Source organism: Malaya genurostris, chromosome 3, assembly GCF_030247185.1.
Source record: "Malaya genurostris strain Urasoe2022 chromosome 3, Malgen_1.1, whole genome shotgun sequence".
Classification (NCBI taxonomy): domain Eukaryota; kingdom Metazoa; phylum Arthropoda; class Insecta; order Diptera; family Culicidae; genus Malaya; species Malaya genurostris.
Genome location: NC_080572.1, coordinates 137886431 through 138119507, shown reverse-complemented (window position 1 = coordinate 138119507; position 233077 = coordinate 137886431). Strand labels below are relative to the sequence as shown.

The window sequence follows — 233077 nt, the reverse complement described above, 5'->3', positions numbered from 1 at the left end:
TTTTCATGCCCATGGGCAGAAAACTATTAAAAAAACCGTTATTATTCGTTATCCTTTTTTCAGTAGCACTAAAGCGGATCTACGCCTCTAGGACTGTATGTTTTGTTCACTTTAAATATCTAAACTATGCAACCGCGACTTGCGACCTTTCTGGAAAACTGATTGCACTTGAACTCACGTGAACTGACTGTCCGACTAACGGCTATTTCCGGTCCACTCTTTGGAACCGACTAACTAACTTGTATACGGGCCAACGCCCGAGACTAACGGATAATTTCCGCGAACACTCTGAGACTGACAACCTCCTAACTCTTACATAGTTACATAGTGGGTTTTAAGCTCCTAACATTTACTTTCGGGTAAAGCCCGAAGATTTTAGTACAAGCCTAGCTTGTGATTTTAAGTAGAAAGTTGATCCTACTTTCTCCTGACGTTCTATCGAAAGCCGAAACCACTGTCACTATGCCAGAGGCAATGACCAGTGTCCGTGAAAAAAATAACTTTGTTTCTACAACATTGCTGCGCTGACTAATGCCCGGAACTGTCTATGGGTTTATAACAAAGTTTCTTAAACATCGTTGCGATTACTAATGCTCGAAAATGTGCATGCTTCTATAACAAAGTTTATACATGAAGGTTGCGGCTACGCTGATATGAGGGTTTGCTTGATGCGTTTCCTTCACAATTTCCTACTTTTTTATAATACTAGTAAATTCAAAGGAAAATTTGCTATGGGCGCTGCATGCCCCCTTACTTACTGAACTTGATGTTACCTGAAGGGTGAACATCAAGTCGAATGCGTTGGTTTATAACATTGATTTTTGTAACTGGATCACAAATTTCTGTGTTTCTAATTACTGTTGCCCAACTTATTTACACATGGGATTTTTTGTTGTTTTCGTTTTTGCTATACGTGAACTAAATTCCCTAGCCTTACAGTGGTTTTCGTGTATGTGTTCTCTGACGCCATCCTGTTCCATGGTATGCTTCTATTGTTGCTTTATCTGTGGGGTGATCGAATGGTTGCTAGTCCATGTCGTTTTCATTCCTAATGACTCTTCCTACCGTGTTGGTGATTCATACTAGAGCTTCTCGTTGATTAATCATACGCTTAATTGGGTATAGTTAAGAATTGATCGTTGTCTCATTTGCGTTTCGGGCATCATTGGAATTGGAATTACATTGAAATTACTGCCAGTAGTAATAATCGTTGTTGTGTTGTGTTGAGGCTTCTAGCGGGTTTTTCATGTTTTTCATTTGATTTCGTGATTGTTTTCTCCGTACCACAATTGAATTGTAAATCCATATACTTTTTTCGTATGAAAATGATGACTTGGAATTCAAACATGGAATTCAAACGCCCAATACGCAACGTCAAGTCAGGTCATACAACTTTTCAGTCTGACAATAAAGTTTCATGGCGCCATGACTTCCTTGAATATCATTCAAATTGGTTTCAAATTATGATATAAATGTATTTCAGCGTTCATCACTAAACAGCTGCACGAAAAAAATTTCATTTTAATATGGGCAATCAAACACGCTCAGATGGAAAAGTTTCAGTATTTCTTTCTTACTTTTTGTGGTATCTGTATAAATCTGTATTTAATTTGAAAAATCTGTATAAAATCTGTACTCTGTATTAAATCTGTATGCGCATGTAAAAATCTGTATAAATGGCATCTCTGCGTGGGAGTTCGAATGACAGATACACTTCAAACAAGATTAGGTAAAAATAGGTTGGATTAGTTTTAAATTACCCAAACTTATCTAGACTAGATGGGATTAAATGAGATTAGAGAAAATTATTTTGGAATGACATGAGTTTATTAGTATGAAATTGTCTAGAGTTTAGAGTGATTTGCCCCTTGCCAGACATTGTAATTTCGGATAGAGGAGCAGCTTTTACTTTAGATTTGTTTAAAGCTTTCACTAAAGATAATGATTTTCGACATCAGCTCGTGGCGACTGCGTGTCCGCAGGCTAACGATCAAATAGAACGTTACAATCGAACTCTCATTCCTTTACTTAGTAAGATAGTAGAAATTCGTAACCGACAATGGGATACAGTTCTCATTGATGTTGAATTTTTTCAAAATAATACAGTTAACCGTGCTATTGGTTGTGTACCTTCACGTTTGCTTTTTGGTGTACTGCAGAAGCGCTACGTTGAAGATGATTGAACAAAATACGTGATTGAGTTGAATTCGAATGACGATCGGAACTTAACTGAAATTCGTGAGAAAGCATCGCAATCGATTAGTAAGCTGCAAGATTATAATAAACAGCAGTATGATAAACGATGCAAAGTTCGTACTCGTTACAACGAAGGAGATCTTGTCTCGATCCTTAACGTGAAGCAAGTAGGAATTAAAGGAAAATTAATGCCAAAGTTTAAAGGCCCGTACGTTGTCAAGAAGGTTATTGATCACAATGTGGTATCCTGAATTATGTTATATCCACATTGAGTAGGATTGGGTTGGCGTGTAGCAGTGGGTGACAGTGCGGAATAACGGTGGCATGCGTTGAGTCAGAGGCTGTGAACGAGTGTCTGGAATATAAGTGGATATCCGCGGATAGTATCACATTGGCGATCCTGCCACGATAAACTGAACTGGAGAATCTTAAATTCATTTTCATCGTAAGTATGATTAAGACGATTTGCAAACGACGAGAAAGCCGGAAAAAAGAAAGAACGATGGTAAGCTTTTTTTTTCAAGTGTTGCCAGAAGTGCGCAATGAGTAAGCCAAGTTCAGCTCATGGCAAATAAAATTAAAAATAATCAGTGAAAAAAAAACAAAAGAAAAACCTGTTTTAATACACCTAGTGGTGCAATGATGCCATTATCATGTACATACAATATTGTAGTATTCTATTCAAAAATTTTCTCTTCGATTTTTGAAAGAAACCAAGAGATTGTTTGTGCATAACATACAGAATAAAACAGTGCTTTGATTGCGTAGGTCATCCTTAAGAAAACGAAGTGGGTTCACTATTATATGCGCTTCCGGCACCGGAACCCGAGAACCGGTATAATCAAAGTCGGTTCGTACGAACATCAACTAACCAACCAAAAATCACTGCATATTTTCGGATGCAACAAACATTTAAATCGTAATTTTGAGTGCGTACTAGTAGAGTTTGTACGCCATACTCTACTAGTACGCACTCTAAATTACGATTTAAATGTTTGTCGCATCCGAAAATATGCAGTAATTTTTGGTAGGACCATAAGACCTTTCAATTGACCCTAAGATTGGGAATAACGGTTTAGAGTGCAGTTTATAACATTTTTTACGGTTTTTGTTCCGCCAGTTTAAGTGACGGTGTACAATATTGAACACACTTCACCCTATAACTCCGGAACCGGAAGTCTGATTCGGACGAAATTCAGGAATTCCGTATGGGACCGGGAGACCTTTCATTTGAATCCAAGTTTGTGGAAATCGGTCGAACCATCGCTGAAAAAAGTGAGTGAGATCCATTTTGGTATATATGACCACTATTTCCGGTACTTCCGGAATCGGATACCGGGAACCAGGATAGCCGAAATCGGTTTGTTTAGTTGCCTACTGACAATGACTATCGACTGGTGTAGTTTTGAGACCAGTTTAGAATTTTTTTTTCGTATTTTGTTTCGCCGGTTTAAGTGACGGTTTAAGTGAACACACTTTACCCTATAATTCCGGAACCGGAAGTCGGATCCGGATGAAATTCAGGAATTCCGTATGGGACCGGGAGACCTTTCATTTGATTCTAAGTTTGTCAAAATCTGTTCAGCCATCTCCGAGAAAACCTAGTGAGATTATTTGACACATACACACACACTCATACACACACAGACATTGCTAAGCTCGATGAACTGAGTCGAATGGTATATGACACTTAGCCCTCCGGGCCAATTTTCACTAGTCGGGTTTTCAAGTGATTGCATAACCTTTCTATATGAGTTCAATTGAGTTCAACTCAGAGTTCAGAAACGTGCGAAACAGGACAAAAGCAAAAAACTGTCAGCACTGCTTTTTAAAACATATGGTTGATTGAAATGTGAACGAGATAGAGTAGCAGCTGATGTCCTTTGGATAACTTTCGGTACCGAAAAACACATGTTTATTCCGTATACAAAGAAAGTAGTATAAACTGCTTCCGTATACGTTACATACACGTAAAATTTATAAATTGATTAGAATATGGCAACAGAGGCATTTTGTGCGAGAGTGATTTGGTTTTCGAATCATGCCCGTGCTGGTGTTCAGTTATGTGAGTGTCTAGCGTTATGGAGTGCTTGAGGATTCAAGTAACGTGTGCGAACGAAAGAGTTTCACCCGCTGCTATTCGCACTCGATCTTATGTTTGGTGCAATTCATCGAGAGGAGCGCAGGACGGTTGCTGTTTCCAGTCGGTGCTTCTAGAGCATGTACATAAGCTGTTTGTGCGCGGTGGTGTCATTTTCATATATATTATGGACAACCACAGATTCTGTAATCCAATATTCTACACATATTTTGTGCTACAGATCGCATTTTTTTTTCATGTGAAGAGTTTGCAACTTATTACAGAGAGCGTACGCAAGAATAAATCTAATTTGGGTTCTGAAGTGTCGAGTTTTTCTGCAGAAATTTTTGAATTTTTTTCTGGTTAAGCGGAAAAGGGTTGAAGGATTGAAGTATAAATGGAGGCAGATGTTGAAGACTGGCATGGACAGCTTATAGGATAGAAAACCGCGGTTAGCCTCAATCAAAACCACGGTTAGGGCTCTTTTGGTAGACTACAAATATATCTCGGTAATTACAATTGTTAATAACTGATATTTATTAATACTGTTGTTGATGGGGAGGATGTGGTATCCTGAAATATGTGATATCCACATTGAGTAGGATTGGGTTAGCGTATAGCAGTGGCTGTCAGTGCGGAATAACGGTGGCTTGCGTTGAATCAGAGGCCGCAAACGAGTGTCTGCAATATAAATGGATATCCGCGGAAAGGAGAATATCACACAATAGATATGTAATTTCCGATTTAGATGGATACCAAGTATCTAACCGTCGTTTTGAAGGTGTATTCGATCCTATGAACATGAGACCGACGACACGACCTGCCACTCGTCTATCAAAACTGTATCGTAAATTTAACTACCCCTCAGTAACTGGAAATGTCAAATCGGAAACGTTAGTGAATTTTTTTAAACTGGCAGCACAAGTTGATTTATTTATTGATTTTGAATAACAGTCACCATAACCTTGGTTACTGCATATCGAAGGCAAGATGAATGTAAACAAAATAAATTTCATATCGGTTATTATATTACGGAACATTTTAATGGATTTACCTGACTCGAGCGGAATGTAAAAATTTAGGAGTATGAGTTATGTCTTTTATAAAGCCAAGTTCAAAATTCAGGTCTTGACTTGAAACCGTTGTGTGAGAAAGAAGACATGGAAATGACCGACAACGAGCTGAGCGAGGCTTGTGCTCTGCGGTACCTGCATAACGTACGGTAAAATGATTTCTTTGTGGAATTCCACTAGTAATCCTCGAATAGTGGCCAACAAGGAGAAATACTGTTTCCACTGCTGCGCAATCAACCGACACAAAACAATTTTGACACCGGCATATTACACCGAATCCTACTGCCCAGAAAAGCTAGCAGTGGAAGTGTACGGATGAATCGCTGGAAGTAGATCATTGTCCTCGTTCGTTGATTTTATCCATAGTTTCGATTAAATTCAGAAAATGCATTTCTGCTTAATTTAGACAACGTTTAACACTAATATTCCACCGCTTTCAAAACATGTTTATTTGTTTTGGGGTTCCTTGGTAACCAGTACATAGCAACTTAAAAAGTGTTGCTCGAGAAGATTATTTTTATCATTTACAAGGGGTCGCTAGATTTGTGGTAACTGGCGGTGAATCGTTAGCGAACAGTTTTAATGCTGATTTTTCTTCTGAGTGCCTGGTCGTGTCGTCGATGAGACTGTACCAAAAGGTCAACAATGATTATTCGGACTCTGATATTGAATATGAGGAAATCGAGTATCTAGATGATGAGTTTCAATGATCGAATTATTATAATAAAAAACTGCGAGTAAAATTTAAATTTGAATCGATTACGATTAAAGCACAGACTAACAGACATGACAGTATGAGTAAATTCTTATAAAAAATAATTTTTCGTGATGCGCTAGCTCCACCTATATTGTACTGCGCGAACTATTTACTATCTGTACACCCCTTGTGTTATGTAGAAGTTTTTTTACTAGATGGTTTCCTCTCGTTTGTCAACACCGATCAGCTGCTTGCAGGGATGCCTGATTTCATCAAAATATTTGAAAATGAATCGTCACAATAAATTATTGGATTACGTTGATAATATATTTAACCTTTTCGCGATGTTGGAAGGTAACCATTTATTTGACTCAACGTTGTTCATCTAGACTATTTTTTATTGTGTTGGTAGTTTTCACCAGAAATTAAGTGGCTGCAGACCAGAAGCAAGTAAATATTGTAACAAAACGGGTTCGATTTTGTCTTGCGTTGGAGGATGAGAAATAGGCACAATTATGTATATAGTTTTGGGAATATGTATTGAATCTGTATCCTGCATGAAATTCGCATGGACGTATACAAATCAATACATTAAAGGTAATTCTGTATGAATGGCAACTCTGTTGGTAAATGAAAAAAATAAACACAGTCTAGATGACAGACAGGATGTTTTTGATAGGGTAACGTGGCGCCATCATGACACATGTGAGAACTGTCCCAAATAAAGGAATATTCGAAATGACCGTTAAAATGATTAAAGAATCTAATTTGAGTGTCCTGTCTGTTAGTCTGTGATTAAAGGGTTTAGTACACTCAAATAAAAATTCACGTTCGATTCACTTGAAAAATCACGTAAAATGGTTTCAACTGTCAAATTGAATATTTTACGTGACGAAAATGAATGTTATACGAACATCCCCTAAAATGTATAGAGTCATCACATAAGGTTTACGTGAATTGACCAAACGTCAAACAATCTACGTGAATTTCCAGTGTGAAAAAATCGATTTGAAAATTGAAAGCAGTGGCCCTCGAAGTGTAAGTAGTGTAAATATTTGCGAGAAAAGTTATTTAATTATAATTTTTTACTCCATCGACCGGACTATTTAAGTTTGAAAGTTTCCATGTGTTCAACTGGACCGAGTGCCTGCGTGAGTCCGGAAGTTCACCCGCTCCTGCCGAATGCTTCAAACAGGCCGTCTTTATGAAGCTAGAGACACTGGAACCATGTAATGCGACTTCAACCTGCATCGATATAGTGTTGTGTCAGTTCTTGGATCTCGACTTCGGCTTCGGTTAGATGGCAGTGACAACAAAAACGATTTCTGGAGGCTTGTCGATTTGAGATACCACGACGTTATTAGTTGCTTTATAGCCATTGGAATTATATGATAATTTTCTGAAATAAATGTTTTATATTTCATGGCATTTTTCATTTCATAGATTTGTAAAAAAATCTGAAATCTCCCTTATGACTTCAACCAATATATAAAATAGTAATTCTCTGGTATCCAAATTTGATATGAACTGATAGGTAAATGTGATATGAACAGTACATTACATTTTACCTATGAAACACGTAACTTTTACTGGGTTATGCATTAAACAGCTTTTAAATGCCAGTCCATTAAAACCTACGTGAAAAGTAGGGTGGAAAATATTCACATAACTTTTCACGTAACTATAATATGATTATTATTTTGAGTGTAGGATTACGGTTATTATATCTATGTAAATATCTAAATGTAAACATGCAATGGTTAACTAAGAGAACAGATGAATCAGTAAGCTGTAGAGGCCGACAGAAGCATCAGGATGGACGAGCTGTAGCAACGTTAAAAATCCTATCCCTCAGTAGAGTTTTACCCCTCCAATAAAATTTTGCGTTAACTGTCACTTTATTAATGTAGCGTAAGAGTGTATCCGAGAAACTTCTCGAATAAGAGACTTCCCTTCGAAACGTATGAAACATTCTCGACCAGACCGCCAAAGAATAAAGTTCGTTCTGTATTTTATCTATACATTAAAGTAAAAAACGTGTTTAATGTGAAACCGCGTCCGAACGTCCCGTGAAATGCGACAATAGAATGAATAGGTTGTTAAGTATCGTAACAATTCAAATCATAAAATTTGCTCATACATGTTTTCTTGGAAAACAATCAAATGTACAGTTTGAATATTGTTCGAAACACCATGTGTACAATAAATTCAATTGTGAATCGTAGAAACAATATATTGAATCGTTGGAAATGAAAAAAAACTTGTCAAGATACAATAAAATGAGTTGTAACCCATAGATCTAATTGTGAATCAATAGTTTTTTTTAAATAACTATTTATAGGAATATGAGTTAAAATTAAATTATTAAGATTTAAATTGGGTGTTCAGCCACAAGTGGTGACTATATATGATTTGGTTGTTACCATGAGGACATCATTTGCTTCCGCAATTCTGAGATTTTTGTGTAGGGAAAATTCTAAACCTAGTTGTATTGTGTAATGGGGAAAAGGAACTTATATACTAACTTACTAACTAATACAGAGAGCGAATCGATTCAATTGAAGATTGCATCCATTTTTGTCGGAATTTGCTTATAATATTATGTGACATTACATCTAATGGTTCTATATTTGTGAGTCTGTGTAACTCATTTGTACTAAACCAGGGAGGACGCTTCAAAATCATTTTCAGAATTTTATTCTGAATCCTTTGAAGCGTTTTCTTCCTGATGGAATAACAACCCGACCAAATTGGTACTGCATAAAGCATGTCTGGTCTGAAAATTTGTTTATAAATTAACAACTTGTTTTTTAGACAGAGTTTAGAATTTCCGTTTATAAGAGGATATAAACATTTAATATATTTATTACACTTTGCCTGGATTGCTTCAATGTGATCCTTGAAAGTGAGTTTTTTGTCATACGTTAAACCTAAGTATTTAGCTTGATCAGACCATGTCAATTCCAAGCCATTCAATTATGAGGAAAGATAATTAATTTCGTTTTTGCTGCATTTGGTTTAATTTTCCATTTTGACAGATAATCACTGAAAATATTTAAACTTCTTTGTAGGCGAATGCAGATCACTTAGATTTCTACATGTGGCTAACAGACTTGGGTCGTCTCAGAATAGCGATTTCTGACAACCAACGGGTAGATTTGAAAGATCAGAAGTGAAAATATTATACAAGATTGGAGCTACGCTCGAACCCTGCGGAACACCGGCTCGTACGGGTAGCAATTCAGATTTACAATTCTGATAGCTAACCTGGAGAGTACGATCAGTTAAAAAATTTTGAATCATTTTGATCAAATAAAAAGGAAACTGGAAATCAGACATTTTTGCTATTAAACCTTTGTGCCAAACACTATCGAATGCTTTTTCTATGTCTAGAAGAGCAACTCCAGTGGATAACCAAAAAGATTTATTTGCTTTTATCATGTTCGTGACTCTTACAAGTTGATGAGTAGATAAATGTTCATGACGAAATCGAAACTGCTCTGGTAAAAAAATTGATTTCTCATTTATATGAGACATCATTCTCAACAAGATATTTTTTTCAAAAAGTTTATTGATAGAAGAAAGTAAGCTAAATGGTCGATAACTTGATGTTTCTGCTGGGTTTTTATCAGGTTTGAGGATAGGAATTACATTAGCGTTTTTCCATCTTTTTGGGAAGTAAGCTAATGAAAAACACTTGTTGAAAATTTTAACCAGGAGTCTCAAGGCAACATCAGGAAGATTTTTAATAAGAATATTAAAAATTCCATCATTACCAGGAGCCTTCATGTTTTTAAGTTTCCTAATAATTGATTCAATTTCATCAAAATTCGTCTCAATAATGTCATCTTGTTATAACACTTGGGTTGAAATATGCTCATATTTCAGTGAGACTTCATTTTCAATAGGACTCACAACGTTCAAATTAAAATTGTGGACACTCTCGAACTGCTGAGCAAGTTTTTGAGCTTTTTCGCCATTCGTAAGAAGTATTTGATTTCCTTCCTTGAGAGCAGGAATTGGTTTCTGAGGTTTCTTAAGAACCTTAGAAAGTTTCCAGAAAGGTTTAGAATATGGTTTAATTTGTTCAACTTCTTTAGCGAAATTTTCATTTCGCAAAAGAGTAAATCTATGTTTAATTTCTTTTTGTAAATCCTTAACTATGTTTTTTATAGCAGGATCACGAGAACGTTGATATTGACGTCGACAAACATTCTTCAACCGAATGAGCAGTTGAAGATTGTCATCGATGATAGGAGAATTTAATTTAGTTTGAGCTTTGGGAACTGAAAGATTTCTAGCTTCGGTAATGTGATGATTCAAATTATCAATTGCTGTGTCGATGTCCGCAGAATTTTCTAAAATATTTTCATGATCCACATGATTTTCAATGTGAGATCTGTAATCCAACCAATTAGCTCTATGATAGTTGAATATAGAACTAATTGGATTAATTAAAGCTTCGTTGGAAAGTCTGAATGTTACTGGAAGATGATCTGAGTTAAAGTCAGCATGTGTGATCGGTTCACTACAAATGTGACTTTGATCTGTTAGAACCAGATCAATTGTAGACGGGTTTTTCACGGAAGAGAAACAAGTAAATTGTTTTCGTTAGAAGACGAATTGCCAGGCGTATCTGTTTTTTGTTTTAAATTCGAAGAAATAAGCGCCTTAGAAGAATTAGGCGTGGTATTTGTAACGGTTTTTTGATTTTCAGGTATGTTCTGTAAATTGAGAGTCGTTGATTTGACTTGTCTAATCGACGTTGTCTAATCGAACGAGCGTTTAAATTTTTTCCCTGACAGGACATTTAAAATAATTAGAATAAATAATGATTTCCATCGCAATTTGAACATGAAAATTTATCAGTGGTTTCATTCATTGGACAAACGTCTTTCAAATGCGATTTACCACAATTCAAACACCGTATATCCATATGACGCACCTTCTTTCCCCACAAAGATATCCACAAAGCCACCTGGAGATCACCTGATCAACATACGGAAAATCAAATCGACCACGTTCTCATCAACGGGCGATTCTTCTCCGACGTCATCAATGTCCGCACTTACCGCAGTGCCAATGTTGATTCTGACCACTACCTTGTCGCGGTTTGTATGCGCTCAAAACTATCAACGGTGCACAATACTCGTCGCACAGGAACGCCGGGACTCAATTTCGAGCAGCTACGTAGCATTCGTACTGCAGAGGAATACGCGCAACAACTGGAGTTATTGCTACCAACGGAAGAGCAGCTTGGCGCGGCGACTCTTGAAGACGTCTGGAGGAACATAAGGTCCGCCGTGAGTAGCACTGCTGCAACCGTTCTAGGTACGAGGATATCGAATCGAGGAAATGACTGGTTTGACGGCGAATGTCAGCAGCTGGTCGAAGAGAAGAATACAGCAAGGGCGAGGATGCTGCAACACCGCACTAGAGAGAACGAGGAACGATACAGACAGGCACGGAACAGACAGAACACGGTTTTCCGGAGGAAAAAGCGCCACCAGGAAGACCAAGATCGCGAAGCGATGGAACAGCTGTACCGCGCAAATGATACACGGAAATTCTATGAGAAGGTGAACCGCTCACGTAGAGGCTACACGCCGAAATGTGCAGAGATACCAGTGGTAACCTTCTCACGAACGAACGTGAGGTGATCGACAGGTGGAAACAGTACTATGACGAGCATCTGAATGGCGAAGCACAAGATACAGAGAACGGTACAGGAATCAATCAGGTTGCACGCCCAGCCGACGACAAAATTGATTGCCAGCCCCTGATCTGTCGGAGATAAGTGAGGAGATCGGCAAGCTGAGGAACAACAAAACCGCGGGCAAGGACCAGTTGCCAGGCGAGCTGCTCAAACATGGAGGAGAGGCACTAACTAGAGCGCTGAACTGGATGATTTCTAAGATTTGAGAGGAGGAGATTCAACCGCAGAAATGGATGGATGGAGTGGTATGTCCCGTCTACAAAAAAGGTTATAAGCTAGATTATTGCAATTACCGCGCAATCACATTGCTCAACGCCGCCTACAAGGTACTCTCCCAAATCCTTTGCCGTCGGCTATCACCAATAGCTAAGGAATTCGTAGGGCCGTACCAAGCGGGATTTACTGGAGCCCGCGCCACTACGGATCACATATTCGCGATAAGACAAGTACTCCAGAAGTGTCGTTAATACAACGTACCCACGCATCACCTATTCATTGACTTCAAAGCGGCATACGACACAATCGATCAAGAACAGCTATGGCAGATTTACATTTACATTTTTTCGGTTTTACATCTCCTCCAAGTCAGTCGATAAAAAAAAAACCGCTTACGTTGGAAACAGAAGAAACCAAGTACAGTATTGTGTAGTGAACAATAGACCTCGAAAATGAGTGAACCAAACGAACAAAAGCTACCGCCGGCACGAAAGAATACAATTGTTGTTGACTTTAGGCAGTGCAAAATTCGACCTTTGATACGAGAACTTGAAGGTTTGCTTAAGGAGCAAATGCAGCTGGACATTAAACGTGTGCATTTACTTCAATGCAATAAAACGAATAATGTTGTTTACATCCAGTTTTATAAAGAGTTGGATGCAATTCAATTCGCAAAAGACAATAACAATGTGCACTATGTGGAACACGAGAACATTAGGTACAACATTCCAGTATATATGGATGATAGTGCTATAGAAGTGCGTGTGCATGATCTTCACTCGAGCGTCACCGATTATTATATTCGCAAAACTATGTCCCAATACGGAGAGATTCTCTCTATCGAAAAAGAAAAGTGGAAGAATTTTTTCCCCGGTATTCTAAATGGCGTACATGTATTACGCATACACTTGAAGAAGCCTATACCTTCTTATGTGATTTTCGGTCAAGATACAAGAATTCCGTGCAAATCACTTGTTACCTATGACAATCAGATGGCCACATGTCAGTATTGTCAAAAAGCTGTTCACTACGGTAAGCCATGTGATAAACTGGACAAGGAGACAACTACACCAAAGGACAACAGTGCTTCCGTCACACCAACCCAAAGCAATCCCAGTACACCTGTGACAGTCACCAACAACAGTGAAGCATCCATTTCAACGAAACCATCCAACATATCCCCTATAGAACAAAGTGCATTAACTGCAGTGAACAACTTACCATCCAACCAACCAGCAACAGCAAACAATGTACAACAAGGCTCATCTCCAGCAACTAGCAATGAAACCAACAACAATACCATCGATGTGGCAATGGATGACGAGACGAACCACGAACGAAGTGCCCCTTAATCCTCGCAGGATGGAAATGGAAGCTCCTCTCCCCCTAGAAAAAGGGTGACAACGAGATCCAACTAAAAAAAAACAATTATTTAGAAAATCGGCTCAATCGGCCACGTAAAGCTTGTACACATATAGGCCTGAATAAAACTATCTTTTAAATAAAAAAAAAAGCTATGGCAGATAATGCACGAATACGGTTTCCTGGATAAAGTGACGCGATTGGTCAAAGCAACGATGGATAGAGTGATGTGCTACGTCCGAGTATCTGGGACGCTCTCGAGTCCCTTCGAATCTCGGAGAGGGCTACGTCAAGGTGATGGACTTTCTTGTATCTTGTTCAATATTGTCCTGGAAGGTGTGATTCGAAGAGCGAGGATCGACACGAGTGGCACGATCTTCCGAAAGTTCGTACAACTTTTTAGCTTCGCTGACGATATTGATATTGTGACACGTAACCTTAAGAAGATGATGGAAACCTACATCGGACTGAAAGCTGAAGCTAGGCGTATCGGACTGGCCATAAATGCGTCGAAAACAAAATACATGAGAGGAAGAGGCTCTAGAGAAGAAACACTACGCCTCCCACCACGAATATTGATAGACGGTTACGATATCGAGGTGGTTGATCGAGAAAAGTACGCAACCGCACGAAATTGACCATCTACAAAACGCTTATTAGACCGGTTGTTCTCTATGGCCACGAGACCTGGACTATGCTGGCAGAGGACCAACGCGCCCTAAGTGTTTTCGAAAGAAAGGTACTGAGGACCATCTATGACGGAGTGCAGATGGAAGACGGAACGTGGAGACGGCGTATGAATCATGAATTGCAACAGCTGCTAGGAGAACCACCCATCGTACGGACAGCTAAATTCGGACGTCTACGATAGGCTGGGCATGTCATAAGGATGTCAGACGACAGCCCAGTTAAAATGGTTCTTGAATCTAATCCGACTGGTACAAGAAGAAGAGGAGCGCAGCGAGCCAGGTGGATCGATCAAGATCTCAGAAGCATCCGTGCCTTGAGTGGCTGGCGACGAGCAGCCATGGACCGAATTTTGTGGAGACGTATGCTTGATACAGCAAAGGACACCCCAGGCCTATAGCTGTTAGGTAAGTATATCCATATTACAATTTTTGGTTCCATGGCCGAAGCCTTGGCAACGACGACATTGCGTTAAGTTTGCAATACGATTATGCCGTTTATAATGTTCCTAATGAATTTTAATGTGGGAAATGTAACGTACTTTTTTTAAAGTTTTCAAATTGTTTACATCACTTCGATTGAAGTGTATTAGGTAAAGTTCATGAGAAATTCCAGAGCGTGGTTGAGAAGTACCGCTCTTTTTTTCATAAGTATTACTTGGGAAGGGGCAAAACCAAGCAATTCTTTTAGTTCATTTTTAATTTCATCGGTACTTTGATCATTTGATAAGCCTTTCAAGACAGCCTTGAAGGGTCTGTCTGATTTTATATCATATGAATAAAAATTATGAAGTTTCTCGGACAAATATCGAATAAGACGTTCGTAATCTTCCAACCCATCAACCAAAACTCGACATTCTCATCTTCGTCCGATTTGAAAAGAGACTTTTCCCAAGCAACCAGAAGTTCCACAATTACTTAAAAAGTCCACTTTCTTGCTGCTTAAAAGTACACGCGGAACTTTTGAGAACTTGAAAGTACAGATTAAAATCCGCGTGAACTTTCCAGCTGCTTAAGAAAACACGTGGCAATTTTTGACAGTTCGAAGTACAGAACAAGTTCCGCGTGAACTTTCTCGCTGCTTAAGAGTGCACGTGGTACTTTTAGCAACTTGAAAGTACAGAACAAGTTCCGCGTGAACTTTTTCGCTGCAAAGAAGCTGAACAATGTATTCTAGAAGGGGCTTAGAAGTTCGTTCCACTGCGTCGCGCGAACTTTCAAGTGTGGATAATTACTTAGAAAATGGGCTGCTTAGAATGCTATTGATTAACTTTGAGAGCTGCTTAAGCCAAATCAGTCCCTTTTATCCGAACTTTTGGTTAGTTGGGTTACTTCCGGGAGAAAAGTAGAAAGCTCAGTACGGAATGCTTTGAAGTCGGAAATCATCACCGTCACTGGTGGCATAGATTGATGTTTCTTCCCAGAACGACAAGCGTCCATTTTGGGAATTTTTGAAGAATTTTTTTCTATGTCGCTACAATCGGATTCAGGAAGAATCTCGTAAATATTGTTAGACGGCATAGGATCAGCGGAAGAGAAATCCGTCCGTTGTCTTTTATTTTTACATTCAGATTCTATAAGATCGTGAATGTTATTAGAAAAATGTTGAATAACGGATTGTGATTTATTCCGTATTGAATTATTTTTAGCCTTAGGCTTGTTGCCTTTCCGGTTGGACGCAGGCATTTTTGAAATGAATGGAGTTTTGAATTTTGAATAATAGTTCATTGAATAGCTAGCCTTAAAAAAGGCTGAATAATTTCTTAGTCACTCTAATATCACTCTTTGTATCACTTAGTTACTCTAATATCACTCTTTGTATAGCCTTGAGAAAGGCTGACTAATTTTTAGTCTTTAAAAAGACTGTTAGTGATTCAGGTAGCCTTGAAAAAGACTGAAGCCTTGAATTAATGAAACTATAGGTAGCCAGAAAAAATTTGCAGGAACCAAGAGCTATACGCGTGCTGTGCGAACGACTGTTACACATAGACTGAGATTCAATTGTGTATGCTGTACAATCAATGGTTTATTTTTTAAGGGCCGTGTTGACCTTCCGTTGAACGATTGATTGGACTTTCATTGAACCAATGATCCAACGTATTGGACCAATGAAGGACCACCTTTGAACTTTTTTTTGTAAGAGGGGAGCGACCTGTTTTTTTTGTTCGCAAAACCAGTATTCTCACAAAATCGATTTTTGATTTTTCGAGATAGATATGTAAACTTATTCCCGGTTTACTTACGGAAGAACGCTCAACTAGCCAAGCCCCGGCCTTTTTCAACCACGTCTCGACAGGACAACGGTCCATCACCAATGAACCCGCGTCTTACTCTTAGTAGTAGTCTGCGCGATGACTTGACACACATACTACAGAACTTTGGCTAGCTAGCACAGGGATGTGCAAGTTACATTAATTACTAGTCTCCTCCGGCCTTTAAGAGACTTGCCATATGCTACATTCGGCCATCCTGCTTATCTCCGTCCCGGAGATAGCATTCGCCTACACTTGACGATTCGGCACGTTCTATCGTCATTAACAGACAGTAACTCTGTATGTTCAATTACTGTGAAATAGAATCTCTCATTATCATTGTCAACAGTAACTCTTAAAGAACCGTTACTGAGTAGTAGGATTTCTCATTTTCAACGTTAACAGTAACTCTCAAAGAACCGTTACTGAGTAGTAGGATTTCTCCTTTTCAACGTCAACAGTAACTCTCAAAGAACCGTTACTGAGTAGTAGGATTTCTCATTTTCAACATCAACAGTAACTCTCAAAGAACCGTTACTGTGAGATCAACCCATACCATATCTTTCATCGAATTTCAATTCTGTATCACTTGAGCTTTGCTGATCTTTCTATTCTTCTCACTATTTATACACTCTGCATCAACAAACACAGTGACCTTGATTCATATTATTCGAATCCAGCTATTCGATGCATAACAAAACGTCAACAGAAATTTCAGTCAAGACGACAAGCCGACAGTCGACTATTAACTGTTGCAGCTGACCACCCAAGTAACAATCCGCAACTAGTTCTGATACGACAAAGTCCAAACTATGTTGCAACAAGAGCACGAATATGTTTTTTATGTTATACTGGTTAAAACATAGTCACAGCAATGTTTCATCATAACATAACTTGTTACGAAATAGTTATTTAGGTTTCCAATAATAACATCTTTGTGTCATATTGAATTATATATAATTTATAAGCTATCGTTACTTAATCCAAACATATCTTTAATCACAACAATGCTTCTAGCTACTAGTTGAAAATAAGTTTATTTTACTTCAATAGTAGCAACCCGTAACTAGTTCTGATACCACTTAGCCCAACTGTGTTGCAACAGGAGCACGAACATTTTATGTTATACATGTTTTTTATGTTATACTGGTTAAAACAAGGTGACAGCAGTGTTTCTTTATAACGTAAACATTGAACTAACTATCATTTGTAAGTTATCGTTACTTGATTCTAACATATCTTTAATCACGGTTATGTGTTTAGCTACTAGTTGAAAAAAGGTTTAGTTTCAGTTGCGAAACCATTATAAATACGTTAACGTTTATGTGAATTGTTACTGTGAATTGATATAACAATAACTTAGATATTATAAGATTATAACATATAATTTCTTCATTGATTCAGATAGTTATCGGTAGATTTTCCCAACGTTATGATAACGAAAATGCAAACATAACAACCTTTGTTGGCTTGAATATGGCGAACACAATATGGAATCTCAAGAAGTGTATGAAACATAAATAAAACCAGGATATTACTTGTTTCAAAACTACTTTTTGCCGAAAATACTGAATGGCAGAATAGTCATTTTTGTTCTATGCACTGTCAAAAACACGAAGAAAATAATATAGGGAATGAACATCGATTGTGATAATATTATAATTCTCATGATATATGAATTTAAAATGATGAGAAATCACTCTACTTGGAATAATTTTGAGCATTCTGAACATAGTGTTATTTTGCTGTTTATTTTCATATCTTTATAAACAGATATTGATTGAAGGCGCATAAAAAACAGTTAAGTAAAATTTAATTCCGCTCGACAGTTTCAAAATCGTTGTGAAATTTGTACCTTGTATCAAGTTTGTGATTTAAAGTACTCCTCTGCTTTTTTATTGATGATAGAAAAGTGTTCTGGATTCATTCAATGTTTATAATGTCGATGGTGACTAAGTTTCAACTAGTTTACTTGAAAACAAGTTATTTTCAAGTTATAAAAGATAAGTTCTTTCAGTATGACATTACAACGTAACGACAACTTATTTTTAGCCGACCTAACAACTAGTAGAAACTGCGCTTTTTGAGTCATGCAAGTGGTTAGATGTTAGTAACAATCACTCAAATATCTGGTTGCAAACTAGTCACAAACAAGCTAGCGTAACAAAAACTTGGGCAGTTACCAAAACTCCCTTTTTTGTATACTAATCCTTCAGCGTGCATATAGTCTTTTTAGCCTTTAGCTGTCATCATGGCAAATACTCAAAACAAACTAAACTTGCAAGCAATATCAACAAAGTAAACAACAGTATTTATTTCGATCGGATTTAGTTTCGTTTTTCAATAATGTTATAGTTACAACAGAACGTTACGATTAATATAAAACTTCGTGATGTATTTATCACTACTTCGTACTCGAGTGTTCTTCATCGCAATCACTTTCGTCAACTTCCGGAAAGTTATCCTCTGGTGGTTGACCCCACGGTTTGATTTTTTCCGCTACATAGACGGATTCAAATGGCCTCTGAGTAATTTGTGTAGCAAGTGTATCCTTTATAACGTAACGGTCCGCCTCAAGTACTTTATCAACCACATATGGTCCGCGGGATCGCGGCATCAATTTTCGGGAACTGCCGTCTGCCGGAGGCTCAAATCGTAGAAGAACCAAATCACCTTTACTGTATGCCCTGGGAGCTTTGTGCAAGGAATTGAATCGTAGTGCTTGCTTCGCAGAATTTCTGCTCATCTGTTGAAGAGCCCTTTGTCTGATATCAGGAAGAAGGCTTCTTTCTTCGTCGATATCCATCTCATCCCGCAGGGCATTAAGCAATTTATTGCTCAGGATATTTTTTGGACGGTATCCTAGTAAAACAACTTGTGGACTCTCTCCGGTAGTGCGATTTTTCATGGAATTCATAGCCCATTGAACAGCGGGCAGATGAAGATCCCAGTCACGCTCGTCTTTACCTGAAGTGAAACATTTTAGAGCACTAGAGGCAAACTGGAAACATCTCTCGATTTGTCCATTTCCCCTGGGCGTTTTAGCCGCTACCAGTGAATGTTTCATGTCGCTCATTTCGCAAAAGTCAGTAAAAGCTTTCGACGTGAACGCTGCTCCTCGGTCGGTTACAATTGTTTTAGGCATTCCGAAATACTGAGAGATCTCTTTCAGGACTGAAATAGCTCCTACGGCGCTGCAACTTTTAGTCGGACGTAGAACAATGAATCGAGTGAAGGCATCGATAATAGCAAAGACTTGTGTATTCTGCCTTTTGCTTTTTGGAAACGGCCCGCAGTAATCTGCGTGTACTACCCAGAACGGAATGGGTTGCTTTGGAAAGGTGTGGATTTGAATTCGAGTTTCATCGGGACCGCGCTTGTTAGATGCACATTCAATGCAACATTTTACGTACTGCTTAATAAAAGCGTTCATGTTTTCAAACCAAAAGTCTTGATTTATAAGTTCAATAGTTTTCTCTATACCAGGATGAACCATATCGTCATGCAATGATTTCACAACGTGAAAACGTACTTTTGTAGGCACGACAAACTTTAGTCCTAGTGGAGAAATACGAAATAGGCGCTCATTCACAACCTTATAGTTTTTGAGTATATCCTTTTCCGCTTTTAATGACCCTTCTAGCATTTTCCTAATTTTACAAATTTTGCCATCTTGCAATTGGAGTGCTGCAACCCAATCGAAACAGTCAACACTTATAGATAAAACACTGTTTGATTCAACGTTCTGTGCGTTCCTGCTCAAGCTGTCGACGTGATTCATTTGTCGTCCTGATCTAAACTTCAGGTCGAACGAATATTCTTGAATTGTCAGCCACCAACGAGCTATTCGCGGATTGAGTTCCTTTTTAGCTCGAGTCAATGCTAACGATTGGCAATCGGTGTACACAGTGAAGTGTTTGTTCAGTAAGTAGTATCGAAATTTCTTCAAACTTTCAACCACTGCCAAAGCTTCTAGTTCATAGCTGTGGTAGCGAGATTCTGTATCGGATGTTGCTCTACTAAAATACATTACGGGGTGCGACTCATGTTTGTCATTAATTTGAACGAAAATCCCTGCTAATCCAAAACTACTAGCATCGCAATGAACCTCATGTTCGAAAGTAGGGTTATATAGTGCTAATACGGGTCGACGAGTTAGAGCGTATTTGAGGCTTTCAAATGCTCTCTGCTGTATTTCACCCCAAACGAAATTTACCTTTCCTGTGAGTCGTGTGAGCGGAGCTGCGATATGCCCGTAGTTTTGTACAAACCTCCGGAAATAACCAGTTAGACCAAGAAACTGACGTACGGTTCGTGCATCTGTGGGCACTGGGAAATTTTCAACGGCTTCAGTTTTGGATTCTCCAGGTTTTACGCATCCTTCGGTAATATCATGTCCTAAATATACGATAGATGTTTTGAAAAACTCGCACTTACTCACCTTAAGGGTCATTCCTTATTTCGACACCTCGATTAAAAAACGTTCTAGCAATTCTAAGTTTTCCTCTTCGGTCGCGGTGGCAATCAATACATCGTCCATGTAGAAGGAGATGCCTTGATCTCTCAATGGCTGAATAATTTTTCTCATTACCCGACCGAAAACGCTAACGGAGTTAGATAGCCCAAAAGGTACACGCTTGTACTGGAACTGTCCGTCAGGCGTAACAAAGGAAGTGTATTTTCGCGAATCTTTATCCACACCGATTTGTAGGTATCCATTCATCATGTCGAGCAATGTGAATATTCGTTTTCCACTTAGCTTTTGAATTTCTTCCTCAACATGGTTTGTTGGAAAGTATTCTTTTGGAACTACACTGATCGCAATGCGCTGATGACATTTATTTGCCAACTGCACTTAACCGAGATTGAATTCTGTAACACAAAATACACATAAAATATCAATGTTCAATTATAACTATTTTATTTGCGATACACATTTGTTTAATATGTGACTCAAAAAAATCAATCATTATGTTGTATCTAATGTTTCGAATCTGTTGCACACATAAAGTTCATATTATAACGTTATACCTTTTTACCAATACTAACAAAACATGAAAAACATGTGCAGGTCTATTACTCTTACCACTCTTGCCTACGAACCGAACTGATGCCAGGTAATTTTTTCAAAAATATGTTCGCCGAAAAAATCATTATATGCAAAATAGGTGATAAAGTCCCATAAGAATTTATTTTTGTGAACAATTTAACTTAAATCCCGCCAAGTACGAACGAGAAGTCAGAAAATATCATATCAGCATTGTCGGAGGAATCGGTGTATTTTTAAAAATAGATGCACCACATTGAATCTGTGCACCTGGCATATCTGCAAAAAAAAATGATGGCGTCCACTAACGAAATTTGTGCCGAGCTCAATTTACCGGTTGAATTTGCTGAAATATTTACAAGTAAGTAATAAAATGTTTGATAAAGTACAAGCTAACTGTTATATACTGTACAATTTGATTTATTTACTAAACGTTACACTAAATTTTATTGTCGCTGAATGAAATTCTTTGATGCATTCTGATTCTAGTTTGTGAGTACAGGAAGCATTAAAAACTGTTAGAAAGCTCCAAAACAAGCTTCCAAATCCAGTGTCTACAGTAAATATTTAGTCGCAACAAGAAGAGGAGTCAACATTGAACAGTGTACAACAGATCGGTATCGTGACCAGCATTCACCATCAAGACACAGACGGTTCAAGTGTAGTCAAGACAGTGCAGAAGATACCGAACGACTTCAATTCTACAGAGTACTGTAATCTACTTCACTCAGGCAGTTCTCCACAAGTGGTCGATGACACACAAAGTCATACCGTGTTTCTGCAGAACATTCATACACAAGCCAAAACAAATATTTTTGACTCTGCAGCCATTAATTCTGTTGCTAAATCGAATCCGGAAAATTTGAACGAGCAAATTTCGAAACATCTCCAAACAGCACTCATCTACCATCAAAAAGAAAGCGGCAGGGCATAAAGATTTGTGGAACACACCCATAATACTCAAAAATTTTATCAGGAAAATTGTCGAGGACTTGATCATGTTTCGGAATAAGAGGTAGCAAGTGACACTGTTATTACATCTTCTTGGTAGTGTATAGAAAGATCCGATTTGATTGAAATATTTGGACTTAACAAGTTATGTGAATTGTTGAAGGCAGCAGTTACCGGTCAACAACTAATAAGTCGTGCTCAACAAGGACTGTTATCCGATAAGAGTCAAGCGGAATTAGTCTCCATAATCTCGGAATATCATATGAATTCAAATGGAAAAGTCACGGAAGAAATTCTTAAAACCAACACTAAGGCTATTACAATGCTATTCAAAAACGAAAAACCGGTTTTATAATATTCTTAATTTTGTGATTTTTTGCGTGGCAAGATATGTTACTTTAAACAATTTTGTTTCATTTAGGAAATGTGTTTCACGAAATAACGGTGGAATATTATACAACAGTATCGTTAACGCAAGGCAAAATCGATGTGGTTCATTCACGACCCTCAGGAGAGGAAGCATTGAATTGGCTCAAACTTAACACTAAACCGTGGGCAACAACTCTTGAGAAGTGGTCTGTAATTTTCAATTGTCGTCAGTCCAACCCAAAACCGTTTGATACTGAGTTCGCCTTGAAACAATTTCGTCACTACGCAGAAACGTTCGGGTACCAGCTGGAATTTTTTTTTTAATCCAGTTTTCATAACAATATTTTTCTGATTTACGGAACGTAGGTGGTTATAACCGTCATTACCTTTCATATGAAGCAGTAGCGAAGCTAGAAGAAATACATATAATAGGAATACAAGGCATAGATGGTTTCCCAACAGAATTACACAAAATTGATCACAAATGTTATTTGTAGAAAACGAGCATTTTTTTCGTTAGTTTAAATATAGCATGATTCTAATTGAATATGAATAATAAAGATTTTTTTCTGTATTCTGTTTTTAAACATTTTAGAAATTATTATACAAAGTATTTGAATTCCTAAAATTTCAAAGTACATGAGCCTTGCATGCATAGTATAATGAGTATCAATATTCATTCAATTAAAATTTATGTTATCTACACATAAGGAGTAGTAACATAACATAACGCATCCTAATATTTTTTATAGTGTGTATTATTATTTGCATATATAATGAATGTGTGTTAAACATAAATACAATATCAAACCCAAAATAGTCTGGTATGTGCAGAACTCATATGTAGCAAGTATAAACACTCATTGCAAAATTGTATATGATTAGCACATATAAACTATGATGAATTTACCCTCAGTGTATAGCATTCATCATGCGATAGTCCACGCACATTCGATAGTCTCCAGTGCGTTTTGGAACAATTACCACAGGGCTCGCAAACTCAGATGACGATTCCTCAATGATATCGTTTTCCAAGAGACTATTTATTTCATCTTGCAGGAACTTCCGCTGACCGTGAGCTACTCGATAAGGTACATGTCTCACAACTTTATTTTCCTTCAACGTGATCTTCATAGTTTCTATATCAGTGTAGCCAATTTCATTGCGGTCTACCGCGAAGCAATGCCGATAACGATTAATCAGGTTGATCAGCTTCGATTTACCGCTCTCTGTAGCTGATGGATCTACGATCAAGTCGTCTATTGTAAGAAGTACATTTGCCTGCATTCTCTTTTTTTCTCTCACATACATCATTACGGGGTTCTCACATTGTATGCTTATTGTATCCAAAGTCTTTACAACGGATACACCTCTTTTACAGAAAAAGTCGTCCCCGATTAGCATGTCATATTCCATCGTGTTGTCAGGAACCACCAGAATATCAATTAAGTTGGTAAAGTTATCTATTTCGACACATTCCGTCACAGCTCCAACAGATCTACATTCGCCTCCGGCAAATCCTTTTAAGACCGATGTATCTGTTTTGATGTTCATCTGAAGTTTTTTCGCCACCCGTTCCGCGATTAGTGTTCGTTCACTTCCTAGGTCAATAAACGCGTTCACCTGTATTCCGTTCACGATGGCAAGTTTCATGTAAACCACGTTATTTACATGGTGGTGCGGTTCGACGCCACCCTTCAACGAAAAACCTTTCTTTGTGGACATTTCCGCGCTAGATGCTCTTCCGACCGACAAATAAACAAAAAAGGCAATTTTTGATTTACTGGCGTAGAAGTGTACGATTTGGAAGGACCAGCTTCGGGTGTGGGTATGGAAGGAGTTTTAATATTAGGTGAATTTTCTACGCGTTTTCAATTATCCATTAACTTTCTACCTGGCGTTTTGTTAAATTCTGCACGACCAGTGGTACTAGCATCTCGTTTTTCGCCATCTTTTGTTGCACGTTCGACACGAATAAGAGCATTCAAAAACTGTGGCAATGTAGCTGCCGGATCCTGTGCCATCACAGCACGAGTGGATGCATATGGAAGACCCTTAATCAGATAGTGCCTGATAAGTTCATCAGATAATCTTATTTTCCGTCCCAGCGCAACTGTTTCATGGAAGTATGATTCCACTGACTGATCGGGTTTTCGTTTCAAGTTAATCAACTTCTTGTGGATCCCAGCCGTATCAATGACCGTGGGAAAATTTTCTAAGAACCTTTCCCTGAAAAGCTCCCAAGTACGAAGCTCCTGTTTAAAACCGTCGTACCAAAATTTGGCAGGTCCTTTCAATCTCATACAGGCATACAGTAACGTTCTTCGGGGTTCCCATCCAAAAATTTCGGCCATAGAATCTATTTCATTAAGCCAATCTTCAGATGACTGACTCCGATTGTTATCAGGATCGAATTCCGAAATAATAACTTCGACTTCATTTGAGCGCATCGCTAAACCCGCATCCGCAACATTGGCCTGTCTCTGCCGATGTCGGCCCACGTCTGACCGGTTTCGATGGTTCATATTTTCTAATGAGAATGTGTCATAATTAAGCAATTAAGGTGAAATGTAGCGTCATAAAATGCGCGCAAAATTTTATCCGCTTCAGTTGAACGAACCATCGCACAAAGCATACCAAGAAAAACGGACACATAGAAACAAGAACTTTTTTCAATGATTGAGCGCAGTGGGTTTACCTCTCGTTATATTGGCTTGTAAAAAAGACGGGACGTAATGGATTTTAGAATTCTTCACACTTTGAACATATGCTGATTCAATCATCATTGTTAGTGATTACTCTTACACTAGAGTTATAAATCATGAGTAATTATGAATGATTAACATGAGGTTATATGTATATGTATTGACTAACTTGCTAACCATGTATATGCCTGATTTTAGTAGCAAGCATCGATTCTCCTTCAAAAGAACGGTTGAAGACAAGAGAACATTCAAGTATGTTCGATATCTTTGCCAGTCGTTCACCAGGCCCTTCCCGCCGATGAGATAGAATTTACGTAAAAGTTTTTTTCGGAAGCGACTTTCGGAATTGTATAGCATGATGAGTCTAGAAATGCCTGTTTCAACGATAACGAACCGAAGACCAAACAGCCTCTGGCCTCCGGTGCCAGAAATCATCAATAGTTTAATAATTTCTTAGATTACATTATTGGAATACATTCCAATTATAACTAATAGTTCATCATACCATGCAGTTAAAATTATTTAGTGAATCTTTTCTCAAGCACATATTTGGGGCACGAAATTGAATATAAAGTTATTTCGTAGTTCCTTATTATTCATTCGATTTTGAAAGCAAAATCAAGCGTTGATTCATTGTATTCATAATAATTGAAAAACCAATGAATTCCAATAAGTTTTCCATGCTGACTGGCTCGAAGCTGGCCCTCAATGTTTATCACATTGTTTGTATAAATGACAGCTACTTAGAAAATAAACGATTTCTTACAATACTCATTTTATTGTATTCAAGTCGTTTTTATTTCAACACAAAACCCAATGCTGCATAAATTTGCGTCATTATTTTATATCTATTTTTGGCTCACGATATAATGCCACCGTGCCCACCGTGCATTTCTCACACCACCTCAATACGAAACAGCAGCGCGCAAGCAATAAAAAAAATGCAGAAAAGTTTATGTAAACTTTTTCTATTTTCGGTTGTTTTCGCTAAAATTTTATAATTTTGAGTTGCATTTTCAGATTCTTTGTGAAATTCTGCTACAAATACTACTTTTCAGTTCTAAAACCATCCCCGTGGAACGGAACAGTGACCGTTTATACATTTCAAAAACCAATTACGGCTCGGCAAAGCAAAATTTCAAAATTCTAAGAATACTTAGTTATGATAAATTTGATTTCGAAAACTTAAGTGTTTTTGGTTTTTCGAAAATCGGTCTAGTTTTTGAATAATTGATCAAAAACGCGATTTTCGCATTCCGCTACATTTCACCTTAATAGAAACGGTTGCTGATTGAAACAGCTTGGCTACTTACCACAACTGATTCAATAATTGTTTACAGAATGATTCACAATCTTCCAAAATGTATTATGTAACAAGAGGAACTGAAAGTCCAGTATACGTTTATCGATAGAGCAAAAATTATGGAGTGACATCCGTTTGGGTTGAGAAATAAATTTAAGATGGCGTTTATAAATGTTTGCGTTAATACTCTTGTGCACGACGACTCACCGGGATGCCAAACTTACATATGTATGCTAAATGTTGTAGGCATTCTCCTTTTCAGAGTACTACAATTCTGAATTCACCCTGGCATCCATGATTGCGAGTTGTAGTTTTACACACGTTTACATTCGCATTCTCTTTCGCTCTTCACATTCATGGGCGCCATTAACATGCTTCTAACTCACACAGTCTTTCATATAAGTTGGGATGTGTATAGTAATATTAGCTGTATAATTGCGTTTACACACACTCCTATACTTCGTTGCAAAGTTATATAATTTAACGTGTTCTGTACTTACAAGGACCTCTGGGTAGCGTTGCGAAGAATATCAACCAGATCGATAGGATGTCAACCAGAGGCGATAGTATAATCCCACTTCTGAAATGTAAACTTATTCCCGGTTTACTTACGGAAGAACGCTCAACTAGCCAAGCCCCGGCCTTTTTCAACCACGTCTCGGCAGGACAACGGTCCATCACCAATGAACCCGCGTCTTACTCAAGAGGTAGTAGTAGTCTGCGCGATGACTTGACACACATACTACAGAACTTGGCTAGCTAGCACAGGGATGTGCAAGTTACATTAATTATTAGTCTCCTCCGGCCTTTAAGAGACTTGCCATATGCTACAGATATACCTAGTACAGATAGATTTTTCCGCCAAATACAATATTTTGAAGAAAAAAAACAGCTGGCAGCTCTGATCTGTTATGAAGACCAGAGATGCCGTTTATACAGATTTATCTGTATTATACAGATTTTTGCATGCTCATACAGATTTAATACAGAGTACAGATTTCCTTAATTTAATACAGATACAGATCTCACAAACGGACAAATCACAAATTAATATGTAAATCTGTTGTGAGATCCATTTATTTTATAATTTGAAACCAATTTGAACTGACATTCAAGGAAGTGATGGCATCATGAAACTTTACCGTCAAACTGAGAGTTGTATGACCCGACTTGACGTTGCATATTGGGTGTTAAAATTTCATGTCAAATTATGAAGTCAACAATTTCAAACTAGATGAATGTATGGAATTACAATTCAATTGTTGTGGATAAAAAATTAAAAAAAAAACTATGAAAATCTACCATCCTACAACCACAATCTATTGAACAATCCAATCAGCGTGGTCACCATGAGATAGCGTTATGGTGATTGTTTTGACATATCCCATGTATTTAGAAAAATTTTGGACGATTTTTTCAATTTACTTGAGTTTGAAAGAATGCAGATTGCAAAACCTTACAAATATGGGTAAGGAAAACGATTATTCACGTGTTGTCATCAAACATATGATTTCAAATTGTCCTATACTCTTGACAATCTAGGATGAAATTTGAAATTTTCAGTTCACATACAGATTTGATTTAGATGATAAAACATGAGTAAATAGACTAGTCATAAAACATTTGATCATAATTTATCAATTAATCTCAAAATCCAACCCAAAATAACAGAGAATATCCCAGATATGAAAATAGTACCCAACTTCACTTCTTCGAATTTGGTATTTCATGTTACGATTTCTCCATAAATATCAATCAAACATACCACGGAAAGTTACTGAATCATTAATGATCGATTTTTTTACCAAATTTTCACACGTTTTTGCATGTTAGTATTCGATTCATAAGAAAAAATAATAAAAACCCTGCATTTTATTCGAATCTCAAGCAAAATTTGATCACCATCGCTTAGTTGTCCCGGGTTGGCGGTTCAATGCATAGGACGCTGGTCTTACAAGCCAGTTGTCGTATGTTCGAGCCCCGACCTGGAAGGATTCTTAGTGTCAGTAGGATCCATAGTACTAGCCATGCAATGATTCTGTACACTAAGAATCGGCTGCGAAGTCTGTTGAAAAAGAAAGGCCAAATTCCACCGAAGGAATGTAATGCCAAGACTTTTTTTTAGTTCAAAGCTCGCCACTCGGGCAGCGCTGCGATCGCAAAAGTGTTGGTTGGATTCTTCAATTGAAGAATCCAACCAACTCTTTTGCGATCGCTGCGCTGCCCGAGTGGCGAGCTTTGAACTAAGCGATGGTGATAATTTTCAGATTTTGCTTGAAGATTCGAACGAAATACAAGGTTTTAATTTTTTTTTCTTATGAATCAAATACTAACATACAAAAACGTGTGAAAATTTGGTAAAAAAATCGATCATTAATGATTCAGTAACTTTCGGTGGTATGTTTGATTGATATTTATGGAGAAATCGTAACACGAAATACCAAATTCGAAGAAGTGAGGTTGGGTACTGTTTTCATATCTGGGATATTCGTTGTTTTTTTGGGTTGGATTTTGAGATTAATTGATCAATTATGATCAAAAGTTTTAAGACTAGATTATTTACTCATGTTTTATCATCTAAATCAAATCTGTATGTGAACTGAAAATTTCAAATTTCATCCGAGATTGTCAAGAGTATATGACAATTTGAAATCATATGTTTGATGACAACACGTGAATAATCGTTTTTCTTATCCATATTTGTAGGGCTTTGCTATCTGCATTCTTTCAAACTCAAGTAAATTGAAAAATTCGTCGAAATTTTTTTCTAAATACATGGAATATGTCAAAACAATCACCATAACGCTATCTCGTGGTGACCACGCTGATTGGACTGTTCAATTGAAGAATCCAACCAACTCTTTTGCGATCGCAGCGCTGCCCGAGTGGCGAGCTTTGAACTAAGCGATGGTGATAATTTTCAGATTTTGCTTGAAGATTCGAACAAAATGCAGGGTTTTTATTATTTTTTCTTATGAATCGAATACTAACATACAAAAACGTGTGAAAATTTGGTAAAAAAATCGATCATTAATGATTCAGTAACTTTCCGTGGTATGTTTGATTGATATTTATGGAGAAATCGTAACATGAAATACCAAATTCGAAGAAGTGAGGTTGGGTACTGTTTTTATATCTGGGATATTCTTTGTTTTTTGGGTTGGATTTTGAGATTAATTGATTAATTATGATCAAAAGTTTTATGGCTAGTCTATTTACTCATGTTTTATCATCGAAATCAAATCTGTATGTGAACTGAAAATTTCAAATTTCATCCTAGATTGTCAAGATTATAGGACAATTTTAAATCATATGTTTGATGACAACACGTGAATAATCGTTTTTCTTACCCATATTTGTAAGGTTTTGCCATCTGCATTCTTTCAAACTCAAGTAAATCGAAAAAATCGTCAAAAATTTTTCTAAATCCATGGGATATGTCAAAACAATCACCATAACGCTATCTCATGGTGACCACCCTGATTGGATTGTTCAATTGGAATAACATCTTTCAGCATCATTTTGTTGTAAGAATTTCATATTATTAGTGAATACAGAATAATACAGATTTTTTGTACTAAGCAATATAGATCTTCTATGAAAATATCTGGCATCTCTGATGAAGACCTACACGCAGAGAAATTGAGCATGTTTAAAATAACAAAACAGTTAGTAGTTTTTTAAATTTAATTTATATTCATTTCAAGCTAGAATATGATTGTTTCAAACCAATTTCTCCCTTCAACAAAAACAATGATCTCTGTTTGATTTGAATCAAAATTATGGTCCAACCAAACCAAAAATATAATTGTTCCGAATGAGTTTATTGTTGAAATAAACTAACAATTTTTTACATGTCAACCAAAGTTGAATTATTGTTACCGGCAGTGTTCTCGTTGACTCAATCCTGCTATACCTTCACATCTAGAAAAAACTTGGTTCAATTTATCTATGGTATTATTTGTGTAATGATACAACTAAGTTTACTGTTTAAATGAACCGTGTTAGTTTTATTTCATGTAAACCAGAACAATTTTTTCTCGCGCGTATACACCATTATTGACATTATTGTCTCCCACGGAAGAAGTTTGTACGCGTTTCATAAGTAAAAATTGATCTGCTTCTTTCATGTCCTAAGGGTACAAGTGTATGTATTGATGATAAAGTATATTTTAAAAATATGTATAACGTTACATAACACATTTTCTTTACCAAAAATATTTGATGCAGGTTCTCTATATTGGTCGGACTGATGGAGCACCGAATCGTTTGGATGCTATAAAAATTAAGAAACAGGGCTTTACAATTACATACAATGGTATGTGAATAATTCGATCGTGTAGCAACGGGAATGACGAAGCGTCTTAAAAAATTTCAAAATTAAAAATAATTGTTTTCTAGAAATTTTTAAACCAATATAAATCGAAATAAGAGTAGTTTTAAATATAACCTTGTAAATTAGTTTGAAAGAAATCATTTTATTTTTAAAAACAAACAAAAATGTATGATTTCAACAAACAAAAGCGTTAGTTGAAATAGCTAAATTTAAGGTAATTTATTTCAACTAAAAAGTTTGTAAATTTAAAGCGCAACAATTCTTAACTTTATCTAAGGTTCGTTCATTCGTAACAAATTTTTCAAATTGAATTCACCGTGAAATTGTTTGTCAAGAAATTGACAGGAACGCACAAGTGAAATATTTGTTGGTTTTATCAAATTGTCGTTTGAAACAAACTAACACACTGAGTAAAATTGATTATCATGTTTTGTAGTTTCAAGCAGCAATATTATTTATATCAAACCAGTTTTTCTTTTGTCACTATTTTAACAAAAAAAATCGTTGCGTGAAACCCAAATTTGGTTATATTTACAATTTTTTTCTCTGCGTGTATCTCGCTCAGGGTTGCCAGGTTCACAGATCTGTGTTTCACAGATTTTAAATTTTCTGCACAGATTTTAAAAATGACACAGATTTCCACAGATTTCTGAAATGATCACAGATTTTCACAGATTCAGGAATTAATCGCAGATTTTCAAACATTTTTGAAATCGAGCACAGTTTAGCACCAAAAAGTACATAGCGGTTGAGGAAAAAGGTACAGAGCGTGTTGATAGTGAGACCTCTTTTTTCTATCTGCTATTATGGTACGAGAAACGGATGCAGATTTTCACAGACAGGTTTTATATTAATAACGTTGAATCGCGAGGCTTTGAAGAAGCGTGTTATAAAATTAAAAATAAATTCTTCCACGAAGAGGCTGTTGGATTACAAGACTTGTCAGAAGAAATGATGGAGCGCACAACACGGATGCGTGCTGATGTGTCGTTACCGGAAAGCAAAATTCAATCATTTATCGATGGGTGTTTGGCTGGGTTAGAATGGAGTCAAAAGTATACGTTAACTGTCATCAAACACTTTTGTATAAGTAAAAATTTGAGTTCCAATGATCCGTTGGTCGTAAATTTAATTAATGAGCTGGAAATTCCTGATGTGTTCAACGACATACGGTCGCATGACGACAGTATTACATATCTAGCAAAACGAGCCGGATGCCCAGTACCAGTGCCCGAAGAGATCCTTCTGGCAAAACGGAAAATCGTTAAGCACAAAGTGTTGGGCTTAAAATTTGGTGCAACATACAACACTCGTGTCTGTCGAAACACAAATTTTAGTAAGGTGATATATAGAAATGATATTGCACATTATATTTCACTAGTTGACACATTACGTTTGATTATGTCGAATGCTGATGCCCGAATAATGGTCAATAATGAGCAATCGCGAAATGATGGTCTTAGTTGTTCGTACAAAGACGGATTGCAGTTCAAAAAACATCCATATCTCAAACGGTACCCCGACGCTTTACGTTTATCATTACATATCGATGACGTGGAATATTTAAATCCACTAGGGTCACGCAGGGGTAAGAAAAAGTTAACAAATATTAGTTTCAAAATACAAAACTTTCATCCCGCTGTTAACTCCTCGACAACTAGTGTGTACAATCTTATAATGGTTCGCGCAAACTTACTAAAAACATATGGTTATAAGAAAATATTAAAACCATTACTTAAAGATCTTAAAATGTTAGAATCTGAAGAAGGAATTCCTTTAAATTATAAAGACGGCAAATTTACTTTACGAGCTGTATTAATTTCCGTGATCGGTGATACGTTGGCAGTTCATGATATTTTCGGGCTATTAGGACCTCAAGCAAGTTGTTTTTATCGGCAATGCTATATAACTCGAGATAAACTTGAAGAAGGGCGATTTGGCGATGAATTCCAAAAACGGACAGAAACAAGTATCAAAGATGATCTATTAGATATTTCAATAAAAAGAAAAACCTCATCGGAGTGTGGAGTTGCAAAACGATGTATTTTACATGATTTAAAATATTTCAACCTGGCGAATAATTATTGTTTTGATCCTATGCACGATATACTAGAAGGTGTAGCACCTATGATTCTTAAACACATATTGAACTATATTATCAATACATCCAAACTTATGTCGGATAATCAAGTTAACAAACTAATTGAAGACTTTGAGTATGGTGGCACGGAATCAGCAGATAAACCATCCAGCAACATATCTGCCAATACATTAAAGGCTAAAGGAAACACTTTTAGTCAAACGGCATCACAAACTTGGCTGTTATTAAGAGCGTTTCCATTCATATTCAAAAACGTTCTGGATAAAAACCACAAATATTCTCTTATCATAGAGTGCTTGCTTCGGATTACTTACATTTCTTTTTCCTATAAGATTACTCCAGATATGCTTGATAATCTCAAACATGCGATATCTGAGTTCCATGTTTTATTCAAAAATTGTTTTGGATATCTTCGTCCTATCAACAAAATTCATCATATGAGCCATTATCCGAATATCATACTTGAGAACCAACCAATCGTTAACGGAAGCTGCATGGTTTTCGAAGCAAAGTTCAAAGCATCTAAGAACCAAGCGAAAACCTGTATGAATTTTAAAAACATTACTTTCAGTCTTACGACAAGGATGAACTTGAAACAGATCTTGGAAATCCTTAAACACGACTACTCTCTTACAAGATTCCATATTATCTCGTCTAAAGAAGTCGCAACAAAAAATGTAGAATTCAAAGCAATTTTGAACGGCTTTCCTGATACAATAACATTAATAAAATGGATGAACATATGCAACATTGACATTCGAACAGGATATGTTATGAAATATGCTAGCTGCAGGTCAACATTTTATGGTATACTATTAGCAATCATACACCACAACAATGAACTGATCGCAATTATTCAAGAATTGGTGACTGATTTTATTCCACGATACTATTCATATAAGGTTTCTTTGACGCAAAACATTATAAGAACATCATTTACTAATATTTTTACTCGCAAAGCGTACAGTTTATGGAAATCTTCCGATAGTGCAGATGAATCTGTGTATATAAGTTTAAAATACATAGACGAATAATTATTTTGTTATTGCCAAGTTTATATAATCGAAGATTCATATGCCTAGTTCCCACATAAACGTTTTCTCCTGTTCGTATTGATAGACCACATCATTTTATGACAAATTACATTTCATTTCACACTTTTCACAAGTTTGATTGCAAATTAAAATCTTAAACCTACAATGATGAAAACCGGGCACAATATGACAATATGTTTTTTGAAAACTGTATAGCATCGTGAAAATTGTCGGATTGGAATGTAAAATTGACGAACCTAAAACTGAATAACAATATCGGAAGTAGCTTATTTGAAGTGACCCACACTGAAAGGTGAGTTTCTGATCACGATGTAGAATTAACACTGGTGACGAGATAGGAAGTTTTGGCTGTGTTTGTAACTTTTTAATATGTGGTGTTTTCGGTTATGTAGTTGTATTTTTCCAAGTTTTCAAATGATTCCGTCTTGATAAATATTCAATAAAACTTTGTTCTCGATTATAGCAACTGGACATGATTCGACAGATGATTCTGAAACGCTCAATATTATTCTTTTCTTCATGGGGAATATTATTCTTTTCTTCATGGAGCTTCTTGTATTTCCAAAAATATGTCAATTGCGCTCACACATAGAAAAAACTCGCCACCTGTCTGTTTACCATCGTGGTTTCTGATTAAACAAAAAAAATCAGCAACACAACCCTTTTTAGAAAAAGGCGAAACTTTCAACATTTTGCGAACAGTTTTTTCTCCTAATAAATGCTACAAAACAATATTGAATGAAATTGAATTATTCAAGAATCTGAATCTTTGTAATACTTGAAAACAGTCGAGCGAAACAATTATTCCATTTGTTTTCGTAAATTATACCTTCAATGTTCCATGCCAACAAGCAGGGAAATACTTAAATTGCTTAAAGAAATAGGGTAATTTGTTTCGTTATTTCCCTCGTTTCACTGCTGGAAACAATGAAGGCGACAATTGAACTACACGGAGATTATTTATGACTGAGGAAAGACTATTTTCATTACAAATTCATAAGGACATAAGCTCGGACGTAAGTTAATAGATCAGGCATGTAGTATAGAAGTGAACAAGTTTAAAAAAGACGAAATTTTTTTGTTTGGTTTAGTGAAAATCGAAAGAAATTCATCGATTTATAAAACAGTGATTAGAAAATATACTATAAATTCTAAACAGGAAAGTAAAATAATTTTAAATTAGTCATCCATGTTTTCCTCTTCTTGATGTCAACGTGAGTTTCGCCCTACTTTGAAAAAAGTCTGGTTCTATGAATGGTCGATGAATGTTGTGTTTATTGAATATTAGTTTGAATAATTTAATATTTTGAACGATTTCAATATTTGAAGAAATAAGTGAATCATTAATATTAATTTATTTATAGATGCAAAGATCACAAATGTTTCTTTGGTGCAGTTGAGAAAAGAAGACCTAATTGATATCGGAATCGAGCTTGGACCTCGTAAGCTTATTATGGAGATTATCGAAATGTTGTCACAGCGCCCAATGTATTATACAGAAAAAAACAAGATTGTGTTTTTCCAAATGCTTCGTACACACCGGTCTACGATCAGTATCAGATTTCTGTTATTTCTCCCACAGACAACCAAACAAATAATGCTAGAGTACCAAATATCGAAGTTCAGATAATTATGGAAAATTTGAATGCAAGATCATCTTATATAAGAAATATATAAATTCGTTTCAGAAAATAAAAGAAGTTTTGGGAAATCATAAGTCTTTCAAAATAATACTGTATAACGAATTAAATGCCAACAGGGTACCAAATCTCAACAAGATACGATTAATGACCCGTATTTTATGCGATTATAAGTTTCACGATGACATCTTCATTCATCACAAGTAAGAAACTCATAAGTTGACACAGAAATTTTTTTTTGTGAATATTACAATACTGTCAATATAATTCAAAATGATTCCATTTATTTCACGTTACTTGCCGTTTCAGGTACCCATCATTGATCGAAAAATTACAACTTGCTAAAAATATTATTATTGCTTTTCCACAACTGAAAAATTTAAGATATGTTACGGAGAGCCCTGAAGAGGTACATGTATTTTAGTATAAAATCGATGGAATGTATATTAACTATTATCCTTTATTTGTTAGATTTAAAACAATGCATAAAACTCAATGATAAGCTTTTTTTCTTCTCTATTATTCATTACAGTCTTTATTTTTCTGGAAAAATGGTGGCAAGGGATCCGGAGATGCACACACCGGTCTAATAGAGAACAGAGCAAATAATATGAGGAAAGATGTACCGAAAGACGAACGAAAATATCGAAAGCATATTAAAGAACCTGATGTTCCTGTAGATGAGGATATAATCGAGACAGCGCAAATTTGTGCAGCTCTCACAGCAAATGCCGAAAATATTAAACGTATTAGCGATATGATGAAACATTCGTTTGTGTATCATCAACGGTTGCTGAATTCTAAATCGACTGCAAATATTATAGAAGTGTTTCCACATATCCATAACTTCAATGGGACAATGGTATGTAATAATGATATTTTAACTTTTCCTCTTGTGTTCCTTAGAATGTTTTATTCAGTCATATACCTTGTCCTCACAACGAACGATGGGTAATACTACTTCAAAAAAAATGTTACTATATCGTTTGTGTAGTACCTTTTTAATAAGATTACAAAATAAAGATCAATGTAACTTTTGAAAATAATGTTTACAAGTGGCCTCTATAATCGAAACCAAAATAAATCTTGCAGCTTTAACAAGCGTTCGAGCGTTGCACCAAGCAGCTTAATCCCAGTGCTGACATCTCCGGAACTTTTCGAAAATGTCTGTTACTAGAAGAAGGAATCTTCAGTGAAGTGGAAGATCGTAAGTACTGGCATAACTGATATACATCAAATAAATAAGGACTCAAATTTATCTGTAGGAGACATAAGAGGAGCTTTGAAGGCTTTGACTTATTTGACCGCAAGAGGAGTGAAACGTGATTTATTCGGACTAGATATGAGTCCTGCCGCTACTGTTGCTTTGCCTCTAATCAAATGGATACCGGTAAGACGAATAACGAATATTCATAAATACAATTGTAATATATTGATATGAATATTAATAATAATAATAATAAGAAACTGCAATTCTAATATAAGTAATTAATAATAATGCAAATAAAAAAATTATATGTAAAGAAAAAAACATAAAATTAAGCGATTATTTCATATTGTATTTATTATCGAATTTCTGTAATGAGAATTTAGTATAAATGTTGCTATAGCTCACTACCAATTTTTATTTTTTAAATTTCATAATTGCAGGAAGCAGAATGGCTACCAAATGTACAACTTCCGTCACCACATCCGTCAATAATTTATTTATCAGAACAGTGGAAAAAGGGAAATATGTTGTTGAAGTATCTCCAAAGAAATTCATCAAGGTGGATAGATCGTCAACTGCTCTAGATATGCTTTTAAAAAGCTTCGTAGTTCTTGGACTTCGTGTCCCAGCAAGTTTGGCTAAATTATATGACTTCGCATGCATTGTAACGTACAAAACATTACTACATAGCTCGCGCAATAAGGTAAATAGATTGTGCACAATGCTGAGTGAAATGGATAACGAAAACGATAACTCAGAATAAGAAGTACTTCCGATATCACACTTAAAATTTCAATAATATTATTCTTAAACGAAATCAATGCAATATTTCGAAACAATAAATGATTTTTTCAACAGCGAAAACTCCTATTTGTTCTACCCGAAAAATGCCTTAGAAAAACAATACGAGTTGTAACAAAACCAATAAACAAAATAAGCCAATATGCTTAAAACAATTAATATGCTTATTACCCACATCAAAGTTAAAACTATTCAATGGTGGATAATATCTATATTATTGCAAACTAGGTATAACAAGATTACCTGAAAGTAGTTAATACATAATTATTAAAAATTTGAGTTTGTGCAGTTTTTTTCGATTCTAAGTTGTTTGTATGTAGAAATAAATAGATAGAGTTAACCGTGTACGGATCCGTGGGTCCGCAGAAAAATCTTCGAATCCGTAAATCTAATGAGATTTCCGTAGATCTGACATCGCTGGCTGACACGTTGAGAACTTCAACGGAAGAGCACCATGTCTCTACACGATGTAAAATACCCTGGTGATCACGTTTTTCTATGTGTTAGTGCATTTATTTTATTTTCTAATAACAGAGAGACGTAAAGAAGAAAAAACATGACGTTCCGGGAGTTGTTTTTATGAAAATATTTAGAGTTGGTTCTGTTTGCGAAAATATTGGCAGTGAAATGCGGTGTTTTGTTCCGGGATGTTTCAATCGTTTTCATCACCTGCATTTGAAATGCCACCCACAGCACAATCACTCCATTATTCATAATAACTGTAATATAGTGGTTTTCAGCTGGACATAGAATGCGACGGAATCGTCGCAGGATAGCGAAATAATGAGCGTCAGAACCACTGATGCCAGGTTTGCAGATTGGTATGTAAATTTGCAATTTCGTTTGTTAGCAGACTTTGCATTTAAGCCGACTTTTTTGCAGATTTTCGAAATTTTTATAAACAATCGTCAATTTTAATGACTTATGCTATTACTGTAGGGTTTTCGTTTGGTTTTTTCGTCATACTTCTAAATATTGAGGTCGCATAGGACCATTTCTAATACCCAGACACCTAAAATTTCACCTGGCATCGCTGCCAGAAAATTGGACAGTTGTTTTAACCCTTTCGCTGTCTGTTGTATTGAAATTAACTAGCATTAGAGTCAAAAGAAAAATTATTCGGCTGTTGGATTGAGGCCAATTGCATTTTCAACTTGTAAAATTCGTTAGCGACAATTGTTATTTCATTGTTCATCGAAATCATCAACAAATGTATATCGGTCAAGACGACCAACTTTTTAGAGTAAACAAATAGCACAATCGAATAAAGCACGAGGTTTTGAAAACCAAGGCGTCGATTAATACAAAATATAAATGAAAAGGGAACATACTAAGCACAAAATAACCGTTATGTACGATTCAGACGATCCGTCATCTTTTGTCACAGTCAATCTCCGTCACCGGCACCGTCAACATTAATTACATGCATTCTTATGGAGCCATTCACACGGAACGTCACCGTCACGGAACGTCTTGACGGACGGAGCGTGTGAACGTTCCGGTAGAGAAAGTATTAAACTAATTTTGACGGAAGTTGACGTTCCGGTGACGGTGACGGAAGGAGGCGGTCTGAATCGTACATTATGTCAAATAAATAGCACACGCTTAAAAAATCTTTGAAAGTTGTAGCCGTAATCTGCTACATACGCATTATCAATATGAATTCATTATGACTGAAGTTTTCTTAATAATAAATAGAAAATTAGTCATTGTAACGGTCAATTTAATAAATATTTTTTCTGGCTTTTAGTTTCGAAGGGGTTGAATCGATGCGAATGACAGTTTCGCTATCTTTGCGGCATTTTGTCGCTATCTTATCGCATCGCAATCTTTTCTAGCCGACAGTGAAAATCACTATAGATACCACAGTGCGATCCGCCAAATCCTTCCTCCAACGAAATGAACAGAATCGGATGTGTGTACAATTTTCTATATTTCGACGTTACCTTGCAAACCCTTGAAGAAAAAATGTCCAGATTTTCAATTAGTGCCAAAGATTCGCTAGGCTGCGCGACAACTGGAGTAACTTAGAAGTGAAATCCCGATGAAAATTTCGTGAGAAAATTACCAACACAACCAAACCTGTCTTATCACGCCACCAGTGTATTTTACGCCGTGGATTGGACTATTAGGCTCTCTGACAGCTCACTTACAACCACAAATGCAAATGAGATTGGTTTGTTTTCATCAGGAAACGCATGCATTAAACACGATTCAGACGATCAATCAACTTCCGTCGACGTCCAGATTATTTTTATTATTTTTTAGCCGAATATTGCTCACGTATCCGACGTTAAAACTTTCCGTGAACTTTACGTAGTGTCCTTTCATTTGAATTGCTTACAAATAATGTTGTTGTTCCGTAATCGTTCCATGCAGGCGATAGTCGCTTGATGCTGCGTGTGAATCGCTTTTACATATTGTTTTGTTTTCATCAGGAAACGTGTAGGCCACCCATTTTTCAGTAGGGCCGCTGTTCATTTTTCACTGGGCATAGAAACCTCAATCACGCAGAGAAATTGAGCATGTTTAAAATAACAAAACAGTTAGTAGTTTTTTAAATTTGATTTATATTCATTTCAAGCTAGAATATGATTGTTTCAAACCAATTTCTCCCTTCAACAAAAACAATGATCTCTGTTTGATTTGAATCAAAATCATGGTCCAACCAAACCGAAAATATAATTGTTCCGAATGAGTTTATTGTTGAAATAAACTAACAATTTTTTACATGTCAACCAAAGTTGAATTAATGTTACCGGCAGTGTTCTCGTTGACTCAATCCTGCTATACCTTCACATCTAGAAAAAACTTGGTTCAATTTATCTATGGTATTATTTGTGTAATGATACAACTAAGTTTACTGTTTAAATGAACCGTGTTAGTTTTATTTCATGTAAACCAGAACAATTTTTTCTCGCGCGTATACACCATTATTGACATTATTGTCTCCCACGGAAGAAGTTTGTACGCGTTTCATAAGTAAAAATTGATCTGCTTCTTTCATGTCCTAAGGGTACAAGTGTATGTATTGATGATAAAGTATATTTTAAAAATATGTATAACGTTACATAACACATTTTCTTTACCAAAAATATTTGATGCAGGTTCTCTATATTGGTCGGACTGATGGAGCACCGAATCGTTTGGATGCTATAAAAATGAAGAAACAGGGCTTTACAATTACATACAATGGTATGTGAATAATTCGATCGTGTAGCAACGGGAATGACGAAGCGTCTTAAAAAATTTCAAAATTAAAAATAATTGTTTTCTAGAAATTTTTAAACCAATATAAGTCGAAATAAAAGTAGTTTTAAATATAACCTTGTAAATTAGTTTGAAAGAAATCATTTTATTTTTAAAAACAAACAAAAATGTATGATTTCAACAAACAAAAGCGTTAGTTGAAATAGCTAAATTTAAGGTAATTTATTTCAACTAAAAAGTTTGTAAATTTAAAGCGCAACAATTCTTAACTTTATCTAAGGTTCGTTCATTCGTAACAAATTTTTCAAATTGAATTCACTGTGAAATTGTTTGTCAAGAAATTGACAGGAACGCACAAGTGAAATATTTGTTGTTTTTATCAAATTGTCGTTTGAAACAAACTAACACACTGAGTAAAATTGATTATCATGTTTTGTAGTTTCAAGCAGCAATATTATTTATATCAAACCAGATTTTCTTTTGTCACTATTTTAACAAAAAAAATCGTTGCGTGAAACCCAAATTTGGTTATATTTACAATTTTTTTCTCTGCGTGATGGAAAACATATCAGCTGTTTTTCGAAGAAAGGCGAATCTAACATTGACAGCAAATGGAGGAAAACATCGATGAATGTTTCGACTTGTTTTCTAATCGTATTTAGAAATTATCGTATATTCTCAATCAATTTACGATTAGTCGATGAATTGTTAGTTTATCTTCAAAAGACATGCAAATTTTACCACTTTACTTCTATATCCACTGAAAAAAGAGTTTCGCTTTTAATTGTTTACTTTTATGCAACCCGTGGACAACTTGACAGTTCCCATACATCGAGAATATAAGTAAAAGTTTTGGTTCTCTGGTTCCACAATGGTGTCGTAAATAGAATAACATTTGGAAATAGCGTATCTGGTTTTCGACAATCTGCGGTTTAAATTTTTATATTTAAATAAGTAAAATAAATTTAGCTAGCATTTCTTGATATTTATAAAATAATTATGATGATAAGTTACTATGGTTTAGTATAAGTATCATTTTTCTATTTTCATCAATAGAAAGTTGAATAGTAGTACATCACATTTCAATAAACAATGAACGTGAAGTAAGGTTGCGTTTTTATTGATACGACTAAATACGCTAGGTGCTCATTAGTCACAAACAACATTTCAAATAAACATTTCATTTGTAACTCTATCAATTGGGTAGAGTGATTTAAAAGATAGAAAGATTACAAAATACGCATGTTTGGAGATTTATGACGTGTGATACTGATGAGTTTGTTGCTATGCAGCGCTGTTAGAAACATTCACAATTCATTCAGGAATTCTTGCGTCAGTCACAATATGAAAATTACGCTCCTTTTAAATATATTGCTGGATGCATACACAGTGACCGTAAATAACGTAATGAAGTATTGGTTTCCCTTTGAAATATTTTTGTTTCGTGATTCATTGCACCCGTATTGTTTAGGTACACTAGAGCCGTCCTGAATTCAGTGGAACATATATGAAACAGGCTCATTTCTTCATTTTTGATTAAAAATGACAAAAATAATGCTCGTGTAAGGGCTGCTATTGATAGGAGAGAGAAACTCGATTTGTTTATTTTTGTAAGATTCGGCCTTCTTTGAAAAAAAAGCTGAAATATAAACGTCATGATGTGCATTTTTTTTGTTTGTGTTGTCTTATCGACAGGCTAAGACCATAGTATGATGTGCATCTCCAACTGTAAACACTGTTAGAAGTTTTTATAATGTCCTTAATAAATAATCAATTTTTAAATCGTTTCATTGTTTTACTTTACTGGTTACGTATACGTAAATCTGCTTTATAGAAAGGACGTAGTAGTGCAGTAATTCAATGCCTTCTTTAAGACAAAAGGTAAGAAAATTAAAATTTTTATGTCTCGATGGAACCTACATTGCTTATTTTTTATGTAATTATATTGGCATTGAAATACTACCTACACCCATAGTTTGTTAGGAATGCAAATCTTCAATATAAAATGAAATATGCATTTTCGACGCGTCAAACTTTGAAGCAAATCGAAAAAAGAGTTTGTATCAAAGACATCATATTAACAAGATATCCAGCTTTGTATCAAGTTTGATGCAACCCGTGGACAACTTGACAACTCCCATACATCGAGAATATAAGTAAAAGTTTTGGTTCTCTGGTTCCACAATGGCGTTCCAAATAGAATAACACTTGGAAATAACGTATCTGTTTTCCGACAATCTACGGTTTAAATTTTTTATATTTAAATAAGTGAAATAAATTTTGCTAGCATTTCTTGACACTAATAAAATAATTATGATGATAAGCTACTATGGTTTAGTATAAGTATAATTTTTCTCTTTTCATCAATAGAAGGTTTAAAAGTAGTTCATCAAATTTCAATGAACGTGAAGTAATGTATTCTACTGAATCTTGAAGAACAATACTACTAATTTGCAAACCAAGCTTAAATCTATGGTTCCCATTTATTCATCCGAGTCGTTAGAAGATCATCCAATGATAACAAATACTCCTACAAATAGCTACTAATTCCTTGCGTTTTCATTAATACGACTAAATACGTTAGATACTCTTTAGTCACACATCACATTTCAAAAAACAGATCATTTCTAATTCTATCAATTACTAGTTATCTTTTTAGATCAAAGAGAAGACGTTGGGCAGAGTGAATTAAAAGATAGAAAGATTACAAAATACGCATGTTTGGAGATTTATGACGTGTGTTATTGATGAGTTTGTTGCTATGCAGCGCTGTTAGAAAAACTCGCAATATTTTCATTTCATTCAGAAGTTCTTGCGTGAGTCACAATATGAAAATTACGCTCCTTTTGAATTATAATTCTGAACGCATACATAGTGGCCGTAAATAACGTAATGAAGTACTTTTTTCTCTTGTAATTTTTTTGTTTCGTAATTCATTGCACCCGTATTGTTTAGGAACACAAGCGCCGTCTTGAATTCAGTGGAACACATGAAACAGGCCAAAGACATCATATTAACAAGATATCCAGCTCTCACATTTCCCGAACAAATCATTGGCAACATCCTTTTTTGCGAGCATGTCGCCCTCAGGTGAGCCCGCATCGAATCTCATACATAGAAGTAGGGGAGAGAAATGTCAAATTCGTGCGCGCCAAAATAGCAGGGCTGTGCACCCATACAATTGACATGACATGTTGAATGAGACGCCGTGCGATGGCGTTGCTGAACTGAAGATTGAGATCGCTCCAAGCTGACAGGGTCTGAACAGGCTAATTTCTGTCAGGTTGTGTATGGGTTGGTTTGTTGCCTGGAACTAAATGATTGCTGCGTCATCTTCGTGTCACATTTTGAAACCGCAGAGTTAGACCAGACCCTGTCAGCTTGGAGCGAAATCAATCTTCAGCTCAGCAACGCCATCGCAAGGTGTCACATTCAACATATCATGTCAATTGTATGGGTGCGCAGTGCTGCTATTTTGGCGCGCACGAATTTGACATTTCTCTTCCCTACTTCTGTGTACGAGATTCGATGCGAACTCACCTGAGGGTGCCATGCTCGCAAAAATGTTGTTGCCAATGATTTGTTCGGGAAATGTGAGAGCTGGATATCTTGTTAATATGGTGTCTGTGGTTAGACACAAAAATTAAATAATTCAACTAACTGCTGCTCCAGTGGCAAACTTTGAACAAAGCGATGATTAGGGTAACTGAGGTATTTTGGCCACTTCATATATTTTGGCCCACCTAACAAACTTTATCGGATTTAATCGATGTTAAGTAACCCATGTTACATACATTTGAAAGTAAACACATTACATTACCTATTGCGGAAGGGTTTTTCAAAGATATTACAACATTTGGTGGATATTTATTTAAAGTGGGCCAAAATAAAATCAATCCTAAAGTGGGCCAAAATACCTCTGTTACCCTATAATTTTTAGATTCGGCTTGAAGATTCCAAAAAAATGCCGTGTTTTTATTTATTTCATTACGAATCGAATACTAACATGCAAAAATGTGTGAAAATTTGGTTAAAAAATCGATCATTCGATCATTAATGATTCAGTAACTTTTCGTGGTATGTTTGATTGATATTCATGGAGAAATCGTAAGATGAAATATCAAATCCGAAGAAGTGAGGTTGGGTACTGTTTTCATATCTGGGAAATTTTTTGTTTTCATGGTTGGATTTTGAAATTAATTGATAAATTATGATCAAATGTTGTTTTACTCGTTTATTTACTTGTCTTATCATCTAAATCAAATCTGTATGTGAACTGAAAATTTCAAATCCGAGATTTTCAAGTGTATAGGACAATTTTAAATCATGCTTTATGACAACACGAGAGTAATCATTTTTTACCCATATTTGTAAGGTTCTGCCATCTGCATTCGTTCAAACTCAAGTAAATTGGAAAATTCGTCCAAAATTTTTCTAAATACATGGGAGATGTCAAAAGAATCATCATAACGCTACCTCGTGGTGATCACTCTGATTGGATTTTTCAACTCTGGTACTGTTATATTTTAGCAGACTCTGTCAGTTTGGAGCTAACTCAATCTTCAGTTCAGCAACGCCATCACACGGCATCACATTCAACGTATCATGCCAATTGTATGGGTTCACAGTGATGCTATTTTGGCGCGCATGAATTTGATATTTCTCTCTCCATACTTTTATGTTCGAGATTCGATGCGGACTCCCCTGAGGGTGCCATGATCGCAAAAAAGGATGTTGCCAATGATTTGTTCGAGAAATGTGAGAGCTGGGTATCTTGCAGACCCTGTCAGCTTGGAGCGATCTCAATCTTCAGTTCACGCCTTTTTTTTGAGAACGGCCAATAAGCCACCTGTCAACTTCCACTTTCGAAAGAAATTGCAAACGAGCTATGAAAGATGGAGTATTAAATTTAACACCAGACGAAAGAGAAAACTTTTCTCTGCCGTTTACTATTATGACTTACTCTCAGCGAGTGCCGAGTCATTCGAAATTACTCTTCAAAGTGAATGTTGACGGATGGCTTATTGGCCGTTCAAAAAAAAGGCGTGAATTCAGCAACGCCATTGCACGGCATCACATTCAACATGGGGCGCGCAGTGCTGCTGTTTGGCGCACACGAATTTGACATTTCTCTCCCCTACTTCTATGTATGAGATTCGATGCGGACTCGTCTGAGGGCACCATGCTTGCAAAAAAGGATTTTGCCAATGATTTGTTCGGGATATATGAGAGCTGCATATCTTGTTAATATGATGTCTTTGGTATCTTGTTAATATGATGTCTTTGATTTTAGCGACTGCCTATACATTATTTCATCTTGGTCTTTATTTGCAATTATTTTCAAGATATTTCGTGAAACAAATAATTTTCGGATATTTTGCGAAACAAATAAACGATTTTTTTCAAGAAATTATTACATGGTAAAACATGACAAACAAGATGTTTCACCAGTAAGAAAAGTAACTATAAAATTTGTGTACATCGATTTCATCTTAACGATAGAAAGATAGCATTTGGTTTTTGTCAGCTTTTCTTCATATATTTTCGGAAATTCCTACAGAGATCTCTGTTTGTATAAGGAATTGTATAAACGTATTGACAGCATTACCTTTTTCTATGACTTCATATGAAATTTTTCAAAACGTACATATGCTTCACTAGTACAGTACAGTAGATCTTCAATAACTTTCGATCGACTCCGTCCATTTCGATGAAAATCGTTACAGAAATCTCTCTTATGTAGGGATGTCGCAAATTTCGAATTACTCGATTATTTAATAATCGAGTATTATTTTGAAACTAATCGATTGAAATTTATTCGATTATCTGGGTTATTAATCGATTACTCGATTAGTCATTCGATTATTACTATGGGAGTTTTTTAATTACTCGATTAGCTCAATAATCGAATATTAGTTTTAAGCTAATCGATTAAATATTACTCGATTATCTGGGTTATTAATCGATTACTCGATTAATCGATCGATATTACGACATCCCCACTCTTATGTCGTTTTCATTTTTAAACTGCACTACACCGCAGGGCTACACCATGGCATGAATAAACGAACAAAAATTATGAAAACATAAACAGTAAATCTTGACTACAATAAACGATTCCACTGCGCAGAGCTATACCAAACCAAATACAAATAATAATACCCCTAATGTATCGTGTACACTTCCAGGGTTGTTACGGTCGCGCGGATTTCGCGGTTTTCGCGGATTTCGCGCGGTTTTTGGTCAGATTTTGATGCGATGGCGCGGATTTCGCGCGAATTGCAAGTAACATTATTTCAGACTTGTGAGGTATTTGTTCGAGAATAAACGGTTTCTTACATATTTTTGAAGCTTGTGAGTTTTTCGAAACCCCAAAAAATTAAAGATGGGGAACGTTTCAGCAATCGAGCCAGCAGGTCAAACTGACCGAAATTGTGAATTTGATAAAACCAAATTTTACGAGGATGCGGCTCTAGAAAATATTTCCTTTAGTGGACAAAACTTCGATTTTATACTCTCCAATCTCGAGTGGTACATATCGCTATTTAAGCTAGGCTGTTACCAGGAATTACAAAAACATTTCGATATATGTACTTGCGTTGTCCCATTCTAAAGCGGAAATCGAAAGAAGCTTTTCGCACTCAAAGATATTGATGTCTGATGGAAGATATCGTCTCAGTGAAAACACATTCAATAATGCAAATAACTTTATTAATGGAATGCTATTTTTCGATAATATTATCACAAATTTTGTTTGTTATGAAAATCTCATTCTTAAAGCAAAATTTGCACGACAGGCGTACGAAGCGAAGTTGGACAAGATAAGAAGCGGAGAAGAAAAAGTTAAAACGTTCATCTAGTGCTGGACCCGACAGGATTCCATCCGTGGTGATAAGAAATTGTTCTAAAAGTTTGTTGGTTCCACCATCCAACATTTTCAATTGCTCTTTGCGTTCTGGATTTTTTTTTCTTCTGAAATATGGAAGAAATTCCATGTGTTCCGGTTTACAAAAGTTGACATGGTGTCTCTTCACACTTTTTGATATCTGAAATGGAAGGTTCTTAATTTCCAGAGCAAGAATTTCTATGGAAAAAGTATCAAAAAGTTCTTTACTAATTAAATATATAATTTACTGAGAGGTACCACGAGAACTGCATCAAAACCGTCGTCCGAACACGAGAAAAACAAACAAGCCTCAAGAGTTTTTCACTTTGATACTCGTTGATACCAAACATTTTAGAAAACTATGATTTCGAGTTATTTGTGGTTATTTAATGCTACTGAAAATTTTATCACAATTTGCTAATCATATGATATTTTCTATAGCATGAAGAAAAAAATGTTGTTGGGATTAGTACAACAAGAGATATTCATGATTAAGTTCTATCTATTCTTGTTCAGTGTAAATTTAGAAAAGGCCCCCCGTAGTAAAGTAAGTCGTATTCACGACAAAATAAGTAACAAGGGTATAGTATCTAACCATCGTGGAATTGCTGCTTTCTGCGCTGTATCGAAGTTGTTTGAAATTAATATAATTCTGAATTTAATTACACATAGTTGCTCTGGTTGCATATCTGAGACTCAGCATGGATTCATGCCAAAGCGTTCAACTTCCACAAATTTAGTAACCTAAATTTCCTTAATCATATGTTCTTTACAAGCACGTCTACAAGTAATTTTATAAACACCGATTTCTCTGCTGTGTTCGACAAAATCAATCATAACATAACGAACTACAAGTTGAATAGACTTGGATTAAATGGATCATATTTAAATTGGCTTCGATCATATCTAACTGGTCGTGAAATGATAGTGAAAATAAGAGACTGTACAACATCACCAGTTACTGTAACCTCTGGAGTTCCTCAAGGAAATCGCATTGGACCGTTTATATTTTTACTATATCTCAACGACCTAAATTTTTCGATCAAGTGTATGAAACTATCGTTCGTCGATGACCTTCAAATATTTCATATGATCAAATCTGTAGCTGACTCAGAGTACGTACAAGAACTTTTAGATAATTTAACTAATTGGTGTAAAATCAGCAAAATGGTTTCAAATACCTCAAAATGCTGCGTCATCTCTTTTAGTCGCAAAAAGTTTGTATTCAAGTTCGGCTATAATATTTCATAAACTGTCCTCGAACGCGCATCGTCTGTTAAGGACCTGGGTGTTCTTCTGAATTCCAAGTTAAATTTCAAAGAGCACATAGATTTTACTATTTTCAAAGCCATACTTCCATTTATCACGTAATGTTATCAGGAAATCGTTCCTCATGTTATTGTCTCATTAGATTTAGTTGCTGTAGAAGCACTAGATTTTAAGAAATGTATCATTTGGATGATTGTAATCTATTGATGTAAGAGATGACGAGGTTTTACGCCTGCCGGAGAGCAAGTTTGACAGAAACTAACTCCGGTGGGCGTTTCCATGCTCCAAATAAAAGAATAAAATATGAGGAGGAAAAGAAAGACATTCAGAGTAAAATCCGACAACAGGAAAAGGCGCTGCCTTAGAAAACGAAAGCTAAACAGGAAGCGATAAATTGTATTGAAACTGTCATTAGAAAGATTAAATCAGATCATCATGATGTGGTCGAACTTAAAATTATTCTTTCCGAGAAGGACAAGCTTACCGAGCAAGAAGATGTCGAAGCAAATAATTGTCTTTGCTGAAATCTGTTTAACTTCTTTCAAAATCACAAAACTGTAAGCAATTTAATTTTCACTGTTAGTTCTGCGGTAAGCATTACCTGCACAAAAATAGTGGTGTAAACGCTTCGCTGAAATATCGCGCGTTTTAGTTTTCAACTTCGCGCGGATTTCGCGCGTTTTAATTTTGAAATTTTTCGTAACAACCCTGCACTTCTGCTGGCTGCCAGCATGCTGCACTGAAATGAAAATCTTATTTATATTCATTAGATTTGTCATGTAAATCATATGCAGAATATAATTCATAGAAATTATATGGAAACTTATAATCTTTATTTAATGTGTACGTCAAATCTAAATGGACGTTATCATAATGAAAGTTATAAAAATATCCCATATAATTTATATGAAAATCCGATGAAAGTCGTGAATAGTTGTGTCCTCGATATTCATCAACTGCTCCAGACCATTTTTTCTGGAAGTTCCGCATCTCAATGTAATTTTAAATCGCTGACAAGACAGCTCATCCAACTTCGTTCAAGGATATGCGTTAACGGACCATGAAATATATATCCGGTACATTTCATTACTCTATCTGTCTAGTAAGATTCATTTTTTTATTTTCAGTCTCGGGATCTCACTTGTCTTTCGCAAATATCATGAGGTGCTCCCTTACCGAATGGAATACTAGTAAAGCTTGAATCCTCAAAGAAAAGTAGTAGTTGGCAATTATCTGCTATTCGTATGACCTCCATTGAAAGTTATATATATATATATATATATATATATATATATATATATATATATATATATATATATATATATATATATATATATATATATATATAAATAAATAAATAAATAAATTTCATAAAACTAGTCATATGGTATATATGAACCTATCTAAATAAATTCGAAGTGAATATAATATGCGCTTCATAAATTGTTCCAATGTATGTTGTGCGGATATCTAGTAATGGTTATAAGACGCGCTAATAAATTTGACTCAGACTGGAAATTTCATTCGTTATATGGAAATCCTATAAAAATAACGTTAAGAAGAGTTTTATGTTTCATGAGATTATCTCATATATTTGACATGATGTTGAACACATTTTGTAACTATTATTGGAAATGCTAATAGTGCAAAATCATTAGAATATCATATAATGTGAAAAAGAAAATTTAGCTCAGTGTGGGGCCAGTGTACTGCCCCTCTTAGGAAAAAATCATTCAACGGTGGTCCTTCGTTGGTTTAATACGTTGGTCTTGCTGGCAGCCAGCAGAAGTGTAAACGGGGCATAAGTCCCATACAAACGAATCGCCAATGTTTGGTTCACAGCATGAACAAATAAGCCTACCCAAAGCAAAGCCTTGGTATTACATTCCTGTGGTGGAATTTGACCTTCTGTTTCAACAGACTTCGCAGCCGATTCAGAGTGTACAGAACCATCGCATGGCTAGTGCTACGATTCTACTGACACTACTAATCCTTCCAGGTCGGGGCTCGAACATACGACAACGTTTCCGACGTAGCGAAACTGAGACATCCTTGGTTATTCTCGAAAATGACAGTAGCTTTGTCTTCTGCTTCACTCAATTCAGACAACAATCGAGTAAGCCAAACGGTTTCTTGACAAGCTAGCGACAGTGCGTTGTACTCAGCTTCGAGGGACGAAAGTGCAACAGAACATTGTCCTTTGCTCACCCTGCTAATTGGACCGCTTCCATAGAAAAAGATAAACCCGGTTGTTGATCTTCTTGTGCGAACATCTCCTGCCCAATCAGAATCAGAAAATCCTTTCAAACACCATCCTTCTCCTGGTCCGAATTGCAATTTCAAATCACTCGTCACGCTCAAATATTGCAGAATTCGTTTCACTGCATACCAATGCATGTTGTTGGGTTCACTCACTTTCCTTCCAAGCAAGCCAACACTCAAAGATAGATCTGGTCTTGCGTTAACGGCTAAATATAATAAAGCTCCAAAAAGACTTCGGTACATTGTTGGATTTTCAAATCGTTTACTATCATCGTTACTCGGTTTGTATCCTGGATCCATAGGAATCTTGGATGGACGACAATTCTTTTGAATCCCAAAAAATGACGTACATATCCAAGCGAAGTAATGTCAAATTTTTTCCTAAGCCCTTCGTAAACCACATTTATATCAGTCTCATCAGCACTACCAATCAATAGATCGTCCACGTACACTAAAATAACAACAAACGGTTTTCCATATAGGATGTACAGACATGGATCTGCGCTGCTTGGTTCAAACTTCAACTCAAGAAGTACAGAGTGCAACGCTTTATTCCAACATCTCGCAGATTGGCGCAAACCGTATATACTTTTTCGTAGTTTGCATACCATTTGTTTGTTTCCTGGAGTTTAAAAACCTGGTTTCTGCATATATAGCTCTTCTTCAACAGTGCCGTTGGGTTAGGCTGTCCGCACATCATACTGCTTCAGTATCAACTGTTTCTTTCCCGCAACTGCTAATGGTGTACGCAATGTTGCCTGCCGCGTTGCCAGACGGGCAAACTTAACGCATCGCGAAAGTTAATAGGTTCTTCGTCATGTTTAACATTTTCAAAGATAAAATCGTCATATCTGTGTGGCATTCATCATATCTGTGTACCATTCTGCTCAATTCGATTGCTTTGAGTAAGGAGTAGAGAACTGCTGCTGTATGCCTCGGATTTGCAAAAACTTTGTAATCTATCACCTGTATATTCTTCTCTTCCATCAGATCGCAAAACACAGGGCTTCCTATCGAAGATATGTTGAGCCCACCGAACGAATTCAATAATCTTGCCGACTGCTTCATCTTTCGTCTTTAATAAAAACACCACGCAAAAACGGCTAAAATCATCAATTAGTGTGAGTATTTGTTACCACTCGGCGTCGATTGTTCCATTGGCCCACAGAGATCCGTGTGTATTATATCTAAAGGTCGTTTTGATTTTCGCTCTGAAATCAATGGAAAAGGTTATCGTACCAATTTACCTTTCAAACAACACTCACACACGATCCTATCTCCGCAATCCGTTAACTTGATTCCACTTGCCAAACCTTGTGTGGCGATTATATTTAGCACACCAATGTCGCGATGGCCCATTCGGCGATGCCATGTGTGTTGACAACTCTCATTATGATTTCCCGTAACGGATAAACACTGCTCTACCAACTTTAACTTGTAATGACAACCAACTAACTCACCCATTGCCACGATGACACCGTTGATTGTTTTGATTAAACATCCCGTTGCTTCAAATACAACTGTTAAGCCCTTCGTTGCGAGTTTCCGAACAGAAATCAATCCGTCTTCTAGAGAAGCAACCAATAAAACGTTATCAAGAGTAATTGCAATGCGTTCCTCTTTCGCATTCAACCCCATGATCACACAGCTTCCAACTCCGGTAGATTTAGTTTTTGTTCCGTCTGCAAGAGTCACATCTACGGTAACTCCCTTTTTTGAATTCCGAGAATTAGTTGCTGGTGCTGGTGTCTACTGTCGTGAAATGAGGCTGGAGCAGTCTCATTCACTTGGTAGATACTGTACTGTGTTCCAAGCAGAAATCTACGCAATTCTGTGTGGAGTACAATCGGCACTTCAGCAGAGGATCTGTGGTAAACGTATTTATTTTTGTTCCGACAGTCAGGCAGCCTTAAAAGCACTCAGTTCGAATGACTCACGGTCGAATCTAGTGATCGCATGTCGAACTCAAATTGAAGACCTCAGCATTTCAAATGCTGTTGACTTCTTATGGGTACCCGGCCATTCTGGTATTACTGGAAATGAATGGGCTGATGAGTTGGCTAGAGCTGGTGCAACGAATGATTTCGTTGGTCCTGAACCAGCTTTACCACTTTCAACTAGTTGGATAAAGCACAAGATACGTTCTTGGGCTGCATCCAAACATGCCAGCTACTGGCGCAGCTTGCAAACTTGCGCTCAGACAAAAGCATTTCTACCAGATTTAAATCTGAAAATGTCAAAGTGTCTACTGCATTTCTCCAAGTATTATTGAAGTATTCTGGTCAGAGCTCTGACTGGACATTGCAAACTCAATTATCACATGGCTACTATTCAACGTGCTGAGTATTATTCGTGTGATTTGTGTAAATGCGATTATGGTACTTCATATCATCTGATATGTAACTGTCCCGCATTGACGCAGCTACGTATCCGGGTTTTTGGTTCTCCATACATGGTTGAGTCTGTGTATGCGGAGCTAAAATTGAAGGATATTCTCTCGTTTCTCACCCAATGTGGTAAGGAGCTATAGTCAGAAGGGTTCATCGTTCTTCCTGGAGTGAATGAATCCCGTCTGTATTCACCTTAAATAGGGTTTAGCAGATTGTTTGGCATCCTTTGGGGGGTACCGAATTTACTTCTGCTCGTACATACTGCGAGTCGTTCTGCATTCTTCCGAGAGTGCAGAATGGTGTCGCTTTTGTAAGATCTCTAAATCCTCTCGGGGGTTGGAGGTTTTATTAATAGCAGACTGTTCGGGACCTCGTAGAGGTTCAGAATTTCCTTCTGCTTCCACTAAATGTGATCCTCAGCAGATTGTTCAGCATCCCTTAGGAAAGCAGAATTTACTTCTGCTTTTATGTGTTTTTGTGTCGTCAATTTTTCCCATCCTCCTAGTCCAACCCTTACCATTTCCTTTCAATCCTTCCCTCTTATATATCGGGAAAATGATGCTAAAAATAAATTGCTGGCAAGGCACAAATCTCCAAATATCAAGGGGAACGTGCCATTTGAGCCAATTTGTTCTGATTCCTGATTCCTGAAACTCACCCATTGGCACGATGACACCGTTGATTGTTTTGATTAAACATCCCGTTGCTTCAAATACAACTGTTAAGCCCTTCGTTGCGAGTTTCCAAACAGAAATCAATCCGTCTTCTAGAGAAGCAACCAATAAAACGTTCTCAAGAGTAATTGCAATGCGTTCCTCTTTCGCATTCAACCCCATGATCACACAGCTTCCAACTCCGGTAGATTTAGTTTTTGTTCCGTCTGCAAGAGTCACATCTACGGTAACTCCCTTTTTTGAATTCCGAGAAAAAACTGCGGTCGTTCGTCATATGGCACGTACACCCACTATCAATCGTCCACGATCCTGGAATGACGCTACCGGCCATGAAGCACACAGCACCACAGATAACCTCATCCGCAACCCTTTGTTTTGATCGATCATTACGTTCACTTTCCGCTTGTGCTTGCTTTGCTTTCTGCTTAGCAGCCTGGTTCGATCCTGTGGATTTTTCCGATTCACTTACATATTCACAGCGCTTATCTGCAAGATATTTGCGACCATTTTTCTTAAAATGTCCGGGTTTCGCACAATAAAAACATTTTCTGTCACTTTTTGTCGTGAATACGACTTACTTTACTATGGGGCGCCTTTTCAAAATTAGCCATATGGAAGAATGGGCAGAACTTAATCGTGAATATCTCGACTTGTATTAATAGAAGCTACATAATTCTTTCACCATTTCATCAAAAATATGATCAGGAATTCAGGATAATATTTTGAACAGTGTGCGATAACCACAAACAACTCAAAAATTAAGTTTTCTTAAAATTTGAAAACAACGCGGAAAACTCTTTACTTTCGCTTGGATTTTTCGCGCAAGGACGACGATTTTGAGGTAGTCAGGCACATATCTTCAACTGAATGCGTATAAAAGGGGAACCGTGGTCGAAAATCGATCATTTCTTTTCGTGCGTTCGATGGAAGTAGATGTCGTGGGAGTGGAATCATCAAGCAGCAGCGACGGAGAATGCACCTTCTGCGTGGTTAAAACCTGAAACGCTCAGGTCGCATCTCTCATTCGCTTGCTGGCCATCAAGGAGAGAACCAGCAGCGACTGAAACTGGATTCTGAGTCTGTTATTGGATCTAAATTTAGGTCTTGAACTCAGGGTCCAGTTCTCTATTCCAGACTTCTATTCGGTTCTTCTTAAAACCATAATAATACTCCTAAAGAATTATGCGGAATTTACTTTACTGTACCTCTATACAACCCATTTTTGTCGTGAATACGACTTACTTTACTATGGGGTGCCTTTTCAAAATTAGAGTGATAAGTTTTTGATCGTGAATATCTATTGTTGTATCTAATGAATCAACATAATTCTTGCGACATGCCATCGGAAATATGATCACAATTTTATGATAAAATTTTCAGTTTTGTGACATAGTCTCAAATAATTCAAAATTAAACTTTTCTGAAATGTTTGGTATAAACGAGTATCAAAGAGGATAAATCATAAGGCGCGTTTGCCTTTCTCGTATTTTTAAAGCTCATAGCTCAGTGATCTGTGAAAGAATTTATATAATCTAACTACCAATAGAATCGAAATTTTTCAATTTAAACGTGTATAGCAAAAGCATTGAAGTATTTCAATAGTACACTATTGAAAAACCTGTCTCATTTGCTCCATGTCAACACCAGTCAATCAGAACGCGTTCTAAGGAAGAGAACAAAATATCTGCTGCTGTACAACAAATCGTCCGGGAAAAATGTTCCGAAATTTGGTCCTTGTGAATGCTAGAAACGAATCCCTACAGCATATTGATAGTTTCTTTCAATAAATTATGCAAATCCGAAATGAAATAATCGACAATAAAATTCTGTATGCGGCTATTTTTATAGCCGTTAGGACCGCCCATTAGTGAAAAAGCTACAAACGAAATCACATAAAAGGAAATCTCTTAACAAAAATTCAATCAGTTTGGATTCGATCGCCACTGCGAGCAGATGTGTTTTGTGTCGTCTGCACGCTTTCGACAAGAGCGATTACGTCACAGCTGCCAGTCATTAGCATTGGGAAAAAAAACAACGGTGGAGAGCATTGCACAATATCAGCCGTTCTAATGGCTCTAAAAGTTTTCTGAAGAACTATTAGGATTTGTTGTTCGCAAATCGTAGGGAAATATCCTCAGTTTACGGCAAATCAAGAACAGTTTGCTTAGATTTGTGCACTTTTCGCTGTGTGAAATTCACAGTAATCGAGATCAAGTGAAGCCTTTTTTGCAAAACATGTTTTAGAGTTTAATGTCGTAGAGAATTATTTAATTTGACTCTTCTGAATGCTGGAAACGAATCCCTACAGCATATTGATAGTTTCTTTCAATAAAATATGCAAATCCGAAATGAAATAATCGACATTAAAATTCTGTATGCGGCTATTTTTATAGCCGTTCAGATCGCCCATTAGTGAAAAAGCTACAAACGAAATCACATAAAAGGAAATCTCTTAACAAAAATTCAATCAGTTTGGATTCTATCGCCCCTGCGAGCAGATGTGTTTTGTGTCGTCTGCACAGCTAATTTCGCTTTCGACAAGAGCGATTACGTCACAGCTGCCAGTCATTAGCCTTGGGAAAAAAACAACGGTGGAGAGCATTGCACAATATCAGCCGTTCTAATGGCTCTAAAAGTATTCTAAAGAACTATTAGGATTTGTTGTTCGCAAATCGTTGGGAAATATCCTCAGTTTACGGCAAATCAATAACAGTTTGCTTAGATTTGTGCACTTTTCGCTGTGTGAAATTCACAGTAATCGAGATCAAGTGAAGCCTTTTTTTGCGAAAAATGTTCCAGAGTTTAATGTCGTAGAGAATTACGCAATTTGACTCTTCTGAATGCTGGGAACGAATCCCTACAGCATATTGATAGTTTCTTTCAATAAAATATGCAAATCCGGAAAATGCGTGCATAATTCATACAATTGATATTCGGAAGTGTTAAGGAACATGTCAGTTGTTTTCGTATTCACGACATCCAGTTATGTCTCTGACATTACCCACCCGCCTTTTTTACTTTATCGGAAACTTTCAACGCTTTTTCACTGTTATCGCCATGCTTATTACGATCCGATCACTTTTGATATTCATCACGCAGCCGAGATACCACCAAGTCCATTGTTAGATCCTCCTGTGGTCTAATTTCCAATGACGTCACAAAACTATTGTACGACGATGGAAGACTACGCAACATCATTATTATTCGCAAAAGCTCACTGAGTTCCACGCCTGCGTTGTCCAGGCGCTCATACAAGCATTCAATCTCTTCGAGATGCTTCTCGACGTCACCACCCTCAGGCAAATTTTTCGAACACAGCTTCTGCAACAGCATTGCTTGGTTCCCAATGATGGCCTTTTCATGATAGATTCGCAGATTTTCCCACATCTGGTGTGCCGTATCACACTTTTTAACAAAACGCAGTTGATTATCCTCAACAAATAGAGCGATTGTTGATTGGGCCTTTGTGTCGTTTTTCTTCCAATCCGAAAAATCATCATCAGTTTCTTCTGGCTTTGGTTGCTCAATTATATCCCACAAATCTTCACGTTCCAGCAAAGATCGCATGCGAAATTTCCATGATGCATAGTTTGCATTTGCTAATTTAGCAAACGATGCTTTCTATCCGTCAGCCATCTTGTTCATTCACAGCCGCGTTGCAAGAAAAAATTCCTTCAGGAAGCATAACCTGATGGACGGAACTACCAGCAGACACGCGGAACACGACTGGTTGGAAGTAAAACGCATTTATTTGTGATGATTGTGTACAGTTCCACAGTAGTAGGAAGTAGAATAAAAACCTGTTTTAATCCACCTAGTGGTGTAATGATGCTGTTGTGAACTTTCCCAATTGTGTTCCACCGTAAATTTTACCAATACCAACTTTTTTGGTGTACAGCTTTCATCCAATTCCGAACTTCGGTTTCTCCCTTTGAGCAGTTACGATACATACGAAACAGACGGAATTCGGCAATAAGTATTACAAACTATACCGCACATATGACACTTCTAATGACACTTTATTAGGCCTTGATACTAAAACTACTATATTTCAAGACTGATCGATACAAACTATATTTAATTAAAGGTAACTACGTACTACAGAAAAGAACAATTTAGGTGGTAATCGATCCGTTCACTACGAAGGTTTTCTCAGACTGATTTGATACTAAACAGACGTAGCACACAGTGATAAATGTAATTTGCATATTGCTGAGCTTTCTCTCTAATTTTTATATTGAATTTAGATGTATTTACTCCTCTCACCTCGCATTATAAGTTTCTCACTTTCGTTAAGTGCGTTTTTGGCTGCGTGCTTACGTGCTCTACTGTCACTTCGGTATATATGCTAGAATCATAAGTGCTAGTGCAAAAGAACAACATTCACCGGCCACCTATATTCGCTATGCTAATTTAAATTTCAGGTAAGTATATTCATTCGACAAATGTTTTTTTTATGTGCTAACGGCTGCGATGATAATTGCTGATCGAAAGGTAACGGAAACAATATGCAAATCGGTCGTATGTTTGATTCACTTCTTGTTTTGACGGTCGCAACACGAACAATACCATCATCACCGGGTTGGATGGCTTCGATCCTTGCTAATGGCCAACGATGACTTTCCATCTTCTTTCAACAACACCATTTGGCCAACACGAATATCCGTAGGTAAATTGCCTTTTTGCCACTGTTGATTCAGCTCGGTGAGGTATTCTTTCCGCCATCGTAGCCAATGTTGTTGAACCACCTGTTGCAATTGTTGGTATTGTCATAATCGGTTAGTCGGTGTTTCGGCGTGAACAGAATCTGGCAGATGCAATATTGGGCCGCCAGTCAAAAAATGCCCTGGTGTTAGAACATCTAGTTCTGTCGGATCGTCTGATAGAGGTGTTAGTGGACGAGAATTCATGGTTGCTTCAATTTGATACAATATTGTGTCCTCGTATGACAGCTGTCTACAGCCAATTGTTTTAACTAAAGACGACTTAACTTTCATGACAGCCACTTCCCACATACCACCAAAGTTGGGAGCTCTTGGTGGGATAAATCGCCAGGTAATTGCTTTACTAGAGCATTCGTTAATGATTGTAAACTTGTTGTGGTTGTTTTTAAAATTTCGATGCATTTCAGTAAGTGTGGTATTTGCACCTTTGAAATTTGTGCCATTATCAGAATGCATCTCGGTTGGTAATCCACGTCGGGCAATAAATCTTCGCAGTGCAGCGATAAATGCGTCCGTCGATAAATTGCATAGTAATTCCAAGTGAATGGCTTTAGTGGCAAAACAAATGAACACAGCGATGAATTCCTTTTGCAGTGCTGCACGTCGATGGACTGGCCTTAAGTATACTGGCCCACAGAAGTCGACACCAGTAGTGGAGAATGGTCTACTAGGGGTAATGCGTGCTTTGGGGAGCTGACCTTGAGGTTGGGCTATACGGACAGGGTTGTGGCGAAAACATTTTGTGCAATTACGGCACACATAGTTGGCAAGAGTATTTCCGCGAATTGGCCAGAATTCTTGACGTATGGTTGCGAGTGTCATGCGAGGTCCTGAGTGTAGACATAACGAGTGGAAATGTGCTGCTATAAGGCGTGATAGTGGATGTTTGTTGGGGATAATCATTGGGTGCTTGGTTTGGTTTCATGGGATGAATTAATTCGTCCGCCGATACGTATAATTCCGTTATTATCCAATGTAGGCTGCCGATTTTTCAATGGAGATTTTTCAGAAATCGGAAGTTGTTGTTTGAGTTGTTTAAACTCATCTGCGAACATGTCTTGTTGAACCATTTTCACTAATGTTACTTTGGCATCTTGCAGCTCTGCAGTTGAGAGAAATTCTTCGTTTTGGTAGCCCTTTGAGCGACAGCGGTTGATAAATCGTCGAAGGTAAGCGGTGATTCGTACTAAGCGCCAAAACGAAGAATATCGAACAAACAATGGATTTGGATGGAAGTCGTTTTGGATTGATAGCACTGTTTTCCTTCTTTCCAGTATATCTTCACTTGGAAGGGATAGATTCGAATGTTCGGGCCATCTGCATTCTTCATCCGCTAACCAGGTTGGACCCTGTTTCCACAAGATATTGTTCATGAAATCGCTTGGTAGCAGGCCACGCGAAATGTGATCTGCTGGATTATCTATTCCCTTTACATGATGCCATGCATGGCCGTGTGTCAGTCGTTGAATCTCCGACGTTCGATTGCCCACGAACGTTTGCCAAGTGTTGGGAGGAGCGGCTATCCAGTAAAGGGTAACGGTAGAGTCGGACCAGAACCAGCAAGGGACTCCCTCCATTGCGAGTTCTGCAGAGACTCTTGCATAGAGCCTAGCACCCAGTACCGCTGCACACAATTCTAATCGTGGTAAACTAAGACGCTTGGTTGGCGCAACTCGTGATTTTGCTGCTATAAGTTGGATTTGCACGCACCGAAGTTTCTTTGTTGGTTGAACGAGCGTACACGCAGGTTCCGTAGGCAGCCTCTGAAGCGTCACAGGCTTCCGCAGGTAAGTCGGCTAGAGCTTCTGGTTCGTTAGAGCTCCATTTCCGTAATTGAAATCCGCCATCATTCATAATGCACTACCAATCAATAGATCGTCCACGTACACTAAAATAACAACAAACGGTTTTCCATATCGGATGTACAGATATGGATCTGCGCTGCTTGGTTCAAACTTCAACTCAAGAAGTACAGAGTGCAACCCTTTATTTGAACATCTCGCAGATTGGCGCAAACCGTATATACTTTTTCGTAGTTTGCATACCATTTGTTTGATTCCTGGAGTTTAAAAACCTGGTTTCTGCATATATAGCTCTTCTTCAACAGTACCGTTGGGTTAGGCTGTCCGCACATCCTATTGCTTCAATATCAACTGTTTCTTTCCCGCAACTGCTAATAGTGTACGCAATGTTGCCTGCCGTGTGAAGGGCCCATACACCTCCGAAAAATCAACACCGAAACACTGTGAGTATTCTTGCGCAACGATACGAGCTTTGTGCTTGATAATAGCACCCGATTCATCTCGTTTAATCTTAAATACCCACTTTGCACCGATGACTCTCTTACCTGATGGAAGATCTGATAGCTCCCATGTGCTATTTATTTTGGGAGCATCAATCTCTTCTCGCTTTGCGCGTTGCCAGACGGGCAAACTTAACGCATCGCGAAAGTTAATAGGTTCTTCCTCATGTTTAACATTTTCAAAGATAAAATCGTCATATCTGTGTGGCATTCATCATATCTGTGTACCATTCTACTCAATTCGATATGCCTCGGATTTGCAAAAACTTTGAATCTATCACCTGTATATTCTTCTCTTCCATCAAATCGCAAAACACAGGGCTTCCTATCGAAGATATGTTGAGCCCACCGAACAAATTCAATAATCTTGCCGACTGCTTCATCTTTCGTCTTTAATAAAAACACCACGCAAAAACGGCTAAAATCATCAATTAGTGTGAGTATTTGTTACCACTCGGCGTCGATTGTTCCATTGGCCCACAGAGATCCGTGTGTATTATATCTAAAGGTCGTTTTGATTTTCGCTCTGAAATCAATGGAAAAGGTTTTCGTACCAATTTACCTTTCAAACAGCACTCACACACGATCCTATCTCCGCAATCCGTTAACTTGATTCCACTTGCCAAACCTTGTGTGGCGATTATATTTAGCACACCAATGTCGCGATGGCCCATTCGGCGATGCCATGTCTGTTGACAACTTTCATTATGATTTCCCGTAACGGATGAACACTGCTCTACCAACTTTAACTTGTAATGACAACCAACTAACTCACCCATTGCCACGATGACACCGTTGATTGTTTTGATTAAACATCCCGTTGATTCAAATACAACTGTTAAGCCCTTGGTTGCGAGTTTCCGAACAGAAATCAATCCGTCTTCTAGAGAAGCAACCAATAAAACGTTCTCAAGAGTAATTGCAATGCGTTCCTCTTTCGTATTCAACCCCATGATCACACAGCTTCCAACTCCGGTAGATTTAGTTTTTGTTCCGTCTGCAAGAGTCACATCTACGGTAACTCCCCTTTTGAATTCCGAGAGAAAACTGCGGTCGTTCGTCATATGGCACGTACACCCACTATCAATCGTCCACGATCCTGGAATGACGCTACCGGCCATGAAGCACACAGCACCACAGGTAATCTCATCTGCAACCCTTTGTTTTGATCGATCATTACGTTCACTTTCCGCTTGTGCTTGCTTTGCTTTCTGCTTAGCAGCCTGGTTCGATCCTGTGGATTTTTCCGATTCACTTACATATTCACAGCGCTTATCTGCAAGATATTTGCGACAATTTTTCTTAAAATGTCCGGCTTTCGAACAATAAAAACATTTTCTGTCACTTTTTCCTTTATCGGAAACTTTCAACGCTTTTTTACTGTTATCGCCATGCTTATTACGAGCCGAGCTACCACCAAGTCCATTGTTAGATCCTCCTTTGGTCTATTTTCCAATGACGTCACAAAACTATTGTACGACGATGGAAGACTACGCAACATCATTATTATTCGCAAAAGCTAATTGAGTTCCACGCCCGCGTTGTCCAGGCGCTCATACAAGCATTCCATCTCTTCGAGATGCTTCTCGACGTCACCACCTTCAGGCAAATGCTTCGAACACAGCTTCTGCAACAGCATTGCTTGGTTCCCAATGATGGCCTTTTCATGATAGATTCGCAGATTTTCCCACATCTGGTGTGCCGTATCACACTTTTTCACAAAACGCAGTTGATTATCCTCAACAAATAGAGCGACTGTTGATTGGGCCTTTGTGTCGTTTTTCTTCCAATCCGAAAAATCATCATCAGTTTCTTCTGGCTTTGGTTGCTCAATTATATCCCACAAATCTTCACGTTCCAGCAAAGATCGCATGCGAAATTTCCATGATGCATAGTTTGCATTTGCTAATTTAGCAAACGATGCTTTCTATCCGTCAGCCATCTTGTTCATTCACAGCCGCGTTGCAAGAAAAAAATCCTTCAGGAAGCATAAAACAGAAAACCTCCACTTCCCGGAAAACAGCCTTCTAAATCCGGTCACTGCTCAACGGCTTCCCGAGGCTGGGCCCATAACCTGATGGACGGAACTACCAGCAGACACGCGGAACACGACTGGTTGGAAGTAAAACGCATTTATTTGTGATGATTGTGTACAGTTCCGCAGTAGTAGGAAGTAGAATAAAAACCTATTCTAATCCACCTAGTGGTGTAATGGTGCTGTTGTGAACTTTCCCAATTGTGTTCCACCGTAAATTTTACCAATACCAACTTTTTGGGTGTACAGCTTTCATCCAATTCCGAACTTCGGTTTCTCCCTTTGAGCAGTTACGATACATACGAAACACAGTTACGATACATACGAAACAGACAGAATTCGGTAATAAGTATTACAAACTATACCGCACATATGACACTTCTAATGACACTTTATTAGGTCTTGATACTAAAACTACTATATTTCAAGACTGATCGATACAAACTATATTTAATTAAAGGTAACTACGTACTACATAAAAGAACAATTTAGGTGGTAATCGATCCGTTCACTACGAAGGTTTTCTAAGACTGATTTGATACTAAAGAGACGTAGCACACAGTGATAAATGTAATTTGCATATTGCTGAGCTTTCTCTCTAATTTTTATGTTGAATTTAAATGCATTTTACTCCTCTCACCTCTCATTATAAGTTTCTCACTTTCGTTAAGTGCGTTTTTGGCTGCGTGGTTACGTGCTCTACTGTCACTTCGGTATATATGCTAGAATCATAAGTGCTAGTGCAAAAGAACAACATTCTCCGGCCACCTATATTCGCTATGCTAATTTAAATTTCAGGTAAGTATATTCATTCTACAAATGTTATTTTTCTTTATTTTTATGTGCTAACGGCTGCGATGATAATTGCTGATCGAAAGGTAACGGAAACAATATGCAAATCGGTCGTATGTTTGATTCACTTCTTGTTTTGACGGTTGCAACACGAACAATACCATCATCACCGGGTTGGATGGCTTCGATCCTTGCTAATGGCCAACGATGACTTTCCATCTTCTTTCAACAACACCATTTGGCCAACACGAATATCCGTAGGTAAATTGCCTTTTTGCCACTGTTGATTCAGCTCGGTGAGGTATTTTTTTCGCCATCGTAGCCAATGTTGTTGAACCAGCTGTTACAATTGTTGGTAGTGTCGTAATCGGTTAGTCGGTGTTTCGGCGTGAACAGAAACTGGCAGATGCAATATTGGGCCGCCAGTCAAAAAATGTCCTGGTGTTAGAACATCTAGTTCTGTCGGATCGTCTGATAGGGGTGTTAGTGGACGAGAATTCATGGTTGCTTCAATTTGATACAATATTGTGACCATGTCCTCGTATGACAGTTGTCGACAGCCAATTGTTTTAACTAAAGGGGCTGTCCATAAAAGACGTCACACTTTTTTTGACGATTTTTTACTCCCCCTCCCCCCTTTGTCACAAATTGTCACAGAAGCAAAAACCCCCCACTCCCCCTATGTCACATGTCACGAATTCAAAATAAATAAAATTCATCTCAATACATTCTCAATATGTATGACAAACCATACAAATATGAGGGAAAAATCGATATAGATATATTATTGTTTTAGGTAAAGAATAATATTTCCTTAGTGTAGTATACAGGGCTGAGAAAATAAAGACCAAAACCTCATCAAAACGAGATCACTGCCGGAGAATGTTTTCATGATCAGTTGATCAGTGAAATTTAAATCACATCGATCAATATCGGTACTGATCTTCCGTCGCACAATGGGTAGTGATTTTGAGCTAAAATGATTCTTGATTTATGTAAGTTCAATCATTAGATGATTCGATAAGATTTGATGTTGGTGGAGAAAAATCACATATGATCAAGATAAGACCTGACATGATCTACGTCTGAAATCGTTGATCTCCCGTCCTTTTTCGAATGGAGTACAATTGAATAAACTGCATCAGAATCAGATAAGAGAATTTCTTATGATATACTATTATCAATGCTAGAAAATCAAATTACTGAAAAAAATGTCAGCGCATAACTTAAGTTAAACCGTTTGAAGGCATCTTTTTCGTTTTTACTCATATTTGGCAAAATTTATTAATTTCGCTAATTTACTCGCTCCTCCGTGCACTTTTGCTGATTACAACAGAAATGATATCCTGCATCACTCATTTCCGAATTTACAAGAAGAAGCTTTTACATAAAAAATACACGTTTTCCTATAAAATGTAAACGTTTATTGTGTAGATTTTGATGTGGAACACATCTTTATTAGGGGTGCAAACCAGAAACTCAAGAAAAACTACACGTAGAAATGTGGTCAGGTTTTAAACACTTACAGCTCAGTCTGTTTTATATCAATTTTTAATATTATTTAATCATTTGATAGGAAATATTTCTACATATTGATTTGAATGTTCATAGCCATGTATTTTGAATTGAAATCATTGAAATGTTGATTAACAGCTAGCAGTGTCCTATTTTGTCTGTGAAAAATCTCCAGCATACCGGATTTCCCTGCCATAGTCGACGGTTTTGAAGGAGTAAGCGATGTATCAAAGAGAGAGCATCGCTCTGATTGGTCTATCGATGCAAAAGCGAAGCTGTTGGAAGCACGCGAATCTATAAATAGAAGCGAAATTAAAGCTAACGTTTCAGTCCTATTCCTAGCATGCTAGAGGTAGGTTGTCGCTAGACAGCAAGACAAAAACGTGCCATAAAACGATTTGAAGCTTCAAGGGCTGATGCCAGTTGTAAGCGTAAAACCGTGTCGCTCGCTGTGCGTCTTACATTTCTCTTCATGCTCTCTCGTAAATGTGTAAAATGACTCTCGATGTGGCCGGGTGGCCAAGAAAGTTTTGATATTTTCGGTTACAAGTTTGACTACATCACATAAAATCCAATGAAGCTATCGCTTGTTTGGCAGCCTTGATGAGCCGATTTTATTTCTCTCTCATGTTTCGTTACCAGGATACAAGAGCAGAAAAAACGGTTCCGCCATAGAAATGGACTTACCATTACACAAATAACATTCACTTCATTTTTATCGCGACAACATATATGTTTTTATGCACTAATCGCATCTAAACTAAATTATTTAGACATTGTCAAGATAGATTTTTGATCCATGCTTTTGAAGGCGAGATATTCAATGAACAAGTTGAAAGTTGCCGTTTTCAGCTATGCAACTCTTCCTTCAGAAAAAAGACTTTCCCGACCGCTAAAGTCAAACAATCATTCTGAAATTTTCAGAGAATAATCTAAACTAAATTTCTAAGAGATTGTCTGTTGGGTTTTTTGATATTCGTCACCGTTGCAGAGAAAATCAGATTTGAAGCATGAAAATAGCCCTTTAAAACGCCCTAAAACACACTGGCCTCAACCCTTAATTGGTATACTCTGATCTTGTGTCATGCAAGCTCGGAATTCCATGTTATTTCGTTTCCCCATGAGAAATTGACAACTACCTCTGGATAAATTTTGAGTGCTTAAGATCAATTTCTAATTTATATTAGATGAACTCGATTGATAATGAGAAATAGTTTATCGCTTCAACCGAAATCGCAGAATGGTAGAGAAACTTAACGCTAAAAAACTGCTTGCATAAAAAACTTGAACACAAGCTTGGCGAAGAGAAGCTTAATTATCGAAATCGCAAGTATGTATAAAGATATAATTGCATATATTTGGGATAATGGTGTAATTTCCTCGGTCATAAAACAAATGGAAATCAAGACAAATGATGTTCGGTGTTGGTTCGGATTGATTGAACTTTTTGATTGTAGATCATCAGAAATTTTGGTTGCCTTGTTCCACATCAACGGCTCGAACAACCCCATGGAGCTGATCCTTGTAGTTTTTTCAGGAAATAGGGCAAAGCAGTAATATAATTAGGTATTTCAAAAATGCGCTCATTGAAAATATTGGACGTCATATTCCAAAAACCTCCCCCCCTCCCCCCTGTCACAAAAGGTCACGTTTTATGAAACACCCCCCTCCCCATTGCGGCGTGACGTCTTTTATGGACAGCCCCAAAGACGACTTCACTGGCTTGACAGCCGCTTCCCACATACCACCAAAGTTGGGAGCTCTTGGTGGGATGAATCGCCAGGTAATTCCTTTACTAGAGCATTCGTTAATGATTGCAAACTTGTTGTGGATGTTTTTAAAATTTCGATGCATTTCAGTAAGTGTGGTATTTGCACCTTTGAAATTTGTGCCATTATCAGAATGCATCTCGGTTGGTAATCCACGTCGGGCAATAAATCTTCGCAGTGCAGCGATAAATGCGTCCGTCGATAAATTGCATACTAATTCCAAGTGAATGGCTTTAGTGGCAAAACAAATGAACACAGCGATGAATACCTTTTGTGGTGCTGCACGTCGATGAACTGGCCTTAAGTATACTGGCCCACAGAAGTCGACACCAGTAGTGGAGAATGGTCGACTAGGGGTAATGCGTGCTTTGGGGAGCTGACCTTGAGGGTTGTGGCGAAAACATTTTGTGCAATTACGGCACACATAGTTGGCAAGAGTTTTTCCGCGAATTGGCCAGAATTCTTGACGTATGGTAGCGAGTGTCATGCAAGGTTCCGAGTGTAGACATAACGAGTGGAAATGTGATGCTATAAGGCGTGATAGTGGATGTTTGTTGGGGATAATCATTGGGTGCTTGGTTTGGTAGGTTTCATGGGATGAATTAATTCGTCCGCCGATACGTATAATTCCGTTATTATCCAATGTAGGCTGCCGATTTTTCAATGGAGATTTTTTAGAAATCGGAAGTTGTTGTTTGAGTTGTTTAAACTCATCTGCGAACATGTCTTGTTGAACCATTTTCACTAATGTTACTTTGACATCTTGCAGCTCTGAAGTTGAGAGAAATTCTTCGTTTTGGTAGTTCTTTGAGCGACAGCGGTTGATAAATCGTCGAAGGTAAGCGGTGATTCGTACTAAGCGCCAAAACGAAGAATATCGAACAAACAATGGATTTGGATGGAAGTCGTTTTGGATTGATAGCACTGTTTTCCTTCTTTCCAGTATATCTTCACTTGGAAGGGATAGATTCGAATGTTCGGGCCATCTGCATTCTTCATCCGCTAACCAGGTTGGACCCTGTTTCCACAAGATATTGTTCATGAAATCGCTTGGTAGCAGGCCACGCGAAATGTGATCTGCTGGATTATCTATTCCCTTTACATGATGCCATGCATGGCCGTGTGTCAGTCGTTGAATCGCCGACGTTCGATTGCCCACGAACGTTTGCTAAGTGTTGGGAGGAGCGGCTATCCAGTAAAGGGTAACGGTAGAGTCAGACCAGAACCAGCAAGGGACTCCCTCCATTGCGAGTTCTGCAGAGACTCTTGCATAGAGCCTAGCACCCAGTACCGCTGCACACAATTCTAATCGTGGTAAACTAAGACGCTTGGTTGGCGCAACTCGTGATTTTGCTGCTATAAGTTGGATTTGCACCGAAGTTTCTTTGTTGGTTGAACGGGCGTACATGCAGGTTCCGTAGGCAGCCTCTGAAGCGTCACAGAATACATGAAATTGTATTGAGATAGATTTAAGTGCAAATAAATATCGGGGGATCTTGTAGTGTTTTAATAGGGGAATTTGAGAATGAAATTCCTTCCACTTCAACTTTATTTGCTGCGGGATTGGGTCATCCCAATCAACATTAACCAACCAGAGATGCTGCATCTGGATCTTCGCCCACGATATTACTGGGGATACTATTCCGAGAGGATCATATAGCTGTGCGATTACTGAAAATATTTTCCTTTTGGTCCATTGATTGTCTTGTTTCATATCTCGTACCTCCACACATAGTTGATCTGGTTTCGTTACCCGAACTACTCCGAGCGTTTTAACCTTTGCCTCAACATCAAAATGTAACGTAGTTTGCTTCTCAAGGGCTTCCGCAGGTAAGTCGGCTAGAGCTTCTGGTTCGTTAGAGCCCCATTTCCGTAATTGAAATCCGCCATCATTCATAATCGATTGTATTTCACCGCATAGACCCTTGGCCTTTGAAATCGACTCAGCACCAGTGAGAAAATCATCCATATAGAAGTCACTTGATATTATGCTTCCCGCTACTTCGTATTTGCTACCTTCATCTATGGCTAGCTGTTTGATCACCCGTGTAGCAAGAAATGAAGACGGGGATAGTCCGTAAGTCACGGTCTGAAGCTCGTAGACCTTAATTTCCGGCTGCTTGGCCATCCATGGAAGTTGACCATCAATGTCAACTTCCCTCTCTGAGCAGCCTAGATAGCCGTGTAGTGTCGGTAGCGGTTTCCCAACTAAGAATAACGCTACGGTCCACCTGTACCGGTGGTATAAGTCCACCAAACAGGTAAGCCGTGTGGCATCTGGCGGAATTTTTTTTTACCAAGAATTGATCCACTGGTTTCCTGTTCCATGTCGTAAAAGGCCACAAAAATAGGACCTCCTAAGTCAAGGTGTATTTCCGTGCCGATGGCTGAATGGCTGCAGGAGGTTAAACAATGCAGTCGTGAACTGAATATCTTGGGGATTTCCCTTACTGTGTTAAGCGAAGCTCTGGCACAGTGGACGACTTCTTTCTTCGCAACTCGTGGGATTTAAATGATTAAAACATTTAAAAAATCCTTACATGGTTCGCTATAGGCGATTATAAGCCAATATATTTGGTTTCTTCTAGTTGTTGTACGATAAGTGCTGGAGATGAAATGTTCGTTACTCTAATTGATAATGGTTAGAGTGGCACAAATCAATCTTCAGCATAAACGTACAGCAACTATGAATCTATCCAGACTTCTGCAAGAAGGTAGAGCTTCTATAGCTTTGGTTCAAGAACCATATTTTCAAAAGGGAAACTTCTACGTTGGAAAATTGTTACACCTAGTCTTTGTTGCCTTCAACAAGACCGGTATGACTAATCCACGTGAAATGCCTCGAGCATGCATACTTGAAAATAGTGCTCTCGATGTTTCTCTCATATCGGAGCTCACAACTCGGGATATTTGTGCTGTCACAGTTGGTGTGACTATTGATGGCATGGACAGGAAATATGTCTATTGTTCGGCATATTTACCGCATAACCAACCTTCGCCAAGCGATGACTTCAAAAAGGTTGTATCATACTGCTGCAAGAGTGATTTACCGCTTGTAATCGGCAGTGACATAAATGCTCACCATATCATTTGGGGCAGCACAGATATAAATTCGAGAGGCTCTGATATGATGGAATTTTTGAGCAGTACAAACCTGCACTTAGTCAATGCAGGAAACGGTCCAACATTTGCGAGATCTGGAAGAGAGGAGGTTTTGGACGTAACTCTCTGCTCTGATAGAATTGTGCATGAGTTGGTGAATTGGCTCGTCTCCGATGAGCTCGAACCTTCGTTGTCTGATCATAAGTACATCTTCTTTGATCATTCAAACGTTAAATTTGATATTATCACATATCGTAATCCCAAATCTACAAATGGGACCTCTATGAAGAGGGCTTGGCGACCAGATTTTACGGGTACCAACCAACAATTGAAACCCCAATTGATTTGGAAAATGTTGTCGACGAGACAAACTCACTCATAGTTGCAGCATATGAAGAGGCTTGTGCACTTCGGATTGTGCGAGCTACTAGAGGAAATCCTTGGTGGAATGCTGAACTTGCTAGACTAAGGAAACTATGCAGAAGAGCTTGGAACCACCGACGCAGAGATGGGTCGGAGGCATTCGTGTCGGCTCGAAGGGCTTACAAAAATGCTCTTCGATCGTCTGAGCGAAGTGGTTGGAAAAGCCTCTGCACAAATGTCTAGTCTCAACGAGGCTAGCAGATTAAATAAGTTACTTTCGAAGTCTAAGGACTTTAATGTCAGTTTCTTAAGAACTTCAGATGGTGAACACTTGTCTGATGAAGGTGATGTACTTCACTATCTTTTTAACACTCACTTTCCAGGTTGTATGGATCCATCACCGACAGCTCTTCCCGAGACTTTTTCAGGTAGTTACGATTCTTGGGCCCTTGCTCGAAGCGTTGTGACGATTGAATCGGTCAAATGGGCAGTTGAGAGTTTTGCTCCGTACAAGTCTCCTGGAAAGGATGGAGTTTTCCCAGTGTTACTGCAGAAAGGGTATAAACATTTCAAACATGTTTTGAAGAAAATACTTACTTTTAGTCTTGCGACAGGATATATTCCAAGAGTCTGGCAGGAAATAATTGTCAAGTTTATTCCCAAAGGCGGTCGCGACACTTATGAGGAAGCGAAGAGCTTCAGGCCTATCAGTCTTAGCTTATTTCTTCTTAAAATAGTGGAACGCATAGTCGATCACTATATCAGGAATGTTAGTCTGGGCGTGCAATCGCTACATGGAATGCAACATGCTTACCAGCGTGGAAAGTCCACTACAACCCTGTTACATGATGTTGTGCACAACATTGAAAAAGCTTTCTCACAAAAGCAATCTTGCTTGGGAGTTTTCCTAGATATTGAAGGTGCTTTTGATAACGTGTCTTTCAATTCTATTCTGGAAGCAGCCCGTGGTCATGGCATACCTTCAAGTATCACAAATTGGATACACGCAATGCTTAGCAATCGACTTCTTTGTTCATCGCTTCGGCAAGCAGAGATTAGAAAACTGAGTGTTTGTGGGTGTCCCCAAGGTGGTGTACTATCCCCACTTTTATGGAACCTAGTCGCTGATGGTTTGTTAAGGAAACTTAATAACCTTGGATTTCCGACTTATGGTTTTGCCGACGACTATCATATATTGATGACCGGTATAAGCATTAACACTCTCTTTGATTTAATGCAACAAGCCCTTCGATCTGTTGAACAATGGTGTTGTCAGGTTGGATTATCTGTAAATCCGGGCAAAACATCAATGGTGCTTTTCACTCATCGTAGGATAATCACAGGAGCTCGTCCGTTGCAGTTCTTCGGTTCAGAGGTCACTGTGGTCGATGAAGTTAAATACGTCGGGGTATTGACTCAAAACTAAATTGGTCTGCTCACATTGACTTCAGGATTAAAAGAGCTTGCATGGCTTTCGGCCAATGCAGACGAGCTTTTGGGAAATCATGGGGACTCAAACCCAGATATATTCATTAGATCTACACAACTATTGTTAGACCAATTTTAGCATATGGATGTCTGGTATGGTGGCAGAAAGGAGAAGTCGCGACAGTTCAGTCAAAGCTAAATCATCTCCAAAGGATGGTCCTAATGGCGATGACAGGAGCATTCACGACAACTCCTACTGCTGCTTTAGAGGCGCTACTGTGCATTAAACCACTACGTGTGTTCCTAAAACAAGAAGCATTATCTTGTGCATACCGTCTTAAGGTTACAGGGCTTTGGAACAGTAAACCATTAGATTATGCTACTAGCCACACTCGCTTGTGGTCTCAAATGGTTACGTGGGATTAGTATTTACTCGCTCCTAGTGACCTAACTCTCACATGCAGTTTTTCTTAAAAAACATTCAATGTGAGCTATCCTCTTCGTGAGGAATGGTTGTCTGGTTGTCTGGAACGACAACTTGATGAACACATAGTTTGTTATACGGACGGTTCTCTGTTGAATGGTCGTGCTGGTGCTGGTGTCTACTGTCGTGAAATGAGGCTGGAACAGTCTCATTCACTTGGTAGATACTGTACTGTGTTCCAAGCAGAAATCTACGCAATTCTGTGTGGAGTACAATCGGCACTTCAGCAGAGGATCTGTGGTAAACGAATTTATTTTTGTTCCGACAGTCAGGCAGCCTTAAAAACACTCAGTTCGAATGACTCACGGTCGAATCTAGTGATCGCATGTCGAACTCAAATTGAAGACCTCAGCATTTCAAATGCTGTTTACTTCTTATGGGTACCCGGCCATTCTGGTATTAATGGAAATGAATGGGCTGATGAGTTGGCTAGAGCTGGTGCAACGAATGATTTCGTTGGTCCTGAACCAGCTTTACCACTTTCAACTAGTTGGATGAAGCACAAGATTAGTTCTTGGGCTACATCCAAACATGCCAGCTACTGGCGCAGCTTGCAAACTTGCGCTCAGACAAAAGCATTTCTACCAGATTTAAATCTGAAAATGTCAAAGTGTCTACTGCATTTCTCCAAGCATCATTGCAGTATTCTGGTCAGAGCTCTGACTGGACATTGCAAACTCAATTATCACATGGCTACTATTCAACGAGCTGAATATTATTCGTGTGATTTGTGTGAATGCGATTACGGTACTTCATATCATCTTATATGTAACTGTCCCGCATTGACGCAGCTACGTATCCGGGGTTTTGGTTCTCCATACATGGTTGAGTCTGTGTATGCGGAGCTAAAATTGAAGGATATTCTCTCGTTTCTCACCCAATGTGGTAAGGAGCTATAGTCAGAAGGGTTCATCGTTCTTCCTGGAGTGAATGAATCCCTTCTGTATTCACCTTAAATAGGGTTTAGCAGATTGTTTGGCGTCCTTTAGGGGGTACCGAATTTACTTCTGCTCGTACATACTGCGAATCGTTCTGCATTCTTCCGGGAGTGCAGAATGGTGTCGCTTTTGTAAGATCTCTAAATCCTCTCGGGGGTTGGAGGTTTTATTAATAGCAGACTGTTCGGGACCTCGTAGAGGTTCAGAATTTACTTCTGCTTCCACTAAATGTGATCCTCAGCAGATTGTTCGGAATCCCTTAAGGGTGCAAAATTTACTTCTGCTTTTTTGTGTTTTTGTGTCGTCAATTTTTCCCATCCTCCTAGTCCAACCCTTACCATTTCCTTTCAATCCTTCCCTCTTATATATCGGGAAAATGATGCTAAAAACAAATTGATGGAAAGGCACAAATCTCCAAATATCAAAGGGAACGTGCCATTTGAGCCAATTTGTTCTGATTCCTGAACGTAGTTTGCTTCTCAAGGGCTTCCGCAGGTAAGTCGGTTAGAGCTTCTGGTTCGTTAGAGCTCCATTTCCGTAATTGAAATCCGCCATCATTCATAATCGATTGTATTTCACCGCATAGACCCTTGGCCTTTGAAATCGACTCAGCACCAGTGAGAAAATCATATAGAAGTCACTTGATATTATGCTTCCCGCTACTTCGTATTTGCTACCTTCATCTATGGCTAGCTGTTTGATCACCCGTGTAGCAAGAAATGAAGACGGGGATAGTCCGTAAGTCACGGTCTGAAGCTCGTAGACCTAATTGGTTCTTCAGGGTTGAAGCGCCAAAGAATTCGCTGCAGGGGGGTGTCCTCCGGGTGAATCAAAATTTGCCTATATATTTTTGTCACGTCAGCAACCAGTGCAATAGCGTGCTTACGGAAACGAATCATAAGTTCCAATAGGTCATCTTGGATAACCGGGCCAGTGAGTAAAACATCATTGAGAGACTCATTAGTGGTAGTTTTCGCAGACCCATAAAACACAACCCGTACCTTAGTAGTTGTACTTGACTCTTTAAATACCGGGTGATGTGGTAAGTAGCAAGTTATACGCCCTTCATCGTTGATCGTTTCATCGTTGATCGTTTCATCGTTCGTTTTTTCAATTGCCTTATCCAATGGCTCTGTCGTCGCCAAGTGACAACTCAAAGTCGTTTTCTTCTTTGAACATACTGATTCTCCGGCAGCGACCCATCCAAACACCGTATTGACGAATAACGGTAATGCTCCATCGAATTTGCGAATTTGCATCCGGCCACCATCCAAAAGATGAAAATCGTACAAAACTGAGGTCCAATTACTAGAACGATTGGACCAGAAATTAAGAACTCTGGGTCCGCGAGCTCTATATCATTTGCTGGCGTCCAATTGGAGAAGGTGAAAGAAGTAGATGGCTGGTCTTCTGTGACCTGCCCTAAAACCAAAAAATCCATAGATAGCGAGAAGTCACGCATTCGCGATGAAATAACTGCCGAGACTTCGTGACTACAATTCTTCCTTGAGCAACCAATACCACTAATTTTAACGACCTTCTTCCGTCTTGGTAATCCGAGCAGTTGACGAAGCCTCTCCGACATGAGGTTTGTTTGCGAACCCGAGTCCAACAATGCTCTCGCGAAGTACACCTTACCCCAGTTATCCATTATTTTTAAAACGATCGTTAACAAAAAAACGTGTTTTCCAGATGACTCTATGCACCCCCAGAATTAGACAGAGCTGAAGATTGCTCACCTTTTGAAGTGGTAGTTGAACTAATCGATTGTGTAGAAGCACCCGAGCCTGGAAAGCCAGGATGAAGTAGTGAGTGATGTTTCTTAGAACAGGTTTTGCATCGATATTTGGAAGGACAATCTCGTGTCATATGATTCCGGGCCAAACAATTGCTGCAAAGTCGCTTTGAGTTTGTGAACTGAAGACGCTGGTCTACGACAAGCTTGCCAAACGATACGCATTGATTAATCGTATGTTGATCCCCACAGTATATCCAATTTAGACGCTTATTTCCGGTCGCCGAGTTGACCGAAACCCTTGAAATACGAGGCTTAAGAGGACTTGATGAAGCTGGGCTGCTCGATGTAGCCAAACGCTGGTCTACACACACTGCATCTAACACCCGCGTTTGCTTTTTCAGAAAATCCACCAGAAGTACAAAGGATGGCTCAGTTTCAGTTGAAACACTTTCCTCCCAACATTTTTGCGTGGCGTCATCAAGCTTCGATACCAACAAGTGCGTTAACATTGCTCCCCATCCACATGTTTTCTCACCTAACTGATCCAAAATTTTTGTATTCCGTTCGAAACAATCTATCACGTCATGAATGCCCGTGGCAGACTCTTTCCGCATTTTAGGGAACTCGAACATAGCATTCATATGACGCTTTTTCAGCAGATATCCATTAGAAAACCGAGCAACCAAACCATTCCAAGCTACCCTGTAATTCGCTTCACTCATTGTGTAAGAATCTACCAACCTTAACGCATCACCCTTTAGAGAGGCCCGTAAATAGTGGAACTTTTGAATCCCACTCAAATCTGAAGAAGAATCTATCAGGGCTCGAAAAGTGTCATGAAAAGGCAACCATTTCTCGAAACTGCCGTCAAACTCCGGTAAATTTATTTGCGGTAGTCGCACATATGTATGTACACTGGCCGGCTCCGAAGTAGGAGCTGTATTCTGTGTCGGCAATGCGGCTTGACGCGGTAACCTGCCAACTAACCCTGCCCTAACCTCAAAATACTTCTCTTCAGAGACCGCTCGATCTTGTCGGTGTGCTTCCATGTTTTCTTCGTGGTCATCAAGGCTTTCGATGTCACATTGTATCTCCTCGAATTCGTCCCACTTTGCTTCAAGCTTCTCCAATAGAAACTGAATTTGATATTCATCCGTTGCTTGACTGCTACTAAGAAATTTTTCCGTCCTCAGTAGAAAATCCACAATGCTGTCGCGAACATGGAGTTTGGGTTTCATTTTCTTCCCCATAGTCAACTTTAGGGGGCAACCGACGGTTTCTATAAATACAACAAGCGGGGAACCTCTCCAAGAATGATTTAATGAATTGCCTGTCAATTAGGCCTTGTAATCCTTATTACACACCAACGAATAACGTCGAATCTTTCACCAATTCCCCACAGCGTATAGTCCAACAATCCAACAGTTCTAGCAATGACGATTACATTGATCCACGACTGTGCTGGAAAATACGAACAAGCGCAGCACAACCTACATCCAGTGTATCGAGTAGGACAGGTACTCAACTTTGAGCCTGTCTATGCAGGCCTTGTAACAAGTGCTTGATGTGAATCGTAGCTTCCTTCCGTTACCACTATTCAAAATGGCGACCAGTTAACTGGCAATGACCAGCGTTTCGCCTAAGCCTTATTTAAGTCTTCCTCCGTAGTCTAGCTTCACTAATGACTTATTGGTCGATATCAAGCCACCACAATTGATGCCACGTTTCACAGCACCATCAATACCATCCAAATGATCTCATCCACCGTAAAGCCAATATAGTACGTATTGTAGCGGTTTAGTACCAAAATGAAAGTGAAGAAAATACGACCCCGTAGATTTGAAATCTCATTAGATTCTATTGGATAGGTACTCACCTTGTGAGCCTATCTTATAGGCCTTGAATAATTTGCACGCGTCCGTTGAATCCAATAGCGATGTTGAATAAGTGACGCTTAACAATGTAATGGCGGCGCGCGTCAACTCCTGCGTAGTATGACAAGCACGTAAATCTAAGCAATGGCGGTCTTCCTTTGTCTTTAGACTTAAACTGGTGTTGACGACGCCGCGTCGGTTCTTGGAACACAATCCTGGTCACGGCACCAATGTTGTGAACTTTCCCAATTGTGTTCCACCGTAAATTTTACCAATACCAACTTTTTTGGTGTACAGCTTTCATCCAATTCCGAACTTCGGTTTCTCCCTTTGAGCAGTTACGATACATACGAAACAGACGGAATTCGGCAATAACTATTACAAACTATACCGCACATATGACACTTTATTAGGCCTTGATATCAAAACTACTATATTTCAAGACTGATCGATACAAACTATATTTAATTAAAGGTAACTACGTACTACGGAAAAGAACAATTTTGGTGGTAATCCATCCGTTCACTACGAAGGTTTTCTAAGACTGATTTGATACTAAAGAGACGTAGCACACAGTGATAAATGTAATTTGCATATAGCTGATCTTTCTCTCTAATTTTTATGTTGAATTTAGATGCATTTTACTCCTCTCACCTCTCATTATAAGTTTCTCACTTTCGTTAAGTGCGTTTTTGGCTGCGTGCTTACGTGCTCTACTGTCACTTCGGTATATATGCTAGAATCATAAGTGCTAGTGCAAAAGAACAACAGATGCCTGTCTCATATCAATCATACTATCATATATAATACTGTGGTATTCTTCAAAATAATTTTCTTCGATTCTTAAAAGGATAACCGAAATCGGATCAGCATGAAATTCAGGAATTACGTATGGAACCACAGGACCTTTCATTTGAATCTAAATTTGTGAAAATCGGTCGCGCCATCTATGAGAAAAGTTAGAACACATATTTTCTTTTTTTGGCACATTTTACCCCATAACTCCCGAACCGGAAGTAGGATCCAAATAATATTCAGGAATTTTGTATAGGACCTCAAGACCTTTCATTGGAATCTAAGTTTGTGAAAATCGGTTTAGCCATCTCTGAGAAAAGTTAGTGCACTTATTTTCACAATTTTTTGCACATTTTACCCCATAATTCCGGAACCGGGAGTCGGATCCAAATAATATTCAGGAATTTTGTATGGGACCACAAGACCTTTCATTTGAATCTAAGTTTGTGAAAATCGGTTCAACCATCTCCGAGAAAAGTTAGTGCAAAAAAACGTTACATACACACATACGCACATACACACACAGATATTTTGCGTACTCGACGAACTAAGTCGAATGGTATATGATACTCGGCTCTCCGGGCCTCGGTTCAAAATTCGGTTTTCACAGTGATTGCATAACCTTTCTATATGAGAAAGGCAAAAAGGAATAGTACAAGCTCAGGGTTCGTACAATGCAGGTAGTGAAAAACTTATTTCTCTTTTAACGAGGTGCTCATCATATCTCATCAAATATCAAGAATTGGTTCATCAAGCTGGTAGGCAGAACGGTAACATTTTCAATTTTAGAAACGTCAGATTATCATGCTTTGCAGCTGAGGAAAGCTTTCGGTTAGCATTGTAAATGAATGGTAACGATGCAGTTGATGGAATGTATTTTTGGTCTGTAACCTCACTTTAATAAATGTACTGACTTAATGAACCGTATCATTTCTTTTTTTTCATTCTCCTTGCCCATAGTTTCGATAACCTACAAAATATGGATAAACACAGGTCTTGCCGTTAGCACACATGCATAATGAAATAAGTTTTCTGAGTCGTGGAGTCAGTACCTTCAAAACATCTTCCAGTTTGATGTGCCATCGTGATCGTCGTCAATTTTGACACAAGATTTTTGAGCTTTGGTCTAACCGGGAATCATCTGGAATCTGCTTTTATCTATATCTCTCCAGTTCACAATACATCGGTTAAGATTATAGTTCACCTCTTGAATCTCTGCTACAGGCTTGAGTACCACAGGCTATTTCAAATGGAAGAGAAGAGATAGTAGCCTTCAGTTTAGCTGTGTACGGTATGGAATTATCATCTAAAAGACACACGACAATATTTGATTTGTTGCGTAAATAGAAAATCGGTTAGTTCACTTACAATCCATCATTTTTCTGAACCGTGGCACGTATATGCTTCATTAGTACAGTACCGCTACACAAGATCTTCAAAACTTTTGATCGACTCCGTTCATTTCGATGAAAATTGTATTGCCAAAAATACCTTTTGCTATGAGTTCATATGATTTTTTTTAATGTGCATATGATTCACTAGTACTATTTCAGGGTGGCAAGTGACCGGGAAAAAGTCGGGAATGTGGAAAAACCGAATTTTAGTGGAAAACCAGGAAAAATAATATTACCTCAATTATCAGTAACATTTGTTAGCATCTTGATTTATTTTCAACAAGCGAAAAGTGGGAGAAAATACCTAATTTTGCGTTTGAACGACATGTTCAGTCATAGTGTTGAAACAACATATTGTTCCATACAGGTTCTATGTTGGACATTCCATTGGAAATTGGGCCATCGTCCCATGTCTCGTCCAACGATTTTAAGGGATTTAACAGCAGTTTCAATTCAATCGTAGCACGTAGCATTGGTTGGTGGGCTTGACGGTATTGCAAACATCATCACATACAATCAATTAGCGTTACAATTTGATTAAGATATGCGTTACAGCTTTTAGCTTCATAATTGAGTTAAATGAATAAGATATGGAACGACTTGAATAAGATGTTGATTGCATTACGCTCCAACATCCGGGGTGGGAGAGGCCGGTAGGGCTTAACTGAGCTCTTTTTTATGTTTTTTTTTTTCATACTACCGGCCCTTATTGCCGGTGTGAAGTGAAAATTAAGTAGAGTAAACGTATCCCATCGGGTTTCACACGATGACAATACATGAATGGTAAATCGAGTCCATCTTTGACGTTTATTGGTGGTTTGTGTACTATGGAATACTGTGGAATGAAATAGAATGTTGTAGAATAAAATAAAATAATAATGATTGAACCAATGAGCAAACCACTGATAGCTGTCAAACGATGTTTATCCAGTTTATGTTATATTGTGAGGATGTGTCGTTTGGGACCTTATGGGTGAGATGATGTGTGAATGAAATGTAAGAGTAAGTACATGCAAGAACGGAAATAAAGGCCACCGTTTCAGCTCATTACTAACGATCGACCAATAGAAGAGATAGAAATTGGGTAACGGTACCCCCATTCATCTCAAATCCATTAGTCATTTCATGTACGAAACCCATTAGTTAGAGTGAGATCTGTTATCTCTGTTTGATAGATTAACTTCAATAGTAACATGAAATTTGGATCATTTTGCGTCGCTAAAACTAGAGTGCCTATAATTAGAGTGACTACAGTTGTTCGTTTGGAATGACAGCTTCCAGTTCCAAACGAGCAATCGACCTGTCAATCACAATCTTCAGTGGTAGAATAACTGCCAACCTTTCGGATTAAATGTTTTGAATTGTTGCCAATATTACGGATGAGAAGTCGTCACTCTGGTTATAGGCACTCTAGCTAAAACCTTTGTAACCATGTATTAAACCATTCCCGAACTACTTTTATGCGCTATTGCATCTTAGAGTCGCTTCATTTATTGAAGGTCGAGTAATCGGTAAAATAACATGGTGACTCTACTAATGAGATGACTATTGGCACACTGATTTTAGTTAGAATCTATCAGAATAGAAATAGTAACTCAATGTTGTGATGCTTGCTTGTGGAATACATGTAGGTATGTATGCATGTGTGTATGCGTGTGTGCCTGTGTGTATGCATGTGTTTTTGTGTGTACAATATACATTATACCGTTCCCTCGGGTGCGTTGTAAATTGGTCGTGATACATTTCGATTTTGAGTGACTGTACACCAGATGTTCAAAAGTGCCTGAGCGGATGGTAATACTGTCAAGGATCAACCGAAGATAACGAAATGTAAACATGCTGTAGCAATACTAATAAAACCCAAGTGTTAATATCATTTAAATTAAATAAAAACGCATGTCCTCAGTTCTTATCCGTCAAACCATGATGAGCGGCCTTACAAAGATGTCATTAAAAAACACTAATCCTTTTCTTGGAAATGGATGACTGGATGAGGAACAAGAAATTCAATACGAAAAAACAAATCGAAAATATTATGGATGTGAAGCTGAAAAATTAGAAAATACTTTTATTAACACTATCTAAGACACGAAATGGAATTTTGGTAAGAACAAAAACACCACTGCATACAACTAACTTTTACATTTAAGGAAACAAAATAACATATCAGCAAAAGTACGGAGTGGAAAAAAAGTAGAAATACAACAAAAGACACTTACGCAACATAGTAGAATAGAACCACTGGAATTAAGGTAAAACAGAATATAGACTATGACCAAAGGTAAGAAAATCAACATAAATAGATAATAATATATATAATATAGTAATAATATAATTTCCTCATTTTGAAAAAGGCGCTTATATGGCGTGCATGCGCTAATTCCGCCTGATACAAATAAACGGGGAGGGCATACATTTTGGACAGGGTAGTAAAGCTGATTGGAACCCTTTCCAAAATATAATATAAGGAAACTACGAGGAAGTTTCAAATCAATCGAAGCAGCTTTCCTAGTTATTATCAATAACCGCACAATGAAAGCTCACTTTGAAAAATAAGAATAATTTGGATGCTTCTGTTGGATTTATATTAAGTTTTAGAATAAGTATTCAACACACTTGCAAAAATGGAAGGATTCATAGTGTCAGTAGGATCGTAGTACTAGCCATGTAATTATTCTGTACGCTAAGAATCTGTTTGCGAAGTCTTTTGAAATGGAAAGGCCAAATTCATCAAAAGGGATGTAATGCCAAGACTTTGATTTTTAGTCCCGCCGATTCTCTACTTGTAGGGTAACAGTGGTATTTTGACCCACTTTAGGATTGACTTGATTTTGGCTCACTTTGTAAAAATATCCACCAAATATTGTAATATCTTTGAAAACCCCTTCCGCTATAGGTAATTTAATGTGATTAGCTTCAAATTGATACAACATGGGTTACTTAACATCGATTAAATCCATAAAGTTTGTTAAGTGGGCCAAAATAATTGAAGAGGCCAAAATAACTCTGTTACACTACTAGCTGGTGTTTTACCCAGTTGACAGATACGTTCCCAAGTTCTAATCTTTTTCCTTAGCCGTGAATATTTCAAACAGATAAATGAACGCAAAACTCACAGACATGAAAATATTATCATACAAATTTCAGAAATGCAGCATTACATACGCAATGAAAACAAAAATCAATCAGATAATTTGTATTCGATTTTCATCTCGCGAAAAAAATGAGCAGACCTGACAACACTTTTTAAAGATATTGAACGAAAAGTTAATTTCATCATAGTTACTCTCATAGTTATATATTACCGCCTGAGCAACTTCTTTTTGCAACTCCAACACATGGGCTTATCAAAATAATACCTACAGTGCGTATTACAAAAGTCGGGTTTGCTATGATGAATGAGTGTACTGTATTGTTGTTTAATTCAAGTAGAAGATTCAAACTGATAAAAAAAAACTTGTTTTATTCCGATTTATTAATCTTCTCTGTTCATCACACACTAGTCCTCTCGCTTTATACCTATTTCTCCGATCAAGCATTGAGTAGGAGAGTGTATTTATAATCGCTTGTCACCTTCTTAATGGTGCCAGTCGCTGGCTGGACATCGCGACAGACCCCTATGAAGGTTGTATTGATTGTCTGCCCTTTCCTGCCAGAAGCAGATGTTACGGAAAATCAAACCGCAATTGTTTTTAACGATTTATTAATTTTGTCGTGAATACGACTTACTTTACTATGGGGCGCCTTTTCAAAATTTACCCTCTGAGAGAGTGATAAGTTTTTGATCGTGAATATCTCATGTTATATCTAATGAATCAACATAATTCTTGCTACACGCCATCGGAAATATGATCACAATTTTATAATAAAATTTTCATTTCTATGACATATTCTCAAATAGTTCAAAATTAAACTTTTCTGAAATGTTTGGAATAAACGAGTATCAAAGAAGATAATTCATAAGGCGCATTTGCCTTTCTCGTATTTTGAAAACTTATAGCTCAGTGATCTGTAGAAGGATTTATATAATCTAACTACCAATAGAATCGAAAATTTTAAATTGAACGTGTATTGCAAAAACATTAAAGTTTTTCAATAGTACACTATTAAAAGACCTGTTTGATTTAACCCATGAAAGCACCAGCCAATCAGAACGCGAGATGTCTGAATCTATACAAGAGCATTCATATAAAAGTTGAGAGTTTCATTTTTCCTACCATTTGCTGAGCAACTGTTCTCGAAACAAGACACACGAGAGCAACATCGAGGACCTGTCGTCTCACTGTTTCCCGATCTGAAGACACAATGACACCGAAAATCGGTAGAAAGACAGCCAAAAAGTCCAGCAAGGCCCATTGCTGAAACAAGACACACACGAGAACCATATCAGATCTCAATATTTCCTACCAAAAGATTCATCAAGATGGAAGCTAAATTAATTTGCACCGTCACTAACACATTCAATTACGAACGGCAATGCGAAAGCGAAAGTAATGATTTTGAACACATCTTTATACTAGTATACAAATATGCCGTGCGAAACAGAGTTGAACAAATGAAAGAGATGAACAAATGTTTCCACTTGATTTGCGCATTCTACTTTCCAGGCGAATCAGAACTGGCTAAACTTAAAGCAACCCTAAATATTTCTTTATCACAGTGATGTGGTCATCCTGAAAAGGGCGGGGTTTTCAACTCCTCATCGTTACGGATGGCCAGCTGCAGATGGCGAGGGATGATTTTCGTTTTCTTGTTGTCGCGGGCAGCATTACCGGCCAATTCCAACACTTCGACAGCCAAGTACTCCATCACTGCCGCCAGATATATCGATGCACTGGCACCGACACGCTCTGCGTAGTTTCCTTTCCGGAGCAGACGATGGATTTTGCCAACTGGGAACTGTAGACCAGCACGGTTCGAGTGGGACTTTGCCTTGCCCTTAACTCTTCCTCCTGTGTGCGTGTTTCTGCGTAAAAATTCCACAAATGCTGTTAACAGCTCGACAGCCAGTTCAGTATTACTTGCTGCTGCTATACTTACTCTCTCTTTTATATCGTCTCACTGTTTCCCGTTCTGCGAAGGGGAGTTCCCTACACCGTTACCAGTAGCAGGTATAAAATGAAATGTGATGTGAGAAATAGCGTCATTTAAGTTAAAGCAGCTACTCTGAACGTACGAGACACCGTCAGCTAGATGGCACCGAGGCAAAGGCAGATTTGTACCGTCACTAACACATTCAATTACGAACGGCAATGCGAAAGCGAATGTGATGATGTTGAACACATTTTTATACTAGAGGTGTGCGAAACAGCTCATATTGGTGAGCAGCTCCGAACCGATCAGCTCACCAAAATGAATCGATTCGATTTATCAGCTCATTCCAATATTTATTTATTTATTTATTTATTTATTTGTCGTCAATCAAAAGTAGACCATAAGGATAATTACAATAATCGTCTTAAATTTGTAAACTATTCTAAATAGATTCTAAATAGATGTATAATTTATTATGAGTTAAATAATAATAATTGGCTTACCGAATAGAACTGAAATATTGCTTTAGTTTGTTTTTTGACATAGTGAAATCGACTGCTTCTGAATGCTTGTTGTATACAGCCATCAATTGATTTATTGGCCCATTTTTCGCATAGTTTGTTCGCTGGTGGTTTGTAATAAAAATTTTCGATTTCTTAAACGCCGAGATGGTATGTAAAAATTTAGTTTGGACAGGAGTTGACTGGAATCTATGCGATTCGAGACAATCACCCTCATTCTTTTTTACGTCCGTATCCGCAATACGACGAACGGGTACTTTCGAACGAATACGAATAAGCCATTCTTGTTTTCACTCGAATGAATTCAAACGCGATTCGTTTGCCACAAAATATTCAAATATCAGTAAACTTTTTAAAATAAATGCTAAGCCTTGATATAATCAGTCCAATTCATGTGATTAACCATATGCGAAACGCTAGAATGTATGCCATTTTAGTTTCAAACGAAACGTGTATTCGAACATCATTCGTACGAACGAAATGTCCCATTCCCGTTTACGGACGAATAGACGAAATGCCGTGGTTTCGATTCGTCAGTTTAATGTTGCGAATCAACCGTTCGAACACATTGAAAAAAGTTTAACCGATCTCTAACAAAATTATTTTCGAATCTAAAGGTGATTTTTAATCAAATCATAAATTTGTGTTTTGCATAAATCATTTAGAAAGCAAAGCAGTATAGTAAAATGTTGTTTTTTTTTCTGGGGAGTCTTTGAATATATGCGAGGTTCAAAGTTTTTACGCATTAATTTTGCATCTATTAAGTACTTTATGGAAAATACGCCATGGGTAAACATGCTTTATTTTATATTAAATGCGTGATTTTACCAATGAAATAAATATGTAGGCTATCGAAAACATGACAAAATTGCAAGAAAAATTCAACATATTTTTCGCAGATACTACTGATCGGACTGCTATTTCAAATGCTTTTTTTTACTTTGCACGAAGTTTAATTTGAAAATTTTATTTACCGACTTGAATAAAATTGGTCCTGAGTACGATATTTATTTATTATGTAGCATTCGTCACTTCCTTGATGCTTGCAATCTTCCTTAAAAAACTACCTGCGCTACCGATCCTTCTTTTGCACAGGAATCGCGTACGTACACGTTCGAGTGAAAACAAGAATGGCTTGTTCGCATTCGTTCGAAAGCATGTGTTCGTCGTATGGTCGATACAGACGTAAGCAAACATGATACAAAATCAGTGAAAAAAAGAAGTCAAATAACAAATGATATCAAAGATTTTTATTTACAACTCAAATCTGTACCAGAACTGATAGTTTAAAGTTGGAAGGGCGTTGTTTTTATGCATGTACGATGTTTAAAAGTGTGATTGATTCGAACGTAAACGGGAATACGAATTTGCTATACTTTCGAACGTATCGCATACGGCCGTAAACAAGAATGAGGGTGAATGTCATTTACAAATGAGACCATTGAAAATTCTCTGCGTTCTTTTAATGTTTGAATACTTATTAGCATACAGCGGGCTTTATATGACGGAAGAGGAAGTCTTGTCCAACCTAATTTACGAAGTGCAAATAACAAAAATTGTTTTTGAACTGATTCTATTCGATCTTCCCATGTGATTAAGTAAGGTGACCAAACTAAGCTACAGTATTCTAGTACTGACCGAACATAGGCAATGTATAATGTTTTAATTGTATACGGATCGTGAAAACAGTAACAAAATCGTTTTATGAATCCTAGCATGTTATTGGCTCTGTTTATGATTGTATTATAATGGTCAACAAAAGTCATTTTAGAATCTAGTATTATTCCTAAGTCCCTAATTCTTTCGCAACTAAAACTAACAGAAAAGATGATTTTTTGGAAAAAGATACGCTCAGAGACAGGACTCGAACCTGCGTTCTTATGCATTCCGTGCATACGCGCTACCATTTCGCCACTCTGATCTTGTTTTAGCCACTCCAAAACTCGAAACAGACATAGTAGCAACGTACATCGAACATGGTCTACATCCTGGCCGTCACCCGACCGATACCTTACATCCAAACATCTTCTCTGTCCATCAAACACTAGTCCTCTCGCTTTATACCTATTTCTCCGATCAAGCATTGAGTAGGAGAGTGTATTTTTAAATCGCTTGTCACCTTCTTAATGGTGCCAGTCGCTGGCTGGACATCGTCAGCGGCAGACCCCTATGAAGGTTGTATTGATTGTCTGCCCTTTCCTGCCAGAAGCAGATTGTTACGGAAAATCAAACCGCAATTGTTTTTAACGATTTATTAATTTTGTCGTGAATACGACTTACTTTACTATGAGGCACCTTTTCAAAATTTACCCTTTGATAGAGTGGTCAGTTTTTGATCGTGAATATTTCTTGTTGCATCCAAAATATCAACAAATTTTTTGCTACATTCCATCGGAAAAATGATTACAATTTTATGATAAATTTTTCAGAGGTGTAACATAATCTCAAATAGTTCAAAATTAAACTTTTCTGAAATATTTGGTATCAACGATAGACTTACTATTTAATGGATTTCCTAAGCGAAAATTGTTCATACCAATCAGAAGGCGTGGGTTAGCATTTTTGAATGATTCAATAGGTAGCCTACGCAGGTGTGTGTATTTGTGGGCGAGCTTTTCGAATTCTAGCGTTTGACTCGGGAGTTTCAGACCTTTTACTGTATGTACGTTATGCATACGATAGCGTACTCCTGATTTTTCAAAATCAACTATGTTAGACGTTTCTTCATATCGGCATGTATCACCTGTCCATTTCAGTGGCTGTGGGTGAAGTTCTCCGGGCAATTGAAGATTCTTTGCTAATTCTTCGTCCACTAGTGTGAGGGATGACCCGTCGTCGAATAGAGCGAATGTTTTAATGTTCGATGTTGGACTATATAGTTGTCACTGGAAGAATTCGGAACATGGCGGAGTCCACCTTTCTGCGATGGCTGTTACATTGTTCCATATGATTATTTCCAGTGTTGGAATTTTCAACCTGTTGGTTCACAACATCCGTTTTCTTGTCACTGTGTAACAAGGTATGATGCTTATATGCACAATTGTTTATACCACATTCCTTTCTTGCATGGCATAATCCTATATGGTTACGCAAACAGCGACGACACAATCCGCCTTCTCGCACTGCTGCCCATTGAGAGTCTACGGTAAAACCGTTGAATTTCGCACACTGTTCCACAGACGGATAATTACCCTTGCAAATAAAACATAACCGGCCAGTGTGTGAGAAATCACCTTCGCGATCGTGATTTGGATGTACATTTTTAAATGTGTATAAACAAATCCATCGTTTCTTTTATTTCTGTGCTGGGATGGTAAAACGCTCGCTCCTACGGGAACAAGTGACACTGAACTGGCGGCTTCAACCAAGGTATACAACCAAGCACTGAACGCCCTCAGGGTAACGTTACTGAGACACCTCCGATGTGTGGCCCAGTTCAATTTCACCATTGACGGAAGCTTGTCAACCAGTTCATTGAGTAGACTTACATTGTGTAGATATTCATTTAATTGACACGCTTCGATGGTGGCGGCTAAGTTGGATACTGCGATTCCATAATCAACCAGGGTGCTCAGCTTGTCTGCCCTCGGAGCTGGCATAGCTTGGACCTTGGCGATTAGAGTTTGTTTTATCACTTCCGGTCTGCCGAAAAGCATTTTCAACGTATCTATCACACCGTTCACATTTCTTGGGTGCAATAATCGGCTTCCAAGGCCTTTCCGCGAAGACATCTTTGTCACCTAACCATATTTTCTGAAGCGGAGTATCCGCACATTTCGGTTGTACTAATAAATGTAGCGTAAAACATGGGCCATTCTTCCGGAGACCTTGGAAACTGCCTGTCGCGCTGCGATTTGACCTTTTGTTAGACCGTCTTCTGTATTTTCTCCCGAAGGAGAAATTTGCTCGTCACCCAGCAGTGACGCTGCTGGATTTTTAGGATCTCCGTTTTGGATCGTATTATTTAACCAATCCGTCGCGGAGGAGCTATGCCAGTGAAACTTACTTCGCTTTCACCGGATTCTGATTTTACGATGTCTTTCATTAGTTGTTTTTTCTTCGCTAGGAATTCACGGCATTTGGCTCGAGCAGCTGCAGCTGCCTGCTCTTCTTCTTGCCTCAGTTTTTCTTCTTCTTCCAGTTGTTGTAACAGGAGTTTCTTTTTCAACACATTTGAGCGTCGAGATGATACGGTTTTGCTGTTTTCCGGGCTGTGTGAGTCTTTTTTTCCAGGGTGTTTCAATTCCTCCAGCATCGATTTTGTACACTTCCTGCAACACCAGTCTAAGTTTTCGATTTCTTGGGTGACAGCGGCACATGTGAAATGGGACCATCTTTGACAATTATCACATTGAACCATTTCTTGGTTGTCTTCTGCATCGCACCCTTGGCAGCTTGATTCATATGCTCCAAGCATGTTTGAGGTACTTTTCTCCGGACCGGGCTCTTGTACCTTCGGTCGTATTGTCAGTACCGGTGGCGTTTTCAATTGATGATTTTTTTTTTGGGAATTCCGCAGTCGAGTCTCGGTTAACGAGATTTATAATTTGTTGGATTTTTCAAATGGAAAGACAGTTCCGTGATTTTAACGGTATATTTAGGGTCGTTATAAATCTCCTGAAAGGACAAATTTTTACTATCGGCTATTTAGGAGTGACTTAAGGTTACGTTAGTGTCTCCTTCCAGCGAGGCTCTCGTTAACCATACTGATCCTAACCTGCTTGTTGCAGCCTGAGGTATAATTAATATTCAAACTCCTACCGTAATACACCTTTTAAATATATCAGCGATATATACTAAATTCAATATAAAGGATTATAATTCAACTGTATAATAAAGAACAAATCAATAAGAAAGGTATCGTGTAATGTTTTATCACCCGTATTCTCTCCACTGAAATGAAAATCTTATTTATATTCATTAGATTTGTCATATGAATCATATGCAGAATATAATTCATAAAAATTATATGGAAACTTATAATCTTTATTTAATGTGTACGTAAAATCTAACTGGACGTCATCATAATGAAAGTTATAAAAATATCCCATATAATTTGTATGGAAATCCGATGAAAGTCGTGAATAGTTGTGTCCTCGATATTCATCAACTGCTCCAGACCATTTTTTTCAGGAAGTTCCGCATCTCAATGTAATTTTAAATCGCTGACACGACACGACGCTCATCCAACTTCGTTCAAGGATATGCGTTAACGGGCCATGAAATATATATCCGGTACATTTCATTACTCTATCTGTCTAGTAAGATTCATTTTTTTTATTTTCAGTCTCGGGATCTCACTTCTCTTTCGCAAATATCATGATATGCTCCCTTACCGAATGGAATACTAGTAAAGCTTGAATCCTCAAAGAAAAGTAGAAGTTGGCAATTATCTGCTATTCGTATGACCTCCATTGAAAGTTATATATATATATATATATATATATATATATATATATATATATATATATATATATATATATATATATATATATATATATATATATATATATATATATATATATATATATATATATATATATATATATATATATATATATATATATATATACAAGGTGAGATGAAAAAACTGCAACAAAGTAAAACGCCATAATTTTTTCATTTTTTTTTAAATTTTATTGAATGAAAGCAAAAAATGTCGGAAATAACATCAAATTTGAGAATCGGTTTAGATTTGTTCGAATTGGCCACCTTTGGCACGAACCATGGCCTTCAAACGGCCAATGAAACCATCACACGCTGCCCGAAAGTGGCTCTGCGGTATTTTGTCCCATTCTCGGCGAAGCGCTTGCTTGAGATGATCGACACTTTGGTATTTTTTAGTGCCAACCTTGCTTTCCAAAATACCCCAGGCACAATAGTCCAACGGATTGGCATCCGGAGATTTTGGTGGCCATCGTGCGGTGGAAATGAAGCGAGGAACCTCATTTCTTAACCATTCTTGGGTGGCGCGTGCTGAGTGCGATGGTGCTGAGTCCTGTTGGAATGTCCAAGGTCTGCGGCCGAAATGTTTGCGTGCCCAGGGCTTCAGAACTCCCTCCAAAATATTTTCGCGATAGATTTGCGCATTTATTTTGACCCCACGGTCGATGAATACGAGCGGCGAGCGACCATCGGCTGTTATGGCGGCCCACACCATCACCATGGCCGGCTTTTGAGCTCTGGTGGCCAACCGAAGTTGCAAATTTTCAGCTGACCTCTCTGGGAAGTGAACACGATCATTTTGTTTGTTTACAAACTGCTGGATAACGAATGGTTTCTCATCGGAGAAAACCAAATTCGGCAGTTCACCACTTTCGGCCAAGCGAAGCAACTCTTTAGCTTTTTCGAGTCTAACTTTTTTTTGCGCATCAGTAAGATCTTGCACTTTTTGGAACTTCAATGGCTTTAGTCCAAGCTCATTTTTCAATATTTGCCGAATGGCATATTGCGATATGTTCAGCTCACGAGCCATTTTTCGGCCACTGCGACGCGGATTTCGTTCAATTCGCTTCTTCACTTTTCGAACCATTTCTGCCGATGTTGCTGTTTTTTTTCGTCCACTTCCTTGACGTCGGGCTACGCTACCAGTATCACGGTAACGAGCGATGGTACGAGACACAAAAGATTTATTCACTTTTAAATGCTGGAGGGCTCTAACGATAGCCACTTGTGGTTTTCCAGCCAAATGCAAAGCAATCACACTATCACACTTGAATTCCATCGCAAATAACTTTTTTTCTGAAAAATTCCCACCAAAATGCTTTTGTGCGCTTGTAAATAATATAATGAGCTGTCACTAGAATAAATCTGACAGCTGTGGGACGAGCGGTTTAGAAATGACAGCAGTCTGAAGTTGGTTGCAGTTTTTTCATCTCACCTTGTATATATATAAATTTTATAAAACTAGTCATATGGTATATATGAACCTATCTAAATAAATTCGAAGTGAATATAATATGCGCTTCATAAATTGTTCCAATGTATGTTGTGCGGATATCTAGTAATGGTTATAAGACGCGCCAATAAATTTGACTCAGACTGGAAATTCCATTCGTTATATGGAAATCCTGTAAAAATAACGTTAAGAAGAGTTTTATGTTTCATAAGATTATCTCATATATTTGACATGATGTTGAACACATCTTGTAACTATTATTGGAAATGCTAATAGTGCAAAATCATTAGAATATCACATAATGTGAAAAAGAAAATTTAGCTCAGTGTCCTTCCTTTCACCGTTTCATCTGGCTAGTTGGCAACTTGTGTATTTCCGTCGCTGATTGTATGACAAACGCTGTGAATTGACGAGGGGCTTTGAGAACAATCGCAACAAAATGGCTGCGACTTCTTGTTCCGGATATATTATATATTTACCGCGCATGTTTCTCGGAGATGGCTGAACCGATTTCAACAAGCTTAGGCTCGTTTGAAAGCTTCTGGTCCGGACATATGATGATATTAGTAACGTAACCGACAAAACGCCTTCTTTTTTACCGCGCATGTTTCTCGGAGATGGCTGAACCAATTTCAGCAAGCTTAGGCTCGTTTGAAAGCTACTATTGGGCCATTGATCAAGTTCAAATATCAAATAGCTGTGACTTCTGGTTCCGGAGATATAACGGTATAAGTAACGTAACCGACAAAACGCGTTGTTTTTTTACCGCGCAAAATTCTCGTAGATGGCTAAACCGATTTTAACAAACTTGGGCTTGTTTGAAAGCAACTATTGGGCATTTGATTCGAAAATAAAATGACTGCGATTTATAATTCCGGAGAAATGATGGTATAAGTGGCGTAACCGACAAAACACGTTGTTTTGTCGTGAATACGACTTACCTTACTATGAGGCACCTTTTCAAAATTTACCCTTTGATAGAGTGGTCAGTTTTTGATCGTGAATATTTCTTGTTGCATTCAAAGTATCAACAAATTTTTTGCTACATTCCATCGGAAAAATGATTACAATTTTATGATAAATTTTTCAGAGGTGTAACATAATCTCAAATAGTTCAAAATTAAACTTTTCTGAAATATTTGGTATCAACGAGTATCAAAGAGGAAACACATGACGATTGTTTGCCTTTCTCGTATTTCGAAAGCTCATAGCTCAGTGATCTGTGGAAGGATTTGTGTAGTCTAAATACCAATAGATTAGAAATTTTTCAACTTGAACGTATTTTGCAACAACATTGAAGTTTTTCAACTATTGAAAAACTTGTCTGACTTGATACACACATCTTTATACTAGGATGGATGTCGTTTAAAAATATGCCGTGCGAAACAGAGTTGCCACGTATACAATCTGTGTATTTGTCGTTAATACTTTAGTATGAGGCCGAAAACAAAAATGAACAAACTGTTAGAACAAAGGTTTCCACTTGATTTGCGCATTCTATTTTCCAGGCGTATCACTGCTGGCTAAACTTAAAGCAATCTTAAATAAATCAATCACAGTGATGTGGTCGTCCTGAAAAGCACGCGTTGCTCGTCGTTACGGATGGCCAGCTGCAGATGGAGAGGGAGGATTCTAGTTATCTGGTTGTCACGGGCAGCGTTACCGGCCAATTCCAACACTTCGACAGCCAAGTACTCCATCACTGCCGCCAGATAGACCGATCCCTTCCGGAGCAGACGATGGATTCTGACAACTGGGAACTGAAGACCAGCGCGGTTCGAGCGGAACTTTGCCTTTTCCTTAACTTTTCTCCTTTGCGTGACCAGACATTTTCTTTTGTGTGTTTCTTCGTAAAAATGCTAACTCGGTGATATTGGCTGCCGCCGTACTAAGTCTCTATTTTTTACCATCTCGCTGTTTCTCTTTCTGCGAATAGGCAGGGCATAAAGCGCAATACAAGGTTGAATTTTGACAAAGAGGCTGTCCCTACGGCGCTGCCAGTAGCGGGTATAAAACGGGGTGTTTTGTGGAAGCTATCGTCATTTACGTGAAAACAGCCACTCTGTACGCCCGTCAACGTTAGCACGATGGCACCGAAAACCAGTGGAATGGCAGCCAAAAAATCCGGCAAGGCCCAGAAGAACATCGCCAAAGGAGATAAGAAAAATAAGAAGAAAATTCAAAGCACTTTTCAGTGCTACAGATAATCATAAAGAATTAGTTGAATTTTCTCTTTCGTACCAAAAGCATCAGATTTATCAAAATGGAAGTAGACAAAGTTTGCACCGTCCCTTATATATTCAATTACGACTCACGCAATGCGAAAATGAAATTAGTGATATAGAACACATCTTTATATTAGAATGGGTGTCATTTGGAAGTATGGCGTGGGAAACAAATCAATCTGTATTTTTGTCGCGAACCTTCTGATCGTGATATCTAACACATTCAATTACGACAGTGACGCTGATTCGCCATTCTAAAAAGAAAATAGAACACATCTTTATACTAGTATGAGTGTCGTTCAGCCATCTCTGAGAAAATTGAACGGTAAATATATCTTCGAAAAGTGCACACACACACACACATATATATATATATATATATATATATATATATATATATATATATATATATATATATATATATATATATATATATATATATATATATATATATATATTTCGGTTTTTTCAGCAATTCTAATACCTTTCTATAGAAAACGGCAAAACAGATTAAAAAATGACATGCGAATACAACAAATGAACAAAAGAACCGAACATGTTCTGCTGTGCTCCTGCGCGTTCATTTGTAGTCGTTCACGGCGTTCATTTGTAGTTGTTTGTCTAAAGCATCCCCTCCGCCCGTTTTTTAGCCTAACTGACAATCTCTTAGAAAATTAGTTTAGATTATTCTGTGAAAAATTCAGAATGATTGTTTGACTTAAGCGGTCGGGAAAGTCTTTTTTCTGAAGGAAGAATTGCATAGCTGAAAACGGCAACTTTCAACTTGTTCATTGAATATCTCGCCTTCAAAAGCATGGATCAAAAATCTATCCTGACAATGTCTACATAATTTAGTTTAGTTGCGATTAGTGCATAAAAACATATATGTTGTCGCGATTAAAATTAAGTGAATGTTATTTTTGTAATGGTAAGTCCATTTCTATGGCGGCACCATTTTTTTCTGCTCTTGTATCCTGGTAACGTAACGAAACATGAGAGAGAAATAAAATCGACTCAGCAAGGCTGCCAAACAAGCGGTAACTTTATTGGATTTTATGTGATGTAGTCAAACTTATAACCAAAATATCAAAACTTTCTTGGCCACCCGGTCACATAGAGAGAGCATGGAGAGAAATGTAATACGCACAGCGAGCCACATGGTTTTACGCTAACAACTGGCTCAGCCCTTAAAGCTTCAAATTGTTTTATGGCACGTTTTTGTCTTGCTGTCTAGCAACAACCTACCTCTAGCATGCTACGAGTAGGGCTGAAACGTTAGCTTTAATTTCGCTTCTATTTGTAGATTCGCGTGCTTCCAACAGCTTCGCTTTTACATCGATTGACCAATCAGAGCGATGCTCTCTCCTTGATACATCGCTTACTCCTTCAAAACCGTCGTCCATGGCAGGGAAACCCGGTATGCCAAAGATTTTTAGCAGCCAAATAGGACACTGTTCGCTACTAATCAAAATTTCAATCATATATAATTGAAAATACGTGGCTTGATACATTCAAATCGAAACGTAGAAATATTTCCTATCAAATGATGAAATAATATTAATAAATGATACAAAATAGACTGAGCTGTAAGTGTTCAAAACCTGACCACATTTCTACATGTAGTTTTTCTTGAGTTTCTGATTTGCACCCCTATATAGAAAATAAAGATCGACATCAAAATTATTAAACATGTTACTACCTGATGTTACTTTTACCATTATGCATACTTATTCTGAAATTTGAAGACAAACACTAGAAAAGGTCCTAAGTGTAAATGACAGTTCCTCTTTCTTTACTCTTACTTTCGATTATTACGGTCCTATAGGCAATCCTTCTATCTTACACTTTGCATAGAATAACGACTAAAAATATCAACTTTCGATTTGCTTTTTTAAAAAAAGTACGGGTGTGTAATGTCAGAGACATGACTGGATGTCGTGAATACGAATAAAACTGACACAATTTCTTTCGAATTCGATTATTATGGTTCTAAAAAGAACCGATTTGAAGAATTCTGAAATTAGGAACTGGATCTGAGTTCACGAACTAAATTCAGAACTTATAACAGACTCAGAACTCAGTTGGATTTTAGTTCTAGAACTACAATTTCGAAACTGAAATCAATTCCGGAATCTTTTTCCAGAATCCAGTTCAGCACACAGGCTCTGAATTCTAAACCCATATTCCGGAACTAAGCTCTGAAACTTGAAGACGATTTTTCGTCATGACCATCAAATGGGTTGTATAGAGTAAAGCAAAGTTTCGCATAATTCTTTGAGAGTATTATAATGGTCCTAAAAAGAATCGAACAGAAGAATTCTAGAATAAGGAACTGGACCTGAGTTCAAGAACTAAATTTAGAACCCAGAACAGACTCAGAGATCAGTTGCAATTCTAAAACTACAACTCTCATTATTGACGACCGCTGCTCCCGACGATTGAAGTCCAAATGAGAGCACGACCTAAGCGTTTGAGGTTTGGCACCACGCAAAAGGTCTGCTTTCATCGACGACTGCTCCACCAAACGATTGAAGTTCAAATGAGAGCACGACCTAAGCGTTTGAGGTTTTATACCATGCAAAAGGTCTGCTTTCATGAACGACTGCTCCACCTGACGATTGAAGTCCAAATGAGAGCACGACCTAAGCGTTTGAGGTTTGGCACCACGCAAAAGGTCTGCTTTAATCGACGACTTCTCCACCTGACGATTGAAGTCCAAATGAGAGCACGACCTAAGCGTTTGAGGTTTGGCACCACGCAAAAGGTCTGCTTTCATCGACGACTGCTCCACCAAACGATTGAAGTTCAAATGAGAGCACGACCTAAGCGTTTGAGGTTTTATACCATGCAAAAGGTCTGCTTTCATGAACGACTGCTCCACCTGACGATTGAAGTCCAAATGAGAGCACGACCTAAGCGTTTGAGGTTTGGCACCACGCAAAAGGTCTGCTTTAATCGACGACTTCTCCACCTGACGATTGAAGTCCAAATGAGAGCACGACCTAAGCGTTTGAGGTTTGGCACCACGCAAAAGGTCGTCTTTAATCGACGACTGCTCCACCTGACGATCGAAGTCCAAATGAGAGCACGACCTAAGCGTTTAAGGTTTGGCACCACGCAAAAGGTCTGCTTTCATCGACGACTGCTCCACCTGACGATTGAAGTCCAAATGAGAGCACGACCTAAGCGTTTGAGGTTTGGCACCACGCAAAAGGTCTGCTTTCATCGACGACTGCTCCACCTGACGATTGAAGTCCAAATGAAAGCACGACCTGAGCGTTTGAGGTTTTATACCACGCAAAAGGTCTACTTTCAACGACGACTGCTCCACCTGACGATTGAAGTCCAAATGAGAGCAAGACCTAAGCGTTTGAGGTTTGGCACCACGCAAACGGTCTGCTTTCATCGACGACTGCTCCACCTGACGATTGAAGTCCAAATGAAAGCACGACCTGAGCGTTCGAGGTTTTATACCACGCAAAAGGTCTACTTTCAACGACGACTGCTCCACCTGACGATTGAAGTCCAACTGAGAGCACGACCTAAGCGTTTGAGGTTTGGCACCACGCAAAAGGTCTGCTCTCATTATTGACGACCGCTGCTCCCGACGATTGAAGTCCAAATGAAAGCACGACCTAAGCGTTTGAGGCTTTATACCACGCAAAAGGTCTGCTTTCATTGCCTACTGTTCCACCTGACGACTGAAGTCTAAATGAGAGTTGCGACCTGAGCGTTTGAGGTTCTTAACCACGCAGAAGGTGCACTCTCCGAAGCTGCTGGTCCCACGACGTCTGCTTGCATCCAACGTACAAGAAGAAATGATCAAATTTCGCATATTTTTTTTGCATAAATAACTGTTTATTAATCTAATTTTTGTGTATTACATCAACATTTTACAGTACAAGTGTTTTGACCCTTTGGCCTTTCATCTTTGTTGTTCATACGATTCGTTATTAATATTAGGTGTTTTAGTTACTCTTACTTACTACTCTTACTAATGTTTAATCATAATATTTATTTTAATTATTTATAAAATGTCTACCTACTTATAACTATCCCTAACCTAATGCGTACAAATTTTGAATTATTTGTATTTCAGAGATTGAGCACCTCTTTTCAAATTTCGTGCAGTATTGTTCGAATTTTTGTTCTAGTATATCCAGTGAGGCCATCTCATGTACTTCACTAGTCCTTGTCCAAGGGGGTAGATTTAGAATCATCTTTAAGATCTTACTTTGAATGCGCTGAAGCCTAAGTTTGTGTGTTCGTGTACAGCCCCGCCAAACAGGGACTGCGTATTCAATTGCGGGGTAGATGATTTGTTTATAGACAGCCATCTGATTCTTCAGGCATAGTTTAGATGTTTTACAAATCAGCGGATACAGAGACCTAATGAGTATGCTGCATTTTTGAACGATTTTGTCAACATGTGACCTGAATATCAGATGTCTGTCAAAGATGAGTCCTAGATAGATAACTTCATCGATCCATTGAATGACCTCATCACCGAATCGTATTCTGCATTCGTCTGATGGAACAAGTTTTGGAGATCTTGAATGTGGAAACAAGATGACCTGAGTTTTTGCTGAATTGATCACAATTTTCCAGCTTGTAAAATATTCCGTTAAAGCGTCCAGACCTGTCTGTAGTTTATTCTTCAGAGCATTAATGACACGACCTTTGTAAAGAATGGCAGTATCATCAGCAAATTGTGACAGAACACCACCACCCGGAAGAGGTGGGATGTCTGATGTAAAAATGTTGTATAGAATGGGACCTAGGATACTTCCCTGGGGTACACCAGCAGGAATAGTAAATCTTTCTGAAAGTGCATTATTCAGAGAAACCTGGAATGCTCTATCTGCAAGATAATTTTTGATAATTTTAATAAGATACATGGGAAAATTATACCTATGCAGTTTAAACACCAGGCCATCGTGCCACACATTATCGAATGCCTTTTCAATATCCAATATTGCCATGGCAGTCGTTTTGGACACTGATTTGTTTTGCTGGATGACGTTGTTAACCCTTGTGAGTTGGTGGATGGTGGATCTTCCTTTCCGGAACCCAAACTGTTCTTCCAGAAATATATCCTGTTCATCTGCGAAAGCAAGAATTCGCCTTTGTATTGACTTTTCAAACAGCTTGGATAGGGTAGAGAGTAAGCTGATGGGCCGATAGCTCTTGGAAAAAGAAGGATCTTTCCCCGGTTTCAAAACTGGGATAACTTTAGCTAACTTCCACATTGAAGGGAAGTAACCAAGCTCCCAGCACCTGTTAAAAATTTTAGCTAAGAAGACAAATGAGCGAATACTCAAATGTTTCAGCTCAATGTTGAATGTGTTGTCGAAACCGGGGGCCTTCATATTTTTGGATTTTTTCACAATAACCATCAGCTCATTCGCAGTGACTCTACTTTCCTCTGGAACAAAGCTGTCTGATTGGTCAACCTCAGCTACGCTATCTGTAACGGCTCTTTCATGTGGACTAACAATGTTAAATCCTAAATTGTGAGAACACACAAACTGCTGGCCTAGCGCATTTGCCTTCTCTACTGGTGTGATTAAAGGTATTCCTTCAGCTGCGTCCTGGGCTGACATCAGAGGAGGAATAGGCTTCGGTTTTTTCTTAAGCACCTTCGTTAAGGACCAGAAGGGCTTTGAATGTGGGAGAATTTCTCGAAGCTTTTGCTGGAAGTTCCTGTTGCGAAGCTCAGATATCCTTTCCTGGATTATCCTAGTTAAGTTGTTATAAGTAGTCTTCCTATCTAGGATGCCAGTTCGTTGATACTGTATCCGGTAGATATTTCGAAGTCGGATGAGTTTCTTGGTGACACTGTCGATTTGAAGACAGGAACTCGGCATATGTTGTACTGGAACCGTCCTATCACGAGCGACTGTGATTGAATGCTGGAAGGAAGATAGGGCTGCATCGATTTCCATCGGGGAATCAAGTGGCAAATCGATATTAATAAGTTGGTCGGCGATATGTTGAAATTGGACCCAATCGGTGCGATAATAGTTCCTCCGAGGTTGAATAGGCACTGTTTCTGGTGAAGATCCCAACGTCAATATTACTGGAAAGTGGTCAGAAGAGAGCTCGTAGAAGACAACCGGAGAGCTGTCCATGGCGATATTGCTGATAAATATATCCAAAATGGAATGAACTCCCGATCTGGAAAGTCGCGTTGGTTGATCCGGAGCGAAGATGTTGTATTGTCCAGCTTCGTAATCTTCGGCAAGTACGAATCCGTTTCGATTCTGTCTTCTGTTTCCCCACAGCTCATGCCGTGCGTTCAGGTCCCCAGCAATGATGAATTTGTTCTGTCGTCGAGTGAGCATAGCCAGATCTCGCTTCAATGATGCACACGTACCATCTCGAAGATTTGTTTGTTTGGGGCAGTACGTTGCAATGATGATGATGGGTCCCATCGTCGTTGTAATCTCAATTCCGATGGCTTCTATGAGTTGCAATTTAAAGGCTGACAGAAGCCTGTGCTGAATGGATCGTTTAACGGCAATGGCAACTCCCCCTCCTCTGGTAGTTGTCCTGTCGAGCCTATGAATCCTGTAATTGGAAATAAAAATAGAAATTTCAGGTTTAAGATGAGTTTCAGTTAAAATAGCAATATCGGCATTCTTCTCTTGAAGAAAGTCGGACAATTCAGCAGTTTTGCTCCTGAGTGAGCAAGCATTCCAATTTACTATAACCAACTCATTATATTGCATATTCGATGATGAATTTGCCTAAGGCGTTGATTTGATCTAACCGCGTTCTGCAGTTTCGTAGTTTTGTTGTCATTGTTTCAAAAATGACGATCAATTGTTCAGCAGAAAATAAATCACCAGAGTCATCCTTTGCTTGTGGTTGATTATTGCCCCATCCAGGAGGGATTTTTGAGGAAGATTCTTTTTGTGATCCAGCGGCTGAATCTTTTGGATTGCTGCGAGGAAGTGGCGGCAAATTCGGAATATCCCTCTTCGGTGGGAGCCGTGGGAAATTAACTTCATCCTTCTGTGGAACATTCTTGCGCGTTGATTGTTTGCGGGACGCCTGTTGTCGAATTTTTGTGAACTCAGCACGTTTGGGACACGATTTGCTAGTAGATGGATGGTCGCCATCACAGTTCACACATTTTACAGCGATGTCATCTAGTAGGCAATCGTTGGTATTGTGTGGTTCGGCACATTTCCCGCACCGACTTTTCATGTGGCAATTCCTCGCTCCATGGCCGTAGTTCAAACAGTTCGTACACTGTGTGACATCCCGATGTACCGGTTTATACTGTTGCCATTCGATGATTATGTGAAATAACGATTTAATCGTTTTCAGTTGATTCATGGTGATGGAGCCCTTCTCCAGATGAATCAGGTACAGTTGATCTCTAAACTTTTTGTCCGTATTATGTCGCTTCATTTTAAACACCATCAAAGGCTTTAGTCCAGCCTCCGACAGTGCCTGCTTTAGTTCGGCTTCCATCATGTCGGGTAGTCCTCGAAGTACAACCTTCATAGGTTTGTTGGCGGCAATATCGTGTGTGAAGTATTCCGCTTTTGTCTGCTTCAGATAACATTCCACTCCTTTGTAGTGGTTCAAAGCCGGAACAGTTATTTTGTAGCCTTCAGTACATAAACGGATTGTTGCCTGTAGTCCTTTGCTGATCAGTGTGTTGAAATCCGAGCGTAGAGTTTGTGGGAAGCCCTTCAGGTAGAAAGGCGGCATTTTTTCCTTTTTCTGTAGTTCCTCTTCTACATCTACTGGCAGATCAGCATATTGGTTTTTACTCAGCAAACGGTCGTTTACCTGTACATCACTTGGCTTCAGACGCTTAGCATCCTTTGGATCTTTCTCGGATCTATGGCGGTTTTTACCCATAGCTTGGGTAGGTAGACAACTGCGAATAAAAAATAAAACAAAATCGAAATTAGTCGTAGTAGGTTATTCGTCTATCCACATCGAGTGTTAGATGACGAATGATCAAATTTCGACCACGGTTCCCCTTTTATACGCAGTCAGTTGAAGATATGTGCCTGACTACCTCAAAATCGTCGTCCTTGCGCGAAAAAGCCAAGCAAAAGTAAAGAGTTTTCCGCGTTGTTTTCAAAGTTTGAGAAAACTTAATATTTGAGTTGTTTGTGGTTATCTCACACTGTTCAAAATATCATCCTAAATTCCTGATCATATTTGTGATGAAATGGTGAAAGAATTATGTTGCTGCCTTTAATACAAGTCGAGATATTCACGATTAAGTTCTGCCCATTCATCCATATGGCTAATTTTGAAAAGGCACCCCATAGTAAAGTAAGTCGTATTCACGACAAAATGTTGGAAAATGCAGCAATACGCCGTAATAATTGAAAGAGAAAATAAACAAAGAGAAAATGTCATTTGCACTTGGAAGCTTTTATAATATTTTTCGAGATTTAATGGAACTCCAGCCGAAGCATCCAAATTATCCTTATTTTTCATTATGAGCATTCATTGTGCTGTTACTGATGTCAACTAAGAAAGCTCTTATTTATTTGAAATTGCTGAGGTGTTGGCTTCATTTTCAATGGATTGTGCACCATTGAACCTGTGAGAGACAATAACTTGTACTGGACTCCTAGTTACACAAAATGGCCTTCATCTTTTCATTTGTTGTATCAGGAAAATCATGATGCTGAAAATCGTTACTAAGATTAGGACTAGTAATTTTTTTCCTGGATTTGCACTAAAACTCCCGACTTCTTCTCGGATTTTCCCGGTAAAACCAAATTCCCGGTTTTCCCGGTCACTTGCCACCCTGTAGCATTCGTCATGTCGGACGATAACATGCGTGTAGGCGTGTTGTTGAGTTCTTTCTTCGTTTTATTTATCAATTCTAGTTTTCTCGACTTCCTGACATGTATGGTCATGTTCGCCAGGTACTTTTTCACTGTTTGGCCGGTTGCATCGACCCCGGCGGGGTGCTATTCTTTGAACGCGCACACTTCTGAACGGAGTTGCTTCATTCATTCAGGTGCTATCCAAATTTTGTACTAGTGCACATAATCGTTTTCAATATGTTTACGTTTTGTCTTTGACTCATCAGTGCATATCAGTTCAAATTGAACTGTTTAATGCAAACCTAGGCAGTTCAATTTGAACCGCTAAGCAGACGTAACGTTCCTGCTATTTGCAGAACACTTTTTTGTTTTGCAACGATATGCAATGCCTATAATGACGTGCCGAACGACTATTTCTGACGGATACAGGTAAATGGTAAATAAGAAAAATGTCCCAATCAAGAAGAATCATACGCTTCTCAGAAAATGATGAATAATTCGTGCATTTTTTTGTTTTTGTCGAACTTAAAAATGCCCTAAAAAGGAAATAAAAAAAATTGAGATTTTGAAAATAAATCATATGATACTTATTTGCTTTTAGCAAACTTCTTGTTAAGAAGTAGAGCAGTATTGAGCTGGTTCTACATTTGATCAGTATCTAACGAGGGAAATAGTTTTTAAATATGATATGCGAATGAAGCTGTGTAATGAAAAGCGCAAAAAAGCTATCGAAGAGACAAGACTCGAACCCGCCTGGCTCCTATCCGGGAAAATTGTTTTACCAATTAAGTTACCCTACATGTGAAAGACACAAAAAAGAGACTAATTGAGGGCTAAAAAACGGGCGGAGGGGATGCTTTAGACAAACAACTACAAATGAACGCCGTGAACGACTACAAATGAACGCGCAGGAGCACAGCAGAACATGTTCGGTTCTTTTGTTCATTTGTTGTATTCGCATGTCATTTTTTAATCTGTTTTGCCTTTCTCTATAGAAAGGTATTAGAATTGCAGAAAAAACCGATTTTCGAACGGTGCCTCGGAGACCCATAATGTTATATACCATTCGACTCAGTTCGACGAGATCGGAAAATGTCTGTATATATATATATATATATATATATATATATATATATATATATATACATATATATATATATATATATATATATATATATATATATATATATATATATATATATATATTTTTATATATATATATATATATATATATATATATATATATATATATATATATATATATATATATATATATATATATATATATATATATATATATATATATATATATATATATAACTTTTTAGGGCATTTTTAAGTTCGGCAAAAACAAAAAAATGCACGAATTATTCATCATTTTCTGAGAAGCGTATGATTCTTCTTGATTAGGACATTTTTCTTTTTTTTTTTTTTTTTTTTTTTTTAAATAACTATTTATTGGAATATGAGTTAAAATTAAATTATTAAGATTTAAATTGGGTGTTCAGCCACAAGTGGTGACTTTTCAGCCCTGTTATATATATATATGATTTGGTTATTACCATGAAGACATCATTTGCTTCCGCAATTCTGAGATTTTTGTGTAGGGAAAATTCTAAACCTACTTGTATTGTGTAATGGGGAAAAGGAACTTATATACTAACTTACTAACTAATACAGAGAGCGAATCGATTCAATTGAAGATTGCATCGATTTTTGTCGGAATTTGCTTATAATATTATGTGACATTACATCTAATGGTTCTATATTTGTGAGTCTGTGTAACTCATTTGTACTAAACCAGGGAGGACGCTTCAGAATCATTTTCAGAATTTTATTCTGAATCCTTTGAAGCGTTTTCTTCCTGGTGGAACAACAGCTTGACCAAATTGGTACCGCATAAAGCATGGCTGGTCTGAAAATTTGTTTATAAATTAACAATTTGTTTTTTAGACAGAGCTTAGAATTTCTGTTTATAAGAGGATATAAACATTTAATATATTTATTACACTTTGCCTGGATTCCTTCAATGTGATCCTTGAAAGTGAGTTTTTTGTCATACGTTAAACCTAAGTATTTAGCTTGATCAGACCATGTCAATTCCAAGCCATTCAATTTGAGAATGTGATTATTGTTTGGTTTAAGAAAAGAAGCTCTTGGCTTGTGAGGAAAGATAATTAATTGCGTTTTTGCTGCATTTGGTTTAATTTTCCATTTTGACAGATAATCACTGAAAATATTTAAACTTCTTTGTAGGCGACTGCAGATCACTCTTAGATTTCTACCTGTGGCTAACAGACTTGTGTCGTCACAGAATAGCGATTTCTGACAACCAACGGGTAGATTTGGAAGATCAGAAGTGAAAATATTATACAAGATTGGAGCTACACTCGAACCCTGCGGAACACCGGCTCGTACGGGTAGCAATTCAGATTTACAATTCTGATAGCTAACCTGAAGAGTACGATCAGTTAAATAATTTTGAATCATTTTGATCAAATAAATAGGAAACTGGAAATCAGACATTTTTGCTATTAAACCTTTGTGCCAAACACTGTCGAATGCTTTTTCTATGTCTAGAAGAGCAACTCCAGTGGATAACCCAGAAGATTTATTTGCTTTTATCATGTTCGTTACTCTGACAAGTTGATGAGTAGTTGAATGTTCATGACGAAATCCAAACTGCTCTGGTAAAAAAATTGAATTCTCATTTATATGAGTCATCATTCTTAACAAGATAATTTTTTCAAAAAGTTTACTGATAGAAGAAAGTAAGCTAATTGGGCGATAACTTGATGTTTCTGCTGGGTTTTTATCAGGTTTTAGGATAGGAATTACTTTAGCGTTTTTCCATCTTTTTGGGAAGTAAGCTAATGAAAAACACTTGTTGAAAATTTTAACCAGGAGTCTCAAGGCAACATCGGGAAGATTTTTAATAAGAATATTAAAAATTCCATCATTACCAGGAGCCTTCATGTTTTTAAGTTTTCTAATAATTGATTTAATTTCATCAAAATTCGTCTCAATAATGTCATCTTGTGATAACACTTGGGTTGAAATATGATCATATTTCAGTGAGACTTCATTTTCAATAGGACTCACAACGTTCAAATTAAAATTGTGGACACTCTCGAACTGCTGAGCAAGTTTTTGAGCTTTTTCGCCATTTGTAAGAAGTATTTGATTTCCTTCCTTGAGAGCAGGAATAGGTTTCTGAGGTTTCTTAAGAACCTTAGAAAGTTTCCAGAAAGGTTTAGAATATGGTTTAATTTGTTCAACTTCTTTAGCGAAATTTTCATTTCGCAAAAGAGTAAATCTATGTTTAATTTCTTTTTGTAAATCCTTAACTATGTTTTTCATAGCAGGATCACGAGAACGTTGATATTGTCGTCGACGAACATTCTTCAACCGAATGAGCAGTTGAAGATTGTCATCGATGATAGGAGAATTTAATTTAGTTTGAGCTTTGGGAACTGAAAGATTTCTAGCTTCGATAATATAATGATTCAAATTATCAATTGCTGTGTCGATATCCGCAGAATTTTCTAAAATAGTTTCATGATCCACATGATTTTCAATGTGAGATCTGTAATCCAACCAATTTGCTCTATGATAGTTGAAAATAGAACTAATTGGATTAATTATAGCTTCGTTGGAAAGTCTGAATGTTACAGGAAGATGATCTGAGTCAAAATCAGCATGAGTAATCGGTTCACTACAAATGTGACTTTGATCTGTTAGAACCAGATCAATTGTAGACGGGTTTTTCACGGAAGAGAAACAAGTAGGATTACTGGGATGAAGAACTGTAAAGTAACCAGCTGAGAGTTGATTATGAAGTATTTTACCATTACTGTTATTTTGCCTACAATTCCACTGGACATGCTTAGCATTTAAGTCCCCTATTACGAAAAATTTCGATCGATATCTTGTAAGTTTTTGCAAATCGCCTTTAAAGAAATTTAATTGTTCGCCGGTGCATTGGAATGGCAAATATGCTCCAGCGATGAAATAAATTCCATGAATGGTTTCAACTTCGATTCCCAAGCTTTCAATAACTTTAGTATTGAAAGAAGGTAAAATTCGATGTTTAATTTGCCGTTGGACAAAAATGGCAACTCCACCACCAATTCCAGTAAACCTGTCAAATCGATGAACCACATAATGTGGATTACTTTTCAATTTTACATTTGGTTTAAGAAAAGTTTCTGTCACAATGGCAATATGAATTTTGTGAACTTTGAGAAAATTATAAAATTCATCTTCACTCGATTTCAAAGATCGAGCATTCCAATTTAAAATATTCAAATAATTATTTAACATCACTGTTAAATTTTAAATTCATTATAATATTATTTGCAAATTTCCATCCGATTTGAAATGCTTCAAAAAGTGATGAAGTCGAATTCATTTGGATGATCATTTGAAAAAGTTGATCTTGTAGGTAGATCATTTTATTTTCAGTTATATCGCCTAAATCGACTTCATTTAAAGAAGCGAATGGCATTGAAGGAATATTTGTAGGTAGACTGCCATTAGAAGAAGATGATTTGGCCGGTCTACCTATTAATAAATTGTTTTCGTTAGAAGAAGAACTGCAAGGCGGTCCTGTGTTTTGATTATTTACATTAGAAGAAATAGGAGATAGATTTCTACCTAATATACCAGCATAACTGACATTAGAAGAAGATGATGACGAGGTCGATCTACCTGTCAATAAATTGTTTTCGTTAGAAGACGAATTGGCAGGTGCCTTAGAAGAATTTTCAGGTATGTTCTGTAAATTTAAGGTCGTTGATTTGACTTGTTGTCTAAGCGAACGAGCGTTTAAAATTTTTTCCCTGACAGGACATTTCAAATAATTGGATTTATGATTTCCATTGCAATTTGAACATGAAAATTTATCAGTGGTTTCATTCATTGGACAAGCGTCTTTCGAATGCGATTTACCACAATTCAAACACCGTATATCCATATGACAATTTTTGGTTCCATGACCGAAGCCTTGGCAACGACGACATTGCGTTAAGTTTGCAATACGATTATGCCGTTTATAATGTTCCCAATGAATTTTAATGTGGGAAATGAAACGTACTTTTTCTAAAGTTTTCAAATTGTTTACATCACTTCGATTGAAGTGTATTAGGTAAAGTTCATGGGAAATTCCAGAGCGTGGTTTAGAAGTACCATTCGCTCTTTTTTTCATAAGTATTACTTGGGAAGGGGCAAAACCAAGCAATTCTTTTAGTTCATTTTTAATTTCATCAATACTTTGATCATTTGATAATCCTTTCAAGACAGCCTTGAAGGGTCTGTCTGATTTTATATCATATGAATAAAATTTATGAAGTTTTTCGGACAAATATCGAATAAGACTTTCGTAATCTTCCAATCCATCCACCAAGACTCGACATTCTCCTCTTCGTCCGATTTGAAATGAGACTTTTACTTCCGGGAGAAAAGTAGAAAGCTCAGTACGGAATGCTTTGAAGTCGGAAATCATCACCGTCACTGGTGGCATAGATTGATGTTTCTTCCCAGAACGACAAGCGTCCATTTTGGGAATTTTTGAAGAATTTTCTTCTATGTCGCTACAATCGGATTCAGGAAGAATCTCGTAAATATTGTTAGACGGCATAGGATCAACGGAAGGGAAATCCGTCCGTTGTCTTTTATTTTTACATTCAGATTCTATAAGATCGTGAATGTTATTAGAAAAATGTTGAATAACGGATTGTGATTTATTCCGTATTGAATTATTTTTAGCCTTAGGCTTGTTGCCTTTCCGGTTGGACGCTGGCATTTTTGAAATTAATGAAATTTTAAATTAAATTAACTAGGCTAAATTAGTCTTCGATTAGACTCCTAGCTAGCCTTAAAAAAGGCTGATTAATTTCTTAGTCACTCTAATATCACTCTTTGTATCACTTAGTCACTCTAATATCACTCTTTGTATCACTTAGTTAGTGATTCAGGTAGCCTTGAAAAAGACTGAAGCCTTGAATCAATGAAACTCTAGGTAGCCAGAAAAAAAAAATTCCAGGAGCCAAGAGCTATACGCGTGCGGTGCGAACGACTGTTCAACACCGACTGAGGACATTTTTCTTATTTACCATTTACCTGTATCCGTCAGAAATAGTCGTTCGGCACGTCATTATAGGCATTGCATATCGTTGCAAAACAAAAAAGTGTTCTGCAAATAGCAGGAACTTTACGTCTGCTTAGCGGTTCAAATTGAACTGCCAAGTTTTGCATTAAGCAGTTCAATTTGAACTGATATGCACTGATGAGTCAAAGACAAAACGTAAACATATTGAAAACGGTTATGTGCACTAGTACAAAATTTGGATAGCACCTGAATGAATGAAGCAACTCCGTTCAGAAGTGTGCGCGTTCAAAGAATAGCACCCCGCCGGGGTCGATGCAACTGGCCAAACAGTGAAAAAGTACCTGGCGAACATGGCCATACATGTCAGGAAGTCGAGAAAACTAGAATTGATAAATAAAACGAAGAAAGAACTCAACAACACGCCTACACGCATGTTATCGTCCGACATGACGTATGCTACAGGGTGGCAAGTGACCGGGAAAACCGGGAAAATCCGAGAAAAAGTCGGGAGTTTTAGTGCAAATCCTGGAAAAAATTTACTAGTCCTAATCTTAGTAACGATTTTTAGCATCATGATTTTCCTGATACAACAAATGAAAAGATGAAGGCCATTTTGTGTAACTAGGAGTTCAGTACAAGTTATTGTCTCTCACATGTTCAATGGTGCACAATCCATTGAAAATGGAGCCAACACCTCAGCAATTTCAAATAAATAAGAGCTTTCTTAGTTGACATCAGTAACAGCACAATGAATGCTCATAATGAAAAATATGGATAATTGGGATGCTTCGGCTGGAGTTCCATTAAATCTCGAAAAATATTATAAAAGCTTCCAAGTGCAAATGACATTTTTTCTTTGTTTATTTTCTCTTTCAATTATTACAGCGTATTCCTGCATTTTCCAACATTTTTAAAAAAAGCAAATCAAAACTTGATATTTTTAGTCGTTATTCTATGCAAAGTGTAAGATAGAAGGATTGCCTATAGGACCGTAATAATCGAAAGTAAGAGTAAAGAAAGAGGAACTGTCATTTGCACTTAGGACCTTTTCTAGTGTTTGTCTTCAAATTTCAGAATAAGTATGCATAATGGTAAAAGTAACATCAGGTAGTAACATGTTTAATAATTTTGATGTCGATCTTTATTTTCTATTTAGGAGTGCAAATCAGAAACTCAAGAAAAACTACACGTAGAAATGTGGTCAGGTTTTAAACACTTACAGCTCAGTCTATTTTGTATCAATTATTAATATTATTTCATCATTTGATAGGAAATATTTCTACGTATTGATTTGAATGTATCAAACCACGTATTTTCAATTATATATGATTGAAATTTTGATTAGTAGCGAACAGTGTCCTATTTGGCTGCTAAAAATCTTTGGCATACCGGGTTTCCCTGCCATGGACGACGGTTTTGAAGGAGTAAGCGATGTATCAAGGAGAGAGCATCGCTCTGATTGGTCAATCGATGCAAAAGCGAAGCTGTTGGAAGCACGCGAATCTATAAATAGAAGCGAAATTAAAGCTAACGTTTCAGCCCTACTCGTAGCATGCTAGAGGTAGGTTGTTGCTAGACAGCAAGACAAAAACGTGCCATAAAACGATTTGAAGCTTTAAGGGCTAAGCCAGTTGTTAGCGTAAAACCGTGTGGCTCGCTGTGCGTATTACATTTCTCTTTATGCTCTCTCTATGTGACCGGGTGGCCAAGAAAGTTTTGATATTTTGGTTACAAGTTTGACTACATCACATAAAATCCAATAAAATTACCGCTTGTTTGGCAGCCTTGCTGAGTCGATTTTATTTCTCTCTCATGTTTCGTTACGTTTCCAGGATACAAGAGCAGAAAAAAATGGTGCCGCCATAGAAATGGACCATTACAAAAATAGCATTCACTTAATTTTTATCTCGACAACATATATATTTTTATGCACTAATCGCAACTAAACTAAATTATGTAGACATTGTCAGGATAGATTTTTGATCCATGCTTTTGAAGGCGAGATATTCAATGAACAAGTTGAAAGTTGCCGTTTTCTGCTATGCAATTCTTCCTTCAGAAAAAAGATTTTCCCGACCGCTTAAGTCAAACAATCATTCTGAATTTTTCACAGAATAATCTAAACTAATTTTCTAAGAGATTGTCAGTTAGGTTTTTTGATATTCGTCACCGTTTCTGAGAAAATCAGATTTGAATCGTGAAAATAGCCCTTTAAAACGCCCTAAAACACACTGGCCTCAGCCCTTAATTGGTATGCTCTGATCTTGTGTCATGCAAGCTCGGAATTTCATGTTAAGTCGTTTCCCCATGAGAAATTGACAACTACCCCTGGATAAATTTTAAGTGCTTAAGATCAATTTCTAATTTATATTAGATGAACTCGAATGATAATGAGAAATAGTTTATCGCTTCAACCGAAATCGCAGAATGGTAGAGAAACTTAACGCTAAAAAAAACTGCTTGCATAAAAAACTTGAGCACAAGCTTGGCGAAGAGAAGCTTAATTATCGAAGTTGCAAGTATGTACAAAAATATAATTGCATTTGGGATAATGGTGTAATTTCGTCGGTTATAAAACAAATGCAAATCAAGACAAATGATGTTCGGTGTTGGTTCGGATTGATTGAACTTTTTGATTGTAGATCATTAGAAATTTTGGTTCTCTTGTATACTTTGAAAATGTATACAAAAGAGAATGATTATTGGTAGAACACATGCTAAAAGACTTCACTATTATTGAATCAGTTTACTACAAAATATAATTTATAGCTCTCATATTACATACAAACTTTCAGAAAAACGAAAGAACGGTTCAATAGAACTAATTCTTTCGGTACAACTATCAAGTTTTCAACAGTTCTTTGAAATGAACGGTTTTGCCGATTTCTAGAATACACTCCTAACTTGCATAAGTTTTGAGAAGGACTGATTTTCCAGATATCCTATGAAAGACTGATTCAGTGGTAGTCTTGAAAATGTTTGAATAGTTCGAAAAATAATTATTTTAATTTTAATTGTAATACTTTAAATTTAATTTTTCATCATTAGGCTTTCAAATAACTGATGATATTACTGGAAAACTACAAAACATCACCAATAATCGTCGAATATGATGTGAAAGCTGCGCTTACGAGCATTTTTGGAAAAATCAAGAAGTTTAAATAAATTGTGTTGATTTTTCAAGACAATTGCAAGAATTTTGATGCTTCATTCCTTCATGAAATGCAAGACTGATCACTTTCATCACCGTTGGAGAGTTATGCCTCTTGTTCTAATCCTATTGCTACATCGAAGTTACTGGCGAAGTAAAAGACAAAATAAAGATGGAATACATTGGACTGGATGGTACTGTTAGTTCAGAAGATGAACGTTTGGAAAAACTGCACGGAACGACTGAAATTAGCTCTGCGCCTAATTCGTATTACTGTTTTTGAATTAGTTGATTTTAACAACAAAATTTCCAAAATAACTATAAAATTAGTTAAAATTGAGAATTTACTTTGCTGAAAAAACTCTTATTTTTAGAGAATGTGTTTAGTTGGTGAATATCCTGGACACAAACCAGTAATATTTCAATCCAACACGAAATTATCATTGACAACTAATTTTGTTATTAAAATCAGAAAATTTGTTTCTATTTATCTATCACCATCATTACTGAAGGATAGCACAAAGAAAACAAAACTGAAATGGGTATTATTAACAAGTTTATTAGCCAAAAACTCATGAGAAGTGTCAAAGCAAAACAATCCATTAAAAAGCTAAAAAGGACAGTCTTATTGAAACTGCTTGAAAATGGTTTTGATGTTTTTTGCATGTGTTCGATATATCTTTATTAAAATTTCTAAACCGATATGTAAAAAAAGTCGTAAACTGTTAGTGGAAATCGTATTCATTCAGAATTTGTGCGCACTTGAAGCGATTGTGCGTAATAATGTTTTTACGCGGAACAGTGAAGTGAATTTCGAATGTTTCACTCTAATTGTGAAGAAGTTTTTTTGTATCTTCAAACCTTCCGAGCTGCGCCGTCCGGTGTACTACTTGTATTCGGTTTTTGTTTTCCGAGTGTCAAAGTTTTCAGTGAGAATGAAGAAAACAGTGAATTAGAAGAAAAACGGTGGGTGGGTAATGTCAGAGACATAACTGGATGTCGTGAATACGAAAAAACTGATACGCTCCCATCACTTTTCCGAATATCAGTTAGTTGATTGATTGTATGAATTGTGCAAGATTTCCTCTTTTTCACTAATAGAGTTTGAAGCGATGTACCTACATTAAAATACAGATTAGTTACATTAAACAGCTACTATTCTACAACTATATATTCCAAACTTGAAACAATTCTTTTATAATTTGCTAATATAGCAGACTAGGTACGACAAATTTGTAGTTTATTTTTATTGATGCTACAAAGTTCGAAGATATCTGATTCTTCTCGAAATTTCAGTACGAGACAATTGCAATGGGCTGGTCTGAAATGTATCGACGATCTTCGGTATGCAAGAGTCATTCTAATAATAATAATGATAGTAATAATAATAATAATAATAATAAAAATAATATCAATAATAATAATAATAATAATAATAATAATAATAAAAATAATATCAATAATAATAATAATAATAATAATAATAATAATAATAATGATAATAATAATAATAAAACAGATTAACCTGTTTATATGGCAACCCTGTTTCGCATGGCATATTTTTACACGGCCCCATACTAGTATAAAAATGTGTTCAACATTCGCTTTCGCATTGCCGTTCGTATTTGAATGTGTTAGTGACGGTACAAATCTGCTTTTCTACCTGTTTTCGGTTCCATCGTTCTGACGGTGTCTCGTACGTACAGAGTAGCTGCTTTAACTCAAATGACGCTATTTCTCACATCACATTTCAATTTATACTGGTAGCGGTGTACGGACCTCCCCTTCACAGAACGGGAAACAGTGAGACGATATAAAAGAGAGAGTTAGTAGAGCGGCAGTCAGTAATACTGAATTGGCTGTCTAACAGTTAACAGCTTCTTGTGGAATTTTCACGCGGAAACACGCACACAGGAGGAACATTTAAGGGCAAGGCAAAGTCCCGCTCGAACCGTGCTGGTCTGCAGTTCCCAGTTGGCAAAATCCATCGTCTGCTCCGGAAGGGAAACTACGCAGAGCGTGTCGGTGCCGGTGCACCGGTCTATCTGGCGGCAGTGATGGAGTACTTGGCTGCCGAAGTGTTGGAATTGGCCGGTAATGCTGCCCGTGACAACAAAAAAACGAAAATCATCCCTCGCCATCTGCAGCTGGCCATCCGTAACGACGAGCCGATGAAAACCCCGGCGTTTTCAGGACGACCACATCACTGTGATAAAGAAATATTTAGATTGCTTCAAGTTTAGCCAGTTCTGATACGCCTGGAAAGTAGAATGCGCAAATTAAGTGGAAACATTGATTGTCATACCGAACAGCGGCACAAACGGATCTAGAGTTCAACTAACAGCAAATGCACTCATAGGCTAGCACTCGTATCATGTCGAACAACCTCTTCAGTTTGTTATTTTTACAAATAGGACAACGACACGCTACACATTCAATCCAACCGATTGAGTTAGTCGGGCACAGAAGCCATAGTCAGAGTGAAACCCACCCATAAATTTTCTCATATGCTTTCCCTCCCACATACACGCAGATTCGTGTGTGAAATGTCATTGCTCTGTGTTTTCAACAATTCATCCATGCCAGCGTACCTATGGTTTACGGGTTTAACCTCTACATTCTGCATTTCCAACACTCCGGCCGGTTCACTGGTATGGTTTGAAACACAAACACCTCCCTTTTCGCTACTGGCACAAGGAAAAGTGCTTTTTCTGTGTTCACCTCACTGAAAGGGTCGGATTAGGTTGAATTCGTGCAAGAACACTCATTTCAATAGCAATGCTACAATTAAATCGACGATGAGTACTCGACAATGATCGTTCCGAAAACTATTTAATAATAATAATAATAAAACAGATTAACCTGTTTATATGGCAACCCTGTTTCGCATGGCATATTTTTACATGGCCCCATACTAGTATAAAAATGTGTTCAACATTCGCTTTCGCATTGCCGTTCGTAATTGAATGTTTTAGTGACGGTACAAATCTGCTTTTCTACCTGTTTTCGGTGCCATCGTTCTGACGGTGTCTCGTACGTACAGAGTAGCTGCTTTAACTCAAATGACGCTATTTCTCACATCACATTTCAATTTATACTGGTAGCGGTGTACGGACCTCCCCTTCGCAGAACGGGAAACAGTGAGACAATATAAAAGAGAGAGTTAGTAGAGCGGCAGTCAGTAATACTGAATTGGCTGTCTAACGGTTAACAGCTTCTTGTGGAATTTTCACGCGGAAACACGCACACAGGAGGAACAATTAAGGGCAAGGCAAAGTCCCGCTCGAACCGTGCTGGTCTGCAGTTCCCAGTTGGCAAAACCCATCGTCTGCTCCGGAAGGGAAACTACGCAGAGCGTGTCGGTGCCGGTGCACCGGTCTATCTGGCGGCAGTGATGGAGTACTTGGCTGCCGAAGTGTTGGAATTGGCCGGTAATGCTGCCCGTGACAACAAAAAAACGAAAATCATCCCTCGCCATCTGCAGCTGGCCATCCGTAACGACGAGCAGACGAAAACCCCGTCGTTTTCAGGACGACCACATCACTGTGATAAAGAAATATTTAGATTGCTTCAAGTTTAGCCAGTTCTGATACGCCTGGAAAGTAGAATGCGCAAATCAAGTGAAAACATTTGTTCTAATAATTTGTATAAAGTATACTAGTATAAAGATGTTTCTAAATCAAAATTTTCTGTTTCGTATTGCGAGACAGCGTTACTGTCCTGTCGTAATTGAATGTGTTAGATATCATGATCAAAAAGCGCCCCATACTAAAGAATGCAACTCTTTCGCACGGCATATTTGTGTACTAGTATAAAGATGTATTCAACATCATCACTTCCACTTTCGCATTGCCGTTCGTAATTGAATGTGTTAGTGACGGTGCAAATTAATTTAACTTCTCGTGTGTGCCTTGTTTCGGCAACAGTTGCTCGGAAAATGGTAGGAAAGCGATAAAATTCAACTAATTCTTTATGATTATTTTTAGCACTTAAAAGTGCTATTTGAATTTGCTGGAATTTTCGGCTGCCTTTCATCCGGTTTTCGCTGTCATCGTGCTGACACTCGTGCTTTAACTTAACTGCCGCTATTTTTCACATCACCTTTGTTAGAATTCCTTTCCTGTACGCAGAACGGGAAACAGTGAGACGACAGGTCCACGATGTTGCTCTCGTGTGTCTTGTTTCGGGAACATATGCTCAGCAAATGGAAGGAAAAATGAAGCACTCAACTTTTATATGGATGCTCTTGTATAGATGCAGACATCTCGCGTTCTGATTGGCTGGTGCTGTCATGGGTTAAATCAAACAGGTTTTTCAATAGTGTACTATTGAAAAACTTCAATGTTGTTGCAATACACGTTCAAGTTGAAAATTTTCGATTCTATTGGTAGTTAGATTATACAAATCCTTCTACAGATCACTGAGCTATGAGCTTCCAAAATACGAGAAAGACAAACGCGCCATATGAATTATCCTCTTTGACACTCGTTTGTACAAAACATTTAAAAAAAGTTTAATTTTGAACTATTTAAGATTATGTCACACAACTGAAAATTTTATCATTAAATTGTGATCATATTTCCGATGGCATGTTGCAAGAATTATGTTGATTCATTAGATACAACAGAAGATATTCACGATCAAAAACTTATCACTCTCTCAGAGGGTAAATTTTGAAAAGGCGCCCCATAGTAAAGTAAGTCGTATTCACGACAAAAATTCAAAAAGATGTTTATGTTTCGTTTATGTCTTTTTCTCCAATACAACATCGTATTTATACCTGCCAATATGGAAAAGACAACCGCGTCTGAAATTTTTTCGGCAGTAGTGTGCCATCTAGTGGCTAGTAGTCATTACGGTGTTACCGTTTCGGTGACAGGGCGCCATATAGCTGCAGATTGCAGAAGCCAATTCAACCATTCATATTGGTTGAAAACAACATTTTATTTCCTTGATTCAACTAAAAAATTAGTTGAATGGAAATGAAATGTGCCTTAGCTATGAAATGACAGCACGTTTATTTGTGAATTCAACTAAAAAAAATAGTCATTTCAACAAATATTTTATTATTATTAAGGGAATGAGAATAAAAAATCTAAATTAGCAAAAGTAAGAATTTTTTAGTTGTCTCAAAAAATAACTAACTAAAATCAGCAAATCAACTAAATTTTTCGCGAAAATGTTGATTTCGGTCGTTCCGTGTGTGGATGAGAGTTTTAATCGTAGTTCCAAGGAGATAATACTTGTTTCTCAACTCTCGATGTTTTTGGACATGTAAAAAAAAACGGGAATTTTTAGTCTCGCGCACCGGGGAAACCGGGAAATTGAAATCGCTAGTTCACTTGCCACCCTGTAATTACCTTCCATGGCAAATTTTTCAGAAGTAATTATCTGCCGAAGCTTTTTTATCACCATCCGAAAAAAGTTTTTTTTTTATGCAAACGTTATGTCCGAAACAGAGCTTGGAATGTCATTGACCTTTTTTTATATATATTTTAAGGTGACCACATACTTTAGGCAATTCAGTTTCATAGCTGACAGGGAGGAGCGGATGGCATCTCAAAATAAAGTTTCCGATGGATCATTTATTACGCAATTTTTAGAAGGGTAAGTATAAAAAAATAAACTGATTAACACACAAACAAATTCACAAAATGCACTGCTCTAATGTTTTGGCATTAAAAATGCCTTACTCTTCACTATACAGGTCCGAATGTCAATTAAAAAATGCAAAACTGGCCGCGTAACTCGTTTTGCCTTTATTTATAGAAAGGCATTAGAATTTCTAGAAAAAATTACTTTTGAACGGAGTGTTATTTGCCATTCGACTCAGTTCGACGAGGTCGGAAAATGTCTGTGCACTTTTTGAAGATATTTTTACCGCTCAACTATATCTGAACCGATTTAACAAACTTAGGCTTCTCGTTCCGTAGATGTGATAGTATAAGTGACGTAACCGACAAAACGCGTTGTTTTTTTTACCGCGCAGTTCTCTCAGACATGGCTTAACCGATTTCTACAAACTTAGGCTCGTTTGAAAGCGACTGTCGTGTCATCAATCCAGTTCGAAAATAAAATGACAGTGACTTCTGGTTCCGGAGATATGATGGTATAAGTAACGTAACCGAGAAAACGCGTTGCTTTTTTATCGCGCAATTTTCTCAGACATGACTAAACCGATTTCAATAAATTTAGGGTCGTTTGAAAGCTACTGTTAGGCCATTGATTTAGTATGAAGATCGAATAGCTGTGATCTCTGGTTCCGGAGATATGATGGTATAAGTGACGTTACCGACAAAAAGAATTGTTTTTTCGTTTTAGTTTATATAAGAGTGCCATTGTTTTTTTTCTGTATCCTGTAGAGTGAAGAGTAAGTCATTTTAATGCAAAAACGTATTCACACCTAGTGGTGTGATAATGCCTTTCACTTTCATCGATAAAGGCAAAACATTCCTTTATATGGAGATAATTTCTGTCACTAATTTTAGCACATTTTGTTGTGAATACAAAATTAGAATTCTTCGATCTTTGAAAAATTAACCGGAATCGGTTTAGTTGACCGTTTACTGATAATGACTACCAATCGGAGTAGTTTTTTTGTCGATTTAGAATTTTTCACGTTTTCTGTTTCGCCCGCGTGAAGATATAAAATTTTTAACACACTTTACCCTATAATTCCGAAACAAGAATTCGAATCCGTATTAAATCTAGGAATTCCGTACAAGACCACAGGACCTTCCATTAAAACATAAGTTTGTGAACGGGGGACGGGTATAGCGTGATGGGATAGTCGATGCCTTTCACGCAGCCCGCCTGGGTTCGATTCCCAACCCCGCACATAGGGTCAGAAAGATTTTCTGATCCGAAGAGGCGAATGACCTAAGATGTTAAAGCCTCTATAATTGAAACAAAAAAAAAAAAAAAGTTTGTGAAAATTAGTCAAACCATTACTGAGAAAAGTAAGTGAGATCCATCTAAGAAAATATGACCACTATTTCCTGTGCCTCCGGAATCGGAGACTGGGAAACAGGGTAGCCGAAATCAGTTTGTTTGTCTACTGATGATGACTATCGAATGAAGTGTTTTTGGGGTTGGTTTTGATTTTTTTTTTTACATTTTTTGTTTCGCCCTCTAAGTGATGGTATAAAAATTTTTACGAACTTTACCCTATAACTCCGGAACCGGAAGTCGGATCCAAATGAATTTCAGAAGTTTTGTGTGGGACCACAAGACCATTCATTTGAATTAAAGTTTGTTGAAATCGATAACGCCATTTATGAAAAAAGTGAGCAAGTAAATTTAAGTTGGGATTTTTACACTTATCACCTTATAATTCCGGAGCAGGAAATCGGATACAAATGAAATTCGGAAGTTTTGTGGAGGACCATGAAACTATTCATTTGAATATAAATTTTTGAAAATCGGTCACGCAATCTCTGCGAAAAATTAGCACACATATTTTGATTTTTTTGCGCATTTTACCTCATGCATACGCTGTCCGTCCGAGCGGAGGGGTGTTTCTTTTGTTCTTTTTCTTTGTAAACCTTTTTTTTCTTGTTTTTATCATTTAGTTTCTGTTTTTTGTCGTGAATACGACTTACTTTACTATGGAGTGCCTTTTCATAATTAGCAATATGGAAGAATGGGCAGAACTTAATCGTGAATATCTCGACTTGTATTAATGGTAGCAACATAATTCTTTCACCATTTCATCAAAAATATGATCAGAAATTTAGGATAATATTTTGAACAGTGTGAGATAACCACAACCAACTCACAAATTAAGTTCTCTCAAAATATGAAAACAATGCGGAAAAGTCTTTGTTTTTCTTGGGTTTTTCGCGCAAGGACGACGATTTTGAGGTAGTCAGGCACATATCTTCAACTGAACGTTATAAGTTCCCCTGGTGAAAATGAATCATTCATTTGTCATCTAACACTCGATGTGGATAGACGAATAACCTACTACGAGTAATTTCGATTTTGTTTTATCTTTTATTCGCAGCTTTCTACCTACCCAAACTATTGGTAAAACGCGCCATAGATCCGAGAAGAATCCAAAGGATGCTAAGCGTCTGAAGCCAAATGATGTACAGGTAAACGACCGTTTTCTGAATAACAACCAATACGCTGATCTACCAGTTGATGTCGAAGAGGAACTGCAGAAGAAGGAAAAAATGCCGCTTTTCTACCTGAATTTGTTATGTCGTCGAGTGAGCATAGCTAGATCTCGCTTCAATGATGCACACGTACCATCTCGAAGATTAGTTTGTTTGGGGCAGTACGCTGCAATGATGATGATGGGTCCCATCGTCGTTGTAATCTCAATTCCGATGGCTTCTATAAGTCGCAATTTAAAGGCAGACAGAAGCCTGTGCTGAATGGATCGTTTAATGGCAATGGCAACTCCCCTCCCAACTCCCAACTCCCCCTCCTGGTAGTTGTCCTGTCGAGTCTGTGAATCCTGTAATTGGAAATAAAAATAGAAATTTCAGGTTTAAGATGAGTTACAGTAAAAATAGCAATATCGGCATTCTTCTCTTGAAGAAAGTCGGATAACTCAGCAGTTTTGCTCCTGAGTGAGCAAGCATTCCAATTTACTACAACCAACTCGTTACATTGCATATTCGATGATGATTTCGCCTAATGCGTTGATTTGATCCAACCGCGTTCTGCAGTTTCGTAGTTTTTTTGTCATTGTTTCAAAAATGGCGATCAGTTGTTCAGCAGAGAATAAATCACCAGAGTCATGGTTGATTATATTTTGGAATATCCCTCTTCGGTGGGAGCCGTGGGAAATTAATTTCATCCTTCTGTGGAACATTCTTGCGCGTTGATTGTTTGCGGGACGCCTGTTGTCGAATTTTTGTGAACTCAGCACGTTTGGGACACGATTTGCTAGTAGATGGATGGTCGCCATCACAGTTCACACATTTTACAGCGAGTAGGCAATCGTTGGTATTGTGTGAATCGGCACATTTCCCGCACCGACTTTTCATGTGGCAATTCCTCGCTCCATGACTTGACCATGTTTGACCTCGCAGTTCAAACAGTTTGTGCACTGTGTGACATCCCGATGTACCGGTTTATACTTTTACCATTCGATGATTTTATCAAATAACGATTTTATGGTTTTAAGTTGACTCATGGTAATGGAGCCCTTCTCCAGATGAACCAAGTAGAGTTGATCTCGATACTTTTTGTCCGTGTTATGTCGCTTCATTTTTAACACCATCAAAGGCTTTAGTCCAGCCTCCGACAGTGCCTGCTTTAGTTCGGCTTCCATCATGTCGGGTAGTCCTCGAAGTACAACCTTCATAGGTTTATTGGCGGCAATATCGTGTGTGAAGTATTCCGCTTTTGTCTGCTTCAGGTACAATTCCACTCCTTTGTAGTGGTTCAAAGCCGGAACAGTTATTTTGTAGCCTTCAGTACATAAACGGATTGTTGCCTGTAGTCCTTTGCTGATCAATGTGTTGAAATCCGATCGTAAAGTTGGTGGGAAGCCTGGAATTGCGACTTATAGAAGCCATCGGAATTGAGATTACAACGACGATGGGACCCATCATCATCATTGCAGCGTACTGCCCCAAACAAACTAATCTTCGAGATGGTACGTGTGCATCATTGAAGCGAGATCTAGCTATGCTCACTCGACGACATAACAAATTCATCATAGCTGGGGACCTGAACGCACGGCATGAGCTGTGGGGAAACAAAAGACAGAATCGAAACGGATTCGTACTTGCCGAAGATTACGAAGCTGGACAGTACAACATCCTCGCTCCGGATCAACCAACGCGACTTTCCAGATCAGGAGTTCATTCCATTTTGGATATATTTATCAGCAACATCGCCATAGACAGCTCTCCGGTTGTCTTCAACTAGTAATCTTCTTACCACTTTCCAGTAATATTGACGTTGGGATCTTCACCAGAAACAGTGCCTATTCAACCTCGGAGGAACTATTATCGCACCGATTGGGTCCAATTTCAACAAATCGCCGACCAACTTATTAATATCGACTTGCCACTAGACTCCCCGATGGAAATCGATGCGGCCCTATCTTCCTTCCAGCATTCAATCACAGTCGCTCGTGATAGGACGGTTCCAGTACAACATATGCCGAGTTCCTCTCTCCAAATCGACAGTGTCACCAAGAAACTCATCCGACTTCGAAATATCTACCGGATACAGTATCAACGAACTGTCATTCTAGATAAGAAGACTTCTTATAACAACTTAACTAGGATAATCCAGGAAAGGATATCTGAGCTTCGCAACAGGAACTTCCAGCAAAAGCTTCGAGAAATTCTCCCACATTCAAAACCCTTATGGTCCTTATCGAAGGTGCTTAAGAAAAAACCGAAGCCTATTCCTCCTCTGATGTCACCCCAGGACGCAGCTGAAGGAATACCTTCAATCACACCAGTAGAGAAGGCAAAGGCGCTAGGCCAGCAGTTTGTGTGTTCTCACAATTTAGGACTCAACATTGTTAGTCCACATGAAAGAGCCGTTGCTGATAGCGTAGCTGAGGTTGACCAATCAGACAGCTTGGTTCTGGAAGAAAGTAGAGTCACTGTGAATGAGCTGATGTCTATTGTGAAAAAATCCAGATATCTGAAGGCCCCCGGTTTCGAAAACACATTCACCATTGAGCTGAAACATTTGAGTATTCGCTCATTTGTCTTCTTAGCTAAAATTTTTAACAGGTGCTAGGAGCTTGGTTACTTCCCTTCAATGTGGAAGTTAGCTAAAGTTATCCCAGTCTTGAAACCGGGGAAAGATCCTTCCTTTTCCAAGAGCTATCGGCCCATCAGCTTACTCTCTGCCATATCCAAGCTGTTTGAAAAGTCAATACAAAGGCGAATTCTTGCTTTCGCAGATGAACAGGATATATTACTGGAAGAACAGTTTGGGTTCCGGAAAGGAAGATCCACCATCCACCAACGCCATCCAACAAAACAAATCAGTGTCCAAAACGACTGCCATGGCAATATTGATGGCCCGGTGTTTAAACTGCATCGGTATAACTTTACCATGTATCTTATTAAAATTATCAAAAATTATCTTGCAGATAGAGCATTCCAGGTTTCTTTGAATAATGCACTTTCAGAAAGATTTACTATTCCTGCTGGTGTACCCCAGGGAAGTATCCTAGGCCCCATTCTTTACAACATTTTTACATCAGACATCCCACCTCTACCGGGTGGTGGTGTTCTGTCACAATTTGCTGATGATACTGCCATTCTTTACAAAGGTCGTGTCATTAATGCTCTGAAGAATAAACTACAGACAGGTCTGGACGCTTTAACGGAATATTTTACAAGCTGGAAAGTTGTGATCAATGCAGCAAAAACTCAGGTCATCTTGTTTCCACATTCAAGATCTCCAAAACTTGTTCCATCAGACGAATGCCGCATACGATTCGGTGATGAGGTCATTCAATGGTCCGATGAAGTTATCTATCTAGGACTCACCTTTGACAGACATCTGATATGCACGAAACACACAAACTTAGGCTTCAGCGCATTCAAAGTATGATCTTAAAGATGATTCTAAATCTACCTCCTTGGACAAGGACTAGTGAAGTACATGAGATGGCCTCCCTGGATATACTAGAACAAGAATTCGAACAATACTGCACGAAATTTGAAGAGAGGTGCTCAATCTCTGTATAACAAATAATTAAAAATTTGGACGTATTAGGTTAGGGATAGTTATAAGTAGGTAGATATTTTATAAATAATTAAAATAAATATTATGATTAAACATTAGTATGTAAAACAAGAGTAACTAACACACTTATTATTAATAACGGATCGTATGAACAACAAAGATGGAAGGCTAGTGGATCAAAACACTTGTACTTAAAACGTTGATGTAATACACAAAAATAAGATTAATAAACAGATATTTATGCAAAAAATGTGAACATCGATCATTTCTTCTTGTGAAGCAGAAGTCGGGTCGAGAAAACGCATTCAAACAGCGACATCGGATAGCTCACCTTTTGCGTGGTTAAAAACCTCAAATGCTCAGGTCGCAGTTCTCATTTGCTTTCCGGTCGTCGAGGCGAGAAGACACATTCAACCAGTGGCATCGGAGAGTGCACCTTCTGCGTGGTTAAAAACCTGAAACGCTCAGGTCGCAGTTCTCATTTGCTTTCCGGTCGTCGAGGCGAGAAGATAGATCCAACCAGCGGCACCGGAGAGTGCACCTTATGCGAGGTTAAAACCCTCAAACGCTCAGGTCGCCGTTCTCATTTGCTTTCCGGTCGTCGAGGCGAGAAGACGCAGTCAAGCAGCTGCATCGGATAGTGCACCTTCTGCGTGGTTAACAACCTCAAACGCTCAGGTCGCAGTTCTCATTCGCTTTTCGGTAGTTGTGGCGAGAAGTCGTCTTAATGTTTCAGAACTTTATCCCAAAAATTTTCAAGTAATTATATGCATATTTTCATGCGTATGGAAGTAATCATCATGATTTGAAATCCCCTCCTGAAATTTTCTAGGTACGCACTTGATGACGAATCTTTTAATGTAATTGTATACAAATCAGATATTTTTATCTTGACGAATTAAGTTCGATAATATATGTCTAATAAAAAAAATTTCGAAATCAAAATTGATTAAAGTGTGAAAAAATACTACAATTATCAATATTATCAGGTTTGAAAAGTAGTTTAATATAATTAAAATACTAACGTGATTACTATATTTAAATCTATATCATATTTGAACAGTTTTTATGTATGACCACACACACATTTTTTAATAAATTTTAAGATGGTGATGAGCAACATCGCACCAGGATTTTCAAGAAGTAGAAAAAAAACTTTAGAATGATTAAATAGTTACAGATACTTTTTCCCGCTTCTGAAAACCGAATTATCAAAATTGTTCCATACGCCAAGGAAAGTAATTAAACATGTTTCAGAAAACACAACTGCCAAAATATGTAGGGTTCAATATTCTTACAAAATTGTATAAATATTATATTGAGATCGGGAAATTATCGTAGAGGTAAGGTTGCGACGCCTTTACTCATGTGATTGCGCAGAGAACGTACGAAGCGTTGTGCATTCATTTCTGCCACGGTACGTAAATGCGCGAACGAGTTGTTCCTTTCCTGGTCGTCAAGTGTCCGTTTTAGGAATTTTTGAAGAATTTTTTTCTTTGTCACTACAATCAGATTTAACAAGAATATCAAAAACAGCATAGGATTACCGGGAGACGAGTTCGTCTGTTGTTTTTTATTTTAATAGATTCTAAATCATCAATGTTGTTAAAAAGCTTTGGAACAACGGAAACTTTATTTTTAACTTTAGACTTATTTCCTTTCCGGGTGGATGCAGGCAATTTTTTGAAGAATATAAATTAACTATGCTAAATTAGTCTTATTGTATATTCCTGGTTTGAAAAAGTCTTGACAAAGACTGATTTTGCTGTAGTCCATAAAAAGATTGATTATCTCGCAGAATAATTCTTTCGATAGTCAGCCTTGAAAAAGTCGATGACGAACCGTAAAATGTAGTACTGATCACCACAGCGATTTTATATCGAAGACATACTGCTATACTGCATTTATTTTGAGTATTGTATTGTACTATTTTTGTTTCTTTTTCACAGAACCTTGAAACCACCAGACTCTGTTCCGATAGTAAATAGTGGAAAAGCACCAGAGGACCTTCCAGAATATGACATAGGTGAATACAAAACAGGTACAGACTCGGTTACTGCAGCATATACTGGACCGGGCGAAGGATTAACAAGTATTCGTAGAGTACGTGTTCATTTGTTTGCTGATTCCGAAATTGACTTTATTGATACTATAAATGAACATGAAATTCAAAACGAGAGAGGTGTTTCTAAGAAAGTCACTAATACTCTTTCAAACAATTTTGGAACAGATTCCAATGCTAATAAGAGGCTTCATCAACGTAATGACAACTCTAAAACCCAATATAATATCAAATACGGTGATAATGAATCTTTGTACTCAGCAAAGAAACGCGAATTGCAACTGTTACATAAATCTAATGATCAAATCATTGATAATACAGAGATTCGAGGCACTCCAGATGACACTCCTATTGATCCGATTGCTAATGTAAAAAATTGGAATCTACCAAACGACAATGCTTACGGAATATCTGTTTCACTATATGAGAAAAACCTTTTGAGTGGCGAAAATGTAGGAAATCCGGTAGCTGATTGCTTTGGAATCCTAGTTAGAAATAACTGTTGCATAATGGCTTTAGCAGATGGTGTCAATTGGGGTAACGGTGCTAGGCTCGCGGCACAATGTGCTGTTCAAGGGTCGATAGATTATTTGAATTCAGCCATATTTGGAATACATCTCAGTAAGTATTTTCATACATAGTGTAATTTTTGCCATTTTTATTCGAATATTTTTTCATCGTTTGAAGTGAAGTAAAATATTGTAGAATCTGAAATGTCAAATATTTTATATGTTTCAACTTCTTTCTGGTAATTCTGTTGGTAAGAGATGTAATAATATGAGATTCTCGTAAATCTACTGTTTCATCTAGATGATAATTCAAAAATAGTTATGTAAGTGGAATAACTGGGCTCGCGTGAACATTGATTACACTGCAAATGCACTTCTCGGAATATTGATCATTGAGTAAAATAAGAGGATTGTTAAGTTTGTATTGGCATATATAAAATAAGTATAACGAGAAATAAACCGAACACATGTTACCGGTTCTTTAACTGGCATGATTATTCACTATAGGGGGTCGTTAGACCGGGTGTCATTTAAAAAAATCAAAACAAACCGCGCTAAATTTATCGGTCAAAACGCCAAGTGGCCTTCCTTCCAAAATTTATAGTATGCGGAAAAGTGCAGTATTTTCGTCCTGCTTGATAAAAACCAAAGACGTCATATTAACAAGATATCCAGCTATCACTTTTTCCGAGCAAATCACTGGCAACATCCTTTCTTACGATTATGGCGCCCTCAGGCGCGTCCCCATCGAATCTCATACATAGAAGAAGGGGAGAGAGATGTCAAATTCATTCGCGCCGAAATAGCAGCACTGCGCACCCATACAATTGACATGGTATCAAAGACATCATATTAACAAGATATCCAGCTCTCACATTTCCCGAACAAATCATTGGCAACATCCTTTTTTGCGAGCATGTCGCCCTCAGGTGAGCCCGCATCGAACCTCATACATAGAAGTAGAGGAGAGAAATGTCAAATTCGTGCGCGCCAAAATAGCAGGGCTGTGCACCCATACAATTGACATGACATGTTGAATGAGACGCCGTGCGATGGCGTTGCTGAACTGAAGATTGAGATCGCTCCAAGCTGACAGGGTCTGCATGGTATGTTGAATGTGATGCTGTGCAATGGCATTGTTGAGCTGAAGATTTATTTCGCTCAAATCTGAAAGGGTCAAATTGAACTGCTTAATGCAAACTTAAACAGTTCAACTCGAACCGCTTAGCAAACGTAAAGTTAATCTATACTTTATGTTTCGTCTTCGACTCGTCAGTACATAACAGTTTATGTTGAACTGTTATGTAACCTAGCAGCTCAACATAAACCGCTAGGCAGACATAAAGTTTCTGCTACTTACAGAACACTTTTTTTATTTGCGCCGAAGTGCAACGTCTTTACTGTCGTGCCGAACGTAAAGTTAATGCTATTTGCAAAACACTTTTTAATTTTCTCCGAAGTGCCATGTCTTTGCTGACGTGCTGAACGAAAACGTTATTTTTGACTAATACTAACCGATTCAGGTATGATCAAAAAAGGCATTCGTAGTAATATTGTTACTCTCGCTAAAGCTGATTGTTTAGAGCAAATCGCGATTCGTATCAATTACGCTTCTGTGTCACTAATATTGTGTGCTATTTACCTACCACCAAATTCTAATATCGCTTTATATGAACAACATGCTGCTTGTATAAACAACCTGTGCAATAGGATCGGAGATCGTACTAGGGTGATTGTACTTGGGGATCATAGTTTACCGCTGCTGAATTGGAGCTTTGATGAAGATATTGGTAGTTTAATTTCGTATAATGCATCTTCTGATCTTCTAACTTTATCCCGGGCAAAAAAAAGAGAAAATAGACTATGATTTTGAACATTGCAACTTGGATACTTTGAATGTGGGAGTTTCGCAAATCAATTGGTTGGATATTTTAACTTTGGGCTCACTAGATGAAGCGGTATGTAGATTCTATTATGAGTTGGACTTAGTTTTTCAACAATACGTTCCCCGAAAGAGACGAATAAGTCGACGTCAGTGCAGGCGACCATGGTGTAATGCGAAGCTCCGTAATGCCCGTAATAGATTAAGGAAGGCTCGTAAACGTTATTTTCGCACTACAAGTGACGACGATCGATCGCATATTCGTGACATAGAGCGTCAATTTGAGGTTTTGAATAATTCGTGTTTCCATTCATACGTATCTCATATTGAGAACTGTCTGAAGGATGATCCCAAGCTGTTTTGGAATTTCGTGCGTAATAAAACAACTAGCCGTGGATTTCCGGAATGTGTTAACTATCAGGGACAATACTCATCGTCAGCCGAGGAGTCAGCAAATCTATTCGCGTCTTTCTTTCAAAGTGTTTTTTTTACAATGTGAAATGCATTTACGCACGGAGTGTGGGACTCTCCACAGGACTACCCAACTGTTGATTGGAACTACCCACTAAAAAACCCCCGGCACCACCGCTAGGTATTACTTCGGGGTGGAAGGCTATTGGTGCTCACAGCACCCTCCCAAGATTTATGCAGAATGGGGATCAGCATCCTGATCTCGAGGGATCGACCAGTTGGATGACGAGGTCGGTCCAGTGATGCCGGCTGAAGGGTAACTTCCAGTTCACTGGCGCCTCGACGACCCAAAACTGATGCTACGTCGCGGAACTACTTGACTAGTCTCCGTTAAAAGATCTAGTCTACACCGACGAAAGGTTCCTCGACGAGGGAAGTCCTCCCGAACCGTCGCTTACGGTACGCGTCTATGACCCGACCGAAGGGATGCCTAAGTCGATCCAATGATTCCGGTTGGAGCGTGACTTCCGATTGACTGGCGCTCAGACGAAATGCTCGATTTTCGACCACGGTTCCCCTTTTATACGGTTCAGTTGAAGATATGTCTGACTACCTCAAAATCGTCGTCCTTGCGCGAAAAACTCAAGTATATATATATATATATATATATATATATATATATATATATATATATATATATATATATATATATATATATATATATATATATATATATATATATATATATATATATATATATATATATATATATATATATATATATATATATATATATATATATATATATATATATATATATATATATATATATATATATATATATATATATATATATTTTCAGATTCATATATTCAGAAGTGTAATGTGATATGTGTTAGTTTTATTCGTGTTCACGTCATACCACATTACCTTTTTTTGTAAATTTTACCCCGTTACTCTCGAATCGGAAGTTCGATTCGGGTAAAATTAATAGCAGTTTATGGGACTGAGAGACCTTTCATTTGAAGCCAAATTTGTGAAAAACGGTTCAGCCATCTTCGAGAAAAACGAGTACATACACATATACACACACAGACATTTTGTGTACTCTACAAACTGATTCGAATGTTATATGACACCTGTCCATCCGATCCCCGGTTCAAAAATTGGTTTTTTGCATAACCTTTTTGTATGAGAAAGACATAAAGTGCTATTTCGGTTACGTCAAGCCTTGGTATTACATTCCTGTAGTGGAATTTGACCTTCTGTTTCAACAGATTTCGCAGTCGATTTAAAGTGTACAGAATCATTGCATGGCTGGTGCTACGATCCTACTGACACTTTGAACGTGTTACGTCACTTATATCATCGTATCTCCGGATCTCTAAACGTAATCAATAGTAGTTTTCAAACAAGTTTGAGCTAGCTTAAATCGGGTCCGTAATCCGAATCACGCCCAGAAATTCTCCGATTTCATCGAGCTGAGTTACACTTTATTCAACTAGGGGTGTCAGATGCTCCTATCAACTGTCGCTCCATAACCAGAACGTAAATAAGATTCGCATCACATTTCATAACAATGAATCTCAATACTAATTTCATCAGATTATTATAGGTACATGCATTTTATTGAAATTATTGTTTTTGTTTTCAGTATCTTCGACAAAGGATATATTTGTCAGCCTAGTAAGGAGTTTTTGGGAAGCCCATTCTTATATCATAGAAGCGGGTGGAGCGCTTACTACGCTTTCTGTTGTTGTAGTTCTACCATTGTTGGAAAATAAAGAAAAACATGTAGTGTGCTGCTGCAATGTCGGCGATTCTTTAGGTTATGTATACTCCAAAAAATATGGAATAAGAGAGATAACACAAGGTATGTGCATTTATTATGGGTTTAATTCAAATACTTACGAAAACCAAGCCTTTCCCTTTTTCTGTGAAAAACGATTGTTGAAATATTGCACTGCTTTATTATAGTATTTGGCTTTAGGTAGACTACGTATGTTCGCTTTTTAATCTTTTGGTGACGTTATGTTAGTGCTAAAGACTCACATGTATGTACACGGATAAAAATTCATTCCAGGCACCATGATTATAAAATCATGAAATTATAAAACATGTTATCTCATGAACTTACTTACTCATTCAGTCGTAGACCACGCGGGTCTCTGCTGTATACAGGAGGCGTCTCCATTCAACTCGGTTCATGGCTGTTCGCCGCCTGCCTCGGTAGCTGCGAAGGGTCCGCAGGTCGTCCTCAATTTGATCGATCCATCTTGCCCGCCGCGCCTCTTCTTCTTATACCGGTCGGATCATTATCGAGAATCATTTTAAGCGGGTTGTTCTCCGACATTCTAACAACATGCCCGGCCCACCGTAACCGCCCGACCTTGGCCGTTTGGACGAGGGTTGATCCTCCCAGCAACTGGTGCAGTTCATGGTTCATTCGCCTTCTCCACGTACCGTCTTCCATCCGCACTCCGCCGAAGATGGTTCGCAACACCTTCCGTTCAAAAACACCTAGTGCGCGTTGATCCTCCGCAAGCATTGTCCAGGACTCATGCCCGTAGAGAATAACCGGTCTAATCAGCGTTTTGTAGATAGTTAACTTCGTACGACGGTGAATTTTGCTCGATCGAAGCGTCCTGCGCAGTCCAAAGTAAGCACGATTTTCTGACAATATGCGTCTCTGAATTTCTTTGCTGGTGTCATTATCGACATGCCTTTCATGTACTTTGTCTTTGACACATCGATGTCTAGTCCGATCCGCTTGGCCTCAGCTTTTAGTCCGATGTACGTATCTTCCATCTTCTCATAGTTACGTGCTATAATATCAATATCATCAGCGAAACCAAGTAGCTGGACGGACTTTCTGAAAATCGTGCCACTCTCTCCAAAGCAATGTTGAATAGCAGACACGAAAGGCTTGCCGTAGCCCTCTGCGTGTTTCGAAGGGACTCGAGTTTATCCCCGATACTCGAACAACGCACATCACTCGATCCATCGTAGCTTTGACCAATCGTATCAGTTTGTCCGGGAATCCGTAGTCGTGCATGATTTTCCATAGCTGTTCTCGATCGATTGTGTCGTAGGCTGATTTGAAATCGATGAATAAGTGATGTGTGGGCACATTGTATTCGCGGCACTTTTGCAACACCTGGCGGATGGCGAACACTTGGTCCGTGGTAGCGCGAGTTAGCAACGGAGCTACCCGAACGAGGACAGCGAGAATTGCTGACGAACACGTTAGCATCGGCGCCAGCCTGACGGGACAGACAAGAACGCTGACGGAACATTTCGCACCTGAAGACATCGATCTATGGGAACGGAGAAAAGTCACGTCCACTAAAAAGTGCAATTTGACATTATGAGCTGTAGATACAATTGAATTAAAGAATAAAGTCAGTTTAATTTTTGCAAGTGAAACGAGCGGTTGTGCTTTTTTAAAAAGACATTTAGATTAGTGAAAACTTAACTGGAGGCTCCGGCGAGATCCTCGTGGACGGGAATAGAATAAGTGATCGTGTAGTGAAAAAAATCCTTTAAGAAAAAACTTAGTGACAAAATTCTTCAAAATTGATTAGTGCTAAGTGCTGGTTATAAGAGCCAGGTCACAAACCGGTTAAAGGAACCGGAACTATAGATCACGAAGCGAGTGGTGAGACACTGTGTCGCTGGACCGATCGGCACCGCTGGACCGGAGTAACGTGACGTAAAACGGAGCAACCCAAACGTGCCTGCTCACCGATTCCCCCGCCCCGAGGACAGCCAACAAGAAAGACCAACGGACCAAATGTTGGCCGCACCCAGGACACGGTCCTTAATGTAAGTCATAATAAATATTTTTTATTCAACAAATAGTGAATCAAAAAGATAAGTGTTAATTAAAGTGACTGATTTTTCCTGATCAGTAAAAGTATTCCAAGTAGACATTGAATCGTTTTTAACCAATTGAAAAATAAATTTACAAACAATGGCGAACCCAATGCCAGCTTTAGCTCCAGAATTGACCATGCAACAATTCATTGAGCTTGGGAGATTACCTGATTTTGTAAAGGATCTCCAACCTTTCGACGGAAGGCCGGTTGAATTGTTATCCTGGCTGACAGATGTTGAAGGAATTTTTGATATGTACCGAGAGGCCGGAGCGACTGTCTCTCAAACACAGTTAATTGAAAGATCAATTAGAAGGATGATTAGAGGCGAGGCCGCTGATGTTTTAAACTCTAACAACATTACTTATGACTGGGGGGAGATTAAAAATACACTAATACTTTACTATAGAGATAAGCGTGACATAAAAACGCTCGATTATGAACTCACTTCGATAAAAAAAATCAGCAACCGAGAGCTTGAGTAGTTACTACTCTAGAGTGAATGAGTTGTTATCTTCGCTCATCGCTCAAATTCAAACCGAAGAAAAGTATTGCCTGCACGTCAACTCCCACATTGACTATTTCAGGGAAAAAGCTGTAGACGCTTTCATTCGTGGCTTAGAGAAACCGCTTTGCCATTTATTAAAAACTTTTAACCCCACTACACTAAGTCAAGCATACCAATTCTGTCTTGACTATTTCAACATGGATTCAAGATCAGCACCTTACCGAAACGAACATAACACCCCACATCCTAAACCAAGAGACTTTGAGGTACCGAAACTTCCACCTCGGCCACCTCCGAGAAATCTTCCTCCTCCTTTAATGCCATATACAAGAGGCTTCCAGACAAATCCCTTCATGTCAAGTCGGCAACAGTTCTCTCCGAACACATTTTCCCAAAATCGCCAACCATTCTCACCGAACCCATTTGCTCAAAACCGACAACAATTTCCTCCGAATAGGCAACAATATTATCCCAATACATTCCAAAGACCAGAACCAATGGAGGTCGACCAAAGTTTACGATCTCGCAATATGAACTACGGAAACCGACCGCAGATGGACTTAAAACGTCCACATCCGCCGTCGTACCAAATACCTCCCTTCAAGAGACAGGCACACCCCGTGGAAAATTCATTTGAATATGTCCAAGGTGATTTCTTCGACGATCACGAACATGATTATTATCATACGTTCGATCAATATTACAATCATAATGATTATCAAGATTTTCAACCACCGACTCCACCGAACAATGAAAATAGTAACACACCGGCCGAACAACATCAAAACAATTTTGACGAACCCGAACCCACGACATCTAATACAACGAATTTTTTAGAGTGGAATCCAAGTTGGTGAGGCCGATATTGCCGTACATCAACTTGAAGACGACAAATGGATGCTTCCCTTTTCTAGTGGACACGGGAGCAAACATCAATTTAATTGACCCAAAACTGGCATGGTCATACAAAGCTTCAAGGCCATACAACTTTGATGCCGCTAATATAACTTGTGCTAATGGCACCTTCAACGCTACTTCAGCAATCGACATCAATTTCTTTTACCCTAAAATAAATCATGTCGCTAAATTTTTGTTACATAAATTTCATTCATATTTCTGTGGAATCATTGGAACCGAAATATTAACCGCTTTAAACGCGACCATTGACTTTAGCAACAAGACATTGACTTTGTATTCTGGCAATGAGAAACTCGTCGTCCCATTGCAAGAATACGTTCAACCAGAAAACTCAACAAATAACATTTTCCGTACAAAGCATCTCTCCGAAGAAGAACATGTCAAATTAAATCAGATTCTCGAAACTACGAAAGAAGTTTTTCACAAACCCAACGAAAAATTAACTTGTTCAACAAATGTTGAATGCATCATTAACACTGCAGATGACATTCCAGTACATCAAAAAATATATCCTTACCCTGCTGCTTATGCAGATGAGGTCAAGAAGCAAATCAACAAACTTTTAGATGATGGTATAATTCGACCATCGCGATCCGCCTGGACAGCACCGGTTTGGGTCGTACCAAAAAAAACCGATGCGTCGGGCGAAAAAAAGTTCAGAATGGTTATTGACTATCGGAAGGTCAATGAGAAAACCATTGCTGACAAATATCCAATGCCAGAAATCAGTTATGTTTTAGATCAACTAAAAGGCCAAAAATATTTTACGACACTCGATCTAGCATCTGGATTTCATCAGATAAAGATGAGAGGAAAAGATATCGAAAAAACAGCTTTTTCAATCAATAATGGAAAGTACGAATTTACCCGGATGCCATTCGGCTTGAAGAATGCTCCCGCAATCTTCCAGCGAGCAATTGATGATGTCTTAAGAGACCACATAGGAAAAATATGCTATGTGTACATCGATGATGTCATCGTATTTGGAAAATCACTAGACGAACATTTGATAAATTTGCAAACAATTCTAGAAACACTAAATAACGCAAATCTAAAAATTCAATTAGATAAATGTGAGTTTTTACATTCTGAAATTGAATTTCTAGGATTTATTATTGGCACAGAAGGAATTAAACCTAACATCAAAAAAATCGAGGTGATAAATAATTACCGTGAACCTAGAAATCTCAAAGAACTCCGCTCTTTCCTTGGAATGATGAGCTACTACCGAAGATTTGTAAAAGACTTTGCAAAAATTGCAAAACCTCTTACAAACCTTCTACGGGGGGAGAGCAATCCCGCATCGAATCGTAAAATTTCTTTGAACGAAAATGAAAAACGTTGCTTCGAGAGGTTGAAATTGTTACTATCCTCGTCCGACATTCTAATTTACCCAGACTACAAAAAACCATTCCTTCTAACAACGGACGCATCCGATTTTGCCATCGGTGCAGTCTTATCTCAAGGTGAGATTGGCAAAGATAAGCCAATACATTTTGCCTCTCGCACACTGACACAGACTGAAGAGAGATACTCGGTACCCGAAAAAGAAATGCTTGCTATTCATTGGTCTTTACAAGCATTCAGAAACTACTTATATGGCGCAAAATTTAAAATCCTGACAGACCATCAGCCACCCACGTTTGCCCTTTCCCCTAAAAATACGAACGCCAAACTGAAGAGATGGAAGGCGTATTTAGAAGAGCACGATTATGAAATCGTGTACAAGCCAGGAAAGGCGAACGTTGTAGCAGATGCCTTAAGTAGGATCGTATGCTCCATGACGGGAACACAGCATTCCGCCGGTACGAGCGACGATTTCTTCATAGTATAAACTGAAGCTCCAATTAACTCATTTCGCCACCAGGTGATCATCAAGAAAGGACCCGACAAAGTAACGACAGAACGACCATTCGACTCGTACACAAGAATTACTGTCCATATAAATGATATTAATGATCAATCTATTTTGCAGATACTGAAAAACCATTTTAATCCTAGTAAAGTTAGCGGGCTGTTAACAACAGAAGAAATTATGGGTAAAGTACAGGAGGTATATAGGAAACATTTCGGACACCAGAGATTATTGAAAAACCGCTTCGCACAAACACAACTCGAAGACATCCAGGAAGAGGACAGTCAATGGGCTGTCATCCGAAAAGAGCATCAAAGGGCTCACAGGAACGTCGAAGAGAATAAACTTCAAATTCTAAAAAGATTCTACTTCCCCAGATTAAAACAAAAATTACGGGATTTTATTGTTAACTGTCAGATCTGTAATGAAAACAAATATGACAGAAGACCAATAAAATACCCAATCCAGGCAACTCCAATTCCAAACGCTCCTTTCAAAATAGCTCACATCGATATCCTATTCCTTGAAAGCGGTCATTTTCTTACATACGTAGATAAATTTTCCAAATTCGCTCAAATAAAATCCATACCCTCCAGAGCCGCCATTGATATTGTCCCAGCTGTGAAAGAAATTCTTCTGAAGTATAATCCTCCAGAAATTTTAGTTATGGACGGAGAAAAATCCTTTGCAACAGGAGACTTGGTAAACTTTTACAATGCTTATCATATTAAACCTTACGTCACAGCAACAGGGCGAAGTGAAATGAACGGCATTGTGGAACGTTTCCACTCTACCATTTTGGAACTATATCGAATAACTAAACACGAAAATCCTGAAAAATCAGTCACCGACCTACTCTCCTTAGCACTCCATAAATACAATTCCTCCATCCATAGTTCCACAAAACACACTCCTTACGAAGTCATACTACCTTCTCCTCGCACACCCACGATAATAGAAAATGTTTTCAAAAACATTACAGAAAAACAAAAAAAGGATTTGGACTTCCATAATAAGATCAGAAAACACACAGAAATAGACGGTAACCAGGACGTATACGAAAACGCTAGACAACGACTAAAACACAAAAAAGGTTCAAGCAAAATAGAATTAAAGAAGTAAATAAAAGTACAGTAACTATGGATGATGGAAGAAAAGTTCACAAAAAGGATATAAAGATTAGAAAGATCTGACCAGGTTTATCTTTCCTCTTTACAGAGTATTCATACTATTGGAGATATTAGCAGGCGAAAAATTGGAAATCAAAAGAATAGATCATCTCCCTATAATTTTATTTCATTCAGGAACAGCTAGGATACAAATTTCAGCCCATTATTATGTACACCACTTCAATGTTACGGCCTTAAGAACACATGTAGAAAATCTCAGGATACAATTTGATGAATTAAAATCTAACCAGTTTACAGAGCTCACAATTCAGAAATTCGAACAAATTTATCAAACCTTACACAATTTAGCACCTTCTAGAAGACAAAGGCGCTGGGACAGTCTAGGAACAGTTTGGAAGTTTATAGCAGGTAGTCCCGACGCCAATGACTTAAAGATAATAAATTCTTCCATCAACGACCTTATTTCCAGTAACAATCAACAAGTTAGAATAAACCGAGCCTTAAACTTACAGATGAAAGAACTAGTATACAAAACCAAAGAAGCAATAGAGCTTTCAAACACAAAATCAACAGAAATATATTCCATTAATATTTTCCTCAATTTAAGATATTTGTCAGAAAAACTAGAACAAATCGCAGATAGCATATCGTTAGCTAGAACCGGAAACCTAAATGAAAAAATTCTTAGTCAGGAAGAAGTAAACATTTTGTATCAAAATATAATCAACCAAAATGTCACAGTTCATAATGTCTTGGATGCACTCAGTTATGCAGACACCACGATTGCCACGAATGGCAAGGAATTAGCTCTCATCATAAAAGCTCCCATATTGGATAAAAGGATATTTAACAAAGTTCACATCTTTCCTGTCATAGCCAACCACAAGCAAATACATCTGATGAAAAGAAACTACCTAAGTCACGAAACTGGCAATTTCATCGTTAATTCATTAAAACCTGATATATACAAATTAGCCGAAACTGTAATCGACAATTCCAGATGCATTCCCAGCCTACTCTCTGGTCAACAAGCAGACTGTAATTATACAATGAACCCGACTGAACACGAAATCATCGTTATAAATGATGAAAATATCATCTTAAACTCTAACAAGAATATCTCATTCACATCAAATTGTGGAATCATCAACCGTACTCTAAGCGGCACATTTCTAATAACTTTTCAGGATTGCGAAGTAAACATTAATAATATCAGTTACTCTAACCGAATGCAGGACATAGTTAGTAAACCAATTCAGCTTCCCCTGGAAGGCCTCACAATACACAAACAATTCACCATAGCCAACCTAAGTTTAGAACACTTACTCAATTTACACATGGAGGCCAGAAGAGAGATGGATTACATCCGATTAAATCAAACCAGTATTCAATGGCCAGTTTGGCCTGTTTTTGGGGGACTCATTTCTCTCCCATGTATGATAATAGTCATCATGGTTTTATTCAAAATTTTCTCCTGCAGATCAACCGTTTTTAAAATACAGCAAGTAACAGAGACCACATCAAACCAGGAGCCAGAGAGAGACATACAACCCAAACTTAGATCATTGACACTTAAGGATGTGATTCGTACGGAACCTCATCTCTAAGGAGGGACGAGTTAGCAACGGAGCTACCCGAACGAGGACAGCGAGAATTGCTGACGAACACGTTAGCATCGGCGCCAGCCTGACGGGACAGACAAGAACGCTGACGGAACATTTCGCACCTGAAGACATCGATCTATGGGAACGGAGAAAAGTCACGTCCACTAAAAAGTGCAATTTGACATTATGAGCTGTAGATACAATTGAATTAAAGAATAAAGTCAGTTTAATTTTTGCAAGTGAAACGAGCGGTTGTGCTTTTTTAAAAAGACATTTAGATTAGTGAAAACTTAACTCGCGTTAGCCCATAAATCCTGCCTGATATTGTCCCACGAATTCGTTTGCAATCGGTGAAAATCGACGGCATAAGATTTGAGAGAGTACCTTGTAGGCGGCGTTCAGCAGAGTTATCGAGCGGTAATTGCAGCAATCCAGCTTATCGCCCTTTTTGTGGATGGGGCACACGATTCCTTCCATCCATTCCTCAGGTAAAAGCTCGTCCTCCCAGATCTTGGTAACGACCCAGTGCAGTGCTTTTACCATCGTGTTTTGGTAGCTCGCTTGGTAGTTGGTCAACGCCAGCGGCCTTATTATTTTTCAACCGGCTTACCACCTCCTCCACTTCTTGGAGGTCTGGGACCGGCAGTCTATCGTCCTCCGCACGCGTTCCCAAGTTCGTTACCGCGCCGCCACTTTCGTATTCCGCCACATCGCCATTGAGGTGCTCGTCGAAATACTGCCGCCACCTCTCGATCACCTCACAGTCGTTCGTGAGAAGATCCCCGTTGGTGTTCTTTCACATATCGGCCTGTGGCACATGGCCTCTGCGCGAACAGTTCACTTTCTCGTAGAACTTCCTTGTGTCATTAGCACGGAACAGTTGTTCCATCGCTTCGCGATCTCGGTCTTCCTGTTGGCGCTTTTTTCTACGGGATATCGAGTTTAGTCTGTTCCACGCCTGTCTGTATCGCTCCTCGTTTGCTCTCGTCCGGTGTTGCAGCTTACTCGCCCAAGCTGCATTCTTCTCGGCCACTAACTGTTCACATTCGTCGTCGAACCAGTCGTTCCTTACGTTCGGTGCCGCCGTACCTAGCATTGCTGATGCAGTGCTACCTATGGCAGAACGAATGTCTCTCCAGCCATCTTCAAGAGTAGCTGCACCAAGCTGCTCTTCCGTTGGTAGTGCCACTGCCAACTGCTGCGCGTAATCTTGGGCTACTCCAGCATCCCGGAGCCGCGCGATGTTAAACCGCGACGTTCGGTTTCGACGTTGGGTAGCCACCGCCGAAAGTTTTGAGCGCATGCATACAGCAACCAGCAAGTAGTGGTCCGAATCTATATTCGCACTGCGGTAGGTGCGAACATTGTTGATGTCCGAGAAAAATTTTCCGTCGATCAAAACGTGGTCGATTTGGTTTTCAGTCTGTTGGTCAAGTGATCTCCAGGTAGCTTTGTTGATATCCTTGCGTCGAAAGAAGGTGCTTCTGACTACCATTCCTCGGGAGGCCGCAAAGTTGTCACACCGTTGTTATTCGATGCGGCATGCAGGCTATTCGGCCCGATTACCGGTCGGTACATTGCCTCCCTTCCTACCTGGGCATTCATGTCACCGATGACAATTTTTACGTCTCTGCGTGGGCAGCCGTCATAGGCTTGTTCCAGCTGCACGTAGAACGCTTCTTTCTCGTCATCGGGTCTCCCTTCATGTGGGCAGTGCACGTTGATGATGCTGTAATTGAACAAACGGCCTTTAATTCTCAACTTACACATCCTAGCGTTAATCGGCTGCCACCCAATCACTCGCTGACGCATCTTGCCCAGCACTATAAAGCCAGTTCCCAGCTCGTTCGTTATGCCACAGCTTTGGTAGAAGGTAGCCGCTCGATGTCCGCTTTTCCACACCTTCTGTCTCATCCAACAAAGCTCCTGCAGCGCTACGACGTCGAAGCTGCGAGGATTTAGTTCGTCGTATATTATCCTGTCGCAGCCTGCGAACCTATCGACTTGCAATTCCATGTTCCAAGTTTCCAGTCCTTATTTCGTCGCGTGGGTCTATGCCGATTATTCCGGGTCGTATTCTCTCTTGTATTGTTTGTAATTAATGTTTTATGGGCGGCTTATTAGGCCTACGCCAACCCCCTGTTTCGCCGGAGGATCATCGTGCTTGCTCTGTTTAACGCCCCAACTAGCACTAGGACGATCCCGTTTGTGGGGTTGTCATCTCATGAAATCATGTCTATTATTCGTGATTTCATTAGAAAAATGATTTATATCATGAAAATTGTCATGTCAGATGAGTTGTTCATTTTGCTAATGAAATCATTAATAACAGTCCAATTGCATTAAAGACATGTTCCATGATTTCATAATTTTTTAATCGTTGTACCAGTAATGGATTTTTCTCCGTGTAGACAATTCCGGCCATTTTTAACGTCAGTCAGTTTTAGATTGTAATTGTACGTGGACATGTTTTAGTTTGCCTTCGACATTCGTCTTTCCCGAAAAAAGGATGGGATGACAGCTTTCATTGCGATGATTAAGTTTTGGTTTCTACGTCATCATCGTGCTTGCTCTGTTTAACGCCCCAACTAGCACTAGGACGATCCCGTTGGTGGGGTTGTCATCTCATGAAATCATGTCTATTATTCGTGATTTATATCATGAAAATTGTCATGTCAGATGAGTTATTGTTCATTTTGCTCATGAAATCATTAATAACAGTCACGATTGCATTAAAGACATGTTCCATGATTTCATAATTTTTTAATCGTTGTACCAGTAATGGATTTTTCTCCGTGTAGACAATTCCGGCCATTTTGAACGTCAGTCAGTTTTAGATTGTAATTGTACGTGGACATGTTTTAGTTTGTCTTCGACATTCGTCTTTCCCGAAAAAAGGATGGGATGGCAGCTTTCATTGCGATGATTAAGTTTTGGTTTCTACGTCATCTAATGTTGTTGAAATCGGTTAAGTCATCTCTGAGAATATTGAGCGTTAAAAAATTCGTTAAAAGGTGCACATACACACATACACACACACAGGGGGAGAGAGAAAGATTTTCCGATCTCATCGAGCTGAGTCGATTTCTATATAACACTATGGGTCCTCGAGGCTTTCATTGACGTTCGAGAGCTTGGGTGTCTTAATAAAAGTTTCTCAGATTTGTATGACGCGTCTGTTGGAGGAGGTCCTTTAATTTTTATTTAAACTGAATAGGCACTTGTCTTGTGTGACTAAGAAACAATAATCATCTTTATTTTCATCAATGTCCTAATTTATAGTCTGTCTTCTCCTGAGCTAGCTAGTTAGTTTATTTACTTTACAATTAGTGAGAATCTAGGTGGGAGGAGTTAGAACGCGCAGTGTAAGTCAGGTTTAACCAATGGGATCAGTTGTATAACGTCGTCCATTGTATGTTTTGTGAGTAAGAGAGGAAATAAGCTTCTTGATGAGAGTGAGCGGGTGTGATACGGAGAGGAGAGGGCGATAGCATGTTGGGTTATTCTCGTGAGTGTCGGTTTGAGTTAGTGTGTGTTCCTGAGTCACTTGTCGCTCTAGTTCTTGTCGGTTGGTATTCAATTGCGGTCATGAGGGTGTCAAGGAAGGGGAAGTGTCACAGTAGGTCAGGTCTGTTTGTTTTCAATTCACTGGTGGGTAACTTATTTCTTTCCGCATTTCGCTTGCCGAAATTTATGTCTATGTAGCTCTATTCTTTGGGTCAGCGTAAATTGCTTTCATGTAGGTTGCCTTCATGTAGGTCATGTGTTTGTTTTGTGTAGGCAATTTGGGTTTTCTTGGAATGGTGTCGAGTGGAAATTTGTCGAGTACGTGTTTTTGGAAATTTATCAAGTGCGTGTTCTTGGAAATTTGTCAAGTGCGTGTGGTCTGGGGTGTGAGAAAGATTTAGTCTTAAATGCTCATATTACATCATCCCCCTTTTGGAAGAATGATGTAACGAAGGGAAATCATTCTGTAGTGCTTTATGGGATTAGTTTACTGTTGCGTTCGAACTCCCTAACAATTTTAATGTATATTACAGAGTTTTCTTATAGCTAAAATAACCGAATTTTACAGTTTTTCTCAGAGAAGCTGAGTAAAACTTCACTTACGCCCACGGCAATTATTTTTTGATTTTTCTCTCTCTTTTTTTTTTGTTTTTACGTGGTGTTAAGGTAGCGCTTCGCCGTGGTCAGGTTGAAGCAAGACAACTCACTGCTTCCTCTTGCTTTGTCGCCGAAATTTCACCCTAAATTGCAAATTTCTAAAATACTAACCCGATTCACGAAAAATCAAAAACATACGATTGTAGGTAAATGATTTTACTATGCATTTGGCGAAAAATATCAGTTAGAAAGCTTTTCTTTCGCGAGATTTCGTGCGAGTTTTGTTAAAATTTGGTTTTCTTTTTTCCTTTTCTCGCTATAAACAACTCGCATATGTAGGGATGTGCTACGTTTTCAACAAAGCGTCAAAGCTAGTAGCGATGAAAATCATTACTGATTTCTGGTTCTACTGAAACATGAATAGAAATTATTTTACAAAGTAGTAACACTTACTTACATTTTCTACTCATCTATATTCAACGTTTACGCAGAGAGAACGGACAACGAAAACAAAAGAAATGTTGTTAGCGTCTACCGCATGTAGCATTTTGCACACCCCAATGCATGCGTTGACATTGTGTGCGTGCGAAAGAATAAGGAAAAACTCATTTATTTTTATAACTCGCACGAAATCTTTCGATAAATATGTTTATCAGGCACAATTTATATACGAATCGATAGAAAAATTAATTATCTAGAATCGTATGTTCTTGGAATTTCCGTTTTCTTCCCCGTTTTCTCACAATTTTGGGTAAAGTGCGTGAAACCCCGGGATAGGCAGCGAACTCCCGTGACCACGGCGAAGCGCTACCTTAAGCTCGGTATCTGAATCTTGTTTCTAGAAGTTTGATGTTACAATTTTGTATTTTATGCTTTGATGAGTCTATTTTTGTGAACAATGGTTTTTTCTTTTGATTGTAAATTATGTATTTCGCAATTTGAATCTTGAAGTTGTGTAACTTCAAATGGACCAATATAAAATGGATCTAGCTTGCGTCTATTTTCGTTTTGCAGATACACTATGTCGTTCAATTGTATTTCTGTGTTCTGTTGTTGATTTTCTGAATTCTTTTTGGTGTATTAAATGTTTGTTTGCTATTTCGTGTGATTTGTGTAGTCGGTATTGTAATTCTTTATTGTACATGTCCAAATTATATATCGGTTCAATTTTGTCTGGATAAATTTCTTGTGGTAGTCTGGCTTTTACGCCGAAAACTAGTTCGTAGGGTGTATACCCATGATCTGAGTGTGGTGTTGTGTTATATGAAAATGCATAGTATTGTAACCAATCATCCCAGTCAGATTGATGTTCGTTGATAAAAGATCGCAGAAACTCGTTGAGACATCTGTGATTTCTTTCCAAAGAACCAATTATCTGAGGATGGTAAGCTGTCGAAAAGGTTTGTTTAATTTTTAACAATTTGCAAATTTGTTCTAGAACCTCGTTTTTATATTCGGTTCCTCTGTCGGTTTTTAACTCAAGAAATTTACCGTAAGTTAAAATGAAATTTTCTACTAACGCTTTAGGGGCTGTCCATAAAAGACGTCACGCCGCAAGAGGGAGGGGGGTGTTTCATAAAACGTGACCTTTTGTGACAGTGGGGAGGGGGAGAGGTTTTTGGAATGAGACGTCCAATATTTTCAATGAGCGCATTTTTGAAATACCTAATTATATTACTGCTTTGCACTAATTCCTGAAAAAATCTCCACAATAAACGTTTACATTCTATAGGAAAACGTGTATTTGTTGATGTAGAAGCTTCTTCTTGTAAATTTGGAAATGAGTGATGCAGGAAATCATTTCTGTTGTGATCACCAAAGTGCACGGAGGAGCGAGTAAATTAGCGAAATTAATAAATTTTGCCTAATATGAGAAAAAAATAAAAAGATGCCTTCAAACGGTTTAACTTAAGTTATGCACTGACAATTTTTTCAGTAATTTGATTTTCTAGCATTGATAATAGTATATCATAAGAATTTCTCCTCTATGATTCTGATGCAGTTTATTCAATTGTACTCCATTTGAAAAAGGGCGGGAGATCAACGATTTCAGACGTAGATCATGTCATGTCTTATTTTGATCATATGTGATTTTCCTCCATCAACATCAAAGCTTATCGAATCATCCAATGATTGAACTTACATAAATCAAGAATCATTTTAGCTCAAAATCACTACAAATTTTGTGTGACGGAAGATCCGTACCGATTTTGATTGATGTGATTTAAAATCCACTGATGAACTGATCATGAAAAGATTCTCCGGCAGTGATCTCGTTTTGATGAGGTTTTGGTCTTTATTTTCTCAGCCCTGTATGCTACACTAAGGAAATATTATTCTTTACCTAAAACAATAATATATCTGTGTAACCCTAGGAGGAATAAAACAGATGATTTAAATGTTTCATCAATTCCAACCAAATACTTTTGTTAATAAAATAATTCCGATGATTTTGTAGTTTTAGGGATATTTTGTCGTGAATACGACTTACTTTACTATGGAGCGCCTTTTCAAAATTTACCCTCTGAGAGAGTGATAAGTTTTTGATCGTGAATATCTCCTGTTATATCTAACGAATCAACATAATTATTGCTACATGCCATCGGAAATATGATCACAATTTTATGATAAAACTTTCAGTTGTGTGACATATTCTTAAATAGTTCACAATTAAACTTTTCTGAAATGTTTGGTATAAACGAGTATCAAAAAGGATAATTCATATGGCGCGTTTGCCTTTCTCGTATTTTGAAAGCTCATAGCTCAGTGATCTGTAGAAGGATTTATATAATCTAACTACCAATAGAATCGAAAATCTTCAACTTGAACGTGTATTACAACAATATTGAAGTTTTTCAATAGTACACTATTGAAAAACCTGTTTGATTTAACCCATGACAGCACCAGCCAACCAGAACGCGAGATGTCTGTATCTATACAAGAGCATCCATATAATTTCCGACAGGATAGAAACTCACACAACAGCGTTAAAAAAACTGGAGGTGGAGTCCTAGTCGCCTGCCGGTCTGAATTGAAATCACGCCAGCTATTTATACCGAACTGCAACTGTGTTGAGCAAATTTGGGTTGCTATCAGTTTCAAGAATTACACACTTTACCTCTGCGTGCTGTACTTGCCGCCTGATCGTGTCAATGATTCTGTTCTAATCGATCAACACTTAAAGTCTCTCTCGTTTATAACGGCACAAGTATCCTTGAACGATAGGATTTTTGTGATCGGTGATTTCAACATTCCTCGTATCAGACCCGCTGTTCCTCTAGATATTTGTACCCTGATTCTACAAGCTCGTCGTTATCTTCTACAGCTTTAAAATTATTTAATGACTACAACACAGCCGGTTTAGTCCAATTAAATGACGTTTATAATAGCAATGGACGCCTGCTGGATCTTTGCTTCGTCAGTCAAGAACTTTCTGCCTCGATTACACTAACGGAAGCTCCAGCAACCCTTGTTAAAATTTGTAAGCATCACCCACCGCTTCGAATATATATCCGTGACCAACCACCTATCAGATTCAAGAACATCGCTGAATCAACATACTACAACTTTAAAAAAGGAGACTACACTGCTATGAGTAATTTTTTCTCATCTTTAGATTGGAACTCTATATTATCCAATGAATGCAACTCAGCTGCAGTAACTTGGACTCATGTTGTGTTATACGCCATGGATCAGTTCGTACCAAAAAAGACACCTCGTAAAGCAATCCACCCACCATGGTCTAATTCCACGTTGAAAAAATATAAAAGTGCTAAGCGATCTGCCTTGAAGAAGTTGTCCAAATATCCTTCGCTACATCTCAGATTGCACTATTCGCGTTTAAACTACCGTTATAAACGTCTAAATAAGACTCTGTACCATAACTACCAACGGCGGATCCAGAGAAGTCTTAGAACGAACCCGAAAAGCTTCTGGAGTTACGTCAACGAACAACGTAAAGAAACGGGCTTTCCAACTCAAATGTCACTCGATGGAGTTCAAGCATCAACATCTCCTGAAATCTGTGATCTGTTTCGTAAGCATTTTAGCAGTGTTTTTTCGGACGAAATTTTAACTGATGATCAAATTCATGAAGCGACCGGTAACGTTCCTCTGCGTACTCCCTTCGGCTCTCATCCAATTATTACGACCACTGAAGTTAGCAAAGCGTGCTCCAAGCTTAAGTCATCATTCAGTGCTGGTCCTGATGGAATCCCATCTATATTACTGAAAAGATGTTCAAATGGTATTTCGATTCCACTATCGATACTGTTTAATAGTTCTTTGAAAGCAGGACATTTTCCGGCCATATGGAAAAAATCATTCATTTTTCCCGTCTTTAAGAAAGGCAGTAAAAACGAGATATCAAATTATCGTGGAATAGCGGCGTTATGCGCAGTATCCAAATTATTCGAACTAATCGTCTTGGACTTCATCACACATAATTGCTCAAACTATATATCTGAAAGTCAACACGGTTTTATGCCGAAACGATCTACTACTACAAATCTCGTATCTTACACATCATTTATCATAAAATCCCTGCAAGCGCGACTGCAAGTAGATGCTATATATACCGATTTCTCTGCTGCTTTCGACAAGATCAATCACCGGATCACAATTTCGAAATTGAGTAGACTTGGATTCAACGGACCTTTTCTTATCATTTTAGCTCAAAATCACTACAAATTTTGTGTGACGGAAGATCCGTACCGATTTTGATTGATGTGATTTAAAATCCACTGATGAACTGATCATGAAAAGATTCTCCGGCAGTGATCTCGTTTTGATGAGGTTTTGGTCTTTATTTTCTCAGCCCTGTATGCTACACTAAGGAAATATTATTCTTTACCTAAAACAATAATATATCTGTGTAACCCTAGGAGGAATAAAACAGATGATTTAAATGTTTCATCAATTCCAACCAAATACTTTTGTTAATAAAATAATTCCGATGATTTTGTAGTTTTAGGGATATTTTGTCGTGAATACGACTTACTTTACTATGGAGCGCCTTTTCAAAATTTACCCTCTGAGAGAGTGATAAGTTTTTGATCGTGAATATCTCCTGTTATATCTAACGAATCAACATAATTATTGCTACATGCCATCGGAAATATGATCACAATTTTATGATAAAACTTTCAGTTGTGTGACATATTCTTAAATAGTTCACAATTAAACTTTTCTGAAATGTTTGGTATAAACGAGTATCAAAAAGGATAATTCATATGGCGCGTTTGCCTTTCTCGTATTTTGAAAGCTCATAGCTCAGTGATCTGTAGAAGGATTTATATAATCTAACTACCAATAGAATCGAAAATCTTCAACTTGAACGTGTATTACAACAATATTGAAGTTTTTCAATAGTACACTATTGAAAAACCTGTTTGATTTAACCCATGACAGCACCAGCCAACCAGAACGCGAGATGTCTGTATCTATACAAGAGCATCCATATAATTTCCGACAGGATAGAAACTCACACAACAGCGTTAAAAAAACTGGAGGTGGAGTCCTAGTCGCCTGCCGGTCTGAATTGAAATCACGCCAGCTATTTATACCGAACTGCAACTGTGTTGAGCAAATTTGGGTTGCTATCAGTTTCAAGAATTACACACTTTACCTCTGCGTGCTGTACTTGCCGCCTGATCGTGTCAATGATTCTGTTCTAATCGATCAACACTTAAAGTCTCTCTCGTTTATAACGGCACAAGTATCCTTGAACGATAGGATTTTTGTGATCGGTGATTTCAACATTCCTCGTATCAGACCCGCTGTTCCTCTAGATATTTGTACCCTGATTCTACAAGCTCGTCGTTATCTTCTACAGCTTTAAAATTATTTAATGACTACAACACAGCCGGTTTAGTCCAATTAAATGACGTTTATAATAGCAATGGACGCCTGCTGGATCTTTGCTTCGTCAGTCAAGAACTTTCTGCCTCGATTACACTAACGGAAGCTCCAGCAACCCTTGTTAAAATTTGTAAGCATCACCCACCGCTTCGAATATATATCCGTGACCAACCACCTATCAGATTCAAGAACATCGCTGAATCAACATACTACAACTTTAAAAAAGGAGACTACACTGCTATGAGTAATTTTTTCTCATCTTTAGATTGGAACTCTATATTATCCAATGAATGCAACTCAGCTGCAGTAACTTGGACTCATGTTGTGTTATACGCCATGGATCAGTTCGTACCAAAAAAGACACCTCGTAAAGCAATCCACCCACCATGGTCTAATTCCACGTTGAAAAAATATAAAAGTGCTAAGCGATCTGCCTTGAAGAAGTTGTCCAAATATCCTTCGCTACATCTCAGATTGCACTATTCGCGTTTAAACTACCGTTATAAACGTCTAAATAAGACTCTGTACCATAACTACCAACGGCGGATCCAGAGAAGTCTTAGAACGAACCCGAAAAGCTTCTGGAGTTACGTCAACGAACAACGTAAAGAAACGGGCTTTCCAACTCAAATGTCACTCGATGGAGTTCAAGCATCAACATCTCCTGAAATCTGTGATCTGTTTCGTAAGCATTTTAGCAGTGTTTTTTCGGACGAAATTTTAACTGATGATCAAATTCATGAAGCGACCGGTAACGTTCCTCTGCGTACTCCCTTCGGCTCTCATCCAATTATTACGACCACTGAAGTTAGCAAAGCGTGCTCCAAGCTTAAGTCATCATTCAGTGCTGGTCCTGATGGAATCCCATCTATATTACTGAAAAGATGTTCAAATGGTATTTCGATTCCACTATCGATACTGTTTAATAGTTCTTTGAAAGCAGGACATTTTCCGGCCATATGGAAAAAATCATTCATTTTTCCCGTCTTTAAGAAAGGCAGTAAAAACGAGATATCAAATTATCGTGGAATAGCGGCGTTATGCGCAGTATCCAAATTATTCGAACTAATCGTCTTGGACTTCATCACACATAATTGCTCAAACTATATATCTGAAAGTCAACACGGTTTTATGCCGAAACGATCTACTACTACAAATCTCGTATCTTACACATCATTTATCATAAAATCCCTGCAAGCGCGACTGCAAGTAGATGCTATATATACCGATTTCTCTGCTGCTTTCGACAAGATCAATCACCGGATCACAATTTCGAAATTGAGTAGACTTGGATTCAACGGACCTTTTCTTAATTGGCTGTGCTCATATTTAACCGATCGCGACATGTCAGTGAAAATAGGAGATTGCACTACGTCTCCATTTACGGTCAGTTCCGGAGTTCCTCAAGGCAGTCATCTTGGACCGTTCATATTCCTACTCTACCTAAACGATTTAAACATTTTGCTAAAATGCATGAAGTTATCGTATGCTGATGATTTCAAACTCTTTCACCTTATCAAAACCATCGAAGACGTCAGATTCTTGCAGTCACAACTGGACATTTTTACAAATTGGTGTAGAGTAAACCGAATGACCGTTAATGCTTCAAAATGTTCTGTTATTTCATTCACTCGCAAACATTCTATGATTGAATTCGACTACACGATCTTACAAACTGTTCTTAGACGAGAATCGTGTATTAAAGACTTGGGAGTTATCTTGGATTCGAAAATGAATTACAAACAGCACATTGAATATACCATCAATAAAGCCTCGAAACTGTTAGGGTTCGTCTTCCGCGTGACGAAAGAATTCAAAAACATATATTGCCTCAAAGCATTATATTGTTCTTTGGTCCGTTCTACTCTAGAATATGCAGCTGTGGTTTGGTCACCCTACTATCAAAACGACATTCAACGCATAAAAAATATTCAACATAAATTTATTCGTTTTGCGCTTCGCCAACTACCATGGAGAGACCCCCTAAATCTTCCGAGTTACCAAGATCGCTGCAAGCTCATAGATCTCGATCTATTGTCCGTTCGCAGAAATGTGTTCAAGGCAGTTTTCATTGCTGATCTTCTCCAGTCACGAATTGATTGCTCGGAGCTGTTACGTTTGCTAGATTTTGATATTCGTCGTCGTTGTCTTCGAACTCATCCTTTCCTACGCATTCCTGCCGCCAGAACCAACTATGGCCACAACGAGTCATTTGTCAGTATGTGCCGAGTGTTCAATAGCTGTTCAAGTCAGTTCGACTTTCATCTAACTCGTGATACTATTAGGAAATTTTTTAACCGAACACTATCTCTTTAGAAGTTTATCGTTTGTTCTAAGTACTTAGCTATGTAGTTATAATAGTTAATGATATGCAATATGTTATAATAGTTATTAATATGAAATGTATCATTTGGATATTCTGTAATCTGTTGGTACAAAGGATGAGGAGGTTTTATGCCTACTGGAGACATAGTGTTACATTGATAATAACTTATCTCCAGTGGGCTTTTCCCTGCTCCAGAAATAAAATAAAATAAAATAAAAAATAAAATAAAAGTTGAATGGTTCACTTTTCCTATCATTTGCTGAGCAACTCTTCCCGAAACAAGACACACGACAGCAACATCGAGGACCTGTCGTCTCATTGTTTCCCGATATGAATGCACGAGACACCGTCAGCACAATGACACCGAAAAAGGCAGCCAAAAAGTCCAGCAAGGCCCATTGCCGAAACAAGACACACACGAGAACCATCTCAGATCTCAATATTTCCTACCAAAAGATTCAAGATGGGAGTTAAAATAACCGTCTTTAACACATTCAATTACGAACGGCAATGCGAAAGCGAAAGTGATGATTTTGAACACATCTTTATACTAGTTTACAAATATGCCGTGCGAAACAGAGTTGCCACAGATCAATTATGTATTTTTGTCGCGAGTACTTTAGTATGCGGCCGAAAACAAAAATTGTTAGAACAAATGTTTCCACTTGATTTGCGCATTCTACTTTCCAGGCGTATCAGAACTGGCTGAACTTAAAGCAATTCTTAATATTTCTTTATCGCAGTGATGTGGTCATCCTGAAAAGGACGGGGTTTTCAACGGATGGCCAGCTGCAGATGGCGAGGGATGATTTTCGTTTTCGTTGTCATGGGCAGCGTTACCGGTCAACTCCAACACTTCGGCAACCAAGTACTCCATCACTGCCGCCAGATAGACCGATGCACCAGCACTGACACGCTCGGCGTAGTTCCCCTTCCGAGGCAAACGATGGATTCTGCCGCCAACTGGGCACTTCAGACCAGCACGGTTTGAGCGGGACTTTACCTTGCCCTTAATTGTTCCTCCACAATATGCTGTTAACAGCTCGACGACCCATTTAGTATTACTGGCTGCCGCTCTGCTAACTCTCTCTTTTATATCGTTTCAATGTTTCCCGTTCTGCGTACAGGAAAGGAATTCTAACAAAGGGGACGTCCTACCGTGCTACCACTAGCACGTATAAAAGGAAATGTGATGTGAGAAATAGCGTCATTTAAGTTAAAGCAGCTACTCTGTACGTACGAGACACGGTCAGAACGATGGCTCCGAAAACAGGTAGAAAAGTAGATTTGTACCGTCACTAACACATTCAATTACGAACGGCAATGCGAAAGCGAAAGTGATGATGTTGAACACATCTTTATACTAGTATGGGGTCGTGTGAAAATATGCCATGCGAAACAGGGTTGCCATATATACAGGTTAATCTGTATTATTATTATTACTATCATTATTATTATTAGAATCACTCTTGCATACCGAAGATCGTAGATACATTTCAGACCAGGCCATTGCAATTGTCTCGTACTGAAATTTCGAGAAGAATCAGATATCTTCGAACTTCATAGCTTCAATAAAAATAAACTACAAATTTGTCGTACCTAGCTTCCTATATTAGCAAATTAAAAAGGAATTGTTTCAAGTTTGGAATATATAGTTGTAGAATAGTAGCTGTTTAATGTAACTAATCTGTACTTTAATGTAGGTGTATCGCTTCAAATTCTATTAGTGAAAAAGAGGAAAGCTTGCACAATTCACACAATCAATCAACTAACTGATATTCGGAAAAGTGATGGGAGCGTGTCAGTTTTTTCGTTTTCACGACATCCAGTTATGTCTCTGACATTACTCACCCGCCTTTTTTAATCTAATGACAGCATGTAATAAATTGATTTTCCCTCATATTTGTATGGTTTGTCATACATATTGAGTGGGTATTAAATGAATTTTATTTATTTTGAATTCGTGACATGTGACATAGAGGGGGTGGGGGGTCTTTGCTTCTGTGACAATTTGTGACAAAGGGGGGATGGGGAGTCAAAAATCGCCAAAAAAAGCGTGACGTCTTTTATGGACAGCCCCTTAGCTACGATGTTAGCTTCTTTGGTTGGAATAGGTATATATACAACGTATTTGGTTAGTTCACACTCTATGCTTACAGCGTATCTATTATTATGGATCGTTTTGGGTAATGGTCCAACCGTATCGATTGCCACTACTTCAAATGGTTTGTTAGGTGTATTAGTAATTTGTAATTTTTCTTTAGTATGTTTAATAATTTTGTTCTTTTTGCAAATTTCACAGGCCTTGATGAAATTAGCAATTGAACTTTTCATAAATTTCCATGTGTATATTTCTCTTAATTTGAGGTACAATCTGTTTTGTCCGATGTGTCCTCCTGTTGGTAATTCATGGTGATTCTTTAATATTGTTTGTATTTCCTGAGGTTTACTAATAAACTTCGGTGGTTTGTAGATAATAATTTGTAATGTTTTAATTGTTTTTAGGACGAGACCTTTAAACATTTCCATAGGTACCATTTCAAATATTTTATCATTGCAAGAGATTGCTACTCTGCTAACTTTTAATTTTCTCATTTCTTCTTCATATTTGGAGATTGCAAACACGAGTGTTTGTCTGATATCTCTTATTTCTGTAATTACACGATGCATCGGTTTTTGTTTTTGTATCCCTTGATATGTATCAATTATAATGTGGTTGTTTTCGAAAAAACACCTCATTTTCAATAAGTTTCTTACTTCGCTAGGAGTTTCCGTTGAATAAACAGAGAGTTGATCAGGCTCACTGTTGATGCAAGGATTATTACTTAAGTTATTCTTATAATTAGTATTTTTGGTATTATTTAATTTATCTTGTTCTTTCTCCCTTTTTATTAGTTCTTGTTTTCTTGACATTGACCTTGTATTAACCATCAAAATACTGTTTGCCTTTAATTCATCTGAAGACATTATTATGCGTGATAACGCATCGGCTGCAACGTTACTTTTACCTTGGATATATTCTATATTAAATTCAAATTCCTCTAAATCTAACCTCATTCTAGTTAATTTGGAGGTTGGGTTTTTCATATTAAATAGAAATACTAACGGTCTGTGATCCGTTCGTATAGTAAATTTGCGTCCGTATAGGTAGGACTTAAAGTAATTAATTGACCAATGTATTGCAGTCAATTCTTTCAAAATTACTGATTTATTTTTTTCTCCGGGTGTAAAGCTTTTGCTGGCGAATGCTATTGGTAAGTCATTGCCATTAATTATTTGTGATAAAACTGCACCACATCCAACGTCTGAGGCGTCTGTGGTTAAAATAAATTGTTCATTAAAATCTGGGTATTGTAGAAGTGTTGGTGACATTAAAAAGGATTTTAAAGTTACAAAAGCATGCTGGCATTCTAATGTCCATGAAAATTTCTGGTTTTTCTTTAGTAGCTGGTTTAATGGGTAGGCTATGGTTGCGAAATTTGGGACGAATTTTCTGTAATAGTTGCAAAAGGCAACGAATCTTCGCACGTCGTCGCTACTTGTTGGCGTAGGATAATTTTTTATTGCTTCGTATTTATTACTATCCGGTAGTATTCCTTTGTCTGTAATTTTGTGACCTAAATATGTTACTTCTGTATTAAAAAATTTACACTTATTGAGGTTTAATTTGAGGTTGTACTTCCTAATGCGTTCAAAAACATTCTCTAAATTCTGAAGGTGGTGTTGAATTGAGCATCCAACTACTATAATATCATCTATATATACAAAAGCATGCTCAGATGTTAATCCTGACATTGCGATTGTCATCATTCTTTGAAAACTGTTTGGACTGATATTTAAACCAAACGGTAACCTTTTAAATTGAAAGTGACCGGATTGGGTCGAAAATGCTGTAAATTTCCTGGAGTTTACTTCTAAGGGTATTTGATGGAATCCTGACATTAAATCCAGAGTTGTAAAATATTTTGCTCTACCAAGCTGATCTAAGATAGCATCAACTCTTGGCAGTGAGAATTTATCGGCTAATATTTTTTTGTTAAGTTGCCGGAAATCAACTACTAATCTCCATTTTGTATTATTGTTTTCTGATTTTTTCGGGACTAGTAAAATTGGATTGTTATATGGTGATATGGATGGTTAGATAATATCATCTCTCAACATTTTGTTTACTTGTGTTGCAATTTCGTTGCTTTGTGAGTGAATCGTTTTGTAGTTTGGAATGTATACTGGGACTCTATCGCTCAGTTCAATATTTTGTGAATAAAATTTGTTTGACGAAACTGGTTCGTCTGGTAAGCATAATATATCAGAATACTTTGAAATTAATTTTTTCAGGCTGTTTTTAGCGTATATGGGTACATTGCTTAAATCGAGTTCAGTTAGGACTTTGTTTTTTCTAGTGTTATTTTTGTACATGTTGTTTTTCAAAATTGTGTACTTACTTAGGGGTTCTAAAATTGGCTTGAATTCTGATTGGCTGACATTTATAGGTTTGTCAGTAGTATTCATAAATTTTACGAATTGATTTTGTGGTGAAATAATTGCGCTTGCGCAAAATAACCCTTGTTTAATTTCCTGTGAGTGTAGTACCATGTCCTCACTGATATTTAAATTTTGCATTATTCTGATAACTTCGCATCTTCCTGGTATAATGTAATTTTTATCGATTGTATCTTGAATCGGTATTGCTATTGGAATATTGTTAATTGTAAAGTTTAATATCCAACATTCATAATCTATTAGGCATTTATGAGCCGAGAGGAAATCTCTACCTAAGATGCCATCTGTAGAAATAGGAAAATTTGGGCTTACTAGGTGGAATCTATGTTTAATAGAAACTTCGTTGTTAAATATTAATTCTGTTTCTGTCGATGCGATGGTTTCTATCTCGCCATCGGTAATTCCGGTAAGTTTAATTTTATTATTTATATTGATTGGTTGTTGTGGAGATATTTTGTTTGCTTTAAATACTGATATATCTGCACCTGAATCTATAATAAATGTGCATATTGAATTTGTCATTCTTATACCTACTTTGATGAAATTAGCGGCGTGTATATTCATGGTATACAAGGTCTTTCTTAAAAATTTTGGTTCGTTGGGTATTGGTTAATATTTTGTACTTGTTCGTACTGACGTGGTATTATATTTAATGTTTCATTTTGTGAGGCATTTTCCGTCTGTTCCTCGTTGGTTAATAATATTCTGTTATTTCCGTTCCTTCGGAAATTTTCGTGGTATTGACCATCTCTGCGGGGTCTTCCACGGTAATTGGTTGTATTCCGCATATTACCTTCATGCCGGAATTCTTGATTATTTGCATTAAAATTATTATGGTTGAAATTACTATTAAAATTATTATGGTTATAATTATTTCTACTATTATGAAATAATTGTTTTTGTGCATACCTATTGTATTGCACTGGATATCTGTGTGCATTATATTGTCTTGCCCCTCTATTAAAATTATTCACACGTTGTTGGTGCTGTTGAACAAAACGTGTGTGCATTATTTGGGAGTGGGTTATTTCGTCTGTACCCAATTCTTGTGCTTTCTGGTTTGCTTCTCTTATGTTGCTGAAATTACCAGCTTTGAGAATTATTTTTAATTCGGTGTTGTTACACCCTTTTATTAGAGCGTTTCCTCCTATCTTAGTGCTCATTGATTTTGCCACTGGTAGTGGGATTTTTTGCTCGGCATAGGTATTTTCGAGTTTCGTGCAAAAGGTTTCAATTTCATCGCAAAAACTGTTTATTGAGTTTTTCTGTTTTAAGGTGTTTATTTTCGCTATGATACTTTCGGGAGTGGTCGTGATTTTACACCTGTCCTCCACTAGTTGTATCTAATTATTGATTGTATTGACTGTTTCAGGGATGCCTTGTCTGGCTTTTCCGGACAGTCTGGTTTTTAGAAATTTTATTGCCATGGCCATGTGGTCTGGCAGAACTAACTCATTCAGCAATCTAGCTGAGTCAATAAATGTGTATAGGTTCTCGGGAGAACCATCGTAAGGTTGGATAAGAGCCGTCGCCTGACGTAAGTCAAACGGGGTTGTTGTGTGTGTCATTGTGGCGTTTTTGGTTGCTCTAATGCATGCGAGTTTAAATTTTATTATTGCGCAAATTTCGTCTGTCCACAGTCTCGTATTTTTTACTAAGTTGTGGAAAGTCTTGTCGTCGATAATTTCTTGTTCCTTTATAAATAAATTTTCAAGGTCTGTTTTTAATTCTTGGCATCGATTCAATTTTTCTTCGAGTAATTTTTCTGATAGTTTCGTGTTAATAGACTTCTTTACGTAAATGTGGAGTTTTTCTAGCTCCTTATAATTTTGCATTTCATTTTCGCTTGGATATATATAACATTTATATAAAAATTTTATTACATATTAAAAAAAATTATATTATTTTTCTCTTTTTTTAAAAAAGAAAAAATCATTACTTTCGCAATTATAAGATATAGTATGTAGTTTTCTAGACATGAATATACATGCGTAACCACATTTGTGTTTGTCGGGAATCGCCTGTTTGCGTTTTTCCTCGGTACGAATTTTAATTTCATTTAATTTCTCTTTGACCGTTAAAGGCCATTTGTCGTTATAAGAATTTTCCATTGTCGACTAAAAATGTTTGTATACGTAATCTAAATTTAAACGTTGGTCAATTGTATCTGTCGTGCGGCCTTGATTGCTATTTTTTCTGTATATTGCTTGTGTAATTTTATTAGACCTTTCAGTAGCAGATAGCCTATTGCTATTCCTACTAACGCGCAGAGTGCGATGCCTTCCGTTTCCCTCGACGGGGAGGCTATTGTGTTATTGATGGTTTCGTCTGACGAAAACCAACCCATAATCTCTATTCACAAATGTTGTTTTGTCTTAACTCAATATTTGCCTAGCTAGCTAGTTGTCCCTAATTCTTAATTTAAGCACAGTACCTTTGGTTTACTTCCATTTCGTCCTCACGTTGTAGGTACTCGTGTGTGAGCGTTGTCGTCGTCTCCTTGTGCTGTAGCGGAGCCTTCCTTGGTGACACACGGCTTTGTTTTATTTTTGTTTGCACACAAAAAAAATCCACCTTAAGTATTCAATTGATGTAACCAGCAACACAACGTTTTCGGGAAATTCATAACCAACATCGGTATTCGATTAACTGCAACCAGCAACACAACGTTTTCGGGAAGTTCATCACTAATATCAGTATTCAATTAACTGCACCCAGCGTCACAAAATTTCTCGGGTAGTTCATAACTAGTATCAGTATTCAATTAACTGCACCCAGCGTCACAAAATTTCTCGGGTAGTTCATAACTAGTATCAGTATTCAATTAACTGCACCCAGCATCACAAAATTTCTCGGGAAGTTCATAGTTAACGTCGCACGATGTTTCCCGGTTATTCACCGCTATGAAAAGGGCACCAATTACCGAAAGTCGAACTGTTACTAACTAACGATAATAACGATCGTCATTTGCATTTTTTTTTTGCATCACAAAACACTCGTTTATCAGTTATTGAATTCGATTTATTGCTAGCCACTTGCTCTTCTTTTTCAATTTGAACTTGGTAACTTCGGTACGATTACTTTCACCATAATCCGTTCCGTACAGTCATATTCAACCGCAACTCGAACTCGAAAAATGTTATATTTTTTTTGCACTGTTTGCACGGTTCGAAACACTATTTAACGGTCGCCATTTAAACTGAATAGGCACTTGTCTTGTGTGACTAAGAAACAATAATCATCTTTATTTTCATCAATGTCTTAATTTATAGTCTGTCTTCTCCTGAGCTAGCTAGTTAGTTTATTTACTTTACAATTAGTGAGAATCTAGGTGGGAGGAGTTAGAACGCGCAGTGTAAGTCAGGTTTAACCAATGGGATCAGTTGTATAACGTCGTCCATTGTATGTTTTGTGAGTAAGAGAGGAAATAAGCTTCTTGATGAGAGTGAGCGGGTGTGATACGGAGAGGAGAGGGCGATAGCATGTTGGGTTATTCTCGTGAGTGTCGGTTTGAGTTAGTGTGTGTTCCTGAGTCACTTGTCGCTCTAGTTCTTGTCGGTTGGTATTCAATTGCGGTCATGAGGGTGTCAAGGAAGGGGAAGTGTCACAGTAGGTCAGGTCTGTTTGTTTTCAATTCACTGGTGGGTAACTTATTTTTTTCCGCATTTCGCTTGCCGAAATTTATGTCTATGTAGCTCTATTCTTTGGGTCAGCGTAAATTGCTTTCATGTAGGTTGCCTTCATGTAGGTCATGTGTTTGTTTTGTGTAGGCAATTTGGGTTTTCTTGGAATGGTGTCGAGTGGAAATTTGTCGAGTACGTGTTTTTGGAAATTTGTCAAGTGCGTGTTCTTGGAAATTTGTCAAGTGCGTGCGGTCTGGGATGTGAGAAAGATTTAGTCTTAAATGCTCATATTACATTTATTAAGGAGGTAGTACCAATTTCGAAAAAAAAAACATTTTATTCAATGAATTTTTTTTTCACCTTACAGTTTTGAAGAAAAAATGTTGCGTGTTTTTGCTTTCTACGTAATTTCTGTGAAAAAATTGTTTTTCGAGATACAGTATTTTTACTCTAAATCTAAAACTTCGTTGTAGATTTTTATGTTATAAAATAGATTCTGCGAAGATAAATTCAAAAAACTGTTTTTGCAGTAAAAAATGTATATCTCGGAAAAAAAGGTTGTTCAGAAATTACTTGAAAATAAAAACACTCAAAATCTTATTTTCTTGAAAACTGTAGGGCGAAAAAAAAATGCATGGAATAAAAATATTTCTTTTACTCGAAATTAGTACTACACTCTAAATTAAATTAAGGGACTGTAAGAACTCCGTAACCATACCAAAACGAGGTAGACAAATTAGAGGAATTTATTATAGTATACTGGAATTACTACCGCAACATAAATGAAACACGTCTGTTCAAACTGGTGTACAAAGTCTTACTGCTTCATTCTTTCAGATTTCGCCTCATTCCTGGCAAACGATTATTCTCTCCTCTCTTAGAATTCGTGCACTCTCATGAGTCCTGATTTGCCTAACGCTATCATAACAACTCCTTCATCATTTAAGAACGAATTATAATTCAATTTACAATATATCAATACTTAAAATTTAATTGTTTGTACAAGAAATCCGAGCTAATAAAACAGGAAATCCTTTTATCTCTTCTTCTCCGATTTTTTAATTGATCTCCTGAGTTCATTCGCGGGTTGAATTTCATCTTCATCGTTCAATTGATCATCGATAGGAGTTCTTTCTCCAAAAATATCTGAGTCAGCCGTGAATCCATAAGAGTCTGGTTCTCGGTCTGAACTGTACTCTTCAGCTACGTAATCATCTTCTCTTCTCCGTTTATTAGAATTCATCTCGTGGTTTCTTCCCTGCACAACAAATTTAGGACCTTCCTTACGACGATCATGCAGAGGCACCTTCAACTGTTGTCTATGCGCCATTACTATCCTGCCTCCAAGCGAAATCTGAAAAACAGTAGTAGAAATTCGTTTGAGAAAGGTTGCTGCTAACCATCGTCTTACGTCACTTCTATTTATGTTTCTGTAATATATTAGGTCGCCGCATTTGAGATGAACGAAATGGTCATTGAAATTATTATTTATCAGACAATGAATTGTCATTTGTTTTTAAATTATTTTTAAAACTCTTTTTGGGATTTATCAAATCCAATAGTGTTTTAGGTTTGTTTGAAAGGAGTTTTTCAGAAGAAAACTGACTATCGCCCTCTGAACAGGTGTTCCTGTAATTTAAAAGAAAGTAAGCAACTTGCAAATCCGTATCCAATATTTTTATCTTTGGCTTGACCAAAAATTTCCTGAATACTTACTTTACTAATCGAACCATGCGTTCCGCCTGTCCGTTGCTTTCAGGGTGATATGGCGGGCTCTTCATTACTTTTACCCCTTGATTACTGAAAAAACTTATAAAATCGGTTGAGTTGAACGGTGGTCAACCATCCGTCACAAGCACATCGGGAAGCCCATACCTAGCGAAAACATTGAGGAACATTCTAGTGACATTTTTACAATACGTTCTATGCTTCCTATGAAAAAGCTCCACCCATTTCGTATAGCTGCCTACAATCACCAACAAAGTTTTATTAAAAATATAAAAAAAATCAGCGTGAACTTTGCTGAAAGGTTTATTGGTTTGGGGCCATCGTGAATATGCTGCTGGATTTGTGATAGGTGTCGTCTCGTTACATGTTCTACAGGATCTAACATATTCATCTACGTTATTATTCATTCCGAATCAATATACAGTTCTTTGTGCCAGTTGTTGAATTTTATTTATTCCCGTGTGATTCCAATGTAGCAACTTTAGAACTCTTAGTTTTAAAATTTCAGAAATAATTACGCGATCCTGGAATAATACGCAACCTTCTACCTCTTCTGATTCTTGATGATAAGAATAAACATCCCTGAACTTCCTATGAAGACGATCTGGCCAACCATTTCTTATATATGATACAATTTCTATCAAAAACTCATCTTTTGAAGTTTCTTTGGTGGTTTCCTTGTAATCTAGTGGAAATTCTTAAGTAAAATTCAAACTTTTCCCATATTGACGATCTAACTCCTTTGGAACAGGCTGTGCAAGAGGGAAACGTGAGCAGAAGTCTTCATTTGACATTTTGGAATATGGTCTATAAATAATTTCATAATCATAAATAGAGAGTTCAACCGCGTACCGTTGCAGTCGTGTCACTGATATTTGGTTCTTTCCTTCCTTTCCAAATATACCTAACAAAGGTTTGTGGTCGGTGTGAATTACAAAATTCATCCCGAATACAAATTTATGAAATTTCTTCACCGCACAAACTATTGCCAAAGCTTCCAAGTGTAAAATGGGATATTTCCTCTGGGCATAATTCAGGCTAAAAGATGTAAAACAAACAAGACGATCCTCTCTCTCAACTATATGTGACATCACGCCACCTAATCCATAACTGGATGTATCTGTAGACACCACTATAGGTTTAACCGGATCAAAATATTCCAAAAAGCATGGTCGAAGAAGAAATCTCTTACATTCTTCAAAAGTTTGCTTACACTCTTCTGTCCATATAAATTTTGTGTTCTTCTTCAGCGAATTGTAAAGTCAGAAAATTGTAAAGGTTCTTCTTCAGCAAATTGTAAAGGTAGTTTACTAAAACTAAAAATGCCTTGAGTTTCGCCACATTTTGAGGAGCTTTGACGCGGACAAGGTAACAACCCTTTATCCGTCAAAGTATGTCCCAGATAAGGCAATTCAGTCACAAAAATGTGCATTTTTTTTTAATTGACTTTTATGTTCGCTCTAGTTAATCTTTCTAGAACTAAAAAAAGTTTGAACCCGCCAGAGAATTATTGATAGAAATCTTGCAATCGATGACTAAACGTATGTTCTGATCTTTTTGTCGTGAATACGACTTACTTTACTATGGGGTGCCTTTTCAAAATTAGCCATATGGAAGAATGGGCAGAACTTAATCGTGAATATCTCGACTTGTATTAATCGTAGCAACATAACTCTTTCACCATATCATCAAAAATATGATCAGGAATTTAGGATAATATTTTGAACAGTGTGAGATAACCACAAACAACTCAAAAATTAAGTTTTCTCAAAATTTGAAAATAATGCGGAAAGCTCTTTACTTTCGCTTGGGTTTTTCGCACAAGGACGACGATTTTGAGGTAGTCAGGCACATATCTTCAACTGAATGCATATAAAAGGGAAACCGTGGTGAAAATCGATTATTTCTTTCCGTGCGTTCGATGGTAGCAGACGTCGTGGGAGTTAAAGTTTCAACCAGCAGCGACGAAAAGTGCACCTTCTGCGTTGTTAAAACATCAAATGCTCAGGTAGCAACTATCATTCGCTTGCTGGCCTTCAAGGCGAGAAGACTGCCATCATTTGCTTTTCGGTAGTCGTAACGAGAAGTTCAAGTTTCAGATTTTAGTTCCGCAATATAGGTTTAGAATTCAGAGCCTGCGTACTGAAACTGGATTCTGGAACTGTATTCCGGAACTAATTTGAGGTTCGAAATTGCAATTCTAGAACCGAAACTGGATTCTGAGTCTGTTATTGGTTCTAAATTTAGTTCTTGAACTCAGGATACAGTTCTTTATTCCAGACTTCTTCTATTCGGTTCTTTTGAGAATCATAATAATACTCCTAAAGAATTATGCGGAAATAAACTTTACTGTACTCTATAAAACCCATTCTGGTAGTCATGGCGAAAAATCGTCTTCAAGTTTCATAGCTTAGTTCTGGAATATATGGGTTTAGAATTCAGAGTCTGCGTGCTGAACTAACTCAAATCGTCACTCTTCATCACGAACGCTTTCATAAAACTTTCTTTTCAGAGTCACCATTTTTTTATTTTAAAGAACTATACTGCTTATTTCATAATATTTAATTGCGTTTCAGAATGTTCAATGTAACTAATCTGTAATTTAGTCTAGTCGCATCTTTTAAATTTCTAGTAATGAAAGAGGGGAAAGTTGCACAATTCAAACAATCGATCAACTACCAATTCGAATTCGGAAGCATTAATAAAGCGTGTCATATTCGTATTCACGACATCCAGTTATGTCTCTGACATTACACACCCGTACTTTTTCAACACGATTACTACCGGTGATGCCCATTCACTGGTATCTACTGGTGTAATTACTCCATCTCTCTCTAGTGAGTCTAAATAATCAACGACTCTGTCCCTCAACCTTAGCGGCTCACTATAAGCTTTCTTAAAAATAGGCTTATTCTCCTTCAAAACAAGTTCTCGTTCATACCCAACTATTGTAATTGAAAAATCCCCATCAAAAACTCATGCAAACTTACTTTTCAACTCATCGACATAATCTTCCATCTCGAGTTTGTGGATATTCCCTTGCTGAATCCGCTTCGAAAAAATATTCCCTCATCCTGCATAGAAGCAGTCTAACCAGGTGCGACCCATTAATGGTACGAAATTATTGTTACACCGAAGCACGATTAGATTAAGTTGCTGCATCTTTTGTTTTAGCTGGACCATCACGCTCAATCTTCCCAGAACCTTTAACCTTTTGCCATCAATCACTGCTAAATTCTTATTACAAGGATAAAACTTTTTTTTAGAAAAATTCTTTAAAAACAAATTTTCCGAAATAACGGTCTCAGCTGACCGTTATACACTTTTTTCTATCGAAACATCGACGTAGCAAGCCTCGTTAATATAATTTAATGCTGAAATCATCATGCATGCCATATCATCATCATCATCTTCTTCTTTCTTAGCATGCTTTGATCTTTTAAAGTTTTCATATGATTCCTTGATTTCATTCTCTCTAGGCGAACCCAATAATTTGACCTCTGATTGAAACCTACTTCTAGCATTTAATTTATAGCAAAACTTTCGCGTATGCCCTCTTTTTTTTACAAAAAAAGCACAAATATGATGGTTCATTCAAACCATATCTTCGATCACTGTATCTTTCTCTTCTATTTCTACACTGAGCTAAATTCTCATTTCCACATTATATGATATTCTAAAGATTTTTCACTTTAGCATTTCCATTGATAGCTACAAAGTGTGTTCAAAATCATGTCAAATATATAAGATAATCTTATGAAACATAAAACTCTTCGTAACGTTATTTTTACAAGATTTTCATATAACGAATGAAATTTCCAGTCTGAGTCAAATTTATTGGCGCACCCTATAACCATTCCTAGATATCCACACAACATACATTGTAACAATTTATGAAGCGCGTATTATATTCACTTCGAATTAATATAGATAATATAACTTTTTATGGAGGTCATCCCAGTTCCATATAGCAGTTATATATATATATATATATATATATATATATATATATATATATATATATATATATATATATATATATATATATATATATATATATATATATATATATATATATATATATATATATATATATATATATATATATATATATATATATATATATATATATATATATATATATATACATATATATATATATATATATATATATATATATATATATATATATATATATATATATATATATATATATATATATATATATATATATATATAAATTAAGTTTTCGAATTCGTTAAAAGGGTTTTTAAAAAGCCAAACGTATTGATCGAAGTCTAAATTAGAACTGATTTATTTTATGAAATGTTCGATACATCGAAGAGCCCTGTCTTTGTCCCTAAACTGCTGATTTGACGGCTAGCAACGATGGTCCTCCGGTCACGTACGGTGTTGGGTTGCGTTCGTTGGCGTTCCACTTCGGTGTTGCTGACTTCGCTGTATTGCTTGGAGCTTCTATCGGTTGTCCGGTTAAGTTTGGTTGGGGAGTATCGCGTTTAACTGCTTCCCCCATAAGTATTGCTCGTCCCGAGCAATTTCCTGTTTTTGTAAATTTCCAGTATTTGATGATGCCGATGGCCAAAAGTATGAGCGTGAGAATGATGACGGTGCCGAATGATATGGATCCGATTCGGTATTTGAACTCTATAGTTTTCATGAGTTGTCTGTTTTCTAAATGGATATTATGTAGTTCGGAAAGGTTTACGTGTCTTTCTACGTGCAACGTTCTGATTTTTGTAAGTTGCAGCGGAAGAATTGATGGTTGATCAAACCGTAGTTCGTAATTCTCAAAGAGCTCATTATTGATGAATAACGAACAGTTGTGAAACGTAACTAGATGAATTCCTTTCAACGTTTCTGGTTGAATGCCGCAGGTGCTATTAATGATTACGTCTTGGTGAACGGTTTGCACTAATAGTGTTCCTGGAGCTATCGTTTTGGTATTCATTGATGGTGGTTTTTCTGATACCGGGCATTGCCCAGGTTGGCCTATTAGTAGTGGAGCTTCGCATGCATTGTTGCTGATGTCCATTAGTTGACTCCTTTCACAGATCGTAATTTGGTTGGCTTCTCGACATTGTGCTGTAATAGCTAGTATCTGCTGTGGGTTTATCAAAACGGTGTTATGTGTCAGCTTCACTGAGTGGTTGTTACGGGATAACGGTTCAATAATAACTTTCTCGTAGGATATCGGTTGTAGTCTGGGGATGTTTACACATATAATGATTGTTGAGCCTTTATGTAATGTAGTGGTCGTTAAGTAGTTGCTAGCGTCGTCAAAGTGTTGAATTTTCATGCCCTGCTCTATGAACTCTTGAACAATGATTTGTATTTCTTTTGGTGTAAGTAGAAATTTACTTATGATATTTAATTTTGATAACATAATTGCATATTCTATTGCTTTTAGATTCTCTAGGAATGTGTCTAATTGAAAAGCTATCGATATTTTTTGGTTTTCTGACAGAATGTAATCGTCGATTTTTAAAATTGAGTTCAACATGCTTTGGTGATTTCTGATTTCTCTGTTTACTAGGTTAAGCCTGTTTTCAAATTTGGAATTAATTTGGATTTGTCTATTGTTTTGTTTAACGATAGAATTACCAGTTTTTCGCAATTCATCTAGATTATTATTGATAATTTTCAGATCTTCTGCGTCGAGATTACCTGTTATGAACTTGATTGTACTTCCTAATAAGTCGATAGACCTCCTGTATCTGTTTGATTGCAAATTTAGTGTGCTATAAATGAATTTTACTTCTCTGAGTTTCATTTCGAGAATGTCTGATAAACTGCTTGATGAATTCTTAGTTTGATTAATTACATTTTCTAAAATAGATATTGAAATTTCAAGTTGTGAGAAATCGATCATATGCAATAATCTGTCGTATCCAGCAATTACTCGTCCATCCCCCCTTTTAAGAAGCAACGCTCCTGCGTTGTTCGTAATGTCATGAATCTGGATGGATTGTGCATGGGATGAAATGAGGATTGTGAAGGTGGTGTATAGGAATAGAATCCATTGTTCGCAAGCCATATTTTCTTTTCCTGAAATTAGATTTATGTTAGTTTGTTCTTTTAATATTTTCTTTGTGTATTTCCCGCCCAGAGTCGTCTATCAGCAATCTACCTTGATTTTCAGCGACTATGACCGGTGAATACATAGGATATGTTTTTTTCTTTATTCCTTGCACTTTCTTGTATCTAGTTGAATTTTGTTGGAACTCAGGAATGCTTTCTTTGTTTTTATTGTGATAGCGTAAATTTTCTTGTTTTGATTTTTCATGGGCCAAAATGATCTCATCGTAAACTTTGTTTCTACTTTCTATTAGCATTTCCGTATCTAGAGGCCTTTCTTGGGAATCTTTCAGCCCATAAAAAGCTTCTCTAGGTTTCATTTTAATAGCGGAATGGATTGTGTTGTTATATTGTGTGCAAGCAATATAGAAGGTTTCTTTTAAGTTCAGTTCTTTAAATGTTGGTTTGATACAGCGAAAGATTTCTGCAATGGTGGAGTGAAATCTCTCGACAGTACCGTTACTCTCACTGTGGTTGGCAGGGGTGAAGAATACTTCAATATTGAGGTCATGAAGTAGTCCTCTAATTTCAATTGATCTCAAGGATGGTTCGTTGTCACAAACTATTTTCCGTGGTGTACCATGTATTTTTAAAAACTTAATCAATCCTTTTCTTACGTCTATAATGTTACGGGATTTAATGTGTGTCAACGATCCGAACCTTGAAAATTTGTCAATAGCTGAAAGGAAATATGTTTTCTCTGCAGTAAAGATATCTATGTGTACTATGTCTAGGGGTCTTTCCGGGTTAGGTGTACTGCCTATTTTTAAATTAAACGGGTGGCGATCATATTTATTTTTATTACATGTTTCGCAAAGCTTGATATATTCTCGTATCTTCGCTTTCATCTTGGGGAAGAAAAATCTATTCGAGATTTGTTCGTTGTTTTCCCAGATGCCTCTATGAGCACGTTCGTGCGTTTGCTCTATGATCAGGTTTTCTTCTTCTGGGGTTCTTAGGTCTATTAGCAACTTTTGTGTTAAATAAACTTTGAATTGATTTGCTCTATTAAAGTGATTTTTATACACAGTCTGAATAAGGTTCATGAGGTTCTCTGGACAATAAATACAATTTGTCCGTTTTAAATCCATGTAATCCTTAAACATGCTAAATATTATTGGTACCCCAAAGACACATCTCGTTATGGTTCTTCGATAGACTCTCGGAAAGATTTCTTCGTAATGATCGGGTTCGTCGGGTCCTATTTTTAGAATAATTTGGTTGCTGAAGGCATTTAGCGGTTGTTCTGTACAACTTATAAACTCGGAATCATCCGTGTCGGCTGAATGAACGGTCATATTGGATGATGCACTTTCATTATTATTAAGCTCATTTCGAATCCGGGAGAGGCTGTCAGCGACTACGTTTTGCTTACCCGGGCGGTAGCGTATTTCATAATCGAATTCGCTCAGTGAAAGACGCCAATGGACAAGTCTATTGTTGGTGTCTTTCAAGTTGAGACCATATGTGAGTGGCTTATGATCCGTGTACAGAGTGAATTTTCTTCCGTAGAGATACGGACGGAAATATTTGCAAGCCCAAACTACGGCTAAGAGCTCTTTCTCTATAGCCGAGTATTTTTCTTCTGACTTGTTAAGGGTTCGGGAGGCAAAAGCTATTGGTTTATCGCTTCCGACAGTCCCTTGAGAGAGTACAGCGCCAATTGCAAAATTGCTGGCGTCCGTAGTCAAAATGAATTGTTTAGAAAAATCGGGATACTGTAAATGTTACTTCCTGTTAGTATTGTTTTACAGTGTTCGAAGGCGTTAACAAATTCTTCTGAGTGGGAAATTGTTTCTCCTTTTCTTAGAGCATTAGTGAGTGGTTTCGCAATTTTTGCGAAGTCTCTAATGAATTTACGATAATACCCTAGAATTCCTAGGAAACCGCGCAACTCTTTTTCATTCGAAGGTAATGGCCATTCTTGAATGATTTTGATTTTGTCCGGATTCGGTTTGCAACCTTCCGGTGTGACAATGTGGCCTAAGAAAGCAACCTCTTTCTGTAAGAACTCACTCTTGTCCAATTGTACTTTGAGATTGTGTTTTTGCAAAGTTTTGAAAATTTTTGCTAAACTGTCCATGTGCTCTGTAAGGCTTGTGGAAAAGACAATGATGTCATCCATATACACTAGACAGATAACACCTATATGCTCGCGAAGAACATTGTCCATCACACGTTGAAAAGTTGATGGTGCGTTCTTTAACCCAAAGGGCATCCTTAAAAATTCATAGTGCCCATTTTCGACACTAAATGCTGTTTTTGGGATGTCTTTTTCTTCTACCTCTACCTGGTGAAACCCAGATGCGAGATCGAGCGTGGAAAAATACATACTCTTTCCTAGTTTGTCTAGGATATCAGTGATGTTCGGTATCGGATAACGATCATCAATCGTTTTCTCGTTTAGTTTGCGGTAGTCGATTACGAGTCGCCATTTTTGTTTGCCGGAGGCATCTAATTTTTTTGGTACTATCCATACCGGGGAAGTCCAAGGGCTATCCGAATGACGGATAATTCCTTGATCGAGTAGTTTTAAAATTTGTCTTTGAACCTCTTCACGGTGACAGTATGGGTACCTATAGGACTTGGCATGTACTGGTGCTTCATCCTTTGTTTTAATATTATGTTTTATTGCGCTCGTGAAAGAAAGTTTTGAGCCTTCCGTAAAGAAAATATTTTCGTGTTGAGAAATTAATTTAAGTAGTTTCCTTTTTTCATCATCATTAAGATGCTCTGTCCTAAGTTGATCGTATATAGATTTTGTTTGCTTAATCTTGGATTTGTTTGACTCTAACGTAATGGTTTCAAAGTTATTAATTTCTGGTTTGAGGATATCGTTGCTAATTGAGACGCTACATGGTTCAGAAGAATGATTCATAATAGGCATTATAACATGAGAGTCTACTGCTGAGTATAATCCAGAGTGAATTGTGACGTGTGAGTTAACTTCCAAGTCATTTTCTAAAAGAAATTCGCCTTTTACCTTTGTAGGAATTTTGGTAAATTTCGTTTCGTGTGCATTCAGATGTAGAGATATTCTATCAGGGTACTTACGTTTCATTTTGATTGTTCCTCGAGGGAATTGTAGTTCGTTGTTACTAGTAATAATATTTGCTTTGAGATTTTTGAGAGATTCATATCCTATTAGCCCATCAAAAATGGGTGAAAATCAAAAATAAGGAATATTTGCTTTTTTGTATCAGGAATTGTATGGAAAGGGTTCAATTCTATGAATTGGTTAACTGTATGTGTGCCTCTTACATTTCTTACGGTAGTGGGTGTTGTGTACCTGCAATTTTGTAAATTTACATGTTTTTCTGAAATATAGTTACGGTTGCTCCCAGAGTCGATTAAAAATTTAAGTTCACCTTTGTTTGTTGAAACGGTGATATACGGAATAAAATTGTTCATGTCTGGCTCGATGGACCGCCGGCCAGTTGAAAATTTAAATCGTCGACTTGAGCTGTTTTGTTTGGTTTAGTTTCGGAATCGTTTTCTGCTACCAGTTCGGGTGTATCAACGACGTGCTCGTTTGAATTGCTTTCTATAGGTTGGTAATTGTTGCTTAATTCAGACTCGGGATAGTGATAATAATAATAATCATAGTCGTCGTCATAGTTATGTGTATCATGCTCTATATGATAGTTGGGTCTGTTCATATAGTTCAATTTATTGGACCTGATGGAGTGGTCGACTTCCATCGGGACTTGTTTTGGTTGTGGTAAAAATCGCGGAGCAAACACATTTTGTATGGGACGTTGTTGTTGTGGCATGTTAAATGAATGCGGTATTGAATAGTGCTGTCTGGGGAAGTTGAACGGAGGTGGATTTGTAGGGTTCTTGGTTTGGTTATGGAAAGGGTTAAGGTTAAACGGGTTCGGTTTGTGTGTATGAATTGGATTTCCTTGAGCTGGGATTAATGGTTTATATGGAAATCGTGGAAATGGTGCGCGATTTTGCATTGGATACTTTTGAATAGGGTGTTGAACTAGTTTACTTGGAATTGGAGGTGGTATTATTAATTGGTTCTGCCTGTTTGGATTTCTTGCATGGTGATAATTTGCTTCTTCTAAACAAAGTCTTAGAGCATCTTTTAGTGTTGAGGGTGTTTGTGCTCGTATTATCGGTCCTAGGGGCTCTTTTAATCCTCCTAAGAAAACTTTAAGGCCCATATCCTGATATAGTTTGATTTTAGCTAACTTTACCTGTTCGTTTACCGTGTTCAGGTTAAGCAAATTGATTAGAAGTGAAATAATGTGGGAGACTTTTCCGTAAAAGTCTTCTACTGTCGTTGTTTGCTCGAGACGATATAGGTCTCGGCTCAAACATACTTCGTCGCGTCTATCGCTATAATGCGTGATCAAATTATTTTTAATTTCGTTCCAATCGAGGTTTGTTCCGTATAGCTCTAGCACGCTATCGGCCTCGCCTTGGATTTTACTTCGAATAGCCTGCAACCAGACATTGTAGATTGCAGTTCCTCTAGCGTTGTCAATGATCGGTAGCAATTGATCTATTGACTTTAAAAATGTATGTAATTTTATGGGGTTGCCATCAAACGATGGCAAATCTTTGATAATTTGAGGCGTTTGGAGGGATTTTAATATTTCCTCTACACGCGGTACTTGGTTTTGCGCAGCAGCGCTCGCTTGAGCAGCGAGTACTGCTTCTGCAGCGCCGATTGCTTCCACTTGAAGCTGTGCGATTTGCTCGTCTTTTTCGTTTAACAGACGACGCAGCTCGCCAATTTGGTTTTGGTATTCCATTGTAAAATTTATTAAATTATGCACTTTTTGTTTCTTAAATTGTTCACTTTTGTTTCTTCAATTATTCACTTTTTTAAATTATTTAAAGATATAAAAATGCAGACTTACCTTTGATTTCACGATATTCGTTCGCGATCTTAGATGAGTTCTGGATTGCGATATTCACTCGCGGATGGGATTTCTTGGTTCACGAATTTTCCCGGTTTTTAAACACAAATTCACAATATTCACTCGTGAATGCTCGATTGCGGTTTAAAAACTATTCGGTAAAATCCTACCGACTGCGCCAATTAAGTTTTCGAATTCGTTAAAAGGGTTTTTAAAAAGCCAAACGTATTGATCGAAGTCTAAATTAGAACTGATTTATTTTATGAAATGTTCGATACATCGAAGAGCCCTGTCTTTGTCCCTAAACTGCTGATTTGACGGCTAGCAACGATGGTCCTCCGGTCACGTACGGTGTTGGGTTGCGTTCGTTGGCGTTCCACTTCGGTGTTGCTGACTTCGCTGTATTGCTTGGAGCTTCTATCGGTTGTCCGGTTAAGTTTGGTTGGGGAGTATCGCGTTTAACTTATATATATATATATATATATATATATATATATATATATATATATATATATATATATATATATATATATATATATATATATATATATATATATATATATATATATATATATATATATATATATATATATATATATATATATATATATATATATATATATATATATATATATATATATATATATATATATATATATATATATATATATATATATATATATATATATATATATATATATATATATATATATATATATATATATATATATATATATATATATATATATATATATATATATATATATATATATATATATATATATATATATATATATATATATATATATATATATATATATATATATATATATATATATATATATATATATATATATATATATATATATATATATATATATATATATATATATATAGATCAAATGATTGCTATTTGATTGAATAAGTGAGACATAAGATTCAAATTAATTACTGGGACAATGGTGCTTAAGGGAATCAAAAACAATAAAAATTGTCTTATCAAAAACTTGTTATATTTTTCGTATGTAAAGAGTTTCATAATGAAAATTTAATTTAATATTTCAACTACACTTACTTCTTCCCGGGTTGCCGGTTCAATGCATAGGACGCTGGTCTTACAAGCCAGTTACCATATGTTCGAGCCCCGACCTGGAAGGGTTCTTAGTGTCAGTAGGATCCATAGTACTAGCCATGCAATGATTCTGTACACTAAGAATCGGCTGCGAAGTCTGTTGAAACAGAAAGGCCAAATTCCACAAAAGGAATGTAATGCCAAGACTTTGCTTTTTTACTTCTTTGGAACTGGCTGATTTCATCGGATATTTACTGTTACCAGACGAATCAGATGCACAACGAATCGGAAACTACTTCTTTTCTCGAGGATTTGAGCTATACTAGTCGTTAGATTTGTAAGGGAGCACCTTCTGATATTTGCGAAGGAGAAGTAGGATCCCGAAACTATAAATAAAAAAGTCAAATCCTCTTATTAGGCAGACAGAGTGATGAGACGCACCGGGTATTTATTTAGAGTGATGAGACGCACCGGGTATTTATTTCATAATCCGTAGGGTCCTTGAACGTAATTGAATGAGTTGTCTTGTCAGTGATTTAAAATAACGGAACTTCCTAAAAAAACTGTCTGGAACAGTTGATGAATATCGAGGCCAAAACTCCTTCTTCAGCTTCAAGCAGTACGATTCACAACTTTTTTTTCGTAAAAACAAACTCTTCTTGGTGAAGATTTGATGTACGCTTCCAATGAAAATTATAAGTTTTCACATGACTTTTATTGAACATAATCAGCATGCGATTAATAGAAAAATGTAATGAATATTAAAATTATATTGGATTAAGTTTTATCGACTTTTCGCATAACTTGTATATGGTATTTTTATAATTATCATAAAGATTATGAAGATATAAAATTTATTGAACATCATTTAGATTTTATGTAGAGTTCCATTAAAGGTCATACGTTGTCATATGTCTTTCGTGAAATACGATCTGCGTACGATTCATAAGACATATCCAATGAATATAAATTATGTAACGAACTAGGTTTCATCGGATTTCCATATACATTATATGGGATATTCTTATAACTTTCATTATGGTAACGTCTATTTAGATTTAACGTACACTTTAAATAAAGATTATAAGTTTCCATATAACTTCTATAAATTATATTCTGCATATGACTCATATGACAAATCTAATGATTATAAATAAGATTTTTATTTCAGTGATAGGTGAAAAAGATACACTGCGGTTGTTACTTTTGCTTCTATCTCTGTGGTTTTGTTTCGAACGTGATCGAACTACTTTTCTACCCAAATGCGTTACCATTGATGTATTATGGTCATCATCTTCTTTCAAAACACTTGCCCTGTTGTTAGAAATTTCATGATTCATAATCAACTTTTCTGCTCTAGCAGCGGTGAGATCATCTTCGTCGCACAAACGCTTTTGAATATATCTATTATATACTCCTATCACTAACAGATCACGAATCGCTCTATCCTTGGAATTACCGAAACCGCACTGTTCTGCTTGAACCTTTACCGCTATCACGAAGTCTTCCGATTTTTCGTACTTTCCCTGCCGTCTACTCCAAAATTTGTAACTACGAATAACCTCTGAGTCACATTTATCAAATCTTTTCTTCAGTGCCTCCGTGATCTGTTGATAAGTCAGAATTTTAACATCCTGACCAGGAAAGAGCTTTTTTATCTCGGAAAAAACTGTTACACCGCAAATAGCGAGAAATGAGGTTTTATATCGCTCTTCCGGCACATTATTATATATAAAAACATATTCAAGCTGCTCAATATATTGAACAAAAGGGATTGAATTAGGCAAGTAAGGTTCAACGGTCGTTGACACCGACATACTTTATTAAAATATAAAAACAACATGAAATCACAAAACAAATTGAAAAAAAAAATTAATGAAATAAAATAAAATGAAATCGTGCTTGTTTTTTTCTATAACAACAATCAAACATGTAAAGTTCTGATGATGAAACCTAACCAACTATTTCAATACTTCACCTAACTTGACTGTTTCAATACTTCACTGATTTCAAAAACTGCTGCAACCATGAAAAGGTCAACACCCGTGGATGATGGCAATCTGCGCCAAATAACTGAAGAAAATATTTTTCACCGTCTAATCCACTATCCGCTGCAAAATTTGTGATACTCGTTCCACCAATTCAGCTCTGACACGAAACTAGCTCATTACCTTCCTTTCAATTTGTTGGGATCTTTCCTTTCCGCGATTTAATTCATACAATTGAATTTATTTGGAGCTACACCAACTGCGATGAAATGATTGTTTACAAAATTTTGATGAGGAACGGATGGAACTTGAACTATAATCAATCAATTGGTTTTTTTTGCGGTTTTTTTTGTGCATCATATAATAGAACAGTGCCTTATTGTGAGCGGTTGATCGAAACGGTACCGTTAGCCGGGTATTGTTTTGGCCAAGTGTGCGGATTATAAATAAGTGCTTTTTCCTCTCGGAGGTTTTTTGCACACCATCAAAGCGGCGATACGCCGATCGACGAAGTCCAGCTTGGTGTCCCCCGTTGGATCCTAAGTTAAGTACTGTTACTTCGTTCATTTTTATTTCTTTATTTGACCATTATATTTCCCCCCCGAATCATTTGTTTCTGCGCGGAAGTAGTTCCGCGACATGTCTAACTTAAATCCTGACCCCCCCGCTCCCGATGTTCAAATGGAGACTTCCCTTGACTGTAAAAAGTCACGCATAAAGAGCTATCCTGATGGGCTCGCACTACCGGCCGGGCCTTACGCGGTCTATTTCCGGACCAAATCAAAGGAAAAAAAACTGAATATTTTAAAAACATCGCGGGACCTGACATCGCGATATAATACCATCAAAAGTATTGATAAAATACGTCCAGACAAGCTCAGAGTCCTGTTTACCAGCTCAAAACAGGCTAATGAGCTTGTTCAAAACGATCCTTTTACGCAGGAGTACCGCGTCTACGTGCCCGCTCGCGAAGTAGAAATCGACGGTGTGGTCACCGATTCGAGTTTGACTTGCGAGGACGTTCTTAAGTGGGGTGGGCTGTTTTAAGGATCCCTCACTTAAGAACGTCAAGATACTGGATTGCAAGCGATTGCATTCAGTAGCGATCGCCGGGGATGGAACAAAGTCCTATCCCCAATCAGACTCTTATCGTGTGACCTTCGCCGGCTCTGTTTTGCCCAACTACATCCTCTTGGACCGGGTTCGTTTGCCTGTTCGTCTTTTTGTACCTCGAGTAATGAATTGTACTAATTGCAAACAATTGGGGCATACAGCTACCCATTGCAGCAATAAGCCACGTTGTGCTAACTGTGGGGAAGCTCATGCGGACGGCTCTTGCGGTAAGGATGCTGACAAGTGTTTCTACTGTAAGGAGGGTCCGCATGACCTCTCTGACTGTCCCGCTTACAAACTGCGAGGAGATCGGATGAAACGTTCCCTGAAGGAACACTCCAAGCGTTCCTTTGCCGAGATGGTTAAGAGTGCCACCCCTCCTAAACAGACAACGAATCCATATGCCTGCTTGTCAACTGACGAGAGCGATTCCGACGACCCTTTGGAAGGTCCATCTTCGGCGGTCCCTCATAGCTATAGGAAAAGAGCAAACAAATCCTATTATAAGCTCCCTAGTAAGGGTTCGAAGGTGTCTTCCGAAGGGCTTAGAAAAGTTACAGCTAACGGGAATCGTGATAAACCACCGAAGCAAAAAGCTCCTGGTCTCGGAAAACTCAATTCCGAGACGGAATTCCCACCACTTCCAGGGAATCCCCAAGCGTCCCTGAAAATCCACCAGAGAACCAACTAGGTGCTGGACTTATCAAGTTCCGTGATGTTGTGGACTGGATTTTTACAACTTTCAATATTTCTGACCCTCTTAGAAGCATTTTAATTGCTTTCATGCCAACAGTAAAACATATTTGAAGCAGTTGACGGCAAATTGGCTTCTTCTCTCAGCGATTGTATCCTTCGATGGCTAAATCATCCACCGAGGTCACGGATCTAATCACTGTTTTACAGTGGAATTGCAGAAGTATCATCCCAAAAATAGATTCATTTAAATTTCTAGTAAATAATCTGAAATGTGACGCATTTGCATTGTGCGAAACTTGGCTAACTTCTGAAATACCCTTAAACTTCCACGATTTTAACATTATTCGCCTGGATCGAGATGATCCCTACGGAGGAGTACTTTTGGGGATCAAAAAGTGCTATTCTTTTTATCGAATTAACCTCCCCTCGATACCAGGTATTGAAGTTGTCGCATGTCATGTTACAATCAAAGGTAAGGACCTTTGTTTTGCTTCCATCAACATTCCTCCTAGAGCCTTGGTTGGGCATCGGCGGCTCAGTGATATCATAGAGGTCCTTCCCGCACCGACGTTGGTTTTAGGCGACTTTAACTCACACGGTATGGGTTGGGGTTGTCTTCACGATAATAACAGATCAGCTATGATCCATGATATTTGCGACAACTTCAATATGACCAAGTGCACTGGACTCCCTTTGCTCGACATCGCTACGGTTGGATTGCACGTGGGAGGTAATTCCTCATCCCCACGGTAGCGATCATCTTCCGATCGTAATATCAATCACCAGCGGCTCAAAACCATCGAAGACAATCAATGTTCCGTATGACCTCACACGAAATATTGATTGGAATAGCTATGCGAACTCGATATCTGAGAAACTTGAAAAAACTCAACAACTTCCTCCGGAGGAAGAGTACACGTTTTTGGCTGGCTTGATTCTCGACACCGCGACCCAAGCTCAGACGAAACGCGTACCCGGCGCGAAAACTAACATCCGTCCTCCCAACCCGTGGTGGGACAAAGAGTGCACAAATTTAAACGCGGAGAGAGCCTCCGCGTATAAAATATTCAGAAAAAATGGAACACCTGATAATTACCGGAATTACGCGGCGTTAGACGTTAAAACTAAGAATTTGATTAGAGCCAAAAAACGCGGTTACTGGCGTCGGTTTATAGACGGCTTAACGAAAGAAACATCTATGAGCACTCTTTAGAACACAGCGCGACGAATGCGCAATCATAACATCAAGAATGAAAGCGAGGAATATTCCAACCGCTGGATATTCGATTTCGCTAAAAAAGTATGCCCAGACTCTGTTCCGGAACAAAAGATCACCCGCGCCGCGACACCAAATACAGACGAAACACCGTTTTCGATGGTAGAGCTCTCATTTGCACTCTTGTCATGTAACAATAAAGCCCCGGGATTAGACAGAATAAAATTCAACTTGTTGAAAAATCTGCCTGACCCCGCCAAAAGGCACTTGTTGAGTTTATTCAATAAGTTTCTTGAGGACAACATTGTTCCACATGACTGGAGACAAGTGAAAGTGATCGCCATTCAAAAACCAGGAAAACCAGCCTCCGATCTCAATTCGTATCGGCCGATTGCTATGCTTTCCTGTATCCGGAAATTGTTCGAAAAAATGATTCTCTTTCGTCTAGACAATTGGGTCGCAACTAATAGTTTGCTTTCAGATACACAATTTGGTTTCCGCAGGGGCAAAGGAACGAACGATTGTCTTGCGTTGCTCTCAACAGAAATTCAAATGGCATTTGCTCGTAAAGAACAAATGGCGTCAGTTTTCCTAGACATTAAGGGGGCTTTTGACTCAGTTTCTATAAATATCCTATCTGAGAAGCTGCATCAGCATGGTCTTTCGCCAGTTTTGAACAACTTTTTCTATAATCTATTGTCTGAGAAACACATGTATTTCGCGCATGGTGATTTGTCGACAGTACGATTCAGTTACATGGGTCTTCCTCAGGGCTCATGCTTAAGCCCCCTTTTATACAATTTTTACGTAAACGACATCGATAAATGTATCAACACATCTTGCACGCTAAGACAACTTGCCGACGACAGCGTTGTGTCTATTATAGGACCCAAAGCTGTCGATCTCCAAGGACCATTACAAGATACTCTCGACAACTTGTCATCATGGGCTCTTCAGATGGGTATCGAGTTCTCTACGGAGAAAACTGAGCTGGTTGTATTTTCGAGGAAGCGAGAACCAGCACAATTACAGCTTCAACTAGGAAGTGAAACCATAGCTCAGGTCTTCACATTTAAATATCTCGGGGTTTGGTTCGACTCCAAAGGCACCTGGGGGTGTCACATTAGGTATCTGAAACGAAAATGCCAACAGAGAATCAACTTTCTTCGTACAATAACCGGATCGTGGTGGGGTGCCCACCCAGGAGATCTGATCAGGCTGTACCAAACAACGATATTGTCCGTTATGGAATATGGATGCTTCTGCTTCCGATCCGCCGCGAACACCCATTTCATTAAACTGGAAAGAATTCAGTATCGTTGTTTGCGTATTGCCTTGGGTTGCATGCAATCCACTCATACGATGAGCCTCGAAGTGCTGGCGGGCGTTCTTCCGCTGAAGAACCGTTTCTGGGATCTCTCATATCGTTTGCTCATTCGATGCGACATTTTGAATCCTCTGGTGATTGAAAACTTCGAAAGGTTAGTTGAGCTAAATTCTCAAACCCGTTTTATGTCCTTGTATTTTGATTACATGGCTCAGAATATTAATCCTTCTTTTGTTTCCAACCGTGCTCATTTTTTGGATACTTTTGATTCTGCTGTGTTTTTCGATACATCCATGAAAGAAGAGATTCATGGAATTCCGGATCACGTACGCCCTAAAGTGACCCTTACTATCTTTAATAACAAATTTAGAACAGTCAACTGTGAAAAGATGTTTTATACTGACGGATCAAACATCAACATGTCCACAGGCTTCGGTATCTTTAATCAAAACATCACCGCTTCGTACAAACTCAGTGATCCGGCTTCAGTTTACGTCGCAGAATTAGCTGCTATTCAGTACACTCTCGAGATCATTGAAACCTTGCCCAAAGACCATTACTTCATTGTCACGGACAGTCTAAGCTCAATAGAAGCTCTCCGGGCAATGAAGCCAGGAAAGTATCCCCCATATTTCGTGGGGAAAATACGGGAACACTTGAGAACTTTATCTGAACGGTCTTATTCAATATCGTTAGTCTGGGTCCCTTCGCATTGTTTCATTCCGGGTAATGAAAAGGCACACTCATTGGCTAAGGTGGGCGCATTGGAAGGTGACATTTATGAAAGACCAATCTGCTTCAATGAATTTTTCAGTATCTGACGTCAGAAAACTCTCGAAAGTTGGCAAACTTCATGGAGCAATGACGAACTGGGACGATGGCTACACTCCATTATCCCTAAGGTATCGACGGAACCTTGGTTCAAGGGGATGAACGTGAGTCGTGATTTCATTCGCGTTATGTCACGGCTCGTGTCAAATCACTATACATTCAACGCTCATCTCCGGCGTATCGGGATCGTGGGGAGCGGGCTCTGCACCTGTGGCGACGGTTATCAGGACATCGAGCATGTCGTGTGGTCGTGTGTAGAGTATCTCGACGCCAGGTCGAAGCTACTGGAATCCCTCAGGGCCCGAGGTAGACCGTCTGAGGTTCCGGTTCGGGATGTGTTGGCGAGTCGGGATAGTTCATATATGCTTCTCATATATCATTACCTTAAACACATTAATATACAAGTGTAATCTGTTACATCTTGCTTAGAAAGTTCCTCCCATTTATCGACGTTGTTTCAACTGTGGCTAAGAATGATTTTCACCTGCAGGTTCGACACTAACTTCCGCCGATTATCCCGATTCCTCATCTGTCCACCATCTTCATCGGAACTAACAAGATCTTTTTGCTGTCACTAACCTTTTCGCTTCCCCCCCTCTCCGTCTCTTCACCATCTTGATGACAACTAATTAGATCTCTTTCGTTCTTAGTCATTTCTTTCCCATATCCCCTTTTTACTTCGTTTTCCGCAATATTTACTTCTCTATATTTTTTTCGTTCTCTTCTGTAACATCACCATCATCGCTCACGGAAGGCCGCTCTAGTCTATCAACAGCATGCGGGCCACCCGCCGGGTATTCGTAACCTGGGGGTGTTTCCCGCGGACCCACACGGACCGAAGAATGCGGCCAACATGGATATTCACCAACGCCATATGGAACAATCTCATGCAATATTCAATTCACCCGGCACTGCCGATCGCCAGCTGAAGGCTGGATCTGCCAAAGTCGACCACTGCGACCCAAATGTGACATTACCCAATGATACAACTCTAGTTTTAAGTTAGTCGTTAATTGAAATTAGTAAAAGCCCTTGGCATCTTAGAGCTTGAGCAGTGTGCCTTAAACATTATATTATTGAATAAAAAAAAAACAAAAGGCTTTGTCTCAAAGCATTAACATAAAATGTACTTATAAAATCTGTCGTATTACCACAGGACAAACTTACGCTTGTGATGCAAATCTCAATATATCTTATTAATTCTGGATTCTATTTCACTTTAGCGTACTTTATCCTCGTCGCCAATTGTAAGAACTCCGTAACCATACCAAAACGAGGTAGACAAATTAAAGGAATTTATTATAGTATACTGGAATTACTACCGCAACTTAGATGAAACACGTCTGTTCAAACTGGTGTACAAAGTCTTACTGCTTTATTCTTTCAGATCTCGCCTCATCCCTGGCAAACGATTATTCTCTCCTCTCTTAGAGTTCGTGCACTCTCATGAGTCCTGATTTGCCTAACGCTACCATAACAGAGACCTCGTCCAACAGACGCTTCATACAATTCTGAGAAACTTTTGTTAAGACACCTAACAAAGCTCTTAAACGTCACTGAAAACCAGTGCAAACTTTTGACCGTCTTTTTGCTTTTCTCGTATAGAAAGGCTATGCAATCGTTGTGAATACCGACTTTACAACCGAGGCTCGGAGGGCCGAGTATCATATACTATTCGACTCAGTTCATCGAGATCACAAAATTTCTGTGTGTGTGTGTATGTATGTATGTATGTATGTATTTATGTATGTATTTATGTATGTGACAAATAATGTCACTCAATTTTCTCAGAGATGGCCGCACCGATTTTCACAAACTTAGATTCAAATGAAAGGGCTTTAGATTCCTTACAAAATTTTGGAAATTCATTTGGATCCGACTTCCGGTTCCGGGATTACAGGGTAATATGCACCAGAAAAAGGAAAAAAATAGTCACACACATTTCCCAGAGATGGCTGAACCGATTTTGACAAACTTAAATTCAAATGAAAGGTCTTATAACCATATACAATTTTCCAGAGTTTTATTTGGATCCGACTTCCGGTTCCGGTTACAAGGAAATATGTGAAAATTTATGAAAAATATACAATCAATTTTCTCGGAAATTTCTTAACCGATTTTCACAGACTAAGATACAAATAAAAGGTATTGAAATTCTTTAAAAAGTCCCCGTACAATTGATCTAGATCCGACTTCTGGTTCCGGTATTACAGTGCGATTAGTGATAATTTTCAATTTCATGAGTATTTATTTTTTCACAAGCGATGGCGAAACGAGGTGCACATTTTTATAAAATTTACTGCTAAATTGATCTAGTTGACAGATCTTATTAGTTAGTGAATATATTAAACTACTATATTAATATTCTATATAATTCGACACAGTTCATCGAACTGAGCATGTGGCTATGAGTGTATGTGTGAGTATGCGTCAAATAATGTCATTCATAAAAAATAATCTCGTAGTCCTATAGGTTGCTGTTGAATTTCACACCGTCATTTAGAGCGGCGATGCAAAAAAGGGTAAAATTTTTCTAGATTTTTCTAAAAACTGATTCAATTTGTTGGCTATATTAGTTACTTACTAAACGAACCGACTTTTACTATACTGGTTCCAAGTGCATGGTCCCAGAAGTACCAGAAGTAATGGTCAAAATGTTTAAAACGAGACTCACTCAATTTTGTCAGAGATGATTTGATCGATTTCCACAAACAGGTGGTTTTAGGAAATTTTCGATGGAAATCTTAAAAAAAATGCCAAACCCAGAAACATAGGGACCTTTGAAAATCTTTTATCGATCTGAGGGCAAAAGTGGCTAAAAAATTCGGAGGATTTTCCGAGTGTTATCGAAAATAACTCTGAAAAATGAGTGTTTTTGTGATCTTTCACAATCATTTGGAAAACCTTTTTCTGGTTGCAAGTTGTACATTCGGACACATTTTTAGAAAAGCTTTCCACGCTTGTTATGGAAAATCAACAAATTTCTTGTAACCGATTTCGTTGCATTTTGACGATTTGGAAGTAAATAAAATACAAATTAATTCGCAACGATGCAAGTTCAATTTATAAACCGATTAATGTTAGTTTTGTGAAGTTTTCTAAGTTTTACACAGAATAAGATCAATTTTGCAATGATCTGAAAAAAATCCGCTTCAGTTTGAATGTGTGTAATAATTGTGGAAGATCACAAAAAAACACTCATTTTTCAGAGCTATTTTTGATAACACTAGGAAAATACTCTGAATTTTTCAGCCAGTTTCGCCCTGCAGATAGATAAAAGTTATTCAAAGGTGAATAATGTTTCTGGTTTGTGGTTAATTTTTAAAGATTTCCATCGAAAAATTCCCAAAGCCACACGTGCGCATGGTACTTGGACGATGGCCTTAAATAAAAGTTTCTACAGTCTCATAGGTTGTTATTTAATTTCATCCGGGTCCGATTTCCGGTTCCAGAACTATAGGGTAAAGTGTGTTTAATCATTTAGTGCGACGATGCAAAATAAAGAAAAATTCTTATCAACTTGACATAACTGTTTACAATTTGAAAAGGTTATATTAGTTATACCCAAAAAAAGTTCCTTATTTTATTCAAGTTTAAAAAAAAGTATGGGTGTGTAATGTCAGAGACATATTTGGATGTCGTGAATACGAATATGACACGCTTTATTTATGCTTCCGAATTCGAATTGGTAGGTGATTGGTGATCGATTGTTTGAATTGTGCAACTTTCCCCTCTTTCATTACTAGAAATTTAAACGATGCGCCTAGACTAAATTACAAATTAGTTACATTAAACATTCTGAAACGCAATTAAATATTATGAAATAAGCAGTATAGTTCTTTATAATAAAAAAATGGTGGCTCTGAAAAGAACTTTTTATGAAAGCGTTCGTGATGAAGAGTGACGAGTTGAGTTAGTTCAGCACGCAGACTCTGAATTCTAAACCCATATTCCAGAACTAAGCTCTGAAACTTGAAGACGATTTTTCGCCATGACTACCAGAAGTACAGTAAAGTAAATTTTGGCATAATTCTTTAGGAGTATTATTATGGTTCTAAAAAGAACCGAATAGAAGAAGTCTGGAATAAAGAACTGGATCCTGAGTTCAAGAACTAAATTTAGAACCAATAACAGACTCAGAATCCAGTTTCAATTCTAGAACTGCAATTTCGAAACTCAAATTAGTTCCGGAATACAGTTGCAGAATCCAGTTTCAGCACGCAGGCTCTGAATTCTAAGCCTCGTTACGACTACCGAAAAGCAAATGAGAGTTGCGACCTGAGCGTTTGAGGTTTTAACCACGCAGAAGGTGCTCTCTCCGTCGCTGCTGTTTAACTCCCGCGATGGCAGTCTTCTCGCCTTGATGGCCAGCAAGCGAATGAGAGTTGCTACCTGAGCGTTTGAGGTTTTAACCACGTAGAAGGTGCACTTTCCGTCGCGATGGCAGTCTGCTCGCCTTGATGGCCAGCAAGCGAATGAGAGTTGCGACGTGAGCGTTTGAAGTTTCAACCACGCAGAAGGTGCACTCTCCGTCGCTGCTGGTTGATGGTTTAACTCTCGCGATGGCAGTCTGCTCGCCTTAATGGCCAGCAAGCGAATGAGAGTTGCGACCTGAGCGTTTGAGGATTTAACCACGCAGAAGGTGCACTCTCCGTCGCTGCTGGTTGATGGTTTAACTCTCGCGATGGCAGTCTTCTCGCCTTGATGGCCAGCAAGCGAATGAGAGTTGCTACCTGAGCGTCTCCGTCGCTTTATTTATGCTTCCGAATTCGAATTGGTAGGTGATTGGTGATCGATTGTTTGAATTGTGCAACTTTCCCCTCTTTCATTACTAGAAATTTAAACGATGCGCCTAGACTAAATTACAAATTAGTTATATTAAACATTCTGAAACGCAATTAAATATTATGAAATAAGCAGTATAGTTCTTTATAATAAAAAAATGGTGGCTTTGAAAAGAACTTTTTATGAAAGCGTTCGTGATGATGAGTGACGAGTTGAGTTAGTTCAGCACGCAGACTCTGAATTCTAAACCCATATTCCAGAACTAAGCTCTGAAACTTGAAGACGATTTTTCGCCATGACTACCAGAAGTACAGTAAAGTAAATTCTAGCATAATTCTTTAGGAGTATTATTATGGTTCTAAAAAGAACAGAATAGAAGAAGTCTGGAATAAAGAACTGGATCCTGAGTTCAAGAACTAAATTTAGAACCAATAACAGACTCAGAATCCAGTTTCAATTCTAGAACTGCAATTTCGAAACTCAAATTAGTTCCGGAATACAGTTGCAGAATCCAGTTTCAGCACGCAGGCTCTGAATTGTAAGCCTCGTTACGACTACCGAAAAGCAAATGAGAGTTGCGACTTGAGCGTTTGAAGTTTTAACCACGCAGAAGGTGCTCTCTCCGTCGCTGCTGTTTAACTCCCGCGATGGCAGTCTTCTCGCCTTGATGGCTAGCAAGCGAATGAGAGTTGCTACCTGAGCGTTTGAGGTTTTAACCACGTAGAAGGTGCACTTTCCGTCGCGATTGTTGTGTGAATTGTGAAAAGGCACCCCATAGTAAAGTAAGCCGTATTCACGACAAAAAATTCTTCGCTAAATCTTCTGGTAATAGTTTTGAAAATATAAGTAATATGAGAAAGGCATCATTACACCACTAGGTGTATTGAAACAGGTTTTTCAGTTTCCGACCACTGTGTACCAGTGAGATTGTTTCATATTATTTTTCATTTATTTATTTATTCTAAATTATAACACAGTGTTTTCTATACTCAAACAAGTGTGAAAGATGTTCCTGGGTTGCAACTATAATTCATTATCTGATCATTGTATAAATACTTGTCTTCTCGCCTTGATGGCCAGCAAGCGAATGAGAGTTGCTACCTGAGCGTTTGAGGTTTTAGTCACGCAGAAGGTGCACTCTTCGTCGCTGCTGGTTGATGGTTTAACTCTCGCGATGGTAGTCTGCTCGCCTTGATGGCCAGCAAGCGAATGAGAGTTGCTAACTGAGCGTTTGAGGTTTTCACCACGCAGAAGGTGCACTCTCCGTCGCTGCTGGTTGATGGTTTAACTCTCGCGATGGCGGTCTGCTCGCCTTGAAGGCCAGCAAGCGAATGAGAGTTGCTACCTGAGCGTTTGAGGTTTTCACCACGCAGAAGGTGCACTCTCCGTCGCTGCTGGTTGATGGTTTAACTCTCGCGATGGCAGCCTGCTTGTCTTGATGACCAGTAAGCGAATGAGAGTTGCTACCTGAGCGTTTGAGGTTTTAACCCCGCAGAAGGTGCACTCTCCGTCGCTGCTGGTTGATGGTTTAACTCTCGCGACGGCAGCCTGCTCGTCTTGTTGGCCAGTAAGCGTATGAGAGTTGCGACCTGAGCGTTTGAGGTTTTAACCACGCAGAAGGTGCACTCTCCGTCGCGGTTGATGGTTTAACTATCGCGATGGCAGTCTGCTCGCCTTGATGGCCAGCAAGCGAATGAGAGTTGCTACCTGAGCGTTTGAGGTTTTAACCACGCAGAAGGTGCACTCTCCGTCGCTGCTGGTTTAACTCCCGCGATGGCAGTCTTCTCGCCTTGATGGCCAGCAAGCGAATGAGAGTTGCTACCTGAGCGCTTGAGATTTTAGCCACACAGAAGGTGCACTTTCCGTCGCTGCTGGTTGAAGGTTTATCTCCCACGACGTCTGCTACCATCGAACGCACGAAAAGAAATGATCGATTTGCACCACTGTTCCCCTTTTATACGCATTCAGTTGAAGATATGTGCCTGACTACCTCAAAATCGTCGTCCTGACCCGAAAAACCCAAGCGAAAGTAAAGAGTTTTCCGGATAATTTTGAAATTTTAAGAAAACTTAATTTTTGAGTTGTTTGTGATTATCTCACACTGTTCAAAATATTATCATAAATTTCAGATCATATTTTTGATGAAATGGTGAAAGAATTATGTTGCTACCATTAATACAAGTCGAGATATTCACGATTAAGTTCTGCCCATTCTTCCATATGGATAATTTTGAAAAGGCACCCCATAGTAAAGTAAGTCGTATTCACGACAAAAAATTCTTCGCTAAATCTTCTGGTAATAGTTTTGAAAATATAAGTAATATGAGAAAGGCATCATTACACCACTAGCTGTATTAAAACAGGTTTTTCAGTTTCCGACCACTGTGTACCAGTGAGATTGTTTCATATTATTTTTCATTTATTTATTTATTCTAAATTATAACACAGTGTTTTCTATACTCAAACAAGTGTGAAAGATGTTCCTGGGTTGCAACTTTAATTCATTATCTAATCATTGTATAAATACTTGTTTACAAATTAATGGTCACATCGAGATTTTGAGCTTTGCACAGTCTTGTCTATTGAAGTTGAATGATTGCAGAGTGATGTTGGAGGTTCACTTGTTGGCAACAGAGAAAGTTGCATCATCCCTATTCCAACACGGCATAAAATAAGCGAGTTACATGAGCAGAATTTCATCAGTCAAATGAAATGCTTCATTTCAGCACCTAGCGTCAGAAAACTGAAAATGTTTGCTCTTGATTTGGGGTTCACTTTCACTTAGGAAAAGGATCAGAATACGCACTCAGACAGGATCGTTTCCAAATGCTGAGCGCTAGGCCTTTTCAGACAGCACGATGTAGGAGGTAAACAAGCTGCGTAAAATAAGCAGGCAGAAAATTATGTAAACCAGATGCGCGCGTATGCATAGCTAGGGACGCGGGCGAACCGCCAGAACTCCCGGTGTGGTATGAAAAGAGAAAACAGCAATACGTTGCGCAACATTCTCATTCAATGCAACACTTTTTTTATTATTAATAGTTTCAAATAATTGTTAATAAATCCAACTATGTTCAGTGAGCATCGTGTACGTATCCTCGCATGTAGTGAGTATCACATTTATTTCTTCAAGTTCGGCACTGTCGCAAATTGTTCTTTGGCTCTAGTCTGGAGCAAATCAAGACTTGCTGATTTTAGTGTTATATGAACTTGGGATCAAACGCATTTTCTTACCTCTGTCTACTGAAATAGGTTGGGTTTAGGCCAAAGCCTTTTCCTCGTTTGGTTGGACTCTGGCCGGAAAACCGACCACAATCGACTAAAACGCGCTCATAATCGCGTGTCACAAGCTAGCATTAGTGGAGAGGCTGGTAACACTAGTCAAGATTTAGCTACAGTTGATTCGAAGATGCCTCTTGTATAAGTTCCGAACTGTCGATTAAATCACAAAGCTGAGCTAATCTGCTAGCAGTTAGAGCTTGGTGCGTTGAATTAGCACACCAAGATATAATTTCTGGACTGAAGGATTACGCCTCAGGGAACATCGGAGGCTCCGGCGAGATACGTTACGTTAGTAAGTTAGTTTAACCAGTTGGGGCAAGTAGTAGCGAAGTTTTATTAGAGTTGTAGAAAGTATAGGAAGTGAATTCGATGAACACCATAATCACGCCGCAGTGGAAGACTTCTTAGGGTATTGAAAGAGCAGGACGAGGGTTTCATCTTTCTCTGTATGTTTTTGGAACAGCTGTTTGGTTGGTGTCCTTACAATATATATATTAATTTGTTCCTTGGTTGAACCTTGGTTGTAGCAGCTGGGAGCGGAAGTATTCAAGCATAGTCGCCAACGACTTGAGTTTAAATCTTTAATATCCAACGATTAGAATTCTTGGTTTTACGCTCATCGTAGTAAAACGATTCATAACACGGGAGGACTTTAGCTGGAGAAGAAACCCATCGCAGTGTTGATCAAGAAAGATCATAATGTCTAGTGAAGGCCCCGTACTTTCGTTATTTTTAAGATCCTTTACATGCGGGACTGATAGGAAAGGCATGCTAGCGATTATCAAGCGTGAGCACTTTCGGAAAGTCAGAACGATCCTACGGTCTTGAAACAAAGATAACAAGGATTAGTATTAGAGACGTCGCTTATTTTCTTTGACAGTGTACAAGTGGTGACGGATACTTGTATTGGCAACACAGTATCTTAAGTTATAAGCATGAGTTTGTTCGTGGAGAAAAATAACGGTAGCTGCCGTCTTTGTACGGAACCCGATGGAAGGCAACCAATGGTAAGCTGCGACGAATGTGATAGGTGTGAATAGCCTGTATTGCCGCGTAGTCCGGGCGGCGTACGTCGAGGATTGGAGGAGTGTTTTTCACAATTAGAAATAGTAATCTCTTTTTATTTGTTCTTCTTTAAACTTCTTTAATTTACTTTTATTACTTCACAATTAAGGTTCTTACACAATGCCGGCGAACTACACAATGACCGAAAAATCTTCGCAAAAAACTGTTATCTTTTCTCGTGTGTCTTGCTACCATCAGGCTATGTGCTGATAAATCCGATATTTACTTTTGATTATCACTATTCAAAAACTGCTTTCATGCTTTTCTGTCAGCCACATTTAGCGGATTCTTTTCGTATCACTATTCAAAACTATTTTCGTGCTTTTTTGTCAGCCACATTTAGCGAAGTCTTTTCTTGCAACGATATTGTACACGGAATGGTACTACTTGAAAACGATTATTAACACGAGAACGACCCTTTTCTTTTTAGCGTTAATCGCACAATGAATAATATATTTATTTGACGACCGTGACTTGTGACTCTCTGAAAACTGATTGACGAACTACTATCCGTACACTATCCGAAAACTGACTGAACTGTCTACGATTCGACGCCCGAGACTTACGGATATTTTCCGCGAACTCTCTGAAACTGACTCCCTACTCTTTCCAACTATGGGGTTTTAAACTCCTAACATTTTCTTTCGGGTGAACCACGAAGATTTTAGAACAATCTGAGCTTGCGATCATAAGTAGAAAGTTCATCCGACTTTCTCCCGAAGTTCTACCAAAATGTCGAGAGCTGCGAACCGAAACCACTGTCACTATGTCAATGGCAGTGACCGGTGCTCGTGAACAGATTTTTTTTGTTGCTGCTCGTCGCGGTCGTGAAGGCTTGCCTGAAAGGTGACGAGTTTTTCATTCACGGCTGGGTTGCTATTCTTGCAATGCTGCAAGTTCAATGAAATTCATTGAAAGACTTTGGTGAGGGCGCTGCATGCCCTCTTACTTACGGAGCTTGATGTTAGCAGAAGGGCTATCATCAAGGCGATTGCGTTGGTTTACAATAATAGGTTCGTAGTTGGGCCACAAAATTATTGTCTTCACAATTACGGATGCCTAATTTGTTTTAAAAAAACCTTCCTTTTTTCATTTTTCTAACGTGAATTACTTTCCCTAACCTTACGCTGGTCCTTGTGTGTGTGTTCTCCTTTGACGCCATCCTGTTCCATAGTATGCTTCTATCGTTGCTATATCTGTGGGGTGATCGAACGGTTACTAGTCTCGGACTCTGGGTACCGTATCGTTTTTCATTCCTAATAGCTCGTTGGCTTCTCGTTGATTAGTCATATATTAGTATTCTGTATTGTCGCTTCTCATCAAGACTTCTCGTTGATTGGTCATGTATTGGCATTTTGTATTCTTGTTTCTCATCAAGGCTTCTCGTTGATTAGTCACTCGCTTCATTTAGTATAGTTTAGAATTAATCGTTGTCTCATTTGAGTTTTGGGCGTCATCGTTCTGCAAGAGGTGATGAAACGCTCGATCTCAAGCTCATAATTGGGTAAAATGTGTTGAGGCTCCTAGCGGTTTTTCATGTATTTCATTTGATTTCGTGGTTGTTTTCTTCCTAGTGTTTTTTTTTTGTTTTCCACGTATTAGTAAACTTTGATTTTCATATGTTTGTTTATGGTATTCAGTTGAGCTTGGCGTTGCTCACTGATCTAAATATGGGGTAGCAATTTGTAACGTTGTGGTATACCCACGCAAGTCATTTTTAACTGTGTTGACTGCGTTTACTTCCTTCTTGTTTTGTTATCAGTTGTACTTGTCGATGTAACAATTTGTAGCGTTGCCATTACTTCAATTTGATATCACGTCTTCCATATTAAGCTTTCGTAAATTATCTGCCTCGATTTATTTATGATTGTGGGCCTCTAATGTAATCTATTTGCTATTCTATGAGTGTTATTATTGTTATTATTATTATATACGTATTTTTCCATAATTGCATTGTGCATCATATTCTTTTTCCACTGTCATATCGTTGTGCATCGTTTTTTGTTTGTTTTCGTTATCATACATGTTCTTTCTATTAGTTGAATCTATGTTTTTTTAACTTTAATGCATTTAAGTGTATCTGTCGATATATTTATTCGTCTATATGTTATCTCGACTGAATTTCCTTTAACAGAGAGGTTTTCATATTCGTGTATTTTAGATGCAGGCCGACTATATGTCTTTGTTTGTGGAAAGAAAATTGTTATTGGACTTGCGACATGCGAATGCTTGTTGCAAGTTATTAATTTCAATGATGTATATGCCATCTTTCCTAAACTGTCCCACAATTAGCTTCTATCCCGTATTAATTTTAATGGTGCCTTACTATCCTCGCCCCCATAGCTTCAGAAGTCGCCCTTCCGTTCTTTTACTGGAATCGCTTCTGAACTGGTCGGTTGTCTAGTATCCATGCCGCAGCTCCTCTTCCCGACTACCCGAGCTGGTTCTTCTGGCGTGTATTCCTGTTCTCCTGTCTTCCTGTCTAAAATAGACTTAAATATGAATTTTAATATTTTCCCAATAATAACAGTAACCTATAAAGTAACTTAGATTCTAATTCCGTGCGGAATGTGTTGTCCTCAATTAAAAAAAAATTTCTCATCTTACTATGCTTAGATCATCCACGTGCTGCTTTTTGGTGCTCGTTTTGTTTCCGAACTATTCCCTTTATGCTGCCAATTCCTATCTCTCTGTTTCTTGAGTATTCCAATATTATTAGTTTCTTAGTGACAGAGTTTTCATATATGTATATATTTTTTTAATCCCCCATGAATTCTTTGGTATATAATATTTCAATTATTTACTGTATCTTTATTTCACTGTGTTTTCATAACTTTTATATGTCCATATTGTCGTATCTGTATTTTATTGACATCTTAATTTGAGTGCGTAATTTGCACTATAAAATCATCAATTCATTCATATAGTACGCATATATTTTGTTATCATTCTAGGGTCGCGATCCCCTTGTCCACACACACTTAATGCATACATTAGATATAAATTATGTACTGGCCAGCGTCGTTTTGATAGTCTGGTCGCTTGTGTCTTATCTTTTTCTTGTCCATCCGTTCTTCGTAATTAGTGTCATATCTCAACCCTATTTTATTTAGTTTTTGTTCGAAGTATTCTTTTAGTGTCTCTTCAGCGTTAGTTTTATGTTATTTAATGATAAATCATCTCTTTTCACCATAGAACGTTTCCCTATTCATAACATTATTTCCGCATTCTATGCCAATTTGTTTACCTCTCTTGTGTAATGTACTCTTCTTTTTTTTCTAAACGCATTGTAACTTTTCCCCAGTTCATTTTAATTTGTAGCATTATAGCTTCCTCCCAAGAACACATTTTTTTTAAAATTTATTCCTTATTGATGCTCGTACTTTTTACCCAATGACATCGTAAAACATGTGTATTGCATTCTTAACAGTTGTTAATATCCTTTTGTTTGCACTTATTCTTTCTCATGTTATACTTAATTCATTTTGACTTACTGTTTCTTGTATTTATTCCACTGTTATTTATCCCTTCTTGGTAATTTTTTCATACTTTCACCTTATTCAGTGTTTTTCTTACACTTGGGTTTTAAATTTTTCGTCGAATTTTCATGTCAACGTATCATTGTATGATGTTTATTGTTAATTTCCGTTATAACTGTATCAGGAGTTTCCCTTATATTAACTTACTCCTCTTTTTAATATTATTTCTTTTTATTTAGTTTTCCGATGAAACTCTTAATATAATATGTTCATTTTCGTGTATTACTTTGTATACATTTTGAATCGCTTTATAACTTTTCTAATGTCTCTTTATATTTTTTTAATTATCTTGATGTTCGGTGCAAAAATTCAGTTCCTCAATCCGTATACTTTTTCAATCGGTTATTGTGAACCCTTTCTACCTATTCCCATTTTTAATAGTTGTTGTTTGTTCGCTAGGGAGAGCGACTACTTCATATTGTCCTCTCCAAAGTGATTGTAATTTTTGTCCTGTGCATGTGGGATTGGCTTTTACTAGCACTAAGTTATAATGCAATTCGTTGCGCTTTTGTTTAGACATAATTAGATTTTCCCGAGCTTGATGATGAAGTCTTTTAAATGTAGATCGCATTTCATTGACGTAGTCCTCATAGTAAAGACCATCATTGTCGTATTTGTAAACGGAGTTTGGAATGTTCACCCGTCTTCCGTATAGTAATTCAAACGGTGTATCACCCGTTGAGGAATTTACTGTTGTACTATATTCGAAAGTGAAGAATGGAAGTATTGTCGTAGATAGGTTTTCAATTCCCTTTTCGATCGTTCCACCAGGTTTGCTTGTGGATGATATGTACTAGTAGTAATCTTTTTAATTTTTAAAATTTTACATGCATTTTTCATAAGAGAACTAACAAAGTTGGTTCCATTAACGATTACTAATTCGGCGGGTGTCCCATATTTACATATATAATTATTTACGAAAGTTTGCGCGACTGGCACTCTCTTGATTTTCCTTCGGTGCTACAATTAAATATCTAGTCAGATCGTCTTGCATAACAAGTCCGTATCTGTTACCCCATTCTGACTCAGATAATACTACTGTGTCCATTTACAATGTCTCGAATGGTTCGGACGATGTCGTAGTAATTTTCATTGGAATTCTGTTTGAAATGTTAGTGTGAAAATTTTATCAAATTTCTCGGCAATAAATCTCAACACATTTGCCTCAGGGGTTTTTCGCATGTTTCGAAAAGAAATAATTTGAATGTTCTTTGCATATTTCATATCTTCAGGGCAGTTAGTGAATGCATTCACTAACCCATCTATTAGAATTCTTGTGTCGGTTATTAATCTACTCGAGCCGCTTAGAACCAATCCCCATATTTTACGATCTGGAATTGAAAATAATCTTCCATTCAGATAGTCCTTCAAACCGTGTGGTAGGTCCACCAGCTCGGATAATTCTTTAAACGCTGGTCTGCTGTTTACTACTATGAAAGTACCGTCAAATTCGCTTCCACTAGCTTATGTTTTGAAAATTTCAGTAGATCAAATTTGATGACATTATTATTCATGCTTATTTCGTATTCTTCGAAATACGAGAGTGCTCCCAAATCTTCCTTTTCGTCTCATCCAAAGTCTGTTTTCTAATCCGTCCCTGTGCGGATTAAACTCTGATTTTTGTTTGTTTTGAAATAGCGTAAATCGTCCAGATTCATCTGTGAGCTGTCTGGCGGGGGCTGTTTTACCTTCCACGTTCTTCCGCTTTGCAAGTTCATTTTTTTCTGCTTGCTGCTGTTGACGCTCTTGTTGTCTAGTGACTATTGGAATAGGGTGTAAGGAGTCGGCCTGCTCGGGCAGTCTAGAAAAAGTCTGCCACAACATTGTCTTTGCCTTGTTTATAGTGAATGTTCATTTCCAACCTTGTAGTTTCAGACGTAGACACGTTAGTGTAGGCGAAGTTTCTTTTAAATGCCATATTGAAATCAACGGTCTATGATCCGTGTATACCTTATGATCAAAAAAGAACCGGAATTTTCATTTTAAAATTCCCGCGCTTGTTCAATCGGTAAACTTTTATTCTCTCAACGTTGGCAACATTTTGTCGTGAATACGACTTACTTTACTATGAAGCGCCTTTTCAAAATTTACCCTCTGAGAGAGTGATGAGTTTTTGATCGTGAATATCTCCTGTTATATTTAACGAATCAACATAATTCTTGCTACATGCCATCGGAAATACGATCACAATTTTATGATAAAACTTTCAGTTGTGTGACATATTCTTAAATAGTTCACAATTAAACTTTTCTGAAATGTTTGGTATAAACGAGTATCAAAGAAGATAATTCATAAGGCGCGTTTGCCTTTCTCGTATTTTGAAAGCTCATAGCCCAGTGATCTGTAGAAGGATTTATATAATCTAACTACCAATAGAATCGAAAATCTTCAACTTGAACGTGTATTACAACAATATTGAAGTTTTTCAATAGTACACTATTGAAAAACCTGTTTGATTTAACCCATGAAAGCACCAGCCAATCAGAACGCGAGATGTCTGTATATGAATATAAAAGTTGAATGGTTCATTTTTCCTACCATTTGCTGAGCAACTCTTCCCGAAACAAGACACACGACAGCAACATCGAGGACCTGTCGTCTCATTGTTTCCCGATATGAATGCACGAGACACCGTCAGCACAATGACACCGAAAAAGGCAGCCAAAAAGTCCAGCAAGGCCCATTGCCGAAACAAGACACACACGAGAACCATCTCAGATCTCAATATTTCCTACCAAAAGATTCATCAAGATGGGAGTTAAAATAATTTGCACCGTCACTAACACATTCAATTACGAACGGCAATGCGAAAACGAAAGTGATGATTTTGAACACATTATTATACTAGTTTACAAATATGCAGATGGCGAGGGATGATTTTCGTTTTCGTTGTCATGGGCAGCGTTACCGGCCAATTCCAACACTTCGGCAACCAAGTACTCCATCACTGCCGCCAGATAGACCGATGCACCAGCACTGACACGCTCGGCGTAGTTCCCCTTCCGAGGCAAACGATGGATTCTGCCGCCAACTGGGCACTTCAGACCAGCACGGTTTGAGCGGGACTTTGCCTTGCACTTAACTGTTCCTCCACAATATGCTGTTAACAGCTCGACGACCAATTCAGTATTACTGGCTGCCGCTCTGCTAACTCTCTCTTTTATATCGTTTCACTGTTTCCCGTTCTGCGTATAGGAAAGGAATTCTAACAAAGGGGAAGTCCGTCCACCGCTACCACTAGCACGTATAAAAGGAAATGTGATGTGAGAAATAGCGTCATTTAAGTTAAAGCAGCTACTCTGAACGTACGAGACACCGTCAGCACGATGGCACCGAAAAGATGGCAGATTTGTACCGTCACTAACTCATTCAAGTACGAACGGCAATGCGAAAGCGAATGTTGAACACATCTTTATACTAGTATGGGGTCGTGTGAAAATATGCCTTGCGAAACAGGGTTGCCATATATACAGATTAATCTGTATTATTATTATTATTATTATTATTATTGTTATTATTATTATCATTATTATTATTATTATTATCATTATTATTATTATTATTATTAGAATCACTCTTGCATACCGATTATCGTAGATACATTTCAGACCAGGCCATTGCAATTGTCTCGTACTGAAATTTCGAGAAGAATCAGATATCTTCGAACTTCATAGCTTCAATAAAAATAAACTACAAATTTGTCGTACCTAGCTTCCTATATATGCAAATTAAAAAGGAATTGTTTCAAGTTTGGAATATATAGTTGTAGAATAGTAGCTGTTTAATGTAACTAATCTGTACTTTAATGTAGGAGTATCGCTTCAAATTCTATTAGTGAAAAAGAGGAAAGCTTGCACAATTCATACAATCAATCAACTAACTGATATTCGGAAAAGTGATGGGAGCGTGTCAGTTTTTTCGTATTCACGACATCCAGTTATGTCTCTGACATTACTCACGCGCCTTTTTATACACATTCTGTCAAATTTTGACGCATATCGTACGATTAGATTTTATTTGGCGTCTATACAAAGAAGTTGAAAAATTTTCGTGCGGCGATTTTTATAATGGATGAAAATTTAGAACAACATGCGTGCATCAAATTTTGTGTCGCAAATGGATTTAAGTGTTCCGAAACGTTGAAAATGTTAGAAAAGGCCTTTGGTGAATCGTGTCTAGGAAAAACACAGGCATACGAGTGGTATAAACGCTTCAAAGGTGGTCGTACAAACGTTCTTCTCATACCGCGTGCAATAAATACAGTTTCTCTGTTTTGTGCTGTGTTAAACTCGTGTCCGGGTAGTTCATTCTTCCGAAATCCGTACGCTCGTGTCCGCTTGCTCGTCCACCCACAGGTTCTGGGCCCAGATGAAATTTCGGATAGTGTAAATAGTATGAAATAGTTTATATAAATTGCTGGTTAAAATTTCACATCGCGAGTTATTTATTTCGTTCATTGCAAGATGGCGGAGTGGTATGTAATCGTCGACGTGAAACCGGATCCGGTGACAGCTGCCTGGAATAAGGATGAACAAAAAGCCCGTGCTACTATTGGTTTGTACATAGAAGACAGCCAGTTAAGTCTAGTGAAAAGCGCAAAAACCGCGAAAGATTTTTGGGATCTGCTACGCGCGTACCATGAAAAGACCACTATGACTTCTTGTATTTCTTCGTTGAAGAAATTGTGCTCGTTAAACTCGTGTGAAAGTGGTGATATGGAGAAACATCTCCTGGAAATCGAAGAGCTGTATGATAGACTATCGTTAACTGGTCAAGATTTAGATGAATCTTTACGAATCGTCATGATTCTTCGTAGTTTACCGGACTCTTACAGTGTGTTAGCTTTAGAGAATCGACCGGATGTTGACTTGACTATGGAGCTAGTGAAGTCAAAGCTGCTCGATGAATATGAGCGCCGAAAGGAGAAGAATTGTGTTTCGAAGAGTGATGTCAGTGCAATGAAATGTTTAACGAGGCACGGTAAACAAAATGGTTCAATGTATGATCGAAAGTGTTTCCACTGTGGAAAAATAGGTCACTTGCGGCAAGATTGCCGATTGCTCACAAAGCAGAAGAAAAGTGACGAAGTAAAGAAGAAACCCGTTGAAAAACCAAGTGCTAAGTAAGCAAAGAACAGTTCCAGTGGTATGTGTTTTCTTGCCGGATGTGCTCCACGCGGGTCGTGGTTTATTGACAGTGGTGACTGTTGTCACATGACTTGTGACGAAAGTTTTTTCTCGAAGTTGAAGAAAGAAGTCGGTCCGAATGTTTATCTTGCCGATGGGAAAGTTGCACAAACAGCAGGTTTTGGCGATGGAACTTTGCTTGGCGTGAATGGTGATGGTGAATTAATCGAAGTAAATCTTACTGATGTTTTTTACGTTCCATCGTTGACAAGTGGTCTTGTGTCGGTCGATAAGTTGACAGCAAAAGGTTTTACTGCCGTTTTCAAGGAAAGCGGATGTGAAATTCGTGACGCTACAGGCTCATTGGCGGTAGTCGTTTCTGACATAGGCATCCTAATGCAATCAAAAGGATTTGTGATGAAAAATTGGGCATCGGTATACATGTTATCGATTGTGGCATACATACGTGAGTGTTGCGAGCCACGTTTAGAAGGGAAACTAGCGAGGAACCCAATTCCTAAAACAGCGGGGAGAACGTCGTCGCATGTTCTAGATCTGATTTATACTGACTTGTGTGGACCAATGCGGGTTGCGACAACTGGTGATACACGATTTTTAATGACAATGATTGATGATTACAGCCGTTTTAGCGTTGTTTATCTGCTGGAAAAGAAATCAGATGCGGTGCAGAAAGTCATAGAGTACGTTCGGTATGTTGAGAATCTATTTAATCGAAATCCGCGTATCATTCGCTCTGATGGTGGAGGCGAGTACGTGAATAAATACATCCAAGTTTTCTTTGCTAAAGAAGGCATTAAAGCACAGTACACCACAGCGTATACACCACAACAAAACGGTGTAGCCGAACGGAAGAATCGATCTCTGCAGGAAATGGCAACGACAATGCTTCTAGATGCAGATCTACACAAGCGGTACTGGGGCGAAGCAGTCATGACAGCAGCATATTTGCAAAATCAAATGCCTTTGTGATCCATTAACAAAACTCCGTACGAAAAATGGTACGGTAGAAAGCCGGTACTCAATCATTTGAGAGTATACGGTTGTCCAGCGTACGTACACATTCCAGATGTTAAACGTGGAAAGTTTGACAGGAAAGCCCTAAAGTTATGGTTTATCGGATACTCTGAAGTTCACAAGGGTTACCGATTTGTTGATACATCAACTGACAAAGTTACCATCAGCCGAGATGCAAGATTTTTAGAAATGGACAGAGGATCATCGCATAGGAAAGATTTGAAGTTACTGAACGGTGATACTTCTTCAAGTAATTGGATTGAGTGGTCAATTTCGGTAGTAAACACAAAGCAGCAGATGATGGAAGATAATGTGCCCGATACTGACGAAGAAAATAAAGAACCAGTGAGTGATGAGAGTGAAAAAGAAGATTACTTTGACGTGAACGATCATGATCCATAAAAAGACCCTCTTTTTGTGAAAGAGTGTGCCAGTTGTACTACGTAACCGCGCGGCGAGTTTCTTTCAATGAAACGAAGTGTTTTCTTCTAACCCGTAAACTTCACTTATATTTACTTCTTTTTTTGTCGTGAATACGACTTTACTATGGGGCCCCTTTTCAAAATTTACCCTCTGAGAGAGTGATAAGCTTTTGATCGTGAATATCTCTTGTTGTATCTAACGAATCAACATAATTTTTGCTACATGCCATCGAAAATATGATCACAATTTTATGATAAAATTTTCAGCTGTGTGACATAATCTCAAATAATTCAAATTAAACTTTTCTGAAATGTTTGGTATAAACGAGTATCAAAGAAGATAATTCATGAGGCGTTTTTGCCTTTCTCGTATTTTGAAAGCTCATAGCTCTTCTGAAAGGAAGGAATGAATCCCGGACAGCATCCTGATAGTTTCTTTCAATGAAATGCCTAATTTGAAATGAAATAATCGAAATTTAAATTCTATATGCTGCTATTTTTATAGCCGTTAGGACCACCCATTAGTGAAAAAGCTACAAAGGAAATCACGTAAAAAGAAACCTCTTAACAAAAATTGGATCAGTTTGGATTCTATCGCCTTTGCGAGCAGATGTATTGTGTGTCGTTTGCTAAGCTACACTGAGAAAACTGAACGTACGAGATTCATAACTTGTTTCGTATGAACGGTTTTTTTATGAGCTCAAATCTGTTTTATACGATATATATATAACTATCAGAAAACTGTGATTCGAATTTCATACGACGTTCTAGCAACAATTATAATAAGACATAGTGTAAAATTTACTGTCTGTGGCACGTATGATTTCGAAAAACTTGTTTGTAAAATGCGTATGACTTAGAAATAAAATTTATATTACACACCAGTGAAAACTATAATAACTAAACCGATGATATTCATAACACGTTTCGTATGAACGATATTTATTCATCTCTTTTTATTTTCAAAGGAAATATAAGTATGTTCATGTGTTACTTAAAACTATGATTCAAATTTCATACGAAGCCATAGTGAACATAATGAAAAGTGTCGTGTGAATTTTATTGTATGAAACTACCATCGACTGGTTTACGAAATGCTTGCAATTTTGTTATGGATATTATACGAAACGCTAATGGACATAATAAGCAATTCTTGCGTGAAAAAAAACATACGTTCTTTATTTGAAAACAAAAATGACACATTACATTACATTCAGATCTTGAGGTTCCTGCAGATGCGTTGTTTGTTTTTGCAGGTAATTAGATATCAATATTCAAAAATTAAAAAATATCTTCATCATGTATTAAATAGAGTGTGGTGTACATACAGTTTCGTTGGTAACCTGGCCACGAGAACAAATTGAACGAGTGCTGTTGTAACCGTCAAGCGACGCCAGTGACATGAGTATGGCGGCGGTGAGTTTAGTAACCAAATATTTACTTACACCAACCAGATCTTTAGCTCCCGTAGACGGGGTTCGAATATCGGCTACTTTTCTGAAACATTGGATCGATCGCGAGACTGAGCCGAATGGTTTAAGTCCGACAAAAGCTAACCAATCAGGGCAGGACACGTCCGGAACTTTATGAGATCACGCGATATCTACCGAACCCGAAAGAGGTTCTCGGATCCGTGAGAGCAAAGCCAAAAACACTTGATCGTTATACCACTCGACAGTGCAGACGGTGATAAAAGAATAAATGTGGCAAACGTAGGCAATCCAGTAGTGGCCAGAAAAAGGCAAACGATAATTTATTCAGAAAAGTGAGTTTCATTACACAGCAAGCCTTATGTAACATACATAATATAATTGTATACGTTTAGGACAATAGTCACTAGATAAAATAGCGTAAACCAGAATTGTACTAGGCGACATAGTTTGAATACAGGTAAATGAATAGTTGAACCTGGCTCATGAAAAGTGCTAAAGAAAGGTCTATTTCCGCCTGAAGAACATTCAGGTGAAGGTTTAAATTTTCCGCTAGAAAAACTGCTGATTGATCAAGGAGCAGGGATACCTAACGCTAACTAGCCTACGAAAGGGTCCACGATACCGCCATGCTCCGAAACGGCAGCCATAACGCCATCGGTCGTTCCGCCATCGTGGATTGATATCAGTCTAGTCACATCGTTCTCGTTCAGTATCCCGTGAGTCCAGTCTACACGGCTGACCCGATAGTCACGTAGTTTCATCTCACCGTCCGAGAACATCATCTGCACGTGCACCACTCATACCAACTGGTATCTTCGTTTCCTATGCAAGCTTCCTCGGTGACGACCGAGTCGAGGCTCTGAAACGCTCCGGAAGGCGCCGCGACTTCGAAGCAGAAAGCAGTCAGTGATATCGACACCGGAATATAAAGGTCAGATCATTCAGTTCACCTCTTAGAATAAGATACCTGTAGAGCAGAGTTAAGCCAATGAATATAAATTGTAAACTGCCGATATAGTTTTCACTTACCGTATAGTTGTTTTGGTGGAGGTTCAAGAGCTTTTGGATTCGTTTCTCGATTTCTTTTCCTTTAGTTGGAGTTGGTTCAGGTAGTTCGTACCTGACCTGCCCTGAGAAAGTTAGCCGGGCCGGTAAAACACGCTCCTTCGTCGTACAGGATCCCCTGTACTGGCGCTTAAGCGAAGGAGTTCAGAAGGGTAGTTTACAGGAAATAGTTGAAGGATCGGGTGTCTAGTATAGTTGGAGATATTCTCTACCATGTCCGAAGCCACATCTTCTGGCAACTAAACTTTACTGTTACATTTGGCGACCAACTACTGGAATGAAAACGATAGCATTATTTTTGGATCAATCAGTGTACATATCGATACCGAAAATCACCAAAAAGCACTTTAATTTCTAATTTTAAATCTTCTTTATAATTTACTACTTATCTGAAATTCTATCATATATCAAACTAACACATGTAGGGAAATCCAGACTAAGATAACATGGATTTATAAAAAAAAAACTTCCTTCAAAACACTTTTAAAATGTATGATTACAAAGCGGATGATTTAGAGGAAGAAGAGTTGATTTACTAATTAACCTTAAGAGGCGAGTCAGTTGAACCGGGAACTCCCGTAGTCCATCTAAAAAGATCATTGCGTAATTGGTTAAAACAAGATAGGGCGTACGGAACATTATACACAACAAATCTACCTATTGAAATGGAAGAAGAAACTATTCAGTTAAAACTGGCAGAAATCAGCACTGCACTAATTCTAGAAAACAATTACAAAATGCGCTCACGGCTAATTCACTTCAAAAACCGCATACTTAGAGCTAATGCAAGAAATTTAAATACGAAACAGTAATTATTAGGAGATGTTCATAACCTTCTGAACCAATATTTTCCCGACCAAACGGTACCCGCGAACCGAAACAATTCAAAAGAAACTCAAATTCCTAGCATTGTTCACGGAAACAATCTCACAAGAACGGCCCATAACGAAGAAATATGTGTCTCCGCCCCTCCAAACATAGAATCGAATAGTACGATGCCCCGAAATTTGTTCGGCTATAGTCTAAATTCAAGAAGTGTTGCAATCTACGATCAATCAAGATTAAATAAACCCATTACGATAGGTACACATAGAACAAATTGTCCTCCGTTAACATCAAATCAAAATCAATGTACCCGCTTGCCGGAATTCGAATTTCGTACGTAGGAATGACCACTTTCGAACGACGCAACGTGTAGATAGCCAGACAAGTTCACCAATCAATATACGATCCATCACGGAAGCATTGAACGAAATGCAATTCTCAAGGATGTCTAACAGTGAAGTACCAGTAGTTTCCCATCCGGCAGATGAACAGAACACTGGGGCTAATGAAACCCGCTACAATTTAAATTCTGAATTGAAATCCTATATTCGTTCAGTAATAAGAGAATCAATATTCGAATATATAGGTGAAATGGATCGCATGGGTACGCCGACATTACCACCGCGACGCACTTCATTAAACGACGCGCGTCATGGCAATCTATCACAACCGATAAATAGTATACCAACGATCAATCATTCCGGAAATAGAAGTTTTCCTTTTCTAAATAGTCATCTGGACAACTCCATCCAGCTGCCACACAACCCATGGCAAGACAAGACCGTTCTTCAAATACACATTTTCTGAAAACGAAACTAGAAAAATGGCAAATCCAATTTAGCGGTGAGCCAGGAAATAAATCATTATCAGTAGGAGATTTCGTTCGGCAAATTAAAATTTTATCTCGAGCAAATCAGGTTTCAGACGAACAATTACTTCAGCAGTCCTATCCATTTTTTACAGGCGAGGCCAGAAAATGGTTTTTTACATATTGGGAGAAATTCGTAACATGGGATTATCTGGTCCACCACCTAAAACTGAACTATGAGCACCCAAATAAAGATAAAACTGTAGAAGAGGCGATTAGGGAACGTAAACAGAAAGGAAATGAAAGATTTAGTGCATATCTGGTTGATATAGAAAGGCTTTTCCAAGGGTTATCATATCAAATCGAGGAAAGGCAAAAATTACAACTTATGTATGAAAACATGAAGTTATCCTACAAGAGACGATTGTCATTAACACCCGTTTATTCGCTAGCGCAACTAACGGTATATTGTTATAATTTCGATAGTCTTGAGCCAAGCCTTTTCACTCCCACCAATCAAAGACCGAATACTATAAACCAGATAGAAGATTCAGAATACGAGATCGTAAACAGTTCCGATGAAGAAGTAAACGCGCTCTATAAAAACAAAAACTATATAAAAAAAATTAAACACTCAAGAATCCCAAAAAGAAGACTTACCAAAAGATAAATCGGACCAGCTTCCTTCTAGCTCATGTTGGAATTGCAAAAAAAAAAATGGCCATTGGTATCCAAATTGCCCCGAGCCGCGATCAGTTTTCTGTTATGTAAGCGGGGAACCCTCATACACCGCGCGAACATGTCTAAATAAACATAGTTCACGGTCTGATCTTCCAAAAAACTAGAAAATGGGGCGGCTCAGAAACCACAGTTGCCGTCCCCCCAAAATTTCAATTATTTCAATCGCGTTTTCCAAATAAATACGAGTCCGGCGCGATGTCCTCATGCCACAGTAAATATTCTCGGACAGAAGATAACCGGGCTTCTGGATTCAGGAGCCAGTATAACAGTCACTAGCGCAGTCGCGTTATTAAATCGACTAAACCTAAAAATAAATAAAAATCAACTACGAGTCCACACAGCAAACGGTTCGCCTCTTACTTGTATCGGTTTCGCGTACATACCCTACACCTTCAACGGAAGAACGAAGGTTATCCCAACGGCTGTAATACCGGAAATATCTAAAGAACTTCTCCTTGGTACTGACTTCTGGAACGCATTCGGCATTCGACTCTCCGTCGCGGGTAGCGAGAACAGCGTTTCGAATCCAACAGACAATAAAGAGTGTCACGTTTCTGAATACCATATTAATAATATCTGTTGCACTCTGCAACCAGACGGTAGGTTTCATGTTCCGGAAGACCCGTTGCCAATAGACGAGAGCTTAAATATCCCTTCGGTCGAGCTTCCTTCGTACAACCTGTCCCATTTCGACGAAATAGTAACGGAACATACACTCACAGTATCTGAAAAGCAAAAATTATTTGAAGTAATAATAAAATTCCCTTTTACCAATAGTGGCAAAATTGGACGAACACAATTAATTCAGCATAGAATTGTATTGACGGAAAATTTGAAAGATATAAAGCACAAGAAAATCCCTATTTATACGGTTCACCTAAAGTAGAGAAAGAGGTAGATAAAGAAATTGAACGTCTTAAAAACCTTGATTTAATTGAAGAATGTGAAAGTGATATTATAAATCCACTTTTGCCGGTGAAGAAGGGAGAAAACAATTGGCGATTGTGCTTAGACGCAAGGCGTTTGAATTCAATGACAAAGCGCGATGAATACCCGTTCCCTAATATGAGTCAAATACTTAACCGCATCCAAAAGTCAAAATTTTTACAACCATTCATCTGAAAGATGCCTACCACCAGGTGCTTCTTCATCCCGAATCGCGCTATTTAACGGCCTTTCGAACGACTAAGGGTTTGTTTCGATATAAAACAATGCCCTTCGGACTCTTAAACAGTGGTGCGACTCTAACCGGACTAATGGTGAAGGTAATTGGCCACGATTAAAGTCCAAAAGTGTGGGTATACCTGGACGATATAATAATTACGTCAAACACTTTAGAAGAACATTTCGGGCTACTGCAGATGGTAGCCGATCGCTTGCTTAACTATCAGCGTCGAAAAATCTAAATTTTGTCAAAAATCAGTGCGTTACCTCGGTTTTGTTTGTTTGTACCAAAAAACATCAAAGATATTCGGAGATTGTTAGGTTTAGCAGGTTTCTATCAGCGATTTATAGGAAACTATAGTTCCGTCCTGTCTCCAATATCAGATTTATTAAAAAAAAAAGTAAACGAAAATTTCAGTGAACGGAAGACGCAGACCGAGCTCTAATCGCATTAAAATCAGCATTGACATCTCCTCCCATACTTGCAAATCCAAACTTTAACGAACCATTCGTTATAGAGACAGACAGTTCCGATCTGGCTGTTGGAGCGGTTCTAACCCAAAATATAGAGGGACAGCGTCGATGCATTGCATACATTTCAAAAAAGTTATCTTCAACACAAAAAGGATATGGAGCTACAGAGCGAGAATGTTTAGGGGTGTTGATGGCAATAGATCATTTTCGCCCGTTCATCGAAGGCGCACATTTTACAATAATGACAGACGCAATGAGTCTGACATTCCTGAAAACCATGTCCATAAACAGTAAGTCTCCCAGAATCGCGCGATGGGCAATGAAAATCCAAGATTTAGATATTGATTTCGTGTACAAAAAAGGAAAAAAACGTAACCGCGGATGCCTTTTCGCGGTCTTTAAATCATATTAAAACGAGCGTAGCAGACATCCCTTACGAAGAACTCCGAGAGGGGATTAAAAAGAATCCACAAAAACAGATTTTAAAGTAGTCGATCAGAAAATTACAAATTCATCACGAATGCCGGTAAATGTGATGACCCATCGTTTCGATGGAAATACATACCAACTGCCGCGGAAAAAACAACGATAATTCAAGAAATCCATAATCAGGCGCATCTAGGTTTTGAAAAAACTCTGAGCGTTGCGCAACAGAAATATTTCTGGCCTCGAATGAGTTCAGATATTCTGCGATTCTGCAGGAACTGTCTCACATGTAAACGATCTAAAACGGATAATGTTAACCCGAATCATCCCTGTGGCAAAGAGAAAATCTGTCACAGACCTTGGGAAATGATATCGATCGATTTCTTAGGTCCATATCCGCGTTCTAATTCCGGTAACACCTATGCACTTGTAGTCACAGATTTATTTTCAAAATTTGCACTAATTCATGTTATGAAACAAGCTACGACAACGACGGTCATCAAATTTCTCGAAAATAATGTGTTTCTGTTGTTCGGTGTACCAAGCATATTAATCTCTGATAACGGTCTACCATTTCTTTCCCGGGCGTTTAAACATTTCTTAGAGAGATATAACGTACAGCACTGGAACCTCGCCGTCTATAGACCAAATCCAAATCCGACAGAAAGGGTAAACCGGGTTATTGTGACAGCAATAAGGTGTTCATTAGATGGGAAAACCCAAAAAGATTGGGATAAGGGTATCCAATACATTGCCGCTGCTATCCGTAACAGCCTCCACGATTCTACAGGCTATTCGCCGTACTTCATAAACTTCGGCAGACACATCATTAGCTCTGGAAAAGATTATGAACATTTACAAAATAACAACTGTCATCAAACAATCACACTAAGCAATGATACCGCAAAACTTCAAGAAGCGGTTCGCTTAAACTTCCAGCGGGCTTACAAACATTACGCAGAAAACTACAACTTACGTTCCACACGCAAAATATCATTTTCAGAAGGTGAAACCGTTCTTAAGAAAAAAAAATTCCAGTCGGACAAACCGACTAACTTCAACGCAAAACTTGCTCCTAAATACAGTGAAGCTGTGGTTAAGAGACAAGTTGGCTCTAACACATACGAGCTGTGGAACAAAGGATTCCAAAAGCGTCTGGGAGTATTTCACTCATCCGTTTTGAAAAAAATATAAGTTTGCACACTACCAAACACTTTCCACACCGATTGTTCGGGTGTGCTAGAACGATGTTTTGATACTCCATAGAATCTAATCGAACTCCTTTTTCAACAAAAAGAATTACACCAGCTATGCACAGTTCTAGTCGAGATTGCTCCTGGATGGACAATGCAAAAAAAAATTCCTCGGAATCATATTTTACACATTCACTCTAAAAGACCTTCTTTTGTAAGCGAAGCACTCGTGGTAATCTTCTTAGTTTTAAGCCAAATAAAATCTTTGAGAATCACAGAATATTATAGTTTGCAGCACGTTATTTTCTTTCCAATCGTATCGCAATAGGAAATACCACAACGAGATCTGAAATATACAAAAAAAGTTAAAATCCATAATACTTACCACAACGATTAATTAATTTTCGCATAAGCTGCACTAGAGAGGCAATGCCTTTCCCGCTTAGGAAACAGTTCTGCCAAAATTCACGCATAAAACAGCCATAGTTAGACAGATATATAAGAGTTAGGTATAGATGGGCACGTTGGAGCAAATGTGTAACCGGGACTGAATGAATGATAGCATGTAATCGTTTGGGTTGTAGGGTGACAATAAGTATTATTAGGTTAAAAATATGTTAAGTTTGTTTTTCGGAGTTTCCGAAGTAAAAACATTAAGTGATACCGTTACCGATATACAGATGCATCATTTTTTTCACACATTTGTGAAGTCATCAATACCGCTTTGACATCGAAAATATTGTAGATGCTTGTGACGCAACGTCCGGTATTTTTTCAGATATATCTGAAATTAAAGTAAGTATGAATGCTTCGAAGCTTGTACGAGACGGATGAACGCGGCAACCCAAAAATATGTGAGATTTTGCCTAACTTTTATAAATCAAATTTCACTCATCAAAAAAAATTCCAGCACACCATTAACTTATGCACTAGAACAATTTATTCTTCGAGTGATACCCTTATTTATCTTATTACCAACATTAACAAATCTCTATTCTATCTATCTCTTTCTAATCATTATCTTTCTCAAATTATCGTGCTTGATGGAAATTAAATTAAAAGTATATACAAAACTACGCGTTATTACTAGGAAAAAAATTCAAATTCAAAGGTTGGTAAGAAAATTCCAATTTTCGTTGTAAATTAAAATTTTCTTATTCAAGTTAGGGGGTAATGTAACCGTCAAGCGACGTCAGTAACATGAGTATTGCGGTGGTGAGTTTAGTAACCAACTATTTACTTACACCAACCTGATCTTTAGCTCCCGAAGACGGGGTTCGAATATCGGATACTTTTCTGAAACATTGTATCGATCGTGAGACTGAGCCGAATGGTTTAAGTCAGACAAAAGCTAACCAATCAGGGCAGGACACGTCCGGCACTTTATGAGATCACGCGATATCTACCGAACCCGAAAGGGGTTCTCGAATCCGTGAGAGCAAAACCAAAATCACTTGATCGTTATGCCACTCGACAGTGCAGACGGTGATAAAAGAATAAATGTGGCAAACGTAGGCAATCCAGTAAAGTGGCCAGAAAAAGGCAAACGATAATTTATTCAGAAAAGTGAGTTTCATTACACAGCAAGCCTTATGTAACATACATAATATAATTATAAACGTTTAGGACAATAGCCACTAGATAAAATAGCGTAAACCAGAATTGTACTAGGCGACATAGTTTGAATACAGGTAAATGATTAGTTGAACCTGGCTCATGAAAAGTGCTAAAGAAAGGTCTATTTCCGCTTGAAGAACATTCAGGTGAAGGTTTAAATTTTCCGCTAGAAAAACTGCTGATTGATCAAGGAGCAGGGATACCTAACGCTAACTAGCCTACGAAATGGTCCACGATACCCCCTTGCTCCGAAACGGCAGCCATAACGCCATCGGTCGTTCCGCCATCGTGGATTGATATCAGTCTAGTCACATCGTTCTCGTTCAGTATCCCGTGAGTCCAGTCTACACGGCTGACCCGATAGTCACGTAGTTTCATCTCACCGTCCGAGAACATCATCTGCACGTGCACCACTCATACCAACTGGTATCTTCGTTTCCTATGCAAGCTTCCTCGGTGACGACCGAGTCGAGGCTCTGAAACGCTCCGGAAGGCGCCGCGACATCGAAGCAGAAAGCAGTCAGTGATATCGACACCGGAATATAAAAGTCAGATCATTCAGTTCACCTCTTAGAATAAGATACCTGTAGAGCAGAGTTAAGCCAATGAATATAAATTGTAAACTGCCGATATAGTTTTCACTTACCGTACAGTTGTTTTGGTGGAGGTTTAAGAGCTTTTGGATTCGTTTCTCGATTTCTTTTCCTTTAGTTGGAGTTGGTTCAGGTAGTTCGTACCTGACCTGCCCTAAGAAAGTTAGCCGGGCCGGTAAAACACGCTCCTTCATCGTACAGGATCCCCTGTACTGGCGCTTAAGCGAAGGAGTTCAGAAGGATAGTTTACAGGAGGGTCTATCGTTGTGCGGAAATAGTTGAAGTATCGGGTGTCTAGTATAGTTGGAGATATTCTCTACCATGTCCGAAGCCACCTCTCCTGGCAACTAAACTTTACTGTTACACTGTCTCGTGCCGAAGTCAGTTGGAAATTCGATTATTCGTTTGAAGGGAATGAAATGGATAGCTTTGTTTCGTCTTGCACTTATAAAGGCACGTTATTCAAAACAGTTCGTAATTCACAGGGTAGAATCAGAAAACCAACTGCTTGAAACGAAGAATTTATAGAGCGCAACGGAAAAGTTCTTATAACAGTTAGAAAATGGATTACTGGCGATTACAATGATCTTTTTTTATCAAAAACAGCGACTCAGTGCACATTTAATTTGATCATTGTTGGTATTGATTTCATTAATAGTTCACCATTATTCATTATTAACATTAGCAATGATTATTATTAACAAACCTGAAAATAAAACTTTAGTTTATTTGATCAAACTACTTGAAATACTTATATTTTATACATGTACTTATATTACTTATTTTAATACTAAAACTGAATTAAATGTCATTTTTTCCTACAGTAAGATTAGCTTAAAGAAACAAATGAAAGTTATTACAAATATGACAAATGGCTTCCAATAAAGAAGAATTGAAAATCAAAATGAATCATACAACCTCATGCTTGTTTACGACCATTTTATTCTGAACTTTTATATAGATGATTATGTGTTAACCATCATTCTGTATTTCGATTGAATCTGAATATCTCGATCGCATGTAAAAATATACATTCTGTGTATCAATCGAGTGTTACTTTTGTATGGAAAACTCGAACTTGATCGAAATACAGAATGCAAAATTTTACATCCGAACGAAATAATTCGATTCGATCGAAATCTAGAATAGGGGGAATACAAAATCATTTAAATAAAACTTCATAACAGAATCAAGTGGAAATCATTTTATAAAATGTTCTTATTCATTCCACTACAATAAAATGTACATAATATAATCCATACATCTTTTATACGTTGCCTTTATGAAATTCATCTTGGTAAATTGCAAAAATCTTAAGCATATAATTTATTGAAATTCATAACAGAATAGTTTGGAAGTCACTTTAAACCATGTTGTTTTTCATTCAACTATAATACGAAATTTATGATCAAACCAATACATTATTCATACTTCGTCTCAATGGAATTCGTAACAGTACGTTATACAAATCATAGTTTATTGAAAGCTTATGTTCTCATAGCGCAATCGTATGATATCCATATTAATTTCCTTTGGTTAAATTTCATAAGCAATTATTATGATTCTTGAAATATTTTTTTCCTCAGTGTAGTTTCGCTTACGACAAGAGCGATTACGTCACAGTTGCCAGTCGTTTGCATTGGTGAAAAAAAAACAACGAAAAGAGGACAACGGTGGAGAGCATCACACAAAATCAGGCGCTCTAATGGCTCTAAAAGTTGTCTAAAGAACTATTAGGATTTCTTGCTCCCATATCGAAGGTAAATAACCTCAGTTTAGTGCAAATCTAGAACAGTTTGATAAGATTTGCGCACTTTTTGCTGCGTGAAACTCACAGTAATCGAGATCAAGTGAAGCCTTCTTTGTTTTTGCGAAAAATGTGAGAAAGGGGAATGCTTGCATAATTCATAAAATTGATCAACTAATTGATATTCGGAAGTGTTAAGGAACATGTCAGTTGTTTTCGTATTCACGACATCCAGTTATGTCTCTGACATTACCCACCCGCCTTTTTGCATTTTACACTGTATTACAACACTTTCCCTCAAGCACATAAATTTTGTGCCTGACCTAACTAATCTACGCTAATCACTTTCAACAGTTTAACTTTGCTTTTTGTCTTAATTTCTGTTTTATCCCGAGTAATGGTGTCCAAGTTTGATTACGGTGTTACCCTGTCGCGCATGGATCACTACTCTTCACAGTCGAATCAAGAAGCCACGATAAATTCAATAAACATCCTTTTTATACTCAAAATATAACTACCTAACCAAAAGCTATACATATATTCCAGCTTTACACAAATCTGGAATTCACTGCTAACTCTTAAGGGGCTGTCCATAAAAGACGTCACGCTTTTTTTGGCGATTTTTGACTCCCCATCCCCCCTTTGTCACAAATTGTCACAGAAGCAAAGACCCCCCACCCCCTCTATGTCACATGTCACGAATTCAAAATAAATAAAATTCATTTAATACCCACTCAATATGTATGACAAACCATACAAATATGAGGGAAAATCAATTTATTACATGCTGTCATTAGATTAAAAAAGGCGGGTGAGTAATGTCAGAGACATAACTGGATGTCGTGAATACGAAAAAACTGACACGCTCCCATCACTTTTCCGAATATCAGTTAGTTGATTGATTGTGTGAATTGTGCAAGCTTTCCTCTTTTTCACTAATAGAATTTGAAGCGATACACCTACATTAAAGTACAGATTAGTTACATTAAACAGCTACTATTCTACAACTATATATTCCAAACTTGAAACAATTCCTTTTTAATTTGCTAATATAGGAAGCTAGGTACGACAAATTTGTAGTTTATTTTTATTGAAGCTATGAAGTTCGAAGATATCTGATTCTTCTCGAAATTTCAGTACGAGACAATTGCAATGGCCTGGTCTGAAATGTATCTACGATCTTCGGTATGCAAGAGTGATTCTAATAATAATAATGATAGTAATAATAATAATACAGATTAACCTGTATATATGGCAACCCTGTTTCGCATGGCATATTTTCACACGACCCCATACTAGTATAAAGATGTGTTCAACATCATCACTTTCGCTTTCGCATTGCCGTTCGTAATTGAATGTGTTAGTGACGGTACAAATCTACTTTTCTACCTGTTTTCGGAGCCATCGTTCTGACCGTGTCTCGTACGTACAGAGTAGCTGCTTTAACTTAAATGACGCTATTTCTCACATCACATTTCCTTTTATACGTGCTAGTGGTAGCACGGTAGGACGTCCCCTTTGTTAGAATTCCTTTCCTGTACGCAGAACGGGAAACATTGAAACGATATAAAAGAGAGAGTTAGCAGAGCGGCAGCCAGTAATACTAAATGGGTCGTCGAGCTGTTAACAGCATATTGTGGAGGAACAATTAAGGGCAAGGTAAAGTCCCGCTCAAACCGTGCTGGTCTGAAGTGCCCAGTTGGCGGCAGAATCCATCGTTTGCCTCGGAAGGGGAACTACGCCGAGCGTGTCAGTGCTGGTGCATCGGTCTATCTGGCGGCAGTGATGGAGTACTTGGTTGCCGAAGTGTTGGAGTTGACCGGTAACGCTGCCCATGACAACGAAAACGAAAATCATCCCTCGCCATCTGCAGCTGGCCATCCGTTGAAAACCCCGTCCTTTTCAGGATGACCACATCACTGCGATAAAGAAATATTAAGAATTGCTTTAAGTTCAGCCAGTTCTGATACGCCTGGAAAGTAGAATGCGCAAATCAAGTGGAAACATTTGTTCTAACAATTTTTGTTTTCGGCCGCATACTAAAGTACTCGCGACAAAAATACATAATTGATCTGTGGCAACTCTGTTTCGCACGGCATATTTGTAAACTAGTATAAAGATGTGTTCAAAATCATCACTTTCGCTTTCGCATTGCCGTTCGTAATTGAATGTGTTAAAGACGGTTATTTTAACTCCCATCTTGAATCTTTTGGTAGGAAATATTGAGATCTGAGATGGTTCTCGTGTGTGTCTTGTTTCGGCAATGGGCCTTGCTGGACTTTTTGGCTGCCTTTTTCGGTGTCATTGTGCTGACGGTGTCTCGTGCATTCATATCGGGAAACAATGAGACGACAGGTCCTCGATGTTGCTGTCGTGTGTCTTGTTTCGGGAAGAGTTGCTCAGCAAATGATAGGAAAAGTGAACCATTCAACTTTTATTTTATTTTTTATTTTATTTTATTTTATTTCTGGAGCAGGGAAAAGCCCACTGGAGATAAGTTATTATCAATGTAACACTATGTCTCCAGTAGGCATAAAACCTCCTCATCCTTTGTACCAACAGATTACAGAATATCCAAATGATACATTTCATATTAATAACTATTATAACATATTGCATATCATTAACTATTATAACTACATAGCTAAGTACTTAGAACAAACGATAAACTTCTAAAGAGATAGTGTTCGGTTAAAAAATTTCCTAATAGTATCACGAGTTAGATGAAAGTCGAACTGACTTGAACAGCTATTGAACACTCGGCACATACTGACAAATGACTCGTTGTGGCCATAGTTGGTTCTGGCGGCAGGAATGCGTAGGAAAGGATGAGTTCGAAGACAACGACGACGAATATCAAAATCTAGCAAACGTAACAGCTCCGAGCAATCAATTCGTGACTGGAGAAGATCAGCAATGAAAACTGCCTTGAACACATTTCTGCGAACGGACAATAGATCGAGATCTATGAGCTTGCAGCGATCTTGGTAACTCGGAAGATTTAGGGGGTCTCTCCATGGTAGTTGGCGAAGCGCAAAACGAATAAATTTATGTTGAATATTTTTTATGCGTTGAATGTCGTTTTGATAGTAGGGTGACCAAACCACAGCTGCATATTCTAGAGTAGAACGGACCAAAGAACAATATAATGCTTTGAGGCAATATATGTTTTTGAATTCTTTCGTCACGCGGAAGACGAACCCTAACAGTTTCGAGGCTTTATTGATGGTATATTCAATGTGCTGTTTGTAATTCATTTTCGAATCCAAGATAACTCCCAAGTCTTTAATACACGATTCTCGTCTAAGAACAGTTTGTAAGATCGTGTAGTCGAATTCAATCATAGAATGTTTGCGAGTGAATGAAATAACAGAACATTTTGAAGCATTAACGGTCATTCGGTTTACTCTACACCAATTTGTAAAAATGTCCAGTTGTGACTGCAAGAATCTGACGTCTTCGATGGTTTTGATAAGGTGAAAGAGTTTGAAATCATCAGCATACGATAACTTCATGCATTTTAGCAAAATGTTTAAATCGTTTAGGTAGAGTAGGAATATGAACGGTCCAAGATGACTGCCTTGAGGAACTCCGGAACTGACCGTAAATGGAGACGTAGTGCAATCTCCTATTTTCACTGACATGTCGCGATCGGTTAAATATGAGCACAGCCAATTAAGAAAAGGTCCGTTGAATCCAAGTCTACTCAATTTCGAAATTGTGATCCGGTGATTGATCTTGTCGAAAGCAGCAGAGAAATCGGTATATATAGCATCTACTTGCAGTCGCGCTTGCAGGGATTTTATGATAAATGATGTGTAAGATACGAGATTTGTAGTAGTAGATCGTTTCGGCATAAAACCGTGTTGACTTTCAGATATATAGTTTGAGCAATTATGTGTGATGAAGTCCAAGACGATTAGTTCGAATAATTTGGATACTGCGCATAACGCCGCTATTCCACGATAATTTGATATCTCGTTTTTACTGCCTTTCTTAAAGACGGGAAAAATGAATGATTTTTTCCATATGGCCGGAAAATGTCCTGCTTTCAAAGAACTATTAAACAGTATCGATAGTGGAATCGAAATACCATTTGAACATCTTTTCAGTAATATAGATGGGATTCCATCAGGACCAGCACTGAATGATGACTTAAGCTTGGAGCACGCTTTGCTAACTTCAGTGGTCGTAATAATTGGATGAGAGCCGAAGGGAGTACGCAGAGGAACGTTACCGGTCGCTTCATGAATTTGATCATCAGTTAAAATTTCGTCCGAAAAAACACTGCTAAAATGCTTACGAAACAGATCACAGATTTCAGGAGATGTTGATGCTTGAACTCCATCGAGTGACATTTGAGTTGGAAAGCCCGTTTCTTTACGTTGTTCGTTGACGTAACTCCAGAAGCTTTTCGGGTTCGTTCTAAGACTTCTCTGGATCCGCCGTTGGTAGTTATGGTACAGAGTCTTATTTAGACGTTTATAACGGTAGTTTAAACGCGAATAGTGCAATCTGAGATGTAGCGAAGGATATTTGGACAACTTCTTCAAGGCAGATCGCTTAGCACTTTTATATTTTTTCAACGTGGAATTAGACCATGGTGGGTGGATTGCTTTACGAGGTGTCTTTTTTGGTACGAACTGATCCATGGCGTATAACACAACATGAGTCCAAGTTACTGCAGCTGAGTTGCATTCATTGGATAATATAGAGTTCCAATCTAAAGATGAGAAAAAATTACTCATAGCAGTGTAGTCTCCTTTTTTAAAGTTGTAGTATGTTGATTCAGCGATGTTCTTGAATCTGATAGGTGGTTGGTCACGGATATATATTCGAAGCGGTGGGTGATGCTTACAAATTTTAACAAGGGTTGCTGGAGCTTCCGTTAGTGTAATCGAGGCAGAAAGTTCTTGACTGACGAAGCAAAGATCCAGCAGGCGTCCATTGCTATTATAAACGTCATTTAATTGGACTAAACCGGCTGTGTTGTAGTCATTAAATAATTTTAAAGCTGTAGAAGATAACGACGAGCTTGTAGAATCAGGGTACAAATATCTAGAGGAACAGCGGGTCTGATACGAGGAATGTTGAAATCACCGATCACAAAAATCCTATCGTTCAAGGATACTTGTGCCGTTATAAACGAGAGAGACTTTAAGTGTTGATCGATTAGAACAGAATCATTGACACGATCAGGCGGCAAGTACAGCACGCAGAGGTAAAGTGTGTAATTCTTGAAACTGATAGCAACCCAAATTTGCTCAACACAGTTGCAGTTCGGTATAAATAGCTGGCGTGATTTCAATTCAGACCGGCAGGCGACTAGGACTCCACCTCCAGTTTTTTTAACGCTGTTGTGTGAGTTTCTATCCTGTCGGAAATTATATGGATGCTCTTGTATAGATACAGACATCTCGCGTTCTGGTTGGCTGGTGCTGTCATGGGTTAAATCAAACAGGTTTTTCAATAGTGTACTATTGAAAAACTTCAATATTGTTGTAATACACGTTCAAGTTGAAGATTTTCGATTCTATTGGTAGTTAGATTATATAAATCCTTCTACAGATCACTGAGCTATGAGCTTTCAAAATACGAGAAAGGCAAACGCGCCATATGAATTATCCTTTTTGATACTCGTTTATACCAAACATTTCAGAAAAGTTTAATTGTGAACTATTTAAGAATATGTCACACAACTGAAAGTTTTATCATAAAATTGTGATCATATTTCCGATGGCATGTAGCAATAATTATGTTGATTCGTTAGATATAACAGGAGATATTCACGATCAAAAACTTATCACTCTCTCAGAGGGTAAATTTTGAAAAGGCGCTCCATAGTAAAGTAAGTCGTATTCACGACAAAATATCCCTAAAACTACAAAATCATCGGAATTATTTTATTAACAAAAGTATTTGGTTGGAATTGATGAAACATTTAAATCATCTGTTTTATTCCTCCTAGGGTTACACAGATATATTATTGTTTTAGGTAAAGAATAATATTTCCTTAGTGTAGCATACAGGGCTGAGAAAATAAAGACCAAAACCTCATCAAAACGAGATCACTGCCGGAGAATCTTTTCATGATCAGTTCATCAGTGGATTTTAAATCACATCAATCAAAATCGGTACGGATCTTCCGTCACACAAAATTTGTAGTGATTTTGAGCTAAAATGATTCTTGATTTATGTAAGTTCAATCATTGGATGATTCGATAAGCTTTGATGTTGATGGAGGAAAATCACATATGATCAAAATAAGACATGACATGATCTACGTCTGAAATCGTTGATCTCCCGCCCTTTTTCAAATGGAGTACAATTGAATAAACTGCATCAGAATCATAGAGGAGAAATTCTTATGATATACTATTATCAATGCTAGAAAATCAAATTACTGAAAAAATTGTCAGTGCATAACTTAAGTTAAACCGTTTGAAGGCATCTTTTTATTTTTTTCTCATATTAGGCAAAATTTATTAATTTCGCTAATTTACTCGCTCCTCCGTGCACTTTGGTGATCACAACAGAAATGATTTCCTGCATCACTCATTTCCAAATTTACAAGAAGAAGCTTCTACATCAACAAATACACGTTTTCCTATAGAATGTAAACGTTTATTGTGGAGATTTTTTCAGGAATTAGTGCAAAGCAGTAATATAATTAGGTATTTCAAAAATGCGCTCATTGAAAATATTGGACGTCTCATTCCAAAAACCTCTCCCCCTCCCCACTGTCACAAAAGGTCACGTTTTATGAAACACCCCCCTCCCTCTTGCGGCGTGACGTCTTTTATGGACAGCCCCTAACTACGAAATGTTCTTTTCCGGCGTATTTGTGTAAAGAAGCTCTAAATAATTCATAGCCTTAAATAATTCATACTGGGCATTCTTGGGTTGACTAACTACCACATTGCTATAAATATATGCGATTGCCGTGCGATCGCGTCGCTTGTGTACTAGAGATGGTCGGGTATCGGGTATTTTACCCGAAACCCGATCCGTACCCGTACCCGACGGGTTTTTGGTCGGGTACGGGTAAAAATTTTTATTTTCAATCGGGTACGGGTCGGGTACGGGTAAAAAATTTTACTGCTCACTCGGGTACGGGTAAAAAAATTTACCGCTCACTCGGGTACGGGTCGGGTACGGGTAAATTTTTTTTTCGGATCGATTACCCGACCATTTGTACTTCACAGAAATATGTTTACACGTTGACGAGATTTTTTCATTGCAAAACAGTTCTTCCGAAAAATAATCATTTTGAATCAAAGGGTTTTGACATTCGCGCCTAGGACCAGACCTGTCCTGATTTTTTTCTTCATTTAAAAAAGATTAATCATAGTTACGTGAATATTTCCCGTCCTACTTTGTTTATAACATATTTAACAAGACACATTGCCTTAGCTCTATGATGTTGCGGTCGGAATTTACTTTTCACGTAGGTTTTAATGGACTGCCATTTTAAAGCTGTTTAATGCACAATCCAGTAAAAATTATTAGATTCATATACTGCCCATACTCGCATATCAGTCTCATATCGATTTTCGCCAATTTTGAGTTAGCTTGAGGAATGGAGTCTTTCCTCAATATACTCTCAGAAATTGCAATGAAAGTTGAGGGTTTGTTCAGTAAAATATAAAAAAATATAAACTCATTTCTGTGTCCCATATGCTAAAGTACCCGCATATCAGTCCCATTCAGTGCAAAATTTCAATAATTTCATTTTTGCAATATTGGAACAACAAAGGTGTATTACCGATATTTCATGTAATAATACCAAGATTTAGCATTAGGGAACAAAGCAAAGTCTTGGCATTACATTCCTTTTGTGGAATTTGGCCTTTCTGTTTCAACAGACTTCGCAGCCGATTCTTAGCGTACAGAATCACTGACACTAAGAATCCTTCCAGGTCCGTGCTCGAACATACGACAGCTGGCTTGTAAGACCAGCGTCCTATGCATTGAACCGCCAACCCGGGACCAGCATTAGGGAGCACAATAAATAAAAAAATCGGAAATAAACTTTTGATCGTCTTTTTCTCAACATGCCGATTTCCCATATGGGACTGATATGCAAGTATGGGCAGTATATAAAATGTAGTGTAGTACTCATATCACATTCAGATACCAGAAAACTGTTATTTTAAATATTGGTTGGAGATTGTCAAAATTTTCATAAAAATCATTAGGATTCTTACCATAAAAACATGAATATTTATTTCAGAAAATCTGCATAGAAGTTCTTCTTATTCTGCACTGCACGGTGGTGTCACCTCACTTGAAATGACACCGATTGATGGCACAGCAAGTTGGGCTATATTGCTAGTTAATTTTCGTTTCTTTTCACTGGGCTACAAGTGAAAATCTCGATGCGTGACAACGTGGAGTCGCAAAAGTAAGGGTGAAAATCTTTTCTCGCGAAATACTCAAATTTTCACCGTGTTCACTCGTTGAGGGTTCCACCGGTTCAATGGCTGTAAAAACCACCAGCTACCGATAACATCGTGGGTGTGGGTTTGTGAGGCTTACAAAACGGGCATAGTTGACAGATTAATTTAAATCAAAATCATAATTCATTTTGCTTTGTAGTAAAAAATTGTAACCAAAAAAATTTCCTACGAATGTTCAAACTACTTACACTTGAAGGACTCACTGTTTGATTCTTTGGTCAATTCACGTAAACGAACTGATAACACACTATTCATTTTAGGGGATGTTCGCATAAGATTCATTTTCGTCACGTATAATATTAAATTTGACATTTGGAACCATTTTACGTGATTTTTCAAGTGATTCGAATGTGAATTTTTATTTTTGTGTCAAGATAATGAGCACGCTTACTTGTGGTTCTAAAGAATTGGATCAAAAGTCGCACTGTTTCATAAAAACCATACCTACCCAAAATTGAATACAACGGGTATTACGACATTTTGGGTGAATATTCTTCTCGAAAAATTTGAGTTGATATTACTCCCTTTTGTTGACATTTGTAAATGAGTATAAAGTACCAAAGACATTGAAAATCTACAGGGTCCGCCATCTAGCATTTATTTTTGAACTAGCGGTTATTTCGACATTGGTAACCTCAATGTCACTTCTGATTTGACAGAAACTTAGTTGTATCCTTCCGCTGAACGAAAATGGTTATGTATACGCTTGAGGACCGCGTGAAAATAGTGCAGTTTTACTTTCAAAATCATGGTAATGTTGCGGAATGTGTACAAAAAAATCATCTTCTCGGATGAGGCACATTTTCATCTCGGCGGGTATGTTAATAAGCAAAATTGTCGCATCTTGGGACGGAAAACGCGCACGTCATCATGGAGAAGCCGATCTCAGAGAGTGACGGTTTGGTGCGGATTTTTGTCTGGCGGTATCATTGGGCCTTTTTTCTTAGAAAATGAGGCAGGAGCCGCCGCCACGGTCAATGGCGAGCGGTACCGCGTCATCATTAGCGATTGGTTTTTCCCGTTACTTGAAGAGGAAGACTTGGACACATCTTGGTTCCAACAAGACGGCGCTCCGTGCCACACAGCCAACGCTACGATCGATCATCTGTGCACAGTCTTCGAAGATCGAATTATCAGTCGAAATTTGGATGTCGTTTGGCCGCCTCGGAGCTGTGATTTGACACCGTTAGACTATTATCTTTTAGCGGCTGTCAAAGATAAGTGTTATGTGGACAAGCCAGAGACAATTCAAGCCTTGAAGGATAACATTCGTGCATCCATAGTTGAAATAAAGCTGCATACAATCGAAAATGTATTAAAAAGCTGGACCGACCGCATGGCGTACTGCAAGGCCAGCCGAGGCAGCCATTTGAATGAAATTATATTCCACAATTACCCGGAAGGATTGTACATTAATATGAAAAAATAAATTTTGAATTCGGATGAACAGTTTGTTTTTTTTTGCATGTTTAAAAAAAAGTTACATTACATTATTCATGCTTCATAGTGTATTTATATGTTTAAAAGTAAACAAGCATTTTAATGTATTTTTCTTACCAACTAGAGCCTGATACGGCTCGATATATAAAACACTTTATTTTTTCCATACTGAATTTTGGTAAAATTTTTACTACTCATTCGGGTCGGGTACAGGTGCGGGTAATTTTTAATCGGGTACGGGAAAAATTTTTTATTTTTTTTCGGATACGGGTCGGGTACGGGTAATTTTTTTTATTATTGATCGGGTACGGGTCGGGTACGGGTAATTTTTTAAATTTTTAATCGGGTACGGGTAAATATTTTTGCTGATCACTCGGGTACGGGTCGGGTATAAGAATTTCTATACCCGACCATCTCTAATATATATATATATATATATATATATATATATATATATATATATATATATATATATATATATATATATATATATATATATATATATATATATATATATATATATATATATATATATATATATATATATATATATATATATATATATATATATATATATATATATATATATATATTTATATATATTATACATTGTAAAAAGGTTTTTTGATTTCTTTTATGTTCACATATGACTCCCTTTATCCTTTCAACACGTTTTTTTAAGTATTATTAATTAATTCCCTATTGATTTGATTTATATATTATCCCTTTATACGACCCTGTATGATTCGTTGAGTGTTGTATTTATTTTGTCATAAATAATTTGAGATTCCAAATAAAATCCGACTTTCAAGTTCATATTCTTGTTTCATTACGATTGTCACGAAGTCTTGTTTGAGTATTGATAATTATCACAAAATTTGATTTCATATCTATACAGATGCTTTGTTTAATAATACAAATTGCCATTCCGTTCAAAATGTTGCGCACTTTCTTTTCATTCTGGGGTCCGGCTCCCCTTGTCCACACACACTTGTTTCCACACTCATTCTTTTTTTTTGCATAACTTTTTTTTGCATAACTTTTTTCGTAATCGTTTTTTTTGCATAACTTTTTATTTGTATAACTTTTTTCGTAATCCTTAGATCCATCCAAGTTGATTTTACGTTCTCATTTGGTTTTCATACTCAGTTAACATCTTGACAACATTGATTTTGTTTTAATCCCGTTTTTTTATAATGTTTTTTTTTTTATGTTTTTGTAACGCATCATAGCCATAATGTTGCTTTAAGTTTTCCCATTCCTTTCTAAATGCCTGTATATTGTTTTACGTATCCTAGTTTTTCAAAACGGATTATTTCTCCCTTGATACTTTGAACCCCGATTCATTCTGCACTTTTAAATAACTTTTGCCCGTTTTACATTAACTTATCTACACTTTTATGTTGCATATTAAAACAACATCGCTTTGTCGAATGTATTTTTCGCTATTAATTTTCATAATTTGTTAACTTGATTTTTGTGTTCCAAAATCTCATACTCTTTATCTTTATCCTATTAACACATGGATCAATAAGTCGCGAGAGTAACAATGGAAACAACATTTTTTTTTGAAATTTTTTTTTATTCATCAACATAATCACCTTTTAGGGTGATACAATGGTTCCAACGTTTTTCCAATTTTTCAATACCATGTTTATAAAAAAATTTATCTTTCGCTTCAAAATAAGCTTCAGTTTCAGCGATGACCTCCTCATTTGAGCCAAATCTTTTTCCCTGGAGCATTTTTTTAAGATCAGCAAAGAGCCAGTAGTCACTGGGGGCTCAATCTAGCAAGTATGGGTCGGGAAGCAGATCAAAGCCCAATTCGAGCCCAATTTCTCGAGATCTTACTAAACACTACTCGGCAGTAAAACACATGGACAAGGTATCTCCGAACAAACTGCGCGTTGTCGTGACTGATCTAAAACAAGCAAACGACATTGCTAACAATGAGATTTTCACAAGGGAATATCGCGTCTACGTACCTTCTCGGATGGTGGAGATCGACGGTGTGGTCCGCGAAGAAAGTTTAACTGTCGAAGATCTGTTGAAGGATGAGATTGGCCGCTTCAAAAATCCAAACCTTCAACCAGTGAAGATAGCAAGCAATTGCACTCTAAATCGACACAAGATGGAAAGTATCATCCATCAAACTCTCTTCGTGTGCCCTTTGCCGGTTCTGCACTTCCGAATTACGTTGTAGTGGGAGGGGTTCGTCTACCTGTTCGACTGTATGTACCGAAGGTATTGCACTGCTCAAACTGCAAACATATGGGACAAACGGCTCAAGTCTGTTCTAACAAACCACGATGTGGTAAATGTGGTGAGGGACACGGATATGACTCCTGCAGGAAGTCAATCCGAAAGTGTATTTACTGTGGTGAGAATCCGCATGCTCTTTTTGAGTGCTCTAAATATAAGCAACGCGAGGAAAAGCTCAAGCGAACCGTGAGGGAGCATTCCAAACGATCTTGCGCGGAAATCCTCAAACGAGCTACTCCTATTATCCCTGACAACCCATTCGCATTTTGTCGACTGACACTGATGTTTCAAATGACCCCGACGAAGGACCTTCTTCTGTTCAGCTAGGAACAAACAGTAAACGACCATTTATGTCCTCTCCTAAGCTTCCTCGCAAAGGTCTTAAAATACTAGAAACTAAAGTATTAAAACGGAACCAAAACAACAATGTCACAGAGCCGAAGCCAATACCTCCTGGATTTCGAAAATCAAATTACAACCAGGAATTTCCAGCACTTCCAGGGACACTGAAAAACCCAAGCGACCCCAAATCACAACCAGAAAGTCAAACAAATTCTGGGTTGCTGAAATTTTCTGATATCGTGGACTGGATATTAACAGCCTTCAATATCACTGATCCTCTAAAAGGTATTTTAATGGCTTTACTACCGACAGTAAGAACATTTTTAAAGCAGTTGACAGAACAATAGCCCCTTTTTGCAGCGATCGTATCTATCGATGGCTGAAACACCTACAGAAATCGAGAATATGATCACTATACTGCAGTGGAATTGCAGAAGTATCATCCCAAAATTAGATTCTTTCAAATATTTGATAAATTCGCGTAACTGCGACGTATTTTCATTGTGTGAAACATGGCTCACTTCAAATATAAACTTTGACTTCCACAATTTCAACATTATACGCCTGGATCGAAGAGACTGCTATGGAGGGGTTCTTTTAGGGATCAAAAAGTGCTATTCATTTTATCGAATTAACCTCCCCTCGATTCCGGGCATTGAAGTCGTTGCTTGCCAAATCCAAATCAAAGGCAAAGATCTTTGTATAGCTTCTATCTACATACCTCCCAGAGTCTCGATAGGGCATTGACGACTTGCAGACATCATGGAGCTTCTTCCTACCCCGCGGTTAGTTTTAGGAGACTTTAACTCGCATGGTTCGGGGTGGGATTGCCTATATGATGATAACCGTTCTTCGTTGATTTATGATCTGTGCGACAACTTCAATATGACTATTTTAAATACGGGTGAAATGACACGCAATCCAAGACCGCCAGCCCGCTCTAGTGCGCTGGACTTATCCCTTTGCTCGACATCACTACAGCTAGATTGCAAGTGGAAGGTAATCCCTGATCTCCACGGTAGTGATCACTTACCGATTTTGGTTTCAATATCCACTGGTGCACAAACACCGACATCAGTCGATATGACATATGATCTCACGAAAAACATCGAATGGAATGCCTACTCGACCGCGATATCCCAAGCTCTCGAAACGAAACAACCAGATTCGCTAGAAGAAGAATACAAATCCCTAACTGACTCGATCCTCAACGCCGCGATTCAAGCCCAGACCAAACGAGTACCCAAAACTACAATCACTACGCGACCTTCAATCCCATGGTGGGATAAAGAGTGCTCGGAAATATATAAAAAAATCATCCGCGTATAAAAAATTCGGGAACAGTGGCACGCGCGAAGACTACGAAAAATATGCATCATTAGAAAAGACAATGAAAAATCTGATTAAAGCAAAAAAAAAAAGGTTACTGGCGTCGGTTCGTCAATGGCCTATCTAGGGAAACATCGATGACCACTCTGTGGAATACAGCCCGTCGTATGAGAAATGCAATCAGTAATAACGAATCCGTAGAATATTCAAATCGCTGAATATTTGACTTCGCCAAGAAAGTTTGCCCGGATTTTGTTCGGGAATCGAATACCTATCGCGTCGCGTCCTCTCGATACACTGAAAACGATACCCCCTTTACGATGACGGAGTTTTCTCTTGCCCTCTTATCGTGCAACAACAATGCCCCAGGGCGTGATAAAATTAAATTCAACTTGCTTAACAATCTTCCCTATATCGCGAAAAAACGTCTGTTGAACTTGTTCAACAAGTTCGTCGAACAAAAAAATTATTCTGTTTCGTCTCGATGAATGGATGGAAACAAGTGGCTTGCTTTCAGATACACAATTTGGCTTCCGTAAAGGCAAATGAACGAATGTTTACTTTGCGCTGCTTTCTACAGAAATTCAAATGGCATTCGCTCACAAGAAGCAAATGGCATCAGTATTCTTGGACATAAAGGAGGCTTTTGATTCAGTTTCCATAAAAATTCTCTCGGAGAAGCTGCACAAGCATAGTCTTTCCCCACATTTCAACAATTTTTTGCACAATTTATTATCGGAAAAGCACATGTTTTTTACACATGACTTGACGACCTCACGATTTAGTTACATAGGCCTTCCCCAGGGCTCATGCCTCAGCCCCCTTCTTTATAACTTTTACGTCAATGACATCGATAAATGTCTTGAAAATTCTTGCACGTTAAGGCAGCTTGCAGATGATGGCGTGGTGTCCATTACAGGATCCAAGTCTACCGAACTGCAAGGACTTTTACAAACTACCTTAGACACTTTGTCTACATGGGCTCTACAGCTGGGTATCGAATTCTCCACGGAGAAAACTGAGTTGGTAGTAGTTTCCAGGAAGCGTGAACCTGCACAACTACAGCTTCAACTAATGGGTCAAACCATAGCTCAGGCCCTCACATTCAAATACATCGGAGTCTGGTTCGATTCCAGAGGTACTTTCTCTGTACAGTGACCGGGACTTGGTGAGGAGCTCACCTGACAGATCTTATAAGGCTGTACCAAACAACGATATTGTCAGTGATGGAGTATGGATATATCTGTTTTCGTTCAGCCGCGAAAATACACATTATCAAGCTGGAGAGAGTCCAAGATCGTTGCTTGCGTATAGCTTTGGGTTGTATGCAGTCGACTCATACGGGGAGTCTCGAGGTACTGGCGGGAATTCTCCCGTTGAAAAACCGTTTATGGGATCTCTCATATCGACGACTCATTCGATGTAACGTCTTAAACCCGTTGATTATCGATAACTTTGAACGGCTAGTCGAGCTTAATTCTCAGACCCGATTTATGACATTGTACTTTGATTTCATGTCACGTAACAATAATTCTTCTTCCTACAATCCTCACAGTGTTCATTTCTATGATACTTCTAATTCTACGGTGTTTTTCGACACATCCATGAAAGAAGATATTTATGGAATCCCGGATCACGTATGCCCTCAAGTGATCCCAAATATTTTTAATGACAAATTTAGAGAAGTCGACTGTAATAAAATGTTTTACACTGACAGATCACATCTCACGGGTCCACTGGCTTCGGTATTTTTAATGAAAATTTCACCGCCTCCTATAAACTCAGTGATCCGGCTTCAGTTTACGTCGCAAAACTAGCTGCAGTTCAGTATACCCTTGAGATCATTGAAACTTTGCCCACAGACCACTACTTCATTGTATCGGACAGCCTCAGCTCTATCGAGGCTCTTCGCTCAGTGAAGCCTGGAAAGTACTCGCCGTATTTCCTGGGGGAAAATACGGGAACAACTGAGTGCTTTATCTGAAAAATCATACCGGATTACCTTGGTTTGGGTCCCATCTCATTGTTCCTCAAGGACTCACTGGCCAAGGTGGGTGCATTACAAGGTGAAACCTATGAAAGACCAATCTGCTTCAATGAATTTTTCAGTCAAGGTGCACTCGTCAGCTGGCAAACCCCCTGGAATGATGTATTTCTAGGACGGTGGTTACATTCCATTATACCGCAGGTATCGACGAAAGCTTGGTTCCGAGGGTTGGATGTGAACCGGGACTTTATTCGCACAATGTCAAGACTTATGTCCAACCACTCTTTGCTCAAAGCTCATCTTCATCGTGTTGGTCTTAGTGAGAGTAATCTTTGCGTTTGCGGAGACGGTTATCATGACATCGAGCATGTTGTTTGGGCGTGCTCCGAGTATTGCGACGTCGGACTCCAGCTAATTGATTCCCTTCGGGCCCGAGGTAGACCACCTTATGTTCCAGTCCGTGACGTTTTGGCAACCCGAGATCCCCTTTACATAACCTACCTATATATCTTCTTAAAAGCCATAAACGTGCAAATCTAGTGCCCTCTCTTACTCTTTCTTTCTACTACAACAAACGAACTAAACACTGGTCAAGCTGAATTGCTGGAAACCATCCATAAATGACACACCAACAAAGCATCCGAGTGTAGTATAGTCTCTTCCTCGTTACAATCTGGAGAACGTCGAGAACCCGGAAATGCAGAATGTGTTTAAAAGATTCAAAAGCTATTAATGAATGATTTGTAATATCAAAACATGTTTAAAATCAACACAGTATAGGTCCCACCCTCCTGACACTCCTTTACTAACTCTAGGGGAGCAGGCCGCCCCATAATACGGCTTCCACTCTTCTCCACCTAACAACAAGACAATCGGCCACGTTAAGCTAACGCAAATGAACCTAATAAAAATTTTATTATAACAAAAATCGTTGCTTTTGATGGACAAGAGCCCGGATAACATTTTTCAATCCATTGTTTCGCTTGCACGGTGTTTTTCCCCATTAAAAAACAATGTTTTATCAAAACACGAAACTCGTTTTTTTCATTTTTCAAACAAACTACAAAACGACTTTACTCCTACCTCGATAACTCAGCTGTTTCTGGTCGGATCGACTTAAAATTTTGACCCGTTTCAAGCAAAGGTTAGTACTCTAGAAAGACGTGGTTACTGGTTTACTACGAGCGCCATCTCTGCTTTAGTCTCGGGACTTATTGATCCAAGTGTTATGTTCCAAACATATATAAATCATCGTAGGCCGCAATATCTTGACCATGACCAACACAGTTTCAAATTTCCTATTATTACATACCATACGAGAATTTAACATGCGCTAGTAATGTTTCAATCGTTTGCGCGAAGTTACTACCTTTATTATTATTATTATTATTTACACTGTATGTATCATCATACCGCTGCTATGCGCGAGGCTTGAAATGCATTGTTTGCGCTTTTTGTCACTATTCCGGATATGTGCATAGGTTGATACTTTGTATCGTGGATGACATGTCGTCATCGTGAATGGGTTTCAATATATTTGATTAGTACGAGAAAACGTTCTACCGTTTCATTTGAGATTTATTTGTTCCATTTACGATACTTTGAATTTAAAATGCAAAACTAATTGTTCCGATATTTTTCTTATGTTATAGTTGGTTGCAGAATATGAACCAACAATCATTGCCGAAGCATAAGCGGTTTTTTTATTTTTATAATAAAATTTTTTATTTGGCTCATTTGCTTTAGCTTATCGTGGTCGATTGTCTTGTTGTTATAGGAGAAGAAGGGACGCCGTATTAAGGGGCGGCATACTCTCCTAGAGGTAGTGAAGGAATGTGAGGAGGGTGGGATTTACAATATATTGATTTTGAGTTACAACACATGATTCGTTTGTGGCACAAATTTTTTAGAGTTTTCTGGATCTTCACGTTCTTCAGATTGTAACGAGAGAGATTATCCTTGGCTGGTATGCTTTGTTGGTGTTCTCTGATGTACGTGTGACGTTTTTGGGTAGTTTCCAGTAACTCAGTCAGTTTAAGGCAGGTACATGCTCCAAAGCATCGTTAATACGGGCCATACTTTCAGCAACGTAAAGAAGAGTGGGATAGAGCTGTAGACGAGAAAGAGATAGAGAGAGCACTAAATTTGAGCATTGATAGTTTTCAAGAAGTTGTAGATGAGAGTCATATAAGGAAGATTTCGAGTTGCCAAGACGTCGCGGGCTGGTACGAAGGGTGGTATACATCGGGCCCGAAGGAAACCTATGAGTTGGGATCTGGCATCACAATACTCGACACACATCCAAACAACATGCTCGATGTCATGATAACCCTCACCGCAAATGCAGACACCACTCTCGGCAAGCCCCACACGACGGAGATGCGCGCTGAACATATAATGATTAGACATAAGCCTTGACATTACACGAATAAAGTCTCGGCTCACGTCTAACCCCCGGAACCAAGCTTTCGTCGATACCTGAGGAATTATTGAGTGCATCCATCGTCCCAGAGTCCCACTATTCCATGTATTTTGCCAGCTGGCTAGAGTTCTCTGACGACAGCAATTGAAAAATTCATTGAAGCAGATTGGTCTCTCATAGATATCACCTTCTAGTGCGCCCACCTTGGCTAACGAGTCCGCCCTCTCATTGCCCCGCATGGAACAATGTGAGGGGACCCAAGCCAAGGTAATCTGATATGATTTTACAGATATAGCACTCCATTGTTCCCGTATTTTCCCCAGGAAATACGGTGAGTGCTTTCTAGGCTTCACTGAACGGAGAGCCTCAATGGAGCTGAGACTGTCCGATACAATGAAGTAGTGATCTGTGGGCAGAGTGTCAATGATCTCAAGAGTATACTGTATTGTACGAAGAAAGTTGATTCTCTGTTGGCATTTTGTCGTGAATACGACTTACTTTACTATGGGGTGCCTTTTCAAAATTAGCCATATGGAAGAATGGGTAGAACTTAATTGTAAATATCTCGACTTGTATTAACGGTAGCTACATAATTCTTTCACTATTTCATCAAAAATATGATCAGGAATTGAGGATAATATTTTGAACAGTGTGAGATAACCACAAACAACTCAAAAATAAAGTTTTCTCAAACTTTGAAAACAACGCGGAAAACTCTTTACTTTCGTTTGGGTTTTTCGCGCAAGGACGACGATTTTGAGGTAGTAAAGCACATATCATCAACTGACTGCGTATAAAAGGGGAATTGTGGTCAAAAATCGATCATTCCTTCTTGTGCGTTGGACGGAAGCAGACGTCGTGGGACTAGCAGCTTCGGAGAGTGCACCTTCTGCGTGGTTAAAAACCTCAAACGCTCAGGTCGCAACTCTCATTTGGACTTCAGTCGTCAGGTGGAGCAGTCGTCAATGAAAGCAGACCTTTTGCATGGTGCCAAACCTCAAACGCTCAGGTCGTGCTTTCATTTGGACTTCAATCGTCAGATGGAGCAGTCGTCAATGGAAGCAGACCTTTTGCGTGGTTTTTCATTTGGACTTCAGCCGTCAGATGGAGCAGTCGTCAATGAAAGCAGACCTTTTGCGTTGTACAAAACCTCAAACGCTCAGGTCGCAGAGCCAGTTTTCCTTCGAAGAAGATCGATTACATCATCCTGTTGGTGGTCGTTTGCATACATCTGGAAATGGACAACAATGTGGAACATTATGCAAAATCAACCTTTCTAATGGCTTTAAATGTTACCTAAAGAATTTGTTTGATGCAGGTGCGACCAGTTAATGTTGTTTTGAAATAAAGAGATGGTTTTTTGGTATTTCTCGTCAAAACATTTATTTTTCGTTAAAGGCCAACGTTTCGAAGGTTATACCTTCATCTTCAGGGCAAAACGACTACACTACTACGAGTCGTTTTGCCCTGAAGATGAAGGTATAACCTTCGAAACGTTGGCCTTTAACGAAAAATAAATGTTTTGACGAGAAACCAATTGACCAAAAAGCCATCTCTTTATTTTAAAAGTTACCTAAAGAACTATAAAGATTGCTTCTTTGTAAATTAGCAATGCAGTGCAAATCTAGGATAATATGATCAGTTTTTTTGCAATTTTCACAGTTCTAAATTCGCAACAGTGATCAAAATCGTTTATATCCAATCAGTGTTGAATATCTTAGAAAATTATACAATTTGGCCCTTCACGTACGCCTTGATTAGATTTGTGCACTTTTCGCTGTGTGAAATTCACAGTAATCGAGACCAAGTGAAGCCTTCTTTGTTTTTGCGAAAAATGTGAAAAAGTGGAATGCATGCACAATTCATCAATATTGATCATAATTGATCAATTAATTGATATTCGGAATTGTAAGTTGTTTTCGTATTCACGACATCCAGTTATGTCTCTGACATTACCCACCCGCCTTTTTGTTTCAGATACCTAATGTGACATCCCCAGGTGCCTTTGGAGTCGAACCAGACCCCGAGATATTCAAATGTGAAGACCTGAGCTATGGTTTCACCCCTTAGTTGAAGCTGTAATTGTGCTGGCTCTCGCTTCCTTGAAAATACAACCAGCTCAGTTTTCTCCGTAGAGAACTCGATACCCATTTGAAGAGCCCATGTCGACAAGTTGTCGAGAGTATCTTGCAATGGTCCTTGGAGATCGGCAGCTTTGGGTCCTATAATAGACACAATGCTGTCGTCGGCAAGTTTTCTTAGCGTGCAAGATGTGTTGATACATTTATCGATGTCATTTACGTGAAAATTGTATTAAAGAGGGCTTAAACATGAGCCCTGAGGAAGACCCATGTAACTGAATCGTGATGTCGTCAAATCACCATACTCAAAATGCATGTGTTTCTCGGACAATAGATTATATAAAAAGTTGTTCAAAACTGGTGAAAGACCATGCTGATGCAACTTCTCAGATAGAATATTAATGGAAACTGAATCAAATGCCCCCTCGATGTCGAGGAAAACTGATGCCATGCCATTTGAATTTCTGTTTAGAGCAACGCAAGACAATCGTTCGTTCATTTGCCTCTGCGGAACCCAAATTGTGTATCTGAAAGCAATCCATTTGTCTCGACCCAATTGTCTAGACGGAAGAGAATCATTTTCTCCAACAATTTCCGAATACAAGAAAGCATAGCAATCGGCCGGTACGAATTGTGCTCGGAGGCTGGTTTTCCTGTTTTTTGAATAGCGATAACATTCACTTGTCTCCAATCATGTGGTACAATGTTACCCTTAAGGTGAAATGTAGCGGAACGCAAAAATCGCAATGATTCAAAAACTAGACCGATTTTCGAAAAACCAAAAACACTTAAGTTTTAGAAATCGAATTTATCATAACTAAGTATTCTTAGTATTTTGAAATTTTGCTTTGCTGAGCCGTAATTGGTTTTTGAAATGTATAAACGGTAACTGTTCCGTTCCACGGGGATGATTTTAGAACTAAAAAAATGTGTTTGTAGCAGAATTTCACAAAGAATCTGAAAATGAAACTCAAAATTATAAAATATTAGCTAAAACAACCGAAATTTGAAAAAGTTTATATAAACTTTTCCGCATTTTGTTTATTGCTTGCGCGCTGCTGTTTCGTATTGAGGTGGTGTGGGAAATGCACGGTGGGCACGGTGGCATTATATCGTGAGCAAAAATTACATATAAAATAAT

At 38.0% G+C, this 233077-nt stretch overlaps 3 protein-coding genes across 4 annotated transcripts; 2 read left to right on the top strand and 1 right to left on the bottom strand.

Moving 5' to 3' along the window:
• Positions 1-23557: 23557 nt before the first annotated feature.
• Positions 23558-24370, bottom strand: LOC131434006 (uncharacterized). The gene has a single exon (XM_058600625.1). The coding sequence runs from the start codon at positions 24368-24370 to the stop codon at positions 23558-23560; it is 813 nt and encodes a 270-aa protein (XP_058456608.1).
• An 11701-nt stretch (positions 24371-36071) lies between these two features.
• Positions 36072-37758, top strand: LOC131434004 (uncharacterized; the record flags this gene model as incomplete). The annotated part of the gene is made up of 4 exons (XM_058600624.1): positions 36072-36194; positions 36318-36647; positions 36911-36992; positions 37436-37758. Coding segments are annotated over 4 exons (858 nt in total), but the record flags the coding sequence as incomplete, so codon positions are not given.
• Positions 37759-42678: 4920 nt separating this feature from the next.
• On the top strand, positions 42679-211619 carry LOC131437845 (PP2C-like domain-containing protein CG9801). 2 transcript variants are annotated; one of them, XM_058607462.1, is made up of 6 exons: positions 42679-42887; positions 60486-60998; positions 117989-118095; positions 126117-126850; positions 130686-130904; positions 211459-211619. In XM_058607462.1, exons 3-6 carry the CDS (start codon positions 118040-118042, stop codon positions 211602-211604), a joined length of 1155 nt encoding a protein of 384 aa, XP_058463445.1. In that variant the 5' UTR covers positions 42679-42887; positions 60486-60998; positions 117989-118039; the 3' UTR covers positions 211605-211619. The 2 variants fall into 2 exon arrangements, with proteins under 2 accessions (XP_058463445.1, XP_058463444.1); XM_058607461.1 differs by lacking the exon at positions 60486-60998 and having other exon boundaries at positions 42680-42887.
• Positions 211620-233077: the final 21458 nt, after the last annotated feature.

Excerpts from the sequence above, each read along its gene's own strand:
- LOC131434006 (XM_058600625.1), bottom strand. The coding sequence starts at position 24,370 with ATGTCCACAAAGAAAGGTTTTTCGTTGAAGGGTGGCGTCGAACCGCAC.
- LOC131437845 (XM_058607461.1), top strand. The coding sequence starts at position 42,867 with ATGCCTTCTTTAAGACAAAAG. Across the intron at positions 118,096-126,116 it reads ATTACGCAATTTTTAGAAGG|AACCTTGAAACCACCAGACT; the intron begins GTAAGTATAAAA and ends TCTTTTTCACAG. Across the intron at positions 130,905-211,458 it reads AATAAGAGAGATAACACAAG|TTTCGCTTACGACAAGAGCG; the intron begins GTATGTGCATTT and ends TCCTCAGTGTAG.